Here is a 243,793-nt window from a genome sequence, read left to right as displayed (position 1 = left end):
GTGCTACTTTCCCTTTAGGTTAGAGACAGCTGAGGGGTGCGGGGGAAATACTGAGTACTACATCTAGTTTGGTGGGGAGCAGAGCCCTCCCTGGTGATCTGATTTACAGGAGTGAGAGATAAACATCTATGGCATGAACTCACTGAGACTGGGGGTTGGTCTGTTATAGCAGCTGCTCTTGGCTTAGCTAGCACAATCCTTCTCGCTGAGACCTGTGGTTCCAGGCTGATGCCCCTCCCTCATTGTGCCCACTGAGGTGTGAAAACATTGCCTGTGGGTGGGAAGCTTTCTCCCCTCCCTGTCTGGGAAGTTGTGGGATCTAAGGGAAGTTTGCTAGCCCAGATCAGTGGTCTCTGTCTTTAATGCATATGCATGCTCTCTGAGGAATCTTATGAAAACACAGGTTCTGATCAGTAGCTCTGGGGAGAAGCAGAGAGCTTGAGTTCAAGAAACAGGGTATCAGCTACTCTCACCTGTTAACTGAGGGAATAGCAGCTGCGGGTGTGAGAGGGCAGGGGAAGGTCACTGTAGCAGGGCTCAGAAACGTGGAGAGCTGTTTCAAACACGTGGCTTCCTTCTCCCCATATTTATAATTTCACTGGTCTTGGGTGGGACCTGAGTATGTGCCTCCCTAACAAGTCTAAGGTGATGTTGATGCTTTAGGTCCAGGGACCATACACTGAGACCCACTTGTGTCACCGTGGAAGCTGCACTCAGGAGTCATGCCAGCTGGCTTTGCACCTTGGCCCTGCCAATCTCAACTACATCAACTTGGACACATTACTTAACCTCTGGGTGCCTCCGCTTCCTCATCAGTGAAATGGAGATGGTACTAGGAATGGTTTCCCACTTTAGAAGGTTGCTGTGAGGGTTATGTTAGCGTATGGATGGAGGTGCCCAGCATGGCATGGCTCTCTGTTGAGGTTAGCTATTTATATGACACTGATAGTGTGTGTGTGTGCATATGACAGTATTGGGAGGAAGACCTAGCTCATGCTCTAATAACTCTGCCCCTGGGTAAGTTATTTGGCCTCTCTAAACTCCATTGTCTCTGTGAAATGGAAATCAAAGTACCTGCCTCATAAGAATATTGTACAAATTAAATGAGAAAATGCTTATAAAAAACATCAGACGACTGCAAAGGTTAGCTGCTGCTAACATTAATAATGACAAGCCTGACTTCAGGCACACTGCATAATTTCTTGACCTGCCAGAAAAAGCCACTAAGACTGCAAGACCCTCGGCAGCCACCAAGGCGGGAGGTAGGCAGGAGGCTGCAGCAGCCCTAATGCTGCGTTTTCAATCTTCAGGGAGGCCGCAGGTTCACAGAGCACCTGGCAATCGCAGGCTTGCCCCATCCTCTAGCTTGGCCCCGCGAGCTTTCTTTTGTGCGATGTCTTTGGGTTTCTGGCTGAACATCCCAGCAGCTGCATCCTGTTCCACTTCTCTCACCTGCTAGGAGGGAGAGCTTTATGAAAAGGGCCAAAGCCAAAGCCAAGAACTCCCAGCGTCTCCCTACACAGCAAAACTGGACTTCTGCACCAGGGGCAGCTCCTTGCAGGTCTCTGGACCACTCCACTGGGCTCTCTTCACCTTTGTTTCTGGTTGTGAAGGACCTGGGCTGGGACTCCTAAGTCACACCACACACTGAGCTTTTCCTCAGTGAAGTTTCTCCGACACCAGAAATCTCACCTGCCTTTCGAGCCTTTGACCCTCTGGATGGACGTAGCTCCCATCCCAGGGAAAGAGGCCACTGAGCATTTTTGGAGTTGAAGTGTCATGATCCATCATTGTTCTGAAGCCATGACACCTTTCCCAGGGCACACAGTGGTCACTTAGGTTTGCTTATACCTATATGGGGTAGTCTTCATCTTTATTTAAAAACACCCTGAGTCCTCCACACTGACATTGGCATTTTTCACTATTTGGTGGTGCTAGGGATAGAACCCAGGGCCTCCTGCTTGCTAAGCATGTACTTCAATTGGCCATTTTATTTGTAACTTACTGTATGAGCCATTTACTTCTCCAATCCTCCTTGGGAGGATGCAGATGTTTCTGAAAATGCTAGAGACCTTGGTTTGGGGCAAGTCCCAAGGCCCACCAGCTCATACTGGTATCACTCTGCAACCTGTACAGTGCTGGTCTCTGGGCACAAAACTAAGTAAAACCATTTCCTGATCAGATATAACAAATATCCTCACCTGCGAGAGTTCCCAGCCTGTTTCCTGAAACAGAGCAGAGTGAGAAGTCAGGAGTCAGGAGACATGAGTCTGAATTCTAGCTTTCCTGCAAAGTCCTTTGTGACTTTAGACGTCATGATTTCTATTTCGGGGTACTGGACATGTACTCAGGGTTATAATCATCGCCTCAGTTATCATTCTCACAATAGCCCTACAAGGAAGCTGTTATTATCCCCATTTCACAGAGGAGCAAACTGAGGCACAGTTGGAGTTACATGGCTCACTGGGTAGTAAGTAGTAGAGACAGGATTTGAACCAGGATACTTGATTTAATATAAGTCACTTGTCTTGTCTGGGTTCACTTTTCTCACCTGTTAACAAGCATAATATCCTTTCATCTCTGTGGAGCCCCACCTAAGTGGCCCGTGGTAGGACCTATACGCCTCTGAATGTGACTGTAGATTGCATCTCGAGAAGGACAGAGATAAGAGGCAGAGCTTTCTTCAATAATGTCAGTTTTTCAGAGCAGGGAACATAAAACCTATATAGGGCTGTTTGTCAGCCTCCCCTCCACAAATGAGATGGAAGAAACTAAAGCTAATGAGACAACTCAGCTATGACCAGGAACGCTAGCAGAAGTAATCAAGTCAGAGGCTGGGGATGGTTGCCATGACATTCCAAAGCAAGCACCATGATCGCTGTCTATGAATATTCCCTCCCTTGATGGATGGTGGGTGGCCTCTCTTTTCTTGTAAGCAAATGTGATAACAATATTAAACAATTACAAGTAATGTCCCCCAGCTGCTTCTCCACTGCCTTCAGAATATTACCTTAGATCTGCCAAAATAATGGCTGGTCTTTTAACAAGGAAGTGGGGAGCATATACCCCTGCCTTCCTGAGTAATATATGCATCCTCTTCCAGGACATCCAAAGGCACAGTCACCCGGACAGGCAGACAGACAGACAGACTGAGGCTTGCACAGCTCTAATCCCATATCCAGGAGGCTCGCTGGCTGAACTCTTCATGCAAGCAACCACTAAAGGAAGTCACAATGGAGGCGAGGGGAGCCGAGAGGCAGGAGTTTTGTCTGTTGCAAGGTTAGAACATGACTTTTTCACAGAAGTGTGACTATCTGAACTTCACATTGCTTCAGCTCTGCTCAGTCAAGCAAATATTTATCCACCACTGACTATGGACAAGACAATCCTCTGCTGGGGGGAGTGCAGTCACACACATGTGCCCACAAAGGCACGCACACGGCTCCTGCTATCTCTGAGCTTTCAGACCAGGAAGAAGGATGTGCCAATATTAGTAAATAAGTCAGCTACAAGAAAGTCTGTGATAAGCAGGACAGAGGGCCCAAGGCAGCATGAGGGAGGCAAACAAACAGCAGAGATGAATTCATATTAGCTCTAATTTATGAAACCAAGCTTGGAATATTGCCTGGAAGAATTTCATTTTTCCAGTGTTTTCTGTCCCAGTGATTGGAACCTCCATTCATCTGCACAGTTATCCAAGCTAGAAAGTTAGGAGATTTCCTAAGACCATCTCCTTCCTTATCCTTCACATCACATCAAACACCACCAAGGCCTATTTCTTATACCTACTGACTTTCTCTCCAGACTCTCCACTTCTTCAGCAGCCCCTTTACCTCCCAGAAGCTTCTCCATCTCCATAGAATACATCCTCTCCTTGTCTGCTCCTGCCTGCTCAGATCACATCTCAAGGTTGTAGAGTATGAGAATCTGCTGGCTCTGGCTACAACATGTATGCTCTTTACAGGCAAAGAGCATACAGAGCAAAGGTCAGAGAGTTAAGTCTTCAGTGGGAAGTTGCTGCATTGTGTGTTGATTTGTGGTTCTTGGGCTCCTAGGACCCCTACAGAACTATTCTTACTCATCTGACAGATATTTGAGTGGCAGGTGCTGGGGATAAAATAGTGAGCAAAACACACAGAGCTCCTTCCCTTGTAGAGGTTGGTGTCTAAAGGGGAGGCATGGCACTAATCCCAGGATCACATCATGAGGGACAGTGCAGCTGTGCTGAGAGGGCTGAGAGCCCTGTGTTCCTCAAACCCTTGGGCAGTGAACTTGGCCCGTCAGGGAGGCAAGGAAGGTGTCCTTAGGTACTTCAGCATTTGAGTTGAAATTGGGGAGGTGACTAGGCAAAGAGCATCCAGGCTGTGGTGAAGCTGCCCTGGGGACAGTGGGGCAGAGAGGTAGGACCCCTGCCTCCCTAAGATCGGTGGTGCTGCTGGATTCATCAGCCCTGGCCTCACAACTACCTTTTTTTTTTTTTTTAATCAGGGATTGAACCTGGGGCACTTAACCACTGAGCCACGTCCCCAGCCCTTTTTATATTTTAAATACAGACAGGGTCTCACTGTGTTTCTTAGGATTTTGCTAAGTTGCTGAGGCTGGTTTTGAATTTGTGATCCTCCTGCCTCAGCCTCCCAAACTGCTGGGATTACAGGTGTGCACCCACCAAACTACTTCTGTGAGGTAATACATTTCTTTTTTGGTCTAAACCAGCTTAAAGCTGGCTTGAGTTGTTATTGCTACTCATGGCCCAAAGCATAATAATGGCCTCTGAGGCCCTGTCCTGTGAGGAAAGGGTCGTAGAGCCCCAGCAAGAGAGCCAATGGAGGTGAAGAGGAGGACTGGGGATCCAGACTGCTTAGATCCTCTTCCTGGCTTGGTGACCTTGGTGTCTCTGTGCTCATCTCCCATCGGAAAATGGAATGGTGTGCGTATCTGCTCTGTCTCTGAGACCCTCGGCTGCCAGGCCCTTGCCTTTCCAGCTGACCCACTGGAACTTCCCTCTTCCTCTTGTGCGTTCCACCTATTCCAACTGGGCTGCTCATTATTCCTTCAGAATGGCCCTGATTCCATCCCCATACCTTTGCTCAGGACATTGCTCTCCCTAGAATAACTTTGGTCCATCTTCTCCTAGTGAAATCCAAGCCATCCTCTAAAAAGCAGTTCAGATTCTGTCTTCATAAAGCTTTCCTCCATTACCCCCAGCCATCTTTATATTTGGGGCAAGTGTTTTTCCTGTCACTTCTTCTACTTTGCCTTCTTGTTATGTATCACTACAGGTACATATAACTTTCCCTTTCAGTCCAAGATGAAATTGAGGGCAAGCTCCATTTTCATAATCCCAAGAGTCCAAGGGACTCAAACCTGATGCAAATTCTGATACGTTTCCCCTGTGATAATAAATTTGCTTGTTCATACGTGACTTTCCATGACGTAATCTAAGGTTTCCTGCCTTCCAACCCAGTGGCCCACACATAACTGCAAATAAGTCTTCTAGTTTGATGAGGAGGAAATGCATGTGGCACTTCTTTGTGAATTGCTAAACACTGTATGCACCTTAAGTGCTCTGGTCATTATCACCTTCACCGTCATCACTGTTGTCGGACCTGACCGCTGTCTCCAGAGTGACCTCAGCCCTCCTTTAACCTCACCTCCCCTTGCCTGCCCTGCATTCCTCATAGGTGGGTGGTGGGATCAAGAACATGAAGAAATGCTGGATGTGTGGGAGCACACTCAATGATGGGCAATATTGTATTTTGTTTTCCAGCTTAGAAAATAAGCTTTCTTGACAAGTCTGCATAGCAATAGTGAAGGTGCAGCCCCCAAGTACTGTACTTCTCCTCCCCAAGGCTTCTCCAAAGCACCCACGACTTGCCTGACAAAGACTGACCTGGCCCTCGATGACAGGGTCCATCTCAATGCCCTATCATCTCACTTTCTCCACTGTTGTAAATGGTAGTGAAGCGTCTTATTATAGTACATCTAATTAATAATTCAAGGAATCAAAGCATAGAGACATTTCTTTCTTTGTTCATTGGATTTAAATCGGGAAAACAACAGTTCCTCGGAGAGCCTTAGGGGATGCTTGCTGATTAAAAATCACTATAACAATAGCATTATTATTCCTAGATATACATCAACAGCAGAACCCATTTTAGTTTGTTAAACTAGCTTAAGGCCACCAAGAGGGTCAATAACAGTAGAATTAATACCCTGACTTTAGCAATTCCCTGTGAGGAAGGAAAACCCCCAGGCAGCCCAGCCACTGGGCAGGAGGCAGCCCCTGGAGACAGCGCTGGGTCAACCGTCCACTGGGAAGAGGGCCGTTCTGGCACTTCTGCCAGTGGAGTCAGGCATGGATTGCCTGGGGTGGTGAACTCTGTGTCCTATTGCTAAATTGACATATTCCTGTTCCTTCGTCTTCTCAGCACTCCTGGGAAGGAAACTCTCATCTTTGGATCATATTAATAGCTCTCATTAAGACTCAATATCGAGGAGCCAGTGGCTGATACTTGAAGGTAGCAAGCTGCCTTGCCCCCACGCTGCCCAACTCCCATCTCAGAGGCACTGCTGTCCACAGCAGGGGCTCTGGGGAGATGTTCCCTGTACTTCCTCTGTGCTGCAGCCTGCCCTCTGGGTTCTCTTGCTGGGTCCCAGGGCTGCCTGTACCCCCAGGCTCCTCTCAGGCTTCCTCCCACTGGATTCTGGCTTCCTTGGGGCCTGTGGAGCTGCTTCACTTGCTCCTCAGGCCAAGGATTCCTCTTCCCCAAGCCACCAGCGATGTCACAGGTGGAGAGAACAGACTTGCTATGCAGTCACCTATGCTTCTTTTTCCTCTGTTTCTCCATGTCCTTCCCCAGATGCCTCCATTCCTCACTCTAGCCAGAGAGCTTTTGTTCTCCACCAGACTAGGGGCTCCTTCCTCTGGGCTGGAGGGCCACAGGAAATATGCTTAAGTTTCTTCTTCAGGGTTCATAGCCATGTTTCAGGTGTCAATAGTAGTTTCAAATGATTTTGTTAACTGCAAACTAACACGTGACTTGTAGTTTCTCATTTCAATTTGAAAAACAGTGTGATGATTACAGTAACCCAATCCTACACATAAGCTGGGCAACTGAGGGCCAGGCATTTCTATGTATCTGCATGCATAAATTTGAAAATAGACATATATTTTATTTGACATAGAAAAATAAGGATATATATATATCCTCAAACTCCTTAACTCCTGGCTCCTATTATGCCCTGAAAGTTGGTCAACTTGTAATCAGCTTCCACAATTTTAAAGTTTTCCAGTTGTGACACTACCTATAATCCCAGCTAGAACTTAAGCTTCAGTCAGAATTACATGTGCCAAGGTGGAGTCTCAGCATCCATGGCCTGGCCCCAGAAGGGCCAGGTGAAGTCTTCTTTTAGGAAAGGTTAGCAGCACCAGGGAGTGTTCAATTCTTATGTCACAATGTCACATTCTCCTATAATTGGTCCTGTTACACCATAAGCTCCTAACTGTGGCATGGGCATGTGTAATATGGAATTTAACCACGCAAATCCCCAAATTATACTTCTGCAAGAACAAAGGAAACAATGAATTACATAGTTCATAAATCTCCCTCTAATTACAACACACCCAAAACTCTAGGATGAGCAAAACCCCCAGAGAGAACAGAGGCAGAGGTGACGTGGAAGCGTCCTTTGTTGGGGAACGGTTTCCAGAAGAGATGGAAGGTGGCAGAAGGAAGGTGGCCCTTTGGCTGCCTTAGTCCAGGCTACCACCCCAATCTGGGGACTCCTCTGTGGGAATCCCTCTGGGTCACCCTGGTTCAATACTCAGCCCTGATGATGAAATCCAGCTACATGAGACTATTCTGGAGACTGCTGGAAAAAGACCCAGACCCCAAACATCCACAAGCAACCTCACTGAGGCCAGCACCCACGCCTCCACCTCCCACAACAAACATCTGAGGTTCCCGGCTGAGGCTTCTGCCCCACTTGTCACTCCACTGCAAGAGATTTGAGCAAAGACAAAAAACCAAGCTTCATAAGCTCCACTCAGGAGACAGAAGCAAACAAGATACTGTGCTACCAGATGAACAGGGCCATTTTTTACACTTGACTGGCTCAAGACATCTTACCCTCTTTTCCTGCAGGATCTGCAGGAAGCCATCCTGGCTGGGAGCTGGGCTGTAGAAATAATGCACCTCTGGCCTTTCCTTTTAACCACCACAATAACCTCTTCACCCCTGATCCAAACACTGGCCTCCATGGTCCAGACTCAAGACCCCACTTGGTTGGCGGTTACCCTTTGGTCTCTAGTCACACAAGCAATTTCCCCTGATCAGTGGAGCATGAAACTCAAGAAAACAATCAGATGGGGGCTCCCAGAGAGCCACATTTTTCCTTTCAAGTTTAGTTAGCCAACCAGACTGGGAAATATTGTGGGAAAAGGAGGGCAGAGTAATTGCATTGTGGGTAGGAGACAGGAATGGATGAGAGACTGTGCTCACCTCTTAACTTGTGGACATGCTCGACCCTCCCTATGGGTAGCTGGGAGGTTCCCGTCAGGGGAAAGGGAAGAGAGAGAAAGCAGAGACGGCAAGGTTGGAGTGTTTCCCACCGTCCCCCATTCCTCTCCTCTGAACCCTTCAATTTAATGTTGGGAGGTTTACTTGTATACACACTTGGGCAGGCCAGGGTGCTCGGTCTAGGGAGCTGGGGAGAAAGGGCACACCATGCAGGCCCAGCTGTGGGAGAGCCTGCTTGTGGGAAGCCATAAGAGTGACACATCACCACCCCAGCCCAGTCCTGCCCTCTGAGTCACAGGATGGAAGGAGAGAAACCCTTTCTCTGCTGCCTCAGGCCTGTGCTGGCCCCACTGAGACCAATTCCACAGAGCTGAGGGCTATCATGGTTTTAAGGAGATTCAGCAACAATATTTTCTCATAAATTAGAATTCCAAAGACAGGGCAGCCATCCTGATTCTCCTTTATGAAGAGTCTGCCCTATTTTATCCATTTGCTCTCATCAGTAAGACTGGGATAAGAAGGGAAAATATCAGTAACTTGAGTAAGCAAATTCTTATCAAACTTCAGATTTGGTTTAGGATTTGGAGGTGGAAGGAAGTATATTGTTGAAAAAAAAAAGTGATTTCAATTTAGCAGATAATAGGGGTGGACTGAAGGAGAATTAGCAGGAAAAGATGGTGTCTTGTCAAGGGCTCCTTATGATGCATATATGGGGCCTGGGACTTCCAAACAAATAATGCTTTACAGACTGTAATTATAATATTGGCATCTCCAAATTGGGTGAAGAATGAAAAAGTTTGATTTTAGGCACCTAACTGATGTTTGAGAATGCAGTAGTGAGACTAGCATTTGGCCCTAAGTTTTCAAAGCAATTATGGGTCCCTCATGCCCGGGCAGCAAGTCTCTAGATGCTTGGGCATCTCAACAGGAAACAGGAGATACCCAGCTGGCCCACACAGGGAATCCTGATGGCCATGGGTGAAGAGCCTGAGTCAGCAGAACCCTAATGAGTCCGCCAGTGCTTCCAAGGCCCGCCCAGGTGACACACAGGTCTCGCTGGAGGAAAGAGGATCCAGCTCCTGAGGAACCACCACTAATTCTCTACTTTCTCCTGGGTGCCAAGTCTTGCATGGAGAAAAGCACCATTAGCCTTCGCACCTCTCTTTGTCTAGGAGCTGCCCTTTTGTCCCCATTAAGCCCATTACTCAATGGACAAAGGGCATAACTCTAGCTTCCCCTCTGGAATTAACAAATATAGAGAGGAAATAGTTTTGCAGGGAGCAAGTGCCATTGGACAGAGAGAGGGGGAAATGAGGTACAGTTGGAAGAACTTGTTTCCATTTAGCATCTGGTATGAGTCTATGCTGTGAAGCCTGAGAGTCTTGTGCCAGGCTCTTCTCTCCCATTTGCTCTGACTGCTAGAAAATTTAGTGCCATATCTGTGACTGACCTTTTAATAATTTCTACAAGTCTTCTGGTAAGTATTCCTGAGGATAAATCTTATTTGGGGTGTTTTTTTTTTACCATTTCCCGTTGTCTTTATTCTTATTCTGTTACATAGCAAATGTGTTGAAAAATGTTTTAAAATCTTTTGGGAATGAAACTTGGAAAAGAATGAATAGATGAATGGATGGATGGATGGATGGATAATCATAGAAACAGAAAAATAAGTGAGGTGGGGATATGTATGGAGACTTGGGGAGGGAGGGCAAAGTAGAAAATACCATCAACTGGCTGTTGACCAGGGAGGTAAAAGAAAAAGAATTAAGTAAGATTGAGGACTCGACTCTGGATGTACATATATGAATATACCACATGGAATCTCACATCATGTACGACAACAAGAATGGGACCCTGATTAGAGTAAGTTTACACTCCATGTATGTATAATATGTCAAAATGTACTCTACTGTCATGTATATCTAAAAAAAACAAATAAAAAATGAAAAATAAAACCCCACATGGTCGCAAACTCTACCATAGCAGGGTTCAGAATAAAATGTCCTCAATTATGTTAAAGGGGAATTGGAGAGATTTTTGAGGACACTCATTAAAAATATTTTTTAATTTTTAAGACTAGAGACTTCACAGGTTATCTACCATCTTTTTCTATAGTATTTTCACAGTAATTTTTTTTAATTAAGAAAATACACATTCTGTAATCATGAGAAATGAACTGAAAACTGAGCTTCCTGACTCACGTTTTCAGGTTCTTTGCCACATGGGGTCAAGAGATGAATTCCTCCTTACCTGCCTGCTTCTCATCAAACTCAGCCCTGACCCCTGGGCCTCTCACTACTCTGTCTAGCCATGTTGTTCAAGGGTTTCCTCTCATCTTGTTTTAATGAATCCCTAGGAACCAGTAGGTTCCAAGTGCTCATAATTAGCATTATGCATTTTGCAGGAGTGAGACAGTGAGGGAAACTCGGTTACTGCCAGTGAGCTGATGCCAAATCCCAGCTAACATCCTGTGGGGGCACATATTCTGTCCACCTCCCTGCAGGGTAACTTCCTCATGATTAATATCATCCATTCCCCTCCAATAATCAGCACTTGCTGATTATTCCAAGTCGACAAGAGCCATGCAATTAGGTAAAGCCACCAAGGGTCTTGCTGTTCTGACTGCCAATAAGCCAGCTTACATGGACCAATGTTCATAGGTCACTTTTCCAAGCAAGGGCTCACTACTCCAGCTTTGGAATGGAATGAGTATAACTGGGACCATTATTCATTAAAAGTCCTCTTCCTGTGCCGGAATAACTCCCTCATCCCCTGCAGAAGGATGCGCTCTGACTCAGACAAGATGTGTAGTCTACACGCAAGCACAGGGAGCTTTTTGAGTCAGGCTTTTAATTCTGCATGGGAACGTGTGTGTTTTGAAGTCATAAAGAGTGACAAAAAGGTGTTGCATTTGACTGAACACAAACTTTGAGTTGGTTTGGCATCTTCTTCTCTTTCTTCCTTTCCCATGGAGACTCCCGCCTTTTGAATTTTGCCTTGTGACTCGAGAGCTATCAGCACATACTGATTTCAACATCAAGAAATTGTTTGCCTAATATGAGTGAAGTGATTGAAGTTGAGTAGAGATGAGTATAGAGTCCTGATAAAAATTCATGCTACAGAGCTCAGGAAAACTTGTTCTCACTGAATATAAATACGCCCAAGGAAGGGCCCCAGCCCCCAGCTTTCTTACATGTGGTGCTTGCTTTTTCTCTTTCTCTCTCTCTCATTCCTATCCTTGATCACCTCTCTTTTTGTTAGTCACCAATTACATATATATGTATACATGTACATATATGTATATATATATATATATGTGTGTGTGTGTGTGTGTGTGTGTACCTCTGAATACTCAAGGATATTTCTTCCCTTCTCAATTCTATCTGAACACATTTTCATTACTGCCTCTTTAACTTCTTTCTCTCTTTCACTCTATGACATGGGATTATTTAAGACCCAAATGCTTTTCCTTTAGGAAGCATTTTGGGGCTGAGCATGCCAAAATACTTTGAACAGAGCTGCTGTGCACTTACTCTGCTAGAGAACAAGCATCACATGCTCTTTACTGTGAGATAGAAAAATCCTCAAAGTGTCCCAGCATGTAAACTGAGGGGCCAAAAGATTGAAGGGTGTGGAAAGCACATTTTTATGTTTTCAACGAGTTCCACACCATGAAAGAATAAGTAATAAGCTTTCTAATTCATCCACACACATTTATTGACCACCTCAGTATGCCTAGCCCAGGGCCAGGTGTTGGAATCCAAAGCTGGCCTTTGCATTCAAGGATTTCCCAATATGGCAGTCAGAAGGAAGCAGCCGATACAACTGTGTTCAGTGGGAAAGACCCTACAGCCTCAGCTCTTCTTCTTCCTGAGACAAAGATCTATTTCTAGTTATGTAGTAAAGGTTTGATGACAATGAGAACAAAAGAAACATATTCAACCTGCTTTATTGCCTTCCTAATGCTGCTGAAAATTGAAGGCTAAGTAACTTTAACCCACCCCACTGGTATCAAAGATATTCACCTAGTGTGATCACTGTAGAGAAGTTGTTAAAATACTGGAACACTTTCCTATTGGTTTGTAGATTACCATTATCCCTGAGCTCCACGAGTGCCCTGGTCCCTGTAACTTGGATAGGTCACTCCTGTCCCTTCCCCGGGACCTCTGAACCTCCATGACTAGGACTCTCCAAGGCCTTTCTCCAGTGCTATGCACAGCCTCCACTATGAGTGGACAGTACCTGCCTTATTGTTTATTAACATTTTTTATAATCACTCTTATTATTGTTACTACACACCAATAGCAGAAGTTGGAAGAAATATGCAAGTAAAGCCAATGATTGTTTTAGCCAAAGAATGGCTTAACTGTGCTGGGAAATCAGAGATATAATGGCCATGAAATAAACAGCATCATAAAATATCATTTCACTTCATAAATGGTCCATACTAAAGTTTGCAGAAGTCATCAACTAAGCAATGCTCTTATCTCTATTGAATGTGGAAGTTAGTAAAGGCTATCAAAAATATGTTTCTTACAAGAGGTATTCCTCTTCCTGGCTTCCTGGTCAGGACAGTTAGTTCAATTCTCCTTATGAAAATTCTTGGAATATTAATTTCTATAATTTTTCTACACATATTGTAATTTGTTTTCTTCCCTTCTTGTGCATGCTCACATTCTACTAAACAACTTAGAAACACTATCACTGAGAGACTGCTTTTTACAAAGGCATTGTTTATTTTCTTTATTATTCATATTAAACTGTAGGCCTTATATATTTTGAAGGATGCCTAAATCTAAGATTCCAGAATAGCGGAGGACAAAACATTTTTTATTAGAGCATGATAGTTATGTATAGTAGTTTCATTATGATAAAATCATGTATTCATGAAATTTAATTTACTCTTCTGAGGACAATATATTCTTAAACAAAGACTTAGGACCAGGCTTGGGGAATGTACCTGTAATGCCAGTGACTTGAAGGCTGAGGCAGGGGGATCACAAGTTGGAAGCCAGCCTCAGAAACTTAGCAAGATTCTGTCTCAAATTAAAAAATAAATAAATAAATAGATAGGGCTGGGGACATAGCTCAGTGGTAAAGCACCCCTGGGTTCAATCCCCATTGCCAACAAACAAAAAAAGGATAGGTATCTGCATATGTCCAGGACTGTCCTGAACATTTTATACTTATTACTTGACAGTCACTACAAGCTGTTGAGATGAGTGTTCTCATCCTCCATGTCCTTTGCACCCCCCATCTGTTCAACTTCTGAAGCTTTACATTGATCCCTTCTTTTTAAGACTCTTTCTCCCTTTCTTATCTTCTATATTCCCACTGTTTCTCCTGCTGTTGATTTCCCTGAAGTTTTCTTCTTAGACCTGCCCTCTCAGGGGCTGGGGATATAGCTCAGTTGGTAGAGTGCTTGTTTCACATGTACAAGGCCCTGGGTTCAATCCCCACTTCCTATATGTTTGTACCTAATCCAAAGAATGGGGATAGAGGGCCATTTCTTTATCTTCCCTCAACCCTTCCAGAACTGTCTTTAAAAGAAAACATGTACAGTGATAGCACGGCTCCCCTCAACATTCTTTAATCATCCCCTCCCCACCCCCATTTGCTATGGAATAAGGTCTATCTGAACTTCTCAGGGAAATGAATGTGCTATTATCCCTCCAAGATAAAAGAGGGACCCCAGATGCTGATGTCTTCCTGAGGATGTGCTTCCTTGGAAGACTGGATCAGGCAAAATGGCAGGTGAATAGCCAATACCTGCCCAAAGATGGCAGGACCAGCCACCAAGGTCAATGGGAGAGCAATGGTGGTCTGCCCATAGGGGTGTCTGTCTCAAGAAGCTAAACCAGGAGGCAGAGTACAAGCATGGGTCAGAAGACACATGCCAAGGAGAAGGCAGGAAATGGAGACAGGATGAGTTTTCTGAACCTGATGGTGGCAGTCTGGCATTTTGTTAGAAGCCATCACCCTGGACACAGGTAGAGAAAGTACCTTGAAAGGTCTCCACTAAGAAGACACAAAGGAAGGTGTGAAATGTATTGAGCACCCCTTCTGTTCTAACACTGTGAATTACTACAGGTATGGCCTCTAAATGTCACAGCGACTGTGAAACAGACAGGGAGCAAGCATGCAACCCTCCACCATCTGAGTCTGTGCTCTCTCTTCAGCGCATCTGCCACTGCTCCTTGATCATAATGTGACATTCTCATTCCAGGGGACACATCCTGAAATACACTGAGCATTGGCACAGGGCTCTGCCTGCTGGCCTACCACACTGTCCTTCACACCTCCACCTCATCCCGCTACCTGGGAGATCCTATCCCCTGCAAGCTCTCCCCCAAGGCTACCTTTCCTGTGAAGCTGCCCAAGATCATCAGACCAGCTCTACCCTCTGCACCCCGCCACAGCTCCATTAATGCTTCCTTCCTCCAACTGTCTAAAAGCCTTGCTTCTACCTTCTTCTCTCCAATGCTTCTCACCCATGTGGTCTTTCCATTTAGAGTTGTGTAAGTGTGTGTTTCACCCACAATGTTACAAGCCTCCTGAATCTCTGGATCCTGGCATAGTGACCAAGTTCACTAAAGGTTGGTTGGCTGAAAAAAATCTCATTTTTCTTTACACATCACAAAATGTACATTTGCTCTAATGGACTATGTTGTTGTCATAAAGGAGGGTTCATTAAAAAGGCAGGCTTTAGATGACTGGTTTTATTAGGATCAATGATTTATGATAGGGGGCTGGGGTTATGGCTCAGTGGTAGAGCGCTCGCCTTGCACATGCAAGGCCCTAGGTTCGATCCTCAGCACCACATAAAAATAAATAAATAAAATAAAATCTAAAAAATGACAGTTATAAATAAAGTTATAAAAATAATGTAAATATAAATAAATAAAGTTATAAAAAATAACAGATGGAGACATTATGAAGAATGAAAAAAAATTTTAAAGCAAAGGTACCACAAAACAGGAAAGATTCTTTTTTTTTCTGGAAAATTCCAATTTTCTCAACTTTAACCCCTTGAGTATACATATGTTTTCTTTCTATCATGCAATAATGGTTATTCAAGATGTGTGAATCATTTATAAACACGGGCTGGTGAAATTCTCTAAATTGTTGAGCATGGGATTTCTAAGCAAACTACACTGTTCTGCTATTAATGAAAACTGTCAAGCAATTTAAGCAGAAAATATGATCTAGTAAAATGGTGACCCTTCAGAAGGTATAATCTCCTGGTGACTGCTTCTTGAGTGTAAATACTGTCAAAAGTCTATCAAACACCTAACAGAATTAAGAAAAACAGAAGCACTGAGCTATGCACCTTAAATGAAAATTCAGCTGCAGAACCTGGATTTGAAGAGTTTGCACACACACCCCAGAATCAACAACTGACTTCCTAGATCCAGAACTTTACACCTGGAAGAGACCTTGAGAATATTAAGCTGACGTCCTCATTTACCAAGAGGGAAACTGAGCCCAGATGGGTAAAGTCAAGTACTTAAAGCCAGATGGCATTTTAATGAGCAGAACTAAAACCCAAACCTCCCAAAATACCTGAGCTTGCATCTTCTCCCTACATCTGGCTGTCTAGGTGATAAAAATGGAGTCCAATTAAAAACTGAGCAAAGAACTCGGATATAGACATTTTTCCAAAGGAGATACAAATGGACAATAAATATACAAAAAGATGTCTAACATCAGAAATCAATAAGGAAATGCAATCCAAAACCACAATGAGATACTACCTCACACCTATTAGGGTAGATATGATTTAAAAAGCAAAAAATAATGTGTCAGCAAGGATGTGGGCGAATTGGAATACTTGCGCATGGCTGGTGGGAATGTAAAATGGTGTGGCTGCTATGGAAAATAAATGCTGGTTCCTCAAAAAACTAAAAATAGAATTTCCATGTAATCCAGCAGTTCGACTTCTAGGTATATATCCCCAAAGAATTGAAAGCAAGGACTTTTGAAGATATGTGTACAACGGTGTTTGTAGCAGCATTATTTCTATAGTTAGAAATTGGAAGCAATTCATGTCTGCCATGATAGAGAAATGGATAAACAAAATGAAATGTGATAACCCCATGCATACACATATGATTGACATAGCATTCAGGCCTGACAAGGAAGGAGATTCTGACACATGCTACCACATGGATGAATCTGGAGGACAAGATGAACAGTGCAGTCACCTAGTTACAAAAGGACTAATACTGTATGATTCCACTTAAATGTAGTGCATAGTCAAATTCATAGAGATGGGAAGCAGAATAGTGGTTTTGGGGGAATGTGGGCAGGGACACTTGAAAATTAAGGAGTGCTGTTCAGTAAGTATAGGACTTCTAGCTCTGCTAAATGACGGATGGTGATAATGGTAACACAACAATGTGAATGTACTTAATGCCACAGAATCATGCACCTAAAATGGCTAAGGTGATCAATTTAAGGTTAAGTGTATTTTGTCATAATTAAAAATTTTAAAAAATTGAATGGGGCAAAAGTCTAGAATATATCTATCTTTTTCCCTAAATGAGGACAAAGAGGGTGGAAGTTTAGAAGATCCAGGAATAAAATGCTAAATTAAAGAGATGTCAAAGTGCAGGTCAATATAGTATAAGTAAGGGGACAAGGATGCCACCTATATGTTCTTGGGTGGGCTTACTGTCCCCTAATTCCCTCCCCACATTCTGGCTGATATTCAAAATTCCTTCTTTAACATTTTTTTTTATATGTGGTTGTGTTAAAATGCAAATAAGCGTCCCCTTGGGAGCTACAGCAAAATCACCTCCATCAATGGGTCTTTAGGGACTCCTCTGAGAACTGGTTCTGAGGGAGCAGGGAGGGAGAGAAGACAGAGGGAAGGACGGGAGAGCCAGAGTGCACTAATCCATAGAATTCTTTTCTTTTCCTTGCTCCTATTTGTCGTTTAATTCCAGAGTGTGGCCAGGCAAATCTTTTGAACAGTGCAGATAATTATCTTTGCTCTGCGTCAGGTACAATTTTCATTCTACAAATTAAAAATTACAGTGGGTTTCCGCTCTAACCCATCCCGCTGGCAATAAGTGTTTCTAAACAGTCTTTTTCTATCTTCCGCCTGTGGCATTATGAGACATCTGATCATTGTCTCACTGATCCAATTTGCACCACTCAGAAGGGGACTCTCATGCCAGAGGCTCAATGGGAGTTTTTCTGACCCACAAGGTGCCATCCATGAACTGGCCAGAGACAGGGCACCTCCTGAGCCTTGGGCTGAACAGGGATTAGCTTTGAAACTAGAAAAATCTTGATCATTTCATAGTAAGCTGGGTCAATGGGTGAGATGGTGGAAATGCAAGAAGGATGCAGGCTCAAGAGGAAGTTGAGGGATGGAAGGGGCTGACTTTAGGCAAAGAAACGGAAGCAAACTCTTAGAACTGAGAAGTCCTTCGAAACCATCTCCTGCTGCTCCTTCGTGTGACTGAGACCTGGAGAAACTGCTGGTGGCTGATTAGATTCCAGTGGCAGAAGAAAGAAAGGCAGCAAGGTCATTTCAAGGTTCCTTTTTAGTTGAGTGGGAGAATGGTGTTGTCATGAACAGATGCAGGCTTACAGAGGAGCAGAAGGAACAAGCCAGCAAACACAGAAGGACCAGCAGAGAAAGCACCCATAACATGCCCGCGAGGAGGGGACCACCACGGAGCAGTACTGCTGGGTGGGAACACAGCACTCCAGTCCTGCCCTGCCACTGATTGACGGAGTGACTTTGAAAGAGTCACTTAATTAACCTCCCTCAAGCAAACGCACCTTTCTCTTCTCTGTATCAAGATACTGTACACGAATGCTCACAGATTCAGACAGGAGTTCCACTTTATAGTCCTTGGTTCATTCAGTGTCTCAGATCTGTTTCTGAGTACTGCTCTTTAAAAGGGTCCTGGACATGCATGCCTGCAATCCCAGCCACTCAGGAGACTGAGGTAGGAGGATACGAAGTTTGAGGCCAGTCATAGCAATTTCACAAGACCCTATCGCAAAATAAAAATAAAAGTCTCTGCAGATGTAGATCAGTGGCAGCGTGCCCACAGGTTCAATTCCTAGCATCTGAAAAAAAAAAAAAATCTAGAGGATGGCCCCAGGCTGGGAGGATGGATCAGCAATGACAACACCACAAACAATGTAAACATTAGGACAAAGCTATTTTGCAAATATTACTACTAGTTTATTAATTATATCACATAATTATATTTACCACTTCTAGATGAAGTTACTGAGGAGCATAGAGTTTAACATCTCCAGGGTCACAATGCTGATGGTTGGCTGAACGGGGATTTGAACTTGAGTTCCCTAGACCCAGAAAAAAAACACTTTTAATATTTTACTATGCTGAGAGATAGAAACTGACAGAAAAAAATTAGAGCCATATTCATCTTCTTTAGATAAGAAGATTTGAAGTGTCTAACAGAATGAGAACATTTTCATTCAGAAAAGTGAGCTTATTTAATACTAATAGGGTAATACATTAGAATCAGTGGATCACAGCACTTGAAGATAGAAAAATGTTCCAAGCTTCATCTAAAATCTAACACTACAGTCCACTCAGAATCATCTTGAAGGCTTAATGGTTAAGAGTTCTGGTATCTCTTAGCTTCTTTATCTCTTCTGATATCTCTTATACTTTGGAACACTCCTAACATCTCTGTGCCTTAATTTCCTCATCTCTGTAGAGGGCATAATAACAGAACCAACTTCCAAGAGTTATTAACAGGATTGAGTAAGTTGAGGCATGGGAACTGCTTAAAAGATGGCTCATAGTAAGTGTTCAATAAACACTAGCTTGACCATTTCTTCTCATTTCTCTCTTATACTGAAAGTAGCAGCTAGATGATATGACATTGGGTGTCACAGAGAAGAAATGATTCCTCCACAGTGTGGAAGGAATCATTCAAAATGGCCATTTCTAACATCTGCGAATCCAGAAAATTTACAACAGGACACAATTGGTTGTGATACAATAATATACACAAGGTGATATAACACAGCAAAGCAGTATCTAGCAGTTTGATGAGCTTTCTGTTCTTTCAGCTGTTGACCTCTAGACTGGCCTTTACCTATAGCTAATGAGGCAACTGATACTGACCAGAATCCTAGAAGTCTGGGGACTAGGGTTTCCAGAGCTGCTTTGTTTGCCCCTCTCAGAATCCTCACCTGTGACACTAATGACCGAGTACCGCACTGAATTCTCTGCAGTCTATCATAGTTTTCGGTTATCGGCTCACATGTGTCGGATTATCCCCAGGATGGGTGTCAGCTCCTAGGTGACTGGGACAGATGGCCATGTCTCAGACACCTTTATACCACCCAGGGCACACAGGGCTTGCCAGGCACACAAGTCAATCGGTGGGTTGAAAATAAAATGCGGATCTGTACGTAATCAGTTGAGGCAAGTGACAGAGTAATAACTAAATGTAATGCCTAATTACAGTAAATATATAATCATCTGTTTGCTTCAATTTCCTCTACACATTTGCAATTTTCTATTTTTGCTTTAATAAGCGTAGGTGTACATATCTGTATCATAAGTTGCTTCTACTCCTTTTTGGGCACAAAGTATAAATGAGTAATAAACAAACAAATGCCAGACAGGAGGGTCATTGACAATAACCTGATTTTGCAGATTTTGGAGACCTAGGACATACTGTCTTTTGGAAAAGACACAATTTTCAGTTCCTGTTGCCAATGTGAAGCTGAAGAATAGCTTATAAGACAAATCAGATGACAGACTAAAGTTCAGGTAGGGTGGACAGTCCAGAGCCAAGCCCAACAGGTGTTTGTTATGTTCCTAAGTGTGAGTCAAGGGCTCTAGATGCTGGGGCCAAAGTGCAGCTCAAGGCCAGAGGGTGTGTGGCTTCTCATTAAGCCTCAGGACTCTGTGCCCTGCTGTCTGGGTTCCAATCCTGGCTCTTCCCACTCACAATGTGATTGTAGGAGAGTTACTTCGTGTTTCTGTTCCTCAGTGTCCTTGTCTATAAGGGAGTGGATGACCTAAATAATTCCTAGCCCAACGTATTTGAGGATAATATAATTCCAGTAATATTAAAGTCTCTGCTACATACTCCATAAAGCTGGCTGCTCTGCTTCCCTGAGAGGGGTGCCCTACACAATGTGTTTTGTGCCGTTGGTACCATGTTACCCAGGACATGTCAGAGAGAACTCGGCTTCACCAAGCATCTGGTGCACACCTGCACCCTGTTTCCATGCTGGAGTCCACAAGACAGGACAGATGTGGGAAGGAAATAAAATGTTTTAATTGCCCAGGCTCATGAGTTTTGTAAGGCAGAAACATTTTATTATTTTTTTTTCATCTCTTTAATAGAAACTACCATTTCGTCTTTCAACAGGGTGGACTAAACAGGAACTGAAATAGTTCCGCCAGAAACTATTCTCCTTTGCAAACAGTGAATGAATAGAGAAGACCTTCTCCAAGGGATTACGAACAAGAGAAAACCAGTTTCTTTTCTTAAAGAAACGATGAAAATACCTACCCTCCCCCATTTCTATGAGGACTTACAGATCCAGGAACACTTAACTTTTAAAGTCTGGGGTAAGACCTTATGACATTAATGAGATATGTAAGTTATTAGGGGTTTACACTAAGAGTTTACTTCCTACATACATACCTAGACATATGGAAACGCTCACACACTTATAATTACAAATGAGCTATAATTATATACACTTCACTGAAAATAAACCTAGTACACACACCAGAGCACAGCAATGACAAGTATTGATAAAGATGCTTCTAGGAACTCACCCACATGAGCAAAGCAAAAGCCAAGTTCTTAAAACTTACTGAGCTTAGCAGGGTGAGCTTGCCAGGTGTGGTAGGACACACCTATAATCCCAGCGGCTTGAGAGACTGAGGCAGGAGGATCACAAGTTCAAATCCAGCCTCAGCAACCTAGTGAGGCCCTAAGCAATTTAGCAAGACTTTGTCTCCAAATAAAATATAAAAATGGTCTGGGGCTGTGGCTCAGTGATTACGTGCCTCTGGATTCAATCCCTGATACCAAAACAAAACAAAATGTTCCTGAGTGCTACCTGTTCACAGTTCAAGTGTAACTTTCGGGGACCTTATCTTGCATTGAACATTTACGTCATAGAAATACATGCATTTCAATTAAAAAATAAATTAAAAATCCATCAGGCAACTCTATACCTTCCATAACAGGCTTAATACAGTATTTAAATATTACTTATATCAAAGGCATGAAAATAAACATCTTTTAAATAATTTTCCCATCACCTTAAACTTATGGTTGACTCCGGAGGGCCCATCAACACCTTATTGTTCTCTTTCGGAGGTACTCAGGTATACACAGGCAGTTACGTGAACTTCGTGTCCCCAAGTGGCACCCCCATCCTAGCCAGCTCTTTTTCCCTTTATGTCCTAAGTTCAGATTGTTCATCATAGAAGGAAGGAGATGAAAGAGCTTTGGAAGAGCATGCACCACGGGTAAAGCAAACCAAAGCCTGTGATGTACTGATAGAGGACAACTTCATCATTGTCCTCATTTCCACTGCAAGGCTGAAATGGAGATGATGTTATTATTTCAGCTTGTACCTTGCTTGATTTTTTGCATATTAAAGAGGCTGAACTGTCTGGATTGGTTTCCTGTCCGGCTAATGTACTTTGTTTTTCTCTCACCATCCCCTGCCTCTAGCTCATCAGCAGTTCCAAAAGATTTCAGTCCAAGTGGGCATTTTCTCCATTAATTAAAGACCTAGGGCCAGCCGGAGATTTATTTTTCCCTTTTCCGGCACACATTCACTTTCATACTTCTCCCTCCTCCATGTTTCAGAGCCTGGTGCACTCAATCACAGGTGGTTTCCTAGGAAACCCACTGGCAGCCAAGACCCCCAAACTACACATTTCTACTCCCCTCCCTTTCTCCCCTCCCAATAAGCATTAGCTAATGAAACAAGGTGAAGATATACCAGCAGTTTTAGAAATGATTCCACAAAGGCAGGTTACCAATTTCGTACTCATTCATAGAAAGACCATATCATTTTCAGACTATGTTTTTTTTCTAGAGAAATCTCAGTTTAGAATCCCACCTCCTATCCTAAGTATCGAATTTGCCTCATGCTTAGGAATCGTCCACACTGCTCAGAAGCTAAGACTGAGGGTAATTCCTTAACATTCCCATTTTAAGCTCCATGGATGAACCTGCAGAAACTCCCATTTACTGCACCTCCTGAGCCCGGGGAGTCCTCCAGAGTATGCTCATTGCAGGGAAATGAAGGTCTGATGGAAAGAATTGAGCCCTGGGCAATGGGAGCTGTACACCCTCCCTCCCATCCCAGGATACGGTTCCTGGAGATGCTGTAAGGTTAGGTTTTGGAGATGTTTAATTCATTTCTTTTTTTTACTCTATCTCCCCTCTGTTTTAGAATACCAGCAAGCCCACATATCTCTCACTTGAGGGCCATTTCCACCGCTGTGTAAAGGCAGGATTTGCTTGTGAAACACTTTCCATCCTCAGCTCTTATTTTCCAAAATCCAAGCTCACTGCAAAAATGTTGCCAGGTTTCCCTGGGCAGAGCTCCAGGTGGGAATGGGACATCCAGCCACATGAAGGGAGGGCCATGGAGTGCCTTTACCCTGTCTCTCCCAGTATGCTAGGATTTGCAGGAAAATAAATATACAACTAAACCAGGATGCTGTTGCATTCTTCCTTTGGAAGAGTCTAAAGATAACACAGTCATAATTAAATCAAGAATGAAATATTTAACTTGCCAACACCTCTTTCTCCAAACATGACCTACCCCCGGACTCTGGTAACCATGATTCTACTCTCTACTTCTATGGGGTCAGTGTTTTTAGATTCCACATATGTGATTATGCAGTATTTGCCTTTGAAAAATAAAACTTAAAAACAAATGAATAAATAAAAATATCTGACTGGCATCTTGATTATGTTGATCAAGGGCATACCAGGGAACAGTGTCTATTTCTGGCTTCCTTTGTGGAGCCTCTGTATTCAAAAATGGAGAGAAGAGAGACTCCCTCAGTCTGGGAAGAAGTATGAGCGTCGGAGACCCTTACCCTACTCTCTGGTAGAGTGCTAGGAATGAGGTGAGATTCAGAGAAGATGATAGCACAGGGCTCCTATAATGCTAGACCCTGAGCACTGGGGTTCTGAGCCTTGGCAAAAAATCATGGGTCCCACAGAGGCAGGGAGGCAGAGACTCCCCAACTTCCACCATGCAAGCTTCACAATGAGCACACAGTGGTGACCGTGATGGACTGCAGTGTAGAAATCTTCTTTGCATTTTCCATGCACCATGTGAGAAAGAGACAAGAGGAAACCCTTGCTCATACAGAGAAATGAAGATGCAAATGAATTCACTTTAAAATGATAAAGAAATGGATATTCTAGCATACCTGGGTTTACAGGTAAAATTCACCCCTGTTCCATATAGATGCTAACTTCTGTTCATTGCTTCCTGAATGATTTTTCTGATGATGCTGAAGACAGGGAGAGTATACCAGTGTGAGTGCTGATACTCCCGTTCTGCATTCATAGAGGCATTACTAACCAATCAGCCATTCTTTCCTAATACATGCTCACAGAGTCCCAGAAGCTTCAGCCCAGGGCTCCAGAAAGACACAGCAGCCAATCAGAACTGGTACAAAATAGAAATCCTATTGCCTTTCCTGGCACTGAGTGAGGTGATACCAGTGTACAGGATAAGGAGTTATTCTTCAATGGCCGTTTCCAGTGTGAGTTATCTGAGAGAAGGGGAGGCTCTTCAGACAAGAAAACAGAATCTGGGAGGGTCTGTCCTCTAGTGCCTGTTCCCATCCTTCCTCAGCTCTGCTCTGTACCCTGGTGAGTGCATTGCTGGGCTCTCTGGCTAACTGGCTTTGCTTGGGGGGAGGCGCTGACAGAAGATTGGAGGGCAGGAGGAGGGTGAGTCTTTTTCTTTGCTTCTGACAGTGCTCTGTCCCCTTTGGCCATCTTCCTCCCTGAGAAGGGATGTGCTGTGATTCTGACTCCTGACCCATGGCTCTGGCTTCAGCCTTGAGTAGTTTCATTTCCTGCCTGTTTTCTTTCAGTATTAAAGGGGTTTGGGCTTCCTGCTAGTGCTTCAGCATCCTCTGCTGGGCCTCTCAGCTCTTCCGGTTCCTGGGTAACCAATTCCCTATCTTAAAGGATCTGTCTTTGAAGGCTTGATTGGGAAGTACCTGGAAATGACCTCAGGGAGTTTCTTTCTCTTGACTTAAAAGTTCCAGGGCATGAATTTTGAAAGCCTTTATCAGTTGTAAGGGAGCAGTAGGGTAATGAAGACAGCGGTTTGATTGCACTTCAGGAATATAGGGGACCCTCTCAAGGACAACCAATTACCAGAATCCCAGTGCTCCTTAACTTATTGTTACCTTAATTTTAGTAACTTAAAAATATCACCTTTTTATGCTCTGAGCTCTTAATACAAGAATAAAGTCAAAGTTTTAAATAAAAAATATATAAAATTAACAAAATTTAAATTTATAGCATCGATTAACCTGGTGATACTATGAAAGTGCTGCTCTTAACATGAGTTAATTTCTGATTCTCATTCTGTAGATCCTTTAAAGTATAGAATGCCTATGTAAACATGCACTAGGAGAGCAGTCAATTCTCCTATCATTTTTTTTCCTGTTTAAACTTCTGTAAGACCTTAAATAATATAGGGCAATATTCTTGGCCTGTGTATGGCTGAGTCATGTCATTTCTTATTAAATAAAGTGGCCTTTCTCACTAGGCTGAAAAAAATATGGTGGACAGGATAATCATGGATAGACTCAAGTGTGAAGTACTCATTAGCTGGTTCACAATCTTCTCACACCCAGTATTGAGATTACTGTATTAAAAACATAAAATATAAATTCTTATAGAAGTTCCCTCAAAAAAAAAAAAATACTAGTGCCAGAACATCCAAGCCCAGCCTAGCAGGGGTGGCAATAAATAATGAGCAATCACTTTTCAAGCTGGGCCTCAAGAACGAAGAATGGAAATTCCTAGAATTGACTGTTTCTTACCAAATGTAGAGTCACCTTCTTTGTAACCTTAAGAATATGGGCTTGGTTTTTGCCACAGAGTCTAGCAGTTTCCTTACATTTTTTAAACCAGTTTTATGTACAGAAAATAGAAACAATCAACCTTTTTAGTCAGGTTATACAGACTAAAGCCACATATAATGCAATGCACCCTGGGGCACTCTTTGAGACGCTGGAGTGAAGACTCTGAAAGTCAATGTGAGAGAAGAATGATAGCAGATGTAAGTTCTGGAGGGAAAAGATCAAATTTCTGCCTTTACTTTCATTTTCAGGACACCATAAAACAAGTAAATGAATGTGCTGCATGTAGATAGGAATATTTATTCTTTTCCTTTTTGACACCATCCATAATTCTACTTAGATACACATGCCACAGGATGTAGTGGAAACAGAGGTGTAATGAGGGAAAATTAAGTGTGTGTTAATGGTCATCGTTTCTGGACCATAAGTGTTAGTCTGCCCTATCTCACAGCCCAACAATTCCTTTCTCAGAAGACTTTTGCCTGTGAGCTCAAGGGGTTGTATCTAAGAACACTCATGGCAGTACTGCTTATAATAAACACTTTCAAAATGGAAATGTCCACCCACAAAATAACAGACATATGATTTGTAGTATAGTCAGGCAATGTTGTACTCAAGCAGTTGGCTCATCAGGGAAAATGAATGAACTAAAACTACACACACACACACACACACACACACACACATGCGTCTTGGTGGTTTCTATGCCCAAATAATTGAGATGAACAAATTGCAGAAGATTCATAAACTTAAGAGACACACACTTAGGTATCATTTCTTGAAAGCACCAAAACATATGTATGATAGTGTTCATTTTTATTAGAAGAACTTGTAATAAAAATATCAATAAAGATAAGGGATGATAAATACCAAATTCAGGATAGCTGCTACCTCTGGGAGGGCAGAGGGAGGGATGTAATGGGGAAGGTACATAGATTCCCTTGTTCTATTAGCAATCCTTTATTTCTAAAGCTGGGCGATACTTACATGGGTCATAGCCTTTATACGTTTTTATATACCAGATATGTCACAATAAATCAAACATTTTAGCAACCTGGTCATTTTACACAGAACTCAACTCATCTTGGCAAACACTTTAACGAGACTTTGATGTTTCCATAGACTCCTGTACATTCCTGGAACACAGCTTGTAAACCAGAGCAGGGTTTTGCTCAGAGATCTCATGAGTCTTTTCATCAAAGAGGCTTTTTTACCCTTGTTATCCTAACGAGATTGTCTTCATGAAATGCCTTACTCAGTAAGGCAAAATATACTTTATAAAATATACCTAGATGGATGTTTTCTTAAAGCAGATTCATCCTTGTAAAAGCAGCTGCTTCTATTGTTTTGGGGGTTCATTAGTTTTATGGAGGACATGTTCCCAGTGTTAGAGTAGAGGAATATTTTCCCTGAAAAAAATTCACCACTCTTGGAGCCTGGGGTTCAGGTCTGAAAGCTGCAGCCAATGTCTAGACTGAATCCAAAGTCAAGTTGCAAAAGCTCCTCCTGTGCTGCCTAAAGAGGTCCCAAATGTCAGACTTGTGTATCAGAGGTTATGCTGAGTTTATCCCAAGGCCCTGACCCCAACAGGCTTCATGCTTTCTCTTACTATTTTCAGGCAAATCAAGGAGAAGAATCACTCTATCTCTGGGGTCCGAGACCTGCTGTTCCCTGGCTCCCTCTGCATTCTTCTTTCTGAGGAATCTGGTCCTTTACATTGCTTGGCATGTTCATAATTCCACTGACTGCAGATTTAGGAAGCATTTGATATGGCTGAAGGAGTGTGGGATTTATAGCTAACCAGGGGTTAGATCTTTTATTGGGTTTGGGACATTGGGTAAGTGACTTCACTTTTTCAAGTCTCAGTGTCCTCAGCTTTAAAATGAGGATGATAACACCTAATACATGTATTAAAAGCAGTAACTGTAACTCAGCAAATGGCATCATTGACCATCACCCAGGAGCCCAACCAGCACCTAAACAGTTGCAGCCCATGTGGCAGGTAAGTCCTGCCTTTTGGCCAAGATGAAAGCCATCTGGGTTTAGGCATCGGACACTCACATAGTAGCAGAAGATTAGCTTTCTCTTGTCTAGTAGGTACAGGACACAGGACAGACACTGAACAAGTGAAATGTCTAACTCCACATCTGGTCAAACTGAGCACCCTTGTGAAAACAAGCCTGAGAGCGTAACCTTTGGACTTTTGCCTTTCTAACAACTGCCTGTTGAACACCTGTGCAGCAGGAATCATGTGTATTCAGAGGGAAATGGACACAATAGTGGGGCCTGGGCAGGAAACCCTAAGTCTGCCCTTTGTGTCAGGGAAGGATCCAAGAGAGAAGCTTGAGTTACCTTTATGGCATTTTCAGGCAAACAAGGAGAAGAATCTAAACTTAAGACTCAGCAAAGGCACAGGCAGGGAGAGCAGGACACAGGCAGTGTTAGAGCAGAGCATCCCAAAGGCAGTGGTGACCCCTGAGATGAACAGACAGGAAGAGACACAGCTTAAAGGGCTTTGAACATCACACTAGGGAGATTTTTTTTTTCCCCTCTAGGAAATGGGAACAGCTAGAGAGGAATTTTGAGAAGAAAAGTGGTGTGATCAGATTTGTGCTGAAGAAGGGAGCTCTGCTGGTAATAATTTGAGGGATTAGAGGAAGTGAGCCTTGGAGGCAAGAAGCAGCGCTGGGAGCTGTGGCAAGACCTCAGATAAAAACAGCCACTTGCTCCAAGTGGGTGAAGAGGAAGGGAGAGATACAAGATGTACAGAAGGGATGAAATAGAAGAATGTGGAAACTGGATGTGAAGAGTATGGGAGAAGAAGGGCATGGAGGACCCAGGTCTTTGGCTTGGCACCTGGATGCAGTGGGCCATGTTCACTATGACAGGGGTCACAGAAAGCTGGGGGGCTTGATGAGGTCACAGTACAATAAGTAAAACAAAACAAATTCTGGAACATTGTGAGGGTGATGAAAAATTAAAACAAAAACCAACTTGGGTGTGTAGCTGTGAAACTTGAGATAGTTTAAGTCCTTTAGCTCAGGGATTCGCAGTGGAAATGTGAGTCAAGCTGCCCTCAAAGCCACATTTATCCTTTTAAATATTCTAAGAGCCACATTACAAAGCAAAAGGGAAACTGCTCCCTGTTTCTCCTGCATTCTTCTTCCTGAGGAATTAGACCGTTGTCACCTTAAGGCACATTCGGAATACTGCCGCTAGCCACCATACATCTTTAGGAGGAATAGTCATTTGAGTAATAGATTTTGTCCCATCAGATATACCCAATATATTATGATTTTACCGTGAAATTAATATAACTATTAATGAGGTATTTTATATTTTTTTATACTAAGACTTCATAATCTAGCATGCATTTTATGCTTGCGGTGCATCTCAATTCAGACTGGCCACATTTCAAGTGCGCAGTAGTCACGTGTGGTCAGTGGCCATCGTACCAGACAGGGAAGCTCTCATTTACTGGCCTGACTATAGAAGTCATAAAGTCAGGATTTGTCTGACACTGGTAAATGGCGATTGCTATTCTAATCACTTACTTTGTCAAAGTAGTTGCTCCCCAGTGGTATTTTGTAAATAGGATTTGGGTGCAGCCTGGAACCTCAGGAATAAGCATATTTGGTGGGATGAATGCCCAGAGTGCTTTGACCTCTACAGTGAAAGCTGTTATACATAAAGAATGAATTAGCTCAGTGCTCGCACTATATAGGAGGGATACAAGGTCAGGTCAAAGGGGGATGTGAGCAGCTCAGGAGGACAGAGCAGGACTAACCGGTTAACTTGGTATCCACCACCTTTCCTCCTGGATAGTGTAACATCCTGGAGTTTCCCTCTTTTCCATTAGAAATGTGGACTCCTATTTTCTCCTTTTACCTAACTGCATTCCTGTTGGGATTTTAACTGGTTGCTGCAGGTATAAGGGCAGGAAGTAGAAGCATGCTCAGCTTAGAGTCAATGCTATTATCTTTCAAATCTACTCATGATAGATATGCCCAAAGGATTTACTAAGAGTTATCCATTATGTACTCAGCCTATATAGTATTGTAGTTCCTTCTTCTCTGTAGGAGATATGTTCCAAGTCCCCCACTGGATCCCTGAATTCTCAGATAGTACCTAACCCTATATATATGCACTGCAATACTGTGACAGTCAATCTGAAATCTGGGATGGCTATTAAGTGACTAACAGGTGGGTAGCATATACAGTGTGGATGCTCTGGACAAAGGGATAATTCAAGTCCAGGGATGAAGGCAGAGTAGGACTGTGCACGATTTCATCATGCTACTCAGCATGGCATATGCAACTTAAAACTTGCATTTTGTTTATTGTTTATTTCTGGAATTTTCCATTTAATATTAGATTAGGGTTGATTATGAGTAACTGAAACCTTAGAAAGCAAAATTGTGAATAAGAGGGGAACCACTGCAAACTGAAAATTACTTAAGAGTCTGTGGGTAATATTTAAATCCTGCCTCATTCCTACCACATACTCTGGCATATCTATTAGAATAACTTTCATAAGCATTACTTTAAAAATGACTGACAGACACATATACCCACACACAGGGACTAAATATGAATTTCCAGCCCAAACTCTACAGAGATTAAAGAAAAACAGAAAATTCTTAATGATAATTTTTTTAAAGGAAGGACTCTAATCTTTGTCAAGTTTCATAGTATCTAACACTATGTTTTCTAAATGATTTTCTTAGTATGTGTATGGTATTTTACTTTGAAATTTTTATAGAAATGACTAAATTTTAGTTTTCCCATTTATAAAATATGTCCAAGTTCATGCTCTTTGTGTAAGATAAAGGAGACTTTCTGAGACTTAACAGGCTCCTCCTGAAGGCATTTTTATTCCTTTGAAGACTCTAAGTTATTACCATTAACATAATTCCCCTCGAATATCAATGTGAAGTTAATTTACCCAGTTGCTATCATCCACTTGTATTAAAAGCATCACACTTAGAAGTAATGTGCCCTTTGAAAAAACCATCACCTTCTGCTCCCAGCTTTCTGAACTTGTGTCCTGATTTGCTTTCCGGAGAGTGACTGGTTTGCTTTGTCTTTGTTGTGGTCTCTTTGTTAATGCTTCCCCTTTTGTTTGTACAATCTTGACAGGAGGAAACGTGTTTATTGCCTGACACTCAACAGGAGCACTTAATAGGTCCTTGCTGGATGGATAAATAAGTGAGCTAGAACTGCCAGGTTCCTTTTTTCTTCTCAGTTTTGCTATTTCTTCCCCTGCCTGGAATGTAGCAAACAGGTCTGACTGGAAAGAGAACAGAATTCCTACAAATCAATCGGCTTCTCAATTTTTGATACACCAGAATTCCTCATTTCACCAACTCTCTTCCCCTGATGGGCTCCCTCTCACTTGCCCCACTCATGTTCCAGCTTAATTATACAGTGTCAGGTCAGCGGCTTGGGGCCTCTCTTCTGCCTTCCTTCTTCCATTTGAATATCTCCCTCTGCCAGTGCAGCTGGGTCTACCAGCCCTGGTAGTGGCTGCCTGGGGCCCTGCTGGCCCCTTGATGAAGCCAATGGCCTGCATGTTCTCATTCTAGGGCCATCCAGAGGCTTCCACAGAGACTTCATGGAATCTCCCAAGCCAACAGAGTTTCATTGGCACTGAATGGAAGAGGCTTTCTACCAACCACAGTTCTGAAAGCCTAATAACTACCCAGCTGGCATTGTCCATCTGTTCCTGACTCTGTCATCTCCCTTCTGGGGTGTGGAACAAGCCTTGCATTCTGTATTTGCCCAAGCCTGGTCTTCCAGCACTAAAGGCTGCCCTGTCAGGGTCATGCGAGCTGCTCCAGCTGGATGTCTGAGACTGAACAGAATGTCCCTGGGCCTGGCTTGGCTCCTATGTTCCCATCTCCGATAGTGGAGGATGATTTCTAGTGTCCTGCAACCCAGGTCATGCTGAGGCCAGTTTCTGCAGGAGTTGAATTGACTCAGGATTCACATGGTTAAAAACACAAAAACTGGTGAATTAAGGAATGAGCCAATACTGCACACCTCACCCTCCCATTAATTCCAGGTCATAGCAAGGAGGAGAACTCAAAATCTTCCTCCTTCTTCATTTCTAAATTGGGCCTGGGGAGAAAATGGTATTGGAAAGAAGATGGAGCCAGTGAACTCTGGCTTCAAATTCCTGTTTCTTCTACTCATGTATGTAGATACAAAATATGTGTTATTTATGATTATTAATTAATCATAATTATAATTAATCAATTAATTAAAACTAATAATATCAAATATGTATTATTTTGGAATCTCATGTATTAGTATTTTATTTTATTTTTTAAAGAGAAAGAGAGAGAGAGAGAATATTTTAATATTTATTTTTATTTTTTTTCGTTCTCGGCGGACACAACAGCTTTGTTTGTATGTGGTGCTGAGGATCGAACCCGGGCTGCATGCATGCTAGGCCAGGGTGCTACCACTTGAGCCACATCCCCAGCCCAAGTATTTTATAACAAATATACATTTTATTACTACACTATATTATGTGCCACCAATACCAGTGCTGTACAAAATGTTAATATGTTATATCAATATATTAATAAATCTATACTAAAACATATATTACATCTTATATTATATTATATATTAGTTCTATTATAGTAATCATTTACATATTATTATATTGTACTAATATTATTGTTGTTACTTCCAAGTGTTGATTAATACTGTTTTATAATTGGATGATAGAAATTAACTTATTTCACCTTTTATAACTAGTTTACTTTCCCTTCTTAGATACATTGAAAGTAAAGGAAATAAAATCAACATTTCTCCTACCTGCCTACAGTAGAGCACAGGTTTGTTTTAGATGGAAAATAGTCTTTTAGGGGCTGGGGTTGTGGCTCAGCAGTATAACGCTCACCTCTCATGTGCAAGGCCCTGGGTTCGATCCTCAGCACCACATAAAAATAGATAAATAAAATAATTATAAATAAATAAATAAAGTTGTAGTTGTGTTCAACTACAACTAAAAAATAAATTAAAAAAAAAGAATTTTAAAGAAAATAGTCTTTTGCTTTTGCACAATAGTGAATTCCTTTAAATACCCTGGAATGCAGAGTTCTGAATTTCAGTCAGACACAATGACTCCCAAACTGAGGTCTATGTTGACCTTTGGTCATCGTTTCTCTACTCTGAAGTCTCTTAGTGCTGGCAGCTATTAAAACACTCAGTAAATGTTAGTTATTATTACTAACCCAAAGGACAGGATAGGAAAACAAAAATGACCTTCCCATGAAAACTCAGCCTTAATGGTCTCACACTGTGGGATTTGCCCACTGGATCTCGTGGAGATAGTTCTAACTGGTTCTAACCAGCTCCTCTGGTGCACATCTGCTCAATGCTCATACACATTTATTGAACCCTCATGAGCCCTTAGAGGGTTCCCAGGTGCTCTGTGTTCATGCTTTTATCAATAAATGTGCACCGAGGACCTACGATTCTGCTGCACCATGCTGAGTACTCAGCATACAACTGCTATAGTTTGGATCTAGAATGTTCCTGAAGGCCATGTGTTTAAAGGCTTGGTCTTCAGCTTAGTACTATGGAGAGGTAGTAGTAGTAGAGGTAATTTAAGAGGTAGGTCCCAGTGAAAGGGTTTAGGTCACTGGGTATGTTCTCTTGAAGGAAACTGTGGGACTCTACTCTTTCTTTTCCATTTCCTGGTGTCCCAGATGTGAGGTGAACAGCTTGCTCCTCTACACACTCCCCACCATGAGGTGCTTCCTCACCACGGGCTCCAAAGCAACAGGTTTGAGAGATCTTAGACTGAAACCTCTAAAACTGTGAGCCAAAACACACCCTTTCCCTTAATGTTTTTATTACCATAACGGAAAGCTGACTAACAGAGAAAATCTAACCAAATGAATAGTCTTATAAACTCCAACTTCCTTTTTTGCAATTCACAGATGCCTTGAAGGGAACTGAGTTCAGCAGTTCAACCAATGCTTTATAGCAGCTTTCTGTAAAGAAATCTGATGAATGCTTCATAAACAAACCTACTTGGGGTTTTATTGGCTTTATGGTAAAAAGTACACAGCATCATAAAAATGTGGAGTGTCTAGATCAGCTGCTCCTGGCTGGTGGGGTAGGATCATACTACCTTCTTGGGTAGGATTATCCTTTCCCTGTTTCAGAGGCCTCTGGATTAGAGGCAGTCTAAACCTTTCTTAAGAAAACATTTTGATATAAAGAAACATTCCCTTGAATTTAATCTAAACCTGTCATTCTTCGGCCACAGCAGGTCTTTCATTCAAGTCTCCATTATGACAGAGCACAGGCTGTATTCAGTTGTACACGATCTTATGGGTAGTGATGGTTAGTATATTTGAAAGTAATTGTCAAGCACTCCTTGTCTCACCCTCTGCAGGCTAAACATGCCTTAGCTCTTAAGGATTTCTGATCCACAGAGTTCTTCAAATGAGAGACTCCAATATTTTATCTAAGTCCATGTATCAAGTAGGTGAAAACATAAAAGATTATTTCAGGTACTATTCTCCATGGAGTTTTGGCAAAGTTTCAAGCAGCTTTCGCAGAATTCTATGTGACTTAAGGGTTTCATATAGAGTATGATAATTGGTCTAAAAAGCCATAAAGCCTTGACTGTACTGTTCTGATTCTTTCTTTTGTTGTCTATATTGTCTGTAGTTTTGGAATGTTGACTCTTACATTTACATCTAATGTGTTTGCAAAACTTCAGTGTGGGCTTAAAAGGACAATTCATGAACCGTTTCAGCAATGTGTGGCAGTGTCCCCGAGCACCTAAGAGCTGGTCTCCCAGGACACAATCCTCATGCTCGCCACGAATACCCACTCTTCACAAGCTCAGATTCCATTTCCCTTCAGCCATCCCTTTCATCACAGGGACTGATCTTCAAAGATTTCCTTTAGAAAGTTACTTTATGCCACAAATCAGATGCCATACCTTTAAAAAAGGGGCTGAAGTACAGTAAATGACGCAGTGTCTTTCAGGCAGAAATAAGACAGGTTCAGACAGATACAAAAGCACCATCCCTGGGGAGTTAGGCAATTGTAAACTGAGAGGAGATACTGAAGGCAGTAGTATTGGAGTATTCATATAACCCTGATTAGCACATGCAATAAGTCCTTTAATAGCTAATACTGTATCTTTTCTGGAGAGGTTGTAGTCAATCCACTTTCCACTTATTGCACAAACATTTGGTAAAACAGCTGTCATCTTGTTTGCATATAAAGAAATGAACCTCCAACCATCCATCTTTGCTCCCCTTCCTTTCCTTTCCTTCCTCTCCTCTTCACTTTCCCCTTTCTCCTTCATTTTCTTTTGAAGCTGCAGTTTCTTCAGAATACACTCCTTACATCCATAAAAAGTAAAGACTTGGCCTGATCTTACGTGCCCTGACCAGGTGTTTACTGCAAATTTTGCGGCAGGTATTGGCAAGCAGGAATCACCAGAGGCTGACATTGAGGGGAAGTTCTTTTTTGTTTCGTTTTTGTTTTTTTGCCAGCCTCATATGGTGGAAGCAGCGCTCAGAGGATTAGAGAGAATTATGGAGGTTGGAAGATTAAAAAATGGAATTAAAAAAGGACATATTTTAAAAGTGCACAAAGATGATTCGTTAGAAAATTATTTCCTTTACCCTCATAGGAGAAACGACTCAACCAGCTTCTCTCCATTTTCCTTCTCCCTGGCCCCCACCCCTTGCCTCTGCAACATCATTTATTATGGCTAGAACTCCAAAGCCTATGTCATGGTCTGCCAGCAAGCATGACTATATATCCATCAGCCTAGAGACTCTTCTAGATTGCATTATATATAAAAAGAAGAATAAGTGGAGTGTCCCAGTCATAGTCAAAGCCATGCTAAGGCCATGTATCAACAACAATGCACTAACTGTTATTAGAGGAGGCCACCTGCCACCTTGTCTGTTACTAGGTACATCAAGTGTGGTCGCCCACCCAGGAGGCAGAGGGTGCTCAGGTGCCCTCTTCCCAAGTCCGTAATTTCAACCCTCATGAACACTTTGTCCACTCTGTTTTGCCACTTCCAGTTAATCTCATGCATATTTATGTACCAATTATGCAAATCCCAAGATAAAAATGCATTAAGCACCCATGATTTAGACTGGTTAAGTCTATTACATGCATAATGAAATTACGGCATGATGTCCAATTTACCTCAACACTTGCTTTAAACTGTCAGTAAGTTATTAAGTAACCATAACACCAAAATTTAACTCAAGGAGGCTTCCTTTGTCTGCCCCATCATGATACCAGGAAATCAGAAACTTCAAACTAAGTCCTCATCAACAGACAAAAATAATTCAGAATAGACTTAACAAGGCATAATGTGATCAAAGTTTAAGAAAGGCAATACATTGTCATTGATATTAGTCTTTGGATAAATTTTTAAAATCCTGAGTAATTTCAACAATACAGGACACAGCAACTGAAGAATTAAAGCTGAGTTTAATCAATGGGATTCTCCTCTTACAGTCTTACACAGTTGAGTGTTGTTCTCTGAGTCATGATGATATCGTAGAACACCAAATTCAAATGTAATTTGAATTTTCAATATGGAAATATCAGTTTCCAGTATCAGAAATGAAGAGATTAGAAAAGAGCTCACAGAAGCAATTTAAAACACATATACACACAAATCTCTTAGGAAACCTAAAAAATTAAAAGGTTTGAATGAAACTCAATTTGCTACGCAGAGATTTTTATGTTTGAACTTTGGTAGGACCCAAAGCTCCACAGTTTCAATGTTCATTAGATGAGCTGATGGTTCAGAAACAAGCCATGATGTGAATTCAACTGATAAACACAATGTAGGAGCAGTCTGACCCACTGACATCCATTTCCCCCTCTCCTATAGCATGCCATTTGAATGGGTTCCAGTGTGATTTACACAGTGCCTGGGTCCTGGCTCATTTGCATAGGGAACTCCCCTGGAGTGTAAGAGAGTTATACTTGCTGAGGGTTATGCACTCAGATCCACAGATTTGTTTGGCGCCAGCAAGTGCACAATACCAGGATAGTTTGTCTGAGGCAGTCATTTCAAAAGCTGGCCAAAGGAGCAGATTATAAAGCCATTCCCTAAAGCCTTCAAACCTCATCCTGTCAATAAAGGGAAATAAGCCAGCTGCATTTGCCATTTTCTTTGCTGTGCTAAGGGCTGTATGATGGGTATGTGCTATGGTCACAGCCTTGGACTGAAGTGTAGGTTGCTGCCTGCAAGCAACCTGACTTCGCCTGTGTGCTCCAGGAAAACAACGGGTCACCACAGGGGTCTCGAGGGGGATCAGCCAACCAGCAGAGGGGTTGGAATTAGAACCTTTGCAGTTGTCACTTGAGGCTGTCCTCCTAATGAACCACTATCAAAGGATTGGTGAGCCTGACAGAGACAGAAAATCCTCCCAGAGGATGGGGTGCTTTCATGCACAAGACCCCAGTTCTAACATATACTTGGAATGTCCTGGTTATGCTCATTAACTAGCAGGAAAAAAAAAAAAAGATGTTCACCGACAAAAGGGTCTATTTGTGTCTGAATCACTAAACAGAGCATCAAAGAGATGAGGTAAATTAAAGCCTTATCTATTGGCTTTAACTCTGCTGTGTGTAGAGAGCTATTTGCCCTGATTTTTAAAAAATCAGATAAAAAAAACAATATTTCTAGCATAATTTAAAACTTTTGACCCACCCATTTAGAGCTAGATGAGGATTTGGCAGATATTAAACAGCCCCCTCATCATGTGCGCTTTTAATGGAAACCCCATTTTCAAGGAATCCCTTTCTTGTGTAAAAAAGCAAACTCCAGCCAAGGAGAACAAGTGCTCCAAATCTTCAGGAGATTGGAACTTGTTCCTGTGAACATTTTTAAATATTACAGGACCAAGTTCAAGACGTTAGGTTAGGGCAGTGCTCTGATATCTTTTCTGCAGGTCGCCTAGTTTTCTGAGAGCACACTGGCTTCCAGAATGCATTAACCTACTTTTGGTGGAGAGGATTCCCCGATTCTCCTGCTCTGAACAAGAGGAGGAGGAGGAGAGAGGATATTTCAAGTGCGAGCTGGGCATGCTCTTTGCCTTAAAGTGTTACCCTTCCTGTTAAACAGCAATGCAGCCTGAGAAACTGGTACTTCCTGCGAACGAACAGCTCCGAGGGTAGCGCGGCCCCAAAGCAAGAGTGATTGGAAATGCTGCTAAAATATGGCTGTCTAATCAACCGAGAGGGGAACTCATTTGCTAAGATTCCCATTGTCCATGCTGACAGATGGCTCTCTCCCCCCTGCTCTCCCCTTCGCACTGATCGCCCTGCCTTGGAGGCAAACCTATTCTTTGAGAGATCCAGTTGCATTCGCCAGCCTAGTTCTGAAATAAGACAAAAGCTCGCCGAGCTTTCCCTGCACTGAGCCTTTTTCTGTTACCTCCAAGCAGCATCAGAAGAAACCGAGATTCACTCCCCTTACCTTCGTCCTCATTGGAGACAGGAGCCCTTCCATTTTGGCGGAATCCTCATGCCAGTTTCTCTCTTCTGCAAGTTACTCCGTGTCGGTGCCGTCCTTAAGCATCCCACATGAAAAGAACCATGTCGGGAGCCGCCAGTGGCTCCCCTCTCCCTGGTGGCGCCGCTGCTCGCTGCACTGCCACCCGGTCTAACTTGAATCCCCAGTGCCTGCAAACCGCCCTTCCCCAAGTCTGCTCCTCTCCTCGCCCTCTTCCCCCTCGCTTTCTTCTCTCTGCGCTCTCTCCTCCCTCTCTCTCCTCCCTCTCTCTTTCCATAATCTGCCTACAGCTCTCTGTGCACCATGCTTACTTGACAAATGATCCCTGTCCTAGGTATCGCATTTGAGCCAAGAAAAGTGGTCTGAACCAAGCCACAGGGCAGCTCACCCAGGACAGGAGGCAGGGAGTTGAGCTCCAGTGTCCCAGGGCTTCCCAGCTTCAGGTCTGCAGCTTGCCTTCTCTAGAGCTGAAGGCATTGCTCTAGTCCGTCCTTCCTTCCTTCATTCATCCAGCCAGCCAGCCAGCCAGCCAGCCAGCCATGGCTTTTTTAAGAAATAGGACCCCCACAGAATTGGAACCAGTACACACCATTACTCAGCGGGTTTTCTGGTGTGTGCACAGAGCAGAAAAGAAGTCCCAACACTTGTGTAGTTCTAAAGATCCATTTGTTTAGCCCAGTGTGGATACAACATCTGGATAGATAGCTGGAAATTTTGAGTTTTGACCAGATGTTTAGAAGCACACAGGCACAGCTTCTTCTCAGAGAAAGTTTCAAAAACAGATTTATGAACCCCATTCCTCAACAGCTGGGCATTAAATAGTAAGTGTGTGTTTGCGTGTATGCGTGCGCTCGCTGTTCAAGACTCCAAATAAATCAGGACTGACTGTTTAATTCAGCACTACTGGTCACTCAGAAAAAAAAATAGACAATGAAAGAAAAATGGCAAAGATGTGGACCAGAGCATGGGGAAGTTGACAAGATGAAATTTTATTTAACTTCCTTGAAGGATCCTCTATGTGGAAATAGTTCAACATTACCATATATACTGGTGATTCCTTAATTGTAGCTGAGAATAGTTATGCCATTGCAAAGGCTTGAGGACACAATCACATCCTATATTTGATAGCCACACCATTTGTGAATTTGTCAATGATATTTAAGGCTAATGTCCCCTGTCCCTTCCTTGTCCCTGGGATGGAACTGTCCCTCTTTCAAACTGCTGCTCTCATACAGGACTCATGATTCATACATCCAAGATGGGATGACACACATGCTGCCCTCCACCTGGAACCTGCCTCTTCCCTATTGGCATTTCTAACCTTTGATTAATCTACTTTTTCTGCTCCAGTTCATAGAGCCTTCTAGAATCTACACCAACTCTAGTTCCTCCCCACCCCCCACCCATGCACTCTTCAGCTCCTCTCTGGCTCTGTTTTTAATCTTTCCCTACTTCACCTTGGAGCGAGGCTGCAACCTCGTTCTCATAGGAGTACTCACTATTTCAACAAGCCGCCAGTAGCCCCAACAGGTTAGGTGCAGCATTCTGTCCTCCCTAGAAGATTCTCGCCATTTCTGGTGACCTCTAGACCTTATTTCCTTTGTTATGGTCTTAGACAATGCTTTATCTTATTCAATATTCTGGTATCTGGGGCCCACTAACTTACCTTTTTTTCTCTCAATCATTCAACTCAGCGGGTTTTCTGGTGTGTGCACAAAGCAGAAAAGAAGTCCAATGTACCAAAAGAGGTGCAATGTACCTCCTGTGTGCTCCGACCTGTTCTAGTTCCTGATGAATGGTGAGTAGACAAAGCCTTGGTCCCCGGGTCCTGCAGCAGGCCTGATAAAAACTCAGCCCTTTCACCTGTCATCTCATTGTCACAGTCTCTGCCTGTACTGTCAGGGAGGAGTGCAAGCCCACCATGAGGCTTCTACTCCATCCTAGTACCTCCATGATTGTGACTCTTCTCCTTCCTGGATCTTCACTGACTTTCTCTGAAGAAGCTAAAAACTAATTTACTCCATAAGAATTTCATCCTCCACCTCCATCTTTGCTTCCATCTTGTTTGATTCTCAACAACTAGAACATGTGCATCCATTATTGGTTCTTTTATTGCAGCAAGTCTTTTCTGAAGCCTTTGATTCTGTCCCTTAACCTCCCTGATCCCAGAAACCCTCTCACCAGGATTCCCAATCATGCCTACTCCTCAAGAGCTTTCTTGACCTTTTTGGCCACATAATTGGTCATGCCCTGCCTCCTAAGGTTTCTTTAAAGGGGGTAGAACATTGGGGGAACTGTAGTCAAGGTTTTTTAAAAAAAGAGCTAGACTGATTACATGTTTCAGGCTTGTTGGTGTCTGACAAACTCTAAGCATATTTTTTGGAGCCAGAACAACCTTCTGGAGCCAGAGGAAGGGACTTTAGGAAGGAATTTTGAAAATTCTATATTTAGCATCACGTAAGGAGACTGTAATTTTTCTAGTTGTCTACACTCTAGCTTGTTCACCATGTTTTTACAGTGGACTGAGGGATTACTGACTGCACCAACCCACCATCCCTACACTCCCACCAGAAATCAAGGGGACCCAGAATCTTTTGCTTAGTTCTTGAGCCAATGCTGATGTTGGTGATGAAGATGATGCTAATAGCTGCTAACACTTATCTGTCCCAGGCACTGTACTGAGTGATTTTCATGTCTTAGCTTATCCAATCCCTTTACCTCCTCCCCATATGAGGTAGGTGCCCTTTGTAGTGCTGTTTTGCAGAAACATCTGCAAAGTAATTTGTCTCCACAATGGACCTACATTTAGCTCAATGAGATCACTTCTAGTGCACTGTTCCCAACTTAATTCATTTAAAACAATTTTCCTCAGTCAACCTAAGACATATAAAGAGTTAAAACCATATATAAGTTTCTGTTCTCTATCAGTTGGAAGCTGCAAAGTAAGCATGCGAAACTATTATTTTAGGCCATTACATTAACATTCAGTATCTCATTCACTTATTTATTCATGAAACCAATATTCATTGACAATCTACTTCAATCCAGGGCACTTTTCAAGAAAAAGTCTTGTCTTTATCAAAGATAAAACAGTTATTTATAAAATGGAACACACAAATTTATTACCTATCATTTCTGAGTCCTTTAAATATCAATGGCCATCTTTTATGTATATGTATGAAGAAATTTGACTTTTTTAAGAAGGGGAGGGAGCAGTTAGAGAGGTGGTAGTGGTGATGGTATTTAGGAAATATTCTATCCTGAGCAATAGTTATGCAACATCAATGGACAGTAATCATCAGACCTTTAGATATCCTGTCTTGACAATCATCAGTGTTACTAGAATTTTCAGAAGTGGGAATTACATTTGCATTTTCCCATCCCAGATTTCTTTGAATCATGGGTGCTCTCTGCTTGCAACATCATATTCAAAAAGATATCTGTAAGGGCAGAATTTACAATCTGGGATTAACCCAGCCTTAGAAGAAAAAGTCAATGAATATCAAATATGTAGAAACTGGTAAAATGTCATTTAAGTTTGTGCTGCAGGGAAAGGAAATCTTAGTTGCAATCTGGCTATGGGAATTTCCCCTGTGAGGTGGGGGCTTCTTGACCTACAGAGGGAAGGTCCCTGTACCAAGGACCCTTTATTGGCGGATGTTCTGCCTTTGATTCATTCTTCTTTTCCACTTGAGGAGGGCAGAGAGCGAAATGATAACATCTTAATAAACTTCCCTAGACTAGGAGCACTTGTAAATGTCACAAAGGCCATTAGATATATCATGATCAGAGGGTCAGGTTTCCCATCTCTCTTGCACTAAAATGCTGACCCTTTATTCCTTGTATCTGCTATCCCTGAGGTTAATTTCTTTATGTCTCTTGGAGTCTCTGGGGATCACAGTTAGCTGCACAATTAAGATTCATTATCTGAGGATAGTATTGCTCTGCTTCAAAAAAAGTTTTCATCATTAAGGTAAGAGGATTTTGACCTGACAACTATCAGGTCTTATCCTCTGTGACCTGCCTATCAATTTTTACTACTGATTTGGAAACATCCTCATTAAGACTTTGGCTTTAGAGGGATAAAAGATTCAAAAGAACTTCTTCCTGGATCAGTTCCAGATATCTTGGGCACTCTGAGGGAGTTACTTAACCAACACTCCTGTCTCCTTCCTCTCTTGCCTCTCTGCCCCGACACTTATCCTAAGCCACACCGGTTTGTTTTGATTTATAATAAAATATCAGAACCTATCACAGAGTAAATTTCCACTTCCTCATACTAAACTAAAGTGCTCCAAGAGAATTGTGATTTAATACCCAAGTGCTTGAATTTATTTGGGTCTGTGTAAGGGTAAACATTCTACAAGTTATTGCAATACAAAAATTATATAGCAACTGAGATTCTTTCAAAGTGTTTGCACATGTGTTACCTTTTATAAAACCTCAAAACAACCCCATTTGGCATGGCAGGTATTAATTTCCATTTTACAAGGTTGGGGAGACGAATAGAAAGAAAGCAACATTTACTGCATGTGACCTTTGTTCCAGGGCTTGAGCTAGTACTTTCACATGGCATCTCATTTAATGTTCAAAGGTGTATCAGTACTCCCATTCAACAGATGACGGAATGAGATGGAGAGCACAAAGTGCAGTGGTAAATGGCATCATTTGGTCCCATGTATTTTGTTCTCTGTGCCATTTGCCACGTGACTTTGTCACATTCTCTCTCACCGTTTCTGGGGATGACCATGGGACTTGTTTCTGCCAATGGAATGTTCACCAGTATGATACAAACAGAAGTTTGAGAATGGCCCTAAGCAAGAAACAACCTGGCTAGTCTGGTGATCTGAGGAGGAAGATGAGAGAAGACTGAACCCTTAGACTGTGAGGAAGCCGGCTAGCTGATCACAAGCCAGCAAGACCAGCCAAGATCAGGTGATCCCAGCCATGTTCCATGAAACTGCAAACTTCTGGAAAACCAACATCTGCTGTCGTGTGGCTCCTGGTATTATTTTTGTGACTAGCCTTAGATCACAGAGTTTCTAAGAGTAGATCCGGAACCAGAACCCCAAACACAGGTCTTAGAGCTGCAGATTTCAGGTTCTGGAATGCTCTCCATTCTGAGGGACGGGCTATATGATTATTAAAGTATTTTTCAAATCTCCATATCAAAGTGTCAGCTCCCGGATATATAAACCAGCACTTTCCTGTGACTGAGTACCAAGTACAGAGCCTACTGTATTTGACTCCTAACTCTCTAGTTGTAATGACTGGGGAGAACAGTGGAGTTCGATGGAGTCTGTCTTGGTTGATCAGTCATCTTGTTTTATGATCTTTGAGATTCTCTGTTCCATTTTCTAAAGAACAATGATTGCCTAAAGTTATCAGCAATTGGTACAGAAGTTAATTGGAATCTAGCCCTGGGAGACTTCTTCCTTCAGCAGTTTCTGTCTTTCAGAAAAAGTGCCACACAGTGGGAAAAATCAAACTGCTTGTTTTCATTATTGTGAAAACTTTAGCTCAAAATGGGTCTTTACTTGGCCCATGTTTTACAGGAATATATAAAGGATAGGGTGACATTATTCTGCAGTGTTTGAAAAGATTTCTTTCTCTCTTTCTTTCAGATTTTCTGTTTAAGTGTCTTTGTCAAGAGGGAAAAAACTGTCAGCTGCTGCAGCTCCAGCTCATTGCTCCTATGTTTGCTCAGAAGGACTCTGGGAGCACAAGTAAGGAGGAGGTGGGAGGTGGCCCCAGTGGAAGAGCGCCTCCTTCCTCTTCCTTCCCACACAGTGGGAGCCTCAAGATGCTCCTTCAGCTCTCCCTGCCCACCTCCCCCAAAGACATGTCAGGGAACATTTTTAAGGCACCTGCTTCTGTTGGAGTGGATATCTCAGAGCTCCAAAGCATGGAATTTTGCTAAAGTAAATTAGGTAGGGAAGCTTGATTTATAGACAAAAATTGTGTATTTGGGGGATATAAAATATGTGTGTATATGTGTGTGTGTGTGTGTGTGTGTGTGTGTGTGTGTATGATTACTGTAGAAAAAGATTTTTCTTGATGGATTTTTCAGACCTTAAATTACTTTCAGACAGTCTGGTCTTTTTTTTTCCTTCTAAGAGGCAATTCCAGTACTACCACCAGATTGCCCCATGATTGTTTATCAAAACCTGGGCTGAGAGGAGATAAAAATGATGGTGATCAGTGGAGATGAGAAGCTATACACTTTCTGCTTCTGAGTCTTCTTTGAACCCTCAGGCTGTGTTAACAGAATGAGAACTTTTTCTTCAGTGGGCCTCTCCTGGACCCTGGAGATATGAAAGACATCCCTGTTTTCTCCCCCAAAGTGCCTCACTAACCACTGAGCACACCTCAGTTTGGTACTGGGATATGGCTGAATTCCTTTAAGCCATACATGTGTTGAGAACTTACTGTGTCCAACTCTGTCAGAGGCTCTACACTGAGGTTACCCTGACAAAGAATATTGGTCACAATTCCTAAAATGCTCCAAGTCATACCAGGAGAACACTAGCATAGGGAGTGTGCAATTAAAGTGGAACCAAAGGTTGGGAAGAGCTGATTTTACCTAAGATGGCAGATTAAGGCTTCATTGAGGGGACAGATCTTTTTATTATTTTTTTGGATGGAACCCAGGGCCTGACATAAACAAAGCACATGCTCTACCACTGAGATATACCCAGGGGACCATGCTTGAAGGTGGCTTGGTGGCTACAGAAATTATTATGCTGGGGTATAAGGCTGTCAAGTTGAAGGAATGGGGTAGAAAAGTGTAGGGTTGAGAGAGAATTTTAAGAAGAACCAACACATGCAAAGAAAGCATGGAGGCCAAAAATATGATATTTGAGAACTAATATAACTACCAAGGTTTGTGAGTACTAATAAATGATCTATTCCAGCTCATTTCATTTCAGACTCAAAGTTTGATACCTCACTCTATTTAAAAATATTTATATGCCATGTATGGATAAAATAGTATGGAGGTACAGTCCCCTTTACAATATTAGCAATCACTTGAAATTTTGTATAATTATTTATTTAGAAATCTTCAGGAAAGTTCCCTATGTAATGAAAGATCATTCTTGCAAGTTATTTTATCTTGTAAATTTAAATGGGTCATTGTGTGGGGAATCTCATGAAGATGGAAGGGAGATTAGCAGAACAGAAGAAAAGGGATCGTGGGAGGAAAAGGGGGAGGGGAAGGGGGAAATACTAGGGAGCGATATTGGCCAAATAATATTTCTATGTTATATTAATAAATGAAGCTCACCATTATGTATAATTATAATGCACCAATAAAAATGTGGGAAAAAGGAAAAAACAAATGGACCACACCTGGGCAGTACATGACAGTCCCTTTTAATTAATAGTAGTGGGATCACCTAATGGAATTTGGCTTAAATTGTGACTTTTTATACAATAAATGTATCTCAACGTGATTTATATTCAGAGCTCTGAGGAGTTTTTCAAATCAATCATGTATCTTAAATTTCCTTGGTCAGTTTCATCCTGAGGCACAAAAGAAAATAATTGCTTGATTCAATTTCTTACTGTGTCAAAACAATGAAATCAATGATAGATGTTGATGGGCATATTTATCCAAAAACCTGCAAAGTAATCTGTTTTGCAGATTTTGTAGTGTCTTAACTTTGAAATATAAATGTGTTCCTTAAAAGCAAAATTATGGCACCCCCCTCCCCCTTTTTCCCCCATGAACAGAAAAAGACTGCAGTGCCTGAGGTCACAAAGTCAGTTGGTGTTTTGATCAGACATGAGAAATATTTCTGCCTCAGTTATAATAAATCATGATTTTCCTAACAGAATCTTAGCCTTAGTCCAAGAATCCAAACTTTCAGTATTAATAGCATTGACTTGAAATGTAATGGTAATTAATCATAAGAACTGAGAGAAATTATGAACATAGAGCATAGCTGCAGGAAAAAAAAAGTTCTATTTTAAAACTCTACTATGGTTTCCAAGTATGATTGACCTGTTCATGATCTGGAGGAAGGGGTTGGAACTCTAAAGCCAACTCACTAAAGCTCTTACACCTGAATCCCATTTCATTATCCAGCTTGTTAAGTGGTCTTGGTTAATATCTAGCTTTACTTAACCATCTTTCTACTCTGTTAAATTTGAAAATATGAAAATTACTACTTCTCTAATATTCAGAAATGGTAATGCCCTCCCCCTAATTTAAGGGAATTTGTTTGCTCCACAAAGGCTGGGGTGCTTTATACAAGGTGCTATGTCCATCTCCTGAGGGGTGCTCTGAGCATTGGCAGGAGCCCAGGCCCAGGCTGAGCCAGGCATGATGTCCCTTTCACCTCCAGGGGAAAGAAATCTCTTTAGGCTTCTTTTCAAAGAAGCCCAGGTGTGTAGCACAAGGGCTATGTGTCAGAAATGAAAGAAGAGAAGTTTGGGGAATAAAGATGCATTTTCTTTTTCCTTTATTTTATTTTATTGCAGAAATGCTGGATTCCCTTACAGTATCGTCAGGTAAGGGCTGGCAGGGAGCTGCTGAGCAGGTAAGTGAAGCACAGATGGACATGACCACTAGAGCACTTCAGGGTGTTTCCCTTTCATGTCTGAATATGTTAGACAATTACACCACCAGAGAGCTTGGAATGCAAGAGAACAATGCCAGGAGAAAGGAATGCTTTGAATCTGGGTCCCTGGGCCTTGGTTTTGCTTACTTTTTCTTTGTTAAACCAATCCAAGGCCATCCCATAGGTTGTTCACCCTTTGCCAGAGTCTCTGTCTGAACAGGCTTTTCCCAGGCATATAGCTCAGAAATAATCTTCCACTCTACTTGTCCTATTATGTGTGTAATATGGTGTAGCCCAACGTTGCTGAGGGGTCTGATTTGCAAGTCTATTTCAAAAAGCTCGGGAGACCTGTTTGTAGAAGGCTCTTGCTTTCTGGGAGACCCTAGAAGGAGGTGGATTTCTTTCATTCTTTATTTAGTCCTAGATATCCTCAGGGGAGATATATCTAAACTCAACATCTGTAAGATGTCTTGGAAGCGAAGTTACCTTCCTAAGTAAATGGAAGGTCAGGAAGATCAAAATGTTGTACAGGCAGGCCCCAAGGGTCCTGCCACATTATAATTTTCCTGGTCTAAGTTAATATTTGGAGTTTGGTCTAAGACCATGGAAGCATAGAATTAAATCACTAAAAGGACATCTTCTGCTAGAAAAATAATAGGAGCAATGTTTAGGGAGGGTAAGGAACTTTAGGGACAGTTGTTAGCTTTACAGGTGGAGCTGTTGGTAGCAATGTCGATCAGTAGGGATCTGTGCAAAAGAGACGACAGGGTGGACTTGGTGTTCTTAGAACAGGTGGTGGCATCAGTTGTTGCTGGGCATGGTGGAGGAGCTCCAACAGCAGTCGCAGCACCAGGGGGTGGCATCAACAGTCCAGAGGAAAATGATGACAGAAACAGCAGAGAAGGCTGGCACCTGCCAACCAGTGGAGAAGTGAGTCCAGAGATCAACCTTGGAAGAACTGAGGTTGAGCAGAGAAGAAAGGGTCCTCTACAGTGCAGGACAGAGTAATAATGATGACAAGGTAGAGACAGATTTAGCAACAGCCCCAACAAAGCAAGAATGCAGCAAGAGCAGAGCCACTTGGGTCAAGGGAAATGAAAAAAACAAGGCAAGATGGTCAAGTGTCCAGGGTCCAGGGTCAGTGGAGGATCAGTGGAGCACTGGAATAGGTAGGATTGCATGCTGGGACCAATGTGATAGAGTAAAGGAGACATCAGCCTTTGTATTCAATCTCACCTACACATGATTCTACAAGAAGAGCCTGCATCTCCTTTCCTCTTAGAACTGCATTCATATGCTCATGACATGTGTGAGAGTTCTGAAGATACAGTAGTTGGTTTGAGCCCCAAGTTTTATTCAGCAAAGGAGACTGTGGTCTCTGGCTACTTAAGATGGCTTATAACTTGACACTTGAAGAATACATTTATTCATAAGAAACAGCTTACCTTCTAGAAATGCAATGATGCTACTTCTAAAAAGGCACTATAAGCCTAATGATATGACAAAATCATGGAACATGAGAGCTGAATTATGTTTCAACTAGTCTATCCACTCACTTTACAGATAAGCAAATGGAATCACAGAGAACTTGATGACTCTCCTAATGTTACAGAAGTCCTTGGCCCTCTCAGTCTGACATCCTTTCTCTTTCAACACACTGTCTACTAGATATGTCCTTTGTAAATAAAGGAGAGAGCCATTATGGTGGAATGATTTAGGAAACTCTCTAAGGACATTTGCTTTGGCCTGTATCCAGGCCAAAAGTATTTCTCCACTCGCCCTCAAATGCACATAGGAAAACAGCAGTCAGATGTGGTGGCTGGGAGTGACACAGAGGTCAGGGACCTGTCACAGAGAAGGAACTCAATGAATACTTGCTGAGTGATATATTTTGGGCGTCAGATGTAGATTTAGAGAATTTTTTTATTTGATTCTGTAATTCACTAGGGGGAAAGAAAGACATAAAAAGAAAGGTCAAACATACTGTTAGCTTTATAGGCCTTGAGGCTGTGGGTTTCCCAGTTCCCCCAAGAACAAGATGATGAACATGCATCTCAGCAGCCCCTGTACTGTGATTTCCTCATTGCTAACATTCTAGATCTCTCCTCCGGCCTGTAGTCCCTTCAGATTTAATAAAGCCATAACTCAACTCTAACCTTCTTTCCCCAAATCAGATCCTGTCCTGGGCTTTCTGAACACTGTCCTCCAGTCAACCTCATGCTCATCCTTGATTTCTGCTTCTCCTCCTATGAGAGCATCCAGGTCCTAATGCCTGGACTATTTCAGTGCTGTGGCCGCTTTCTCCAGCCTTGAATGTTTCCCTCTTCAATCATCATTGGGTACACAGCATTCCCTACTTAAAAATACACACACACACACACACACACACACACTGCATTACCTAATTCCTTACTTGGGCTTTTAGAATCATGTACTATCTTCTTCCATAATTACCTCTGTTCTGCCAAATGCATCATTCAAGCATTCCCACTTCTAGCCGGCCCATCCCACCTTCCATTTATATCTCCTAATCAAGAATCTATCCTTCAATCAATGAGACCAAGCAGGCAAAGGGCCCAGTGCCCATCATTTAATAAGCGCTCAATAAATGCTAGACTCTTACAAGAGCACATCAACTCTTATTCCTTCCAAAAGCTTTGAGCATCCCAGTTCACCTCTGCTTATCTATACTACCTATCTGACATTTAGCTTAGGTTACTTTGAGTTGCTTCAATCTTTTAATCTTCAACTGCATTTTAGTCCCTAGTAACAAGGTCTCATAACTCTTTTTACTTGTATCACTATATATATTGTCCTGTACAGAGAGCTGAATACCTGCTATAGCATGGTTAGAAAGGTGTCCTTTACTTCATACATGCTGATGTCACCGGTTCACCTCTTAAACCCACAGTAGCATGCTGGGATTGCAAGAATTTTAGGTGACCATAGGGCTAAGGGGAGAAAGAGAACAAATATCTGATGACTGCCTCCTATAAACAAGGCTACACCAGTCTTTGTTCTTTTGTGTCTTCTCATACACAGAAAAAAAATTAAGGAGGGAATTGATTCAGACAGGGTAACAAATGTTGGTGTCATCACTTAAGACTAGAGTCCATGAACTTCTGACTCCCACTGAAAAATAGCCAGTGTCAAGGTGAGTCTAGACAGATCTTAACTCAGCCCGACACTCATTAATGAGAATGAGGGTAAAAGCCCTGGGAGCTTGGCTTTGCCTGAGTAAGAAGACCCCGGTGACTTTAATGAGAGCTCAGGAGAGATCCCTGTTGTCTTATTCATGTGTGCAAGCTTCTGGGCACTCCCCCTGACTCGAGGTTGAGACTCGTAGCATCTTGGCACCTCTCATACACAATCTTAAGGCAGTGGGTTCTTCCCGGCATGAATATCACATCCCCAAATACATTTGACACAGTTGCCTCAATGTTTTATGGACCCCCTTTGGCAGTGACTCCCATTTCATAGATGGGAAACCAGAAAACAAACTGTGATCACAGTGATTTTCAGATATTTCATGACACGGCAGTTTGGCTCTGCCCCTGGTAGACAAGTCTGTCACTCATCCTGGTGAAAATGGAAGAGTCTTCATGGCTGATGACTGCAACTCCTATATTGGTGGCAACTTCTAAGATGATTGAGCATCACAAGGAGAAGCTTGAGGTAATTTTTATCTAAAGGTCCATGTAATTCATAAAACCTCAAAACCATTTCTTTAGAGCAGTAGCTAATGAAGGAGAAGTTGACACCCAGTGTAAGTGCCAGATACCAGAAAGAAGGCCATCAAGGGAGGATTCCAGTTTCTAAAGCCCAGGCCCAACCCTAGTTAAAAAAAAGAAGCCCCTGGTCTCTGTATCACTAATTAGGAAATACAATCAACCGCTCCTCTGTGCTTCCTACATGGTGCATCAGGCTTCCTGTGACCACACAGAACAAAAAGTAGTATCGGGCTGTTGCTATGGAGACCCAGAACCATCTGAATTGCCATGGCATCAAAAAAGCAGAATTCCAACCATCAGTCTTTAACTCTAGGGCTGTGGAAATACATCTCATATTTTTAGAATGTGTGACATTTAACACATTGACGATTATTCCCAGCTTCAGAACACATTCCTGCTTTCATATTTAGACAGGATTTTTCAGCTCAACTGGATGGATTTTTCCCCTTCCTGTTTAATGCTCCATCCATCTCTTTATGAGTGAGTGAGACTCGCTCTGCACTTTTTAATTTCCTAGATGTTGCTTCCTTCTTGTTTCCTTTTTCTCTTTAGTCTACAATCGAAGTCATTTTCTCATTAGCTGCCTACCTCTACTCCCAACACCCTGTCCTTTCACAGCTGTGGATCGGTTACTAAGAATCCACAGCTCTGAGTGTGAGACAAAGGTGTACAACTACTTTCCTGGTGGTGTTTTCTATCTCTGAAGTTACCCTCCCCTTATCATCTAAGGTGGCTCCAATTTATCACCGTTTTGGATCTGGAATAATAGTATGTCATTCTCCACTTTTCCTTTATGAGAACCTCTCACAGGATTTTGCTCAGCTTCGTACACACCACCAACTGGAACATGAGTGTATGTATACACACTCTCTCTTATGTTGTTTATTAAACTTTTAAAATGTTCAAAGAGATGGGCTAGTTAAAAATAATAATCCTTATAAACTAGCTGACATAGTAGAAAAAGAGGAAACTGTTAATATATAGTCAGGAAATAGAAATTCAGATAACAAAGCTCTGCTAAAGGAAGCCTGATAACTTGGCCCACTGGTGTGTAATAGGCTTCCTCTATATTCTTTTTATTCATCCAGCCTCAGCCTCTTCAAACCTTCTTTGAACCTCTTTCCTTAAGAGAGTTGTGGGATCTCTTGGACTTATTTATTTTCCTCTCCTTTTAAACCTCTCCATAGAAGAGCTTTCCTTTCCACTGCACAGTGTCAGAGGATAAGCTTAAGTACGTCAGTGATCAGGGAATTACCTACATGTCACTTTTATTCTCTGAGTTTCCAGGAACTAACATCCCTCCTCTAGGTTACTGAATTTTAAAACATAATAAATTCCTTGAAAGAGATTTAAAGCTTTTTTGTGTCAATGTTTTTCTTCTAGGGGGTCACTGAAGGATGATTTATTTATTCACTATTACATTTATAATCACCCCAATAGGCTGTGGTTGTCAGTGCTGTGTACATAGCAATGTGAACTAAATATATTTGTACAGTCATGCCACGGAAAGAAATAAAGAATAACAGCCTGTATTTGCTGACTCCAACATCAAGGACCACACTGTTATCCTTGTCAATATCTAGGTCAAGTTAAATACCGTTTTCAGAAATTCCACTCTGGGCTGACCATGGCTAATTTTTTTTTTAAAAATAAGATTTCTGGCCAGTGTGATCTGGGGAAGAACACACTCCTACTATAGATGATTTTTAAACACATTTTGACTGTAAGCCAATATACAGTACTTTAACTTGCTTTTTCCCCTGATAGGTTTCCTCTAAATCCATCCATCCATCCATCAATCAATCAACCATAAATAATACACCATGTAATGTGCCTCCTATTGTAAACTTTGGCGTGGAGGCTTGGGAGATTCTTTGCTTACATTTTTACTTTATGTTTCCAGGACTGGGGTCCTTGTCCTATCAATCAGACAAGAAACTCCCAGAGGACAGAAATGTATTGCCTTGTCTTTTGATCCTCACAGGCCTTATCACACGCCAAGTTTGTAATAAAAACTTGTGGAGTGAATGAAAAACCGTGGAAGTGAATGCAGAACATGACCTAGACCAGTGTTCAAGGAGATTACAATTTAGTTGGGTAGAGAAGAGACCAGAAACCGCTTAATGTGCCTATGGAGATACACAAGATGCTGTACTGGAGACCAGTGGTGCTGTAGGGATACAGACAATGGAGAGGCCAGGTAAAGGGCAAATCACTAAGGCAGGCAGAATCTGTACATGTGGGGCAGAGACAGAATAGTGAAAGACAAAGTAGCTGATGTCAAAGGGTAGTTCCATGCAGGCAAGAGTAATGGCAGACATAACCAGAACTAAGTGGTCCCCAGATACCAGGGCATAGTGATACTATGTGACTGAAAATGCCCTTTTGATTGTTACGCTTCCAATTTGCTTCTTCAACCATAATTAAAGGGATTGTTCATACCAGAGGTTTTATAAAGGCAAAAGAATTCATAGAATGAGCTGAATACCATGGAATCAAATGTCAGCCTTCTTAATCAGTGATGTTAAACCTAATCCCATTAGCAAGAAACCAAAAATAACATATATGTGTATATATACGTGCACATGTACATGTGTGTTCTGCGATAGTAACAGCTAGATCGCTATTTTATTGGTAGGTTTTTGAACAAATGTGTGCTTAGAGATGTCACTATGAAGTTCTAATGTCGAATCCAGGCTCCTCTTATTAAGACTTCTTAGTTTGGTGAAATTGAGGGACATGTGTAGCTCCTTTCCTAGGCACCTCAGATCTTTTAATCAACTGGTTCTGTTGTAAGCAGTGATCTGCAGCCTGTGTCCCAGGCCTACCTGGAAATCTTCCCCATCTCAAGGCTGATAGACACGAACTAAGGAAATACCCTTTCTTTTTGTAATTCCATGAAGATCAGCCCTTCATAAATGGAAGTAGAGGGGTTTGGTATTTAAAACTAGCATATGTTGGCAAAGGCACAAACCTGTGTGAGAAAACCCTCAGGAGGTTGTGCCCTTCCTTTGCCACTCTGTAAAATCAGCCACTGCGGGTACTGCCCACTGATACCCAGAGCTGGCTTTTGCTGCTATCATAGAGAGAGAGGTGTGCAAGTTCAGGGGTAGAATGGTGTGGAGGAAGTCCTTGGAAACCTCTAGAACTTTCACACGCAGAGATTGAGCATTTTAAAGTGAACGACTCAGTGGCATTTAATACCTTAACAATATTGTGCTACCAACACCTCTTATCCAGTTTCAAAACATCTTCATCATCCAAAAGAAAGCCCTATATACATTAAGCGGTTACTTCCTATTTCACCTTTTTCCAAGTCCCTCTCAAATTTACCCATTGTAGCATTTCATATAAATGTGACCGTTGACATCAGCTTCTTTCACTTAGCATAATGTTTTCAGGTTCATCCAAGCATTCATTTTTCATACACCAGCATGTCATTTACTTTTATGGTTGAAGTATGCCCATGATATGTGTTTGCCGTAATTTGTTGATCCATTCATTTGTTCTTGGATATTTGGGTTGTCTTCATGTTTTGACTACTGTGAATAGTGCTGCTGGAACATTGATATACATGCATTTATGTGAGGAGTTCTCAATTTTGGGAGGTATATACTTAGGTGTGGAATTGCTGGCTCATATGATATTTCTATGTTTAACGTGTTGAGGAGCCACTCAACTGTTTTCTACAGAAGCTGCACCAATATCTGGATTTAAACTGGAACGTATTGAAGGCCCAGAAAATATTGCATAGATTTTTCAAAACTTAACACATAGTCCTTGTACATATTTGTGGATTACAGTGTGACATTGTAACACATTTATACAACGTGTAATGATCATATAAGATAATGGACATAACCATCACCTCAGACATTTATGATTTCTTCATCTTGGGAACATTCAAACTTTACTAGCTATTTTGATATATTCAATTAATTGTTTTCCACCATAGTTATCCTATAGTGGTAGAGAAAATTAGAAGTTATTCCTCCTGTCCAACTGTACCCATTAACCACTCTCTCTCCATCCCCCTGCCCCTACATCCTTCTCAGACTCTGGTAACCACTATTTCTCTACTTCTGTGCCATTGACTTTCTAGTTTCCACATATAAGTGAGAACATGCAGTATTTTTCTTTCAGTATTTGACAGTTAACTGAACATAATGCCCTCTACTTCCATCCATGTTTCTGTAAATGACAGAACTTCATTCTTTTTATGGCAAATATTCCAATGGGTAGATGTACCAAATTTTTATACCATTCATCCATTGATGGACACCTGGGTCGATTCCATAGCTTAGCTATTTTGACTAGTGCCACAATAAACACTGGAGTGCAGATATTTTTTTGACATATTGATCTTATTTTCTTTGGATATATAACCAGTAGTGGGACTGCTCAATCATATGGTTGTTCTATTTCTAGTTTTCTGAGGAAACTCTATACTATTTTCCATCATGGCTGTAATAATTTACATTGATGCCTAGAGTGTATGAAATTTCCTCTTTTTCTACAACCTCGGCTCTATTTGTTATTTTTTGTCTTTTTGATAACAGCAAACATTCTACCTGGGGTAAGCAGACTTCTCATTTGCATATGCCTGATGATCACTGGTGTTGAGCATTTTTCATATAGGTTTTGACCTTTCCTATGTCTTTTGAGGCTGTCTGTTCAGGTCAGCTTTTTAGCTTCCCTTGTCAGATGAATAGTGTGCAAATATTCTCTCCCATTCTGTAGGCTCTCTCTTCACTCTGTGGACTGTTTCCTTTGCTGTGCAGTAGATTTTTAGTATGGTGTAATCTCATTGGTTAATTTTTGCTTTTTTTGACTGCTTTACAGTAAACAAATAAAAAAAATTTGCCAGAAAAATATCTCAAAAGATTTCCTGTGTAGTTTCTTCTAGAAAAATAGTGAGAAGTAGTGGTAGTTTCATTCTTCTGCATCTGCATATCCAGTTTCCCCAGCACCATTTATTGAAGAAAATCTTCTCTTTCCAATATATGTTCTTAATGTCTTTGTCAAATCATTTGGCTGTAAATACATGAACTTATTTCTGGATTCTTTATTCTATTCCATTGGTCTATGCATTTGTTTTTATCACTTTATAGTGTATATTGAAGTCTTATAATGCCTCTGACTTTGTTCTTTTTGCTTAGAATTTCTTTAGTTATTCAGAGTCCTTAGTGGTTTCATATAAATTTTAGGAGTATTTTTTCTAAATCTGTGAAGGATGTCATTGGTGGTTTTATAGAAATTGCATTGAATCTGTAGATCACATTGGATAATATGGACATTTTAACAATGTTGATTCTTCCTTTAAGCATGGAATATATTTAACATTTTTGTGTGTCCTCTTCAATTTCTTTAATCAGCATTTTGTAATTTTCAGTGTGGAAATCATTTGCTTCTTGGTTAAATTTATTCATAGGGTGTTTTCTTTTTTGGTAGATATTGTGAATGGAATTGCTTTCTTGATTTCTTTCTGAGAAATTTTATTATTGGTATATTAAACATTACTGATTTTTATATTGATTATGTATGCTGCAAGCTTGCTATATTTGTTTCTCAGTTTCAACAGTCTTTTGCATCTCTAGGCAATAGGCACACATAGGCCAAAAAATATATATATAGGTGATAGATGAACACATGGCAAATTGAATTAAGAGTTTGAAGAATGGCCTTTCTTTCTATGTCTGGGAAGTTATCCTAAGGAAATCATCTAAGACAGTTTAAAGCATCATATAGAAGGAAACTGAAATCATTAGTGAGTCATTTTCAATAGTGAAAACTTGAAATGTCACATTCTGAGAGAAAATTTAATTATATCAAGGTATATCCAAATAATACTTTTAACTATTTTACCTAAGAAAATATTCACAGTAAAATATCAGTTGAAGAAGCAGTTAATAATAACTGTTTTATATTACAATGTCAGGTTACGAAAATTTTGTTATATAGACTTATGTCTATAACAAACACCCCTATATGTATGTGCATGCATGTGTGTCTATAAATAGAAATATACCAAAAATATCTATGATAGAACATAATCAATTTTCATTTTATATTTATTTTCATTTTACAAATTTCCTACAATGAACTTTCATGACAATAAGAAGTAAAACACAAAAACATGCCAGAATATTCTCACATTGATTCATCATTTGCTCATCAACTAAATATCAAGCACTTTTCTTTCTCAAAGCACTATGCTAAGAAGAAAGTGAAAAAAAAAAAAAAAAAAAACAAGGAGAGTTTACACCTTTAGGTATTTTAACTTCTGGCATGTCAAGAGAATGGAGTTTCTGCAATCTCAAATTGTATGATTCTCTTTTTTCTTTAATAAAATTTGTCTCTTTTTGCTAAAAAAAATTGTTCTGTTTAAAAAAATTTAAAAAATTTCAAATGCCTTTTGAAAAATAACTCCTTTGATTTTTTTTCAGATATTGTTAACTGACAGCTATGAGCCACATCCTGGTCTTGGACAAGTGCCCCTATTTCACATCAGATGGTCGAAGGATTAAATAATCACTTCTTCAATCACTTGTTTTTTCCTTAAAAGTTAGGTAGTGATTCTCATTCTCAGGGCAGATTTAACTAGAATACTAAAAATGATTATTAGTAGCATATACTATTTCCTTATTCCATAACATCAAAAACTATCTACTACATTCCCCTGGCATTCCTTTTATGTAGGCCGGATGTCCTAATTCTTATTTTTGCTTACGTGGAAACAGGCCCAGAGGGAGTTAAAAATATTACCTATTATAATCCAGTAAATTAGAAATGGAGCAAGAACCAATATGAAACCATATCTCGTATTTCCAGAATCTGACCCAGGATTTCAGTGAAATTTAACAAGAAAAACATACCCGGGAGAGAATCAGATCCACAGGAGATAGTAAACCCTTCTGATAAAATGTCTCCCCTGTGTTTCCTTGCATAAAAATATCAGTCACCATCAGGAAACAACAGAGAGACTCTGGCTGTAGTTTTAGACTGAAAACTCCCCATAAGAATTATTTCCCCAAGGTTCCCCATTTATCCTGTTCTCTCCTCAGACGATAAATAAACTTGCTCAGTTTTGAACATCCAGTCTGACTCTTCATGCAGTGAGATCTCCAGGGGTTCTCTGTAGCCTGAGGAGTCAAGCTGGGTCCAATCAATTCTGTACATGATTGTCAGCATGAAGGTGGTAATATTCATAACTGAAAAGCCCAGAGTGAAACCAGCTCCTTTTTGGAGGATGTGTTCCATTGTAAAGTGAAGAGTAGCAAACTCCATGCATCAGGTACATCTAAGCCTCCTGCATGCAGCCAGCCCAGGGAGGGTCACACAAAAGGTGGCTGCTGCATGTTCTGTCACAGTTTCTTGTGCCTGCATTGAATATAATACAAACTAAGGATCTCAACCACGTTGTTCTTTATCACATTTTTACTCTACTTTTTAAAATTAAGAATACCAGATGATCCCCAACTTACAATTGTTGGACTAACAATTTTTTAGAATATCATAATGGTACAAAATCACCTATACAAACATTTTGCTTTTTGCTTTCAATACAGCATTCAATAAATTACATAAGATAGTCCACACTGTTTTAAAATAGGCTTTCTGTTAGATGATTTTGACCAATTGTAGGCTAATATAGGTGTTCTAAGCACAGTGAAGGCAGGCGGGGGAAATTAAGATGCTCAGAAGGTAAGGTGTCCATTTCTGACTTGTGATATTTTCAACTTATGACGAGTTTATACGGAACATAACTTCTCCGTAAGTTGAGGAGTATCTGTATTTATGGAGCAGCTGCTATGTCTCTTAATTATGTTTTTGTGAAAGATCAGTGGAAAAACTGCATCAACAAAGACTTTCCAAGAGAAGGCAAATCAGTTAAAATTCTGATTCCTCTGGGGCTGGGGATGTGGCTCAAGCGATAACATGCTCACCTGGCATGCGTGGGGCGCTGGGTTTGATCCTAGGCACCACATAAAAATAAAGTAACAATGTTGTGTCCACCAAAAACTGAAAAATAAATATTAAAAAATTTCTCTCTCTCTTAAAAAAAAAATCTTATTCCTCTGTCCTAACCCTTTCAGCATAAACAACACACATGTATGCACACACACACATGTAAAGTCACACATATACATTCTTGCACATGCACACTCATGAAACTACAGCAGGAATCTCATTAATGGAAACTTGGGATGCCTGAAGTTAAGTAAGATCACTTATTAAGACCAACTCAACTCTGTTTTTCGATTTGATCTACCCTTCAATGATGGGTCCCAGAACCTCTGGCCAGGCTGATCATCATCCATGTTTTGAGTTACCACACTTCAGGAGTTCCAGATGGGTTGTAAAATATTAAAATATATTTGTTATTAAATAGTTTTGAGGTACCTGAAGAACATAAATGATTTGAATCAAAGGCTAAAATTCAACTTAAATCAAAATCCAAAGGCTTTATTTTTAGAAAATAAAATCAAGCCCAAACCAAAATAATATTTTCTGTGTAACTTAGATATGGACACACATCAACTTCAATATGGTTTGTGCATCACAATAAAGTCTACAGAGTACTTCACTATATTTATGTGTTATTTGATTAAATTACTGTTCTTAATGGAAACTGCTGGCTCACAGAAATTTCTCATTAAATGTTAACTGCTATTAAGATTATTCATAGTAACTGCAAAAACTTGAATTCAAATACAAAGCACCAATCGCTTTCATCCATGGCGTCCAGTCCTGGTTCTTTACGTGGTTTGGGAAAATGTTATTACGTTGGGGAAGGAACAATGTGAAGGGAAACCAGGATCAGGTAAGGATGAGGTAGGCAATCCTATCTAGGATAGGTCTGTGCAATTCCAAGAGTCTACCATGCCAATCTCCATGAATTGGAAAATGACTAATTGGGAGAATCCTAAAATTGCTACCATTGTCCTCAAAGTCTGCTTAGCCTGGAGACCCAGAGTTGACCCTATGGATATTTAAGCCAGTTCAGAAAGCTGACACCAGGTGGCACTTCCACAAGGCTGATGTTAGCAGCCCAATTCAGAAACTTCCTGCTGTGTGCTTGCTTACTTCTTCAGTTCCTTCACCTAACAATAAAGAACCCTACATCTTATACAATTGACAAATTGGGACCCCAATTATGTTGTGGCTAGCGTGACCACGTGATAACTTTTAAAGGAAAAAGCAGACACAATACACAATAATGTTGGAGTACAAAGGTATAAACCAAAATTATACTGGCCAAACAGGATATGTGATCACTCTAGTTATGACATGGTTTATTGTATTATTACTATTATTTTATACCATTATCTTGCCTAGAAGTCGTACTACATGCAAATACACATGTGAACTTTGGCACACATAATGGCAAATTAACACTAGCTAATGCCTAAAAGTTTGCCCACTGTTTATTAAACCTTAGAAAATGAGCTTATCATGTATGCAATTCCCAAGAAAAAACACCCCTTAATTGGTTTAGAAATGAAGTATCCCCCCAAAAGCTTCTGTGTCAATGAAAAAAATATTCAGAGGTAAATATTTCATAACTGAAAACTGGATCATGAAAACCATAATCTCATCAATCCATCCTAGTTTGAATGGACTAACTGGGGGTAACTTTAGGCAGGCAGGGCATGGCTGGAGGAGTTAGGTCACTGGGAGGCATGTGCAGGAAGGGTACCTCTTCCCTGTGGGACCTTATCCACCCTCTCTGCTTTCTGGCCACTATGACATGAGCAGCTTTCTCCCACCACTCCCTTTGCCATGATGTGCAGCCTCATCTTAGACCCAGAGTAAAGGAGTCAACCAACCGTGGACTTAACCTCTGAAACTCTGGCCAAAATTAACTTATCCTTCTCTAAGTTATTATTGTTGGGTATTTTGGTTTTCACCACAAAAAGCTGACTAATGAATCCCCAAACCATTCCCAAGGGATAAAAACTGTCATACTTATTCATGCTCCGCCACATGTCATACCAGTGCAAACATTTCCTGATGTGTCTGCTCTGGCTCTTTGATGAGCTGGGAGTATGTAGGGACCACACCACTCCAGTGGCTTTCCAGTGCACATCCTCCATCCAGCAAAGCAATCCTGTTAGCCAACATGCCTGCAGTTTCCTAGGATGCTTAGATGTTCACACTACTCTTGTAAAACTTAAGACTTGAGACAGTGATGGTATTTAAAGCACTAGATAACAGTGGGGAGTGGCTGCTTGGACACATAGAAGACCCCTTTTTTGGGATTCCCAGGTATAACAGAAGATGATGGGATATAGGGATTTTGGCATTAACGTTAACGTAACCTCATTTGGACCTACAGGCTGGAGGAAACTGGGATGTGAGGCTCTGCCATGCAGTTATTATTAGGCAGGGAGGTCTGCCTCTTGGTTCGACAAGTTGGAAGCAAGGCCCAAGGAAGGACCATAGGTCATTTCACTAAGGCTGAGGCAGATAGGAGCCCCGAGCTCTTTAAGACCAGGGAGTTGTGACAGGGGAAGTAAACACTCTGGGGTTCAAACTAATCCACAGGGGACTTTACTAATTCCCCAGATCTTTGAGTTGTGTAGTTTTATTTCTTCTCATTTTCCCTTTATCCTCTTCTGATTTTATCCTCCTTTTTTTCTTTTCTAATTAATTGCAATATATTTTGTAAATAAAAATTGAGTAAATGGGTATTTCAGCACTACTTGGGGAGCTCACTGAATAAGATGCTCTGGTAACCTTTGTCTTTTCTGTTTCTATGTGCATTGTTGCATAGTTTTTCTACAAGACTTGCACTCTGCATCTAGACAGCTTTAGCTTAATTTAAATTCCAACACCATAATTTTACAAGCTGTGAGAATGCTCCAAGTCTCAGTTTTTTCGCCTATGAAATATGGAGATAACGGTAGTATCTGCTTTATGGTGCTATTGTGAGGTTTAAATGGGACACTACACTGATAGCACAGTTCTCATTTTTTTTAAATGTTTAATGAATGACAGTTATGACTACTTGCCATTATGTTTAAGCTCTTTGTTTCTTTCTGTGTTTTATCTTAGTATTAAAATTAATTTCTTTTCCTAAAAGTAACTTAATTACATTTTATTATTTTTATTTTGAAGAATTATATTTTGATTTAATTTTTCTTACATTGTTAATGTCTCATTTTAATCTCATTGATTTTTCTAGATATTACTAAAATGCTCACTTATTTTATTCATTCTTTTTTATTTTCCCATGGGTTCTAATATATTTTTAAATTTTCTTCTTTTAAACATTTATCTATTCTTGTTCTTTTAAATTTCCTCTTATCTCATTACAATGTCTAATTTTAACTTAACCTTTCATTCCTTTTGATTCTGATGTGAAAATTTATGTTTTGTCATTAAAATATATTTTATGACTTTCCTCTATTTTCTAGGAAAGACACTAATAATTATTAATAAGGTGACTGGTGCATGGTTACAAGCATAGAGCACATAGCTACTTTTATTTTAAAAGGGATGTAGTGCAGAAACACTAAGAAAGACATGTTTAATGAAGATTTATTTCAGAGAAAGAAAGCATAAAATGCTGAGCCGTATGCAATATGAATAAACTCCTCCTACTCCTCTACAGCATCTTCAATAAAACCTCCATAATTCACTGTGCCAGTAAATCAACTACTGTTTCTCAGTTTCTAACCTCCCTTCTAGATGCATCTTCCTGATGCTGGGCTGGTTTACTTGGAAACTGGGCCCCGGTTTTTTTCAGCTCTGCCAATAGGGGGCGCTGGTATGGGGGGGAGACTGCAGGGCTGAAGCTTCTAATTTGCCTTTCAAAGTTCTGTCTCCATCAATGGGACCTGGCTGCAACACCACAGAGCATTTAGTTCTGGCAGCAGCAGGAATGGTGGAATCCAGTTTAGTTTTTCCAACACTGGTAGAACCACTTCATCACACCCCCTCCAACACCAGACCTCTAGCCCCACAGACAACAGCCCCAGACCAGCAGCTCAGCAGGAATCTTCCTCCCCGCTTCTCAGTTTTAATAGTTCAGCCCTAGGTTCCTGCAGCCCTAGGAGCCATAGCCGCTTCCTGTGGTGCCTGCTTCCTTCATTCCCTTGAGTTACTTAACTCTCTTCACATTGAATTCTCCCTGTGCAACAACTGGTGTGGGTTCCTTCTCCTAACTGAACCATGACTGATAAACTTCCTAATGCCTGAAGGTGGATTTTCTTCTGGAAGGAATGCCAAGATCTTCTGAGTAATGCTTCAGGGTTAGGTTAGGTTAGGCTTTTCTTGAGAAGACAGCCATGTCTGAGTTGTACTAGTATTTTCTTTCCTCTTCCATTTCTTTTAGTTTCTGCTTCTTACCATTTTCTTTCCATAATGTCCAGCTAAAAGCATAGTCATCAAACGAGGAAGCTGCTGCTGTCTCTTAAGCTGTTACAGAACTCACCCTTCAAAACTTCTCATTCTGAGAAATGTGGGGACCAGTGGGTTACTGTTCCCCAGAGCTGTAATTCTCTCCTGACACTGCTTTATTGCAGTGAGTTGCTTGCTAACATCTCACGCTAATCTTCCATATACAAGGAGCCTCATGCTTTTAAAATCCAGGGATTGCCATTATATTTTTGTTAGACTAAATCAGTGGTGTACTGCAAACCTGTGGCAGGTTGGAGTGCCTATCTGGGGAGAAGACTTCCCATCTGGTTCTGGCCCAGCGATGGTGAGAAGGCAGAAAGTAGTGATGTCCCAGATAGAGAAAACACAGTAGAATTTCTTGGAAGTGTCAGAATGGGAAGAGCTGTCTTTATCCCAAGTATCTGGTTAGTTCTAATATGTTGGCCACCATGTGTCTCGTAACTGGATGTTCTCTCCTTGCAGAGTTCTAGATTTCTGAGTCAAGTTTATGCTCACCATTTCCATAGCATGGAGACAGGCGGTGATCACAGACATCAAGTGGCTGCCTTCTTACTCTCCATTTGCCTCAGTATCTTCACTTAAATTTTTATTGCAGCATGTATACACTAAGTTCTTTGAAATTGGACATAATATAGAAGAAGCTAAAGCTGACATAATTATTTTCCCTATTTTTATCTCAAAATTTGGTAGATTGGCTTTCCTAAAGTGGACCTAATTACTACACAGGCCATTTCTCTAGTCAAATGTTTCTGCAGTATTGTGAACATGGGGGAGGGGTGCATCCAAGAACCATTAGACTTAGTACTAGACTCAAGAAATATCTAGTCAGTGGTGATGTTACTTCATTAGCATTAACAATGTCAAGTGGCTTTTCCCCTCTCTAATAAACATAAGGACGGATATTAGCAGATATTAACTCGGCTAGATTTACTTTGCTATCCTTCTCATCATTCAGTTTTCAAATAAGTGTTTCCCATGGATGTTACCTTCCTTGTCATCTTGTCCTTTGGTTCTGTTCCATCATTGTTAGAAATCCTTGTGATTTTCCTTTTCTCCTACATCTGCATTTTGGAGCAGACTTACACTGTTAGGAATGTCCTACCCTACCCGCTGTCTGATTGGAATTTCCAATTTTTTTGGTTTGTAAAATGCCCCTCCTTGCAAAGCATTCGTTCCTATTATGCCTAAAGTGATTGCAGATGCCCTGAGATAGGCTCTTATGGAATCTTTCTTCCTCTGTAGCAAGAGCTATCTTAGCTCACCTGCATTCCCACACATCTGTCAGCAATGAGGTGCCTAGCAACGATTGAAGGGCCTGTACTGCAACCACAGAAGTGGACAGAAGACTTCTTTAGTCTTTAGTGGACCTTAAGAAAATAGTCTTCTTCCTTGTTTAACAAAGTGCCTGTTTCTTTGAAAAAATCACAGAAAATAAGAGACTCAAAAGGATCACTCTATCCATTCACAAACACTTATTAATTAGGATAAATAGTTTGCATAAGATTAGAAACTCATAACAGATGAAGTTATCTGACATCAAGGTGAATTGCCATAGTCAGGGTTAATTCCTTTTCTTATAACTGTAAAATAAATGTATGAGGAGCCACTTTATCAAGAAATAAGAAAGATAAATTGTACTTGGGACCATTAGGTGGCTTTTGCAAGGTGCCCTTTTTCCTCCATGAAGCTGCAATTTGTTTGTTTCTATATGTGAGCATATCGTGGAAACTGTCATATTTCATCAGCATCCAGAGAGAAAGGGAGAGAGAGAAGGGTGTCATGCACACATCTGTGCAGCTGGAAGGAGCAGAGAAATCAGGAAGATTAAGCAAAGAGCTTTCATACTCAAGATAACCCAGCTGTGTGAAAAATTAAGCCTATTGAACACGAAAGCATTGAGTCACCAAAATAACTGCTTCAACCAGGAAGAAGAGGAATCAACGTCCCAACAGAGCACAAAACTCCTGGTTGCATTTCAAACAAATTCATTGCTGTCATCCCCACCCTGAGTTAACTGCCTCTCCTTACCCCTTCCTTACCAAAGTTCTGCTTGCTCATCCTTCTTTTTTGAATAAAGTGCAAAACTTGACTTCTTTGAGACTATATAGATTAAAAAAAAAAAGCTTTCCATGTTTATCATAGCCATGCTATCCAATACAGTAGCCAATAGCCCCCATTGACTGTGAAAATTAAAATTAGTTAAAATAAAATACAATTTAAAACTCAGTTGGCCAGTTGCACTTGCCACATGTAAACTACTCCATGACCACATGTCACTAGTGGCTACTGCATTGCCCAGCACTGACATTTCCATCATTATAGAAAATTCTCTAGGCCAGGAAAGGGTTACAAAGCTCAGCTTCCAGTATACAAATTTATTTATACTCCTAGGATCTTTCTGACACTCTGATAATGTGCCTAATCTGCTTCCTGAGCAGCCTGATACTACTATAAATGTGAACTAAGAGAACAGAGATTCCCCAGGGCTTGAGTGACTGATTATTTGGAAATTGAGTTCAGTCTTGCAGGCTGTAGCCCTTTGCTTTCTTTAGGATGCAAAAGAAGACTTTGTAATTTTTAGAGTAGCCCCTCAAGGCCCCCTTCTCTTCGTTTGTACTTCACTATAGCATGGGAAACGCTAACTCATAATCCGACTCAACCTGCTTGAAAGTCATGGGCATGAGCCATATCCAGGCTTCTGTCACCCTGACAAGGGCTGACCCTCCTGACAGCATTGGCTGATGCCTTGCAGTCTTTTAAATGCAACAAAGATATATGACCAGTATAAGTGGGATGGGGATAAAAGAGGCTGTTGGGGGCAGCCAGCTCCTACTTGGTTGCCCAGGGGATAGAAGGTGCCTCTTCTGCTTTGAACTGTTTGGCTCCGCTGGGTGCTTATTAAACAAGAACAATGACTAGCCCCAGAACTTGTTACTTCTTGAGACTTATTTCTTCTTGTGATTTACAATATGTTCTGGGATGAGTGGATTCAGACAGAAAGGCTGGTTCTCTGCTGGTTTTCCCAGGGACCAGCCCTCTTGTCCATTTGATGTACAGCATGCCCAGCTCCCACTGATGCAGACCCAGCAACGGACTAGTTGTTAGGTTGCTTTCAAAGCTCAACACTCAGAGTAATCTAACAGCTGTCCACGTAGCCACAAGGACACCGAGTGAGGCTCTCGTCACCTTCTCAACACGAAAGTTCCCATGTCTTCTTTTCATCCTGGTAACAAACTGACAAGCAGTCAGCATTTAATGTGGGGGAAAATTTAATTTAGAAAATAATCTACCACCTATAGGTCAGAGCAAAACAAAACAATAATAACAACAGAAAAACAATTGTAGCTGTCTTCTCCACACAGGAGGCCTGTTTTGAATTCTAAAACATTCATCTACTTTCTGCCCTGTTGGTCCTTAAATCCTCATGGGAACAAATTCACACAGATCAATCAAGGGCTTCACAAACATTCATAACTTTAGACTTCACACTTCTATTTCTAGAAAATAAGCCTACAAGGATTTATGCTCAAGGATGTTCTTCACAGTATTATTTATAATGCCAAAAAGCTAGAAAGGAGACCTGAAATGTTCCAAGGAGGAAAATGGTTACATTTATACACTGGTAAGTGATACAATCATTAGAGATTGTGCTTTCAAAGAACCACTGATAGTATGAAAGCTGCCCTTGTTAAGTGTCAAAAACACAACATAACTCACTCATATATAAAATGTGACCTCAGCTCAGACCCCAGGCTTCTCATCTGTAAAATACCGTTAATTATGTTACCCTTCACCCCTTTAGGTTTTCTGTAGGGGTTAAATGAAATAAGCCTTGTAAATTGCTTAGCACAATGCAGAACACTGGCAGAAAAGCCATAAATGTTGGCTATTATCATGTGTGACAGAACACACACACACACACACACACACACACACACATACGGTGGGGTCAGAGTATAGATGAGGAAGGAACACACAATGAGATTACCAGTGATTTTTATTTCCTTCCTTTTAAATTTTCTTCTTTATATTGTTTTAGCTTTTAGTGTCATACACTTGATTGTCCTAAATCCCAAATATCCAAAATCTGAAATGCTTCAAACTCTAAAACCTTCTGAGTGCAACGTGATTCCACAAGTGAAAAGTTCCACACCTGATCTCATGCAGTGGGTCACAGTCAAAATATAGGCATGCTAAAAATATGGTATAAAATGAACTTCAGGCTATATGTATAAGGTACATAGGAAGCAAATGAATTTTGTGTTTAGGTTTGTGACCCACACCCAAATGTCTCATTGTACATGTATACAAATATTACAACATAAAAATAAATAACCCCAAATCCAAACACTTGAGACTTGAAAAGGGGATACTCCACCTGCAAAGTGAGAATATGTTACCTTAGTAATCAGTAGAAGGCAGTATAAACCTCACTTTAAGATAGTAAAACAAAGTTATGGCTTAAATATCACATGCTGTTTTGGAGATGACAGAGGTCAGAGGCAGGGTTTAGGTCATAGCTGCCAAAGGAGTGATCTATGCTCAGGCTCCCCACTGCTCTGGCTACCTGTAGGACCCTGGCAAGGGACACCACATCCATAATGGAGAACCTCATCAGCATACTTGTCCACTCATGGTCACTCTTACACGTACACACCAGGTGGATATGCTGTGGGGAGGGAGAAGGTCTTTTGTTGCTAGTCCAAAGAACCCGACCAGCCAACAGCCAAACCTCATTGCAATAACTGCAAGGTTGGTGGGTGCCTCTGTGAACCTCCTAATAGGACAAAGAGAGCCACTTCCTCCCCAGTGATCCCCACCCTGGCCTTCTATGTTCCCTCTGCCTACAACTTGAAATGTCAAGGTCAGAAAGACCTCTGGTCATCCCAGTACGTTGCCAGAACTTTCCTTTTCCAAGCAAGTAAACAGCTGGAGAAGAGCTGCCATTCGGCCAGCCCACGAGGGAACTGGTGTGAAAATAGCGAACTACTTCCAGGGTGGGTGGAAAGAGCTGCTTTCCTGAGTGTCCCCACCCCTCCTGCAACTCCTCTCTGGGACCCTGGGTCAGGGCCATGAGCATCAGTCTCTGGTCAGCTGGTTGTGCAGGTGGCTGACACCTGCCCCATCAGAGAGGACAGGGTAATTCAGAACCAGCTAGAGGGGGGGTGTGGTGGCTGTGACCACTGCAATCACTACTCATGTGCACCAATCTTTGTCTCTGGAAATAGGGACACCAGCATGTGACCATCTGGCCTTCAATGGTAAAAATTTAAAATTATAGACAAAGGGTTTAAAAATAAATGGCTTGCTATATGAGGCTGCATACACATCTCTTTAGCAGAAAAACTCATAAAATGTGGAGATACTGGTTCTGCTTCTTCATTTCCACAGAGTCAGTAATTTGGGACAACCTCCTACACCTCCCAGCAAGGACACAGAACACTTGTCAGTTAATTAGTTCCATGCAGTCATCCACCATTATACCAGTAGAAATAGGCATACATCATCTTTGTACCTTCTGTGTGGACTTCTTCATTTCAGACCTCTGGCCTCCATGACTGTGAGAGGAACAATTTCTATTGTTTTATGCCACCAAGTTCGTGGTGATTTGTTGCAGCCTGCTACAATCTACATGTTGGTGCCTCCCTGAAATGCATATGTTGGAATCCCAACAGTCAAAATAATAGAGGAGCGGGTGGGGTGGCTTTTGGAAGGTGGTTAAGTCATGATGGTGGAGGCTTCATGAACGAGATTCAACCAATCATAAACTAGGCCTAAGGGAGCTCTTTTGCCTGTTCTACTATGTGAGGATGCAGGAGGAAGAGACCAGCTATAAACCTGGAAGTGAACCCTCATCAGACTCTCAATCTCCCGTTATCTTTATCTTAGATTTCCCAGCTTACAGAACAACAAGAAATAAGTTGCTATTGTTTATAAGCTATACAGTCAAATGTACAGACACCACCCTATAAACTTATACAACCCTTAAATTTCAGGCACACTGAAATTAGGTCCCTGAACATGCCCTGGGATGTCCTGTCTCTATTTACTCATACTTAAAAAGCATTATCCTTAACTCCCATTTACTGAACATCTTCCATGTGCCAGGCTCTGTGGTAGGTTTTAACTACACACAGATGGCTAAGTCAGGGTCCCAACTTCTCAGGAGCCCCGACATGTCCAGTAGCACTGCAACACTCATGTTGGCCCTTGGTTGTTTGTATTTTAGGGAAGATTTGAGCATACAAAAAAGAAAATGGGATTTTTATCTTAGTAGAACTCGGTTCCTCTCCCTACCATATTTTCTTGGTACAACAGTACTAGTCAAGTGAATTAGTCAATTTTGAGAATATTAAGAGCTGATTTTTAAAAAATATTTTGCTTTTTAGTTGTAGTTGGACACAATGCATTTATTTTATTTTTATGTGGTGCTGAGGATCGAACCCAGGGCCTTGCACATGCTAGGCAAACGCTCTATCACTGAGCCTCAACTCCAGCCCCAAGAGCTAATTTTTATTAGGAGCTTGCATTGTACTAAATCTAGCCTTCCAACAACCCTGCAAGGCAAGTACTATTTCCAGCTCCAGTGGACAGGTGAGAAAAACAGTGCTTGGAGAAGTTACGCAACTTGCTCAGGGTTCCAGAGCCAGAAGGAGTGGTTCGGGGATTTGAACTCAAGTCATGGTTTGGGGACCTATGCTGCATTATTTACTGTATTTTACAGTAGCCCCTAAGGGAGCACTCTCTATTGCACGAACAAGGAAACAGAGGCTCAGACACCCCTATAAAGCCGTGATGGAACCCGACCCCAACTGTGCATGCTCTTTGTGAAGAGCCAGTTACTATTTGAACTCACCTCTTTCTCTCCCCTGGCATTAGATTGTAGGGGACAAAGGTTGTATTTTACTTACCTTGGGTTCCCCTGCAGCCTTATGGGCTAGCCCCAACAGAGCAAATGACAATCAGGTCTACCACAGGCCTGGATCGATAGGAATTTCAAAGTTCCAAAGACCATGAAGTGTTTTAGGTCTGGGATCTAAGAGTTAACGTAAAAATCACAAGAATGATTCCAATTAAGCGACGTGAAAAACTGTCACACATTATAACACATTATAAACCAATTTCCTAATGGAGGTTGTAGAGGGGCTGCCTTGAGACAGATTTACATCTGAAGGGCTTAAAAGCCCTGACTCTAGCTCAAAGCTGCCTTAGCACAGGGACATAAGCTGCTGATTTTTCTCATCTGTTTTTAGTGGGAAACTGTGTGGCATAATGAAGCAGCATCAAGCTCCAAAATGGTGCCTGGGGTATGAACAGACATCCCCTTTGATGCTTGGAAACAATACGTCTTTGTTTGGGCTGAAGAACAAGTGCCCCAGGATAGCTCCAAATTGGCCCTCCTCTCCTAGGGGGAGGGAGGAGGCAGAGCCCTCTCTAGTGCCATGCCCCCTTCCCTATGGGATTCTGGCTAATGAGGGGCTGCTCAGCCCCTTCCCCAACAAGATCCAGAGGCACCCAGGACTTTGCATTAGCAGTGCCAGGGGGAAAGCCTTGGGAGAATATTAATTTTAAGAGATGGCAAATCATTACCCTTTGCCTCTCTGGACCTTTTGCTTCCAGTGAGAGGGAGGGAGGCTCCACCTGTCCCCCAGCTTCATATAAATGACCTCCACCCCCACTCTTCCGATTGAGAGGAAGGGGATGCATCAGACATTAGCTCTGAGCTCTTGGCATCCAGTGATCTTATTTCCCCCTTAATGGAAAAACAGGTCTACACGCCTGATACTGAAAATCATTTAGGCCCCAAGACTGAGCCAGTCACAAGTTCAGCTCTTAACTCCAGACACCACATACCAGGGGGAAATTTACATGTATACTTATGTTCCTCAACTTATGATGGGGCTAGGTTCCAATAACCCAGTGCAAGTTGAAAACAGCATACACTGGAAATGCATTTAACACACCTAACCTACCACACATCATGGCTTAGCCTCATAACACACCGTAGAGGGCTAGGGGTGCACCCTCTTGATTGCAGGGGAGTCTAGGTTTTCACTGCCACTACCCAGCATCAGGAGAGAATACTGTGCCTATATCACACATTACTAACCTGGGAAAAAATCAAAATTCACAATTTGGAGTACAGTTTCTACTGAATGCATATGGCTTTCGCACCATGGTAAAGCTGAGAATCACAAGTTGAACCATCCTACGTCCTTGTCTCTATATCCTTAAAGTACATGAAGATATCCTGAGACCTGAGCAGGAGACTGGGACAATGACTCTTTGTGATTTTGTGACTGATACTTGTTGTGGGCAACATGGTGAGCTGTTTACAGAAAAGGCATTTCAAAGTCTAAAAGCTGTGACTACCTTAATGCTGTTGGAATGAGTTGTTTGGTGCTTATGGCCACCGAGGCAGAGCTGAATTCATGAATGTGTTTTTCAGGATGGCTCAGGTCCATGTTTATGGGATTTTTCTTTCCCTGCCTTTGAGTTCACTATCATGAAGTTGAAATTGGAGTGGATCTTTCTGAAGTTCACAAAGTCTTCAGAGGAACTGCTCAAGGCCAATCAAGGGCTGGGTTCAGAAATCTAAGGTAGATCAGAACCTTCCTGGTTACAGTGGTGAACATTTATTGTTCATGTACAATAACCAAATACTCAGGGAATTGCTTTATGATCTATTTATTTTCACAATCTTGTGACAGAGGTTGTATTATTTTTTTGATCTCAGAGCACACAGACCATAAGCAATGGAGCCAGTTTTCAAGCTCTGGTCAAACTTTTAGTAACACCAAAGATTGTTGAAGTGATCAATCCTAATATGACTGGATAACTCCTTCGGTTTGCCCTGGGCTAAAGTAGTCTGAACAAACAAAAGCATCTCTAAGTTAATGCATTTGCACACTAGTATTTCATGCTGTCTAAATAAATCTTACTCCTACCTAAGCAATGATTATCAGAGTCCCTGGGAAGTGGTACCTACCAGAGATGAACAGTGTCCAACCTGCACAGCTCTACCTGGAGGCTCTGAATGCAACTCCTCAAAGCTCGACTCAAATCCCACATCTGGGCAGTAATGGTACATGAAGCACTAACCTCAGAGTTAGCTGACTTTGATCTAGCTTTGACTCTTCTAACTACAATCTGGATGATCTTAAACCAATTACTTAAACTTTTTAACCTCAGTTTTCTTTTTGGAAAATAAGAACAGAACTCAAAAGGGAGGGTGTAGAAGGGTTATGAGGATAGGAAAGATGGTGGAATGAGATGGACATCATTACCCTAGGTACATGTGAGACTGCACGAATGGTGCGTCTCTACACTGTGTACAACCAAAGAATTGAAATGTTGCACTCCATTTGTGTACAATGAATTGAAATTCATTCTGCTATCATGAACAACTAAGTAGAACAAATAAAAAATTAAAAAAAATTAAGTACCTGTAAGTTCTAAAATTCTTAACCTAATTAATTCAACTCAAAATATGTATAACTGAGTACTTATTATATGTTACTTTATATGGTTTTATTATTGTTATGTAACCCTTTCTCTATCCTGTTTTTCTAAGATACGAGTCTTTTCAAGAGGGAACTCTAGATTCTCAATCAATTCTTACTGACTTTTTTGATGTTCAGTCTCCACTGATAACCTTGTTAGTCCATTTTCTGTGGCTATAATAATACACCTGAGGCTGAGTTCATTCTTTCTTTTCTTTTTCTTTTTTTTTTTTTTTTTGTGGTGCTAGGGATTGAACCCAGGGCTTGTTCATGTGAGGCAAGCTGCTGAAGCTGAGTACTTTCAAAGAAAAGAAATTTATTGAGCCCATAGTTTGGGAATACGGAAGCCCAAACAGTATGGCCTGACTCTGGCAAGTACAACCCTATCCCCAGCTGCATCCATCATAGCAGATGACATCACACCAGGAGCATATACAAGAATAATCCCATGACAAAACAGGGAGCAAGAGTGATGAGGGACCAGTATCGCTCTTTTGTAACAGTCCCTCTCATGGGAACTAACTGGGGTATCATGAGAATCATGTTAATCTTTTCCAAGGGCAACCCCATGACCTAAAGACCTCCCATTAGGTTCTGCCTCTTAGAGATCCTGCCACTTCTTAAAATCACTCCCTAGTGACCCAGCTTCTGACCCATGAACTCTTGGAGGCTATACTTAGATAATATCCAAACCATAGTGCCATGTATTTGACCCATTTCCCATGTGCCTAGAATCTATCATCAAGGTGTCGCAAAGACACAATAAAAATTGTAGCATTCGAAAAAAGTAGAAAGAAAACCGGTGGTTATTTCAAAAGCCTGCTTTGTATTGTACCTAAATGTAAACAAAGAACTCTGTAAGTAATAGCTCCCTTGCTAATTTACACTTTAATACCCCAATCTGTAAGAATAAATTGCACCAATAAAGCTAACAGGCATATACCAAAAAAAAAAAAAAAAAAGCACATTATCCTCAATTCTTTCTTTTTTTAAAAAAATTATTATTTAGGCTGAATTAGAGCAAGTATGAAAAACTGGGCCACTTAATCAGATTAAATTTAAGATAAAATCTGTGAAAAATTTTAAAACCTGCAGTTGCCCTGTTGAAATGGTGTGACAGCAGATAGTTAAGTCAGAAAAAGGTAGATGCCATCTACTCCAGAAGCTATTATCTTGACGTTAATGGAAAAGTCGTGGAAATTAAATATATTCCAAGGACTCAAAAGTTATTTTAAATTCCATGTGTACACTTAAGTGAAAAACAAGCCAGGCCCTAAAATAATTAAAGCCATCAATATGTACCTCTCAGGTTTGAAAGGACCCAATATTTCTTACTCATAAAAAATGAAATAATGTGTGCAATTTGGTTTCTGTGCCGTCTGCTACTTGAATCACAGGGTATTGTTAAAAAGTTAATTTAACACCAGAATATAATTATTAGGAGTACAGACCGCCCAACCTTTGCCAAAGCGTTAAAGAATGCTTTTCTTTTTCACTGTAATTTTTTAAACTTTATAAACTAAAAGGAGCAAAGTGATTTTTGTAGTTTTGGGGCTTTCCCTCTCTGACAAAAAAAGAACATTAAGCTAGTGTGTGTGTGTGTGTGTGGGGGGGGTCAAATGTAATGAAATTGAGTATAATAACACAATTCCCTACAGAATACTAAGGCAAGGTGTTCAGCTGTTTCTCCCACTCATGTGGAAAGCTTTTATTAGGGTTCTATTTGCAGATCTTGGAGAAAGCTTGAAAGAACAGTACCAACATGTGACTGAAGGTTGATATTAACTAATCAGTCAGTAAATTCACCAAAAGAACAAGGAAAGCCTACCATGAAATTAACCATTTCACACTTTTTAAGAACCTCTTCGTGGGAGTCTCAGTTACCATCTCTCTTGCTTCTTAGCTCCCTAGCATCCCCAAGTGGAGAGGGGCTTTACTATCCCACACAGGTCATTCCGTTTTCTTCTTGGAAGGGGAAAAAAACCAAATGTCTTTTTGTCTGTTTTCCTCTTGAAAATCTCATGAGCTGGGATTGCAATCCCACTGTGGGGAGTTCATACAAGTTGAGGCCCACATGTTTGGTAGTGTCCTGGAGTAGAGTCCAGCCATATTGACCACAGTGAGAAGCAGGGAGAGGGAGCAAAGACCACCCTCATAAACGTGGGTATCATGCCCCCAAGACATGGGTGCTGGGGGATGTGAGGTGCACACCCAGGTTCCTTGGAGGGGCAGAGCAGCAGTGAGGATGACCTGATGCCATGGGTGCTGATATGCTGGTGTGAGGTGCCCTGACTCCTCTGGACCAGGTCAGGGCTCAGGGCTTGCCCTGAGGTCAGGGATGACTGCTCCATCCACGTGTGTTGGAGAGGCTCTGAGAGTGGAACCACGCAAGGGGCTTTGGTGGGAAAGGGGCCTCGGTGTCATCTGGAGAATTGTACAGAAGGAAGCATGAGAGTTGTCTGCCCTGTGGGACAGATACCAAGGGTGCCACCTCTTTCCCAGCATGTGAGAACTGACCCTGCAGGGCATGATCTGGAGAGGAATCTCAATCCCTTCCTTCCTTCAAAACCTGGATGCAATGCTACAGCCCTAATACGAGGAAAGCTCTGAATATGTGAGTGTTTGTTGATTCATGGAATCAGTGATGTTGTTTCTGAACCCATCTGTGTTACTGGAGGGGGTATAGTCAGGTATTGATTGAGTAGTGAGACCCAGGTTACTTTTCCAGATAATAATCTTTAAAATGATCATTGCTTCTTTGGAAGGTAGTTAATTACTTCTTAGGGTTTGCTGTCCCTGCCTTCCTGACAGAGACAATGATTGTCCTCTTGCCCACTACCCTATACATGCCATATTTGTCCAACATCTCAATTTTAGTTCATCGGCGAAGTATGAAATTATTTTAAAATGACATATCTTTCAAACGAGACTCAATCTGGCAAGGAAAATTACATGATGCTAATTATTCTTTGTGCATACCAATCAGCTGTGAAATCATTTGAAACTCCTGTGTGTTTGGGTTCTTTATTGGTAGAGCAGAGTAATTATCAGCAAACCTCATGTAAACCTCTCTTAGCACAAGCTCTCATTATTCAATGTGAGCGCCCCTTTGAACTTGGAAGCAGAAGTATATCCCAGCATGCAAAATATTTTAGCTTTGCACATCTAAAAAAAAAGGTAATGATAGCTGTCCAGTGGCCAAATAGAATCATCTTTGGAGGGTGTTGTAGTTTGGCTATGAGTTGTCCCCCAAAAGCTCCTGTGTTAATGCAAGAATGTTCAGAGGTTAAATGATTGAATTATGACAGCTGTGTGGCCTAATCAACCAATCCTAGTTTGAATGGATTGGGTGGTAACGTAGGCAGAGGGGGCATGCTGGAGGAGGCGGGTCACTGGAGGCAAGCCCTGGAAGGTTCATCTGTAGCTGGATCCACTCTCTCTGCCTCTTGCCTACCCCGAGGTAAGCAGAGTTCCTCTATTCTGCCCTTCCACCATGATGTTCTACTTCACCTTAGGTCCAGAGCAATGAACTCTGCTGACCACCAACTAAACACTGAGACCATGAGCCAAATAAACTTTCTGTCCTCTGAGTTGTTGTCATTAGGTATTTTGGTTACAGTGATGAAAAACTGACTAGTACAGAAGGTAAGAGATAGGAAACCTGAGTTGAACAGGGGGAGGAAGAGAGAGAAGGAGGGGAATGAAGAGAGAGAGTGAAAGCCATCTGGGACAGCGGATATTCTAAATTGAGAGTAAGAACAGACACTTACAAGTCAGAAGCTACTTCTTATAATGGCATTGAAAGTGTGATTCTCATTACATATGACCCTTCCCATTCAATCTGTGCTACTTTCTCCTTCCTACTCCAGAATTAGGCCATCGCATTGAGTAGATAAGTGAAGGAGATAACTGGAGCAAAAGCCTCTTATTATTTTCACATGGCTCTTCCAGCTATTGGTGACTGAAATGGGCTCTGAAGTTAATGAGCTAGTGAGAACCACTGGTCTTGTGATTCTCACTTCCCCTGAGATGAAGCCCTCTGCTGTCCCCGCCTCTGGAGGAAATAGGCACAACTGCTTAGTATGGTTAGCACGCTGTCCCCTCCCCAGCACCACCTTTTCTTTATTGGGACCAGGGACACCTGCTTCTCCACTGAGATGACCAAGAAACTTCTCCTTTCTTCCCCTCGCTGACTCAGCCCAGCCTTATCTCTAGGAAGAGTTGATTCCTGAAGGCAACAGACTCTGCTACTATTGGCTCCCATGTATTTTCTTTAGGGCTCTTGGCTTCAAAGAGCCAAATACAATATATGGGCAGAGGCACTTGTGAGTAGGAAGGACAGACTGGCAGCCCTCCACCTCCCTATTATTGAACTCTCCTCTCAAACCGCACAGGCACTTGAAGCATAGACTCTCCACCCCCGCCTCCCCTGTAATTCCTTCCTGCTAAAAGTCTAGGTGAAATGTTTTCACAGATTCCTCTCTAAATCTGATCATCCGTAGCAGGGATCTGTACCGTGTGTTCCCTCAAATCCCTCCCTATGACAATCAGGCTTGGTGTCAGGGACACTCATTGTCCATTGGTCTGCCCAGGGTAGAAGTCTACCTATTTCACAATCAGGACAGGGTTGCTTTGCTCCATCTGAGAAAAAGAGCTAGTTCCTGTCTTCCAAATTGATGCCCTCCTCCCCAAGAGTATGCAGAAAGCCGGTGCTACAAAAATAGCCCAGTCTTTAGGAATGGTTCAAGAATCAAGGTCCACATGTCTAAAGGTGCTGTGGACACCTGCAGATCGGCCTCCATCCTCCAAGTGGACCTCTCTGCATGCATCCCCTTGTTCTTCTACAGCATTTTATAGCTGAATACTGTGCTGCAGCATAGCTGTGTCTCCATGTGTGCCTGCTCCTCATCAGATGTATTTTATTTTACTTTGCTTTCTTCTCTCCCATCCCTACCCAGACCAGAAAGAAAGATGACAGTTCTAGTCAATTAAAATGCCAGTTAATATACTTTCTTGGGAAGCAGTATAGACTGTTGAAATTGTTTGCACCTTCATTAAATTTTAAAATAATTTTTCAATGAAGAGCCTCAAAATATAAGCCAGCCTGCCTGGATAAAATTTCAACTGAGGGTCCCGATCCTAAAGCTGTAAAGATAAGAGTGGAAACTTAAAAGAGACTTGTATTTATCTCCTTAGAACATATACATTTTGGTGACAGACTGCATTAAGAGGAGAGATGTGATTAATTTCTCTGGCCTGAAGCTATGGGGACAGAAGGCTCACGTGTTGTCAACCTTATTTGTAAACCCAACTTGCAAATAATGAAGAGCAGCCCCAGAGGAAACCAGTATTCACCTATTTAAGGTAAAAGGAAAATATTCAAGAGATCTTAAAAAAAAAAAAAGTGTATGTGCTTTTTTATGGACAGCGCGCTGACCATACTAAGCAGTTAAATGTATGTGCTCTGCCTCTCCCAGTATACCATGTCACCTGAATTTTAAAGAGTTTCTAAAAGCAAAATTGTCCCCATAGTAAGAGTCAATTGATTGTAAAGACATGTTGCACTCTTGTTGGAACTAGCAGGAAGTCTAAGAGGGTAAAAATAATCTAAACAGGAATGAGTTAATACTCTACAAATCAATATAATAAAATCACTGAAAAATATTCAGTTTAAAATAATCTCTCCCCAAATCATTGCTTTGAAAATATTAAATGTATATCTAAAATTTTCAAAGACTCCCACCTTCAGCCCTATTGCCAAGGTCAAGAATATGGAAATGGCTAGCGCACAGTGTCGCATGCCTGTAATCCCAGCAGCTTGGGAGCCTGAGGCAGGGGGATTGGGAGTTCAAGGCCAGCCTCAGCAAAAGTGAGGTACTGAGCACCTCAGTGAGACCCTGTCTCCAAATAAACTATAAAATAGGACTGGGGATGTGGCTCAGTGGTTGAATGCCCCTGAGTTCAATCCTCAGTAACCACCCTCCCCCCCCAAAAAAGAATAAGGAAATGAGGAGAAAAAACGTTAAAGTCAACATATAATGGATAAAAGCAGAGAGATACAGAATTTTTTCAAAGAAGATGAATGGGACCCTGGATAGCAAGAAAAGTCTCAAACTGATGGAGTTATTAAGATTCCAAAGACAACCTATGCCTTCATTTAAATGGAGCACATCATCTGTGGAGGGGAGTGGAAGTCAGAGAGATGAGACTTGGCAGTGCCTCCCACACACTGTCCAGGGCAGGCAGCATCCAACTGATAGCTGATGGGATGATGGACACAGCGCACTTGGAAATTGCCTCCCGTGGAGGGGAGCCCTGCTTGGTGATTGGCATCTGATCTCATTATAAACTCAGATCTTTAAAAGAACTCCCTTGTTCTGATTCCATGTGCACCAAACAGCCTCCGGGTAATTATAATTTGTTTCTCTATAGCTCTTCTGTAAGCAATAGAAGAAGCTGGTAAGACAGACACAGGTATCCGTTCCACCTGCCAGTTCTATTTCTCATCATAAATTAATAATTTGGCATGTGGGTTCCAGATATTGTCTCTCATAAGCTCTGTGTGAGTCAGAATCTCTGAGTGTTTCTGGGGCCACCTTAAAGGCGCGATTTCCTAAAACAAGAAGTAGCCAAGCCTGACTCCTGAGTGGTTGGCCATTTTATTGATACCCTGGTCTTGCTCCACAGTCCATTCTTGCTAATTCCTACAAGACAATATTTAAAATCAATAACATATAACAAAGTCTTTTCTATCTCTTTGATATGTTAAGAAAGCACCGATATTACAGAGGGATCCCCTCTCAGTTCACCTTACACCTATACCTTTTCCCCAAGATCCCCTACTTTGATGTCAGTTATTATCTAAAATCCAGAAACTTCCAAATCAGTGACTCCACAACCAGCTGTGTCTATCCTGAGCCTTGACCATCCAACAGGCTACTGGAAGTCTGTACCCAGAGATTACACAGGTACCTCAAAGCCAGTGTTCAAAACCATTATCTCTGCCCATCTCAGTGGGTTTCTTTAGTCCTACTACACAGACTTGAATCACAGAAACTCAGAGCTTCACAGTTCTGGAGGTTAGATACCCAAATTCAAGGTGGCAGCAGGGTTGGTTTCATCTGAAAGCCATATGGATGAATCTGCTCCAGGTGTATAGCTGATCATCATCTTTTTGTTTCTTTACATCTTCCTTCTTTTTACATCTGTGTCCCAATTTCCCCTTGTTCTAGGACACTGGGGGTTAGGATCTCAAAGATGGATTTCAGGGGGGACATAATTCTACCCATGGATCCAAAGCCATGGACAAACAGGTTGACCCCACCTTCCAAGTATCTCTCCATCACTTCCACCACCCTTGTGTAAGCTTCCGCATTTCCTTCTTCCCTGTCCCCTGGTTTGCTTTCTGGCCCTCCTGGTCCCTATCCATACCCCAAGACCCTAACCTACTCTTCATATCTAGACTGAGAGGTCTTTCTCTAAAGCAACTGCCACTGTTGTTGAAGCACTTCAGTGATGCCCCACCTCCCTCAGTATAAGCCCAAACTCTTTATTACAGTTTTTAAGCCTTGTGAGATCTGGGACCACATACCTAGCCTCATTGCTTGACCACTTCCTACCAAGAGCTGCATGTTCCAGCAAGACTGACCCATTTCCTGAAGGTGCCAAGTTCTCTGTGGCACTTGGGCCTCTGAATAGCCTCCTCCTTCAGCGTGGCACCCCCCAGCTCATGTCTTCACCCTCTTACTCCCACCCATCCTTGAGCTCTCAGTTGGTGTCACACCACAGCTGTATGAAGTGTCTCTTCTGGTTTCTCCTGACATCGCCTCATTATTGAAGTGATCCATCCTTCATCTTCATCCTTCTCTAGACTGGAAGCTTTGTGATGGGTGAACCTATGTTTATTCACCACATGACTGCACCCCTAGTCCCTAGTGTAGGTTTCTGGCTTGGAGGAGGAATTAAACAGCATTGTTAGGTATTTGTTTAAAATAAAACTCTACCACTATTTTTGATGGGAACTTTCATTCCATCCATACCTCCAAAAGCAGAGCTGATCTAAATCACATTTTTATCAAACCAATTTATACACGAGATCAGGTACATTCAGGGTGGTATTGTAGATAATATTGGAAAACTCCTATCATTGTTTTCTTTACAAACCTGATGGCCTAGGAATTCAAATTCTATTTATATACTCCTGGCCAGTCTGCAACGACAATATTTTCATAGTAGCATGGTGACCATATGTTCCCACTGGATTGGGACCATCCTGTTTATGTCTATTGTCTGAGCATAATTATTAATAATGTTCCCATTGACTCTCACAAATGTTTTGCATTGGATGATTAATTATGTAGTCACCTACTCATAAGGTAGTTTACAAATATTTAATTTTATGGATGAAAATAGTGTTTTGCTAGTCTTAAGAGAAAGTAAAGAGCTATGGTGCAAAAGGCAGAGAGAAGTTTATTTGAGAAAATGGGATTTAAAAGTAAGACAGTAATAGTAGCTAAACTTTGTAAGATTCAGCCTTTGTCATAAAACAAATAATAAAAAAAAATGAGTCTGAGTCAACCTGTAATCAACCCAACAAGGAATTCACATAGCTGGAGTAATTTAGTTAAAGCAGATTAGGTTCTGGATTAATACAAATCACCAATTTCCATTTGTTTATTTTTTTAGTAATTGAAAAATATATCCAATTAATTTTTATATTAAGAAAAATTACAACTAAGCTCTCACTACTCAGAAGCAGAGAGGGAGGGGGTGCAAGCTGATTTAGATTTAAGACCTCCTGCATCAGCCTTTACAAGGTTGCATCATGATTTTCTCTCAAGTGCTAAGTCCACACGGTATTCCCATATTATAAGATCAGAATGAAACCATACCCTACAGTCTGATATAAGCATTTCTGGATTATCTGTTAATATGGATTTTCCATGCTTTGTGCCCACTTATTTTAATGGGCCCCACTTTTAAAACTAAAGTCAGACAATGTTAATAAGACAATCAGAGGAACAGCTGTACTCTTATAAAATGAATTTGAATATTCTATCTTTTTAGGGCCAGTTGCACATGGCTATCTGAATAGTCACAAACACATACACATGGTTTTTATTTCTAAAACCAAGGAATTTAATATCAACAAGTTATACATGAAACAAACATGGAGACTCTGACTCCCCAGATCTACCACACTGAAACAAAACTGAAAGCTCAAATAATCTAGCCAGCCAGTCCTCTGGGCACGGGGTCATTCTGCCCCAAATCAAAACTTGAATTGTCCTATGAACTATAAAAGTTGAGTTCATGCCCTCTAAGAATTTGTGGAAAATCCAATTTGCTTCATTCCATCCCTGCTTCCAGAGGCAGGCTGATATAATTGTGGGAGAAGTTTCCCTCTTGACAACTCAGAGAGAGATTCTTGTAAATGTAGTCTCTGCCTGTCCTTCTAAGGAACTTTGCACACAGTTGGGAATAAAGCACACTCCACAGTGTACACCTCTTCCTTCCATTCCATAAAGGTTCACTATTGGGTTTGTCTCCCTAGTCAGAATTGTGGGACTCTCTTCCCCCAGGCATTATGGGTCAAAACCACTGAATCTGGGGACACTTTTGCCAGTTATCACCAGTGAGGAATGATTAAAATTTAGAACCTGTATACTATAGTCCTGGGTCTAAAACTCAACTCTATCAACTACTAGTTATGTGTCCTGAGTAAATCTTTAAAGCTATTCTAGGGCTCAGTCTCCTTGTTTGTAAAACAGGAATAAAAATCATCTCTAAATCTTGGAAATTATTATGAGAATTTTGCAGGTAATACACACAAAGTTTCTGGTCTTTAAAGGGTTCTCGATGATTAATTGTTTATATCATTTGTTTTTATTGTGGCTGCTACTATTGCTACTCACTAGAGACATCATTGGTACGTCTAAGCACAGACAATAATTTTAGTTGTTCAGACAACCATGTCTGAACAACTAAAATTATTTTTAGTTGCATAGTAAAAAAAAAATGCATACTTTGTGATCAAACAATTCTGAATCCCAATTCAATCCTGACACATAATAGTTGCATGACTCTGGCCTTTTACTAAACCCTTCTGAGACTCAGTTCTCTGGTCTGTGTACTGGGAATAATATCTACCCTATAGGACTACTGCAAACCAAAAACAATGCCTACAGAGTCACCCAGGGCAGAGCAAACAGTTGTTATGTGGTTGCTACTGATGTTATCTGTTCTTTTATCTCCATTGAGTAGCAAATACACATACATCCTCAGAACCGTATGATTTCATGGAATTCCTCAAACACACACACAAAAAAACCCTCCGTCATCCTGGGCAATTTTGTGGTCCTAATCAGTATGGGATGTAAGAATTTTGCAAATTCACAGGAATAAGAATTGACTAGAAAAGAAGGAAAAAAGTTGCCGCACAAAACAAACTGACTTTGCTTCTCTACCAAATTAAAGAAGAAAAAAAGAAAGTAAAGATAAGAAAAATAAACAAGAAAAATGCAAGAAAAAAAGAGCCGCAGGGAGCCAGGAGAACCCAGGCAGCTGCAGTTGGGCTGTGCAGCCCTGCATCAACTGACTTTTGCAATGTGAAGAGCTGAAGTCAGAATCAGAATCTGCTTCAGGTTTTAATTCAGCATTTAAAAAGCCAGAGAGAGGTTTTCAAAAGTGAGTCTGCACTAATAAATCAATGTGACCCCGGGAAAAGATTATAAGTAGGCAATATTTTTCCATTCTGGAAACTCAAATGCCCCTTCTCTGCTGTTGTATGAAGATCAAGGGCTCAGAAAGAACTCCCAAGCTGATGGCACAGAAAATATACTATTCCCTCCTGACTAGCAGGACAGACCCACTCTCGATGTGCTCAGCTGCAGACAAGCAGATAAATGAAACGCATCTTTCTTGTCTGAACTCTTGACATTGCATCTCTGAAGATAAGCATCAGTATATTGATTCCCTATTCGCTAGGACTTCAGGGAAAGGGTGGAAAAAAAAGTCCAGCACTGGATGAGTCAACTGCTGTGACCCTGTGTTTCTGGCTGGGTTCGTATCAGTCCCCAGTGACAGGTTTAGGAGTTCTGAGGCAGCCTGTCACATGGATCCAACCATCAGAGATTGACCAAACTACCCTTAAGCTCACATCTGGTTCTTATCTGCAACTTCCTCTCCTCTGCCTGTACTCTGGACCCCCAGAGGGATTCTGAGGTTGACATGAAATTAGGCACACGAGTGACTTCCTCCCAGGAAGCACCCAGCTCGCCTTACACGGAGATGCTTCACTTGTTTATCCACGGAGCTCCAGAGGGCTGGTTCAGTGGGCATTCTAAAGACAGATCTGAGCCAAACAGGACTTGTGTTTTTGTAAGGCAGGCCACAATCAGAAAGGCTCTGGCCTTCTTTGGGAGTCTGAACTTGATAATGACACTGTGAGCTGGCTGCAAAAGTCCAATTCTTCCTTACAAGATGGCTGAAATTTGGAGCTAGGAGCAGCTGGGGAACTGGCTCTATGCTGGGCATTCAGATCTTGCCCTTTCATGATCAGATGCCTCGTCCTTCCATCATGGTCCCATGTCTACTAACAGCCCCTGTGGGTCTGTTACAGCTATCATATCTGCATCTCATTCAGAATACACAGATTACAGAGAATTGTAAGCATCACACTAAAATTACTTTAAGCCCAGACTTCAAATCTTTCATCTTTAGCAACTTGTCTCTTGTAGTTCTCTTCTTTCTTATTTGCCATTAGATTGATAATGTGCAGAAGTGGAAGGAGTAGTTCTCTTCCAGTTCTACCATTAGTCTACCTGTAGTTGTTTGTTCTTAAACAGCATGATATTTTCTGGTTCAGTGCTACCTCCGTGGTGGTGGTTGGGCCTTTTTGGGTAAACTAACCTGTTTTGGGGCAGTACCCCACCACTACCCAGTGATCTCTCATACATACCTACCTCTGTATTCTTAGGAAATGCATTATGGTTATTGTAAAACACACTGTGTTTTCCAGGCCAATGTTAACAGCCATTTACTTGTTGGTTTAGTGGAGTGTTGTCTCTGAATATCTGTTTTGCCTGTTAATATGGATATTGCAAGAACAGCCACTGCCGTGTGCCCATGTTGGGTAGGTGAGCTTCTACCGAGTTTCTTCAGTTGGCCAAGGTATTGCAGTGATCTGTGAAATCCTTAAGAGAATCTCACAATACAGCAGGGTAAGGCATGTCCTTGGGAGTACTTGCCATCTGGCAGGGAAAAGAAATCATGAGGAGTACCCTTCTATGACTTTGTAAGCCCTGCATGGAACAAGCACAGATCACAGACCTGTTCCAAAATATTTTCAGCTATGATCCTTCTAAGAATATGACAGCAAATCTAACATTTGACATTCAAAAATGCAACAAGCCAGGACAAAAGAGAACCTGGGCTTAACCAAATCCCATAGCAGGAAAATTTAACAGGACTAGGAAGAAGGTGAAACAGAAGGAACTCCACCCAAGCTCCTGCATGGCAGCGCTCTACGGAGTCTCTGAGCCTTTCATTCATATGCTTGAGGACTTTCTGAAAAGGAATGGGTTTCTTGATGCCTTTACCTTTAAGATGATGCAAACATGAGCAAAAGAAACCCTTCTCCTCAGTCCTATTTCTTTCTCAGCTTGTACATAGAGCTTCAGAGGGACATGTTTCCTTGGGGAGACCATCCCATCAGTTGACTGTTCTTAGCACTGCCAATAAAGATCTTCTGATTGTTATTCAAGAAAGCAGTTTGGTAACTAAAAAAAAAAAAAAAAAGAGGTGTTATTGGAAAGATTTGGGAATCCCTGAACTGAGAAGGAAATTAGAGAAACAGCCAGAGGTTGAGGGAAAGCCAAGAGTCTAGGTGGCAGTGGGGACAGCTGAGGCTTCTACCATAAAAGTCAGAGCACTGCTGCTGGCCCCAAAGAACTGGCCGCTTGATGCTGCCTCTGAACTGTGGACCATCCCTACTATTTTCAAAGTGCCTGGGGTGGCATGTTGTCTTGCCGATGCTGAGGACCAGGCAGGAGCATCCAGTTGGCTAGGTCTGGGTCGAGGCCGTACTCAGTTGCCAAAAGGCAAGAGAGGGAATATCTGGCTTGCCTCGATTCCAGACTGGGCAGTAGGACTCTGCCTTACAGGCAGGGAGTCCTGGGAGGAGGACATTCCCCTACCTAAGTCAGCAAGGGCTTCAGATGATGGTCAGTCATCAAATAAATGAATAGACCATCAACAGGCAAATGTCCAGAATAGATGAGATTTGAGCACAAAAACAATTAATCCTTTGGGGCAAGTCCACCTTCATCCTGTGTGACCTCAGCCAAGTGACCTTGGGTTTTGACTTTTTAGTCTATTCATCTGTAAAGCACTGACAATAAAATCTGTATTTCAGGAGCTCCTGTGAGAACTAAAGAAAATACATGTAAGTGCCTAGAGAAGGGACTCAAAGAGGTCAGAGGTGATTAATATTTGTTACTCACACATGAAAAATTCCCTGACCAAGTTGGTGGTGGTAAAGGAAGGGTTAGCACCTGTGTGTCTGGTTTGCTTTTTCTGTAGGCCTTAGGAGCAAAAATCACATCATCTAAGGCTACCAAAAGATGGCAAATGCTACAGAAGGAAGAAGTGGGAAGAGAAGGAGAGAGAGGGACTAGGGGCTCAGAGAGCTTCTGACACCAACTTATAGTGGAGAGATCTTGCTGAGCTGGGAGAAGACAAAGCAGGAGGGAGGAGGGCAGGGATGTCTGTGGGACGTGGGAAGGGGAGCAGGCTTTTTCAGCAGACTTCCCAACCATGGGCTAGTTCAGCATAGAAGAGAAAGGCAAGAGCTTCAGACCCCAGGGAATGAGGGGGAAACCACGGGGTCCATGGCTCAGGTCCTGCCAGGGATGCACACACTCAAGAATAGCTTACAGGATGCTTTCTGGGTTTCCTCTTAGTTAATGTGACCGACAGTCCCAGTTTGAGATTAAGGGGATTCTCCAGAATATTCTCTGCAGTGCTTGAAAAGACCTCCATTTCTAGGAGCAGATACAGGGGAAGACAGGGATCATCCTCTCTGCTGGTGGGGACTTGGTAATGGAGGCTCCCATGGTAGCTATGTTAACTAGTGCATCTGGCTTGTGGTTGGCAACCACCCTCCCTGGACAAGATGGAGGTCCCTTGCCACACGGAAGAGAAGCCCCATGTCTCCTTAGGGGGCTCTCCTATGGGGCAGACCTGTCACGGTGGAATGCACAGAAGTACCTGGTTTCTTGCTGAGTTTGTCAGTGCCCCTCTGAGACCCCTCCCTTCTCTAGCTCTGCTTCCAAGATCGCAGCATCCAGCCTGTGGTTCTGAAGGTCATGGGCAGGCTGACATTCCTTAGATTCATTATCCATCACGGACCTCTCTCCTGAATGCTAGACCCATGCCTCCAGTGTATGCTTAAACACTGCTTAGATCTTTAATGGGCATCTTACACCAACACAAGGGGTTTTATTGAACTAAAAAATGACCATAGGAAACAACAAATCCCTAGTATTGCCAAAACATCTTCTTTGGAACCCATTATAAAGTGGTTTATTTTTAAAGAAATTGTGCTTAGTGCACTGTGCTCCTTATAGGACTTGGAGCTCTCACCAGCTTTTGTGATACACATTGGTCATAATCTGATATCAACAGCATCAAAGAATCACCTCATCCCTTTCATATCCTTTGTAATACATAATACGGCAGAGAGATCAATGGCTATCACTGAGCTGTTAGCAGTTCTCTTTACGCTTATTACAGTAAAGATGAGCTACAAATGGGAAAGTACCAGAGGATCCACACATGTTAACTCACTAGCCACTGGCCACTGGACTGTAACTTCACTGGGCCTGGCTTGTTCTAAAAGGGTTCTGATGATTTAGACACTAAGTACACGGTAGCAACATTTCTGACATTTACATGGTAAGGTGTTTTTTGGTTTGGTTTGGTTTGATACGGGGGACTGAATTCAGGGGCATTTTTACCTCTGAGTTATACCCCCAGCCCTTTTTATTTTGAGACAGGGCCTCACTAAGTTGCTGAGGCTGGCTCTGAACTTGCAATCCTCCTGCCTCAGCCTCTCAAGCTGCTGGGATTACAGGTGTGTGCCACTGTGCCTGGCTTCATATTACTTTTTTTTAAAAATGTGTCTTATGTGAATGCCAAAAATTTCCAAGATTCTGTCTTTCATTTTGATAATGCTTCTGTGACTTCAGTACTAAATAAAGACAAGTATTTCTTTCACTAAGTGAAACTATGGAATGAGAACTTATTTTCAAAAGTTTACTATGGAGCACATTGCTATGAGAAGTCATCAATGGAAACTGTTTTGGATACTGACATGTTTTCAATAGCACAGTTTGTTCTACAGATCAAATCTCCAGCAGCATGGTAGTCTGGGCTCTTTTAGCCTCCAGGAAAAGCTAGTACTCATTCTGAGCTTCAGTAAAGCCACCCTCAAATGCCCATACATAGCGCTTCTCTGGCAGAGAAATATTTCTACCCAGCAGTTTGTACCTTATGGTATTTTGGTAACTACAACATTCAGTTACTAATGAGGTTAGGATGACTTAGCCCAACTATATTAAGTCTTAAAATTCTCAACTATTTGTGTATGTCATTTGTCAACTATGCCAACACCCTGTCAGGCACTGAGATGCTGCCAGGATCAGGGCCCAATCTTCACAGTGCTGTGGAGAATGCAGACAAACCCCAGGTGATTACAGCTCATCATGGGACTAAAGACTCTGACAGGTCAACTTCAAGTGGAATGAGGCCACAGAGGTGCCTAATGACCATTCCTCATTAGTGGAGGAGGTGATCTCCAAGCTGAGACTTGAAGAAGAGGGGAGTAAGTCAGCAAAAGGGGGAACTGGAGGTGGAGGGGAGGCACCCGTGGCCAGGCAGGGTAGCAGCATGCTGATGGGGTGGGATTCACCGGGCAAGGGCCTTGTTATCTTTCCTCGTACCTTTTATTCTATGTCCCCTCCCCACCTCCTAAAATTAATAACTAACATTTCTTTTGTCTACTTTGGTTTACTGAGCACCTTTCTATATGACCCCACCTTTGTGCTGACAACTGTCCTACAGATATACATTTTCCAAATCACAACTCCTTTTATAAGTGAGGATGTGGGACCCAGAGAGCTCCAGTGACTGTCCCAGGTCCACAACGGCCAAGAAAAAAGTCTCATTTCAAACCTAGGAGTTCTCCATGACCTCCTGTGACGGCCCAGTGAGTGAAGGTGAGTTCTCCATGACTTCCTGTGACGACGGCCCAGTGAGTGAAGGTGAGTTCTCCAGGACCTCCTGTGATGACGGCCCAGTGAGTGAAGGTGAGTTCTCCATGACTTCCTGTGATGACGGCCCAGGGAGTGAAGGTGAGTTCTCCAGAACCTCCTGCGACGGCCCAGTGAGTGAAGGTGACTTCTCCAGGACCTCCTGCGACGGCCCAGGGAGTGAAGGTGAGTTCTCCAGGACCTCCTGTGACATGAAGGTGAGTTCTCCAGGACCTCCTGTGACAGCCCAGTGAGTGAAGGTGAGTTTTCCATGACCTCCTGTGACGGCCCAGTGAGTGAAGGTGAGTTCTCCAGGACCTCCTGTGACGGCCCAGTGAGTGAAGGTGAGTTCTCCATGACCTCCTGTGACGGCCCAGGGAGTGAAGGTGAGTTCTCCAGAACCTCCTGCGACGGCCCAGTGAGTGAAGGTGACTTCTCCAGGACCTCCTGCGACGGCCCAGTGAGTGAAGGTGAGGAGCTGTGATAGGTTCTGAGCGCTGGGCCCTCCCTGACCCGGCCAATGGTACTTGCCGAGCCACCCCACTAGCCTCGCGGAGGGATTTCTAAGTGGGGAAGCGGGAGCACACTACCCTGTACATTCCTGTGCGAGTCCAGCGAAGACACTGTGCAGAGCAAGTGGGGCTCAAAGCTGGGCCCAGCGCATCCTGTGTGTGTGTATGTGTGTGGGGGGGTCATTGTGATGGACAGTGCCTCCAGAAGGACACAGGCCACCTGGCTGCTCCAAAGGCAAGTCCCTTTAACAACCCACAGCAAAACCAAATCTTCCTTTTGCCTTCTTGGATTTTGAATCCCAATGAGACCATTTCCCTGATTTATGAAATCCACAGAATAAGCAGCTGTGAATCTGAAACTGACACTTTCCTAAGGACTTGTCTTTGTCCTTCCTGATGGAGAATCTTTATGTTGTTTTGCGAGTTCTTTGTTAAAGTTTGGGTTTCCCTGAGTTCAGGGTGTGAGTAGTTTATCTCAAGGCAATCTCAAAACTTAACAGGAGAGGGCAGGAAGAGAAATGAGGAAGAAAAAAAAAAGAAAGGTTCATGACTGAGCTGATCATGGAGCTGTGAGCAGGTGAGGTTTATGCTTAGTGGGGACACCTAAGGAATCATGTAGAAGTATCCCAAATTGCCCCCTCTAGGACGGGAGCTGTCCCATTTATCCCCTAATTCCCATCCCCTTTGGCTGAGGGCTGCCTGCAGGAATCAACTTTCCTAGTTCAGCAGAAAGCTTCTGGGAAATCCTGGACTCAAAAAACAGAGAGAAACCAAGGCACTGTTCTGGAGGGGACCTCCCGGCCACACGTGGGGCACTGACTTCACAGCTACACTGAAGCCCAGTGGGACAAGGGGAATGGCTCAGGGCACAACCAGCATCATCATGGTAAGTCACTATTCTAGAAAGTGGGATTTGGGGTCAGAAGACACGTGCTGGGTCCTGTTTCTTATGCTTCCCAGGCTGATCCATTCACCAGGGGCAAGTCACATATTTTTAGCATTAATTTCTCTTCTCTTAGAAAGAGAATCTCAGCCCTATTTATGCTGTATGGCTGTTGCCAGGATCTGATAGGATAATGTGAGGAACTACCAAGTGTTAGGCAAATGTTATTCATTATGTTGACCACTTAACGTCCCTTCTGGGAATCCGGTATTTACCCTGGGTCTGCAAGCACTGGATGCTCTGAGGCTGCTTAAGGCTGCTGACTAAGGTCCTCCTCTGACAGGGTCTCCTAGCAGCAGGGCCCACACACATAAGCCTGCTATCTCATCTGCTTTCAGTAGCCTTTGCTCAGTATCTCACCTGTGACATTCCAGCGACCCACACTAGGTCTGCAACGTGGTGAACAGGAGCTTTCCAGCCTGCCTCTCTGCAAGTCTCTTCTATGATGATTCAGGCAGCCAGCGCCCCTCCCATGGTCAGATGTACTCACTGACCCCTCCAGGAGTTCTGCCTGAGAACTTCTTCCCAGGCACTTCACAGAAATGACGAGGCACCAACTACCAGCATCTGTTGCCAGCTTACCATGTGCCAGTCACCATGCTACCATGCCTGTCATCTAACTCATCGTCATGAAACCATGCCTGTCATCTAACTCATCGTCACTCTGCAAGGTACATATAATTATGTCCCCCACCTTTATGGGAGAAGCAGAGGCCTACTAAGTACCTGGCCTAATGTAGCTCAGCAATACGTGGCAAAAATAATAAATGAGTCCAGTCCTGATTCCAGAGCCAGGTTCTTAACCACAGGTGACATTCTGCCAAGAAACTGGATCATCACTCAATTTATTTCTTCCTTAGAAAAATAATTCAGTATTTTGCCTCATCATTTTTCCAAAGAACCTTTTAAATATCTGTTTCTTCTTTTCCCTTTTCTTTTTTGAGCAAAATGCACTTTTTTCCCATTGATTTATTTCTAATTTCCTGCCTTGCAACCTATGAAAGTGTCTTATGAATGCAATTCTAGTATTAAGAACAAGAAAGGTAGGCCTAACACTTCACCCTGAAGCTGCTGTCATGTTAATTATCTAGCACAGTCAAGAAAACATCCTGGAGATGCCTTCCTTCTCTGTTCTTTTGTGGAGATGGAGCTGAATCATTTAGGATTTGAAATCCCCCAAACAATGATGCTGCTTATGTGGTGGAACGCCACTGTGATTAATAAACTCATGAACTGCCTTAATTTGTTCTAATTAAAGTGGCTTTTTAATTGGTTAAAAAAGAAGTATTGTTGAGAATGGTTCATTTAACCTGGCCCAGGCAGGGGTGGGGTCAGGCAGGTTTCTGTTTATCTAAATTCTCAAGCTTCATGAATCTCAGCCCAGCTGCTGATACTGTAGAGACAGGCCCAATGGAAGAGAGAACAGGAAAGAAGAAAGAGGAAAAGAAAAGCTGCTGCTTTGAGCATTTGCTCATCTCAGAGAGTAGCATCATGATTTTTGAAATGCTCACTTCAGTTCTGATTGTATTTAGTCAATCTATTCAAAGAACAAGGTCTAATGTAGCTAGCAATTCGTGAATCCATGTGATATATTTTTTTTAAAGTAAATAAATAGTCTGGCCATAGAGTTCTCGGAAAGTGAGTTGCATCATGAGATATTTGGTCATATGTCAATTAAGTCTGGCTTGATTTAGAGAATGTGCTAGATCTACGCTCACCTGGGCTGTCAATTGATAACATATGGTATTGCATGGATTGTTGTAGTCACAAGCCTATTGCTGACTCAGTGATGACATCTTCATTATTTGTCAACCATGCTTTCTCTTCTCTTCCCCTCCAGACCTCCCCTGAAAGAGGAGGGTGGCCATACAGTGTGCCTGATATTCTCAGACAATGGAGATGCCGTGGTGGAAGTTTCAATCAGAAATCACCAGGTAGCAGCATGACAGCTATTTCTGATTTCCCAGACTCTCCCCGAACGCTTTCCTTTTGCAGTGTGCGGGTGACATTTCTATCATGGGGCAACTCAAGGCGTGTGTCAGGCTCTCCCCGAACAAGGCTGTTGGTGTATGATGATAAAGAGTGCCATGATCTCCAGTGTCTGCCACCCCTCCACATGCTGGCAAAGGTCTCCTAGCAACTGTCGTTATGGGCAACACTAGCTTGTTTCCTTTAATTCAGTGGCAACAGGACATCTTCAGTCTCCTGAAGGAGGTTCAAGTTTATTCCCTGCAGATTAGGATCCCCTCATGAATCCATGCTGGTGACACTCTTCCTTGTGCTTGCATTAGGTTTAACCATCATTAGTAAATTTGCTCATTTAACAAGATCAAAATGGCCATTCTTGAAGCCATCACACCTCCTTACCATGCAGGTGGTGGAAAAGGGTATCTGATTTTATTATGAGGTAGCAGCTTGGACCCATTCCCTGCCCTACTTAATATTCACAACATTGACTTCAAATGATTTCCAAACTATGAAGCCTGGCACAAAAATAAAAAGTCGAAAAAGGAGAAAAAAATCCTTTATTAAGCCCCTGCTGGGATACTTTTCTCTTTAATGCACTTGAAAAAAAAAAATCCTGGACAATTTTGCATTCAATTGCATCAACAGAGCATGCTAAAATGTCTGTGTTGGTGGATTACACTACCCCCTACCGATTGATCCTCTTAATGGCTCAGCGTTTGCAAATGAAGCGGCTACCTGTGTTCTGTTAGCTATTAATTCAGCCTACATAGGTTTCTGTTAGTTTAATGAGAGCAGAGAATCTTGCACCAAATGCAGTGCTTTCAAGCTGTATAATAAAATAGCTCTATAAAATAGCCCATATTAAAATAGCCTATAAAATAACTTAAAATAGCCCAACTAATGTAAAACTTAATTTCATGTCACCATATTTATCGATCCCCATTCATAGAAAAAGGAATGTATAAAGGTATATCAAGCAAGGTCAGCTTTGACCAGAGTAACTCAGTTGGACGTATCTGAATCTGCTATTTGAAGGAACTACTGGAATCTTTTTGCTGTGGTCAGCTTTTTTAGGACAACCTTGTATTCAGACAAGGTTGATTATTCAACAAAAATTAAGCTTTCTATCTAGCACAAGATAGATTTCATTATGAGTTTATTTTTAATTCCTGGTTTAAAAATATAGTCATCTAGCTAGGCATGGTGGCTCAAATGTATGGCCTCAGCTAATCAGCAGGCTGAGGCAGGAGGATCCCTTGAGCCCCGAATTTGAGACCAGTCCAAGCAACATAATGAGATTCTGTCTCAAACAAAGAAAGAAACAAAAGGAGAAAAACAAAGCTTTCTGTTTTTGGAAAGTGGAAGTACAATGGCTTCAAGGATACTTGTGAGTTCAGAGTTTATTTAATTTACAAATTACTAGCAGACGCAGAATTTCACAGTAATTCTACCCCTCCCCCTTCTATAGAGTATTTGAGTGGATCTGTTCTTCCTTTCTCATTAAAAAAAAAAAAAAAAGCCAAATGAGAATTAAACAGCCATTGCCAGGAATAGAAAATGCAAAAATAAAGCAGACAGGTGTTTGCATGTACATCTCTGCCCGGAAAGACAGGAAAGTGGCTTCCAGAGGACCATGAGACCACACATGAGAGGGATCCAGGGATTTCTGAATGGAGAAGCTACACAATCATTTCCAAACTGAAGCATGCCATTGCTGGTACAAGATGTCCCAGCAATTCAGGGAGAGGAGGCCGCCCTTGGGATATCTTTTGTTTTCCTGAGCTCCTGTCACCACAGGCCGCTTTGCTTGGAATGCTGAGCACACAGGGAGGAGAGGACCACTGTGCTGCTTGCTCAGACATTGCTGGGAGGGAACAGTCTGACTGCAGAGCGGATATTGGCTCTGGGGAGGACTTGTTGCTCTTATCTCCTCACCCAGCCCTCAAACCATTTGTACCTGTTGTCACAGGCTAAGCACACAATCTCAGGAAATCAGAATCTTCTCGGGGCTTAGGACCTAAGAGATGTGGGAAAAGTCACTATTTCAGAAGTGAAAGGGGATAGATAATAGTGAAAAAATAGAGACAGGGTATTTATTGAGTCACATGGAGAGGGAGGGGGAGCAGAACTTCTTAAATTAGGCTCTAATCTTTCCCAAGTGTTTTTTTTTTTTTTTTCCAATATAGTAAGGTGTTGTCAATTACATCTAGCACACCTATGAGGCAGGCACTAACTGAAATCAAAAGCATTCCTCAAATTAATTTTATTCTCACAAATCTCTAAGGACTATATTTCTATATTAGATTTTTTTGCAGATGCTTCTTCTATGTGGTTGCTATGGATCTTGGAGAAATTCAGTGATAGATAGCTCATAGGTATAGGTAGTATATTAATGGTAATAAAAAAAACGACAAAATTCCAATAAAGACATACAAAGGATAACTTCTGCATTCACATGTTCTTTGTAAGGCTTTAAAGTATAACCTATGCCTCTAGCACATGACCTCGAGCCAAATTACAAAGTAAAACAAGAATAAGGAAGCAATAAATGCCAAATTAAGCTGTGATTGATGGGGTGCAAGACAGAGACCCTGTCCTTTGTATAAATAATGTGAAACAAAGCAATGAATACTTCTGAGCTCTTCCTCGAGAGGTCAGGCAGGCAGTTAACAGTCAAAGGGATGCTGCTGGTGGGAATGTTGCAGCCATCATGGAAGACAGTGTGGCAGTACCTTCAAATGTTAAAATTAGAATTGTCACATGCTCCAGCAATTGCACTTCTGGGTACAGATCCAAAATAATTGAAAACAAGAATTTGAACATATTGTAAGATACTCATGCTTGGAGCAGCTTTATTTATAATAGCCAAAAGGTAGAAGCAGCCCACATACCCATCGACAGATGAATGAATAAACAAAATGTGCTCTACTCATATAATGAAATATTATTCAGCCTTAAAAAGGAAGGCAATTCAGCGCTCGCCTGGCATGCATCTGGCCCGGGTTCGATCCTCAGCCCACATGCAGGCAGGGATGTTGTGTCTGCCGAAAACTAAAAAAATAAGTATTAAGATTCTCTCTCTCTCTCTCTCAAAAAAAAAAAAAAAAAAAAAAAGGAAGGCAATTCAGACACATGTTACAGCAACAGATGAACCTTAAAGACATCACACTCAGGGAAAAAAGCCAGTCGCAAAAAAGACAAATATCATTTGGTTCCATGTTATATGAGGTGCTGAGAGTAGTCACATTTAGAGCGACAGGCAGTAGAATTGTAATTCCCCCAGGGGCTGGGGCTAGGGAGAATGGAGACTTAGGGTTACAGGTGGTTACAGGGTTTCAGTTTGGAAAGGTGGAAAAGTTCTGGTGGTAGAGGATGGTAGTAATGGTTGTACAACAACATGAATGTATTACTGCCACTAAACCGAACACTTGAAAATAGCTAAAATGGTCAAATGTTATGTTATGTACATAACAATAAGAAAAGGTAAAAGAGAGAAGTCATACTGATACGATACTGCAGGGAATTACATTCAGGTCAGTGCTGAAAAGCAGCGTGACCTTCAGCTGTACCTCTAAAACACAAATGACCACCTGAGCTTCATTCATTCCCAATGTTACACATGCATAAAATCCCTCCAACCCATGGCCAAATGCATTCTCTGTTCCATGGGATCCACACAGCTCCACCTCGGGGATAACAGAGGGTAACAACTGACTCTGAGATTCAGGGAGATGATTTTTCCCCCAGGGTGAGAGGACAAGGGAATACGTGACTAAATCAATTAGTTCACTTGGTTAGTATTAATTAAGTTTTGCTTGAAAGAGAGCAAATGGGATAGAACACAATCACTTTAAGCAAAGGCAGAATGAGCTATAATAATATTGCTACCACGTGCTGAGCCGCTGCTCTCTTCTTGGGTGATGTCATTACTGCGGTTCACCAAGGACTCAGGGCTTCTACCTTATAGGTGCAGGAATGTCTGTCTGCACTTCAAGGCCTCTTCATGATTAGGTGAAGCGGGGTAACTAGGTCTGGCTAGTGAGCTGTAAACAGAAGTGACACATGTGCCTTCCACACTGAAGCACTCAGTGCATTGCTAGGGCAAGATCCTTCAGTGAGTGACCTCTGAAGACTGGCAGTGGGTGAGATGCAGTTCTTGTGTCAGAGTGCTACAAAAGATAGAAGTACGTGCAGTTTTAAGCCACTAAGACTGACAGTGATTTATTACTGAAGATTAGCTTAGCCAGTTTTCACTACAAAACAAAAACCAACATACTGAACTGGGCACCTTATCTAATCATCTATAATCCTCAATGACCCTGCCAAGAGATGTCATACTCTAGTCAGGTACAATCGTGCATGTTTCTAATGCCAGCCACTCAGAGGCTGAGGCAGGAGGATCTCAAATTTAAGACCAGCCTCAGCAACATAGTGAGGTCCTAAGCAACTTAGAGAAACCTGTCTCAAAATAAAAAATAAAAAGGTCTGAGGACATGGCTCAGTGGTAAAGCACCCTGGGTCAAATTTTCAATGTCAAAAGAACAATGAAGATGTCAAACACCCAGTTTTCAGATGAAGCAATTGCAGCATGTATGATCAAATGGAAATACATCTGATTCCCAAACCTCTGCTCTTCCCACTGTAACATGGTGCTCCCTTTAATATTTGCGCTGAGTTTGAACATTAAGACTCATTATGAATCTTTATCTGCAACTTCTGGATAGTTATAATGCTGTCTCCCAAAGGAAAAAGACTGTTTCTCTCTCTCACTTAATTCACCTCCAGATAGGCACAGTCTTTTTAGAGAAGAGTTTTCTTGGATAAGTAGAGGACTTCTGAGCTCTTATATCTTCTGAATATAGAATCTTGCACAGAAGATTCAGCCTCACAGGGCCCAAGTTATAAAACTGGAGTGTCCACCCACATGCTTATCACAAGCTTGCAAAGTCATGGAGATTGCCCACCTGGGGGAGGAGACATGAAGTCATGAGACCTTCTAGGGCTGCTAAGGTCAGGGTTGGTGGCAGTGGAAGAGGATGGCCACTGCAGAGAGGAGGTGGATCAGCTTGGGGTAGGTTATGGGTGCCTGAGGAACTTCCCTGGATTCATCTGTCAAGCACCCGCTGTGAGACATGGGCAGGTTACTGTCCTCTCTTCAGTTTCCTCTTGAGTGAAGTATGGAGGATAGTACCTACCTTACAGGATGCATGTGTGGAAGAAATGAGTTCGCACATAAAAAAACACTGAGGAGTTTAAAGACAGCAAAGTACTTTCCAGAGGTTGAAGAGCCCTGGTAGGGTACCCTAAATATTCACACGCTAAATTCCTAACGCCTAGTATCTCAGAATGTGACTGTATTTGCAGATAGGGTTTTTAAATAGGTAACAGAGATAAAATGAAGTCATTAGAGAGAGAGGCCCTAATATGACTGGTGTCTTTATAAGAGGAAATTTGGACTCAGACTCACACAGAAGGAACATGTAAAGAGAGAAGCTGAACAGAGAAGCCTGGAAGGAACAACTCCACTCACACCCTGATCTTAGACTTGAGGTCTCCAGCTCTCTGAGAAGAGAATTCTCTGTTGCTAAGACACCTCATTTGTTAGGGCAGCCTGAGTGAACTAATACAGAATTCTTGCCAGAGCCACTCTGAAAACCCTTGTTATTAGGCATGGAAGCTGGACACAGCTAGGCCACCGTAGCAGCATATCAGCAAAGAGCCTCCCTCCATCATTTGCCTTTACTGTAACATCCTATGAATGGAGGCCAAGGAGGCCTCAAGGACTGACTGACCTGCTGCTAGACGAGGATCCCTAGATCAGAGTCTGCTCCACAAAGACTCCTGTGGTGCCAGGTCCAGCAACAACCTGCTGGAGATTCATAAGATTCAATCCGTGGTTTCTTGTTGAATCACCAATTTTTTTTCTCAGGTCTCATTGAAGAGCTAGGTCTTCAACTTGGGAGTATTAGAGAGAGTCAGAGGCAAAATCAACTTATCAGAACAAATCCCTCTATCACAACTAAACACAAAATCTAATGTAACTAACATCAAGAAAGTACTTTTCTTTTTTTAACATTTATTTCTTTTTAGTTTTAGGTGGACACAATATCTTTATTTCATTTTTGTGTGGTTCTGAGAATCGAACCCAGTGCCTCAGGCATGCTAGTCAAGTGTGCTACCACTTGAGCCACATCCCCAGCCCAAGAAAGTACTTTTCAAGTGCCTACACAGGCCCAGGAAGTGCTGGTTCAGAAATAACTAAGTGGACACACCCACAAACACATGTGCACATGTGTACACACACAACACACATACAGACCTCATGCCACCGATACAGTGAGCTGTAAGTAAAATTAAGTGGCTCTAAAAAAGTCCCCAGGCCACTAGGTGAATGTGTTGAACACTGATCCCAGTGGATGTTACAGAGCCAAACAGCCAGAGAGGGAAGCAGATCCACCTCAAGGAAAACAGAAGAGAGAAAAACCATGGAGAGAGCCAGGGACTAAAATCTTAGAGGAGAAGACAGGTATTGCAGGGAGTGGATGGCAGAAAGTGGGGCATCCAGGAACCGAGGCAGGAGATGGTGGCGACTTACAGAGAGAGCCAGTTCAGCTGTGATGCAGGAACACCAGCAGCTAGAGGCAGAGAGTAGCCTTTAGGGGGTGTCAAATCCTTGTTCTCCTCTTTGTTCCTGTGCCACTGGGCACATGAGCTCTTTTGCATATTCCCAAGAAGGGGCCGGGGCAGAACACAAATAGCCTGCTCAGGTCAACCTTGCAGATCCCCCACTGGCATCCCCAGAAAGAAACTGCTGACCATATGGAGGGTCTAAGTGACCCAAAGACCAAGGGGAGATGGGGACGCCAGGCCCAGTCACTCTGCTGCTTTCCTGGGGGAAGTCAGTTGGCTATTGCGTGACTAGAGCAAGCATCCAAGGAAAGCTCAGTTCAGTTATATTCCACACAGTCTCCTCTGTCAAGTTCTGCCCCTCAACAACTGGATTCGGGCCTCAGGCCCTGGGATACAGACATTTACACAGTGCCCAGAACAATAGCAAATTGAAAATACAGCTTCCAGCGCCTGTCAAAAGAAATAAGATCACATTCAATTTTCCTTTCCCTTTCCTGCTAAGCTAGGCAGGTTAGCATGCAGGACAGATAGTGACATCTCTGGGTCTCTCTCTCCACAGTCAGTTTTCTGCACCATGGTCCAAAGATCTACATGCTGCAACCTGGCAGAGAAAGCTGGTATGAAAGTCACATTTCTTCTCTTCATTTTGAAAATGACTTGGGAAATGAGCCCTGTTTAGGAAGAAAGTTCCAGTTAAGAAGAGGGAAGAGAGTGGAAGGCCTCATGGAATGTGAGACCCTTTCAAATGTTGGAAGTCTTGCCTTGGGCTGAAGCCCATGCTCTACTCCCTGCTTATATTTGTTCTGAGGGAATAAAACATCTTGGTTTAAGTTTTTCAAAAACTTCCAAGCATTGTATAATAGAGAGCTCTGCTGAACCTTCAGGCAAAATCACATTTTCATGAACTAAAAAAGAAAAGAAAAAAACAAGTGACCAACCAAAACCTTGACCTAAGCCAAGTGGTAAAATTGGTAAAGTTGCCTTATCTTCTCACTGTCCGAAAACCTTCTTGCTGTCTCCATACCCTGGAACCCCAGCCGGTGTCATCAGCTGCTCCCATCTGCTGTCCACCCGCCCACACACATAACAGGATCTAGTATTAATTGAGCACTTGCTGTGTGCTAGGCAGAGAGCCAAGCACCTTATAAACATCTCATTTTTATTCTCACACAATGTTATGAGTTAGGTAGTTCATATATCTTCCCGGATATGAAGAGAGCCATCTTATCCAATGAAAAGATCCCTCAATAATACTTTTCTATTCAACTGCTTGCATAAAGTCTTAGGGATATAGATAAAATGAATATGACTTAGAAAATTTATCAATTCAGTTGCACATGCATATTTAAATCCACATGCTCTTTAAATAATACACTAATGTAGAAATATTGCCTTTTCCAGACTTACATATCATTACATAATTTTATTCATCAGTGTGTTTGTTATCTCTGGAGACAATTTTTGAGTCATTCAATTCATTTTTTTCTAGGACACATCATTTTCATTTCCATCTCCAGTGTGTGAGATACAGCAGACTGTCACTAGAAATTTTATCCCAAGTCATGAATGAATGCACATTAATATAACATTAGGACAGTTTTATTTATTCAAGTGATCTGTGTGTGTTTATGAGCTCCACAATATAACCAATTTACCTTATTGTCTTTTAAAGGAATACTCAGAGGGTTTGTTTACTAAGGCATCCGATATTTGCATTCATGAGTGCATATTCCTAGAAATAATTGCTAAATCTGTGTTCATTTCATGTGTCTCCTCTATTTGCTGCTTCTGTCAGGAAACCTCAATAAACACCCCCACAAACTGAAGTCATTGTAGACCAATGTATCTTCCCTCAACAACACCATGTTTTCCAAGTCAAGGTAATTGAGACAGCATCACCAAATTTGAGACACGTGGTAAGGATTCCAGTATCTACAAATCAATCAGTTTTAGGGATGATTTTGGTAAAATCCTTGGGAACTAAGTCCTGATTCACATGGAATAATTAACCTCATTTTACAGACGATGAACTGAGGTTCAGAAGTTGATGTAACTCTCCTCAAATGCTAGAGCTTGAGACTGAAAAATATAAGTGGTGACTGGAGGCCAGGACTCTTCTAGTCCAAGGCTCAAGTGCTGAACCACAAGATGCACTGACCACACTGGGAGATGTGGGTTATGTCCACTGCTGACAATTCCCTTTCCAGAATATCCCTGATGCTCTCAGTATCCACCACAATGCCCATTTTCTCCTCTGGCCTAGAAATTTCATTTACAGGAATTTCTCTGAAGGAAATCATCAGAGATGTGGGGAATGGTGTAGCATGGGGGCATCTGTGACAACATAACTATTAAGGTCAAAACGTTGGGGATGTGCTAACCATTCACAATGGGGGCTTGGTGTCAACCTAAGCCATCTGCACGCAATGGAATACTAAGAGGCCGTGATCAACAATCATGAAATAAGAGAAAAAATGAAAGTTTGTGTAATATGGTTCTAGTATTATCTTAGTTTTTAAATAAAAGAACATATATGTTCAAAAGACTAGTGGAAATTTAATTGATTTATGGATACTGAAATTGATTATGGATACTGAAATTTAAAAATTATTTTCTTATTTTATTTTTCCATTTCTTCTGCTTAAACAACAAACAAACAAACAAAAAACACCATTCCAAAGGGGTAACTCCAACAATGAGAATCCAGGGCCAAAGAAAATTGGAAACAGAATGACGGAAGAAATTCGGGGTGAAAAACTGATGTCTTGTTTTACAAGCTGTTGCCTCCTGGTCTTTTTACAAAGGTGTGGCTGAAGCCAGAATTAGACAGGCAGTCAGTATAGATAGGTAAATTGAGTCAGGTCTGATCAAGGAAGCCAATTTTTGAGTGACTCCAGCAAGTTGGAGACTGTCCTGTGAGGGATTGAAATGTTAATTCCTTCAGAGCCCTTCCTCCACCCTTATCAAGAACATGTCCCTGCCCCAATCTGTTGCCAAGGTAACCTGTCCTACAGGGAGCTATAAGGTTGTTAATGTGTCCTGGGCTGCTCCGTCCAGCCCTTCCCCCTTCAGCCCACCTGTTCCCACCTTTTGGCCTCCCACCCAGGAAGCAGAAAGATAAGGAGAAGAGGGCAGGAGAAGAAGGAAGCCTAAGACATATAAAAAGGGCAGAACACCCCACTTCTCAGGATACCAGGATACAAGCTACGGTCCTCTTCTCTCTCCCTTTTTAAAATAAACCCTCCTTTATATGCTGCCTTGGATGCTTCAATATGTGAGGAAGCAGAACTTGTCACCGATAACCGGTGGTATCATTGCCCTGCGAAAGGGTTTTCCAATTAAGGGGGAAAGATTAAGGTTGTAATCCTCGGAAGTTATCAAGTCCATAATCGGCTTGGTCTCTATTACCACTGCCCAGGTATAATAGTCTGTCTCCCAGAACCAACTAAGTGTGTAAACCACTCAGCCATATGTCAGACCTCTGCGAGGGCCAAAACCTCTCCCAGAGAATTAGCTGGTTCTCTTTAACCCAGTGCCTGGCTTCAGCTTTGTGCTAGGTGAGAAGTAACAGATTTAACATAAATGAGACATCCTCCACCTTCTGGGAGTCCAGGAGTCCAGCAGGGGTGTGCTGATGAAGACATGGGCATGATGAGCAGAAAGGGAACAGGCACATTCTGGGGAGGCCCAGAAGTCACAGCCGGTTGGCTGCTTGCTGGTCTCTGAGAGTGATGTCCAGTACCTAGAGGGCTCTCGTGTTGGACTGAAAAAGGTGATATGAAGCCAATTTGTATTCATTGCCAGGAGGAAGCAAAATTGCCTCTTAGAAAGTTAGCATTGTGGATCTTAGTACCATAGTTTCTAGATATATTCAAAAACTGACTCTTTCAAGAGCTTGTGCCCAAAGAGAAAAACAAACCACACTTAAATTCTGTAGCAGGCAGCTTCTAAGATGGTTCCATCTCCTGGCATTTACTCCCAAATGCAATCTTCTCTCTTCCAGACCAGGGCAGGCATACTGGGCTGTTTCTAATGAATATGATAGAGCGGAAGTGATGGGGTGTCACCTCTGAGATTCAGTTGAAGAAAGATCATGGCTTCTATCTTGGGCATGCTTTTTCTTGCTTTACCAACCCCAGGAAGCCAGCTGCCAGGTTGTGAGGTAGCTCTGTGGGAAGTCCAAGGAGCTGGGCCTGTGAACCACCACATGAGTGAGCTGGAAGTGAACAGCCCTTAGTCAACCCTTCAGATGAGACCACAGCCCAGCAATGGCCTCACTGCCACCCCACAAGGGATCTTGAACCAGAGGCCTCCTGCTCAGCCCCACCAAGTTCTCATCCACAGAAACCAGGCAATATTAAGCATCTGTTGTATCTGGTCACTAAGTTTTGGGGTAATATCCTATATAGAAAAAGATAGCAAATATAGACCCCACATCCAAATTTCCAAAACGGGGTTCCAGGAGGGTATTAAGGAGTTTTGAAACAAGTTTCCTCAGTTCACTCAGTCCTTGAATGGACTAGCATGAAATTAGAGGCAAATTATAAACCTCTCTGTCCTTCCATTGTAACACCCAGTCTCTGAGGTGAAGATCAAAGTACACTCATGTGCATGTGTCTCTCTCACACACATGTACATACACACACACACACACACACACACACACATACACACACAGCAGTGTCTGGCAAAGAGTAAATGATACCTATGTGCTCATTATGAAGATTATTAAAACATGATAGTAGAAAAGAAGTCATCAGGATTATACTTTGCATTTTTAAATTTTCAAATGTTTCTATTTTATTTGAAAAAAATTCAGATTTATAGGAAAGTTTCAAGAACAGAAAAAAAAATACCAAATTACCAAATTACCAAAGCCCCTTATCCTAGATTCCTCAAATGTGAACATTTTGTTACATTAGCTTTATTCAGCCTTTTCTTTATTGCTATTTGTTTTTTGGATAGTTTTGAAGAAAAATACATCCATAAATACTTCAGTGTGCCTTTCCAAAAAAATATGAAGTTTTCTACATAACTGAAAGATTATTAAAATAAGCAGTATTATCATCTAATCCACAGACCCTCAGACTTTTATCAATTGTCCTAATAACACCCTTTTCAGTGAAAGAAAACCCAAGTCTGTGTATTGTATTCAGTGTGTTGTCTCTTCAGTCTTTGTGATCTGTAGCAGCTCTTGCCTCTTTTTCTTTTGTATTTTATCATATTGGTATTTTTGAAGGGTCCAGGCCAGTCATTTTGGAGCATATTCCTCAATTTAGGTTTGTCCAATATTTCTTCACAATTATATGCAGGTTACGTCTTTTGGGCAGGAGTACCCCAGAAGTGATGGTGAATTCTACTGGAGCAAATCAGGGGTTTGCTGATTCATGCCACTTCTGACATGTTGACTCTGCTTGCTGGTTAAGATGGTGTACACCATACAGATCCATCATAATATTCCTTCTTATGCTTTGTACAAAAAGTATTTGCAGGTACATTTTGAGTGAGATCCCTCTCTTCCTCAAACTTTGATCCACTTTCTAAAACCAATTACTACTATGTTGATTGACAAGTGTTTTTTTTTTTAATTCCATCATTTATTCTTCATTTATCTGCCAATTTTCTACTACAAAGAAGAGATTTATCTTCCCACTGTTTGTTTATTCATTTATTTATATCAGTGTAGACTTGGGAATTTTAATTTATCCAATAGATTATAATCTTTTATTACCCATAATTTGCATTTGAAGAGCTCGGAGTCATATAGGTTCTTCTTTACAACATTATTGACCAGGAAAAAAATATCTTTATCTCTAGAAGACACAGATTTTTTGTTTGTTTGTTTGTTTGTTTTAAATTAGAGGAGATATTCTACTCATGTTAAGGATTACTCTTTGTTTTGTCTATGCTTCGGTCAAGGTTAGGACCACTGAAGACTGAGAAAAGGGGTTGGCATCATTATCAATCACTCCTGGAGAACATGACAGCAAGGAACATCCAAGATAGATAGCATCTCTCCTAAGAGTTTTAAAGACCTGGTTTCCTTCTAATATCTTGACAGCAGCTTGGCAAATAATTTCAACATGACCATTTTTAGTATAGATTTTTATACAAGTATAATTGGTGTAATGAGTGGATTGAATTTTCAGGGTACAAAATGAGAAATCACTCTTTCTTTTGGAAAACAACTTCTTTCAATAAATTCTGTCTGATGGCTTTATTCCACCCAGTCTATGGCTATATCTTATCACATCACGTTTTTTCTGGCATTAGGAGAACCTCAGTGTGAATTACACAAAAGTCCAGCTGGAACAGAAACAAACAATCTCACAGTGTCAAGCTTCCACACTTCCCCAGCTCAGAGTGAATGTGCATTTCCTGACCTGCAGAGGCCTGTGTGAGGAGGGAGGGACGGAGGAGCGAGGGCATAGTGGTCTTCCTTCCCCTTGGCCCTCTCATCCCTACCCATGGTTTCCTTTAGGCTTCTTCAGGACCAAGCTTGGGAGGGGTGAAGGGTGAGAGTGAGACTCTTGGCTGAAAGTGTGATTTGGTTTGTGTGTCCTCTGTGGGGCAGTCGCCTGAATGCCAACTCCTTCCCTCTCTCTCACAGGGTGCTTTGGTGGGTCCAGAAGAGTCCACCCACTTTCAGTCACTTCCGGCTTGCAGTTTCCTTCCTCAGGTTAGGTACTTTCTCATAGATCTCTCATGACTATTCTACACTAGGTTTCTCTCTTAGCTTCTGTGACACTCAAGAGAAAACAATGGCTTTGCCCCTAAATTCTGAAGGTACAGGCTACCCCATATCCTCAACTCTTAGCACTGAGTTCCAATTAGCTTTTCATTCTAGAACTTTTTCCAAGAAAAAATTGATAGAACATCATGATACCCTTTCTCCCACTCCAGGGAACTAAGGTAATTTCCTCTAGAAATTCATCCCCCTACATCCAAGGTGGGCCCATTGGTTTTTCCACTGAAGGTGATATGTCAGGTTCTACTTCTGGAGGGTAGCCCCCAGTCCCTACAAATGGTTCTTTTGAGATGCCCTTTGCTAGGTGGGGGAAGACATCCCGCAGGAGAGAAACACCGGACTACCTGATACCCCTCTCCACAGAAATTCTGATTCTTCTCACCATTTTAGTCTCTTCTCGTACATATAGGCTTAATGTGGGAGCAGGGTAAGTGTGGATGAACACGTTTTGGACATGTGTTTTCTACGGCTATGTCTAGCGCCTTTTTAGAATACAGGAGCTCTTACCACCTTCTTACCTCAAGACAAGAAACATGTTGTCTGATACTTAAAAGAAATGTTCTGTGAATCAAATTACTTCTCAGTGTTAATTTAGTTGTTATAAAAATAGTAGCAAAATAGTAGCCTACATTTCAAGGGGAAGGACGGTGTGGCTGTAAAGTAGTTAGGGCTTGTACAATGTTCAAAAACTCTTTCCTCTTTCCTTGTTAGCTCTTGGTCCTGGTTGGAGAATCCTAAAATCTAAGACCCAGTTCCCAAAATCTTACTTCATTTGCCTCCAGACTGTTTAACTTCCTGTAGAGAAAGGAATCTGGCTTACAACCCACCAAGTTAACCCCACCAGATTCCTACCAAAGGACCTGTTATGTAGGAGAACTGGTTAAGAACTGACAGCCATCTTAAAGTTGGAAGTGGCTATCAGTTTGTTGCTAAAATCTAGGAGGAAGGACAGTGGAAAATACTGCATGGAAGATGGAAAATGGTAACAAGAGAACTGAACCATTCTCCTTAAAGTGGGGAAAATACATCCCTAGATTTCCTTTATCTGCTTTCTCTTTTTACAAATCTGAACCACGTGGAAAGCTGTACATTCCCTCTCTGTAGCCTGATTGCTGCCTCTGAAGGTAATGACAGCACTACCCATATCAGCTCTCCTCCACATGGCTGGACAGCTGTCCTCGGGAAAAAAGCAATCAAACAATGATGAGAACAGCAACTGATAGTGTGACCCTGTGTCAAATGTGGTCTCCCAAAGGGAAGAAATGCAAGTAGGGACCAGAAAGACCTTGGAATTGTACATTTCTCTGGAACATGGGGTTTAGAGTCTGAAGACAAAGTAGTAAAGGCAGGAGGGAATCTGACCAGGACAATGACACCAGCAAGACTCTGGGGATCTAAGCTATGAACTGAAGGTGAAAATCTGCTTTCAAACTGAAGATCTGAGAGGAAGACTAGTTCAGGCACATGGACAAAGAGACAAAAAGAAAAAAACAAGAGGGTTTCAATTTTTTGAAGCAATGTTTTAAATTATAGAATTAATAAGTGATTTCTGTCAGTGAGCAGATAATAGTAACAGAAGGTAGTAAGTGCAAAATATCTAGGAATGCATTGCTAATAAGAAATGTGCAATAGAAACCCACATGATGAGAACTATAAAGCTTTAATGAAAGACATAAAAGTTTTACATAAAGGAAGGCATTCGCAGATTTCTTCATATATGACTGAAATTGAAAACTAACAGTTCTCTCCAAAATTATGCATTGATACAATTGTAATTTGATACACTGTGATTTCCACTAGAAATTGCAATAAACTCTCACAGTTTTGCACTAATTATTTTAAAGGTCATCTTGAAGAATAAGTAGGACAAAGGAAACGTGATAAAAACATTTTTCTAAATTAATATCAGAGCCCACTATAAAGCTATAATGAATATAATGATTGTAGTACTGGTACAAATCTCAATGGTAACAGAATGAAGTTGGTCATGAAATTGGCCCTAATATATGCATTTGTAAGAATTTACTAAAGGAAGCAACATAAAGGACAATAATTTCTACTAATAGAAAATGGTCATTTTGGGAAGGTATGTGCAAATATATTATATACATACATATATATTTGATAAATAAAATATAATAATAAATATGTAAGTATCTTCAGAAAAATTTAATATACTAGATCCAAGAGGGAACAAAGGGAAATTTATTATTTTGGAAAATAATTTCTACTGTAACCATATACATGCTCCAAAATTTACTCAATATTCTTAAAAATTAAACTAACAGGCCAGGTGTGGTGGCACATTCCTGTAATTCCAACGGCTCAGGAGGCTGAGACAGGAGGATCGCAAATTCAAAGTCATCCTCAGCAAAAGTGAGGTGCTAAGCAACTCAGTGAGATCCTGTTTCTAAATAAAATACAAAATAGGGCTGGGGATGTGGCCCAATGGTCAAGTGCCCCTGAGTTCAATCCCTGATAACCATCTCCCTTGTCCAAAAATTTAAACACCAAGATTGAATAAAACAGAGGTTAATATTTAACAATTTCAATATGAGCAAGGAACATAAAAGCTGTGAACCAAATCACAGCATATAAGTTATACATTTGATCATTTGGTTTTCAGCAATGTTGCCCAATTAATTGTACTGGGCTGAAAAGGATCCCCCAAATTCAGGTCTATTTGGACACCCAAAATGTGATCTTATTTGAACAGGATTTGTAGATTGGTAATTTAAAATGAAGTCATACTGCGTTAGTTTGGGCCTTAATCCAAATATTAGCGAATTTATAAGAGAACATGGAGGCAAGGGAAGAGACATGCAGAGGAAAGGCTGTCACCTGACAGCGGGGACAGCAACTGTAGTGCTATCTATTGCAGCCCAGCAGTGGGGAAGGTTGCTGGGAACCATGCAGGGTCTTCACAGACAGCTCAGCCTGCCAAAATTTGATTTCAGACCACTGGCTTCCAGCATTGTAAGAACACAAATTTCTGTTGCTTAAAGCCACTGGGTTAGTGGTAAGGTGTTATCTCAGCCCTAGGAAATGAATACCTAATTTAATGGGGAAAGGCAGCTTTTGGACAAATGATGTCAGAAATATTGGGTAGCTATTGCACAAAAACCAACAAAACCTGACCCTTTCCTCACTCTATATACAACTATGAACTAAAAATGAATCACATCCTACAACACATTTAGAGTAAAACATGGGTGAAAATCTTAGCAGTCCTGGGGTTGGAGAAGATTTCTAAAATGGGACACTGGGGCTAGGAGTGTAGCTCAGTGGTAGAGTACAAACAGCATGACTGAGGCCCTGGGCCTAATTCCTGGACTGCAAAAAATAAATCAGTACATAGATAGATAAGTAAACAAATGAAATAAATTAGGACCCAAAGAGCACAGACTATCAAATCAAGATGAACAAATCTGACTCCACCAAAATTTAAAATTTATACTCTTCCAAAAACATATTACATAATAAAAGGCAAGCCACCGACCAGGAAAAATACTTACAACATGTATGTGACAGAATAATTTTACCTAAAATGTGAACAGAATTCTCAAAATTCAATAAAGAACACAAAAGATGAACAGATGATTTTTAACTATCATTTCACCAAAGAAGACATAAGGATGGCAATCGAACGCATGAAAGATGCTCAGCATCATTATTAGGAAAAAGCAATTTACAATCATGATAAGATACTACTACATATCCATCAGAATTGCTAAATTAAATTTTTAAAAGATATAAAGTGCTGGCAATGATGTAGAAAATTTGGAACTCTCATACGCTGCAGTTGGGAATGTGAATAGAGCAATCACTTTGAAAAACAGCTTCACTGTTTTTTAAAAAGTCAAACCTCCATCTATATGACCCAGTTATCCCACACCTAGGTATTTACTTAAGAGAAACAAAAGCCTATGGTCACAACAAGATGTGAGCAGGAATATTTGTAGTCACTTTATTTATAATGTTCCAAAACAAAATCATCCGAATTTCTACCTGTTGTGGCTTAGACAAGAAGTATCCCCCAGAAGCTCCTGTGTGGACAATGCAGGAATGTTCAGAAGTGAAATGATTAGATCATAACAGAAGTGACCTAATTAGTGCATTAATCCATTGATAATGAATTAACTGGGTGGTAACTCTGCACAGGTAGGGTGTGGCTGGAGGAAGCAGGTCACTGGGGGTGCGTCTTTGGGTTTATATTTTGTCCCTGAGGAGCCCAGCTCTCTCTCTAGTTCCTGGTCGCCACGTCTTGAGCTCCTTCCCTCCTCCACGACTGAACCTCTGAAACCATGAACTGAAATAAACTTCTCTTCCTCTAAACTGTTCTTGTCAGGTGTTTGGTCACTGTGATACAAAAGTGTTTTTAACTAAAAGTGTGTTTAACTAAAACACAACCAATGGGCGAAAAAAATTGTGGTATAATCATACAAGGGAATGCTATTTAGCAATAAGAAATAAATGAAATATTGATAAATGCAACAATATGAATGGATTTCAGAATAATTATGTTAAATGAAAGAAATCAGAGAAAAGAGTATGAGTTCATGTGTGAACTCATGTATTAAAAAAATTCTAGGTAGTGGAAAACCAATGTGTAGTGACAAATCAGAACAGTGGTTACTGGAGGTAGGTAGGAGGGTGTGGGGGAAAAATTGTAAAAGAGCAAAAGGAAATTTTTAGGAACAATGAATATGTTCATTATTTTGATGTAGTGACTGCTTCAGTGACTGAATACATATATCAAACTCACCCAAAACTGAATACTTAAAATAGTTCAGCTTATTGTATATTAATTGTACCTCACTAAACCCACAAAAAAGAATCATAAATGGAAAAGACAAACAGTAAGGGGATATTTTTGTAATAACAATGACATATAAATGGTTAAAGTACCAAATGTTAAAAATCAATAAGAATACCAAAAACTCTTCCCAACTAAAAATCCTAGATTTTTCAATAATCATATTATATTAACAAATATATTTAAAACAATTTGCCTGTCAGTTCTCATTTATAAAATGGCATATCTGTTTTCATTTTAGTAATTCAGGTTGGTATGAATACAGTGAGATCAGCATTTATGGTCTTGCAATGGTAATGTCCCAGGTCTTTCTCATAAGGTTCAGAGATGGAAGAAAAAAAGATATAAAAGCATTCTCACTTCTCTTTCCCGGATCTAAAGGGAAAGTTATCACCTGACATCATACAGAAGGGGAAGAAGAAGAAAGAGGGGGAATGACATTAAGAAGAGCCCTCAGCAGGATGGCTGAGGATGGCTCCGACTTCAGCACCTCCTGACCCAATGCCCACCCCCTGCCCTCTCTCTTCTGCACCATGTGGACACCCTCTTGCTTTCAGACTAATCAAAGTTTTGCATGGGGATCTATTTATCCTTGAGTAGACTAATAAAAGAGTTTTCGTCTCCAAAAGCAAACTATCTAGCAGAGGGAGACTATCCAGTCTGCAAATATTGACACCAAATGGCAAGTGTGTCAATGGGTCAAGGCACAGAACAGCTGTGATAACACAGGGAAGGTGTGAAATGTCCTCCTGACTCATTGCTCACACACTGATCCAATCAGAGGATGGTCAGCTGTCCTAAATACACATTTAATCATAAGTAAAGAGTGTTTTCTTTCACAGCCAGTCACCTCAAATCATTTTGAAGATTAAAACTAAAGCTAGAATGGCCACCATTTAAGGCACATGCTGATCTTAACCACTTCAAATTGGCCACTCCTGATTACCTCCTGTCAAATGGCAGGACAGATGGAAGGGTTCACAGCCAGGCTCCCAACCTTCACCTTTGTTCTTAAGAGAAACACTCAGCAATGATGAAACATGGATTTCATCAAAGCAAATTATTTCCTGCAAATCTAAACCACGAGATATCCCCTCACTCCAGTCAGAATGTCTATTATCAAAAAGAAGATAACAAGTGCTGACAAGAATGTAGAGAAAAGGCGACCCTGCACACTGTTGGTGGGAATGTAACTTAGCACGCCATTATGGAAAACAGTACAACATTCCTGAAAAAATTAAAACTGTATGATCCAACAATTCTTCTCCTGGGTATACAGCCAAAGGAAATGCAATCACTGTTGAAGAGATTTCTGTACTCCAGGCTCACTGCAGCACTTACACACAACTTCCAAGACATGGAATTAAGTTAATGATGGAGGATAGAGAAATATGGTACACGTACACCATGAAGCACAACTCAGCCATAAAAGATAAAACGGCAAAGGGGAGGGAGGGGTGGGGAGGGAGCATGGGGGCAGGAAAGATGGTGGGATGTGATGGACATCATTACCCTAGGTACATGTATGACTGCACATACGGTGTGACACAACATCACGTACAACCAGAGAAATGAAAAGTTGTGCTGCAATTCTGAACAATGAATCAAAATGCATTCTGCTGTCATATATACCTAATTAAAATAAATAAATTAATAGCACAAAAAGATAATACAGCTGTTGTTTGTGACAACATGAATGGAATTGGATCATTATGTCAAGTGAAATAAACCAGGCACAGAAAGACAAGCACTGAATGATCTTACTCATACAGGGAATCTAAGGAAGTTGAGCTCATAGAAATTAAGAGTGGAATAGGAATTATCAGGGGCCAGGGATAGTGTGTTGTCAGGGAGATCTGGAAAGGTTGATCAATGGGTGTCAAGTTATAGTTATGAGAAAGAAGCTCTAATATGGCATTGTACAGCCAGGCCAGTAGCAGGTACAGTCTATTTCTCAAAAAGCTAGAAGAAAGAACTTTGAATATTTTCATCATAAAGAAATGATAAATATTTGAAGAGAAAGAAATGTTTAACCTGATTTAAACATCGCATGATATATAAATATGTCAAAACACCACATGGTATTCCATTACTATGTACAAATTTTGTTTTTATGTTAGTTAAAAATTTAAAAATATTTAAAAAAAATTTCCTGGACCATAAAAAAAATATATTAAGAATGAAATAGGATATGGGTAAAAACTTGGACACTCCCCAAGTAACAAAGACACAGTGGTACAAAGTTCAAATGAGATCTGGTCAATGAATTTGTTGTGCCGAATGGTTGTGCCTTATTCTGAGCCAGAGAGCAGTCTATGGTCTCTGTTTTCCAGACAGTGCCTGATGTTTCTTTTTGGGGAACACCCCTCATGACTCAGCATAGAGGTAGAGGCTACATGGAATCAAGACTTGAGGAGGTGTCAAAACATACTGGTTAAACATTTGTAAATATTACCATCATTATATTTGCTCATATACACAGTGTAATAAGTCATATATACCTAATTAAAATAAATAAATTAATAACACAAAAAGATAATACAGCTATTGTGACAACATGAATGGAATTGGATCATTATGTTAGGTGAAATAAACCAGGCACAGAAAGACAAGCACTGAATGATCTCACTTATATGGGGAATCTAAGGAAGTTGAGCTCATAGAAGTTAAGAGTGGATTAGGAATTATCAGGGGAGACCTTTAGTAACTATCACTAATAGGTATGTAGTGGACTATTCACAGTCCACTAGATAGTGTGTTGTCAGGGAGATACATATTTGGGGAATAAATGAATGAATGAATGGAATGAAGGGTGAAGAATTTTATGAGTCATATTTTAATGTAGTTTACCTGAATGTTCTTGTCTATTTGAAAATCAGCACAAATCCCTAAATAATAAAACAGATATAAAAAAAATGCAGAGGAGACCTTTAGTAACTATCACTAATGGTATGTAGTGGATTATTACACAGGAGTGCTGCAACACCATCATCCAATGAGAACAGTGAAACATCCAGGACAGCAGGCTGAGTCTTTAAGGATATCAGAAGAGCTGATCACACCATCCTGGGTCCTAGGATGCAGACCACCACCAGCTGACCTCGCCATTCATGCTTCTCCCTATTAATGGAGTTTCACTGGCTAGCTGGACTGCCAGCTAGTTTTTCTACCCCAACACATCCTGGTAAATGTTCACATCAACTTGAGAAACAGGAAGATTCATATTGGAATGAAGGAGCGAAGAATTTTAGTACTATTGGGCAAGATAGGAAAGAAAAAAGTCAAAGTTATTTAGATCTCTCCCTCAGACTTGCAGAAGATGAATTTACTTTCATGGTGTAGCTTGTGCCAGTGCCGGGGCCACATGTGATTTCTATAAGAGAACCCAGGACCAAGTGGTAACCATACAGTCTCTTTACCCACATTTGACTCCTAATATCACCTCTATATTTGATTGATTTGTATTTTTTATTTATTTTTAATAATTTTTTCAATGCTAGAGATCAAACTGAGGGCATCATGCATGCTGGGAAAGCACTCTACCACTGAGCAACTTCTTCAACTATAGTTTTTCATTAAAAAAAATTAATTTAAAAAGCATTTATACAGCATATATTAACTATGTACCCAGGTACTATTTTAAATATTTTATAAATGTTGATTTATTTAAGCTTCATTGATAATTATATGAAGCAGGTATTATGGTTTGGATGTGAGGTGTTCCCCAAAGGCTCACATGTGAAAAGAAATGACTGAGCTACAGCCTGAGCCTAATCAGTGAACTAATTCCTGATGGGATTAACTGAGTGGTGACTGGAGGCAGGTAGGGTGTGGCTGGAGGAAGTGGTTTATTGGGGGTGTGGCTATGGGGTATATATTTTGTGTTTGGAGAGTAGAGTGTCTCTCCCTGCTTTCTGATCAACATGTGAGCTGCTTCCCTCTACCACACTCTTCTGCCATGAGCCCCAAGCAATGGAGTCTGCTAACTATGGATTGAGACCTCTGAAACAATGAGCCTCCAAATAAACTTTTCCTCCCCTATAGTTGTTCTGGTCAGGTCCTTTAGTCACAGCGGTCAAAAAGCTGACTAAAACAGCAGGTCCTATTATATTTTCCACTTTACAGATGAGAAACGTGGTAAACAAAGTCAAGGTCAAATTTATATCATACAAAGTAAGAACAGGGATTCACACGAACACTCTGGCTTCCCAGTCCATGTCTTTAACCATGACACCATGGATGCCTATGTCCTGGCGGAGGGGCAGGTATTTCTTTCATTACATTTCTTTCCATCCAGTGAGACTCCTTCTAGAGGGAGAAGAAAAATGAAACAAAAGTGACTAGAAACTCAAAAGGAATGATATCACTGTGAATAATATCAAGGCACTGTGAAGTACATGTCTGACATTTGGAATTTCGGCAGTCATTATCTCAGATCCTTTTTGGTGATTACTTTTCCTATCACTGGCCTGGGAAGTAATTAGACAATGCTACTCTGTGTGCCCAGAGCAGATTTTATTATACAACTGATTGTCTGTCCCTCTTATCTCCCCATCCAGATTGTCCCGAGCTAGAGATTAACCTACTCACCTATAGTACTAAGGCCCACCTCTTCCCTTTCAGGATTCAAATCAAAGCTGTCACTTCCATCTCTGAAACAGCTATCAGAGAATCAGTGTTCCACTAGCTACCATCCCCCCAATATACGCCCATCCAAGAAGCAGGACATCACAGGGCTGCTTTGTCCCAGTGTAGCCTGGTGCTCTTCAGTCCCTAGAGAGCAAAGCAGTGAGCATCCTGCAAGGCATGTGAATTAGCCTGGAGAAGCCCTGGGCTCCCATTCCATTCCAGTTCTGCCAATGGTTAGCTGTGTGGCCCTGAGTGACTCACCTAATTTCTCTGGACCTCAGTTTCTTCATCTAACCTGAGGGGGAGAGCCAGGAGGGCTTTCTTTTTCCAACACTAATGTAGAATCTGTAAAGGTCTTTTAATGCTTACTCTAGTTTTTCATGCTACTTATATCCAGTACACTATAACCAATAAGCTCCAACCCTGGTCACAAGGTTAATCAACCAGAGGCTGCCAGGAGGCAAAGATTCACACTTTTTTCCCGTGTACACACACGCACACACACACACACACACACCTACCGCTTTTTTCCTGTGTTCCCCACTCTGATTCTCTCTTTCCATCTCTTTTTTGTCTTCTCTAAACCTACTTTCTCTGAATAATCCCAAAATTTGAAGAGCAATCTTTGATCCATAAGTATAAGGAGTTTGGGTGAAAATCCATCTTTAAGTGACAAAAATCACAAAGTGCAGAGAGATGTTATATTTTAGTCTATGGCCTTCTCCAAATTTCTCTGAGATGCTTTCCCTTGTTCCTAGCCTGGTTCTCTCATCCCTTGGCTCCCAACACTAGCCAGGTAATTCTGGGCCAGTTACCCCCTTTCTCTGAATCCTGCTTCTATAAAATGGGCTTAAAATACCTATTTCCTGAGGTGGTGCGTGTTGAAAGTTCAGTGCTTGGCATAGTGTACATTTTTGGTAATTATGTGTAAATACTAGTAATGATATTAATGACCTCTTTGGGGTGTCGAGGCCTGTCCAGAAGCCTCTGGAATGCAGATATCCGTGGCTCTGTCAGCATGATCAGACAGGCAGAAAGAGGTGGAAGTGAGTGTTCTCTCTCACGGGCCTATACCACCCTAACCTCGTCCTCCAGACTCAGACCCTGGCCAGAGCTCATGATTGAGAGATACACAAAAGGCCCCTGGGTGGTGAGGAGCAGAAGGAAGCTGGAATGAGTCCTTTTCCTTTCTTGAAGAGTCTGAAAGACAAGTAATAATGTTCCAGCCATGGAGAGAATAGAGGCAGAACATCTCAAAGCCTGGGATGTCTGTGTGGGGCCTCAGACCACCATGCTGCTTAAGAAGGACTCAGGTACACTAAGCATTGTGACGAGAAGCTTGTCCATCTTCAAGAACATTTTCTTTCACAAGTCAATTAAACAAGTGCAATGAAAAGCTTTCCGATTCATCAGTAAAATGGGAGGGCACGCCATCCGAGAAGCAAAGAGCAAATCTGGTCCATGCTGTTCCCATTCTGGCAGGGCAGGCAAGGGAGATAAATAAACCAGCACAGCGCTCCCCTGGCCTGGGGCCTTTGCCATCCTTGCTTAGAAATGTTCTTTCAGGACAAGTAGCCTGTGGGGGCTGGGGGGGGGGGGGATGAGGGACCATGTGCTATTTTCCAATGACTGCATTAAAGGAAATAGAGCCATAAGGTCTGGTCTGACTTGATTCTGGAAAGCAGGAAACTAGTGCCCTCCTTTATGAGCTGGCAGGACGACCTGATGGCTCAGCTTGGTCCCCTCCCAGCCGGCACTGTGTGAGTGAAGCTCCTGCTGGTTGGAGCCAAAGTCCCTTCATGGAAACAGGGCCTATGGCCTTGATTTCAAGCAGTGAAAGACAAGCAGGGGAGGCCACATAAATCACTTGCAAGGCTGCCAGCCAGGCTTGCTGCTAAGAATCGCCCCCAATTCCCCCCATCTGGCTTTGTTGCACAAACTCCCCCCCCACACACACACTTTAAAAAGGGCAACCATTGCACACACTCAGTTTCCAAACTCAGACTATCAAGGCTGTTCATTGTAGATTGCTTCACCATCACCAGGAGTCATCCTTGCCCAGAGCTGTCTCTGGATTTCCTGAGTCTCTTCTCCCTCACAAACTGTCTATCCCCTGCCCTGGGAAGATGTCATTGGGACCATAACAGAGGTGTTATCAGGACGATGGGATCTCAGGGTCCCAGGGTTGGCTTCCCCAAGCTCCTTGGTGCCATGGAGTCAGGGCATGGGCAGAGAGGGGACAGCACTGAAGGAAGCGCCCAGATGAGCTGAGGCACTGAATTTTCTTTGTGATGCAGTCACACCTCTGAGTCAGGTTGCAGTGGCAACCTGACTACCACATTCCAGCGGCCAGGCCTGTTGTCAGCAAAAGCAGCACAGAGGAAGGCATTCGGGGTGGGCTGGAGCTGGGGAACCCACAGGCAGTGGGCCTCAAAGGGAAGCAAGTGGCGAAAGCAGCACCAGGCTCCCCTCCTGCGCGAGCGAGCCCCGCACTAACCACAAAGAGCTGCTGCATTAATTACACGTCTCCTCTCTAAGATTCACTCCCAGAGTGTCCGCGAAAACTAATGAGCACAATCAGAGCATCGCTCAAGAACTTTTCACCTGCCAGGCTCTTTACAAGATTAGCTCATTAATCCTCTCTGCCCTCCCATGAAGCTTGGTAATTATTATGATGCCCAGTTCAGAGATGGAGCAACTGAGCAGAGAGGAAGCAACTGCCTGGAGTCCCCAGGCACATCTCAGCCCTTCTCCTTATACAAAGCAGAGTGCAGTTCTCCGGCTGCAGAGCTTCTGTGTCTCCTTTTATCCCAGTTTCCCCACTGATATTAGCACCCTGAAGAGGGGAAAAAATAGATGGACTGGATCTTCATTCCATGTAATTACTGATTCATTTCCCTTTAGTCAATGCTAAAAAATTATATTTTTTTTATAAATTAGCTATTGCTAGATGCTAACTAGGACCCATTTATATCAAAACAATGAATTAACTTGATCAAGAAATATTTATCAAACACTTTCCAGAGTTCAAATACTATATTATGTACTGGTATAACTTACTGTAAAAAATAAGGTGTGTGTTCTTTCAATTTTGTTGTGAATCTGTTTCTAAATATAAGAAATTCCTATGGATTCAAATTAAAATACATATTGCCCCTTATGCCTCCCCACCTAACTTTTGCTTCCTCTTGAGTTCACTGATACAAGAATTAATTATTTAACATTATAATCTACCAACACTATCCCAAGTCTTGGAAGATAAAGGAAATTTTTCCCATTAATAGCGCTGAGCTTTTTCTGAAGCCACCTCGGTTGACTGTTGGAATGGGTAGCTGTTCTCCCTTGGCACCTCAAGTGGAGCAGGCAGGCATCCATCAGGGGAAGATGATTTCCTGAGCCAAGTGGTATGAGAAACGTGGTGCAACTTCTCAGGATACCTACTCTTGTCAAAGAATTGGGAGGTAGAGGTTAAGTAAGTTACCTTCAAAGTCACAATATGGAGTAAGTTCAAAAGAAGACCTCAAGGAATGTCTAGCTTGTGACTCTTTCCTTTAACTGGCTCAATACAGCTAAGAGAATGCAGCTTGAGGGGTGCTGTGTTTCTAAGCTATGAGATCACATCTCTGATTTGAGGGTGATCTAAGCCAGCACTAGAGGCAACCTCTAGAAGACTCATGGTTAGAGGCTTCTGATTGAAAGTGCTCTCTCTGCTCTGTGGCTGCAAATGTGCATGTCAGGTTTATGGGGAACAAAAGCAGGGTGCACCTTTCCCAGGAAGAAAAGAGAGATCCAATGAAGGATGTCAATCTAGATATATTTTGTTGAATAGAATGGCTGTTCCCCATGTCATGCCCTTCCTGATCCAGTGTGATGTCCCAACACACGGATGAGAATCCAGAATTGGGTAAGCTGGGTCTGGTTCCAATCCTGGTTCTAATGCTTATTCCTTAGATGAGACACTTATCTCCAGGCCCCAGTTTCCTCTCTAAAACAGATAATGCCAAGTAGTGTTTCATGGGACAACGATAAGGATTAAATGCAATAGTCCACATAAAACCTTTTGTATGCCTGCTCTATAATATTCACATGATAAAAATGTCAACTACTATCCTTTTTAAATTTTAAAATGCCACATAATTATGTTAACTCATATTATTATCATGGTCCATTTTAAAAACTGTCTCATTCAATGCTGTAAGATCAGACCTGATTATAATGAGTGGACAGTGTTTAATCCTTGGTCATATCTGTGAAATCATGGTAATAACAGTTTTGTTATATTTTGTTTGGTACCAGGGTTTGAACCCAGGGGCACTTAACTACTAAGCCACATCCCCAGCCCTTTTTTATTTTTATTTTTTAATTTTGAGATGGTCTTGCTAAGTTGCTGAGGCTGGCTTTGAACTTGCAATCCTCCTGACTCAGCCTCCTGAATTGCTGGGATTACAGGTGTGCCCCACTGCACCCGGCTGCTTTGTCTTTTTAATCTTAAAATTTCCATAGGGATTTGGTAGATACCCTTGGATTTATATTAAATTTAGAAAACATTTCTTCTTGTACTAAAATTTTAAAAAGTAAATCTTAAAAGTTTTAAGAATAAGGGTCCATATACACAAATTTCTAGATGCTGGGAAAAATAAGATTATAATATGTATATTTTGAAATTCAGCACATTGTAAGGGCAGAAAAGAAAAACTGATAAACTGACAATTTCTACAATGATTTCTGATAATCTCACTGAGATTAAAACTAAATGGCTCATTTATTAATACAAGGAGAGAAGAATGGTTTTAAGCAATCGGCTATAGCAATAGAATTCTAGCAAGTAGAGATAATTCAAATTTGTATATTAAAATCCCAAGTCAATTCCTTCCAGAAAGGTTAGAAATGTGACTTCACATGCTATGTGATGTTGATTTCCAAAGCATCCAGGGAAAGAGGGAACCATCGTCATCAATACCTCCTGGTCTGCCCCATAATGTCCTCCTCATGTTGGGGAAGGCATCATCTTTACCTGCCCCCAAACCATGGTAACAGAGGCTTATTAGTATGTGCTGTTTCTTCTCTATTATTTCCACAGGAGTGTTTATCAAGCCTTATGATGAATCATGGATTTTATAACATATAGCCATTGAGAATGAATGATCAAGTTGTCAACCAGGACAGCTCAGCAGCGTGGGGGAGTGAGACGTGGAGAGGAGGCTGCAATTTACTTTGAAAATGTGTCAACTTGCTTCACATTCCATCTTCTGTCCCTCATCTCAGCACTGGTCTCAAGATTTGGAAGTGAAGAAAGTAAACTTAAGATATCCAGTATAATTATTATGCTGGAGGTTTAGAGCAGGTGTCCCAACTTTGGCACTATCAACATTTTAGGCTGGTTAATTCTTCGTTCAGTGGGCTATTCTGTGCACTGTAGGATGTCTAACAGTAGCCCAGGTCTCCACTGACTAGATGCCGATACATCTGTCAACTGTGACAATCACAAATCTCTCCAGACACAAATAGATGTCCTGGGTGGAAGAGGAAGGAGGTGTCAAATAGCCCCAACTGAGAACCAATGTTTAGTACTCAGATACTTTTTCCGAAAATCAGAAAAAGTTAGGGAGGTTCCTTAGGGTTATTGCCCTGTGAGGTGGTGAACACCTATAATTCCAGCTATTGGCAAGGCTGAGTCAGGAGGATCACAAGTTGGAGGACGGCCTGGGTAACTGAGAGAGATCCTGTCTCAAAATACAAACAAAAAGACTGGAGATACAGCTCAGTGGTAAAGTAACCCTGGGTTCAATCTCCAGGACTTAAAATAAATACTAATAATATTTTCTATTAAAGTAAAATTTAACTATTGAATTAAAGAACCTTGTTTCTGTTTTATTTTCTGCTCAGAATTCCTGATATGTAGTGGGGGGTGGGTATTGGTGTGTGTGTGTGTGTGTGTGTGTGTGTCATACTAATGCCCAGAAAAGCATAAAGCAGAAAGTTTGAAAAATGTTTCCCTAAAGATTAATGATATAAATAGAATACATTCATAAAAGAGAAAAGATGAAGAAGAAAGAAAAAATATAGTTTCATACTTCAATTTAACTGCATTTATTTCTTTCTTCTTATCGTGTAGAAACTCCAAGAAATGTAATTGCAAATATAGTCAAAGTTAATTATACTATTATAAATTACATCCCTTTTACTACTCTCCGGGGAACACTAGGAATTTTAGGGTGAATAGATGTGTTATAAAAATACATTTTGTAGTTACTATACGATTTATATCATCAAGTTAGCATAAATATAATGAATCCCCACACTGTGTCATGGAAATAATGAACAGAACAGTACTATTTCTTCTTTGGAATTCCTAAGAAGCATTTAAATGTTAGTGTTGCCAGCGCTGTGTATTGACAAAACATATTTTATTAGAGAGGCCCCAGTTGCTGCAGCAGGAAGATAGATGCAGTTAGCAGAGTTAGAACAAAGAAAGTCTGTGCTGAAGAGAGAAAGGGAGTTTACAAAAGCTACAAGGTCAAGACCTTGGAATGTAAATTTTATCATTATTTTGTTTTAATTGACACATAATATTTGTACATTATTTATAGAGTATGGTATAAAAATTCCATACATGTATATAAAATGTAATGATCAATTCGGGGTAATTGGCATTTCCGTCTCCTCAAACATTTTTTATTTCTACGTATTGGAAAATGTTATGGATCTGAAATGTCCCCCCAAAGCTCATGTGCTGGGCAATGCTACGCTCAGGAGTGAAAAATTGGATCACGAGGGCTCTGACCTCATCAGTGGATTGACCCTTCTGATGATTAATAATTTGAGTGGACTAACTGGGAGGTGGTGAAAGTATAGGCAGGTGGGACACAGCTGAAAGAAGTAGGTCCCTGGGGGTATGGCCTTGGGGACTGCATCTGTCCAGGTCACCTTCTTCTGTCTCTCTTTCATGGCTGCCGTGAAGTGAGAAGTTTTTCTACTGTGCCCTTCCACCATGATGCTCTTCCTCACCTTAGGCACAAAGGGATGGAACTGCCCAATTGGTTCCATGGACTGATCCTCTGAAACTGAGCCCAAATAAACCTTTCCTCCTGTAAATTGTACTTGAAAAGTATTTTGATCACAGCAACAAAAGGGTCTCTAACACTAGAATCTTGGGACTCTCTTCATTAAATTATTTTGAAATATATAATAAATTGTTGTGATCTACAATCATCCCAATGTGCTATGGACTGCTAGATCTTCCTCCTCCTATCCTACTGTGTCTTGGTGCTCTTTCAGCCATCTCTCTACCCTCGTCTTGCCCTTCCTTTCCTAACCCCCACTGACCATTATTCCACTCTCTGCTTCTATGAGATTAATCTTCAGCTTCTATGTTGAGAATGTGAGGTGTCTTTCTGCACCTGATTATTTTTACAAATACTCTGTCTCTTTTAGACAAATGAGGATGTGTGTGCACACTGTGGTTCTTGTAAACATCTATCTGAAGGTTTAACAGAAGGAAAAGAAAAAGCAAGGAAAAACAGAGGGAGTTCAAAGATGCATCTTCATCTAGTATTTTATTTAATCCCTATAAATCTCTCTGTAAAATAGGAGTTTCTGGCCCATTTTAAAGATGAGGAAACTAGAGGACCAATGATTGATTTGTTCAACTTCAAGTAAGGAAGTAAGGACATTGTATATTAATCTCAAGTCTGGCAAATTTCAAGACCCTTCTGTGCAGCACCCTGTCTGGCCAGAATATCCATTTTTATATCCAGAATAGATTATTCTTCTTTTTCTTTCAATATTTGCAATTCAACCAATTAGGAATTTATTTAGGTTAACAACGTCTTTTAAACTACAAATAACTCTTGGTTTAATACTTATAAGTCATTAGTGTAAATAAATGCACATTTATTGTAAGTAAATACACATTATTATTACACATTAGTGTAAATAGTATAAATAGATACATAGGTTTTCTTAATTTTAGATTTGGGTTCTGCTTCTTTTGATTACTAGCTATGCATCCTAGAGAATGTCACTTAGCTTTGGGGACACTCAAATGTCATATCATGACACAAACAGAAATTTGTGACCCAGCCTAGATATCTTATTACTACATAGGATTATTTTATAGAAAACACGATTTATTCTGCATTCAAAATAACTGAATTGCAAATATTAGAATATAATCTAATATTAAATGGAGAAAACCTGTAGCTTATATTTAGCTCTGAGTTAGCCATTTACTAGTGGGTAACCAATCTGGTTTTATGATTTGTAAAATAAGAGTTATTTCATTTATGTCATTATTCTGTAGGTCAAATGAGATATGTCACAATGCTTTGGAAAATGATCAAAAGGGAGTTATCATTATTATTACTTTAATGTGTGTCTGCTTTTCAGATAATAAGGAAAAATCAACATCTGTGTTCACTGTATGTTTATACGTATATACTTATCTACCTACCTACCCGTTTTATCTTTTTGCTTCGAGTCTTAAATAAAACTCTCAACTCGTGACATAATTATACACTAAGAAATAAATAATTGTTTTTGATATAAATGTTATGTACAGAAGGAAGTTTCTCTCAACATTATAGGACTTCTGTGTCGTCCACAACAATACAACATATCACCGAATGTGATTTCTGTTTGTAGATGTCTTCAGTCCAATCAATGAACATTTGAACTCCCTTCACCCATACGGCTCAGCCCTACTTCTATTTACTTTATGCTAAAAGGCCTAAATACTGAAAATGTAATATATTACAATACTCCCTCAATTTATTTGTTTTTCCATTCATCTTCATAAAAATATATGGTAATGAAATAGCAGTACTTCTTCATATGCTACCTACTTGCCAAGACCTCAAACAAACTAGTGAAGATTAACTATTATTTGGAGAAAGCTACTTTAAGTGAAATGTTTGATGCATTATGAAATCTACCCAATATCCCCATGGAAATGCAAAGCTTGGTGACTCTTCATTTGCAATTCAAGTGCATGCATGAGAGTCAGAGGCAATGGTCTGCCAGAGCGAAGCCAATAGTGACAAGTCAGCATTTCCTGAAAGGCAAACCATCTAGGGAGCTGAGGCTGGGTTTTCAGGGTATCTGCATGTCTTGTGTTATCCTTAGTTTATAAATGCTCCCAGTTAAATGGTGATGGCATTAAAAATAACACCAGATTTGAATCAACTATTGGGTAACAGTTGTCCACTTAGCATATCCCTTCAGGATAAAAGCGAACAAGAATTTACCAGTAACAAGACTTTTTAAGATTTGGATAAAATAATTAAGGGGCAGGAATGGGGAACCTCAGATATATTTCTATTTCTTGTTACATTTAGAGATTGAGTGCAGAGCTGAGAAATCTTACAATAGCTCTGAGATGCCATTGGATGGGCAAGGTGTGGGATAGGGTGGTGGCCATTCCTGAACCAGTGAAGATAAGGGTATAGGCAGGATCATTAATGCCACTCTATTCATGAGATCAGTAAAGAATATTCTGGAAATGGCAATCATGTCATAGCTTAGTTGTATTTAAAACAGGCTTCTTCCTGGGAAGCCTTAAAGTCTCTCATGGTTGTATTCGCTTCCAATTGCTGCTGTACCAAATTTTCTTACAGCTCTGCAGGTCAGAAGTGCAATCTAGGTCCCACAGAGGTAAAACCAAGGTGCAGTAACAGTGATTGCCAAAATCTCAGCCTATCCCAAAGGGGTTTAGATGTCATAAAATCCATGTAAAATGTATATGACAGTATTGACACTGCACAAGGTCACATGGTACAGATGAACACAACACATTGGGCAGTGTGTACTGCAAGCTTGCCTATCTTATTACTTAAAATGTTCAGACACAGTGTATATTTTTCTGTAAGTAACCATGTGGTTGGTAGTCATTTGAATATTTTGAGTCTATGCAAATATGTCAGGCAATGCAAAGAAAGGAGATAGAGAAAAGATAAAGAACATGCTTCCAGAAACAGAAGATAAAGCCAATTTACACTTTCAGATAAGATTTCCTAAGTCTTTTAGGTTTATTTCAAGATTTTTGTCTTTTCTTATGTGCAACCAGACTGCCATTAGCTGTTACAGGTGGTAAAATGTGAAAATCTCTGAATTTAGGTAAAATGTTAAGCTTTTCCCATCGGGAGTCCACTCCTGGTCTTTAGAAATGTAAAATGGCAGATGAATTAGGAGATCCACTTGACAGATCTGTCTCTGGTCTTGGCCCTGTTAGACACTGGATAAAACATATGACATCTAGGGGTATGTTTTTCCCACCACAGAATAATATTTTACATGCTTTAATCTGTAAAGACACTCCACACTCTAAAATTTGTGTTAAAATTCAAGTTTCGGTACATTGACCATCTCGGGGCACTGGAGCTGGTGAGCACTGCAAAGGGACAGTTGAGAAGAGGCTGAATGTGACCAGTTTGACAATTGGGTACAGTTTTGACTCAATGTGGACACTTCCTCTAAGGAGCCTCCCAAAGACCACCACAAAAGCCACTTGGCGCAAAACCTGAGGCACATCTTTTGCTTTCCTCCCACCGCTTGGGAAACCTATTCAGAGGGAGGGAATCCCTTCAGAATCTCTTAATGAGAAGGCCCCAGTTATGTGCCTTTCAGTTCAGGGACTTCATGTCCCCATTTCAGGGTACAAATTTGCCACTTTGGCCCCATGCCTCTGGCTTCCTTTCTTGCTCTGGGATGCCTGAAGTCGGATAAAACCTTGTGAGAAAAGCTGGCCCTGGGATCCTGAGCCCCTGCAGGCAGGATGAAATGGACAGAATCCTCCCATCTGTGAAGACAGCTTTCCTGTCTGTTTGCTTCTCCATGGTGCTAAGCCCTGCCACTCCTTCTGACTTGCTTCCTTCCTTCTTGATGCTCCTAGTCCTCTCCTTGGTGGAGGCAGTGCAGAGGGGGTGCCCTGCTCCCCAGCCAGGGGACATTCTCAGAAGAAACCTACACAGTCCTTGGGGTCTATATCTAAACCCAAGTCCCAGGAAGGATAGTAGATGCCTGGGTCTGAGTATTTGTGTCCCTCTATGCCCAAATCCACACGCTAAAATCCTGTCTCCCAAAGTGATGGCAGGAAATGGGCTTTTGGGAAGAGATTAAATCACAAAGGGGGCTCTTGAGGGGTGGGATTAGTGCCCAAGAGGCCCCAGAGAGCTCTCCTTCCATCATGTGAGGAGGCAGAAAGGAGATGTCCTCTATAAATCAGAAAGTGGCCCCAAGGAGAAACCAAATCTTCTAGTGCCTTGCCCTTGGACTTCCCAGGGTGCAGAATTGGGAAAAATAAATTCTTGTTGTTGAAACCAGCCCATTTGTGGTATTCTGTTCTAATGGCCCAAATGGACTACTACAAAGAAGTGAGGTTTGCGAGACAGAAGAAGCGCCTCAGCAAACTAGGAGGCAATCCCTTTCTACACGGTTCTGCCTCTCTTTTGCTCATCTCCCTTCCATTCTTTCCACCCCTCATGTCAAGTTGCCTACTGGGGACACTCTGTGTTGATTCTTAGGCTCTTTGCCTGCCAGGGAATCAGTCCTCTGTCCAGCAGGGTCCAGTGACTGGAGAATTCAGGCATTCTTTGACTTCTCAAGGTCATGTACTCCCAGTGGCCTGAGCTCTCATTTATGACTACTGGGCTTTGATTGTAAATATGGAAGTTTAAATTCAAAGGGGTGTGTCATGACTTGTCATTCTCTGAATGGTACCCAACTGTTCCAATCCATGAGACTGTGCTTCCAAAACAATCCACTCTCTCTGTAACAATCCACTCCCATGACAATGACATTCATAAGGCCTTCACCTTTATGACCCAGTCATCACTAACACCTAACATGGATGGCCAACCCAGCTTCCAGCAGTAAGGTCCCCCTACATAGCGCCTAGCAGTTATTCTGATATTCTGGATCTCTTTGACAAATTGGAGACCTACATTTCAAATCAGTGGAGAAGCTCTCTGAGTTTGAAACTAGAGACCCTCTGGGCAGAGCTCTATCTTCTAGGTCCCCATTCTCCGCTTACTCAGTAACAGAGTCCAGGGAATATCCTCTACTTGAAATTGCCTTGGTAGGAAATTAACAGCTGAGGATTAAATAACTTATTTCTAGATTACCCTTTCTACTCTACCCCTGTTCCTCAAACTCACAGATAATTTCCAAAATCAAGATTGAATTTCTTTACCACACTACCATCTCCAACATTCAGATGGGTCTCTAATTTCCCCCAGTGGGGCTATTGAAGCTAAATCATTGAACATGGCTTTAAATGCAATTAGTAATTTTTTTCTTTTTCTATTATTTTGAAAACACCTAAGGGTACCATAATTCAACATGAAAAGACACCATTTTTCCCACATTCCTCGAAGCCCATTCCTCTAAAACAGCTTTAAAAAACATTCTCACAACTCTTTGTTGAAACAAACAGGGTCAGACTCCATTTTCTTAGGAACAGAAATAAAAAGCCCCCCAAAGTGGCATGTGTTGAGCAGTCCTATGAATGAGATGGGAAAAGAATTCTGCTTACCCCTGGCTGGGAGTTTGAATGAGGACATGTTTTCTCCAGCTGACCACATGAAACAGGCTGTACACATTTTTATGTCTCCCAGAGCTTTGTGCCTGGTCTAATGAAGCGATCGATTTCTTCCTGACAAAGGCTACAAGGAGACCAGCAGCTCAGAGAGCACAAGGGCAATTTTTCACCCCCCTGCATTTAATTTTATTCTTTCAGGAAGAAACGCACGGATCTTTTTCTTCTAGTTAATCATAACTGTGCTGTTCTAATTCTCTTCCTTATCTTTTGTATTTAGTTTCCTTGGTTCATCACCTGGGTAGGGCGTGGATATTTCTTTTCTCTAATGCATCTAACAGGGTTGGAGCCATTTCAGGGTGTGCTGACCACTGGCCTTGATTCCATCATGGTGTCCCTGCTGGTATCCACAGGGGGGTATTTAGAAAGTAGAAGGTAGAGTCAATCCAAACCCACTGTCTTAGTCTGTTCTCTGTTGCTATCCCAGACTACCACAGACAGGCTGGTTTATAAAGAAAAGTTCATTTAGCTCACAGTCCTGGATTCTGGGAAGGCCAAGGGTATGCACCTGCATCTGACATGCAGAGTCATAATATGGCAGAGGGGAAAGGGTATGATCAGGGCAGCAAGAGGGTGGGGACCAGAGAAGGTTGCTTTCACAACAATCCCCTCCCATGACAGTGACATTCATAAGGCCTCCACCTTCCTGACCCAGTCACCATGGCACCAACTCTCAACACTGTTGCATTGAGGTTCAGGTTTCAAACACATAAATTTAGGAGTCACAGCCAAACAATAGTATCTACTATCAAAGTTAACCATTTCCCTGAGGATGTAAAATTTTTCAACTTCTATAGAACTCTAGGCATTTTTACTTACTACTCATAATGTCCTTCATACCCTTTCCAAGGAAGATAGTTACTCATCTATCAGATTGAATAAATTGTGATTTAAAAATCAAAGAACCAGGATATTCTGAATTTGGAGTGGAAGTTGGGATTTGGATGGAATGTTGATGATGGATCCTTACTGTACGCTGGAGTTTGCAGGCACCATCTCGTTTAATCCTCCCAACAACTTTATAACAGAAGCTCTATTATTTCTCCCCATTTTGAAGAAACTGAGGATCAAAAAGTAACTTTTTTAAGATGGTGCAGCCTTCTGGGTCTGACTCAAGGCTACATTCATAACCACTAGCATTTCTGCCAACTTGTGCATGTCCACATCTTACAAAGAAGGGGACTGAGACCCAAAGAAGCAAGATTGTTCAATAGCATCACCATCCTTAGTGGAAGAGTAAGTTGACCAAGCCAGAGCTCCTGACTTCCGTTGTGACTACGCCACATTGAAGGATGTGAAAGTTGATGAGAAATTAGAGTAAAACCAACGCTTTACCTACCTCATATGGAATGGGACTCTCCATGGGCATAATGGACCATTTATTTTTAAGGACAATACTGGCTGGTGAAGGCAATGCAATGTGACAGTAAGAAAGAGGGAAGGAAAGAACAGGCCACATCCCTCATCTTGGTACAAAAGCATCTTGGTGACTCCCCCTTCTGCCAGTTGGCTTTATTTCACCCTGACCTTAACCATATGTTATGAAATTCTCTCTCTCTCTCTCTCTCTCTCTGCTCTACCGAGGGCAAAACACCCTCTGGGGGTTTTTGGTATAAACAACACAATCTACATTCACACACATCAATTTATAAAATTTTAAATAGTCATTTCCAAACAGATTCCATCCCATTAACTGGCAGCTTCAGTTTTAGTTATAAAATTGACTAGGTCCATTCTGTTCTTCTGACCTGCTGGGCTTTGCTCCCAGGGAGATATTTCAAAATACTTAGGTCTGTGTATTGAGCTTCTAGAAGTCCTTAGATGGGTGAATTTTTAAAAAACGTACAGGCAACTCTCATGCTTCATTTGAGAACTGGTGAGTTAAAAGTTTGAAGTTTCGGGCTCCTTCAGATACCAATTCCATCCCTACTTTTGTTGTTGTTATAGGTTGAATTATGTCCCCTCAGAACTCACGACTCTAAGCCTTAGATTAGACATCAGAGAGGTGATGGAGTTAAAATGGGGTCATAGAGTTGCTCTGACCCAATTTAACAGGTTTCATTTAAAGACGATGAAGATAATGACAGATACAGAGGAAGTCCATGTGAGGACCCAGTGAGAAGATGGCCTTCAGCCACCTAGGAGAGAGGCTTTGGAAAAAACCAACTTGCTGACCTCAGACTTCAACCTCCAAGACAGTGAGAAAAAGAATTTGTGTGCACTAAGCTGCCTAGTCTATGGTACTTCATTACAAAAGCCCCAGCAAAGTAATATAACTGTGGTAAACTATGTGTCATATAAAATTTACCATTTTAACAATTTTTAAGTGAACTGCTCAGTAGCATTAAGTACATTCCACATTGCTGTGCAGCCACCACCACAATCTCCAGAACTTTTTCATCTTCCCCAGCTGAAACTCCGAATCTATTAAACACCATCTCCCCTTCTAATCTTCTCTTGAACACATCATTGCCTCCATATGCTTGTTATGAGCCAGTATAACTCCTCCTCACTCAATTCCAACGCAGGCAGGCTAAACTCCTACAGGGACATGTAATGAGCTAATCGATAATTAAAGGACCTATTGGAGACAACATTCATGAGGGGCTGGTTGGGGCTTGATCTAGACTGTTCTAGACCAAGTATAGCTAGCTATCAATTCAGCTCTTCGGCTTGCAACAAGACAAACCGGCAATTGTGATGCATTAATCGACCCAGAAACCTCCATCGTCTTCATAAAATGAGTAACTGACTCTGCTTTAGCCATGAGGAAGCTGCAGGTGCTCAGCAAGTTTAGAAAGGGTTGGAGAGAGGGGGGAGCTGATCAATTCTAACCCAGCTCCCATGAGGGTCTCCTCACCAACCCCCAAAGCTAACTGGACTGAAACACAATCCAAAAAAAAAAAAAAAAAATCGTAGCAAACTTCCAGGACAAAAAGAAAAATAAGCTCCAATAAACTAAGAAATTAACAGAGCTGACTACAGATCATAGGTGAGATTGATAACTGGAGTGATATGGGTTTGATGAAGTTACATCTCGAAAGGGATGTCCAAATAACATTGCCATTGGACACTCGAGAGCTACAATTTCAAAGGACACCAGGGTCTCTCCTGAGTTCTGGGGATGAGCTGGGAGCTCAAACTCACACATTCGAAGGGCTTATCAAATAGCTGCATGAACAGACAGTGGCACTTGTTGGAACAATGTGTTTTATAAACAAATAATTGAAGGTTATTTGTTATATAAATGTCACTCATGGGAGTCTCCCTCCAGTGTCTTTCTCAGCTAGATTTCCCAACCCTCGGTTTTATAGGTACATTAGAAGTTAACCAATTGAGAATTTCATCGTTCAAATGGTTTCAAATCAGAATGGCTTCTGCCAATTTTTGCAACTGTTAAAACAGCAGAGTTCAAATGGTCAAGGGTGGAGAAGATAATAATCAAGATTGTAAGGGGCTAAATGTAAAAAAAATTTACACAATTGATCTAATTACAGACTTATTTTTATCCTTTTCCACTACCATCCCTATGTTCATGGTAAAGATGAAAAGACTTGGGGGACAAAGAGAGATGAAACATGATGAGAACAGTCTAAGAAAGGGAAATTTGGGGATTGGCTGCATGTATTGGTATGCAGAGCTCTGAAGTATTTATTTTCTCCTGTGTTCTGTCTCATTTACTCACCACCTCATGATTACAAGAATTCCTTTGATGGTGTGTAATGTTGACCTTCAGTTATTTGCTTATAACACACGTTGTTCCAACAACTTTGTTCATTTTGTAAATTTGCCTGGTCACCAAATCTGAGTTCTGCTTTTAAAATGTTTAAGTGTACTTTGGACTCCAATAAAATGTGACCAATCCTTAACCTTCACCTCTGTGATAATAGTAATAACCAAAACAATCTATCCTTCATAGTGGAGCCTGGCACTGGGCCAAGGAATGAACATAGATCATCTCAATTAATCCTTGAACAATGCTCTGTAAGATTCATATTAGTCCCACTTCACTGATGAGGAAATTGGTATCTGGGTAGTTAAGAAACTTGCCCTTGGTCAAACAAATAACTGGTAAGTAAAGAGTTGTCATCTACATCCCCACAGTGCAACTATGTTATTTTTACATCTCAGTTATCTAAACAGCAAAACATGGGCAAAAATACTCAACTCATAGGGTTGTTGTAAAAATTAAATGATAGCATATTGTAACCAATACCACCAAGGCTAAGACATAGTAGGGACTCAAGAAATATTAGGTTGATAATATTGTCCACCTTCCTAACGTGGCTGATATTGTCATAAATGTATAGACAACATGTATAGCACCATCAAATGAAGTGTTCTTACTTGAACTTCATATGGGCATGCCAAATAACATTTTTAGATACTGATGGTGGTAAACAGAATTTACACCAACAAATAAAAACAATGAAAAAATATTATAGCCAAACAGACTAGGATCCAGAGCAATAAAAATAAGTATAGAGTCAGGTGCGGTGCTTCACACCTGTAATCCCAGTGCCTCAGGAGACTGAGGCAGGAGGATTATGAGTTACAAGCCAGCGTCAGCAATTTAGAGAGGCCCTAAGCAACTCAGTGAGACCCTGTCTCTAAATAAAATACAAAAAAGGACTGGGTATGTGACTCAGTGGTTAAATGCCCTGGGTTTAATCCTTGGTACAAAAAAATAGAAAAATAAAAAAATCTAAGTAAATTTATAACTTATATCATGCTAAATACACTGTGTAGAATGTGAGCTGTATGCTGTGTGGTGGTCAATGACCTCAAGTCTTAATTTGTGCCTTCCCTTCTTGGAAAACTCCTATTATCCTACAAGGCCCCCTAAAATAGTGTTTTCTCTGGGAATTCCTTCTCTTATACCCAGAGGAGGAGGATGCTTCTCTCCTCTGTAACACTACTGAGTTGCACTAGATGGTAGTCAAGAGCAGGAACTTCATCCTAGAAAACCTTGGGCATGGATGCCTAATACAAAGGTTGATACATAGAAGATACACAATAATTGCTTATTTAACAAAGGGACACTTTTAATGCAATATTGAATTATTAATAACCTGAGTATCTGAGGCATTATAAAACAGGGTTTCTAAGCAAATTTTCATTAGCTTTTCCATGTCAGAACAGTGACAGCACTTCACAATGTGGCTACAGTAAGAGTCAGACCTAGAGGAGCAAGCAGAGCCTATTACAGACCCCCCAGTGTGAATTCATTTGGCAGGGCTCCCCCAGCTCTCCTTGTCGGGTTTCGGTATTCACATTCTGGGGTCTGGGTCCAGTTCTTGTCTGCACACATCCCTCTCACTGGGACTCCAGGCAGCACACTCCAGCAGCTGCCAATTTTATAGACAGAGAAATGATACAGGTGGAAATACTAGCTGAGCTGTCAGACTCAACTGGACGCTTCAAGGTGGGTTCTCCTTGGAACTCAAAAGGAGTTTTGTAAGATCTCACACTAGTGAGACAACTTACTGCTCCCATTTCTGCATTGGTAGAGTTCAAAGAGGGCAGAGAGACTCTGAACCACAGGTTGGTGCCACCCCATGCTACCTGTGAGACAATTTATGGGTGATCTGTATCAAAGTACATCACAGGTTTTCAGTGAGGGGTACATGAAATGCTGGGTGCTAAGCACTAAGTAAGCACTAAGTATGCACAAAAGGTATGAATTCTCTTGTTCTTCCCCTCCACCTCCAACACCAGCTTTCCTTCCAAGGTAAACTAACATATCCCATGGTTCAAGATCATGGAATGGTGCCAGCGGTTGGTAATTAATAGATCAGATTTTAAATTTTTCTCAAGGCCCAGTAAACTTGTCAAACAGTGGTAATGATGTTTTGGTCTGAATAGGAAGGGATGGGAAATACTCATTTTCTATACATCTAGTAAACAAACAAACAAACACAAAAACAAAAACAAAATGGTAGGTCTGGGAAAGGATTCTGGTTGTTCCCAAAATAGCAGAGCTGCTCGACACAGCAGGTGGAGCAGCAAAATGCTCCTCAGACATTATGGTGCTAATTTAGGATCAGAAATTGCCTTTATGTATTTTGATTTTTCAAAGTGTTGCTATTCTCATTCTAGCTCCAGTTCTTCTTGGACTCCGTAAAGGGATTTGTACTGGGCTGTGTGAGAAAAGGAATTACAAACGCTCAGTAGGTATTTCTTCTCTCAACCTCTCAACATAGGCAAACTGAGTCAAAAAGAGAAAGGAAGGATATTACAGCTTTTTATCTGATTCCCACTCAACTATCTCTTATTTGTCTCTTAAATCAAAACATGGGCAGGCTAAGACCCTCCTGGGTTTCTCAGCAATAATGCCAAACCTCGGGGCTGAATAAGCCTCTGCAGCTTGGCCTCTTGCCTTTACAAGTTTTTGCTCAAATTGCATAATTCATATTCATGCTGTTCTCGCTTAAACATTGGCCTGAGAAACAATGTACCAGGAAAACCAAAATGTTTCTGATAGAGAAAGAGCTATACATGAAAGGAAACAAAATAACTCCCCATTCCTGGGTGAATCCAAGTAGCTAATACCCCAGAGAAGTCAAGCAGCTGTTCCCCAGCAAGAGGTGAGGAGAACACCTGCCTCAGATGCCTGAAGTCACTTTTCTTATTGCAAATGGGTCCTTCCGAGGCCACAGTCATTTCCCACTATGGAGACTATGGAAAACCCTCAATTTGCTCTGTGTAAAGTAAATCTAAATAATTCACTATTCAAAAAAAAGATTTGGATGAGATGCAGGAATGAGTCCAAGTGAAGTGGGAGAGGGAGACAAGACCACACTGAGAAACATCTTGGCCAGCAGGGACTATCAAAAGGACACAAATCTGGTGGCCAGCACTTGTGGGGCCACCAAAAAATATGAAATGGTGGTAATCATATGGCATCCTGGTAATTGTAGGAATAGCACATTTATAGTCTCACAAAGAGTAGATTTCAAGTTGTTCTTGGGGTTCTGTACTGTTAGGGTTGATCTTGAATAAAATTACAAAGCAGGCCAAGTTCATCTGCTTTGTAATTTGTAATTCCTTGACAAGTCTCCTTGTGATGCATTCATGCTCTTAGATGGTCATCAGGTCATGAGGTACAGACTGACCATGGTGATGTCCCCCCCCCCCCCGTGTGTGTACTCTGATTCCATGGCCGACATTACAAGTTTGCTATGTGTCCTGCACCAGTTTTCAAGGGCGTTAAGGGAACCAGCTCTTTCCTTCCTGTTTATATCCCCTAATCTTAGCACTGATTTGGCATTTAGCAGTCACTGAATACATTTTTTAAAAACAAATTGAATTGAATAAACTGATTAGGATATTAGTTGATAACACATTAAGCCTATTTCCTCTGAGACATGTAAATATTTCAAAAGAATTGACAAAGGACCACAAAACCTCTGGGATCCAAGGAGTGAAATGTCAATCAGCAGGAGCAGGAGCCCCTCCCAACAGCTTCTGAAATCCAGTCATACTGGTCGCCATCACCAACTTCACGAATAAGACAGTCCTCTGGTAAAGTTATTGGTCTTTTCACTCCTTGGAAGTCAAGCCCCTCTCCACCTCTGCCCAGTGGCCCTTTCTTGCTCTCCCCCACTCACCCTACTGAAGCAGAACACACAACCTTCTTAAGACATGCCTCTCTGCCAATTCTTGAGGTCATTTTTGCAAAGACCTGGCAAATAGGAAGAATAATAACTTCCAGATTTGAGAGAAATAGGATGTTAGTACAATAATTATTTAATGTCAGATATGACAAAACTACTCTTATCCAAGAAGCTTGAAGTATCTTACAAACTAACCACATGAATTCTCCCTGCACTCCCGTGGAGAAGAGGGGCATTTATCTTCCATTTTCAAATCAATTTTCAGAAGAAATTTTGATTCTCTAAATGAAATGACTTTCTAAAGTTAAGAGATGGGAATGATAAGATACCAAAGCTGAGCATAGGGGTGCACAGCTGTAACCCCAGCAGCCTAGGAGGCCGAGGCAAGAAGATCTCACACATTGAAGGGCAATTTGACCAACTTAGTGAGACCTTAAAAAATAAGATTAAAAAAGATTTGGGATGTAACTCGGTGGCAAAGCACCCCTGGGCCTAATCCCTAGAACCATGAGAAAGAAAAATGAAGAAGGAAGGAATGGATGGATGGGAAGGCAAGGAAAAAGACTGACCTTGAGAAGACAGGCCTATGCCAGCCCATTCTCCCTTATCAGCTTTCTCTTCTTCATGGTTTGTCCTCTAAGAAATGTGCATATGTCCTGAACATTTAAATAAATAGTTAGGATCAAGTGGACTTATAAGGAAACTCATGTCCAGCTTCCACACAGGGAAGCCATTATGACCCTCCATTGCTTCAAGAGATTACAAAACCTTAAAGTGAGCCTCCAGCCCTTCTGGAATATATTGAGGTGGTTTGTATGGAGCTGGAGAAAAGGAATAAGGAAACAGATTTGCTCAAATTAGATTGTAATTTAGGATATAAAAAATGTTCAATTTTGCATTGGGAATTGATATTTTCCACAGTCTAAGCAAGCCACCACTATGTGTACACAATACTCCACAGATTCAGGGAAGTAACAGGAGTGTGGAAGGTAAATGGTCTTGTGCGGCTTCATGTTGCAGGATTTCAAGCAAGTCACTTGATCCATTTTTATTAATTATAGACGGATTTTCAAATATTTCTTATGATAAGAAAACTAAACATTAGCTCTACTCTCTCAACAAGCTTTTTAAGTGCACAATGTTTTAAAGTGTTAAGATATATCTATTAGCAGCTATAGGCACAATGCTGTAGAGCAGTTTTCTAGAACTTTCTCACATGATTGAAACTTTATATCCACTGAATAGCAATTCTCTGACTTCCCCTCCCGCCAGCCCTTGGAAACCACCATCTATTCTTTCTATGAGTCTATTTTAGATTCCTCATGTAAGTGAAATCATACAACATCTGTCCTGTGTCTGGCTTATTTCACTTAACATACTGTTCTCCAGATTCACCCATGAATGACCTTGAGTTCAATTCTTTTGGATATATCCCTAGAAGTGGGATTGCTGAGTTATATGTTCATTTACTTTTATTTTCTTAAGGAACTGCCACATTGGCTTCCTTAGTGGATGTATCATTTTATATTCTACCCAAAGTGCTTTTAAATAACAGCCATCCTAACAGGTATAAAGTGATACCTCATTGTGGTTTTGATTTGTATTTTCCTGATGCAAATGCTGAGCATTTTACATATACCTGTTGGCCATTATTCCACATCTTCTTTGGAGAAATATCTGTTTAACTCCCTTGTTCTTTCTTAAATTTGGATATTATCATTACTATTCAAATGTTGGAGTTGCTTGCATATTTTGGGCCTTAATCTCTTATTAGATATACAGTTTGCAAATATTTTCCCAATTTTGTAGGTTGCCTTTGACAACAAACTAGGTATAGAAGGAACATGCCTTCACACAACAAAGTTCATGTATGAAAAGCCTATAGCTAACATCACACTCAAGGTGGAAAACTGAAAAGTTTTATTCTTAGAACAGGACCAAGGCAAAGATGCCCTTTTCCACCACTTTAAATGGGGACTATAAGTCTTAGAGAAATTGGGCAAGAAAAAGAAATATAAGGCACCCAAATTAGAAAGGAAGAAGTTAAATTATCTGTTTTTGGATGATATGATCAGATATGTAGAACATCTCAAAGATTCCAGCAAACAAACAAACAAACAAAAAAACACTTAAAGCTAATTAATGAATACAGTAGAAATAAATAAAAAAATCAACATATAAAAATCAGTTGTTTATTCACATTAAAATGAAACATCTGAAAGGAGAATGAAGAAAGCAATCCCATTTATAAATGCATAAGAAGGAATAAAATACTTATGAATAAACATGACTAAAGTGAAAGACTTGTACATTGAAAACAATAATGAATTGATAAAAGATGAAAGAGGAGACAAGTAAGTGGAAGACATGTTGTGTTCACCAATTAGAAAGCTTAATATTGTTAAAATATAAAATTGATCCATAAACTCAATGCAATCTTCATCAAAATCCCAGTGGCATTTAAAAAAAAAATAGAAATGGAAAAAAAAAAATCCAAAACCATTATGAAAAAAGTCTCTGAATAGCCCCCACAGTCTTGAGAAAAGAGAGCAAAACTGGAGTCATCATACTTTCAGATTGCAAACTATATTATGAAGCTACATTAACCAAAACAGTATGGTACTGGCCAGCATAAGAGCAGAAAAAGCAATGGAACTGAATGGAGAAACCAGAATTGAAGCCATGCATATACAGTCAACCAATCTTTGACAAAGGTGCCAAGAACACACAATAAGGAAGAGAATCTTCTTTGCAAAGGTATTGGAAAAACTAAATATCCGCGTGCAAATGAATAAATTGCACCTTTATGTTATACCATACATACCAAACAGTCATATAGAAAATCAACTCAGAATGGATTAAAGAATTACATCTAAGACCTGGGACTGTGAAACTCCTAGAAGAGAACACAGGGCCTTGGGGTTGACAATGGTTTCTTGGATATGACATCAAAAGCACAAGCAACAAAAGCAAAATTAGACAAGTGGGACAACATCAAACTAACAGCTTCTGCACAGCAGAGGGCACTCAGCTTCTTTGAAACCCAGTTTCCTAATCTACAAAATGGGAATACTGTACCTACCTCACAGGACCTGAAATTACAAAATATGTAAAACATGAAAAATGCCCATAGACACACAGAAGCTCTATAGAAGATGTTTATTACTACTAGTGATTTTTTAAAATTCCATTTTAACCAACTGACCCCTTAGGAATGTGGAATTATTCACACAAAGTTGGGAACAGAAAAACAAATAAACAAACAAGAAAACCCAAACTATGATCTTTTTCACTCAACATTACTTCCTAAAGTAACACCAGGGAGAAAGGAAAGACTCAAGTTAAATCAATGATATTTTTTGCTCTTTCAGCTTAAATCAATATAGGAAGAATGAAGAACTTTTTCCTATAGAGTTCCAGAATAATGGAAATAATATAAATTCATACATTTACTATACCATCTAAATATTTTAATTACTTTTTAACTTTTTTTACAAGTAAAAATTTGGAAAGCAAAGGGTGATAAAATAGAAAGGAACTAGTGTTTATTTAATTAATATCTGTTTATTCATTAAAAACCTGAGAGCATTTTTTTTTTTTTTTAGTGGGAGGAGTAAGCAGGAGGGAGACTTAAAAAGATAATCTGACTCAGGGTCTGTCTCTTTCTCCTACACTGCACAATGTATAAAAAAAAAGGTCATCCTAGCCAGGCCTAGTGGCACACATCTGTAATCCAAGCAATTGGGTGACTGAGGCAAGAGGATCACAAATTCAAGGCCAGCCTGGCCAACTTAGCAAGGCTCTGTCTCAAAATAAAAAATTTAAAAAGGGTTGGGGATGTAACTCAGTGGTAGAGCACCCTTGGGTTCAATTCTCAGTACCACAAACAACAAGAACAACAGACAAATAAAAAAATGGCCAATCATGTTTTCTTGGTTTCATGTCAGGAATGCAAGGTTGGCTTAGTAGAGTAATGAAGTTATCTCATTAACTACTTGAGGAACAAATGGCATTTGATTGTCTCTATAGATGCAAAATAATTAATAATAATAATAATAATAATAATAATAATTCAACAAAACATAACATCTATTTTAATAATTCTTTTTTTCTTAAAAACAACCCACATTTATTGTGTCACAGTCTGTGGGTTAGCAGCCTGGACACTGGCCACAAGCAAGGTAGTGGCAGAGCTAGGCTCCTGCCTGGAGGGGCTGGAACAGAATCTGGTTTTACCCTTTTTCAGCTGCTACAGAATCCCTAGCCCCAGCTCCAGGTCCCTTTGTCTTCAGAGTGAGCAACTGCACCAGTCTGGACTCTGCCTCTCCTCTCCTGCCCATTCTCCCCGCTTTTCACCTCCTACATGGGTAATGCAGGGTCATGGGAGAAAAGCATCTTAACAAATTAGAAATAGAAGAGAATTCCCTTTACATGATAAATGAATACAATGTCAATAGAGAAGAATCTTTAGGAAATAGTACATTTAATAGTGAAATGTTAAAAGCATTTCATTTAAGAGCAGCAATAAGCTAGGAATTCCTGCCATTGCTATTCTTACTGGAAGTCCTAGTGATCACAGTCAAATTTTCTATATATATATTCATTCATGCATATATGAATTAGAATTTTTTAAATTCATAATTTACCATGGATATAAAACTCAAAAAAAATCAGTGGATGAACTATTAATAGGTAAGCTTTGAAAGATTGATTTAAATAATTTATTAAATTTTATCATTTTAAATGCTATTTAAGGCTACAATTATAAGAGTTATTGATATGCACATATTTCTTAGGAATAAATCTAAGTACCTCTACTTTATGAAAATAATGATAAAACTTTAATGAAAGACTCAGAGGCCTAAATAAATGGATATCTAAATAATTCATAGATAAGAATCAAAGAGAAAAAAATGTTAATTTTTCCTGAACCAAACCATGTATATTCAATTGGATACCACTGAAAATCCCAAAAGGGATATATGTTTTTTGGAACTGAATGAACTATTCTATGGCTTTCGATGGAATCATAAAGGGCCAGAAACTACTAAGAAGCTCCTAAAACACAGCTTGGAAGGAGGATTTGTCTGCAGATACACACTTTTTACAAAGCTTCAGCAGTGAAGACAGTGAGAGACGGGCGTGGGCAGAGGCAACAGGCCACTGGAACCAAATAGAGTGCTCAGAAATATGCCCACTCACATGGATGTCCATCATAGAAGGACACTGACGACCAGAGGGTCAAGGGAAGGACAGACAATTCAGTCCATGATGCAGGGACCTTATGCCACAGGGAAAAACATTCTAATAATGTGTCTAACATGACATCATTTATAACTGACAGGTACCATGAATGTGTAACAACCTGATTCAAAAAATAATAGGTCAGGTACAGTGGCACATACCTGTAATCCCAGCAACTCAGGAGACAGAGGCAGGAGGCTGTCAAGTTCAAGGGCAGTCTCAGCAACATAGTGAGGCCCTATCTCAAAGTGAAAAAATAAAAATGGCTGGGAATGTAGCTCAGTGGTTAAGCGCCCCTGGATTCAATTCCTGGTCTGGTGGTGATGGTAAGAAGAAGTAGTAGTAGTAGTAGTAGTAGTAGTAGTAGTAGTAGTAGTAATGATAATAGGAAGAAGAAGAAGAAAACTGATAGAAAAAAAATACTTGAATCAAAGTGTGGAATATGATATGTCAAGAAATTTGTAATGTTTTGAACAACCCACAATAAAAAATTAAAAAAAAAAAAAAAAAAAAAAAGAAAAAAAATATGCAAAAGAACAGGGATTTTACACAAAAAGAAATGTAAATGTCCTATGAACGAAAATGCCCTATATCACTAATTAGGCAAATAACAAAAATCATTTCACAACTGGCACTAGATCATCATTTTACACTATCCAGTTGACAATCCTGTGTTGACAAAGATACAGAAAAGAAAACAATTGTTAAGCTTGCCTACTGCTAAATTGCATCATTACGGGTTAAATTAGCACAATATCTTTGGAAGCTTTGTGGCATGCCTTGAATCGTGTTTATCCTAAGATGCAGCAGTTCCACACCCTTCAGCAACTACACACTAGGAAACATGATTTGAGCACCCAAGACTGTCCTACCAGCAAAAAATCTGGAAACATCCCAAATGTTCATCAACACAAAAATGAGCAAAATAATTGTGGAATATTCACAATTGAACATTGTATCAATATCAAGAAATCACAAAATAGATGTCAAGTTAAAGAAGAAAAGGAGGAATACATGCAGATGATTCCAGTTGTAGAAATTTCAAAAAAAGGCAACACTACATGAATTGTTTGAAGATAGCTACATAGTATAACTGTCAAGAAAAGCATCAGAACAATTAACACAAAATACAGGCCAGTTGATTGCTCAAGAGGCTGGGGGTAGAGGGTGCTATCAGGCAGGAGTGAGTACACAGTAGGTGCTGTAAATATTGATTCCCAGTAGACTGATGGGTATGTTGATGCTTTTTTATTGTTTTAAACTGGACATGCATTTACAATGTTATTTTGTGGGTGTGATATATTTCTGCTCTAAGTCATCAGTGATGCTAGAAGTCAGGGCCTCCCAGGCCAGAGGTCCACCTGGCCTAGAGTAAACTAATAAAACCAAGGCAAGTAAACAAGCATATTAGGAATCCTCCACGTCCACATGGCTGGAGGCAGATAAAATAATACAGCCATGGCTGTGGCTTTGCAGTAAATGCAATATCTCTGCAAAGTATTGCAATCCATAGTTCACTGACCCTTAATACAGGCATGATTACCACACTCCCTTCAAGCGTAGCATAACTGGCCCCCGATTCAGGCAAACTCAAAAGGACGAACTAGTGAAATGGACGCCTTTAGTATTCTTAACAACAACAACAAAAAGCCTAATAAAGATGTAAAGGTTTTTTTCTCTACAACAGTGAGCACGGGCTGCATTGCATTAACCAGCTGACACTACTAGTAATGGCATAGAAAGGTCACCAAGCCTAAATCCTCAGGGCAAGATTCACTACCATGATCTTCTGAAAACCACATGCTTTATTAAATATCAGCTCTCATCTCATTTCCAAGAAGGCCATGCAAAGGTTAGGGTGGGCTCAGGTGTGCCAAGGGTGCCTATTATTGTGACTCATTTGCATAGCATCTGCCCTCTGCAGCATTCAGCATATTTTCCCATCCATCCACAATCTAGGCTGGCCACCTGGGGAGTGGGTCAGCTGGGATTCCTTGCTTTTTTGTAAACAGGGAAAGTGCAGTTAGATACAAAGCATTTTTAGTAGTAAGATTAATTCTCTTCTTCCTTAAGGTACAGATTTCAAGGAGGATACAACTCTATGAATTCAAACCTTGGCACAAACTTACATGGAATGGTGAAACCAGGGGACCCCATATCAACATGATGTGGGACACCCTGGACCTTCCAGGTTACCCCATGGGCAAGCCCTCCAGACAGCATGAGGCACATGGCAAAGCTGCCCCATCGTTCCTCTCCCACATCTGTGGGACGCCCTGGTTTGCTGGGAGGATTTTCTGGAATTACTGAAACACTCAATTTCCACCAAAGATCCATTCTTATTTGATAAAAGTAAAGAAAGTGAAGTGGTTAACAAGCTGTAAAGCTAGAGGAAAGCATAGGCTGGTTTTCCTTTTTTGCTTTTTGCCATGAGAAGAGGCCCGTGTGGTCACTCTTCCCCTGTGGATTTCTTGAGCTTGCTGTCTCGGCTTTGGCCGCCTCAGTCTCTCAGTGATCCCCAATTTCACGCCAAGGAATCAGCTGTACTGGGCTCCTATCTGAAGGGCCACAGGCAGGTCCTTCAGAGCCACCCTCAAACGCACTGTCTGAACTCTCAGCTCGTCCTGGTGGAGCAGGGTGGGGTGAGAGGAGAAGGGAAAATGATGCACCTCACAAAATCCAACTCTGGCAGGTGCTGTGGGCTACCTTAGGAGGACTCTGGGAGAGCGGGGTGAGCAGACATATAGAGTTTTTTTTTTTTTTTAAAGAACAAAATATACTACTTAATGTGGGGGAAAAAACCCCTCGATACAAACAATATAGAAAAGTTTTCAAAATGGCAATATTATCTCAAAAATAATTTTGAAATATGGGATACAACTGTTTAGACGGTCAGAGTAAACAAGCGTACTGATATTTTGGGATGTGTATTGGCAGGTGGTGGTTCTCTTTAAGAAAAAAAGATTTCTTGCTGGGGTTCTTCTTCTTAAATTAGACAAGAGGTATCTTCTTCGTGGCTATAGAGGAAAATGCACAGAAGAATTTCCTGGCCTGGGAGCTGCTGCAGTCCTGACTTCCCTCCTTCTTCACCCAAAGGAAAATGGACCTGGGGGGCTGGCCATGCACCCCAGTCACAAGCACTCTGTTGGGTGAGAATGTTTCCCAAAAAGGCCTTTGACCAAGGCAGTAAAATTCTGGCTTGACCCAACAAGGCTATATGCAGACAGCATCATGCAGATGAAAACCCTGGCCCAGGGCTCAACAAGGGAAATACTGGGCTTTCTGCTCCAAGATGTGGACTGAGTCTCTGGAACTGCAGGAGGAACTCTGCTCCTCTCATCCCCTTGCCACCTTGTCAGGAAGAACTTTCAGAGCTGCATCTGTCCAGAGGTCATGTTTCTGATCCCCATGCCTTTTGCTGTGATTTAAATGTGCCCCCCTCAAATTCAAATATGGGATTCGTACCCTGTACCCTGTTGATGGAGGTAGGGTCACTGGGAGGTATATAGGGTCAGAGGAGGTCATGAGAGTGTGGCCCCATGGATTAGTGGATTCATAAGAAGGGGAAGAGAGAGCTGAGCTGGCACACTCTCTCCATGTGATGCCCTCTGCCAGCCAGAAGGCCTTGACCAGATGTGGTCCATCATGGACCAGACTGTAAAAAACAGATTTCTTTTCTTTATAAATTACTCATTCTATGGTATTGTGTCACAGCAACACAAAGTGAACTAAGCTACCTTGTCACCCCACCTCAAAATAAAAATAAAGAGGGCTGGAAGTGCAGCTCACAGTAGAGTGCCTCCGGGTTCAATGCCTACTACACAGAAGAGAAGAGAAGAGAAAGGGAGGGAGGAAAGGGAGGAAAAAAGAAAAAGGAAACCACCTCGGGCCTTGTAATCTAGGGACAAGAGAGAGATATAAGTCCATGATTGAGTGTCCAGGTGAATGGCTTGGGATGACTTCCTGGGAGTCCAGGGAGGGGACACTGTGGAGACTGGAGATTAGAGACACCTATAAACAGTGACATGAAGTCGTACTTCTGGGTTTTTCCTAGTTGAAAAGCTGGGATCTTAGCTTCAGTTCTGCCACAAACTAGCAACTGATGTTCCCTCTCTGGGTCTTCTCATCTGTGAAATAAGGAAGATGAACTAGATCGGGAGATGGAATGAACTGGGGCCCAAATGCAGCCCAGGGCCTGATATTGTGAATAAAGCTGATGTTAACTGGGGGTGAGGCACATTCAAACCAAAGCTCTGTTCATTCAATTTACCTAAGATAGCCTTCCCCTACCAAGACCCAATTCAGAAGATAGAGGTGGAAGTAGGAAGTAGCAGAATTAAGATAAATGGGTGGGGGAATGACATATCAATGGTCAGGGAGGAGATGTTAGGAGCAGTATGTGGAACAAGGGCATTCAAATGAGTCTGGGGGACAAAGTGGAGCCATCATGGCCTTCACCTGCCAGCCTGAAGCAAGGAGTCTGAGTTATTCACAGGAGAAAACAGTGTTTTGAGATCAATTTTATGGAGTTACCTAAAACATGGGGGGGGTGAGGGGAGGAAGTTCACTATAGATGACCAAACTCCAGCTGTGCAGGGCTGAAGCTTTTCCTTGGTCACAGGACATTCAATGCTCCAGTTGGGACAGTCCTGGGAAAATGGATACTTGACCAGCCTTTTAGAGACAAGGAGAGATGCCAGGAGGTTGTTCCTCACATCTACAGACAAGATTACCAGATCCCTAAGCCAAAGAGCCTCTCTCCCATTCTGTTCTGGTAGACAACTTCTGGCCAAAAATTCCATGGAAAGGAACAGCCCGCCTTGCTTTGTTCCAGGTGTCCCCAAAAAACATACTGATTCAGTGTCATGAGCTCAGGCATATGGCCCATCTGTGGAGGAGCTGCTGAGTAGGAAGGTATGGTGAGAAGGAAGGCTTGCTGCTTCTAGTGATAAGAAAGCCTCTCACAGAGGGAAGACTTCTAGAGCCTAGTACTTCACTTAATATTTGTAATGGCCCATTCAGTGAAAGTGCTGTTTTTAGTCTATCTTGCAAGTTGAATAACTTGCCCAGTGTCAGAACTCAAATCCAGTCCTTCCAGCCCCTCCTTCTGCAGGATGCCTTGGCCCCCTCCCCCAACTCCACTTTCCCTGCTTCCTCTGCCCTCTTGAGGGCTCTGGCCCTATACACCAATGCCCACCTCCTGGGAAGTAAATGAGCTGCCTCACACAAGGCATCAACCGCCACAAAGGAGCCAGTAGCCTGAAGGAAATTCAGAGGAGAGCCACATGAATAATTAAGGGCCGAGAAGGATTGATCTGTCGGGAAAGATTAGAAGAATTCAATATGTGTAGTTTGGCTCAGTTGAGGCCAGTGAGAGGAGGCTGGGGTGGGGAGGAGCAAGACAGCAAAGTCCTGCAGAGTAGGCTGGGTTTCTGCTGCCGCAGCACAAGCTGGCAAAGCTAGAGGAAGACACCACGAGAAAGAGGAGGCACACAGGGAAAGCTCTCCTCAGAACCCAGAGAGGAACGCAGTGTGCTCACCCTCCGTCAATGTGTAAGAGCCAATAGCTCCTTCTTCCCTTTTCCAAGTGGAATGCACTTCCCTAGCAAAGGGTTAAATTCAGGGTACTTGCTGCATCTCTCCAGCCTCCAGGTCTTCCCAAATCTCTCCCATTTGGAGTTGAGCTGCTTTATTCTATACTCAATTCTCAATTACCAAAAGAGAGCCGACCTGGAAGTGTTCTGAGCTAGCTAAGATGAGCACCAACTTTTCTAGGCCAAGAAGTATATAAAAAATTTGTCCAGTATGCATTTGCCTGAGCTCACACAAATGGATAGCTCATCTGCAAGTTTTTTGTTTTTTTTTTTTTTGACTTTTTTAAATTCCAGACTCACTCTATATTTATTTTTGTTTTAAGGCAAATTTATAAATCAAGCATGGGGCTAAAAGATGGCCTGTGGTAGTGACCAAGGCAAGCCCAGTTCCTGCCCTCATGGGATATACAAGCCAATGATGGAGATAGGTCTTCATGTGATATGCACACAGGTCATCCATGTAAATGGTGTGAATACTATGAAGAAAAAGATCATAGTGCTTATGATGCTCTAAAACAAGAAGACAGACCACCTAAGTCAATAGAGGGCTGCCTCCATTGCTCTGTGCCCGGGGTAAGCAGCACATCATGGCAGAAGGCACAGCATAGGAAAACTTTGTCCTTATGGCATCAAGAGAAAGGAGGAAGGGGCAATAGAGAAGATGCCCCAGTGACCCACATCCTCCAGGCATGCCCCACCTGCCTAGAGTCACTATTCACTCAGTCCATTCAGACTAGGATGGATTGCTGAGGTTACAGCTCTCACAATCCAATCACTTTACCTCTGAACATTTCTGCCTTAACACGGAGCTTTTGGGGGGCACCTCATATCCAAACTATTAACAGTTACCAAAAAAAAGAAATCCCACCTTTTCCCCCTTAGGGAAGGTGATCTCTAGGACCCTGGAATGTCATGTTTAATAAGCTCATCTCTGTTTGCCTGAGGGCTTTGGCCAACAAATAGTCTAGTAATGTGATTTTTGATGGGAGCCTCAGGCTATGTCATATTGGACCTCCAGAAGGGTTAGAGACTAAAGGTTGCAGATGTTTGTGACAGAACACACAATGAAATCTCTGGATCCTACAGACTCAAGTGAGTTTCCTGGGGTGGCAATACTCTGTGCACATTGTCACACATCAATGCCAGGAAAGTAACCCTATCCTGAATGTATGGAGAGGACAATGTGAAGCCCCACTTTTGGCAATTTTCCTGCACTCTGCCCTCTGTGCTTCTTCCCTTGGCTAATATTAGTCCGTATCCTTTTCTGTAATAAACTGTAACCAAGAGTATAATTGCTTTCAGTGAGTTTTGAGTTCTTCCAGGAAATTACTGCACCTGGAAATTGCTTAGGGAACCTTTCAACCTTTCAATCGGTGTCATAAGCAAGATGGTCTTCTTGTAGGAAATGTCCCTCTAAACTCTTGCAGATGCTGAAAGAGAAAAAGTCTAAGGCAGAGGGCAAGATGAGACAAGAGTCCTCCTATTTTATTTTCAGTGTCACCCCAGTTTCCTAGTAGCAACAACCGATTTCTCTACATACCCCAAGCCCCTCCTCAGTTGACTGAATATTAGGTATTTTTAAAAAGTCATTCAGTATCTAACAATTCCTATTATCATTGTGTGGTTTTTTATAATTTCTTTTTATAATATCATGACCTATTAATAAAGCTATGCTCTGCATTTAGTTCTTATTTTTCTATAAGAAAACATGTTTTTCAATGTAATGGCAGGTTTCAAAAAATTGATAAATTTATTGTTATGGTTTTGATGTGAGGTGTCCTCCAAAAGCTCATGTGTGAGACAATGCAAGGCAGCTTAAAGGAGAAATGATTGGGTTACAGGAGCCTTAACCTAATCAATGAGTTCATACCCCGATGGGATTAACTGAGTGGTAACTAAAGGCCTGTAGGGTGCAGCTGGAGGAGGTGGATCATTGGGGGAGTGTCTTTGGAGTATATATTTTGTATCTGGTGAGTGAAGTTTCTCCTTCTCCGCATTCTGATCATAATATGAGCTGCTTCCCTCCACCACATGCTTCTGCCATGATGTTCTGCCTCACCTCTAGCCCCAAGGAATGGAGCCAGCTGTCTATGGACTGAGACCTCTGAAACTATGCGCCCCCCCAAAAAAACTTTTCCCTCTCTGATTGTTCTTGTCAGGTCTTTTGGTCACAGCAACAAAAAAGCTGACTAAAATAATTTTCAATGGATCAGAAAAGATTTACAGACAGTAAATTTTATAAAATAAGAAGGTGAATTGAGCCATGAATATTTTTAAAGGTAAGTAGAAACGCCTAAAGGAGGAGGAGGCTGAATTCTGAATGATGGGAACAGAATGGAGAAACTCAGAAAACAGCAGAAATCAGGATATCTAGTGGCCCAGGAAAGCCAGTTAGGAAGGCTTGAGAGATGGGATTCTTTCCCAGGGATTTTAATAGATAAATCTGGGGAAAGAGAACTCCAAAACCATTACTTGGGTCCAAATGGCAATGGAATAGACCTCATCGCAATGCAAGGGTCTGCATGCAGTGCATCAGATATCTTTCTTCTTAAGAACCTACCTGGGCCTGGCACAGTAGCAAGCCCTGTAATCCCAGCAGCTTGGGAGGCTGAGGCAGGTGAATTGTGAATTCTAAGCCAGCCTTAGCAATTTAGTGAGGCTGTGTCTCTAAATAAAATACAGAAAAGGACTGGGTATGGGATTCAGTGATTAAGTTTCCCTGGGTTCAATTCCTACTACAAAAACAAAAATAAAAACAGAAAAACAACCGTACATGGATTTCACGACTCCAGCCCTTTCCTTAAATCCCTCCAGGATTTTCTTTTCCATTTACTGGCCCACAGGCAGTTCTAGGACACTGACAAATCTTGACACCTAGAGGCTGAACTGCCTGGTTTACAGAAAAAGTCCAAGTGGTAACTGTTGGTTCTCTAGAGAAACAGAATGAAAAGTAGATATAATTATAAAAGGGGGATTTATTAGGTTGGCTCACATGACCAGAAGCTGAATAGTCCACAATGGCCTCTGCAGGCTGGAGAGCCGGAAGAACCAGTAGCCACACAGTCCAAGGGATCAATGGGCTACCCCAGTCCAAGACCAAAGGCTTCTGGGGAATCATTGGCAGAGTCTGCTTTCAAAGAGTGAAGAAGCCAGAGTCAGATATCCTCGGAGGATCACAGCAGCAATCAAGAACCCACTTAAAAAGAATCAAGCTTGCATCTGCTGCTTCCTTGTTCTTCCAACTTTTATTCCATCCAAGCGATCATCCTATTGGTCATTGCTGCCCACACTTAGGGAGGGTCTCCATTTCAGTTGGCTATCCCACATGCCAATCATTCCTAGATACACCCTCACCCTCACACCCATAAGCCTCTTAATCATTGGCATCTCCCAATCCAATCAAGTTGACAATTCAAATTAACCATTACAATTGTTAAGAACCAAACTCACATGTTAGGGAGAGTCAACCCAAATTCAGCAAAAGAGCTACACAAGAAACTTGCTGACAGCTATTACTTATTGACTGAAGCCATCTCACTTTGTCTTAAAGAAACTTCATCCCAAAATAGCATCATGGTGAAGAGCAGGGGCTCTTTAGTCAGATTCCAGATTCTAATTCTGCCATAGACCTACTATATGATTTTGAGCAATTACTGAACTTCAATGTGCTTCAGTTAATCCACTGCATAAAGAAGATACTTGAGGCTTACATTAGTTAACTCATATGGATTTTTTTTAGAATAATACCGAGCATATAATAATTGCTCAAAAAGATTATTATCATTAGGATGGCAGAGAATAGTGGGCTAAAGGACCATCTGCTACCCAGTTATAAAAGCCAAGAGCTGTAGTAATTCTATTTCTAATATGGTACAACCATTGAGATTCTAGTTCCAGACATCTCATTAGTTGGGCAGGGGCAGAATACTTAGAAATCCTGACTACTGGTGGTCAGGTGTTTATCAATTAGAGTCACTGTCTACACCATCAAAATAGGGCCTAGTTTATCAGATGATATTTTATGTACTGTATCAGATAATTTTTGTTCTGAAATATCTTCATGGAACAGAACATGATCAGGAGCAATCCCTACACCAAGGTTCCAAGTCCAGAGAAAGGAACTTTTTAGCAACATTTAATGGCAGGATCCTTTAACAAAATGACTTTGAACTTGGAGGAGTAAGGGGCAGAGAAACCAGATGTTGAAAAGAACAATGTCCCAGGCAGGAACCCTATTCTTCAAAACTTGCCCTACACTAGTGGGTCCCAGTCTTAGCTGCATAATAGAATCCCCTGGAGAAATTTTGTAAAACGCCAGTTTTTTCCACAGCAGGCCAATTTCAGTTTGAATGTTGGCAATTTTAATAAGCTTCCGCCAGGCACCCATCCCCATGATTCTAAGGTATAACCAAGGTTGAAAACACTGCTCTGGTCTACCTAACAGCTCCTCAAATTTTAATAGACACGAAAATCACACTATTTTTGCTGAAGTATAGATTCTAATTCATAGGCCAGGGGTGAGACCCAAGAGTCTGAGTTCTAAGAAGCTCCTTGAGGATGCTGCTGCTACTAATCACTGGGCTGTGGTCTGGAGCTATGGAAAGAAACTCAAAGTGGGTGGTGCTCAGTGATTTCAGCTGGCTGCTTGGTCCTAGCACTGGGAAGTGCTCAATCCTAAGCGTACTGGACCAGAAGGAAGCTTTAAAATCCATCACGTCCTTATCAGAACAATTGGGACCCTGGGCTAGGTCTGAGGTTGCACATACAGGCATCATGAATTCAGCTGTGTGGGGCTGGGCCAGTAGAGATAGAGGGCGACACCGGTAGCATCTATAGCTGGAATGAAGGAATCTGAGACTTATGAACAAGAACAAGTGGAGGAATTTGGTTAGCAACAGTTTTCCTCCTCCCTCTCCCCGTATTATGGTTTGGATGTGAGGTGTCCCCCAAAAGCTCATGTGTGAGATAATGCAAGAAGTTCAGAGGAGAAATGATTGGGTTGTGAGAGCCTTAACCCTATCAGTGGATTAATCACCTGATGGGATCAATTGAGTGGTAATTGAAGGCAGGTGGGGTGTGGCTGGAGGAGGTGGGGCCTTGCAAGAGTGGCTTTGGGGTATGTATTTTGTATCTGGCAAGTGGAGTTTCTGTTTCCTGACCATCATATGAGCTGCTTCCCTCTGATACACTCTTCTGCCCTGATGTTCAGCGTCACCTCGAGCACCCAAGGAATGAGGCCACCTGCATATGGACCGAGACCTCTGAAACCATGAGCCCCCCCCCCCCCCGCCCCAACTTTTCCTCCTCTATAATTTTTCTGGTTGGGTCTTTAAGTCACAACAGTGAAAAAGCTGACTAAAACACCCTATAATCCCAGCCCCTGACAACCATCATTCTATTTTCCAGCTCTGTGAATGGTATTATACCGAGTGCCTCGTGTAAGTGGAATCATGGAGTCTTTGCCTTTTTGTGACTGGCTTCTTTTACTTAGCATAATGTCCTCAAGGTTCATCAATACTGTGTGTGCCATGTCACAACAGAATTTGACAAGAATTTCCTTTCTTCGTAAAATTGAATGCTATTCCATTGTATGTATATACCACACTTTTATTTATTCCATTCATCTCTGATGGAATCTTGGGATGTCTACCTTTTGGCTATTATGAATAATGTTGCTATGGAGATGGGTGCACAAATAGCCATGCAATATCCTGATTTCAGTTCTTCTGGTTGTATGCTCGGAAGTGGAATTGCTGGATCACATGATAATTCTATGTTTGATTTTTTTGACTTGCCGTTTTGTTTTCCACAGAAGCTGCACCGTTTTTCATTCCCACCATCAGCGCACAAGGGCTCCCGCTTTCCCACATCCTCACCACATCCTTGCTTTTTTCTGTGCTTTTTGTTTTCTTGAGAGTTTCATCATGGTGAGTGTGAGGCGGTACCTCACTGTGGGTTTGATTAGAATTTTCCTAATGATCAGTGATGCTGAGAAGAGGAGTTTTGGTAAAAATGGGAAATCTTACTCTTGGCATTTACAAGATGGCATCTCATGATTGAAAGCCACAGTGTACACCATTATCTCATGTTACTTGCTGAGGCCCATCATTAATGTTGGTCTTCGTTTCCAGGGAGGTGGAAGAATGCTTGAATCAAGGGGCTATGCCATTCCTCTCCCATGGCCTCAGAGCACATGGCGTCAGGTTCAGAGCAACTCCTCTGTTCATGGGTCTTCTGCTGAATTTCCCCACCCCCACCCCATCACTCTGCCCACGGAAACTCTCAGCCTCAGAGCTCTGTTGACCAGCAAGGGGAGACTCCCCTCTCTCCCACAAGCATATGCAAAGTGGCAAATCAGTCCCTGAGAGCAAATGGCCCCAGAGTAGCCCTCACCTAGTGGTGATGGGGAGCTAGTGAAAGATTTTTAGGAATATAAAAATACTCAGGGAAGTCTGTGCTTTTCCCTTGATGTATCTGATCGATTCTATTATTCAGGTTTTCCCCAAATATGTACATGCCCAAGGGATATTCTTGTGGCTCCTACGCTCACCGTTAGTTATAAAATACATTTCCTGTATTGAATACCATACACAGAACATTGCTGAAAAACAGCAAAACTGTTTACACAGCTAACAATATGGTTTGTACCCCTTTGTGTAAAAAATCCTTGAGTCTCTAGTGCAACAAGGCAGCACATACTAGAACCCACGTGTCTCTCACACCAAGAAAACATCTTCATAGAGTTTAATGTTAGTAATAAGGTAATGCCTTTACTGATCACTCAATCCTAAGTGCCAGATGTTCCATCTGCTAGGTTCCCTTTGGTGGTTAGCTGTAGCTGCATAAATACCTGGTCTTTGACTAGCATAGAGACAGTGAACTATGAAAGCATCTGTTAGAGGAGAAAGATCCAAGTTCTTCCTAATCGGTATTGCATACCAATTTTAAAGTAGGAGTATGCAAATTAAAATTAGCCAAGTTCAAATGTGAAAGATGGCAAGGAGTGGGGTAATGTCTTTTCCCAACATACACAGGTCATCCACACTATTTGGCGGGTGGAGGGAGAGGGGTACTTTACCCCAGCCCTTTTGGCCCAAACTTTTTAAAAAACAAAAAAACAGGGTCTCACTAAGTTGCTGAGGCTGGTCTTGAATTTGCAATTCTCCTGCCTCAGTCTCCTGAGTCCCTCGGATTATAGGTGTGCACCACTGCACCCAGCATCAGCACTATCTTGGTGGGAAAATTGAAGGAGAATCCCACAGACTGCTACAAAAAGGAGCCAGAAATAGTAATTTGGCATTGTTTATAATATCACAAACAGCTCAGCAAGTGGAAATGACACTGAATTTATCTAATGTTGCATTTCAAGGCTATGGACATTATAATAGTGTGCAGTGGTCAGGGCTAAGAAACAGTGAGTTTCAAGTGCATGGATTAGGAAACTTCTCTACCAGGACTCCACACATTTTCTTCATGGAGAAGGGGTAAGGGAGTCTGGTTTGATATTTTAAGTCCATAATTTGAATCTATGCTCCTGTAAGGAGAGCACTTTTGTTATCAAAAAGAAAAAATGTACAGGTAATGACTGAGTAAACCTTCAATGGAGTCACTTCATTTTAAGGTAGAGTGCTTAAAATTTTTATTTTAAATTTCTCTAACTCTTGAAAAGGTAAAATGATTTGTCCATTATCCAAAAGTCATGATTTTACTTTACACATCTGAAACTTAGAACCAACAGAAATTTCAGTATAGGGGCGAATAGGAAGCAGGAGACCAAGAACAATATTTAGCAAAACCATAATCCTATAAAAAAACAATTTTTTAGCTTCTAACAAGACTTCTCCCATGTCCAACATAGGGAACTAAAAAAATGCAAAATTCTTGAACACAACCATGTTGGTCAAATGCGGATGCTTTTGCTATTTTCGAATTCACTCATATTTATTAACCATTACTAATGCGTATTGATTTCGATTCTTGGTTTCTGACTTCTGATACTTCTCTTTGCTGAAACGTTTGCATTCATCTGTCACTAGAAACAAAACCCATGTTAGTAAATGTCTTAATTCAGAACCCAAGGGTGAACTGGAAAATCACACAGAGAAGAAAATCAACACCTGAAAAGGGGACAGGACTTTGCAGGAAGTCCTGACAGCCATTCAGTGGGAATGTCCCCAGGTGGACGATCACTCTCTCCAAAATGAACTATGTAAATATAGAGCATGAGCATGTGGCGCATCCTCCACAGGCTGGCTTGAGGTTATCCCCGGCAACATTCACAATGTTTTTGAAATCTACCTTGGGAAAGTACATGCTAAACCTCTGGGTCTTTTAATTCCAACTCTTACATCTTCCAGGGCCAGGCTGTGAACCTAAACTCTGTCCCTCCCACTGAAACACCTCCCTCACCTGCTATGTGCATTTAGCTAACCATGGAAGGAAACCTAAAGACACAAGAGTGGTTCCTTCCTGGGGTGATGACTCCTGTAATAGGGACAGTCAGTACCCACTTCAAGAGGCTTTCGGGAATAAGGAGAAGAGACTGGAAAGTCCCCAAAGACAAAATTTTTGTCCAGTAAGCAGTTCATTGCCTCCTCAAATATCCCTTCTTACCAATCTCCAGAGAAAACCAGGGAATTAGTCTTCGTGGAACCATGTCACAGGCACACTGGAGAGGAGAGGAATGCTTGCCTTCAATCCTGGGCCTCGTTCTTCACCGGGGTCCCTACTCCAGTGGCCCACTCCCTGAGCTCCCCACCTCCCCTGTTTCCCAATGGATTCACTATGTTGTTGAAAGTGGCCAAACTTTGGTGGCAAAGGATCCAAGGGACATCAGACACATTTCTCCTTCCAAATCAACAAACTTTTATTCAAACAATAAAGGGAAAAACTGATTTCCAGGACTCTGAAGCTCTGTCTTTCAAACAAAGGAGGGCTTGCTCAATGAAGTTTCACTTCTAATAGTTTTGCTACAGTTCAAAGCAGCCATTTGGAAGAGCCTCTCAAAGTCGATTGATGGCCACATTGCACTATTGATTGATACCAATTGCAAACTCAAAGCTAATCATCCAAATCCTTTTAATTGGTTTTGAGTGACACTCTCTCAAATGAGTTTGGGAAGAGAAGGAAAAGAAATGTGCCAAAGAGAACTCACACAAAGAACATTTACATCCCATCTTTGTTTCATTCTCTGGCATAGATACAGACTACCAATTTATTATTATTATTTTTTTCTTGAGGAAAGTAGTGAGAATGTGAACAGCAGTTGGGACTTTTCTTGTTCTGTTACCATAATTAGAAAAATAAACTAAAATTATGCAGGAGCAGATTTAGGGGAAAACACAGTCCTGTTTTTATATGAAATAGTTAGCTCTTTTAAATTCAAAGACACTCTCTCCCCCGCCTCACACACATCTTTCATCTCTGAGAAGTTATTGTAATTCTTTTAAGAATCAGGTTTAAAGCCTTGATTTTCTTTTCTTTTCTTTTTTTTAATATACTGGGGGATGGAACTCAGGGACCTTATCCACTGAGCCACATCCCCCCCTTTTTGCTTTTTATTTTGAGACAGGGTTTCACTAAATTGCTTAGGGTCTCGCTAAATTATTGAGGCTGGCCTCAAATTTGTAACCTTCCTGTCTCAGCCCCCTGAGTCTCTGGGATTACCTTCACATGCCACCGTGCCTAGCTAGAACATGTGCATTATTCAACAAAGCTCCAACTTGAATGAAAAGTGGGTTCATGGTCATTGCCCCTGTTTATTTGGAAACTGTGTTCATTCAGCTGGAACTAGGAAAAGGCCACCACCCCATAATCTCAGGGTATTGACCAAATCAGTTGGGATGGAAGAAACTAGTTGAATTGTTTTCACAAAAATTGAAAAGATGACCCATTAAATAACCCACAGGTCACTCATCCTGCATGGCATCCTCTCCAGGCCACAGCTACTCTTGCAAAGAACCATGAAAATCCTTTCAGCTGATGCATGGTTTTTTATGTATTGGAAGAGTTTTTCAGGGATTTGGTACTATTTCCTCTTTGGTCTTTGCCTATTCCTCCAGGGGGAAAAAAGGGAGGGGGTGCTTTATGCAAACCTGGATTCAAACCTCAGTCAGTTCACAGATAAAGATGTTAGGGCAGAGAATTTCTCCACATGCCATCCCTGGGCCACAGAATTATCTGGAATTATTTTTGTTATTTTGTTTGCATATTTGTGCACCCATTTAAAAAATAAATTTAAACATTTCACATATTTATGGAGCTATCCCAGAACAAGAGAATTCAAATCTCAGAGAGTAAGCCCTGGAAGGTGGGTTTCCATATGGTTTTAGGTTGTCCAAGTTCCGAGAGCCCTCACCAGATCCAAGTCCACAGCCTTTGAGGCTCCACCAAGCTGGCATTTGAATCCCAGCCCCAGCCCTTCTCCAGGATCCATATGTAATGGAGTATGCAGGGTCCACTCAGGCTCCTTACATATCCCCAAACCCCTGCCACCATTTCCTAACTGGTGGCCCACCACCCTTTCCCCTTCCCAGTAAAGTCCTCTTTCATCATGTGCCCTCCTGCTCAAGCATATGTAGCAGATCCTTTTTTGTTTTTTTTTTCCTATTTTAAAACAAACTTCTCAGCATATAATCCAAAGACTGAAGGAAGATCCCTTTGCCCCTGATTTCCTCCCTGTCTTCTTGGCCCTTCCCGTACTCCATCTGTCTGAACTCCCAGCACAAGTGATTGTTCTTCCAGCATGTCTGTGATGTCCTTCATCCTTGTCAACTCTGTGCTGGTATGTCACTCCCCAGTCCCTCTCTTCCAACCATGCAAGTTCTACTCTAATGTATCCTTGAGGCCCACCACCTCTGATGTCACCCTGACGCCCCTGTCTGTTTCTTCTTTGAACCTCTGCAGCACATGGTTTATGCCTATCTCTCTTGGGCTCTCCGTTTGTCCTTGTCATTCTTTTCTTTAGGCACTCAATTTGCCCACAACATGACTCCCTGAATGGAGCAGTTCTTTTGGACAGTTTTCCGCTCCCCTCTGGCACCTACTGGGAACACAGTGGACCCTCAGTACTTATTGGATTGCTTTATTGATTCTCCCCTCCCCTTCTTCATGTCACCATGCCTGTGGTTTCTGGCTTGAAAACTCTTGAGTTCCACCTGAGGGGTCCCTCATGACTGGCCCATGACAAGCACTGCCCTTGGTGGCTGTTCACCTGGAATTCTGAAAGAGCCTCCCACCTTCTCCCCAACTTTGGGTTCCTCCCACCACTTCTACACCATTCTTAGTTGAAGAAATGCTTGTTGGATACCTACCCAGGTCCTGCAACACAGCATCTCAACCTCTGCAGACTCAACAACTTCAGATAAAGTCACAAATCTTTGCAACATAAGAAGGGTCACATTTTAAGTGTGGAACATTACGAAGGTTCCAATTCCAAGCCAGAACATGGGCCATTTTGTTTCTATGGGACCTTCTTGCATATACTATTCACCTTCCATCTCCAAATACCCTGTTTAGCATATCACACTCATACTATTTCCTGTATAATATTATTACAGCCTTTTGTGCTGTGCTCCCACCCCACCCACCCAAACTCACACATACAGATGCTCCCCCTCAATGTCACTATCCCCCACCCCAGGACTTGCTCACTTCCGTTTGCTCATGGCAGCCACCATGTGCTTCCTAGTGCTTTTCTATCTTCTTCCTGCCCCCAAAAGTCAACCCAACACCCTTCTGTGGACTATAAGTCCCTGACAGCTCTCACAAAAAGCCGTCTCTTCCTTCTTTGAATTTCCAAGCATAAGCAGTTGAATTCCACAGCACGGCAGTTAGATACTCCTCATCATTTGGCATTTCATTTCACCATGTAAGTTTATATGTTGATTTCTCAACCTAGACTGCAGGGTCACTGAAATAGGGATCATGTCTTCAAATCTTCTTGTATGGAACTCCTGGTGTTACATAGTTATCAGGGATCAATGTGTATTCAGGAATTAAATCCCAATCCTAGATATCTGCTTAGTAAGATGTGCTAGATAGCTTCTCCGTGCTTTAGGTTAAAATTAATTTGATATTTGAAAAGTGTAATAATCCATTTTCTTAGTGAAAATAAAAAGAAAGAGCGCTCTGAGAAAGGGAATAAAATTTGGGTATAATTCTTGGGATATAAAATTAAAAGGCCATCTGCCTTTGAGCTGCAGCAGATGTGTAATTGATATTCACTGCTCATTTGCCACTTGAATTTTGCAGACATTTAATGCTGTAATTGTTTATACAGTAAGATTCTAAATACCCTTTGGAGAATAGCTCACTTTTCCTATAGTCCCCGTACTTCCTACCAGCAGATTAAAATTGGCTCTTTATTTAACTAGAGCTTTGAACATAGAATTAAAATAAAACAAATTTGCATGGTGCCTTTTTGAAGATAGTAATTGGACAATATCTATAAAAAATTAAGATGATAAACTCTTGATCCTGCATTGTCCGTCTAGGATTTCAGCTATGTGAACAAAGATGTATGCACATGAATGTTCTCTGAAGACAGCTTGCAGTTATAAAATACTGAACGTTGCCTAATTTCCATCAATAAGGGATTGATTAAATACATTATATGTCATTCATATAATATGATATTGTGCAGCCTTTAGGAAAAATAAAGTTACTGCTATAGGAACTGACAAGGAAAGATTTGCATATATGTAGAGTGTTTTTGGAAGGATACACAAGAAACTACCTGGAGTGGGAGGCAAACCTATTTTTATAATATACCCCTTTGTATTTTAAATATTTTGAATCATATTTAGCATTTTATTTTTAAAATAAAAAAACAGTATTAGCAGTTGAAAGGATTTAGATCCAAGACTGAAATGGCTAAATATCTAGGAAGAGTTGCAAAAACATCCTTGCCACATTATTTGTTTGTCCACATAATCATAATTAAAATTATAATATTTATTACCAAGGTCACTTTTCTCCTTCCTTTTCTTTTTCATTTTGTTCATCAGATCCCAGTTATTTTGTAACTGTCACTGCTCAGATTTGGACAGGTGGTTCTGACTGGTGCTTTTGGGGTGGGTGTCAGCAGAGGTAGTAGAGATGAAATAGGCTTGGGTTCTGGGCGGACAGCTCTTCAGGACATGACTTTCACAGAAAGATGGTTATGTTTTAAATATTTTGATGTTCCCCTAAAAAAAACTCATGTACCAACTAGAAGAAAGCTCTTTTAGTTCTATTTACATGCCCACTTATCTACAGATGTTTTCAGTTGTTCACACAATAGCATGAACCTACTCCTCTTCCCCTACTGGAGGATCCTAAAACTGTGGCCTCCTCTTTCCAGTTTCCGTTTTGGTTGCAGCAGCCTAGGTTGTTCACTGTTCAATGTTCTTAGATGCAGACAATATTCATTCTAATTAGTTTCAACACAAAGGGACTTATCACCAGATAGTGGAACGTTTAGGAATATGTCGGAAATCAGACAATGAAGAAAAATGCCCAACCTCAGGACTGATAGAGCAGAAAAATTACTACTGTCACTGAATTACCACCTCTGACATCAGAGACAGACATGAGCATTTTCACAAGAGCAGATAGAAAAAAAAAAAAAAACTTAGTATTTTCCCACTTTGCTTGCAGGAGAAGCCGGATCACCTATGTAACCTCTGCAAAAGAGTCTAGGAGATGTATGTTTAGATCCCTCATCTCTATAACCTAGGAAAGAATTCTGCAGAGGGGTTGTGGCAGGGGGCTGGGCAAGCAACCTGTAACATGTCACATAAATGGTTCTGGCCCATAGAAAATAAGCAGACATGTCCTGGGGAGCTTCCTGAAGAGACTTTCCTCTTTCATAAAAATAAAGAGACACAAAGTGAGCCCTCTTTACTGTTCTTTCTGGTTTTTGACACAGGTATAATGGACATGATGCTTGGAGGCCCTGTCACCTTCTTGGATCAATGGGGGAATGCCCTGCAACATACCCATCCCACTCACATTTTTCATCTTTCCATGTACGTGAACTTCTTTCCTTGAGTCTGTAACTGTGCTTTACAATTTCCTCTCCTCCTCCTCCTCCTCCTCCTCCTCCTCCTCCTCCTCCTCCTCCTCCTCCTCCTCTTTCTTCTTGAATGCAAGAACTTTATTGAAAGAAAAGTGCAATGAAACTTTTCAAATGCAAACTTGTCAATGTCAAAAGGGGAAACTCGGACACCACCCCACAAGCGCAGGACCAAGTGCACAGTGGATTCCTTCTAGATGTTGTAGTCAGAGAGGGTGCACCCATCTTTGCCAGCAGAGATCAACCTGTGCTGGTCAGGGGGGATGTCTTCCTTTTGGATCTTTGCCTTTGGTGTCACTGGGCTCCACCTCTAGGGTGATGGTCTTGCCCGTCAGGGTCTTCACCAAGATCAGCATTGTCTGCGGCAGCAACAGATAGCAGAGCAGCGATGGGATGATCAGCCTCCATGGATCTCTTGTGCTTACAATTTCCGCATTCCCAAAATCCCTCCTTCATTTCCTCCTGTTCCTCAAATTCTCATCCAATGTCTCCCCTCTCCATCTCCTAGGTCTTCTGTTTACTTATTCACCTCCTATTCCTTCTTCATTCACTTGCCACCTGGCTCCTGAGTCTGTCACACTGGCAAAGCATCTCACCAAAAGGTCCTCATGTTGTACTGACTGGAAATTCCACTAAGTAAAATCTCTTTGCTGCACTTGACACTCCGTCTTTGTCTTCATTCAAGGCCTCTCCTCCCTTTTAATGTAAGATATTATAGTCTCCTTGGCCTCCTTCTAACCCCTTTTTCGTTCTTCTGTATCTCCTCTTGGATGGGCTCTCTTTCTACCCTCTCGCTGTAAGTGCTCATCCATGGCTCATGACTTCCCCAGTCTCCACTCTGTGGTTGGTTTTCATCCTTTCTCATTTTTTATAACCATCACCTGAATTCTGAAGACCCTTAATCAGCATGTCTAGTCCAGACACCTTCCTTAGCTTCACACACATACACCCAGCCACAGCTAACCACCTCTGATAGAATGCCTCCTGAGGCCCTGAGATGAATATGTCCCAAACCTACAGTTAGTTCTTTGCAAGTTGTTTCTCCTGCAATCTCCATCTGCTTGCTCACCCAACACAAAGACCTGGAGTCATCTTGACTCCTCCCTCTGCCTCATATATACCATGAAAGCTGATTCCACCATATCCTTCCTGTCCTGCATCAGTTTTCTACCTGCTATCAACAGAGTGACCTGGTCAAAATGCAAACAGGACTATTCCATGCTCTTCCTTAAAACTGGTCCAATGTCTTTCTTTCATAATTTACAGGACAGGGGTCAAGTCTTTAGCAGAGTGTAATCCTCCCTTACCTTTCCAACCTTGTCACCCGTTCCTCATTTTTGCTCCAGCAACTCTAAACTTCTTGACTTTTCTGAAATGTCTCATGCAACTGTAAAACTGTGTTTACTGATATTTTAACTCTGCCTGAAATTCTTCCTTTATTTCATCACTTGGTCTGTATTATCAAATTCAAATACCCTCTCTTCCTGATGCCTTTCCTCATTTGACAAATGTTTCTGAGCACTTTCTATGTGTAGGTCCTTAGCTAAGAGCAGAAATCAATGGGGAAGCAGATGTAATCCTGCATTTAAGAAATTTAGAATCCACATATTGACCTCCCTTCCCCAGTTCTCCTGGTGGGCTGGATATCCTCCTCTGGGCCCTAGCAGCAGACATGTTTGCTGCCTGGGTAGCAACCACACCATCTCCTTTCCTGCCTTTAATGTGAGACAGTGGGAACTGACTCCATTTCCAGCCTCAGGACCAAATACCAATATACCTAAGCCAAGCATGGTGATCCCAGGCCTCTTGTCTGATAGCTATTGTTTGAATGCTCATCTGCTCCAAAATTCAAGTGGAAATTTAATTGCTACTGTGACAGATGGGTCCTTTAAGAGGTGAATAGACCACCCTTGGGGGAAGAATTGGTGCCCTTCTAAGAAGGCTGTTTTAGCCCTCTCTTGCTCTATCTTGCCTTTCTGCCTCCTGCATGGGATGACGGCACAAAAAGGCCCTTGCCCAATGCCAGCTCCTTTGTCTTGCATTTCCCAGCCTGAAAAGTTATAAGAAAATAAAGAATTTATTGTTGCAATTTGGGGGAGAGAGGTTTCTTGTCTCCCTTTCAGCTTGAATAAGGAAGCATGTTGAACAGTTGCTGCTGACAGCTATATTGTGACCACTGAGGGAAGCCAGACAGAAGACAGAGCTCATGATAAGAGCAGAGCCCAAAGTTTAAGCCCAAAGTTTAAGGGGGTGGGGGTGAGGGTGGAGCCAGAGCCAGAGCCTGGAAACTGCTCCACATGTAGACTTAGTGCCTGAACTCAAGAATTCTGCTATTTTAAAGCCTGTTGGAGCAGGTCTTAATAATGGGAGCCCATATGAACCACCTCTCTCTCTCATTTTGTCCTCCACATGGAGTGACAAAAAGAAGGTACAAAAAGCATATAACTGAGCAATAGGCTTGGCCTGAATGGATGGCAGGCCAAAATATAAACAAAAACACTCCCACACAACTTCAGTGAGGCCATGTGGTACATTCAGTGTGAGGTAGATAAATTCCCATGTCAAGGTGACCTTGATCTTGTAAGAGAGCCATCTTCTAATACAAGGTCATAGGACTTCTTTTTAACCAGGGCCATAGGAAGGCTTGGCCTCTGTTCTCTCCTCTGCTCTCACTGGCCTGCCATCAGTTCAGGCCAAGCCTCAGCTCAGTTATATGCCTTTTGTTCCTTCGTAGCCAGGCCTCTCCCCTCCAGTTCATGGTGTATTTCAATCCATCTTCCCTGTTATTTCATGAGTGATTTGTATAGCTCAACCCTCATTATGTTCTTTCCTGCTTAAAATCATTAATGACTTCTGATAAAATTCATGATCAAGGCTGGGCCCAATGGCCCACACCTGTAATCCCAGGGGCTTGGGAGGCAGAGGCAGGAGGATTGAGAGTTCAAAGCCAGCCTCAGCAATTTAGTGAGGCCCTAAGCAACTCAGTAAGACCCTGTCGGTAATAAAATACAAATAGGGCTGGGGATGTGGTTCAGTGGTCGAGTGCCCCTGAGTTCAATACCTGGTACTCCCCCCTGTGTCTTGCATTTCCCCCCCAAAATTTCAAGATCAACTTCAACCTTCTTACCATGTATTCATAATGGATTTTGTGTCTGCCTCCAGCCAAATTTGGGGCACTTTATCCTCCATTCCCTTTCACCTTCCCCACACAGTTGCTGGGACAGGCAATTGTCTCCTTTGCATGTGTGTAGACTGTTCCCTGTACCTGGAATCATCCACCACCATCACCCACCTCTCCCACCTCCACATTCACCAAACTTCTTCAAAATGTTTCAAACTCCAGTGCCGCTTGAGGGTCCCTGAACCACACACCTGTGCTCTATGTACCTCGACTATTTCTTTGCTGTAACATTGACCTCACTGTATTGGAATTGTTTGTTTGTTTGTTGACCTTTTCAACTGGATCCTCAGCACCAACCCCAATGCCTCTGACTGATATCCTCCATAAACAGTTTTAAAAGGAACGGAGAAGAGGGAAGGGGAAGACAGAGACTGGAAAGGACAGGGAAGAAGGGGAGAAAGCCAGAGCTTTCTCCTTGAAGAGAAAAGCCAGTCAAAACTGTCAAAAAATTAAGATTTACTTAAGATTTTTCACAGATTTTACTCGAAAAAGCTCAGATTACTGATTGCCCTGTCCAGATACCATTCTGAATTTAGAGCATTCTTTGCCGGAAAAATAAAAACAATAATAATAATCATATTGCAGAAGAGAAGGTGTACTTCCTAGGCCCTCAGCTCCACACCCGTCCTGCCCTTGATGCTTCAAGCCTTTGGAGTGGGGATTCGAAAGGCTGCCTCCTCCTGTAGTCATGGAGAACACAGAGAAAACAAATAGCTATTGACACAGGTAATGTTCATGTTTCCCAATTGTAGCAGCATATGGCGCGAGTTGTAATGGCCTCGCGTAAAGCATTCCTGGCCAGTATTAATGACCAACTAGGTTAACGACCAAAGACCCAGCCTCAGGCCATGCACACATTCTCTTGTTCATTAATTCCTGGGAAATGACCTCAGCCATGTTCATTACAGCTCAATTATACTCACACTCCTCAGAAGAGAAGAAAGCGTTTTAGTCTTAATAACAAGCTATATTCCTTCTTGTACCTTGACACATGGGCAATAGAGACACAAAACAAGTTATTAGTCCAAATACCAAGCTAGTAAAGGAAGCAACACTATTGCTTTATCAGCTTCCATCCATCAATGAGAACTAAACCCAGGGAATTTAGAGGTCACTGAGCAGGCAAAGAAGAGCTTTCCTCACGATTCATTCATACATTGGTGTTCTCTGAAGGCACAGCAGGGCACAAAACACATGTGACCTCCAAATGTTCAGAATATGGATGGAGATCTGAAAAAAAAAATTGACATCTCCGATATCCACCTATCATTCAATCAATATTAATAAAATCTTTCCTCAAAGCCAGGCCCCATAGACAGATCCTGAGTAATGCAAAAAGTAAAAGACCCCTCAAGGAACAGGAAATCAAGATACACAGAATGCATACAGGTCATGGAAATTTTAGACATGACATAATTGGCCACTTGCATCCAGAGGTGGTCTAAATCATCTCCCCTTGAAAATGGCCTAAGTGACAAATGGCCTTAGTGAGCAAATCTGTGTGACTTCTGAGGCTGCAACACAGAATTAATCCAGTTCTGCCCTGCTAGCTCAGATGCTCAGTTTTGGACCCTGTGCCACTGTGTCCATTCAGCTACCTGGAAGCAGCCATGTTCTAAGGGAGCCCAGGCTACATAAAGAAGCCCTAATCAGTGCTGAAGTCAACAGAACCAGCAGTAGTCCAGGAGATGGCAGTGCCCACCCTCAGATATGTGAACAAAGGTGCCTCCAGAAGATTCCAGACTCCCAGCTGCCAAGTCACCCCAGCCCCTGACTGTTCCAGCTGAGTCTTCAGTGTGGGGCAGGGAAAAGTCATCACCTCTGTGTCCTGCTGGAGTTTCTGAAGGACAGGTTGGCAAGCAAGACTAGACAGTTCTGAAGTCACCAAGTGTGTGCATGGCGGGGTGGGGTGGGGTGGGGGGGTATTCAACAAGAGAAATGGCACCTCTCTCCCCTCCCTCCCCTGCATCACACACACACACAGAGAGAGAGAGAGAGAGAGAGAGAGAGAGAGAGAGACATACAGCTACTTTATGCCATTTCAGTAACAGTTCTTACATATATGTTCCTAGCTCAACGGTGCCCTAAAGAGATCTGTGAGAAAGTGCTGTCATCTAATGGAACAGCATTTAAGCTGCATCTGGGAAAAAAATAAAAACAAAAACACTCCCACACAGCTTCAGTGAGGCCATGTGGTACATTCAATGTGAGGTAAATTAATTCCAATGTCAAGGTAACATTGGTCTTGTAAGAATGCCATCTTACAATATAAGGTCATAGAACTTCTTTTTAACCAGGGCTATTGAAAGGCTTGGCCTCTGTTCTTTCCTCTCTCCAGTCTCCCTTTGGGATTTCTGTGCACCTACTGTCACTCCTAGATCTGTCCCTACCCCAAATCTAATCTTAGACCTGACTCATCCTGTATCCCCAACTGCCCCTCAGCATCTCTGCTGGGAAATCCCATTGTAACCTCAGCACCTTCGACTTGGAGGTGCTACGTGAACCACAACCTATTCTTCAAATTGTGTTTCCCACCCCTCTTTTGTCATGTATGCGACACTCCCTACACACACGGTTGCCAGCGCTCTGCAGTCCCCAGCCTGCTCCTCCCTGTACATGGTCACCCATCACCAATCCATCACGCAGTCCTGATGAGTCTCCCCTCAGAATATCGCTAGAAATCATTCCTGCCCTCTCATTTCACTGCCACATCCAGCCTGCCTCATCCCACCCCCTGATACAACTGACTCTATGCACCTTTCCCCCTCTGGTCTCCCCAGCACACCCTGCATTTCACTTCCAGATTGAACTTCCCAAGCCCTACGTCCATTACATCAGTCTCTTCCAAAAAGAGAGTCTCCTAAGTGTCGTGGCTCCAAGCCAACTTCTTGCAAGAGCATTTACCATGTCCTCTCTCCTCTGGTCCCAACAACTGAGCCAGTATCACTCCTCCACAACCCCGATCCTGGATCCTTGCCCTGACTCAGTCCAACCCCTCTCGCTCCACACTCTCTCCTCTCCCTCTCTCGTCTCAGAAGTTCTTTCTCCTCTTCCCAATTTTAATGATATGCACTCTTCAAAATGGCCCCATGTCATTTTCCTCTAAACTTTCTTGATTGGATCTCTAGATCTCACTCCTCTGGATTCCTCACACTTTGTCAGTGCCATACCCTTTGATGTGGGGCCATTTTCTGTTGTATGGTATTTCCTAAAAGCTTACCATTAATTCTTCCCTGATGAGACGTGAGTGCTGAGGCAAGGTCTGTGCTCTGTGCTTACCTGAAATTCCACCCAGAGTCAGGAAGTGATAAATCAACACCTGAATTTAGCATATATACCGAGTACAGTGCAAAGTGCTGGAGCCTGCTGAACTCCTTCCTGCCCCAGGGCCTTTGCCCTGGTGGAATGCCCAACCCAGGACTCTTCACCACTGATTTCTTCTTGTCATTCACCTTGCAACTGAAATGTTGTCTCCTCAAGAAAGCCTTCCTCCACCCTCTGCCCTAAAGCTGTCATCCTAACACCATCTGCTGCTAATAATGGGTTTTAACTCACCATGGGGCACCCATCACTCCCTGATGGTTCTTTTAGTTATTTTCAATGTGCTTATTTTTCTGTTGTTTTTTTCCCCCAAGAAGAACCTAAGCTTGAAGACAACTAAAGCCTTATCAGTCTTTTTCACCACTGTATCCCTCACATCAGAACAGTGTCCAGGAGACAATAGGTGCTCAATGAGTATGTGATGACTGAATGAAGGAAACATATTTATAAAGGAAAAGAGACATGTTAAATATCACATACCAATAGTGAACTTATGTATATTTATGTGTCTATATATCTGTATATACACAAATAAATACAAGCCTATATATTTATATGAAATGAAGGAGAAAGTGAAGAGGAACACAAGAAAATGAACAATCCAGACAGAGAAAAGAACATACTCCAGACAGTGAGACGCACACAGATTTGAGGCAGTGTATCATTTGTAGGAGATAGAAATAGTCACACACTGCATTTTGGTCAACAACAGACCACATGAATGATGGTTCCACCAGATTATAACAGAGGTGATATTTTCCTGTTCCTGGTGACATCACAGCCACCCTAATACTCACCTGCCTATGGCAATGCTGGGGTAAACACACCTACTGTGCAGCCAGCTGGTTAAAAGTTTAGTGTGCACAAGTTTATAATGCATAGCATTTGAATATGATAAAAATGACTGAATTATTTGTTTATGTATTTGCTATGCTACACTTTTTCTTCTTTATCTTAGTGTGCTTCTACTTATTGTAAAAAAAATTTTTTTTTTTGATATGCAGCCTGCTCCATGTCACATTGACCAGGTCTCAGGAGAGGATCAAGAGGCCACGTGGAGTAATCAACCCACACTGTCCCAGTGTGCGTTAGTGCACCTCATGGTGCCCGTACAATGATGAAATCACCTAGCAATGCACTTCTCTGAACAGATCCCTGTCATTAAGCATGAGTGTAGTTCAAAACTGCCAAAGCAGGTATTTTGAGGGGTAGAGGAGGGATCGATGTGGGACATGAGGCTGGGAGAGTGGACAGAGGCCAGGTCTTTAAGAGAGTAATATGAAATATTAAAAACCTGAGTCTTATCCCTTGTATGACCAGGTGTGGTTGGAGGATTTCAGGTAGAGAACTTAGATCTTCTCTTTATAATTCCCTCTGGGAAAAGCAGTGAGGACACACAATAGTGCCAAGAGACTAGAAGCAGGAAGAGAGGTGAGCAGCTCTGCAGGGAGCCCAGGTGGGAGAGGTTCTGGGCATGAAATTCAAGGTAGGGGAGGGACTGAGCAGGAGGCTGCCGGTGAGAGAAATGGAGGAAGCAGAAGCAGCGTAGGCTGCCCCTGGACCAGATGGATGAGAGAGAGCAAAAGGTCAAGATGAGTCCCAGGGGACAGGCAAAACCATGCTACCATCTCCCAAGGCAAGGTTTATGGACCAGGGAGAAGATACGAAACCTTCTCTGGGGGGAGGTGAGTTTGGGGTACCTATGGGATAACAAGAGGGGTAAATCCAGTAAGTGTTTGGATTTGCAGTCGGACCTAGCCAGAGACACAATTTGGGCACCACTGCTGTTCAGATGATCCTTAAAACCGCTGACATACATGACTTTCCTTGAGGAGATGAACTGGGTCTGCCACTCAGGAAACTGCTTCCCCGGGTCTAGGCTGTGAGACTAAGTTTGATACCCAGGTTGTAAAGAGCATTCATTCATTTCAAGGCAGTCTGAGCTGCAAACAAAAGTTACCTTGACATTGGAGTTCAGTCTCCTCACTGGATGTGTACCACATGGTCTCAGTCAGGCACATTTCCAGGACCTTTGATTACCACCAGTCTAAATACCATATGTTCCATTAGACTTCATATGCTGGCATAAAATTCAATGAGAAACTGCTACCTCCACCTGCAATGTGCGCTTTCCAAACCACTACTGAGCTTCAGAAAGCAGCCATGCAATTAATTCTTAGCAGAGATGCACTAATAGCTGCCCATCATGGGTAGCAGGCCTGAAAGGCACACATTTTACATTTGCCAGAGAGAACATATTGCCGTCCATATTTTAGTCATCTCTCTTCAGAGGATTAGAAAATTTTGTAAGTTATTTAAGGCAGGAATGTAATTTAAATTTGTTCATGACTGGAATGGTTCACATGACCCTAGGAACATCTGCTTTTTAAAAATCATTGGCTGTTTATCCAGTGATGGTCATTTATTGCTCACAGAATGGAACACCAAAAGACAGAATTGGGCAACTTCTTTTTTGTTTTATGTTGAGTTTGGCTCTCATGCAGGAGTTCAATGAGACAAATTTGGAATGGATGGTCATTTCTGTCATTTTAAGACAAAGCAAGCAACTACTAAAACTTACTATGCATTTGCATCGGACCAAAAAACAGTGGCCAAACACTGCATGCACGTCTCATTGAATTAGCCCAAATCTTATGGGGTAGCTCTTCGTGTCTCATTTTACAGATGGTGAGACTTGTTCAACCTAGCATAAAATATTCCGACAATTGGATTTCTCCAGTTATATTTATTTTGAGAGAACTAAACCCATGATTTAGGAGTCACTGATGCTTCCTCCATGATTAGTTTCATAAGAGTCCTACAATGGTACATAAGGTGCAGAACACTGTAATAACAATCTAATGTTTTTCCCTTGTTATTTTTAAGCTGCCCCTTTTGGTCAATAGCTCTTCTCATTCAGGAGCATGCCCTTTCCACTCCATATGATACCAGGTGAGGTATCAACTAATCGATACACCCGCTTCCTCCCCACAGGTCTGGGCACACGTTCTAACCTGCTTGGTCAGAAATCCCTATCCCTGAAACCAAGAATTGGCCCCCAGGACAAGTCTGTTACCCAAGAGAGACAGACAGAGCTTGTGAATAGTGACATTGTCAAGAGCCATCCATGGACTATGCATGGAACTTTCCAGCATTGGAGCCAGGACTGGGGTAGATCTGGTATTTGGGAACTTATAGTGGCAATCCCATATTAAGACCACCCTTTACATATGAACTCAGCTCTGCTCAAAAAGGCCCCAACACAGCTCCAAAAATGGGGTGACCCACTGCAGCCATATAGCCACACAGCCTCTCAGAGATGGATGTAGCCTGCCAAGATGCTAATCAACCTGTTGACTACAAGACATTATGAAGCAAGACTCTGCCCCTGAAATCTTATCCCTGCCTCTGATGTACCCCCTTAAATAAACCACCGGAGCCATTTTTAAACTGTTCAGCTCCACTTCCTGTGTGGGCTGGACCTATCAGATGCTCTGCTTTAAAAAACCTATTCTCTGACTCTGTCGCTTATTTCTTCACTAATTATTTCAGACTTTAATTTTCTCAAGTGGCTTACACCCTCTTGGGCAGGAAAAATGACCCCTGGCGAGACGCTGGACGCTTCATGATAACACGTGAGGAAAGTCCTGTTTATTGACCTGCCTTCACCAGATCTGAGGACAAGTGACCCTAGAATGATTTTTGGGGAAAGAATATGCCAGAGACTAAAGTCAACACAGAAACACAGATAAAAGCAGAGTCAAGGTGCAGCAGAGCCAGAGAAACAGTTCTGACACCGCCATTCAAGGTCCTCCATCCAGCCTCCCCTGGGACTCCCCAGCTACGTGGGTCATAGGTTCCCCTTTTTGCTAATGCTGGTGATTTGAGTCAGTCTCTGTGGCTTAGACTCACAGAAACAGATTTGTCAGAAAGTAAAATGTTAAAGATCAACAAAACATGGTCTGAAAGAGTTATGGTCATTGACTTCACACTTCACCCACTGAAAGAGATACATTTGTACATTAGACATTAACTAAAAAAAACTAGTAATGAAATGATTTCAGATATACCCATTGGAAAACTACAGTTTATAAGATGGTTATAGAATTTTAGGAAGATTTTAGCTCCTGAATGCAATATAATAATGACATAATGACATAACCAGTTCCCAGAAACTTTCTTACAGTTAGCTTACTTTAGACAATCCACAAAGACAAATGACACTAAGAATCAGTTCTACCCTCTACCCAAACATCCAGGGCCTCTGCCATAGGCCTAATACTAAGATGACCCTACTCTGAATACAATCTTTTAGATAGCTACATCCTGGGTTACCATATCATTATTATCCTCTAAATCTCCATAGTTCATAATAACATTTTTTTTCAAATTTATGAATTAATCATTATGAAATGCAGGGTAAGCATCTCATATTCTGCACAATTTGTCTGAGGCATCTTGGGCCATTAACTTCTCTGGATCCAAGTTCATCATGTAACAAGATGACGGAATACCCAGCCTGCCTGCAGGGTTGAGAACATCTGCTGGGTCAGAGACACAAAGCAACCTGGTATGGTGGCGAACCCCTATAATCCCAGCAACTCAGGAGGCTGAGGCAGGAGGATCACAAGTTCAAAGCCAGCCTCAGCAGCTTAGCAAGGCACTTAGCAATTCATCGAGACCCCATCTCTAAATAAATTATGAAAAAAGAGGTGGGGATGTGTAATCCAGTGGTTAAGAGCCCCTTTGTTCAATCCCTGGTAACAAAACAAAAAAAAAAAAAAAAAAAAGAAAAGAAAGAAAGAGTCAAAGCACTTTGAAAAATATAAAGATTACTAATATTAACTCAAAAACAAGATTTATCAAGACAGAAATCAATTTTATTCTATGCCTTTTGTCATTTGGGATCTAACAAGGTCCACTAAAAACTCCAAATAGAGTCTGGTCAAATATAGAGGAAAATTAGATTATAGTAATAAAACTAAAGGAACCTGCTCACACCCCACCTGCCTTTCAGACCTTGTAACCTTTCATCACCAACAGGAAATCTGTCCAAACCAGTCAACTCTTCATCTTCCAAATAGTTCAACATCTCACGTAACAACCACGCTCCTTACCTTAATTCTGCTCCTTTGACCCATCCATCCCCCAACTCCTTACCTATTCTTCAAGAATCTCTTTCTGGTTGTGGCTCAGTGGTAGAGCACTTGGGTTGCACGTGTGAGGCACTGGGTTCAATCCTTAGCACCACATATAAATAAATAAAGGTACTGTGTCCATCTACAACTAAAATAATAATAATAATAATAATAAAGAACCCCCTCCTCAACTCTGAGTATGCTCCAGGGCTCACTTGGTTACAGTTGTCATGTGATCCTCTGAATTTTCTCTACTTTTCTAATTGAAAGAAGTGGAATTATAGTTCCCATATACTCCATCTTCTCTGTCCAATTAGATCATACAAGTTGGTGACTGGCTTGTATGTTTCTTATATGGAACAGATATTAGATGGATGGATCTAATTAACAGCAAATATTTGTTAATTGAAAGAAAAATGTCCAAATGAGGAAAATGACTGAGGAAAGGAGAATTTGCTTTTAGTTTTTTCTTTTCCTGGCACAGGCCATTGAACCCAAGGCCTTCTGCAAGTTAGGCAAGTGTTCTACCACTTCCCAGCCTTCCCAGCCACCTTCCCAGCCCAGAATGAAAATCATGATAAAGTAAAATGAGGGAGATAAAGTTATACAACAGCAAGTTATCAAATGGACTCTTTTTAAAACAGACCAGGCAGCTAGTATATTCAAAATAAGCTTAAAAGTAAGAAATACAATTTTTACAATGGAAAGCACCTTCAGAGTCATCTAATTCACATACTTAATTCATTACAAATAATCACCCACTAGTTTCTCTAATTTGTGAATTGGAGTTTTTACATACTAAATTTCCCTATTGTAAAACACAACTATTGGCAACATCCTAGAAGCATAGTCAAAAAAAAAAAAAAAAAAAAAGAGAGACAGACCTTAAAAAATGCAGCAAGTCCTTTATGAATATAAAACAATTTCTACGTGCCAGAGTCAAACCAGACATCTTGACCTAGACTTGTGGTATCGTTTTTAGTTTACCCTTCAATATAGAAAATAATAGGTGATAAACAGGAAGACAGTATTATCCACCTAGAAACCTAGAAAATGCAAAATGGCTCAGAGTTGAGGGTCATCCAAAGTGTAGGAGGTCCTGGGAATTAAGCACTTGAGTTTTGATATGTAGCAGGAAAAATATTGGCTTGGCACTCAGAGAACCATTTTGAGACATCAATTTCAGCCATAACCATTGACACATTTCCAAATTCTGATTTCTATTTTTTTTTTACTTAAAAATAAGTCCTGGAAGGGATTACATTAGTTAATGTATGTAAAGACACTCTATTTAAAGAAAAGCATAATTTGCATTATTATCTAGCTAGCTGACTTAAATTAAAAGCTATTTTAATCTAGCTGTCCCAAAGATCTGTGTTTTCAGAATCTAAGAAATAAAAAGGCATAACCACCTTAGTAGCCCCTTAACTCTGCAATCTCCACTCTGGATTTAAAGAAATGAGCAAGAAATCCTGAGCCCTAGGACACTCCAGTCCTTGCAGTTTGCCGAAACACATGTGATTTCAACAAGTGACACACAGCCAAGAGCTTCCTACTCTGTGATTAGTCACATCCAGCTGAGGGCTCCCTACACCACAGTGAATACGGTGGTATCTTCTTTTGCCTCAGATTCCTGCTACGATGTGGGAGGAGGGCTGTTTGGGGGCATGTGAGACCATCTCCACCTTCTCTTTAAGTCCACCCTTCATTGGTCATTTGGGGGACCCCACCTTGCACGGATGCTCTTCAGGCCCATTGCTACTCTCTACAAACAAGCAAGAGGTCCTCCCACCTTGAGGGGGTCAAGACATGCTCTTAGCCCAACCCTCCCAGATGACCCAAACCCAGCCTGGAAAGATACCTTAGGCACCATTCAAAGGTCACCAGTTCCCTAGGGTAGGATTCTTGACAGCAGAGTGAGAAGAAACCATGATCGTCCATTTAGCTAATAACATGAAATATACTTTCCCTGGCAGAAGAGCCATATGGGCCGGATAAATCCCACCATTCTGAAGACAACGCTGGTCACATGATAGGTTGGAAATGTGGACAAAATGCTGAATGAGAGTTCAAGTTGGCTACCCAGGAGCCCTTTTCTAGACATCATCCTTCAACATCTTAAATTGTGTTCCACAATCTAAAAGGGGCCCTAGAGATTAGTACAACCCCCTCAGCAAGTGGCAGAACTGAGGCACAGAGAGAGGGAGTGACCTACACGAGATGACCCAACAAGTGGCAAGGCTGGAGACAGAACGCAGGGCTCTCCAAACCTCCAGACTCTGTGGCCACTTCCAGAACCACACAAACATATTTTTTCCTAGCATCATTTCTGAAGTAAATATAACTTTGGCTCTGCCTCCTTATCCAAAAGCAAGGGGCATGGCTGGTTGATCTTCCCCATTGGTCTTCAACATAAGGACTCTGTAGTACAAAAAGATAATTACAACCAGCCTACCAGGTATTGACTCTCCCCGAAACGTGCATTTGTGAGCTCTGGCTCCCTATTACACCACACTACTTTCCCCAGTGACAGACGCTCGATAAATGCTGAGAACTGGTCAGCTGATTAATGAGCTAATAAATAATAATGTTTACAGCTTCCTTCCTGAACTCACAGCCAAAGTAGTTCCACTAAATGGCTTCTTTTCCTCTTTTCTTTTCTCTTCTACTTGCTTATAAATTTTGAGACTCATCATGCAATGTGTCAGGGAAGCAATTACTTTGGGGTTTACCCTTTAAAAAGAACATCAAAGTCCATAGGGGAAAATTTCCCCAAACCAAACATGAACCAGAAGAATGCACAGTGCCTCCAATTACACACATTGCTCCAGGGTGCTCTCATCTAATGGTCCGTCCGTGTCAAGAGCCACCTCTCCAGCTTCCAAGAGAGAGGCGAACCCCATCCTTTAATCCAAGCAGGAGTTGAATTCTAGGGAGACATCTCAGGGCAGAGGCCACTGATAAATGAAGGATAAGATCCGAGTGGCAGAAACCACCAGCACAGCAACCATAATATTTGGGAGCTTGAGTGCAGGCAAAGACAAGCAGGCCCAACTCTTTATGGAGCTAGTTTTCAAGAAAACTTTTCCTTTATGTGAACATCCTGGATAACATGTAGGTGCATGCATGCACATCAGTGCCGTGCACATAACCCAGACTTCCAGGACCCTAGCAGTCCCTGCTTCTCACAGATAGTACATTTGAAGTGAGTAGGCTGTAGAAGATAAGGTGTCTCGACAGCAGTGTTAGTGAGGAAGAAAAATGGGTAAAGAGCAAACTCCAGAAAATTCTACTTCTCCCCAAGTGAAACCCAAAGTCACAGAGGCCCATACAATTTCAACAATTCAAATGCCTCTGTGGGCCAAATGACATTCTGAGTAACAGCACCAGATATCTGTTCCTCTTAACTTGACCTGGCTCATGCCCCGCGAGGCAGGCTCCCCACTGCCTGCTCCTCCAAGTCACCCTAATAAACTCATCAGGCCTCACCAAGCTGCATTTCCCTTCTCAGTTACAAAACAGATCAATAAGCCCAGCAGAAGCACTTTCTATAGTCTCTTGTGTAAATGTTGGGAACATTCCTGTGCCAAGCTGATGCATGCTACTTCCAGCAACCTTTTACCCTGACCTGTGAGCTACATGGCAGAGGATGGGGGAGAGGGCAAAATGACAGCAAAAGCAAACTCATAACCTTGGGTCAGGCAAAAAAAAAAAAAAAAAGCCAATCAGATTACAACCAGATGATGCCATGGTCTGTGTTTGCTTTAAAATGCTAAGAGCCAGGACTTTCTTAACATGATGGAAATCATGCTGAGGGAAGTGAAGTAGGTCAGTGGTTCACACACATATAAATGTCTGGGCACCCCGGCCAACACCTCCTGTCAATCATAGATGGGAGAGGAGTTTCCTCCAACTCTGTAGCCCAAGAGTCACAAGGGCCACAGTGAACCTCTCCAGGTTCTGTTGGGAAATCTGAGCAGACACATGGGCTCCTGGAGGGAAGAGACTATCCAATCACTCTGAGGACAAAAATTCCACAGCTGTCATCAGAAGAAAACAAACAACAAACAAACAAGGTTCTCTGGATTTTAATTTAAAAGACTAGGGGCAAAGGATACAGGAGCCCCCCCCCCCACCACACACACACACCCTAGTGATCTATTTTGGGGGGCTCTTAGCACCTGTTTGCAAGCACGTCTCTCAAAATAGCATTCAGCAACAAGTTTCTAAAATGGCAAACCCACTGCATCTTTTCCCTGGGAATGCTTAGTCATGCTGATACTCTGACCCAAGAAATCATTTCAAAAGAGGCTGCAGGATGAAGCAGAGCAATGTTTAACCTGTCCGCAGCCATTGCAGCAGCTGCAGCAGCGGCCCCCAGTGTGGGCAGGGGAGACTGGAGTAGGCGCTGCCCGGGCCCCACCTCCTCCCCAGCACACTCACCATCAGCAGGCTGAGAGCAGAGTCCGGCACCAGCTGCACTGCCATGATCTCGGATGCCGGATGCCGATTCCCATGCACAAACACTCCTGCCGAGTCAGACCGCCTGGGCCAGGGCAGCTGCAGAGTATCCACAAACACCTACAGTAAACCAGCCGAGAATCCAGACTTAGGGTGCAAAAGGCTCAAGGTGAAACTGGGCCGCATTTCCCATGGGGCGGGGAGGAGTGCAGGAGGATGTTGAGAGGATGGGGTGGGAGCTGTGCTTAGGGAGAGAGAGAGAGAGAGAGAGAGAGAGAGAGAGAGAGAGAGAGAGAGAGAGAGAGGAGGAAAATAGGAAGCTGCAGGTTATTTAAAGGTGAGCCCTTGCTAGCTTCTCTAAACTGCACAAACACCGAAACCACATCAAACACAAATGTAAAAGCTCAGAGCACAGAATTTTTCACTGCTACCTTAGCCTCAGCAACAATTCTTTTTTTAACTGACAATTAAAATAAAACATTCCCTATTGCAGATAAATCAGCCAGCCCAAGCACACACACACACACCCCCTGCATCTCTCAGCAATTCTGCTGCATAAACATGCTGAATGTCACAACCTACCGCTTGCAATCTGGTCAGTGTCTTCTTTCCTGCAGATAGGTGTGTCCCTTTCACAAAATCAAGTATCTGGAAGGGACAGAGTCCAATCTGACCAGGAGGTACCAGACAGTCACTGGAGATCAGCAAAGGCTCTTATCATAGCTGAGGAAGAAGTCACTTTATGAATTGACCCCTTCCACCTTCCCCAAATCTACTTTTCCTCTCCAAGTAGACTGGCCAGCTCAGATCCCCGCAGGGCTAACATACTTACTGGAAACACAGAATTACATTGCCTTTCTGTTAGCGTCCTGATCTCCCTGCCTGTACCACATGTATGCAGCATAGACACCCTCTACCTCTCCCTCCCTCCCTGCCTCCCTCCTTCCTCCCTCCCTTTCCTCCCTCCCTCCCATCTCTCCACAGGGCTGCCAGTTAGGAATTTTGAAGGATCCTCCCTAGCTCAGGGAAGGGAGGGCATAGGAAGCTAATTTGTAGTAAGGAACACTGCGAAGACAAAAAGGCAAATTAGCCTCGAAAATCATATTGTGGAGCATTTTCCCTGGAAGATGTCAATGGAAAGAAGAAGAAGAAGAAGAAGAAAGAAAGGCTGCCCAGTCTTTATATATATATGAGTGGCTCAAAAGGCTGCCCAGAGATTGAAGTAAATCCAGACATCTTTTTATGAACACGGCTGAACATGTTGTGCTCTTATGGAGTCCACATACTCAACTAAAATGGTGATCATGGATATTTCCGGCAACAGTCTTCATGTCCTTTTCTGATTTCTTCCTTCACTCACTTGCTCTAATGACTCCAAAATTTCTTAAAATTAACTGGACAGTGTTAAAGGTAGGAATCAGGAAACCGACTTTCTAAATGAGAAACTGGGGGAAGAAATCAACAACCTTTACATCTTTCTGGGTACAGTACAGTTGTTGTCCCTGTAAATTTTATACTTTTAAAAGTATTTATTTGATCATCACAGTGCTTGACAGAGTAAGTGCTAGAAAATGTTTGACCTTGAACCTTTTTACCATGTGATCTGAGTGGATTCTACCACCACTAACCTCGGGAACCTTAGAGCATATCACTCCCTGCTATCAAGTGCCTGGAGATTCAAAATCAAGTTGACTGTGTGTCACTTTGCACAAAGCTGTGGGAACATTCCAGACAGGTGGGTGGATTTCATAATAATATTCAAAAAGCAATACTGATGTTCATATTTTATAAATCATAAGGGTGGTTTAATGAACATGTCTATGATACTTCCTTAAGGAACCCAAGCCTAACCCAACCTTATAGGTAGATTTCCAAATGTAACCTGCTGACTTCTGTGGAGCGTCTACATCGTCCCTCCAACCTCAAGGGACTTTTAATATATCATCTGTGATGAGAAGGCGACAAGAATCATGTGTGATACAAGATGTGACAAGCGCTATAATGTGACTTAAAAAAAAAAAAAAAACCCTTATGGTGGCACAGAGACAGGAGAGTCTGCTCTGACTTCCAGAACTTTATAATTCTTGAGCTGGAAATTGAGGAAGAGCAGGACATGTTGTTTGTTTTTATGACTTTGTTTTCTGATTTTATATGCACTGTGTAACTAGAAAGTACAGAACACCTAAGGAAAATAAACTGTAGGAGAGCTATTGCAAGGGATGACTACTGTGGGCAGAGGGTGGGCGTATCTTTCAGAGAGATGGACAGGTCAGGTGTGGAGAACCATGAGCAGGTTGCAGGGGTCAGCCTGAGAGATTCTGAGTTGACCACAACTCCAGTCCTTTCTAAATTTCTCTTGAGACAGGGTCTCACTAAGTTGCTTGGGGGCCTCACTAAGTTGCTGAGGCTGACTTGGAACTTGTGATCCTCCTGCCTCAGCCTCCCAAGCCTCTGGGATGATAGGGATGTGTCACTGTGCTCAGCTCATGCTTTCTTTTTGCTTGGAAAACCTAACTCCACATGTGCTTGAAACATAGCCACAATTACCTAGAAACTCAGGCCTGCAGCAAATCTCTTATAGGAAGACCTCAGTTTCCACCTTGAGGACACAAGGGAGGTAAGGTGGGATGGCACCAGGGCAGGCAGGAGGAGCTCAGTCATAAGCAAGGGCTTCCGGACAGGTGTGGAACCTCCCCTCATAGGATGGCCCATCATGAAGAGGAAACCAGCAACTACCGAGAGACCACTGCTGCCCACTTGCTGACACACTGTTGGTCAAATTAACTCTATAGGACACTCAATCCCTGGGGCTCAAGGCTATTACCAATTCCTCTTGGTAGCCAAGAAAAGCACAGCATCCGGGCCAAGAAGTGGAGGCAGAGACCACAGGCTTTGTGAATCTGGGCGCTGGAGTGCTAAGGCTGCTCCCTCAGTGTGCCCATGGAAATCATCCCAAGGCTGGCCACACAGTGGAAGCTGGAACAGCCAGCAGTGGCCTGAGTTGAAATGACAGTAACTGAACTACACGGGGACTCCATCTCACTCCAGTCAGAATGGCAGTCACCAAGAATACAAGTAACAATAAATGTTGGCCAGGATGTGAAAGAAAAGGCACACTCATAGATTAAGGTACTCTCACAGATTGCTGGTGGGACTGCAAATTGGTGCAACCACTCTGAAAAGCAGTATGGAGATTTCTCAGAACTTGGAATGGAACCATCATTTGACCCAGTTATCCCACTCCTTAATATATACCCAAAGGTCTTAAAATTAGCATACTACAGTAATGCAGCCATATCAATGTTTTTAGCAGCTCAATTCACAATAGCTAAGCTATGGAACCAGCCTAGGTGCCCTTCAACAGAGGAACTGATAAAGAAAGTGTGGTATACATACACAATGGAATATTATTCAGCCGTAAAGAAGATGAAATTATGGCATTTGCTGGTAAATGGATAGAAATGGAGACTATCATGCTAAGGGAAATAAGCCAGTCCCCAAAACAAAGGCCAAATGTTCTGATATGTGGATGCTAACACACAATAAGGGAGGTTCGAGGGAAGAAAAGAAGTTGGATTAGAGAAAGGGGAATGAAGGGAAGGGAAGTAGGTGAAAATAGGAAAGATAGTAGAATGAATTGGACATCACTTTCCTATGTTCATATATGAATACGCAACCAGTGAAACTCCACTTCATGTTCAACCACAGGAATGGGATTCTAGTTAGGATAAATTATACCCCATATGTGCATAATATGTCCAAATACATTCTGCTGTCATATGGATATAAAAATGATTTTTTAACAAAAGAAATGACAGCAACTGGGATCCTCAAGAAGCAAGTAGCAAAAGGAGCCAAGTAAATCTGGAAAGTAAATCAACTGAGTTTGATAAAAGCATATATGTTGTTTGTGTAACTTTCAATGTCAAAAATTATGTACTTCAAAAATGTTTCCCTAAGTTTTCTATTTGAGCATTCATATTTGCTTTTTTGGTGTTTTTTAATATTTATTTTTTAGAAGTAATTGGACACAATACCTTAATTTTATTTATTTATTTTTATGTGGTGCTGAGGTTCGAATCCAGGGCCTCGCACGTGCAAGGTGAGTGCTCTACCGCTGAGCCACAAGCCCAGCCCCTGTTGGTACAACTTTTAAGTTATTTTTAAATAATTATGGTTACTCCGTTTTCTCTATTATTCCCCTTCTGGAGAGGAATGACTGGATGTTAGAACTAGGTAAGCTTATGTCTCTGTTTACACCTGCAGCTCTAAGCATCAGCACTAGCAGCAGCAGGTACTCAATGATAGTAACTTGTAATAGTGGAGATGCCCAACTATTAGGTAGGAAGAGGAAGGGACATGACAACACCCCATGGGGTGTGCAGCATGTGGAAGTATGTGAGGAAAAGCCATAGCACGCAGAGAAGGAGCAGTCAGAGGAGGAGGAGGGGGAGGAGGAGGGGGAGGAGGGCCCAGAATTCAAGTGGAGCTAGTTATGAACATAGAAGTCAAGCTGCAAGGAATCATAGGGCAGTGTGTGGAAAGAGGAATTAATTTATACAAATAGACCCTCATTCAAAAGCAATAAAACATGAATTATCTGCGCCCTTTCACAAACTTGTTCAAAAGCAATTAAGGTCACAGAAGGCAGAAGGTGTGGGTGATGCAATCCATTCCTCTTAGCAACTAAGTTCCATTCTTGGCTAATTTTATATCTCAAAAAACCTACACACATAATCCATTTCAGTTAGCTCCTCCTGCAACTCCTCAAATGAAGGGTAATCAAATATCACACCCATCAAAAACCATTACAAGAACTAATCATTACATACTTCTGTCTTTGGCATGAGGCTGTTATTAAGAATTTGTCCTAGGATCACTACCTGTGTAAATTGCCCCGTGGAAGAGATTGGTCACAGAATTTAGCACAAGGCAAATGTCTGTCCTCCTGAGGTGACTGGTAGATGAGAGCTTTGGCCTCAAAATTCCTGCTGTACCATTTTAGTCTTGGAAATCTGAATCTGTATTCTGTCATTTGCTTTCTGATCTAGGGCAAGTATCACGAGAGTGAGGTGAAACTCAGAAAATATTATACGCTATACCTTGTGTTAAGCTGCACATGGTAGGTGTTAGGGTTAACAAGAGGTGTTCCCTAAAAGCTTATGTGTGAGATAATGCAAGAAAGTTTAGAGGTGAAAGGATTAGATTATGAGAGGCTTAACCTAATCCGTGTAATAATCCAGTGGATTAACTGGATCGTAACTGTAGGCAGGTATCCGTAGGCAGGGGAAAGTGGATAGGGGAGGCCTTTGGGGTATATATTTTATCCCTGGTGAGCTGAGCTCTCTCTGCTTACTGGTACCATTCCTGAGCTGCTTTCCTCCCCTACACCCTTCTGCCCTGAATAATCTGCCTTACCTCAGGCCAAGAGTTACAGTCATCCATCTATGACTATGACCTCTGAAACTGTGAGCCAAACTTTTCCTCCTCTAAAGTTGTTCTTGTAAAGTCTTTTCATCACAGCAGTGAAAAATCTAACTAAAAAAGTAAGCTTTCAATAACTGATAGTCCCCTATCAGTCCCCTTTGCATTCTGAGGAGAATAATGTGACTAATCACAATTGGCACAGTTGATGGCTGGAATGCTCAAAGTCTAGATTTACTTTCACTTACAGCAGATATTATCATCCTTGGCATTATTGTTATTGCTCAGTTTGTCTTAACCTTGGTTTTCCTTTTAATTCATATTGCATTACTCTTATTTAGCAGGCCTTTTTGTCAATAAGCCATCAGAAATTCTGTGTTGGAAAGAGATAGGGCATAAATCATTCTTTAATGTATGAACTGCTCTCCAGTAAATCTGGCACACTGTAAAATATTTTTCAAGATATTAAAATGGCAATTATGAAGCTTTTTAGAAATATGGGAAATGTCTGAAATGTAATGTTGATAAGACCATAAAATGAGGCATATATACTAATTGCAACCACATAAATATGTGTATTTCAAGAGGATATAAAGCAACTTATGTTTCTAGCCCAGGCAAAGTAACAGGGTCAAGATTTACCCTCCCAAATGAAATAAACAAAAAATGCATAAAATAAATGAAAGAATACTTTTCAAGATGAAGGCTGTAAGATAACAAAGTATAACAATGCCTAAGAGGTAAAAGTAAATGAGACTTACCTCTCAGTTGTCCCAACTGAATTACAATTATTCCCAGGCTACAGAAGAGAGGGGGACCAGGTGGAGTAAGTGGTCTTCCTAAGTCAAGAACAGAGACTAGAGTCAGGGAAGACCAAGCTGGACAGAGTTCACAAGACAGTGCCAATGAGCAGACAGGTAGATAGAACTTTAGAGACCTCCAGAGGGTTCCCTTGGGCATTCAGTTGAGTACCTGATCTCCATATGCATGTGAGGAAAACTACACAGGGTTTTGATGGCAAGTGTCCCACAAAGGTCTGAATGTAAAGGTCTGGTCCCCGGGGTGGCCGACTGGGAGGTGCTGCAGGCCTTTAAGAGGCGGGGCCTACTGGCAAGTCCTGAGATTATTGGAGGGGGTTAGGAAAGAGGATCCAAGCCTTTCTGTTTTTTTTTTTTTTTTTTTCCTCTCTCTCTCTCCCACAAGCTCTCTGACAATTCAAGATATGACTGTTCCTACATTAGCTTCCACCATGATGTGCCACCATCTGTTTCCCTCACCAGAGGCCAAACAAATGGTGCCACCTGATCTTGAACTTTGAACCTCTCAAATTGTGAGATAAATAAACTTCTCTTAATTTCAGACAGAAGTTAAGTATGACCTGCGTCAGGTATTTCATTATTAGTGATGGAAAGCTGACTAATACAATGGGGGGAAGAACTGTGTACAAGGCCCAGAAGGACCGTGAACAGGGCTTACACAGGGCGAGAATGGTGCCTGTTCTCACCAGCCAGACTGTGAAACCTCGTAAATCATGACCCATCAGAACACTCAGAAGACTCCGGCCTCATTTGTAAGGAATCAACAACTAGAGATTGATCACTTTTCTGAATTTAACAAATCTGACAAATAAAGACCTAAAAGGATTAAACTGTCTCCACACACAACTTAGCTGCATTCCAAAACAAACTTAAAGAATGTTTATAAAAATACAAAAAATATTCAGCACCCAACAAAGATAAAATTTACAATGTCTGGTACCTAATAAAAATGACCAGGTATGGAAAGAAACAGGAACATATGATCACCAAAAAGAAAACAACCAAAATTATCCAGATCTAACGTACATGTTAAACCTAGCAAAAATGCCATTAAAACAGTTATTATAATTGTATTCAACATGTTAGAAACATATGACATGAAAGATCTAAAAATTTTTGATATTGAAGAATAATCAAATTTCCCCAAATTTTATGTATACTGAAGAATCTCTAAGCATAATAAAAAACAAACATGAAGAAAATGAGATGAAGGCACATCATCATCAATTTGCTCAATAGTGATGATGAAGAGAATATTCTGCAAGCAACCAGAAGAAGAAACACATATGTCACATACAGGAGAACAAAGATAAGAATGAGAGCAGATTTCTTGTTGAAAGAAATATGAACAAGAACATAGTGCAGGAACATCTTTTAAAATTTTTAAGAAAAGCTATCCATATAGGATTCTATGCATTACAAAAATATGTTTCAAAAGTGAAAACCAAATAGAGACTTTTCAAAGCCCTACAAACTTAGCAAAAGGCAAACAGATTGGAAAGAAGTAAAACTTCCCACAAAGAAGACTCCAGGCTCTGATGGCTTCACTGGTAAATTCTAGCAAATATTTAAGGAAGAAATAATACCAATTTTACGTAAGTCCCTTGAAAACACTGGAGAAGAAAAATATATTTCAGGATACATTTGACAAAACCCTTCACCAAAGAATAAAACTTAATGTAATAAACAGCCAATACTCATCAAATGAACCTGTGAATTCAACAGAATCCTGATCACTATCCCATCTGTGTGGTTATTATTTTTTTTGTAGAAATTAGTGAGCTGATTCTACATTTGCATGGAAATGAAAAGGAAATATAGAAGCCAAATAACTTTGAAAAAGAAAAATTTGGATTACTAATACTAAGTTCAAGATATTATAGTTAATAGGGTATATATTGTGAAGATAGACTATAGTTCAACAAAACCCATCTGAGAGTTCAGAAGGAGACTGCACATATACTGACAAGCGGCTTTTGACAACAGTGCAGTGGAGAAAGCAGTCTTTTTAACAAATGCTGCAGGAACAACAGGACATCCATATGCAAATGCATGAACTTCATCCATATGCTGTAACGTATCACAGAACTGCAAAACCTAGGGCCTTAAAAATGTGTAGATGAAAATGTGAGGGAGAAAATCCTGTGACTTTAAGTAAAGCAAAAATTCTTAGATCTAGCATCCAAATCACATTTAATTAACAATTAACTAAAATTTCTGTATTGTGAAAAACACTGTTAAGAGAATAAAAGTACAACCCATAAAATAGCAAATATTTGCAAAGCATGCATTTGATACAGATATTATATCCAGAATAAAGAACTCTCACTTGATAATAAGAAAATAAATGACCTAATGAAAAATGCGGATTTAAATAAGCACTTCACCAAATTTTTTATCTAAATGTTTTCATATAGATATAACATATATATTATGTACAGCAGATAAGTATATGAAAAGGTGCTAAACATCATTAGTCATTAGAAAAAGTATAAATTAAAATCATAACAAGATACCACAGCACACCTATTAGATAGCTACAATTAAAACGATCACTCAGTAAGTGTCAGTATGTGGGAATATAAAACAACATACAGTATCCACCTTGCTGGCTTTGGAAGAGTTTGACATTTTCTTAAAAGTTACTCATAACCTGTTTTATAATCCAGCTATTCCAAGAAAACGAAAGCTCATATCCACAGAAAGACTCATACATGAAGGTTTATGGCAACCTTATTTGTAATATTCAAAACCTGGAAACAGCCCAGATGTCCATCAGTGGGTAAATGTACAGATGAGCCGTATATCCATAGAATAAATTGCTATTTAGCAATAAGAAGGAATGGAGCCCTGGTGCATGCTACAGCATGGACAGACTCAAGAACATTATGCTGAATGGAAGACGCAGAGACCACACCTTGCTTATTCCCTTTATTGGAAATGACCAAAGAAGCCAAGCCTGTAGTGACAGGTGATGAATGTCTGCATCTAGGGGGAGAAACAGAGAGTGATGTGCAAATGGCCACAAGTGGTCTTCTGGGGGTGGTGGAACTGTCCTGACCCTGCATTGTGGTGATGGTTACACAATTTATTATAAATAAATGAATTGTACATTTATAACAGGTGAAATTTTAAAATGTACCTTTAAAAGGCTGAGTTTTATGAAAATGAATGCCTTATCACCACCGTGAAAAACATGGAGGAATCTCAAAATAATTATACTGGATGAAAGAAGCCAACCCACCCACCCCCAATACTGTGTGATTCCATATACATAAAATTCTAGATAATTCAAATGAATGTGGAGTGAGAGAAGACAGATCACTGGTTGAGGGACAGGGACAAGGTGGGAGAGAGAGAGATCACATAGCAAGGGGTGGGAGACAGAAATTACAGAGGGGAACCTTTGGGGAGTGATTGAGGTGATTGATACGCTCATTATCTTGATGGTTGTGATGGATTTGTGGGTGTATACATGTGTCAAAATTTATCAAACTATGCACTTTAAATACATGCAGATTGTTCTATTTTGATTCCACCTCAGTACAGCTGTTTTAAGGGACATGAATAGTATGATAATTACAAAAATATAAAATTAGTTGTTAGATTGTTTTTTTTAATTTCAAAAGTTTAAGTCATTGTTATATTATGAATTAGCAAATGAAAATGCTTTTAGAAATAGCTTATTACTTAAGTCTTCAGCAAGGCCTGGTTTGGGGAGCTGGGGGGTGAAGAGAAGGTGATACTGCTCTTGTTGCTAGAGGTAAGAAAGCCCTTGGTGTGTTTTAAGGCACACACAAGAAGCCAGTAAGGAAAAGAAAAGTTCTTGGGCTGGGGCTGGGGCTCGGTGGTAGCACACTTGCCTGGCCTGTGTGAGGCACGGGGTCCAATTTCCAACACCACGTTTTATAAATAAATAAAGGTCTATCAACAACTAAAAAAATATTTAAAAAAGAAAAGGGGAAGTTCTGCAAGTCCTGAAGGAGGCCAGGAAGGAGGGAATCCCAAGCAGATGGGTTATTTTTCCTGGAGAAGAGGGTGGCCTGTCCCCATGAGATCTAAACACAGAAAGAGAAAGGTGGGTGCAGAGGAGTGCTGAGGAAAAGGGTGGGGTGCAGGCAGAGGTGTTCTCATCCAGTAGGAGGGACCTGCATGCATCTTCACTTAAGGCACTGATCTCAGAGGAGGTTCCACATGGTCTGCTTCTCTTCTCCTGTCACCACGATGGCACCAACATGTCCTGGAGTGCTGGTCCCAGGATGATAGTCCATGCCCTCAGCATCTTCCCATGTTAGGCTCTTCACTCAGAGCCTGCCCAATAGGAAAGCAGAGGTTCCAGAATGAATGTGGATGGAAGGGACCCCAAACTGCAAACCCAGAATCCTGGGCGCCAAAGAGAGGACCAGGAAAGACCAAGCTACCCTGGACAAGGCCTAGGTTGGGCCAAGATGCCCATTCCCTTATATTGCTCTTTCAGAGTCCCTAGCCCAGAGCCAGAACTATCCTGCTGCAGCCCAGCCCCAGGCTCAAACAAGAGAAGGAGAGCTGTCCTTGGAAGGCACTCTGACCTCAGCCCTTCCCATCTCAGATGGACTAAGCCAGAATGAGGGGCCCATTGGAATCCTGCATGGGGTCCTAAGGATCCTGACATCTGCCGCCTTGCCTGCCATGTCCTCATTAGGGCAAGTGGATCCATATAACTGACTTCCTTATCCTCTGCCACACTCCAATGTCACCAAACTCCAACCACATCCCCAAATCCTAGGTCATGTGGGGTGATCAAAAACTTCAGCCAGGCATGGTGGTGCATGCCTGTAATCCCAGCAGCTAGGGACACTGAGGCTGGAGGATTGAGAGTTCAAAGCCAGCCTCAGCAACTTAGAGAGGCAATAAGCAACTCAGCGAGACCCTATCTCTAATAAAATATTAAAAAGGGCTTAAGATGTGGCTAAGTGATTAATCACCCCTGGATTCCCTTCGCTGGGGTGGGGGGAAGCCCTCCAGGTAACTCTTCTCTTCCAGCAGGCTGCTTCCCCCTCCATCCCAGGACTTTCTCTCTGACCTCCTAACCACTGACCATTGTCCTGCTGGCCAAGGACCTGCTTCACATGGCAACATCTACTGGGATCCAGCTCAGCTTGACAGCTCCCCCAGGACATGGAGTCTTGTGACCCAGTTGCCTTCCACGCAGCTTCCTCTACTCCACCCCTACCCCCGTGACTCCCTGTCCCAAAGAACCAAAGAACAAAGATCTCAACAGACAGTGCTCACGCTCACCCCAGCTCTCAAATGAAATGAGCTGCGTTGTTTAAGGAAGTCAAAACATAAGGAAATGGTCATTTGATCCATTTCTTGTAGCACCCAAGCATTTCCAACTGATTCCTTAATATAGGTACATGCTCACATTAATTATTTCATGGCTTTTGAAATTTGCCACCAATTATATCCAAATTCCTTTCACCTGCACTCAACAACGTTTCTTAGTTATATCTTCTACTTTTAACCATAGGAGAAACATTGTTCTGTTTCTGGAACATGGAGAGAATTTTGCTCTTTTTCCTTATAAACCTTATGTGGCAAATATTAGTTTTCTACCTCAGATTCATAGTAAACATGAATCTGGATCATGCATGGCATCACTGAACTACAGGTTACTTATCTTTCTCAAATTGTAAAAGATTTATTTTTTGTTTCTAGTTGTTGCTTTCTATTACTTATCTTTGTGCATGAAACATTTATCTGTTTTCAAATTATTTTTCTTTTTTTTATTAGTTACACATGACAGTACAATGATCTTGACAATTCATACATTTGAATTAAATGGGGTATAATTTCTCATTTTTCTGATTGTACAGGTTGCAGAATCACATTGATCATGCAGTCACCTATATACATACAGCAATCATAATGTCTATTTTATTCTGCTGCCCTTCCTATCCCCCCTTCCCCTCCCCTCCCCTCCCATCTCATCTCTCTACCCAATGGGTTTCCCAGAATAAAACTAAAAATATTTTAAAGCTGACTTAAAATATTGCCTTGGTGGAGGACTGAATCCATCAATAGTGTGGCTTCTATGGTGTGAGGTAGCTTTCTTTAAGATTCATCAGCTACCCCTGGATGTGGGCTTATTCCCAGGTATGTAACTGACCACACAACTAATTTATATATCTTTGTTTATAAATAATATTAGAGATTTTTTTCTTTTGGATGAGTGATTTCTGGGTAGGTGTGTGTGTGTGTGTGTGTGTGTGTGTGTGTGTCTATTGGAGATTTAGTGACAATTTTTGAAGTTTTATAAGCTCTTTGTGTATTTTATATACTAAACCTCCATCTGCTATATTAAATTTGAAAATTATCAGAAACTCTAAAGAATACTTAACATTATCCATCTAATGCTTGGACCTCTTGCAGTAACTTAAAATATTTTGCTACTATTTTATCCTTGTTTTATTGTAATTTTGCAGATAGTTGAATTTTCTTTAGACACCTTTGCCCATCTTTTATTCACAACTTCTCCAATAATCTAAACTGGTTTTCCTCTTTGGTTAAATAATCAAAATCTCTTTGTATATGAGTTGATTTTTTAAATTACAATTCTTTGAGGGAAAATTTCTTTTTGTACCTTACTGAAATAAAGTTACTCCCAGCAGAATGTACAAGAAAATTATGTTCTTTATAATTTCATTACTTTCATTTGCAATGTATTGTGTTTTCATATGTATTTAAAATTATTAATGCATGCTCTGTATTATTTAAAGGTCTGTATTTCTCCTCTTAATGCAGTGTTACATCAGATAAGTTATTGTTTTTAAAACAGTCTATTTTTGAGCTAATTATTATTCCTTCATTAGCCCTCTAGTATGCTTGTCTATCTCACTATTTTTACTGTAGAATCAATTATCTTGAATTCTATAAAATGCCAATGACATCATTGGAATTCAGCTGAAGTTACATTAAAACTACAGATTAAGCCATCAAAAGTTACCTCTTCCATTTGATCTTCCAACCCAGGAATAGGACATATTTCTCTATTTTTTTATCTTTAAACTTTTGTAGAATTTTCTAGAGATACATATCCTCACATGAGCTTAATTAACACATAATTCAATTTTGTGGCTATCATTAATTTGAAGTCTTTCACTATTATGTTTTTAGCTTCCTAGTAAAGGTATTTGAGTATCAGACTGAATTGTGTTATTGTATCTTTTGACCTGCAGTTTTTCTTCTGTTCTATTATCTCTAATAGCTCTAGGTTGATTACTTTCCCTCTTCAGAGTGTATAATTATACAGTCTTCTACAGAGAACCTTGTAAATCTCAGTTTTTTTCCTACTCTTTATTATGCAGACAAGAGAAGAGAAATTTCTGAAAGTCCTACATAGTCCCTGTTGCCCATGCCAAAAAGAAACTCACATCCCACTTGACTGGGCACCAAAACCAGCCGGCTCGCCTTTCAAAACAGCTCAAGTTCCACCCTTCTCACCATCTCCATTGCACCACCCATTCTCACATGGATCACTGCAATGGACTCCTAATTACAATCCTAAAGTATAGCCAGAACAAACTTTAGAACTGGGTTCAGATGTCACACTTCTGCCAGAAACCCTTCTCAGTCCTTACAAAGTCCCACACGGTCTGTTTCCTCCACCTGTCTAACTCCATCTCTTTCTACTCTGCCCCATCCACATCTTTCCAGCCATGGGAGACCCCTTGCTATTCTCTAAACAGGCCAGATATACTCCTGCCTCACAAAACTTTGCGCTTCCTGCTCTCCTTGCTAGGAAAGTCTTTTCCCATGTGTGGTTCACTCCTCGTCTCCTCAGGTGTTGCTCACATGTCAGATTTTCAGCACGCTCTCCCTGACTACCCTATTTAAATTTGCATCATTTTCTTCTATGTTCCTTAAGCTCTTCCTGTCCTGTTTTTCTGTACTGCACTTTTTACCAGCTGACGTTTTATAAACATATTTGTTTCTTCTCTATCTTCTCTCTCTCTCTCTCTCTCTCTCTCTCTCTCTCTCTCTCTCTCTCGCTCTCTCTCTCTCTCTCACACACACACACACACACACACACACAGTCCACCAACCTGAAACATACGCTTCAGAGAGCAAGGACTCCTGCCTGTTTTTCTTATAACTATATCCTCAGCATTGAAAAATAGATGCTTAATAAAAGTGTTGAATAAAAGTGCATCTATTTTTACATCAGATTGAAGATAAGTCATTCTGAAATAACTAAATTCAGCATCCTTTTTATCTATAATTTTAAGTGGACTTTGCTGTTCTGTAGAGGGAGAGTACTGATTCCTAATTTTCAGATTTTGTTATGTGCCAAATTTTATTAAACACTTCACTAGACAGATGTAATTTTATGTGCTATGTCATCCTACAGAGGGTTAATACATTTCTCTAAAGAATTTCTACCTTGAGTGATTAAATAAGGCCAATATCCGGGGATATCCTTAAAATTTTTGGATCTATTGTTCAAATGGACATTCTGCTTTCTCGTGGATAGAAACCCATGGCTGATACTCTAGAAAGCAAAGAAGGGGGAATTAGAATGAATTAGCCAGCATGAAAAATAAGACAAATGAGGAGTAAATGCTTTGCTGACATATTTCAAAACAACACTGAGGACATGTCCTATTTATTTGTGTAAATATACTGATTAAGGATCGTGTCTAGATCAGTTTATGGGAGTTCCAGTTATCAACAACTAATTCTATGCAAATAATTTATCATTATAATATGATTATTATATATATATATAAGGTATATAATATGATTATTATACACCTTATGAATTATCACTTCTTTTAACTTCCTTGATTATCTGTTTTACCAACATTTGGAAGTTTCTCTCTTTCCTATTATTTCCTACAAATAATAGGCATACAGGTCATGGGTAGAAGAAATAAAAGGTAAATTTGTTCACTTAGGTTTTAAATCCAACATAGGTATGTGTGATTCCGGAAAGGTGGAAATTTGTGATTAAAAATAAAAAAAAATAATAAAAAAGTGAAATTTTAACTTGGACAGAAAATTCAAACATCTTATCAATTTTGGCTAGTTTTAGGTGAATCCATCTCAATGCAATCTCTTCCTACTCAAAATTAACATTATAATTCTAATTTATTTCAAATAAAAGCTGTTCTTAACAGGAGGCACATAAATCTATTTTTTATCATCTTTTAAATATTCAGTGGAAATTTGTGATTTAAAAAAAAAAAAAAAGCTATGACTGACAGATACTCCCTTGGCCAGGTGATCAAGGTCAACACCAATAATTTACATTTGAAGCAGTACCATTGCTATGTCATGGTGAAACTGCACTTTGTTTCTAGGTCTTTCTCTCCCAACCATGACCCCAGTCTAAGTATGAGACAGCATCAGGCAAATATCAAATAGGGGATATTTTACAAAATATCTGAGCTGCTCTCTTCAAAAATGTCAAGGTCATTTGAGAAGCTGTCAGGGCCAAGAGGATCCCAAGGAGACATGACAACTAAATGCTATGAAGCATCTAGATAGGACCCTGGAGCAGAAAAAGGACATCCAGGAAGAACTAAGGATTCTGAATACAGTATACACTATAGGAAATAATTATGCCTTAACATTGCTGTATTAATATTGGCTCATTAATGTAACAACTGTCCAATAAGACGTTGTTAACAGGGCTGGGGATGTGGCTCAAGCGGTGGCGAGCTCGCCTGGCATGTGCAGGATGCTGAGTTCGATCCTCAACACCATATAAAAATAAGGTAAAGATATTGTGTCCACCTCAAACTGAAAAATATTTTTTTAAAAAAAGATGTTGTTAATAATAGGGAAGTTGATGTGCAGAAAATACAGGAGCTCTCTGTGTGATATTTCAATTTTTATCTAAATCTAAAACTGGTCTAAAATTAAAAGTTTATCTAAAATTAAATTGTTAGCATGGCTGAAACTTAGTCAAAATGTTAAATCAATCTCTTATTGATGGAAAGACTTCTAAATCTCTTTGTGAATATTTGAATAAAGTACATTACAGGCAAGTGATCATATGAATTCAGGGTAAGCTTTTCCTTCAATTTTGTGAAATTTCCAAAGTAAAGCTTAGCTTGAATTATCTTGGTGGTTGTCTTAATGTTCTCTGTTGTTTATCTGTTGTTTATAATTGTGAAAATAACCTACCTTTTAAAAAATCCAGACAAATAAGATGGTCAATGCAACTAACAGAGCAACATTGTTTAAAACTGACAAGCAGACAGTAAAAAAAAAAAAAAAAAATGGCAGATATGGAACCTACTCTAAAATTCAAGAATGTCATGATACATATTTTTGAAAACTGATGATTTCCTTGTAAAGTATATGACTCTTGGTTTTCTCTCTTTGTGAATATTTGTGTGTGTGTGTGTGTGTGTGTGTGTGTGTGTATGCATGTGCACATGCACTGTGCTTACTTAAGGCAGTATCTCTACAAACAGAAGACTCTACAGTATCCATTAGCATCACCCTAGAGAACAAGTGTTAGGCACCAAGGCACAGACCAGAGAGCCGACTTACACAACTGGAAATGGAGTGTCTGCCAGAGGGAAAATTTCCTGCATTTGCAACTGATGATAATTCTATCAGCATTACACAGGAGCTAATGGAGTGGGACCCTATCAGAGCAAAAGACTGAACATATATGAAATTAGCATTTTTCTCATCACCCTGAGCTAGCATCAAGAAAGAAACGTCAAGCCAAGCCAAGAGCTGTGAGCAAAGAAAGTTCTGGGTTTAGAGCTTAGCATCACTATGAAGTTGGGAAACAAATCCCTAGACGGTGGCTCTCCAGGCTGTATCTTTCAGATTATAACCCCAGCCTTTCCCTGATAGGAGCATCAAAACCAAGTATCTCCTCACAGCATGTTTATATATATATATATATGTGTGTGTGTGTGTGTGTGTGTGTGTGTGTGGCTTAAGCGGAGTAGGAAATGAATCCCATGAATTACTTTCAAAGAGTTAGTTTCTATGACCAGGAGTAAAGTCATCCATGATTTACCATATGACAAAATGTTCTGGGGCTTTGGGGGTGTAGCTCAGTGGTAGAGCCTATGCTTAGTATGTGTGAGACCCTGGGTTCCATCTCTATCATACACACACAAGTGTTTTTATATTTTAAATATTTAATATTCATTGATATAAAAAATTAGTATTTAGTAGGAATGTATAAATATGACGTCGCTGCTGAATTTCTCAGGAAGAAGTTTTCCATCTCAGAATGTTTTTAAAAATATATTCAAGTCATGGGTGTAATATAGAAACGAAGGCAGAAATTAACCTAAAATATAAATAATCCAAGAGAAAAAAAAAGTTAACGATCTCTCCCATTTTCTCCTTAAATATTATTGTACCATTCACAAAATAATGGCCATATGTTTTTTTTGTTTTGTTTTGTTTTGTTCTGTTTTTTTATGTTCCAGTCCTCTTTATTTCCCTGTGACCAAAATACCTGACAAGAACAATGTAGAGGAGGAAAAGTTTATTTTGGCTCCAGGTATCAGAGGTTTCAGTCCATGGTTGGTTGTCCCCGTTACTCTGGGTCCAAGGTGAGGCAGAATATTTTGTTTGTTTGTGTGTGTGTGTGTGTGTGTGTGTGTGTGTGTGTGTGAAGGGGAAGGGTGTGGGGGAGGGAAGCAGTTCCCCTCAAGGCTGTAAGGAAGCAGAGGTGGGGGGGGGATAGGGGGAAGGGGCCAAAGGATAGTTGCACCCTTCCAGGGCATGCACCCAGTGACCCCCTCCTCCAGCCATGCCCCACCACCCAGTCTGTTTTATTCCAAGTAGGATGGACTGATCAGGTTACAGCTCTCACAGTCAAATCATCCCACCTTCAAATATTCCAACCATTCAACCATTAATGCAGAAGATTCGGGGAGACACCTCACATCCAAACCATAACAATTTCCTGTTTGTAACTTGTTAACTTCCAATTAAGCTTCTTAGAAAAATCCTCCCAGGCAGGCCCAATGTTGACAGGGAATTAAATACTATGTTTCTCCTTGATAAATAGCCAAAGCCATTGCTGCCAGCCACCCCTCCCCGCTTCTCTTGGCTGGTAACAAGAGGAGCCTTGGAGACACCACCCTGAGCCTATTTCAAGGCAAGCATCAAAGTTACTTGAGGAGTGAACAGGAAAATGATGGAATTGTCTTCACTCTTTATTTTTGCTAGAATAAGAGCTGAAAAATAATTACAGAGTAAATTCCTCCCAAACCCCCATGGTAGTTCATTTTAGGGTCAATTTAGCTGGATTAAGGAATACCTAGAAATGTCTAGAAAAGCATTATTTTGGGAATGTCTGTGAGGATGTTTCCAGAGGTCAGCCTGAGAGTCTGAGGACTCTAGGTGGAAGACATCCACCCGTAGTTTGAATGGGCACCATCCATTCAGCACGGGTCCTGAAAAGAACAAATACAGGAGGCAAAATGGCCCCCCACTCCACATAGCTGTCCCTAAGAGCTGGGGCATGCTCAGGGTTCACAGCGCTCTTCCTCTGAGAGTTATGCCATTGACTTTCCTGGTTCTGAGGTGGACTGGGCCATGGCATTGGCATTCCAGGGTCTCCAGCCTGCTGATGAGCTGTTGTGGGACTTCTCAGCCATCATTATTAGGTGATCTCATTCCCTTATAAATTCACAATCACGTCTACATCCATATCCTGTTGCTCTGTCTCTCTGGAGGGCTCATACTCATCAGGTTTCCCAGCGGAAACCCACATGCAGCCTAATGAAATCCTGAAGAAAACAAACGCAACATAAAATAATTAATTCCAAAATGCCCCCAAAGTCAGTAACTAGATGGTAAATTTCCGACTGTTCCAGCCATTTATTGTGAAATAGTTTTAACCTTGCTGTCATATTAAATCCTAATGTTTCTGTTTATCCTTTGTTTTCATAGAGTGAGAGAAAATACACAAATGTTAGGATTTTTGCTTTAATTACTAGAGTTTTGTCCATTTAGCTTGTAGATGCTGATAAGGGTAGGTTTTGAGTCTGTGGATGAAATGTAATTAATATAAAGACTAATTAAATCTATCCACCCATCTCACTTTTCTTCCAAAGTGACCCAACGTTTCATTTTGTCCCAGTCATCTGCTCATAAAGATCCTGTGAAGTCATTCCCAAGCTCACATGCTTTCCAAAGAGTTTTATACACAGGATTCCCTTTCCTTTGGGACTTACAAAAGGACAACATCGTTAAGCCTCAAAAGTCCAATCCAAGGGCTGCTCAGTGTTGGAGCAATTGTCTAGCATGCACAAAGCCCTGGGTTCAATCCCCAGCATGGAAATAAATAATAAATAAAATCCATGCCAAGGACCTTATTTCCATACTGGGTCATGCACTTGCTTCTTCGCAGGAACACCAAGGCCATTATGTGTGGGGTGAAAACGGAAGAGCTCTGTGCAGGGGCATCTGCCAATCCTGGGGCTTCTGGCTCACTGCCTAGGAAAAATCCCTCCTTAAATCCTTGAACTGGAGGCAGGAGTGAGCCCTGCCAGGAGGAGGTTGAGTCCACAGGATTTCCTGTATTTCAACCTTGAAGAAACAGAGGACCAACTGCATCTATGAGGGGGCAAGCACTTAGTCATGAGTTGTATGCAGCAACCCATGCTGAGCTGCAGGCCTCTTCCTATTCTCAGTCTCCAAATCCAACTCTAAGCCAAACACAAAAAGAAACACAGGCCCCAAGGCCAAGAGTTTAAAAACCACTGATGTCCTGGTAGAGGTTTGGCAGTAGGCTTATTAGAAATGCAATATAATTGATTTTGGGTTTTGGTTTGCTCCCCTCCCACCTTTTTGCTATGGATTCTTGTACTGACAGGGGAATTCTAATGTTATACGCAGCAATCAGAAGGTGAAATTAGTTGGGACCAATGAACAGAGAGGAAAGCGGTCTCTGAGCTGTGTACCTCTCCCAGGTCCTCGGCTGGTTGGTTCACTGGCCTTTTAAAATGGGGAGAATAAGTCAACAGAGCAGGAGCAGCAAAGAGGGGCTTTCAAGGTGAATTCAACAAGGTTCTTAAAGGAAGAAGGGCCCTTAGAATGAGAGGCAGCCGAGCCAACTGTCAACAAGTCAGGCTGCCTTCGAATAGCACCACTTCTGGACTCTGAAGCTTAGTCAGGTAGTGCAAAAATTCACCCGAGAAAACCAGCTCTCAAAGGCCAGGGTGAGTTTTCACCATGAGCTCGTATTCAATTTGTGATTTTTGAAAACAGAGGGATGGTTAATTTTGGGTACCAATTTGACAGGGCTCAGGGATGCCTAGGTAGCCAGTAAGTCTTGTTTGTGGGTGTGTCTAGGAGGGTATTTCTAGAAGATTAGCATTTGAATCAGTCAACTAAGTGAAAAAGATCCACCTCACCAATGTGGGTGGACATCATCCAAACAGTCGAGGACCAGAATTGAAAGAACAGGTGGAGGGAAGGTGAATTCTCCTTCTCTTTGACCTGGGACGTCCATCTGCTCCTTCTCTTAGAAATCTGAGCTACCAGTTTTCAGGCCCTAGGGCTTGGGCTGAATCATACCACTGACTTTCTAGGTTCTGCAGCTGGCAGACAACAGATGTGGGACTTCTTGACCCCTGTAATCAAGTGAGTCCATTCCCACAGTTCACCAATCCCTCCATGCGCACGCACATGCACACACACACGTGCACACAGAGTCATGCATTGTGTAGCAATCAAACTAGATCACATGTACAATGGTGGCCCCATAAGAATATGATAAAGTGAAAAATTCCTATCTCCCAGTGACCTCATAGCCAGCATAACATCACAGTGCAATATATTCCTCAGGATTGTGCGTCACAGTGCAATATATTCCTCACGATTGTGGTGGTGCTGGTATAAATATACCTACTGCATGGCCACTTACATAAAAGTTCTGCACCCAATTTTGTGCAATAGTTGATAATAAGTGTCTGCATCACTGGTTTATGCATTTACATTTTATCCTTATTTTACAGTGAATTTTTACTTTAAAAATTTCCTATAAAACACTGTGCCATACCATGCCCACAGACTCATGCACCTCATGTTTTCCATGTCTCTTGATTACATACTTTTCTTTTGCACTTGATTTAATCTTGAGTTGTTTCATTCATCATGGACCCAGGAACGGTGGAGGACACCGTATCTATCTGTCTATCTATCTATCTAAACCATATAGCTCAGGTGTGCAGTAGGCTAGAACACCTAGCCTACTGGGTTCTTGGGTAAGAACACTGCGTTCTGATTACACAATGATGAAATTGTCAAACAAGGCATTTTTCAGAACATGTCACCATCGGTTTTTTCTTTTCCTTTTTTTAATTTGTTCTTTTTAGATATGCATGACAGTCGAGTGTATTTTGACATATTATACAAACATATTATAACTAGAATCCTACTCTTGTGGTTGTACATGATGTGGAGTTTCACTGGTCGTGTATTCATATGTAAACACAGGAAAGTTATGTCGGATTCATTCTACTGCCTTTCCTATTTCTATCCGTCCTCCCTTCCCTTCATCCCCCTATGTCTAATGAACTTCTATTCTCCCCTCTGCCCCCTTATTGTGTGTTAGCATCCACATATCAGAGAGAACATTTGGCCTTTGTTTTTTTGGGGGGGAGATTCGCTTATCTCACTTAGCATGATGATTTCCAATTCTATTCATTTACCAGCAAATGCCATAATTTCATCTTCTTTATGGCTAAGTAATATTCATATATATATATATATATATATATATATCACATTTTCTTTATCCATTCATCTGTTTAAGGGCATAGGTTGATTCCATAGCTTAGCTATTGTGAATTGAACTGCTATAAACATTGATGTGGCTGTGTCACTTTAGTATGCTGTTTTCAGACATTATAAAACAACCCTATTGGTATTTCAAACAGGATCCTCCTGAAGTCATTGAGTACATTGTCTCCTTCCTCATTAACTTCTGAGATGGGTGTAGTCCCCATTGCGGGTGATAAATAACCCAAAGTTAGGCAATGGACAAATGATTTCTTAGCAACCAAAGTCCTCACTTCCCTGTCTCACACAGGTGACAGTTAATACTGAACCTGGCAAGACCCAAGATGGCTCTCAAAAGTCAAAATGTATCTGAAACGATCAAGATGATCTGAGTGGAGAAGATGGCCAGGAGTGACTGCTTGTTGGTCAGGCAAGTCATGAAGCCCCTGTTCCCCTTTGTCCAGTTGGAACCAGTCTTTTTTTTTTTTTTTTTAAGAAAGGGATATGTCCCAATCTTTAAGCAACACATGACTATAAATTTATGCAAGTGATCCCTGGATCATACAGAGGCTAGGGACACTAACCCTGTGTAGTCCAAAATCCATTAGTAACTTTTGACTCTTCGGAAACTCCACTACTAATAGCCTGCTATTGACTGGAAGCCTTGCCAGTACCATTAGTAGTCAACTCCCACTCTACATAATGCACCATATGTACTACGTGTAGTGAAAGATACATGAGAACTGAGAGCCACAAGCTCTCACTTTTTACTAATATAGTAGTTTCCTGGAGAGGTGAACAGCTCACACCAAGGTGGTTAGTGTCACCTGGTGGACTAAGCAGATCTCTAACACTTGAGCACCCCACAAGGAACAGGAGGTGACTCTGAATTATTGGAGTAGTACATCATGAACTGCAGTTACAATTTAATACTGCATCTTTATGTTTGCTTTCATTTCTCTTAACTGCAAATGGTGCCGTGTAGGTTCTGTGAGTGTGTAAGGTTTAATAAATTTTTATGAGACTTGTGTAGATTTTACAGTAGCAAAAGATAGATATTAACAACATATCATGAAAACATAAAAATGTTTTTTTCTCAATTCTTGCTGTAATTCTTATTCTCTATGATTTATCTGTGAGTTGGTTTTTTTTTTCCCAAATCGATTCAAATCTCAAAATAAAGAATTCAAATATAAGGGAAGCTGAACAGTTCAACCTGGGTTGATCAAGGACCTACTGGATATGTTATATTCATCCGTTCGTCCATTCATCCATCCTATTAATTCCATTTCTCTGGGAGGTATGAAGGCAGTCACGGTGTGGCTGGAGGAGAAGGGTCACTGGGAGCATGCCTCTGGGGTATGTATTTGGGTCTGGTGAATGGAGTCTCTCTGGTGCCCTGCTTTCCTCTACCACGTTCAGCCTCACTTTGAGCCCTGAGGTATGGAGCCGGCTGTCTCTTGTACTAAGAACTCTGAAACTGAGCTCTCAAATAAACATCTCCTCCCCTAATTGTTCTGGTCAGAGTTTTGGTCACAGCAACAAAAAGTTGACTAAAACATGGATACAAACCATAAAGAAACTGAAATCACTCTGTTTCCTAGGACATATAAGGTAAATTCAACTGATAATCTCTCTTCTTTTATGTGGAAACTGACATCTTATGATTGTCATAAGCCACAATATGGTATTCTTTGTTTTCTCATAACACTAATATGAATTGTCAGAAACTGAAGAATTTCCCAATCTTCCAATCTATCAGAATCATTAACTTCTTCCGACACTAAGTTCTTCCTAGATCAACTTTACTTACTTTTGGCATTGTGTCCCTTTGTACCCTCATGATTCCTGTGTCACTGTAGAATACTAATCCATTACCATTATGTTATTATGGATGTTCCCCAGTCTTGTTGGCTCCAAATTTGTAAATGTAAACTGGCATATGAGGTGCAAAGAATTTTCTTCCCATTGAGAAGGGTCTTCTGTTCACATACACCTGGGTGTTTATTCCTACTTAGGTTTTAGCGCTTGAACACATTCTCTGCTTACATAAGCACAGAGAGGATGAATAGATGATGCATGGCAGATAGGGATACTAGACAGGAAACAAATACACACCAGTGGAAGGATCAACATGTAGTTGGATTTATCACATGTATTTCCTACTGTATCAGGGCAAATTGTAATCAGTCTTGGAAAATATCTCCCAAGTGGTTAGACATAACTTGGACCTGGAAGTGGTGGAAGGGCCAAAGACTGATCAGACAGAGGTTACTCAGCCAAAGAGAGAGGCTCACGTGAAGGCCAGGAGGGAACAGGGAGGACTCTGCAGCCAGGGGAGGGAGGGGTAACAGATGGCACACTGAGGGAAGTCAGAGCAAAATCAGGAGTTTTAGTCTTAATTATTTTGGCTCAATTATGTTGATTAAGATTATTAAAAGTCAATGCCAATGAGTTAGTAGGGATTTGTTTGTTGTAGACATGATTTCATTCACTTTGCAAATACTTCCAAGAGAAATGTCGTTAGAGCTAATGAATATATTCAGCTATGGACAAATAAAATTTATTTGCAGAATCAGAAACCCCCTATAGCTTAGTAGTAAATTACATCCACGATATAGACAGAGATATGTAGATATCATAATGTAATTGGAGGGGAAAAGTTACCCCATGTACTCCTATGTATCGTTTCTAGGTTTAGATTTCTTCTGTCAAGAGATATGGAAAGGTACATTGGTAATCTAGTAGGGAAATTAATTATATTTTGATTTTTTCTTCTTGTGCTAAAGTCTTTTCACAACAGAATGATGTATTTTCCCAGCACTCCACGATTTAAGAAGACAGTCCTTTGAGCCCTGGAAGTCAGGGCTTTCTTAGACTGGCAGGAATTAACGAGTCTGCTTTCAAAAGTGCAGACTACCAAGAGAAGAAACAACTTCTTCAGAAAGAGGAGAGCTCTGAGGGTTGGAAGAGAAGGAACTGACCCTTTCAGAATTCAGTAGGGAGTCCTGAAGACAGGAAGGAGGGAAAGGGTGAGTCGTTCCAGGAGTGGGGGGGACTTGGCCTCTGTTCCCATGTGCTCCCTGGAGACAAATGGCAGGGAGGCTGGACACGAAGCCCAGAGCATTATGAGCTGCATTAAGGATGTTCTCTGGCCAAGCCTGTGGTCAGAGCAAGGTCTCTGTGAGGACCTCCCGGGGCCAGGTTTGTTGCCTACCCATTGACAAAAAAGGGAGATGATTTAAATGGCAACCCACCAAACTGCATAAAACCTGGAGGAGTCCTTCCCAGATAAACACAAAGGGCTGTTTACTAAAAGGGCCATGCTGGGGGAAAAAAAAAAAGACTTCCACTACAATTAGTGACCCCTGTGTGCCAAGGGAAAATCCCCTTCCGATTTTTCCCATACTCATGGGAGACCCAGTATTTTTGTTGCATAGGAGGACTCTATCTATAATGCGTGTGTGTGGCGGGGGGAGGCGTGTCTACTATGGTAAAATGTTTCTAGAGCCACATATAGTGGAGTAGATTCATTCCAACCATAGCTGCTGTTGATTTTCTACTTGTTTCTTCACATCACTTTCTGCCCTTAACTGATATCCCAGGCAGCTGACCCATGTAGAATGTCGCGGGCTCCGTGGGAAGTAGTAATAGCCTCAGTTCACTGAAGGGTACTTCACTGCCCCTTGTTAGTAACCCTCCCATACTTTATGAAATGCCCCTTTCGGAATTTAGCCCGATTCTACTCTCCTACTACAAAACTGCATTGTAGTAGCCTCTTTTGAATAAGATCTTCCTTACTACCTTTATCAAGTGTTCTATAAGTATTTTTTCTTTAACATTTACGGGTGCCCTCAACTTGGATAGGGTCAGACTCGTCACTGGGTCTCCAGACTGCTCTCTCCCAACCCCAAGTGTGCTCTTTTGAAGGCTTTTGTGTTTGCTCCTGGCTGATTCACTGGAACTCCAATTTGAGTCTGATTCCTGAGCCAGTGCTCTGGATGACAGTCCACTAAAGTACAACAGTACCTTCTTTTTTAAAAAATATTTTTTTAAATTGTTGATGGACCTTTATTTTATTTATTTATATGCAGTGCTGAAAATCAAACCCAGTGCCTCACACATGCTAGGCAAGTGCGATACCGCTGAGCCACTACCACTGCCCCAACATTATCTTCTTTAAAGTACCTCTAGCGCTACCAAGTTGCCACAGATGTTTCAGCAGATTCCTTAAAGAACACAAAGTGACCCAATCACAAAATGTATTTATAACATTTAAAGGAAAGAATATCTTTTCTTTCCCTGAACAAAAGGGAGAACTAAGACTCTCTATCTGACCAATGTCTAGCCAGGTTGCTCTAGATTCTCAAAATCCCCCAACCTGGGCTCTGTTTTAGGATTGTTTACACTAATTTTAGCAAGAATCTTGGGGTCAGATTAGCAAGAATCCATACCTTGACATCTGATCAAATTCCTTATTCTCCACCCTTGATATCTTATCACTTGGCAAGCTTTCAGCAAGAACTAGGTGGAGTGGGTCTTGCAAGAAACCCTTAGCCTTGATGTTTACTCTTAGTGATTGTCCATTCACTACCCCTCCCTCTGCTTCTCAATTGTAAATCTCCACTTCTCCTTGTTGTATATGGAGCTGAGTTTGGTTTTTCTGCCCCTACTGCAAAACCCTATTCTAGTAGCACCCCAGCCCCTTTGACATGAATAAAGTCTTTCTTACCATCTTAAAAATAAATAAAGTCCCTTTAACTAATGCTCTGCAATTACTCTGTTTCAATACTCCATCTGTTTCCTGCCAGGACTTTGATATACGTAGTAAAAACAGATCCAGGTTGAGGGATTGGAAATGAATAGCCAGTGTGACTCAACCCATCACACCCTGGTGTCTAATGCTTGTGCTGGTCCCTTCTTCTCCCAAGATTAAATATGATCTGAGTCACTGCCGAAGCAATTCTATATGTGGCAAAGAGATCAGGAGGGCACAGGGCAACTCTCAGTGCTGCTTGTTCTTTGGGAGTGTCTGGAGCCATAAGTCACAGATGTACATGCAACCCCCAGTTCCTTGCTTCATACAAAAGCCACACAAATCAGGCTCAGCTCAGCTCTCCTGACATTTTCACACTTGAAGAGAAAGGACAAGATGGCTGCTGGGTTTGGGCACCCCTACAGCCCCACCAAATCAGACAGGACCCTCACCTTCTTCACCCTCTTGGCTGCCAAAGGCTGTGCTGGGGCCATCTTGCAAGGTTGGAACCCAGCTGCCATAGTGGAAGGAGGTAGCTAGACCACACACATTACATATGTGTGAGCCTGTGCTGGCGCCAATTAACAGCTTGTGTTGTTGATCCTATTTCAAAAGTACCCGACAGTCACGTCACCAGGGGAAAGAAGCATGTAGAACTCCTCAGAGGTAGATTCAGAGGCGGAATGCCATGTGGCGTCATCGCTAGACAGAGCTGCACCCTGTCCCAGGAGCAGAGCTGCAGCAATCAAGGCCGCAGCAGAGGCACGTGGTGCTTAGAGATTTAGAGAGGTGACTTTTGCCTCTAACACCTCAGAAAGATAGACCAACCAGCTGCTGGTAGTTTCTCCTACAGATTAGGAAATAGCTCCTATGAGTTTCAGGAGCTTTTAAAACCAGAATAACCATCATTAGAAAAAGAAAGGCACAAAAGACTTAAATCTCAAAAGCCAAGAATGCTAGACAACCCAATTGAGGTAGTTGGGGAACTTAATAGCAGGCCAAAAGGTAAACACTAGAGAAGTTTTGAGGAAAGGGGACTCTCTCTGAATCTGACTCTTGTCAAAGGCCATGAAAATAAAGAAATGTCCTCCCACCTCTGGCAGATGCTACAGGCTGGCTCACTCGACGTTCCTTCTGCTCCTTCATGTGCTTTCTGCTTACAGACACTCAAATGTCAAAAATAGAATCATATTTTTTGCCTCTCCTGGATCCAGAGTCCTGAGTGTGATTGAGGTTCAATCATACCAAGCAGCCCTGACATACATAGGTGCAGAACTAGTCATGAGGAGAGACAGCAGGGCAGGGAGCATCCACTCTGCAGGGCAAAGGCAGGATGGCTCTGCAGTCCAGAGCTTCCTGCTTCAGATTTATCCTGTGGAAAAGCAGCAAGCACCCCAGTCTGCAGAGACAGGATGGCTCTGGGGCCTTGCCTAGGGTCTGCTGCTAGACTCTCAAACGTTTTTATAAGTCACCTACAGTCTTGTATCAACTCTTCCTGTTTCAACTAGTTGGAATGGTTTCTGTTTTCTGCAATTGAGCCCCAACTAATACACTACCCACCACACCACACCCTCATACATTACCCCATTTGCTGAGACAGAGGGAAGGAGGGAGGGAGAGACAGAGGAAGTCCTTAGGATGCATGAAGATCCTGCATTAACAGGAGGGGAATCCTTAGTTTCCATCATCACATGGAATTGTGTTGGCAGTAAAAGTTAAGGAAATGCCAGATGAAGAGTAGGCCAGAAAAGATTTATGTACTTTTTTTATACTTACCAAATTTTCTCAATAAAAAAAAAAATGTGTTCATATGCTCAGGAAATGTAAAAACTTTATAAAGAGATAAAAATTACATACTTTAAAAACTCCTTAAGCAAATATAAAGAAATGGAGACTTTACTTCATTTGTGACATTTTTCTGAACGATGAGACCAAGCATTGACAGGATGATTTGAGGATTAACATATGAACAGAAGAAAAAAAGAAGAGTAGAGGCCCAAGAACTCCTTGGCATATAGACTGTCCTTATATCTGTTTCCAGTGGCTGCTGTGACTTTGTACTATAAGCTGCACAACTTAAAAGAATAGGCATTTTTTGACTCACAGCTCAGAAGGCTGGAAGTTGGAAATGGAGAGGCTGGAGGTGGGCTCCTTCTGGAGGCTCCGAAAGAGAAACTGTCTCTTGCTTCTCTCCAAGCTCCCAATGGCTGCCAGCAAGCCTTGGCTTTCCTTGTCCTGCAGTAGTGAGTCAAATCTCTGCCTCCATTGTGTGTGTGTGAGTGTGAGTGTGTGTGTGTGTGCGTGCGTGTGCATGCACATGCGTATGTGTATGTGTATATCTGAGTCTCTCCTTTTCCCATAAGGATCATACAGGATTGGGGTCCATCCTACTTCAGTGTGACTTCATCTTGATTTCATCTACAAAGCTCACATTCAGACTTAAATGAGATTTGGACTTCACCTTATTTTTTGGAGATTACAATTTAACACACAACAGTTCTTTTCCTTTGGGAGAAGGAATTGAAGTTCACTCCGGAGTATTACTGTAGTAATAGTTGTGTAGTTTGTTGGTAGGCGATTTAATTGAAAACAGTTCAACTTTCACTCACTAGAATATACCCACCTCTCAATTGATTCTTTGTTGCCTTTGAAATAACTTAGAGCTCCAACAGCCCATGGTATGCAAGGACTCTGTGCTCAAAACTAAAAATATATCATCTAGAGAAAATAAGTGAAAACTAAACAAATCAATGTATATAGCATATTCATGGACTGTAGGGCATAATATTATAAATGTATCAATTTTCCCCCTAAGGAATTGATGGATTTAATGTATTCCCACTCAATCCCCGAAAATTTTTCTTTAAAAAATGACAAGCTGGTTCTAAAATTCTTATGGAAGTCCAAAGGGAAGAGAAGCAAAGGTAATCTTGAATAAGTTTAGATGTCAATACCTATTATAAAGCTATATGTAAGAATAGAATATTCACAACTATAGATAAGCTGACCAATTGAATAGAAAGCCCAGATAAAGGCTTATGTATCCAGATACATGAGAATACCCTCATGACTTTAGAGCAGTTAAACATTTCTTAAACAGGACACAAAATCATGGAACATAAACAAAAATTAATAAATTAGACTATGTTAAAAGTAAGAAATCCAGTTTATCAAAAGTCCTCAAATTAAAGAGTGAAAAAGATAATTTGCAGAATGAGAGAAGGTATATTACAGATTTATCTGATGAATGACACATAGTCCAAATATATCAAGAATTCCTGCTAATGAACAAGAAAAAGACAAATAACCCAATAGAAAAACTAAAAAAAAAAAAAAAAAAGTGGGACCACTCCACAAAAGAGGATTTCCAAATGGCAACAATCATATGGCAGCAAACCATATTGAAAGTGATCATCAGGGAAATGAAACATCAAAACCTACCATGTGACATACCACACACCCACCAGAATGCCTGAAGCAAAATGGATAGGCAATTATCAAATGCTGGTGAAGATTTGGAGCAAGCCAAACACTTCCATTCTTCTGAAGAGAATGAGAATTTGTACAAGCACTGTGGAAAAGGTTTTCATAGTATCTACAACAGCTGGACAAACGCAAACACTTCTGGGATCTAGTAGTATCTGTACCTTGACCGAGGCGTTCACCTCCTGACAATTCTTGAGTGTGTACTTTTCAATGCGTATATTTCTGTATGAATACTACTTCCAAAACATTTATTTTTTTTCTGTTATAGTCCTTTTGGATATTTAAGCAAAAACATTTCAACTTGGAGGAGGACCCTCCTGAATGGTCATGAGAACTTTGGAGCCTACAGTCTCAGAAGTGTCTCCAGAAGCAGAACTTCAAACAAGGATGCTTAGGAAATGAAGCCTGAAAATAGGGACATGAAACTAGAAATCTGAGGTGGGAAAAGAAAAGAAGCCAAAAAAAAGGGTCCACGAAGCAGGCAGTTACCATTGAGGGCAATGAGATGCTAACAGGTCCTTGGGAAGACAGTGAAGGACTAAAAAGGTAGTGTTTTCCCACCAACTCCCCATCTGTCATGGGTTCAGATCTATGTCCCAGGGCCACAAGACCTCCCAACACTTTTAGTCTGCCCAGAAATCAGATTAAATGTGTTTCCCAAACCAGAAAAAAAAAGTCTTCAGGTTAACACCAAAAAGCCACTGGTTGGGCTGGGGTTGTAACTCAGTGGTTGAGTGCTTGCCTCGCATGCATGAGGCACTGAGTTTGATCCTCAGCACCACATAATAAATAAATAAACAAATAAATAAATAAATATTTTTAAAAAGCCACTGGTATGTAGAAGAATGCCAAAGAATACAGGAGTGGCACCAACTCAACTCCCCTCTCCAACTTGTTAAGTTTACTGTGTCCTTCAAAGTACTTCAAAGTAGTGCAGACTTGCAGATAAAAATAATTTTTTAAAATGCTTGCAATGGAAGTGTAAATGGGAATGACATTAACTAGAAGATCCTTCTAGCAACTAGAAGATCCTTGCTTCCAAGTAGTAGAGTGTTGTATGACCACCTCAATGCTATAGTTGGTCTCAAAGCTAATTTCTTCCTGCAACACTCTTTCTAGATTCCTTTCACCCATGGTTAGTTTTTCAGTTGCTCGAGCATTTCAGTTGCTCATGATGGGTAATTATGATCTTCTCTAAAGGGATCTGAGCCTTGGGAATAATGTCTTTGTATATCTATAATCAGGGATATGGAAACACCAAGACGTTCTAGATGAACCTCTGCTCAGTTCTGGACAGACCCCTTGCTGTTATTTGAACAATCATGTCTCCCCCAAATTCATGTTGAAACTTACTCCTCCTCGTGGTGGTATTAAGAGGTGAGTATTTTTATTTAGGTCATGAGCCCTCATGAATTGATTGGGGCTTTTATAAAAGAGGCTTGAAAACACTCAGCTCAAAGTGAATCAAGGACATAGATATTAGACCAAAAACCCTGCACATACTGAAAGAAAAGGTAGGCCCAATTCTCCAATGTATCAGCTTGAGAACTGACTTCCTTAAGACTGCTATAGCACAAGAAATAAAATCAAAAATTAATAAATGAGATGGCATCAAACTAAAAACATTCTTCATAGCAAACAATCAAAAGCATGAAGAGAGCCTAAATAAGAGAAAATCCTTGCCACTTGTACCTCAGATAGTGCATTAATTTCCAGGATATATAAAGAATTTTAAAAAGTTAGCACAAAAAAAATTAACCCAATCAATAAATGAGCAAAGGAACTGAACAGACACTCCATAGAAGAAATATAAATGGACAACATATATGTGAAAAAATGTTGGTCAACATCTTTATCAATTAAATGCAAATTAAAACTACACTGAGATTCTTACTCCAGTCAGAATGGCAATTATCAAGAATACAAGTAACAATAAGTGTTGACAAGGAAGTGTAGGAAAAGTTACAATCATACATTGCTGGTGGGACTGCAAATTGGTGCAAACATTCTGGAAAGCAGTATGGAAATTCCTCAAAAAATTGGAATGGAACCACCATTTGACCCAGTTATCCCACTCCTCAGTACATACCCAAAGGATTTAAAACCAGCATACTATAGTGATGCAGCCACAGGGTTGTTTATAGCAGCTCAATTCACAATAACTAAGCTATGGAACCAATCTAGCTGCTCTTCAACAGAAAAATGTGGTATATATACACAATGGGGTATTACTTAGCCATAAATAATGACTATGATATTAGCCAGCAAATGGATGGATCTGGAGACCATTATGCTAAGTGAAGTAAACCAGTTCCAAAAAAACCCACGGTCGAATATTTTCTCTGATCTGTGAATGTTAAGCCACAATGGGAGAGGGGGTGAGGGGGAAACTAGAAGTTCTGTAGATCAGACAGTGGGGAATGGGGGGAAGGTGGGGATAGGAAAAGGAAAGACAGTGGAGTGAATCTGACACCGTTTTTCCATGTACATATATGAAAACAACACAGTGACTCCCATCATTATGTATACCCATAAGAATGGGACTCTAACGAGAGTAAGATATATTCCATGTTATATACTTATATCAACATGGATTCTGCTGTCGTATAACTAAAAGAACCAATAAATTTTAAAAAATGAAAGATTTTCTGGATTTCTTTATTTTTTTTATAATCACTGAAATAAAATTAAAATGAATAAAAAGAAAAGGGACTTTATTAGAGTGGATTCTCTCTCTTCTGCTTGTCTACGAAAGGATGATGTAGCCATTGGGACGTACATTTCCCACTTGTGACTTCTAGAACTGTGGGAAACAATTTTCCTTTTTTTGTGTGAATTATCCAATCTTAGGTATTTTGTTATGGTATCAAAAAGGGTCTAAGACATCTTCCCTATCCCATTATGTAGCAATAACTTTGACTTTTCATGATGATCAGGGTCAATCATCACTACCAGTAGAGCAACACCTTTGTCTGCTGAAGGAGTCCAAAATAACCAGGAGGTAGCTATAACTTTAAATTGAGGAGTATTCTTTTCTGATGTCTCTTGATAGAAATCCTCACACCCCCCCCCCCAAGAGAATGTGAAAGTTGTCAAAACAGGAAGGAAAAATTATCAATTCTACATTCATCCCTGGTTGCCAGGCCTACATATTTTATTTCTCAGGGACACAGCATGTGATGTTCAAGATCCCATGACAATAAGCCAGACACTAATTAAGCCTTGCAGATGTATATGGATACATAGGGGGGAAAAGTCAGCCCCATAACCAGAATGTGTACCCACTGAAATACAGAAGAGTTGGTGACTATATTCATAAAAAAGTCAATGTCATAAAAGAAAAAGAAATGTTCTGGGTAGAGGGAGACTAAAGAGATGTGACAATAAATGTGATACCTGATCCTGGACTAGGTCCTATACTAGAGCAAGAGAATAAGCTATTTGTAAATATTCTCTATAAAGAATATTTTGGGATAATGAGACAATTGGAATACAGGTAGTCGAGTAGATTAAGTACTGGGTCAGTGTTAGAATTATGGGGGTTAACAACACAGGTATGTAGCAAACACACAGAGGGACTTAAGGGTAAACAGCAGTGATGTATGCAACTTACTCTCAAGTGATACAGGAAGAAATAATACTATGAATAAAAAAAGAGAGAAAAAGAGCAAATGAAGAAATTGATATTAAACAATAATGAACCTGGGTAAAGTATGTACAAATGTCCTCTGCATATTTTTCTTCCATTTATTCCATAAATTATTGAGATTATACCCAAATGAAAGTTTGTTGTCTTTTTTTATTCCTACTTGAGTTCAATAAGCAAATAATCATACAAAATTTCCTGTGTGCCAATCCTTGGGGATACATGAATGACAATGACTTGGCCTCTCACACACCCTGGTCTAGAGTGGAGGATCCAACAGCCTCTGAGTTGAGATAATTTGGCTCAATTAATCTTGCATGCATTTTCTTGGGGACCACAATCTCTTTTTAACCCATTGGAGTGAACATATTATCCCCATTTTTTCAACATCCACTCACTGACATAACCTGCCTTTGAACAATCCCTACAGTACCATATTCTTTTTTTAAAAAAAATTTAAATTTGCCTTAATTGGTTGTATATGAAAGTACAATGCACATCCTATATAATGGAGTATAATTTCTCATTCTTCTGCTTATACGTGATGTAGAATCCCACCAGACACATAGTTATGTATACACATAGGGTAACAATATCTGATTCATTCTACTCTCCTTCCTACCCTCATATCTTCTCCCCTTCCTTCACTCCCCTCTACCTAAAGTAACTCTAGTCTTCTATAGACGCCCCCTCCTTGTGAATTAGCATCTGCATATCAGCTAAAACATTCGACTTTTGGTTTTGGCATGATATATTTTGTTTAGCATGATATTCTCCAGCTCCATCCATTACAGGCAAATACCACAATTTCATTCTTTTTAAGGCTGAGTAATATTCCATCATATATATATATATATATATATATATATATATATATATATATATTTACCACATTGTCTTATCCATTCATCTGTTGAAGGGCACCTAGTTTGGTCCATAGTTTAGCTGTTGGGAATTAAGCTGCTATAAACATTGATGTGGCTACATCACTATAATAAGCTGATTTTAAGTCCTTTGGGTATAAACAGAGAAGTGGGATAGCTGAGTCAAACGGTGGTTCCATTCCAAGTTTTCTGAGGAATATCCACACCGCTTTCCATAACAGTACCACATTCTTTGCCAAAACAACAACAATAACAACAAAACCTCACATGTCTATAATCTCATCATTGCTAAATGGAGAGGACCCTGCAGAGAGTGGCCCAGTTTAGAGACCTGGTTTGAGATTCACAGTTCCCATTGCCCATCTTCCTTCCAGGACATCTGAAAACTAGAGTTGCAAGCAAGGTGGGAACTGACTTGCCTGAGAATACCAGAGGCCTCCTGAGGGCTGACCACTCCATTTGGATCCCTGGGCTGGTGTGTTGGTGGAGCGTCCTTCACCTTCCCTACCCCAACTGCAAGAGAAAGAAATGCTCTGTGTGCTCACTCAGCTTGTCTGCATCCACCAAGGGGAGCCACCTTCCAGGCCAAACTAACTGGATTTGTCTCTATTGCACTTGATATCAATAGGTTATTAGAAACTGAATAAATCAACATTTCCCAACTTGTTGCTTCAGCCTCCAGCTTAGAGCAAGTGTTTTAAAAGCCAAATTCTTGAAATTATGTGCAATGCTTCCTTTCTACAATGCAATTTCTGTGGACTAGGGCAGTGAGAGATGGGACTGGATTTTAAATCTGAAGTATACAATTTCCACAAGTGTTCTTTTAAAATGGATGGGGTTTTCACCCAATCATGCTATTGGCATCAGGCTCCCTTCTTGGATTATGTTGTCATCTGCTTTTCAGATAGTGTGCTTATTCTGAAGAGATAATCAGCTTTATCTGAGGAGAGTGATGGGCCATCTTTCCCATGATGTGGATCCGAAATCTCCTAGCTCTCACAGGGTCTCATCAATGCCAGTGGAGCCTGAACTCTGCCAGATGTCAATGTGACCAGTTCCATTTTCCTGAAGAAGCCCACTTTCTGTCCCACTCCCATTTGGTACAACACATCATGACTCCTCAGTTCTGCCAAAACATTTCAGATTCAATTTCCCCACCTCCCACCCACATCTTGCCTCTTGGATGTCAAGGTACATGGGTGAAGGAAATGTAAACACACCTATTGTGTGAGTACATGAAAGAGGTCCCTCTTTCTAATCCAAGACCTAGTGAAACTCCGTGTGCTCAGGGAATACTCTTCTTTTTATCTTGTCATTCTGCTCTCATGACCCACCAAAACACAGGTGAAGTGATAAGAACCTAGGCAGCTTCTAATAAAAGCCCACAGACTACCCTTCTTCAGTGATGGCTGGGTCCCACCCATGCTGGGTCAGGTCACCATCTCAGTCACCATCCCATTGCTTCTGCTTCCACCACCACAGCTGCCATTTGCACATCTGTCAACTCTCGGACAAGGGAGAGCACCCCACAGACACACCCCATTTGATTCTCATGGCCTAACACCACTTTACAGAACCTTTTAATCTCATCAGGAAATCTCAAAATTTTCACTAATAGGAATTAAAATTGAGAAATTGAAATAGTTACTAATTATCTAACATAAAACAATACCTTTGAAACCAGAGTTCTGAAAACTGAGTTAGCTGCTTCTGTAGGCAGGTGGCGGTCTGTGCAAGCTGCAGGCCTCTGCAGTATAGAGAAGTGTCGCCTCTCCCAGTGGCGGGCCCTGCCCTCCAGTGTTGCAGCAGACCCCAGCGGCTCACCAGCCACTTCTTTTTCTTTCTGAATTCTTATCTCATGAAGTTGAAGAATTAACTCAGCACCAGTAAACAGAATGGAACCCTCACACTGGAATACCAGGCGCCATAGCAGGGTTTCTCCATCCAAGTTCTTGGCTAGGGGTTTATATAGTCCTTGGTTCACTGCTATTGGTCCAAATTTATGCTAATAAGTGTTTGAAAGAAGTACCAGTGCTATTGGTCCAAAGTTATGCTAGTTAAGGCTTAGAAACCTTTATTGGCCAGTTCTTTTTTTTTTTTTTTTTTTTTGCATATTTATGGTAGGTTTATTCTTAGCTCAGTGGCAAATGCTTGCCTCACATTCCCAAAACCCTGGATTCGAAACTCTGTTCCAAAAGGGAAAAAAAAAAAGAGAACCCCACCCCCACCTCCAAAAAAAGAATAAAAGAAAGAAAACATGTGACTAAACAAAGTTTATCAATACACAAAACCTTATTTAGAAACGCATATGGAATAACATGGACAAATCCTGAAACATTATGCTACATAAAACAAAGAAGATGTGAAATATATGTACTTCATGGTTCCATTTTTAAGACATTTTGTAAAAGTCAATACTGAAAAAAAAAAGCAAATTAAGGTTTGTAAGGGATTTTAGAATGATTGGAGCAAACTAAACAGGGGCATATGATAATACGTTAGGGTGATCAAATGCTTCTATATCTTATTTTTCATAGTAGTCACATAACATACATACTTGTGAAAATCCAGAGAATAATATAACTAAAAATAATAAACATTATTTTGTTCTAGTTAAATTTCAATTTAACTAATCTAAATATTTTCTTTAAAATATGTAGTTTTAAAATAATGTTGATAACCACTAGTGCTAATCTATCTATAATGGTCTTGGCTCCAATTCTAGCATCAGTTTTCTATGTGTCTTGAGAACCCTTGTTGGGATTTTAATTTTAAAGACATCTATGTATTCTATGCATTAATTTGGGAGCAATTCATTCTTTGATTGAGCTTTTCTTTCTATCCATGAATATTGCATAAACAACTCATGTTTTTTATTGTGCATATTTTATATTTTAAATTTTTTATTGGTTCTTTTTAGTATGACAGCAGAATCCATTTTGATATAATTATACAAAATGGAATATATCTAGTTAGATTCATTCCACTGTCTTTCCTTTGCTTGTCCCCCATCCCCTCCCTCCATTCCCCATTGTCTAATCAACTACACTTCTATTCTTCTCCCACTGCACCCCGCTTATTGTGGGTTAGCTTCTGCCTATCAGAGAAAACATTCAACCTTTGTTTTGGGGGGATTGGCTTAGCACGATAGTTTCTCTTGATCCATCCATTTGCTGGCAAATGTCATAAAGCCATTCTTCATTATGGCTGAGTAATACTCCATTATGTATATATACCACATTTTCTTTATCCATTCACCTATTGTAGAACACCTAGCTTAGCTGTTTGTGAATTGAGCTGCTATAAACAATGATGTGGCTGCATCACTGTAGCATGCTGGTTTTAAATCCTTTGGGTATATACTGAGGAGTGGGAGAGCAGGGTCAAATGGTGGCTCCATTCCATGTGTTTTGAGGAATCTCCATACTGCTTTTCAGAGTGGTTGCATCTATTTGCATTCCCACCAACAATGTATAAGTGCATATTGGTCAGTTCTTGAGTCCCAATTTTCATCAAGTCTGACCCACTTCTATTTTCCCATAGCTGATCAGGAAGCAGGAGGTTGAGGTTGTAGTGTGGGACTGTAGCAATGTGTGGAGCGGGCCTCGGTAGCAGACGTCCATCCTGTATCTGGGCCTGGCCTCCAAAGGATGACAGATTGGTTCACCTTGGCTTGCCTGGGCACTGGCAGGCTGCATCTGAATGGCAGGCTCCATGAAGCCACAGGCTGTGTTTGCCACTTGCAGTAGGATCCACCTGGGCCAACAATCCACCACTCCACCGCTCAGCAGCCACTTCTATGCTGGGGCCCATAGGCTGGGCAGCTTGGCAGACAAAGTGTGCATGTCACCTTTACATTACCCAAACAACTACATGTTTTTCAATTTCAAACATTTCCATGAGAAGAAGAGCATAATTTGACATATTCACAAAAGCTCTTAAATATCTGGCTGAAAAGAAAACAGGTGGATACTCATATTTGCTTCTGCCTTTGATCTATTGAGATATCCCACATCATGGAGTCTTTGGAAAATCCCACCATGTACTCATGGGAGAATGAAAAGGAATGAAGCAAATACATTCTTGGTATTATAGTACAGCATAGAGTTGACCTTTGGGACCCTGAGCCTGGCTGGTACAGGTGTTGTAGTTGGGACTGTAGTATTACTCTACTTTATATCAAGAGCTTTGCCTCCAACATCACACTGGCCCTGCTCAAAATGCAGCTCAGCCCTCACTAGCTATGTATCTCTCTCCTTGGTTTCTTTATTCATTCATTTGATCAGGAAGTGTATTCTGGGAGCCTGCCATGGCCAGGGACAGTTCTGGGTTCTGAGAACACATCCCTGGTGTTTGTGTTCTCCTAATATTCTTACATTGGAATCCTATCCCCTGACATAGTGTCTTTGGGAGGATTACATCAGAGAGTGGCCCTCAGACTGGGATTAGCGCTCCTATAAAATGGATTCCAGAGAGCTCTATCATGTCTTTCTACCTTGAGAAGATACAAGAAGGCAGCATCTATATCCAGTACAGCATCCCCACCAGAACTCAGCCACACAGGCACCTTGATCTCAGTCTTCATTCTCCAAAATGGTGAGAATAAATTTCTGCAGTTGATAAGACCCCCAGTCTGTGGTACTTTGCTCTAGCCGCCCAGACTAAGATATAAGCAAAGCAGCTAGTCCTTGCTCTTGATGAGCAGGTATCCTAAGGGACGCATGATCCAAGTTCTTGGGTTGTTACAAAGACTCACCATGGAATTCATGCAAAGTGCTTCCTACAAAGTTACATTATTGTATGCATTTTATAGGTGAAGAAATTAAGATAGAGAAGTTGAACAATTTATACAGGGTCATGATGATAGCAAGTGACAGCCAGGAATTGAACCCAAGTCTTAAGCACAAGGTATACTAGAGATTTTCAGTCCTGTTCTTTTCCTCCAACATTTGGTACAAACACGAAGACAAGAGAATGTAGCCTAGACAAGTTGCTCTTTGGGACAGCACCCTTGTAGAAGGGTAAATTACTAGCATCTTCTCAGACGGAACTAAGAGAACTCTACAAATGCATTAATGTTACATTTTAAGAGCCACGATTCTCCCCTTGAAGCTATTATCCACTTAAGATGTTCAAACTACAAAAGATCTTAGACATGGTCACAGCACACCCAAATGTAACAGATGAGCAGGAGAAGCTCCTGGAAACTCCAGTATGCATCGGATGGATTCCCCTAGGGCTTCCAAATGAGCCACTTAAAAAGACGTGAGTTACACACACTGCAGACTTCCTTGCTTTGCTTTCAACACTCAGTAGTCACCTAGGGAGCTGCCAGGAGGCCATCTGGGTGTGCAGAGGCCAAGGCAAGGCCCTACAGCCAGAGTGCATCTCAGCACGCTGAGATGGTAACAAATGGCAGACTTTGCTCTGCGGCAGCTGAGGTTGTCCCCTCAAACCCTCTGGGAACATTCTTCCCACAGCCTCCTCTTAACCTCCCTTCTAGTAATTCCCCTCCCACTCTATGGCCTATTTGCCTTGACCGTCCAGCTGGTAAAATGTCGCTACTCAGATTACCGTGTGTCCCCCACCCCAACCACCCTGGGCTCCCTCTCCCCACATGGCCTCCTCTGCCAGAGTAGGGTGGGCAATGGCGAAGATCACCACCTGGAGTCAGTTCTGGCATCCTGGTAAGCAAATGCCCAGTGACCTCACAGCTCCTGATGATGTGACCCCCGACTGCCAGCAAAGTTTCCCCAGGGTCCTCCCCTCCACCTGTCCTTCTTTGGGGACAGCAGCTCCTGCTGAACACCTCACAGATGAGCACATTTGGTCTGGCATTTCTGCCCACAGCTCCCATGCCTGGCTCCACCTCCTGGTTAACTTGTCACCATGAAGGTGACTCTTCACTTCCCCGATACACCTTAACATGGTACGTGTGTCCTTTTACCCCAGCACCAAGCCTGGACGGTATGACATCAGCAGTGCTGTCTGAAACACTGAATTTTCTGTGGATGGGCCATTTCCGGTAACTGAGAGTTGGCTAATTTCACAGGCAGACTAGGAAATGGGGCTCTCAGGTGTGATGGGGTCATATGGAGTTCTAATCACTTTGTTTTGTTCCTTTGGGAAGACAGAAGAGCCCTCCAGTAAGACTGACAGTCACTTCCAGTCAATGGCACTTTCAGGAGGGTCCACCTGCCCAGCCAGGCTGCAGACTTGAACAGGTCCAGCCCCACACCATCCATCCTAAATACAAATAAAAGTGATTGCCTGGTGCTGAGCATCCTCCATCCAGTGCAATTTAAATAACACTGTCTTCAGGCTTGTCAGCGCATTCCACTTTAATAGCTCAGCCTACTATTTTAGGTACAGATGGAGGTATCTGCTGTTTTCAAATTAGCCTCCAGTGCTCGTCATTAAGTCATCAAATCTTTCCCTGCCAAAACTCATATACCTTAATGTTGAAATATTTCCTGTTTTGCTATCTACAGTAAACAGCTGATTTCCCCCAAATGGAGTCAGCATTCCATCAGTGATGTGCCCTGCGGCCCACTGGATCATTGTACCTAGTGTCCTGACACCCACTGAGGCCCACATCCCCAGCCAGGTTTGATGTGACAACTGCTGTTACCCATGGGCAACTGGTGATTGTCAGGATACTTGGAGGGGGTGTTATCCAAGCTATTTACTATTCATCTGGGCTCTGCTGTCGCACAGCAGAGGGGAAATGCCAAGACACCAGGAAGAAGTTTGAATCCCAGCCCCATTGTTCCACATCTGTGTGCCTTCAGGCGGGTTTCTTAACCTCTCTGAATTCATTTAGCCTTTCTGCAAAACCTGAGCTAATCATACTCAACTCACAGGGTATTTTGTATGGAGGATTAAAGGCAATATTAATGTGCCTGGTACATAATTGGCTTAAATAAATGCTGATTCCCTTTCTGTCACCACCCCTTCAACTAGAGTGTATAAATTAGTGTTGTATGATTTGCTAACTGTTGAGAAGGGTAGAGTAGGAAGGAAATTTACTTGACATGTAAGTGCTAATTTTACAGGAGATAATGACAAGATCTAGCGACCAATCTCCTAAACTGTCCAATTTGTGCCTGTGCAAACTCCCCCATTCTCTCTTGCCTAAATAGTCACCTAGGTCCCTAGAAGAATTAGAAACCCTGCAGATCCACCAGAGAGACTCTGCTGAAGGCCTCAGCAATGGCATTCATGTTTGCACAAGCTCAGCACTGCATAATTAAGGAGGGTCATAGCAAAAATTAGGAAATGGTAGCACTGGGATTTTAAAGCAAGGATCCCTGGACATATCCATGAGAGAAACACATCTTCTCCTTTTAAAGGAGCTCAGAGGAGGCACAAGCAACTCACATCCAGCTGTCCATGTGGAATCCATGGTGTAGAAAACTGGCCTGGACTCTGGCCTTATAGAATACAGTGGAACCTCCGTGGCCCTTGACACCACCCACCTCGGAAAGGGCCCAGAGTGTAACCCCTAATTGGTCTTCCATGAGGGGTGCTATGGCTTGGGTATGGTTGGAGTGTTTCCACAAAGGTTCATGTGCTGGAGACTTGGTCCCTAGTGTGACTATGTTGAGGTGATAGAACTTTTAATAACTGGGTCCTAGTAGAAATGGGTAGGTCATGGGGGCACTGCCCTTGGATAGGATTAATGCTGGTCTTGCAGAGTGATCTAATTCTTGTGCGAGCAGGTTGCTATAAAATAAGGTCATCCCATGTGCTTATTCCTTCTGCACACTGTAAGTTCCATTTCTGTTTCTCTGTCATGTTGAGATGCATCCAGGGGAGCCCTTGCCCAGGCACAGGCACCATACACTCTAGAACTATGAACTAAATAAACTAATTTTATTTGTAAGGTACCCAGTTTCAGGCATTTTGTTATAGCAACACAAAAATGGATGAGGACAAGTTACTGTGGTAAACCATGGCAGTAATGTCCCCTGATTCACTCAAACCTCCCCTTACCATGCCTTCAGGTATCCCCTTCTTCACTGGCTCTGTTCATGTGACTTACCTGGGATAAAAGAACAATAGAAACATGTGACAGAATCAGAGATTTGAAGAGTGCTTGCACTTTCAGAACTTGGTGCTTGTGGAGTCCGCAACCAGCAAGCCCAGGAGAGCCTATGAGAGGACAAAAAACTAGAAAAAAGTCCCAGGCATCCAGTCACCCATGATGGACTATGACAAGCCAGCGCTTGCGTCTGGCCCTCCAGCTGACTTCAGACACATGAGCCAGCACAGCTAGGATCGGGAGCCTAGTCTAAACTGGAATTTCCCAGCCACACCATGCCCAGAGTGTCTTCCTGAGAAAGGATAAGTTAATAGTCACTTCCATTCACAGAGTTTTTTATTGGTTCTTTTTAGTTATACGTGGTAGTAGAATCCATTTTGACCTAATTACATAAGCATGGGATATATCTTGCTCTAATTCAGCCCCCAGGATCTCTCCTTGCCGACCCCTTCCCCACCCTCTGTTCTCTTCTTAACTGAGCTTCCCGCCATTTACCCATCATCATTCACTGAGTTTTAAACTGGTTTGTTACACAGCCAAAGCTTAGAGATATAGGTGCTGTCCTAGGCTATGCAGGGGAGTCCTGAGATTAACAAAAGAAGAAAGAAACTAGAGGATCTATAATGCAGCTGGAAAGAAAGACCTGTGCATAAAAAGACACACGTTGGATTAAAGCTAAGGGTCAAATGAGGGTGAAGTGTTCAAGGAAGTCCGCATGGAAGGGGACTTAATTTGTCCCTGAAAGACATCACTTATTCCTCTCAGCAAGCACCTATCCCCTGTTTAACAGGAACGAGGCGCCAGTGGAGCACAATCTTGGGTTTAGCACTTCTCCTGTGGCCACATCTCTTGAGTGGGAGCAGGGTTATTGTTCCCACTGGCTGATGTTATTAAGCATCTTGACCAAACTCACACAAAAAGGCAATGGGAGAGGCTTTCTGGCATTCACCCAGAACTTTCTAAAAAAAAAAAAAAAAAAAAAAATATATATATATATATATATATATATATATATATATATATATATAGTAATAAAATAAAACATGCATACTACTATTTTTTTAAAAAAGAAAGGCAGTGGCAGAGCAGGAAGTGGAATCCAGGAAGTGTCGCTCTACAACTTGAAGTCTTCATCACAAAGTGTTTCTATATTCAGGGATAATAGATACAAAATCCACCAATGTCTTCTAATAGAATGATCCTGAGCCCTCCACGTCAGCTATGAGGCATGTCCTTGAAGGGGCAGCCATATATTTCCATATTGAATACTTTATTCCCAATTCATTCTTTCTGCCAAAGGGATCAAACGCCTGAAGGGACCATTTCCCCATTTATTGTACCTCTGTTGAGGGGTAGGAGGAGGGAGACTCGGTGCTTCATAATAACAGTAGCCAACAGGGAAGGGCTTCCCTCCTTTCCAGAGAGGCTTCTGTTCTCCAGTGCAGCCAGGTGGGAAAGGGATAGAGGTGACCAAAATGCAAGAGAAAAGGACAAGAGTTATGTCTGCCTGTTGCCATTTAGATGAAAAGGGGGGTGGGGGGTGGCTGGAATGACAACAGATCTTTCCCTTTATAAATCTCTGAAAAAACCAACAAAATCTTTCCCATGTCTTATTATTGTTGTTGTTGTTGTTGTTGTTATTATTATTATTATTATTATTATTATTTGCTACCAAGAATTTAACCCAGGGGCACTTAGCCCCCGAGACACATTCTTTTTATTTTTTATGTTGAGACAGGTTCTCATTAAATTCTTGGGACCTTGATAAGTTGCTGAGGCTGGCTTTGAACTTGTGGTCCTCCTGCCTCAGCCACCCAAGCTCCTGGGAGGCCTGTGTTGCCCAGCCCAGCTGTACATTCCCATTTTATAGTAAATACAGTGTCACTTCTTTGTACCTACAAATAGAAAAGATAAATATGTTTAGCGAAATGACTTTTGATGGAGACTTTTATGTATGTTCATGAGACTATATTTGAAATGCGCTGAGATTCTCAAACATGGGAGACACATGCCAACAATAAATTGATTAGCAGTTCATATTTACTGGGAAGCAAAGAAGGAGGCCATGATTTCAACCAACAGGCTAGAAGGGAGAATGCAGCATTCCCACTGGCAGGGCCTCTTGTCCACATTTGTCCACTCAAGTTCTAAGTTTTCAGTCCACTGTCTCTGCCAAGAGGTTAGGTCTCAGGACATTATGTGGCCTTGAACTGGCTTGATTTTTTAGTTAGCCGTACAGGCTGCATGGATCGTCATGCTCCACACGTTTAAATAAAATTTTTCACATTGGCTTTATTCCACTGTGTCATTTACCTATTTCTATTTAATAATAAATACAAAAGATAGAAAAAAAATTACTGGGCAGTTACTGAGTACCCTGCACTGCATTAATTTCTCTCCATGCACCATGTTAATTAACCTTCTCAACAAGGCTACGAAGAAAGGGCATTTTTTTAAACAATACCTTTATTTCACTTATTTATTCTTATGTGGTGCTGAGGATGGAACCCAGGGTCTCGCACGTGCGAGGCGAGAGCTCTACCGCTGAGCCACAACCCCAGCCCCAAGCAAGGACATTTTAAAGATGGGAAAAAGGGACTCCTTGAGAATGTGTAACTTATCAAGGCCACACAGCTGGTAGGGACAGAGATGGGGTTTAAATCATGGCAATTGGTGTCACAGATGGAGTTTGAGCCACTCTGCACTATCTCTGCTATAAACCCAGGTATGCATGTATCCCTCAGTTCTTATCCTGCTCATCATACTTCATCCATGTTTATAGAGGCACAATTCACAATCATCAAACTCTGGAACCAGCCTAGGTGTCCATCAATGGATGAGTTAATATAGAAAACGTGGTATGTATACACAACGGAGTTTTATTCAGCCATAAAGAAAAATGAAATTATGTCATCTGGAGGAAAATGGATGGAACTAGAGACCATTATGTTAAGTGAAATAAGTCAGACTCAGAAGGTCAAGAGTCATATGTTTTCTCTCACAAGTGGAAGCTAGAGAGGGAAAAGGAAAGAAGGTGCGATGGATCCATGAAAATCAAATGGAGATCAGTAGAGGAAAGGGACCAAGGCAGGAAGGGGGGAGGTGCTGGGGAGTGATATTGGCCAAATTATATTATCATAGTGTGTGCATGTATGAATATGTAACACTAAATCCCATCATTATGTACAAATATAATGCACCAATAAAAATGTGGGAAAAATATTTTAATCAGGCTGAATATTAAAATAAAACTTTTCTATTTAAGAAATAGAAGATGGCTATTCTAGCCATATTTGCATTCCTGCCAATGGGAATGGGGAGGAGAAAGACACAGGCCCTCCTTTGAAGGACCCTTCCTGGAAGTTGCACACATGCCTTCCGTTTACACCCCATTGGCTGGGATTTAGTCATATGGATACACTAATTTGCAAAGGGGATACGATGTACGTCTTTATTCCCACAGGCTGTAGGCGGAGCAAGAAGGGAATACTGGATGAAGGGAGAACAGATGTGGGTAGCACAATGAGCAGCATCTGTACAGAATAACGAATGAGGATCCTCATGGCTTGTCCCTTCTCTTCTGCCTTTGACATCCCACCAATCTCAGGTTAACACCCATCTCTTCCCTTGCAGCCATGCTTGACTACTTGCATCTACCCAAGCACTCTCAAGTCTCCCCATATTCTGGTCCTTTTCTTTCTGCTGAACTGGGCCTCTGTACATCCTTTTTCTTCCCCAATTTCTTTTCTTCTATCTCTTTTCCAGCCTCATTCTCCTGTGTTCTGCTCTGACCCTCTCAGCCCCTTCCTCCCAAAGCTAACTCTCTCTCCTGCAACCTCCACAGCACCTTGCACTTCCCTTTCATGTGGCACAACATTGTCACCAGTTGTTTCCTCTCCAATCTCCTCTGCTAGGCTGCAAGTGCCTTGTGATGGTTTGGATGTTTAATATCCCCAGAAAGTCCATGTGATGGAAGCGTGGACCCCAATGTAGCAAGGTTCAGAGGTGAGGCTTTGAGGGGATGGCGAGAGCTGTCACATCACCAGTGGATTAATCCTATTTGGTAGATTAATAATTTAAATGGACTTCCAGGTGGTGACTGTAGGCAGGTGGGTGTGGCTGGAGGAAGTAGATCAGGGATGGTGATGTCTTGTTTCTCTCTTCTCTCTCTCTGCTTCCTGCTGCCATGAGCTAAACAGCTTTCCCCTGCTCTGCCCCTGCTCTTCCTCTATGATGTTCTTCCTCATCATGATGGAGTGACCATGGACTGAATCCTCTGAAACCATGAGCCCAAATAGATGTTGCCTCCTTGTCAGGTATTTTGGTTACAGCAATAAAAATCTGACTGACAGATTCCTCCAGGACAAGTCCTGGTTCTTCTCCATCTCTCCCTCTCAAGCCCCCTCTCAGCCCCTGCTTAACACAGGTGGGTGGTGCTCAAAAATTCCATGATTATCAAAACTCTTTGCAGCTCCCTATACCACTGTCAGAAGCGAAGCCGCAAGTCACTGGGGTCTAAATACGTTTGGATGTGTCTCCTTTGTAAAACAATTGTGAGGAGAACACATTTATATGACTCTAATATCAAAACTCTAATAAAGGAATGCTCTGAGGGGGTCTCGTATCCATGTCTTCATCTGCTCTATTTATCTTGTCCCCCAAAGGAACTATTTTTATTAGTTTCTTTTCTACCTCCCAGCATTTATGCATATGAAGCAGATATGAATATATGCTTATTTTCCTCCATTTCTTATGCAAAAGTTAGCACCCTTCTGCTTCTTGGTATTTTTTTTCCATGCTGAACAGCATATCCTAGCAATCTTCTGATGTCAGTAAGGAGACTATCCTGATTCCTTTTTACAGTGTCAGAGAATCCCACTGTGCAGATACAGCATTGCTTTTTTAAAAGAGTCCTCTCTTTGTCCTTACAAACATTCCCAATGTGTCATTTCACATACAGGGAAGTGGATCTAAAATAAATTCCAAAATAGGATTTATGCATAAACGGGTAAATGCATTTGTCATTTGGTAGCTATTGCGGTATAGCATTCCTAAAATCAAAAAGGGAGAAGGGGTGGGGGGAAGAGCTAAATATAAAAAAGGGTAATCCTTCAAGCTTTTTAAAAATCATTTTTTCTAAAGAAATAGACCATGAAGATAGTCAGGGCAAATGATCTCCGTGTCATTGGGATGTCCTGTTGTATTTGCAGTGGATTAGGGTGGGCACCAGGTGTGAGAAATCACTCTGGTTTGCTCTTTTTACAAACACAATACATCTCAACCCAGTGATTTTCTTGGCATTTACAAAAAGGCCATTTCTGCCTGGGGTTTGTACCACGACAAAGCTTTTAATGGAGTTAGAGACAAAATGACAAATTTCTCACATTGGAAGCACTTTTCCTGGAAGCGTACAATTCGGCTTCCCATCCCACTCTGGGAGCTCTGAAAACATCCAGCATATCAGATTGCAGGCCATCTGTGGTTCCCTGTCTCCGTGGGGAGGGGCACAGACAGGAGCTGCCTCTCTGGCCCTCAGCACATGTGCTGGAACCAGGCTTGGACCAGGGCACCAGGGTCCTTCTGTGCCCAACAGATGTCCTTCTGTGAGCCCAGAGTTCCTTCCATCTCTCTGAACAGGCATCTGAACTCTGAGCTCAGGTATCCTTCTTCCCACAGATGCAAGTCTTCAGGGAGCTCACATAATTACAAGCCCGTCTATGGCCACACAGAGTCCAGAGCTGTCGAGGACCAGGAGGAGGTAAGGACACTCCAGAGGCTCTGACCTACTACAAAGAAGCCCGAATGCCAGCCAGCCTGGGCAGGAGTGGGGGGTGGCGGGCCGACACGTCACACTTGCTGGGAACAGACACACAGGGTGGCTGGGGAGACAGGCCCACACTCCAGGACCCAGGACAGCAGAGGGAGAGGAAAGCCTCCACCCCAGCTCCAGGTGGACTCGAGATCCAGGTGTGTCTTACAGAGGCAGAGAGATTTGGGGCAAAATTAGAAACAGGGAAACTCATGAAGAAGGCCGTGCTTGTCCTCAGGGTCCCCGAATCCTACTTCTCATGTTTTTCTCTTTTCAGCTCTCCACTGACCTCACCCCGCCAGACTGCGGCCACAGGCTCCCTCTGATCTCACAGCTTACTTTCTTTTCTCTCCTAAACACAATGACCACAATTTCCCACTGAAGTTTGACCTGTGGCTGCTCCACTCCGAGCCTGCTCTGGCCCCATGGCCAAGCCATCCAGCCTCTTCCAGCCCTCTGACCTCATCCCTCCTCCAACCCTCCATTCCCCTCCACATGGGGCTCCCGTCTGCTCTTCCATCACCGTCAGAGTCCCAGCCCTGGACTTTGGCACTGGCTGTGCCCTCTACCTGGAACACATCCAACCCCCACAACCACATGGCTCCCCTCCTCAGGGCGGGCTTCTCCCTGACCCTTCTTCTTCAAAGGGCATCACCAATCCTCCTCCCACTGGAATTTCTTACCTCCCTGCATTTTGTTTTCCTTCACAGTAGTTATCACCATCTGTGTACACTGTTCATTTTACTTATGTCTCTATCATGGCCCCTGAACACACACAAAAATCTAAGCTCTCTGAAAGGGAGGACTTCTGCTTGTTTTGCATATCTGAAACAGTGCCAGGCACACAGTAGGGCCCTAAATTCTTGTTGACTAAATAAATACAGAAAATGAGAGGATGGATTCCCCATAAGGGACCTCATCTGTGTGGTCACCTAAGACAGCTAGGATTCCAGACCAAAAAAAAGGCATTTTCCCTGTCCTCTGTGTTGCCTGTCCTGTCCTGTGCCATTGGAATTAATGCATCCTCGTTCTACAGTTTGAATGAGAAAGCCCAGTGACTCACACCAAGAGGAAGCTCTCTAACATGGGTGTTTCATGCCATGGTGGCTGAGAGAGCTTTGGCCAGAGTTTTCCTCGGTGTTGTTCTTTCCCTGCCCACTGTCTGCACCAGCCTCAAGGGATAATAGGGGACCACGCGGGCCCTGCTGCATGTCAGCCCAGACAAGATGGGATGGTCATGGAACTGCATCACATGTCTGCAGGTGGACTCTGATCCCTCAGACAGCATCAGCCAAGTGTGACCCAAGCACCTGGCCACTGCAGCCCAAGTGATGAGCACGTAGCACAGGGCACTTGTCTCTTCCATCAAAGCCAAACTCCTAGTGAGTTTATATGTGATATTAAGGCCAAAGAACAATCACTTTCAAATCACATGTACATGTACATACGTGGTCTATACACACATGTACATATATACATATATTTGGTCTGGACAGTAGCCAGGCTACAGGGCTTTAACAATCCATGGGAGAAGAGAAAGAAAAGGTGGGGAGACAAGCAGAGAGGTCCTCTGTAGTACATTTACAGTAAGATCCACCTTTTCTCTGTCCTGGATGGTTACCAGGATTCCATGAGATAATGTGTTGGCAGCTTTTCACATCACCTGTTAAACACTCAGCACCATTAACTACGACTACTTGGAAGATATGAATTGAGATGAAGATGGAATGGAAAGAATCTTGAAAACACAAAAATGTAGTCGCCAGCTCTGCGGAGGGTGTAGGAGTAGGTGATGTCTCTTTGTCCTGCAGCAGTGCTTTCCTTTCATTTCCTTTTCCTGTTGGGCACACAGCTAGATCACCAGCTAGCTAGTTCTGCAGATCTCCCCATCACAGGTATTGGCAGCTCCAGATTTCCTGCGTCTCAGCTCAAAAAACCCAGTTAACCTTGATCCTCTCACTCTGCCTTATATCTAAAATGTAATGGATCCTGTTGACACTTCCTTCAAAATATCTCCCAAAATCAACCAGTTGGGACCTCCTTGACCTCTAGATTTTGGTCCCATCAAGTATCACCACGTGCCTTGGCTAGTGACACTGTATCCTGATTGGTCTTCCCAATTCCACCATCACTCTCCCCCCAGTACTCCCTCCACTCAGGGACCAGGATGGTCTTCTAATATGCAAATCCAACCACACCCCTCCTTGGCTCAAAACCCTCCTGTAGCCTCTACTTCACTCAGGTCTTTATAATAACTTCTAAGTTCTTACACAAGCTGGGTCTGGAACTGACCTCATGTGCGCACCTCATTTTCATAACCCCACACTAGCCTCTTGGCTCTTCCTTGAAGTAGCCCCCTTGCAATCCCCTCTGCCTGGAATGCTTTTATTTCCAGATCTCCATGTGGCCCTTTCCCTTTCTTCCTACGTTCAAATGTCCCTTCATCAGGGATACGTTCCTTATACCTGTGCATATGCGCGTGCACACACACGCGTGCACACACGCGCGTGCACACACACACACACACTTCCTGCTTAGCATCCATTGCCACTGGACATATAACAAGTATGTGTTTCAGTTTGTTTATTTCTTATGCCTACCACCAGAAAAAAAAGAGTCCACTTGGCCAGGGATTTACTCTGTTTTGTTCACTGCAGTAGATGTGCAATTAATATTTTTCCTTTTAAAAAATATTTGTCAATGAACTAAATGAATTTAGTAAAGGTTTGCATAGGTGCTAATTCTCCATGCACTCTCGAGAAATAGACAAAATCATTTTTTCCTTTTCATCACATAGAACAAAAAAGGGAAATGGATCTCTCCCAGTCACATGAGTGCCAGGGACTTATCCCCTGATGTTTCTTCTCAGAAAAGTAGTGGTACTGAAGAGTCCTTGAAGGTCACAAGCTTGCATGTCTGTGTTCACACAGATACAGGCAAGTTCAAATGTGTGTACACACACACACACACACACACACACACACGAACACACAGCAGTACAGGAGAAAATGTTTCCAAAGGAGGTGGGCAGTCTACCTCCCAGCTCTGGTGAATAGCAACTAGAATTGCTGTTATTTTAAAGATCCGTAATTAATTTGCTCCATGACCCCAAAGGGCCACGCTTATTCATGCAGTGGTTCTCAAATAGTGGGCCCAGCCGCACCTGGAACTTGTTGGAAATTCAAATTCTTGAGACCTGTGCTTCAGGAACTTGGTGTGGGTCAGCCCACCACCTGGTGTTTCAACAGACCCTACAAGTGATTCTGATACATTAAAGATGGAGAACCATTTTCACTTGAATAAGCAAGAACATTCCGGAGGAAAACAAAGTATAGAAAACTGGAAAAAATGTAAAACACCACATTCAGTTGAATATTGAGTTCTGGCTTTAATGTATCAGAAATACAAGGGGTGAGAAGAACAGACTCTCAGGAGAGGGGAACTCCTATCACTTTGCCATCGCTGATCTCTTACTCCAATCCAGCTGTTCCTGTCAGGCTGCTGTGGAATGAATTAGCAATGTCACCAGCTTCCAAAGGAACAGGTGTCTCTGCCATACTCAGAGCAACAAATATCACCACTTACACTAATTGGTCTGCCCCTGTCAGGCCCTTTAAGAATCACTGGAGCTAGAATTTGAATCATCCTTCACCCTCTTAGAGCTGTCTCCAAGCCCACCCCCAACCCCAAAGCAACCCCCAAATGGGAAACATGGAACAAGTCAGCAGGAACATAGAAATACAGGACATGGTTGAAGTCTGTGGGAGGAAAGGTAGAACCCAGGCCTTCTGAACAAATTGCACTACATTTTTGCATATTGTGATCAAGGACTCCTGTGGTTAATGATGTCATCAGCACCCCCCTCTCCCCACTATTGGAGAAAATCACATAATCACTCACATGAAGGAATCACTTCTTCCTAAAATGAGAATTGGCTCGTGCCATTCCCTTGACCGAGCCTCAAGATGTTTTGCCATTGCATTTAGAATAGAATCTCAAATTCCTCAACAACAAAAAGACAATTTTAAAAAGGGGAAAGAACTTGAATAGTCATTTCTCCAAGGAAGACATAGAAATGACCGATGAGCACAGCAAACAATGCTCAACATCACTAAAATTGGAATCCTTGAAAACTGTTGGTGGGAATGTAAAATGGAGTACCACCATGGAAAACAATATGGTGGTTCCCCAAAAACTTTAAACAGTATTACCACATCATCCAGCAATTCCATTTCTGTCATATACCCAAAAGAACTGAAAGTAGGGCCTCAAACAGATATCTGTACACTAATGTTCATTGCGGTGTTATTCACAATAGCCTAAAGGTAGAAACAGCTCAAACATCCATTGATGGATCAATGGATAAACAAAATGTGCTCTTTGCATATAATGGAGTATTATTCAGCCTTAGGAAGGAAATTCTTACACATACTACTACATAAACAAACTTGAGCACATAAATAAAATAAGCCAATCATAAAAAGACAATTATCCTATGATTCCTCTTATAAGGTCCTTTGAGTAGTCAAACTAAAGGAGACAGAAAGTAAAACAGAGGTAAAGCTGGGCTGGAAGGAGTGAGGAATCGGGAGTTCATGTGTAATGGTGCAGAGTTCCAGATTGGAAAGATGAAGTTCTAGAGATGGATGGTGGTGATGTCTATACTGTGAATGTAAGTGACGCCACTGAACTGTACACGTCAAAATAACTCAGATGGTAAAGTCAATGTTATGTATACCTCACCATAATAATTTAAAGCTCCAAAATCCCCTCTCCCACCTGAACCCTACCCATTTCTTCACCATTCTCCCATATCACTTCCTTCCCATGTTTCAGCCACACTGTTCATATCTCAGCTTCCTAACACACCACTTCCTCTGTCGGGAACATTCTTCCATTTATTCTGCATTGGCAAATATCCTTTTGGACCTTTGAATCTGGGACAGAAACTAGCTAGATGTTCATCACGCTGTTTTCTCTTCTACCTGGGTAGACACATTTCCCTCTGCATTCTTGCATTTCCGGCTAGACCTCATTTCCCAGCCTCCTTTACACTTATATGTTTAAAGGGACAGTTTGTGGGTCAGATTTTGGCCACTGTGAACAAAATACCTGACAAGAACTACTTAGAAGAGGAAACTCTTATTTTGGGCTCAGGGTTTCAGAGATTCAATCCATGATTGACTGACTCTGTCGCTTTGAGTCTGAAGTGAGGCAGGACAGCATGCTAGAAGGACCTGGCAGAGGAAAACTGTTCAGCTCGTGACAGTCAGGAAGCAAAGAGAGCCAGGGACAAAATACAAACCCCAAAGGCACACCACCAGTGATCTACTTCCTCCAATCACACCCTACCTGCTTATGGTTAACACCTAGTACTGTAGTACTTTTAAACGATTAATCAACTAAATGAATTAATCCACTGATGAGGTTACAGCTCTCAATATCTAATCATGAGCTTTTGGGTGACACCTCTCATCCAAAGCATACCAGACGGTGAGCAAAAATCACAGGCGTCACTGACAGACTTGCTAATCTCCCTGAAAAGAAAACCTTGATACAGAAGAGCACGGTGACCATGGAAACGATATGTTAAAAATTGAGGAGCTGCAAGATGGAAGGGGCTGGGGACCTGGAATCACTGCATGGGGAAGAGCCACCTGCTGGTCAGGCAGTAGTCATTTTGGATTCTATGTGAGTGAGAAAAAAACAATTTGCCTTTGAGCCATGACACATTTGGTGTTCCCGCTAAGGTGAAAACAGCTGGTCTTACTCTAATTAGTATATACCTCTTCTTCTCTTCCCACCAATGTCCAAAGGCTTCGTCCTCTGCCTTACCATGTTGCTTCTTGACCTCTCTTCATAGTTTGTGATTTATTTCTTCATTTTAATACACTGATTTGGGCATGTTTCCCCTCTAGATGGCAACCTTCTTTGATATGCAAACCGTGTCTACCTAAAACCATTTACTGTATATAAATGAATGATGGTCTGAATTTCAGTCTGGTTGTCAGTGGTCTTTTGTCATCCTGTCAGACTCTTCCCTGCACTGTTGTCATTTCACAGACTGTGCCTTTAGTCCATGCCCTCTGTGATGGTCTCAGAACTGTTAGAACCCTACCCACATTCTGGTTGAACCCCTAACATATTGTTTTGTGATCCTGTGATGCGTGCTGTATTGTCTGTTTTCCCCTGGACCAAATTTCTTCACAGTGTATTTGCATTCCTAGCATCTAGCAAGTCGTAGGTTGCCAAATGAATGAATGGCTGGCTGGCTGAATCAATGAACAAGTGAGTGAGTTAATTTGCTGAGGGAAGAATTTGATCCTAACTCAAGTCAGAAGCAAAGCACAGAATGCAACATTTGGCATCGATTGGCCTATTCCTTGTTTAGACAAGTGTCATGAGTTAGCATCACCACTAACTACAGTCTGCACTAGAAAGAGCTCTGACCAGAGAGTAGGAGACATGGACTCGGAGCCCACCATGTCCCCAGCACACTGTGTGCCCTGGCAAGTCACCTCTTTTCCTGACTCATTTCTCTTATCTGTTAAATAAATTTGGGCTAAGTAAAATTGAAAGATCCTGTTAGCTTTAGGATAACAAATCCAAGAGCCAAATGGAAAACAAAGAACAAGGCTCTATACCAATATCTAATTCAGAAGCCCACTAACTACATGTGGCTGTCAAGCATTTAAAATGTGCCCCATCCAAATCAAGATGTGCTGTAAATACAGAATACACATGGTATTTCAAAAACTTAGCACAAAAATGTGCATTTCTCATTAGTAGTTTTTATATAGATTACATGTTGAAATTTCATGTTGAAGATTTGGGATATAGTATGTTAAATTAAGTATACTATCAAAGTTATTTTATCCATTAGATTTCACTTTTTTAAAAATGTGACTACCGGAAAGTTTAAAATTATACTATGGACAGCACCACACTGAGCCATTATTAGTATTGTAATTCAACTAGATAATCCAAACCACAATGCACAAATCACCACTTCGATATCCTTTCTGAGTTCCCCAAACTCATTGTCAAATGATTTCCAAAAGTTAAATAAAACAATAATGAAATCTCATTATGAATGGGAACCCACACAGGCATTACAAATTTTGTTTCATAACTAATGTATTTTACAATGAAACTGTTTGTGGAAATGAGAACAATTCCATAGTGGAAAAGCTATAAGGCTGAAGCAATGCTAATGGAAATTGGAAAACACAAGAAGAAAGGATAGTTTTCCTAGATGTTGGGTAACCCTGTCTGCTGCCTTAGCTCCAGATGTACTGTCTGTGCTATGAGGAAAACAAAGAGAACATATCCCCTTTGTTTTGCTCAGTTCAGAAATGACCAAATCGTGAGTTGAAATGGAGCTTGGGGTCAGGTAGAATTATAGAAAGGAGGAACTGTAACAATAAGTGTGGAAGAAAAACAAGTTCCATATGAGAAATAAGGAAGTTGAGGAAAGCAGAGAGGACCAGGAAGAGAAACCAGGAGACGGCTCTTGGAGGTTGTCGACAGGACTGGCAGCGTGGACACTGTCCGGGAACTGGGTGGGAGTGTAGATTCCTGGAGCCATTCCAAGCTGTACATCTTGTGGTACTCACGTCCCGCCTAGGACTTTCTCCTCTTCACAGAATCTTAGAAAAGCACTCATCTAAGTGAGTGTTTCCAAGGAGTGCATCTCCAAGCTTTTCTTGGGAGGTCTCTTGTCATGTGGGAGCTCAGACCAGGAAACATACTTGGAGTTTGGCAGGAGGAAGGAGATGCAAGGCACAGTGGGAATACTGGTCACCCTTTATTTGGAGGTGCCATAGCCATTAGCCAGCCGCCATTAGCCATTTCACCCTGAGTCTTTTCCATAGCCCCCTTTATGTGCAGGTAAAACAAAGAAGGCACACTGCCAACAGGTTACATAAAGAGGGGGGCACATGCTCACAGTTAATGTTTATGACCTTGACTATATATGCTGAGTCAGAGGGTTTCTGGCCTTGACAACCATGACATAGCTGGTTCCCAGCCCCTGGTTATATACTAAAAACATCACATAGCCTGCCGGAAGTCTCTGCGAGGGAGCCTGACTACAGCCATTTGGGGGCCTGTCCCAACAGTCCCCAAGCCAGGTATTGTCACAAGTTCCCTTCCTCTACATCTACTCCCCACCTCCACAGATGGGCTGGCATTACCTGAAGGAATGAAGGAGAAAGGTCTCTCCACTGTCTTCTTGGGGTCTTCATGTCAACAACTTCTTTTTTCTATCCTGTCTACCTCTCTTAGACCTCATCACCTTGGTGTAGAACTTTAGCACTTTCCAAATGAGTTACTCAGACACTGAAAACATATCTCAAGAGGCATTTGATCTCTAGATGATTTGTACTTTCTTGGTTTTAGTAATCAAGCACCAAAGAGAAAAGAGCTGGAAAGACACACTCAGCCAAATTTTGTTTTAAATGTAGTAATGGTTATTGTTGTTAATTCTCCTTTATGCCCCTTAATGGCAGTAAAGCGTGAACATAATGGAGAAATGCCACCTTTCATACTGAAAGTCACCTCTTCTGGGAAGCCCACCATCTCAACCAGTCCCTCAGCTTCAATCTTTCACTGAACTTTTCTTTACAACACTTGCCACAACTGGAAATTTATTTAATGTAGGTTCTTCCATCTGTCTTTAAGTTCCTTAGGTGCAAAAGCCTATGTATCTTTTCACCTCTGTATCCTGATCGCCTACCAGTATATCTAGTTTCTACTGAGCATTCAGGAAATATTTTTGTTGAAGGAATAAATATCCAAAAAGTGCCTTCTAATTATAAAATAACTATAAGACTTGGCACTCCAGTTGTTTTGTTTTTTGTTTTTTTTTTTTTTTCTGAGAAGAAAACTGGGTCTGCAGAAGCATCTTGGCTAAGAGAACGAGTCAGAGCTGCTAAAGGTGCAGCCCCGTTTTGCCCACATTGGTCAAAAATGGGTCAAAAAGCCTAAGGGTTGGAATTAGGGCCAAAGCTTCACTTGTCACGAAAGAAAAGGAAAGTGGTGTGGAGAGGAAAACCTCCTAGTTGTAATTGACCCATAGGAAAAGATGAGAGGAAAATTACAAAAGTTGAATTAAAATAAAATAAACCCATGTTTATGGAGAGTTCTTTTCCAAAGACAAAGAACTGGTCCCTTCCTGAATGAGGCCTATATTGCATCTATGTATGAATAAGTCCCTTCAGTATTTCTTTCAATTGTTGAGTGACTACACTTGCTGATCATTTTTTGGTCTATGCAGTGTTGATAATGATTTCTTCGAGTCCACTTCTATCAGAACCTTATCACCTAAAGACCCCAGAGGAGTGGATGTAAGAAGATACATATGAGAAGAGACCCGGGAAACAGTTATCTATTTTCTCCACAGATCTACAATCCTAATGTTCATCTAGAGCCATTAGTAGGCCACTTCCTTGTCCTAAATAAATAAATAAGCTTTGCAGAAATGAACAGATGGAGGAAAATTTCAAAGCAGCATGTGGGTGTTTCAGGCCCAAATCCCATTAACAGATAACAGGATTTATAACACAGCTCCCACACAAAACTTTGGAAATTTTTAACTCATGTGTAATAGATTGGGCTCCCCCTCCCCCAGACTATCTGCATTGCTTTCAGAGATGTGATGCCCTTGCGCCTAGGTTGAACCTCTTTGTCCAAGAGCCACACTGCAAAACAAGAAGTGTGTGTTAGGGGCCCTTAGGTGGGTATTCCCTGGTTGTATTGTTTATATGGCTTCATCATCCTCTCCTTTCCCAGAGGCGGTCTGACAAGTGCCAGTGGGTGGTGGGCTGATTTTAGTAAACTGGAAATTTGACTCAGTGGAAAGAAGACTACAAGAATGGATGCTCTCAATAATCCAAAGCATATGGCTGTCCTGTTTAAAAAAAAGGAGGGAACATAGAACCAAGTTAACATGGGAACATTAAGAAGCACCCACTAGCTCTGTAGCAAAGAGATCACCCCAGTTAAGAAACCACACAGTGAGTGAAACAGGAAGATCATTCAGGGGCAGCCAGGAAGGGACTCTTAAAACAGACTCAGAAGCAGATGGAAGAGACCTCCAACTTCCTAAAGGATTTGTGAACAGGCTCTCAAAGGAAGCTTTTGATGAGAAGCCATTGTTAGTGAGACCCACATTGACCTGACTTTTCCTCTCAGTCTGACAGGGGAGTGGAAACCTGAATTACCCTACTTATCAGTGCTAGAGTAGAAAGGAAAGCTCTTAATGAGCTTAGCTCTCTCAAACTCTTCAGTACCCAGAGGTAAAAAACCTAGAAGCCGCCACAACTCAAGGTTGAAGAAAGTCTATAGGGTCACCTCCAGCCCCTAGCCTGGGCATCGTCCTCATAGTTTTGTGCATGTCATAATGACTCGCTGGCCTTCAGAAATGCTGAGGAAATTGAAACAGCTTTATGAGGCCAACTCAGGTGGCCACCAGAGCACAGTAATGGAGGGTATGGATTCCAGGCACATCCTAAAATCCAATAAAAATAGTTTTCCTTTTACAGACAGATATACAAATGTTTCCGTCATATGTCAGCTTCAGTTTCCTCAGGGAAACCTCCCTGGTATATGTCCCCATAGCACCTGTTTCTTTATAGCTCGTCACCTGCATGAAATCATGAATTTAATTTGTTTTCATTATATACTGAATGTCTATCTTCCTTGCTAGACTTTTGAGTTCTGTGAAAATGGGGTAACATGTCTATTTTATCCCTAGAGCTTAAAAAAAGTATGTTGACTAAACCCAAACTAATGACCTAGAATATCCAGGCATTAATTATTAAAAAACTGAATGAACCAAAAAAATAGCATTCAGTAAGAGGGGAGATTTTATAACATTCCTCAGGTAGGGGAGCATTCCATGAGAAGAGATGGCACAACCCCCTGGTCATATGCCATAAGGCACCCCCAAAATATTAATATAACTTGGATGAGCTGCATAGGGACGTTGACCTTGAAAAGGCTCAATGACAAGCCTCAGCTGGTGATGATAAGCCAAAACTTCAACGTTCATAGAAGGCATATTTCTCCAAGTGAGTATCTCTTCAGCAGACCAAGGCAAGCAAGCAGTGTGCTGATAGGTTTGGCTTGCTGAACTGGATATCACTTACAGCAATGACCATTTGTGGGGGTAACAAGCTGGATGGGTATTATTCAGAAATTCAGAATCTGCAAGTAACTGTGTAAGGACCTTTAGTCCTAAGGACCACACAGTCCTGGAAGGAATCTTCACCCACAACACATACATTATTTTAGTCAGCTTTTTGGCTGCTGTGACTAAAGGATCTAACCAGTACAACTGTAGGGGAGGAAAAGTTTATTTGAGGTTTCATGGTTTCAGAGGTTTTGGTCCAGAGAAGGTCGACGACTTCTTTCCACGGGGCTCAAAGTAAGGCAGAACATCATGGCGGAGTATGTGGCAGGGGGAAGCAATTCACATCATGATGGTCAAGAAGCAGACAAAGGCGGACTCCAGCTCCAGATACAAAATATATACCCCATAGTCACGCCCCTAATTAACTACTTCCTCCAGCCACACCCCACCTGCCTCTAGTCACCACTCAGTTAATTCCATCAGGGAGTAATTCACTGATTGGGTTAAGGCCCTCACAATCCAATCATTTCTCCTCTGAAACTTCTTTCATTGTCTCACACATGAGCTTTTGGGGGACACCTCACATCCAAACCATAACATATGTATACATGTAGATGATGCTCATGCTAATGATCTAGAATACAGTAGCCATTAAATATTTTAGGTGATTACAGAGACCACCCTATATTCACTGCCTAGCCTCGGCTTCCTACTTTTATTTAGGTAAAATTAATCAGAGTCTTAGCTGGATACAGATGGACAAATGACTTATCCACACATATTAATCTCTGAATTCATCGAGGTTGTTGTGCCTGACTTAAGGGAGTAGATGCATTTCTTTAGATAACCACATCTGCTCAATGGAAGTCATAACACATGTATGGAGGTCTTAGATTCTGGAAGTATAGTACTATCAGGAAGGCATAAGAATAAGGTTTGACAGAACTCGTTTTAGACTGTGGAAGCTCTTAGTTGTCATGGTTAATTTTATGTGACAGCTTGACTGGGCTAAGGGATGTCCAACTAGTTGGTAAAACATTATCTCTGGGTGTACCTCTGAGGGTGTTTTGGAAGAGATCAGTATTTGAATTTGTAGGATGGGTAAAGACAACTCTCACCGCTGTGGTCAGACATCATCCTATCCATGGACAATCTAAACAGAAACAAAAGGGAGAGGAAGAAGGAGTTCACATTGCTTGAGCAGGGCCACCTATCTAAGCCTGTTGTCAGACATTGGTTCCTGGTACTCAGACCTTTGGTGTTGGACTGACAGTCACACCATTGGCTCCTCTGGTTCTTCGGTCTTCAGACCCACACTTAATTACACCATCAGCAGGTGACCAATCGAAGCCCTTCTTGGCTTCTATAATTCTGAGAGCCAATTCCCATAATCAATTAATCAATCTCTCTCCCCTGAAGGCTCTTTTCCTTCAGTTGTAATTTATTTGTTACCAAATGTAAGCAATCCTTAACTTAATCTTTATCTTATGGAAATATATAATTTCTCAACTCCACGTTTCGAAGATTTTTTTTCATTTCAAGCTTTGACCCCAGCGAAGCCATCACAATCTTATTTTTTTTAGTTTTAACCAAGATTGTGGAAGTGTGATTTTGAGTTTACCAATTTTTTTTCTTTTTATTTCACAGGGGTCAAACTAGTTTTAATTTAATTTGAAAATGTAAGGGAAACAGAATGTGTATACCCAAGGGCTTATAGAACATTTCATAGCTGTTATCTTTAATAGAAGTGTAATATTGTATTTTCCACTAATTAATCCTCTTAACATGACTTTGTGGAGAGTCCTTGTTGTCCTTTCACATGTCAGGAGAGCTGAGGAAGGGGACTAAACTTTTAGCAAGGCACCGTGAAGAGTTTTTTCAGTGGGGAGAAGACATGAAGAAGTATTAGACTGTGTGTTTTATACCCTTAAAAACTATATAAAGAAAGGGTCTCTGGAACGTAATCAAGACACTGCTCTATTTTAAGACACAGGCTGGGTTGTTTCCTGTCTCTCTTGATGAGAGCAGGATTTAAACCATGCCCTTCTTCCCTTTTCTCATCGTCCTGATTTTCCATCACTCTCTATTCCTTAATAGTGCCAACTCTAAGAAAAACGTGTGACAGGATCTTCCCTCTCTCTCCCCTCCCTCACTGAAGGCTCCTCTCCAGTGTCCTCACACCTCTCAGGTGTCCAATACCCTTCTCCCACTTTCAACCTTCTAACAAAATCTACGTCAGGAAGTGATCTGATAAACTCATATGCATTTAGCCATGGTGTCCAAAAACAAGTGGACTGGCTACCCCAACCGGAGCCCTTGCTCATCAACAAGAGAGCAGGCTTAAGTCAAAATAATGTTTCGCTGTTGGTACGATTTCGGTTTTCATTGTCCTGGTAGCCATGACCACTCACCCTGGTGACCCTGACCTTACACTATGGGACACACTACACTCTCCACCTTCTTGTCGAGTACCTGGTATCCATTTCCCCCACCACCCAATCATGTCTTATTTGCTGTCTTTGCTTCAGAAATCCTTTCTGGATCCAGAACACTCCACGTTCTGAAACCATAAGAAGGACAGGGGATAAAAAAGTCATCTTTGAAGTTTCCTTGGATTCTAGTCCCAGGAAAGAATGATTCCATCTCCCTTGGTAGTGGAGTAGAAGGTAAAGGTCTGGGGAAATTACAACTATGAACATAAAGGAATCAAGAGCTCATAAAATCCAATTGTCAAAGTTCAACAACAACAACAACAAAAAATCATAAATCACACGGAATGTTTAAATCTATTATGGTTTGGACATGAAGTGTCCCCCAACATCTTCGGTGTAAATGCATGACTATTCAGAGGTGAACAGATTATAAGAGCCATAATAGATTATGGCTAATCATTCCATCCTAGTTTGAAAGAATTGAGTGGGTGGTAACTGTGGGCAGGTGGGGCGTGGCTGGAGGAGGTGGGTCACTGGAGGTGTACCCAGGAAGGGTTCATCTTCCCCGTGACTCCTCCCTTCCTTTTCTCTCCCCCTGCCTTTCTCTCTGCTTCCTGGTCGCCATGTTCTGGGCAGCTTCCCTCTGCCCTGTCCTTCCACCATTGTTCTGCCTCACCTTGGGTCCAGAGCAATAGAGTTGGCCCACCATGGACTAAATTTCTGAAATCATGAGCCAAAAAAACAAAAAAAACCCAAAACTCTCCTTCTCTAAGTTGTTCTCGTTGGGTATTTCAGTCACAGAAATGTAAAACTATCACCCAATCTCTGTCCATGTGACAGTGAAAAAAATGGCTGCTCCTAACCACTCGCAGCATGACTTAAATCCAACCCACGTGCTGGCCATCTTGTCCTAATCAAAAGCTACCCAGTGGCTACAAGGCTATCACCAAGCTCACGTAGTGATGTGCCAGGGTCCACAGCTGCATGGTTGAAGATGTCATGCCAGGGGCTGGCCGCCTTCCTAGCTCTGCGCACTGGGTAGAGGTTGGCAGGGCTGACCCAACAGCTGTGTCTAATGTCCTTGTTGTCAACAGGCCTCACTCTCCTTTTTCCTTGACCTATTGAGTTTAGACTTCAAAAGGCCTGAAAGCTGCAAATTGAAACGATGCAGAAACCAGAGAATGTAGCAGTTTTTTGCCTAAGCCAAACAGCACTCTTTCCTTTAGGAGAGTCCTGAGTCTGGATTTGAAAAATCCTGTAGGGGCACCAGCAAAATTTCACATTCATTTTATGTAGTTCCTTTCTTGAACTACAGCAGCTTCACTCAGCTAAACTTGAAATTATCTGGGTTGAAATGAGAAAGTTATTGTTATAACAACTACTTACAACTGCATATACAGAGGCAATCTATGCTACTTTTCACAATCTAATCAATTGCTACCCTTCTCTCCCCAGTCTATCAGAGCCTCCTGGTCCCTCTTCTTCTCTAACGAGGCTCACCTCCAAGGCCGATCCTCTAAGCTGTGTCTTTTCTTTCACTGGATTCTCTTATACCTATTCCCTCTTGCTCACTTTCTTACCAGACCTCATCCTTTCACTGGTACCATGTTCTGCCTACATTGATTTGAACACAGAAGTGGCTCACAATAATGAAAATTGCAGAGCACATCTACAAAGTCAGAATCTGCACCAAAAAGCATCATCACGTTGCCCATCAGTCTTTTTTTAAATATTTTTATTTAGTTGAAGATGAACACAATATCTTTATTTATTTATTTTTATGTGGTGCTAAGGATCGAACCCAGGGCCTCATGCATGCAAGGCAAGCACTCTACCATGGAGCTACAACCCCAGCCCACCCATCAGTCTTTCACTGGTTGCTGACCAGCCTCTCCCTCAATGATAAGTCAGAATTATAGGTCTTCCACTTACCAAGCAGCCACTCTCAGCTTCCTCGGGAAGCTCTGCATTCCCATCGCACAGCCTCTCCTGGTTCTGCCTCCTGACCCTCCTCGCTCTTGTTCATAGATTCCTCTGTCTACAGCACCTCCAGACATTGGTGTTTTGCCCCCAGCCTCTGTTCTTGAATAAGCTCATGACTCTCCTTCTCTCACAATATCTTATAACTAAATCCAGGTCTTTGTCTTCTCTTAACTGAGTCCTGCCCTCTTCTGCCCCCTCACTCAAATTCTCTCCAAAGCAGGTCTGACTTCCTTCAAATGCTTAGCATACTGTGACCTCTGAGGTTTCCAGAAGGACAAGAGCCATGCTCTGTGCTTATCGTGGCCTGCAGGCCTCCCCATAATCCTCCCTGCCTTCCTCTGTGGACCACCAGGCACTGAGTCCTCTCTCTCCTGCTCTAAGAACCCTGTGATGACCCTGGGTCCCATTTGTTGATTTGACCCTGTGCCTTTGGTCCTCTGGTTCATCCTCCCTGCCTGTTAAGCCTTTCCCCCTTCCTACCCTCTCTTCCATGACACCCTTTCTTCCACAACTTGACTTCTTCTGTCAAACTTGTCTTGGTGTCACCTCTGCCACCCCCAGGAAGCCTGACCTGACACAGCTAACACCCCTTTCTTCCCCTCCATCCCACCCCTGGTTCCTGCCCCTTCTCTGTAATGCACTGAGAACAGCTCAAGCTTTGAACTTATCATATTGTATTATAAATTTTTATTTACTTATAGTTCTCCCCAGACTATTGGCTCCAAACGTTTAGGGACAGTGTCTTAGACATCTTTGTATCTCTGGCATGTAGCACACAGTAGTGTCAGGGATGGGGTAGGTTCCTGATCAGCATTTGCTTAATGGATGAGGGTCCACCTTATTTACCAATCACAACCCATATTTCCTTTGTGATGAGACAATGATATAAATCTTTGCAGTCACAATTCTTTCTTTCTACCATTTCTGCTTTCTAAGTGCCAAAGACTATGGCAGGTAAGCACAAAGTTCAACCAACACCAAGTCTCTGGGTTTAATTCCTTCCAGTTTTGTTCCTTTTCTAACATCTGGCTCTCACTCAAAAATGCTCAGCTACATTGTGAAATGGTGGCCACAAACAGGGTGTGCCCATATCCCAGAACTATGAATGAGAATATGATTTTATTTGGACAAAGAGTCTTTGCAGACATAATAAAGTTAAGGATCTCACAAAGAGATCAAAGGTGAGGTGAGATGGGATGGGATGAGATGAAATCCTGGATTAACCAGTGGGTATGAAATCCAATGACAAATGTCCTCATAAGAGACACAGAAAGAACAGATACAGAGAGAGAGGGAGAAGGCCATGTGAAGACAGAGGCAGAAATTGGATGATGTGGGAACAAGTCAAGGATCACTGGGAGCCATAACTCACTGGAAAAGGAAAGGAAATATTCTCCTCTAGAATCTTCAGAGGGAGCATGGTCCAGTTGACATCTTGTCTTTGAACTTCTGGCCTCCAAAACAATTTTAAAAAATGGATTTTTATTGTTTAAACACACCAGCTTGGGGTATTGTGTTATGACACCCCTAAAATATCTAAGTGCACCAGCCATCTTAGACCCACATGCTACTGACACTGCATGACACCAGGAGACCCAGATGACCCCTGGGTATCCCCACTCCTGCAAAAACAATTCTGAGTAAACATACAAGCAATAATAAAAGCAAACAACATATTTTTATAAAAGCAAACAATAATAAAAGCAAACTTCTTGGGCTGGGGTTGTGGCTCAGCAGTAGAGTGCTTGCCTAGCAAGTGCGAGGCCCTGGGTTCAATCCTCAGCACCACATAAGAAATAAAATAAAATAAAGTTTAGTTGTCCATCTACAACTAAAAAATAAATAATTTTTTTTTTAGAAAAAGCAAACTTCTTGTTCTTTCTTCAACAACAAGAAGAGCATAGATTGAGCTCTCAACAAATGCCAGGCACAGTTTTATAATTTCACATCCAGTAACTCACTTAATCCTCCTGATGATCCTATGAGGTAGTTATGATTATTATCTCCGTTTCATGGACAAGCAAACAGAGCTCAGAGTAGTTTACTCATTTGTACAGGTTCTCACAGAAATGATCAACAGAGTGCCACTCAACCACATCTTTGCATAAAGTATAATGAAATATGAAAGAGAGAGAATTCAGACTGAGTCCAAGGGCCCAGCGCTTGTCCCAGATGTCCTTGGGCAGCCTGCCTGACTTCTCTGAGTTGAACCAAAAGCTCTGGCCCGTCTCCCTGACTCTGATATTCTGGGGTTGCCCAAATCTGTTCTGGTTCTGAAATGTTATGATTTGCAAACCAGGTTTTTCCTATTAACGGTGATTTTCTTTTGCATTAGCACAGTACCCTCCTGCCAAAATCTGGACACCTGGTCTGTTTTGCCACTCAGTAGGGAAAATAACCAGAAATACAGCAGGATGACATTCCCTGGGCCATACTGAGGGGTGGTAAGAAATGCACCTCATATTTTAAAATGTCCTCTTCCTCCTGCAGCTAGGCCTCACTGACAAAGCAGGCCCGAGGGCTGCCAGGAAACCAAGCTGCCTCTCGTTCTTATATTTAAATTTAATTTAACCATAGAGTTACCCTGCATGTCAACAGTTCAGGACAAATTGATGGATTCTAGTTTAACTATTTAGCTGTGCCAGTGGTAATGTGTTCAATCATGCATTAAATTAAAAATGACACTTGGAAATATGTATATCCTGGACCTCAGTTCTGTGCACCAAATAAGAAAAAGATTTAAAATGCTGTGTAGTAGAGGATTACCACTGAAGAAGCATGAATCTCATTACCGCAGGCTGCACAGAACACATTTGCAAAGCTCCATTTAAAAGCGCTCTGACAGTCGCAGCCTAGTTATCTGGCTGGATAAACATGCCATTTCCTTTCCATAAGAGAACACCCAGCTGCTGCCAAAGCAAAGATGTTGTGGTTCTTCCTGACCTCCTCACACCCACCTTGATTCTTGGGCACCCACCTGTGGCTCACATTACCTGTTCCAGGTCTCCCTTTCTTCCCAAAACCACAGTTGCTCTTCACAGGCATTAACAAACTCATCTGCAAATTCAGATGACTAGAAAGTAAAAAGGGTTACCTTTTATTAATTACCTACTATGTCCTCGTCCCTCTGCTAGGCACATCTTATAATATCTCATTTCACAGACCCACAGAAATTATTGACTCGTTCTGGCACACCAAAAGTGATGCCAGATAGAGTTGGTGCATCTTCAAGGGTTCAAGTCATGACAAATTCTGAAGCTCAGGCTCTAAAACTTGGGTAGCATGGCTATTTAAACCATCACTCTTGAAAATGCCCATTTAGCTGAGTTTCTGTTCATCTTTCATATCCATTCATGCACCCAAATGAACCTAGGGTAAGTCCTAGATTAGAATTGCCCAGCAAAGAGATTTGCTTGGGATTCTTGTGCTCCCTTTGCTGTGCCCCTTCTTTCTGGGTACAGGCAAGTTCCTGATAATAGACCATAAGTGCCT

The 243,793-nt window shown here is 41.6% G+C and overlaps 1 long non-coding RNA gene across 1 annotated transcript; it reads right to left on the bottom strand.

Moving 5' to 3' along the window:
* Positions 1 to 1,290: 1,290 nt before the first annotated feature.
* LOC139707828 (uncharacterized) lies at positions 1,291 to 176,371 on the bottom strand. The gene is made up of 3 exons (XR_011709252.1): positions 176,112 to 176,371; positions 2,202 to 2,225; positions 1,291 to 1,452 (listed from the first exon to the last, which is right to left on the bottom strand). It is a non-coding gene; the product is annotated as an uncharacterized lncRNA (long non-coding RNA).
* Between the last annotated feature and the right edge of the window lie 67,422 nt (positions 176,372 to 243,793).

This window comes from Marmota flaviventris, chromosome 12 (assembly GCF_047511675.1).
Source record: "Marmota flaviventris isolate mMarFla1 chromosome 12, mMarFla1.hap1, whole genome shotgun sequence".
NCBI lineage: Eukaryota > Metazoa > Chordata > Mammalia > Rodentia > Sciuridae > Marmota > Marmota flaviventris.
This window is presented reverse-complemented; position numbering and strand designations above follow the sequence as displayed.